The sequence below is a fragment of the Rhinichthys klamathensis genome, unplaced genomic scaffold (genome assembly GCF_029890125.1).
Source record: "Rhinichthys klamathensis goyatoka isolate OS25496 unplaced genomic scaffold, OSU_Roscu_1.1 h1tg000050l_1, whole genome shotgun sequence".
NCBI lineage: Eukaryota > Metazoa > Chordata > Actinopteri > Cypriniformes > Leuciscidae > Rhinichthys > Rhinichthys klamathensis.
This window is the reverse complement of record NW_026606596.1, coordinates 325,001-535,000: the sequence shown is the minus strand read 5'-3', so window position 1 is coordinate 535,000 and position 210,000 is coordinate 325,001. Positions and strand designations below refer to the sequence as shown.

At 38.7% G+C, this 210,000-nt stretch overlaps 2 protein-coding genes across 3 annotated transcripts; both read right to left on the bottom strand.

Moving 5' to 3' along the window:
- Window positions 1–12,544: 12,544 nt before the first annotated feature.
- ints2 (integrator complex subunit 2) lies at window positions 12,545–48,956 on the bottom strand. 2 transcript variants are annotated; one of them, XM_056247639.1, is made up of 25 exons: window positions 48,582–48,956; window positions 47,685–47,981; window positions 47,387–47,525; window positions 46,593–46,695; window positions 46,170–46,283; window positions 30,274–30,404; window positions 29,987–30,157; window positions 29,676–29,896; window positions 29,313–29,438; window positions 27,754–27,825; window positions 26,784–26,898; window positions 25,726–25,794; window positions 25,214–25,348; window positions 22,341–22,511; window positions 21,445–21,553; window positions 20,543–20,647; window positions 20,101–20,265; window positions 18,080–18,281; window positions 17,862–17,987; window positions 17,193–17,394; window positions 16,809–17,102; window positions 15,745–15,852; window positions 15,209–15,314; window positions 14,564–14,740; window positions 12,545–13,444 (listed from the first exon to the last, which is right to left on the bottom strand). In XM_056247639.1, the coding sequence occupies exons 2-25, from the start codon at window positions 47,975–47,977 to the stop codon at window positions 13,272–13,274; spliced, it is 3,627 nt and encodes a 1,208-aa protein (XP_056103614.1). In that variant the 5' UTR covers window positions 47,978–47,981; window positions 48,582–48,956; the 3' UTR covers window positions 12,545–13,271. The 2 variants fall into 2 exon arrangements, with proteins under 2 accessions (XP_056103614.1, XP_056103615.1); XM_056247640.1 differs by having other exon boundaries at window positions 47,685–47,978.
- Window positions 48,957–50,162: 1,206 nt separating this feature from the next.
- med13a (mediator complex subunit 13a) lies at window positions 50,163–167,552 on the bottom strand. Its single transcript, XM_056247638.1, has 30 exons — window positions 166,959–167,552; window positions 162,757–162,991; window positions 121,404–121,572; window positions 104,293–104,438; window positions 88,784–88,981; window positions 88,495–88,692; window positions 88,231–88,393; window positions 87,369–87,482; window positions 80,730–81,452; window positions 73,991–74,207; window positions 72,217–72,247; window positions 71,837–71,958; window positions 71,458–71,548; window positions 70,922–71,130; window positions 66,220–66,419; window positions 61,292–62,208; window positions 60,589–60,756; window positions 58,500–58,723; window positions 57,797–57,986; window positions 57,204–57,606; window positions 56,829–57,048; window positions 55,894–56,085; window positions 54,875–55,098; window positions 54,431–54,573; window positions 53,959–54,117; window positions 53,001–53,186; window positions 52,706–52,863; window positions 52,326–52,490; window positions 51,455–51,555; window positions 50,163–51,354 (listed from the first exon to the last, which is right to left on the bottom strand). Exons 1-30 carry the CDS (start codon window positions 167,022–167,024, stop codon window positions 51,222–51,224), a joined length of 6,465 nt encoding a protein of 2,154 aa, XP_056103613.1. The 5' UTR covers window positions 167,025–167,552; the 3' UTR covers window positions 50,163–51,221.
- Window positions 167,553–210,000: the final 42,448 nt, after the last annotated feature.

Here is a 210,000-nt window from a genome sequence, read left to right as displayed (position 1 = left end):
ATCATTAACTAAAAAAAGTTGTTTTAGTGTTTAGTTACCCTTTAAGTAAGGTCTTTATACACCACTGAAAACATAGTTATGTATATGATATTGCATTTCTGTCAACAGATCCTCCTAAATATTACACAAATATATATTAATTATACACATCATATTCTTTATAAATAAATATAGGCCTGTGAATTCCCTAGTTGCAGAGAACAGTGTGTTTTCAGACATAATTACTTACTTGAATTAGGTTTTGCATTTGGATATATATTTAGACATTATCAAATAATTTTTTTGTCAAAGTTTATATTTAAATGTTGCTTTTAAGTGTCAGTTTTTGCAATATTATTATAGTCAAAACACAATCTTTTTTACACACAAATTTAAAATTCAATAAAAATGTAAAAAGAAAATTAATCAGATCCATCTGGCTATATCTATTTAAGTCTGTATTTTTTTTTTTTTTTTTTTTCATTCATTCATTCAAAAAATGTCAATTTTTTTTGTGTGATAACAAGTGCCACAAAATAACTATTATAGCATTCTGCTGAAGTAACAAAAAAATATAAATCAAAACGTTACATTTTTCAACTAATGACCAAACAGCACCAGGGAGTTAAATTACTCACCAGTGTGGCGTAAAGAGAATTTTGGACCCTAAATTGATACAGTGCTTTACCATATATCAATTTGGTAAAGGCAAATAACATTGTTGTTTTTGTTAATATCAGCTTGATGCAAACTGGACTCTGTGAATTTTACATTAGATTTTGATGGCAAGATATGTTGGAATTTGCTCACAGAAGAGAAATCAAAGAGAAAATCAGGGGTTAATGAGACAGAGCTATGCTGCATATCAATGTCAAACCTGCTGGAATAAGATGAAAAAAAGCTGTGTTTTTTTAAACTCTGCTTCCCATTTGTCAGGCAGATTGGCTGTGAGAGGAGCATCCTGTCTGGTTAGTGGCTAGGGAAGGAAGGATGTGGAAAGATCCCATGGGAAAAGAGAAAACATCACTGCACGTCTCGGCTCTATCCCACAAGAGGCTTTGCTCAATATTAAGTGCACACACACACTCACACTTCCATCTCCGGGTCATCATCCCACCACACCCACTCCTGCAATCCATTGTCGATCTGTCCCACAAGCCCTCTCCCTAAAATAGCACACCGTTGTCAGGTATGATAAAAACAGCAGGCACGCAGCGAGACGGCAAGAATGAAAAATATCTGTCTGTTTGTTTGTAGCATTACAGGACTTGTATATTTACGTTCTCGTGGGACAAAATCGAAGGCAGGAACCATCCATCTTGTTAATTGGGACAGTTTATAAAGCAACATTGCACTGACAAAATGTCTTTCTCTCTCTTTTTGCTCTGAATTAAATACAGGACCGTGTGAATCTGAGGTGTCATGGCTGTTTAGCATGTTTGTCAGGCTTATTCTGCTGTAACCTGAAATCTTTTAGTGGTTACTTTAATCTGAACAAAAGCTTTGTGAAAGCTGTTAGAAGCAATAAATAGCGGACGAGTTTAGGTGTTTAGGAAAACATCGTTTTCAAATAAAAGCAAAAAAACGTTATGCACTTTGGTCATTCATTTACACGACAACGCCGTTTTGGGGGCCTGAAAATGGGTTTCAAAGTGCACGTTTTTGAAAAAACTAGACCGTTATCGTCTCCGTGTAAACCACAAAAACGTGCGACATCATGCGCATGCGTATTACGTGTTAAGTCTACTCTATAGGTGCGTAGGGTTTCTTTACAAAATGACAACTACTGGCCTGGCATGCATAATTCAGAATAAATTACATACAAGAATAAATTACATTTTTATATAAAGTGTAATAATGTTTGATCAAATAAATACATACTTAGTGAGTATAAGAAACTTCTTTCAAAAACCTTTTTTTTTTTAAATCGCACTGACCCTAAACCTTTGAACGATATTGTACATTTTGGGGACGAACTATCCCTTTAAAATATTTACTGTTACTAGAAAGAGACCATGCTTAAAGCTGCAGTCCGGCGTTTTTCCTCTGGGTCGCCATCTCTGTTCGAAATCTGCAATTGCAGTCATTCCCGGGATTATCCACTTTACGTGAGTTGTACTTCAACACCTTGACACGGCACAATGTTGAGGAGAGTGAGCAGCTGTCAGTCACCGCGCCGGTGTGGATACTGGCATTCAGAATCACAGATTATTCTTTTGGAAGTATGACCAACATAAGAATTTTCCCTGGAAAATGTCATCTGAACAAGTAAGAAACATCCACTTTTGTTCTGGTTCTGACATTGCAGTAAATCGCGTTGATTAAATCTAACAATCGCTTATAAGTTATATCACGCAAAACCGTGCAAATTATAGTTTGTTCTCAAATTGTTAATGTTAACAACGTAAGCAAGCATTGCGTGACTACATGTAATGTCCTTCCGATATGTATCCTTGTTTTCGCATTGGTCCGGTTGCAGTCTCTTCTTTTCTGTTGCCACTCCGAAGTCCGAACGAAGTCTTTTGCATTTTACAGCGGTGAATCTGTTGTCACTGGTGATTGTCTTTTGAACCTTTCTGGATCCGCCATCAAATTGATACGTTTAATTATATCAAGTGTTGTGAGAAAAGGCTATAAATCTCCACCTCCAACATCCTCACTCGCAATATAGCTTATACTAGCCGAGACTCCTTCTTTATGTGTACAGAGATGTGACGTAGTGACGCAAAGACATGCTCGAATCTCCCGCGGAAATCCACCAGCACCACTGGAATTAAAAACATTATTACAAGCTTACCGCTTTGAATCGAGCTACGGCAAGCAGATAGTTTTGAACACTGGCTGGTTATGTATTTTCTCAAATATGTATTTTGGATAATTTTTAACCCCAAAAAAGCTACGGACTGCAGCTTTAAGAAGCACTACAACTTCTCTTTAAAAGATCAACTATAATAAAGTTTGACAATTTTAACCAAAACAATTGCAAATTGCAAAGCAAAGCAAGTTATTAATATCTTTCAATCTCTATCTTTCACCCTCCTAAGATAGGGTATATAAATATTTCACACTTTAAGTCGGCCATTTGACTGAGGACACTTTAACCTTAACCAGCAGAGCCTGAGGAGGGACGCAGAGCCCCTGAGGTCTCACCCCACAGCGTCTGGAAACTAAATCAAGCCGATTTTAAAACAGAGAGATCTTGTTAAACTTCACGAACAGGGCTCCAAGAAAAAGTTAGGGGACCCGAGAGGCAGTTAATAAACAGTGAAAGCACACGGCAGTGTTTGCCAAAGGAAACAGACGGCTTAGAGGGGGAAAAAGTCAAACTGTACACACACACACACACACACACACACACACACCCTTTGCAGCTCACTGGAGCCTGCGATGAAGGAAGGAGGAAAAGAGTGGCTTAAACAGGTAAGGACTGATAGGATATCCTTAGGTCACAAAAATAATTTGGATGAAAGTAATCTCACCAGCCTGGAGTTTCATACATGAGAGGAATACAAACAGCTTATTGTGGCAGAGAGAGGAAGTGGGAGGAAATGAGGTCACCAGCAATCTCCTCTTATATATTGCCTTTGTAGCCTGGGCTGAGACAAGGTGACCACAACCCTAACACAGACAATATACTGCATATGGATGCATCATTTCAAGATTGACTCCTCCTGGCTATAGAAGGCATGAAGCAGAAGTTGAAACTCCCCTATTGTGACTTATATCCGAGTGAAACGGCTTCTCGAACAAGGACTTTTGTTCATCTGGAATGGATTGGGATGGTTTGCTATTGCTGTGATCTCATGTGAGTGACAGGTTGTCCCAAACTCACGCCAGTGAACACGTCACCAGAGAAGAGATGAGATGACGCTGCAAGAGGGAGGGGAAGTTGTTTTGATTAAAGATTATGAGGGCACATGAATTTTGATTTCATGGTGACTTTAAACACGCCATCTTGGGTGGAATGTGCATGTGCTTTGAGAGAGAAACAGACACACATACTGACTTTTCATTCATGGCTCTGGGAATGAGCTGTGAGAAACATGAGCTATTATGGTTGGAGTCACGGGACCAGAGATACACAGGATATACTGACGGCGCCTCGGAGAGCCACTAGCCTGATCTACAGCAGCATTTGGAGTACTAAACACACACCACTGAGCTCATTTCCTCTTACAGCAAGAGGGAAGAGGCATTTCACATATAACCCAAAATATGAAGGCAACCAGTTATTGAAAGCCAATAATGTCATGAAAGATGCTGCAAAACTACTACAAACCTCACAAACTCATTTGAATGAAATTTACGTGCTAATTTCGATATGTAACAGAATTTAGCAGCTATGTCATTATCAGTATGTGAGAACACTTATGGGAGACAAATCTAAGAGGATTTTCAGGCACTGCTGATAAAAAGAATCACATAAAAACTGTAAATTGTGTTATTTATTGAGTGTTAAATAAAAGCTGCCCTGATACCTCCAAAAGGTGGTATTACACTTGTTCGGTGTTACTCTACATCTCACCAGGAGAGAAAATCATGCAAAGACGGGTGAAAATTACCTCTGGGGCTGCTCAAGAGCTCACACACACACACACACACACACACAAACACATTCATGTGTCAAAAGAGCAATTACACGCCGGCTTAGTTCATGAAGACAAATGTAGAGCATTTTCCAGAAGCCGATTAACAGACTTTTTATCACACTAAAACCCGGGAATTTCATTTGCAGGGTTTAAAGTGCACACTATTTTTCTTAAAAAGAAACAACCCCCACACCTTCACTTAATAGGGGCATATCCTGCTAACATTTGAAGACAAAGAACTATACAGTGCAATAATACGGAGTAATATTTTGTCTGCAGTGGTTTTAGCTGAAAGTTAAAAAAGTGTTTAAAAAAACTATTATCTTTTATCATAACGTCTGTTATTGTTATAATTTTTGTTAATTAAAATAAAGCTGAAATAAAAGAAAATAGATATTAGATTTAAAAAAATCTGATTTTTTTTTGCCTTGTAATAAAATTACTAAAACTGAAATAAAAATAAATTCAAGCAAAATCAAAAACTAAAAAAAAAGCACATGACTAATTTACTAAAACTAAAATGAACTGTAAATATATACATAAAAGCTAATTCAAATAAGAAATACTGTAATAGTATGTACGTAAATAATACTAAAATATCAGTTTAGTAGTTTAAAAATGTAGAAAAATCCAATTGGCAACAAAACTTAGACATTAACATGTCCAGCATTTTAATAAGGATATTGAACTAATGATGCTTTTACTCTCACATACACCATTGGTCTTATTTAAATGCTTTCTTCACCTGAGCATGGCAATGATTTCAAGGTATCTCATTAGCAACTCAAATGAGCTGAGGAGCAAATAGGCCTGGTTCATGTTTTATGTGTCAGTTTGCATCTGACACCACTTAAAGTGGTTATTGAAATGACACGGTTACCGGCTAACCTGAATGGGAAAAAAAGGAGCAACAGATATTATTCTTCCCTTTGTTTTCGCACTCAGAGGCCCTAAACCTAATCTTTTTTGACCAGACAGTCTTTTCATGCTCTTCATAAAGGATCAGAAGTGTCATAAAGAGCCCAATGTGTGTTTGGAGAGAACAGCGAATTGTCTCATCACTCCCAAAGCTACAATAAGCAGGTGGTAATAAAGGTGGCGACAGCTGGAAGACGTTCTAATCATAACAAAGGCTTTCCAAAGAAGTGCTCCCAATATCCACAGCATTTCTCCTTCATCTCCCTCCATCTTCCCGTCCACCTACATGCTCTCCGTCAACTGAAAAACTACCGATTTCATATTTCATTATCCCCAGTGTGAAGCAGCCTTTTAAATGTAATTTGGAGTTAATCACCACACTGGTTCAGCACAAAATGAAATCATCCTTGCAGTAAAAATCTGATTAGCTTTCATGGTTCATTTTGTAAAGCTGTGTCTGGCATTCCAAAAATCCCGTCATGGATCCCGTCAACGATTAGCCATCATTGCATGCATCGGATCTTTACGCTGTAGGGCTGTGAACCTTTCACAGGAACACCCTCAGTGGACATTTTCATTATTACAATATTTATTATATATAATAGTATTATATGTAAAAACCACAAAATTATTTGTAAATAATATATCCCAGTAAAGCATGTTTTTACACACACTTATGAGTGTAAACATAAAAAAAGTTATTTATTAAAATATTGGATGGGTGGATGGGTGGATGGATGAATGGACGGACGGACGATTGCAAGAAGGTGTATATAAAGAACTGATGAACAGCTAGATGGATGGATGGAATGATTGATAGAAAGATGGATGAAAGGACTGATGAACAGCTAGATGGATGGATGGAATGATTGATAGAAAGATGGATGAAAGGACTGATGAACGGATGGATGATTGCTATAAAGATGGATAGAAAGGACTGATGAACAGCTAGATGGATGATTGATTGATAAAAGATGGATGGAAAGGACTGATGGATGAAAAGGACAGGACGGACGGACGGACGATTGCTGGAAGGTGGATAGAAAGACCTGATGAACAGCTAGATGGATGGATGGAATGATTGATAGAAAGATGGATGAAAGGACTGATGAATGGATGGATGATTGCTATAAAGATGGATAGAAAGGACTGATGAACAGCTAGATGGATGATTGATTGATAAAAGATGGATGGAAAGGACTGATGGATGAAAAGGACAGGACAAATGGACGGACGATTGCTAGAAGGTGGATAGAAAGAACTGATGAACAGCAAGATGGATGGATGGAATGATTGATAGAAAGATGGATGGAAAGAACTGATGAATGGATGGATGATGATCGATAGAAAGATGGATGGAAAGAACTGATGAATGGATGGATGATGATCGATAGAAAGATGGATGGAAAGGACTGAGGGACAGCTAGATGGATGGATGGGACACTACACTGTTTAAATGAGTTAGTATTTGGGCACTTAAGTCACACGTTAACTAATGTATAGTGTCATTTGTTTATATTTCGGTGCAATGAAATAAAGACATTTTAAAGTGTGATATAGGTGTCCAAAGACATTTTGGTCCACAATACATAATCTGCCTCTTTATTTTATGTTTGACAGTGTCAGGTTCCTCCACCTCAGGGGAGTCCTCTAACCCCACAGCTTGTTTCTGGAGGGAGTGGACTGTCCCAACAGTGACTGGAGGCTGAGAATCACTCATGATGCTGCAGCCGAGGCACATGGGCCTTTAATGAGCGATACATTTAGATTTCAAACAGCTTCTACTTTTTATCCCTTTGTTCTCTCTTTCAGAGACAATCTTTATTATTTTTTGTAGACCACTACACACTACTCCCACCTCTCTGGAGCTCTCAAGAGGTAGAACAGATATCATTTCACAGCTGAGCTGCTAAAGCCACTGAGCTGTGGGGTGTACGAGATTTCACACCTGAGGTTACAATAGCGTTACAGATTGGATCTGTGACTTTACAAAGTGAAGATACGCACACTCCCCTTGAGCAACCCCCGCCTCCCAAAAAGAATCATACTTTCCCATAACAAAAGGGTACATATTCCGCTCAACGGATCGACAGCAATCATTTGGTCTAAATTCAGCTTTATTGGTTAATGTGATGGGAATACAGCTCTGGGAATGATTGTGCTAGCGAAGCAAACATATTGATTTATTTATCAGCGCTAACATATGTGGATCAGTACGGCATTTTAAAACAAAGTTATCAAATAAGTGGTCAAGATCTGACAGGCTAGCATAGTCATTTCATGTGAGCATCATTTAAAAGAAGCCGCCAATTCTGATAAAATGTTTTGCAGGCAAAATTTATAGATATAGAGAGAGAGAGAGAGAGAGAGAGAGAGAGAGAGAGAGAGAGAGAGAGAGAGAGAGAGAGAGAGAGAGAGAGAGAGAGAGAGAGAGAGAGAGAGAGAGAGAGAGAGAGAGAGAGAGAATGCAAAAGCATACAGAATACAAGAGCATTGAAATATATATTTTTTTCTCCCATCTCATATTTCTTTCCATTTCTTTTCCATGTCCCCTTTAGGCCCTAAAGTTTAGGGGCACCATAATTTATAAATCTTGGGCTCGGTAAGAAAAAAAAAAAGGAACTTATATTTTTATTAAGCAAGGATGCGTGACAGTAAGTGACAGTAAAGACATCTTTAATGGTGCAAAATATTTCAATTTCAAATAAATACTTCTTTTGAGCTTTCTATTCATCAAAGAATCCTAAAAAATATATCACGGTTTCCACAAAAATATGAAGCAGAACAACAGTCTTCAACATTGATAATAATAAGAAGTGTTTTTTGAACAACAAATCAGCATATTACAATAATTTCTGAAGGATCACAAAGACTGCAGTAATGATGCTGAAATTTCAGCCTTGCATCACAGGAATAAATAACATTTTAAAATATATTCAAACTTTAATAATATTGTACACACTATGTCAGATTTTTTATTAAACAATTGCAGCTTTGGTGAATTCTTTCAAAAACATGTAAAAAATAAAAATAAAAAATAGTATCGACCCCAAACTTTTGAAAAGTGTTGTGTGTATATATATCTAGTTCTGTTTCATTCTTTTATTATTCGCATGGGATTTACAGCTTATGTGAGTGCCTCAAAAAAAAAAACCTGCCAGCAGAACCTCACCATCAAGAGCAAAGGCAGCAGATTTCAAAGCACACACTTCCTACGCCAACCCGCCTGATCCCGTAACAGTATCTACACCTTCAAACTGTCACCATAGCTTCAGAATGAGGCTGAGCAATCTCCCAAAACCACCCGAGGAGCCGATTATGCAAATGCAAGGCTAGCTAATTAATTGGCAGTCAAAGAGGAGTGCTCATCTCCCAAACCCTGCACCACAGAGATCGGTTTCTTGACAGTGGATGGGGATCGTGCCCAGAGGCAACAACAAAATAACAGAGATTTACAGAGGCTGATGATAATCAAGAACCATAATTGCTTTTTCAATCACAATGATAATGACACAATCTTGATGTAGAGCATTGTAATTGTGCTATTAATATGTATACTCTCTCAGCACTGCAGCCATCTGTTGTGTAGAGAGAGAGAGAGAGAGAGAGAGAGATGTGCTCAAAGGCTCTTCAGCACTTTAAGAGGACGTGTTACGCAGCTTACAGCCGTCAGAACGAGGTCAAATGTGTATATAATGAGGGCGTTAAATGGCTGGTTGGCTGGTAAAGAGCAATTTACTCTCTGAGGGGAAACACTGAAAAGTAATACGCCATGTCAGCACTGGTAATTAAAGATTACAATGTATTTAAGTGAGCTTTGGAGTCATCAAAGATGGTCCCTCATTCTGGCAATGAGAACAGGTAAAAACGTTTTTGCATTTAAAAAAAAAATTGTTTCAATATCAAGGCCATGACCATTCACCCTCTTTGGGTAAACAAATGAACACTAAAATATTGAATAATATTAGTTATGTACAATAATATACGGTTGTCAGAATGTTTAGCTGAAATAAATCAATGCAGACTAGGTCGATTCTCAACTGGTGGGTCACGGGCAGCAGGAAGAAAACGATGCTAAATGCAAATAATTAAGTGCAATAAACCATATAATCAGAGAAGTAAAATAAAAATGCTTTTAATATAATTTGCTGTTCAAAAGTCAAAAGCTGCGCATCCAATCTAAACTCATCAGCATGGTAAAAGGAAAGGCTAAATACATGAATACTTACAGTACAATATAGGTCTACAAGTTAACATTACTTGTACAGACCGCGATATGTTTTGTACAGTGACAGAGATTAATATTATACAGAAATAATTGCATGCATAAACCTAAAAAAGTCCTTAAAATTATAATATAACATTTCTAACTATATTTTTTCTTGTGTATGTGAGTGATAAACATTTATGGTACTACGTCGGGTCAACACAAAACAAGCCGAGAACCACTGAGTTGTGTTGTTTTCTGTCATAACAAGAAATGACCTGACGGACAAACAAACAAATAAATAAATAGTTCATGATGGCACAGTGCATGTTGGGTACATCCCACTACTGCACTGAATATTCAAATATAATGTGCATAATATATAGTGAGAAGCTAAAGCACAATGCTGCTACATCAGTCATTTCTTGCTCCCGTTTACTATGAAGCCAGTTTTTGCAATGCTGTTTTTAAAAGAGCGTCTCCTTGTCCGATAATCACCTGTAACACAGTCCTAACCTCAGACAATCTCCCCAATAGCTTTATTGCCTTTACTAATGTAGTCACCCAGAGCGACCGATGAAGTCAATGTGAGCCCAAAGCAACCGGCTGCAAATGATTTATGCTTCAGACCAAAAGCTAATCACACATTCACCAGGTGTGAGATGTAATACACTCTACCGTCTCTCCAGATGGTATTCCATCGAAGAGCCCTTAAGGTTCCTCCGCATCCGATTCTCCCCGCAACGCCGGCCGTGGAGCAGAGGGGTTACATACCAAGGCCGAACAGCTCGGCCTGTAATAGCGGGGGTAATTAGATTGAGCACGCCACAGACCACACGCTGGCATCTGCTACCTTGCAGCCTACAAAGAAAAGAGTATTTTACATGGTGCAGTCTCTAATCTCATAAACAATACTAAAAGACATGATGTAAGGCTCCAGGGTGCCATGAACGTAGAGGCATATTGCATTTAGATGGAGCCCGTGGGGCCGGAGCTGAAATATGGTGATTTGATTGCAAGCGTCTGTAAATAGCTTTTGCCAGTTCAGTCGGCCTACGCTGACAACACAATTTGCAGCACAGCTTGCTTTGATTCAGTGGGAAATAAAACACACCAACTCACCGCTGTGCTCCGCGTTCTGAAGCGAGATGTTTTGAATTTCACCAAAGGCTTGCCTGAGATCAGAGACTTGATATAACTATCTGGGCAAGAGACAAATTCACTCGGTTTCGCTCGCCTTTCCAACTGGCAGGCTTCACAAAGTTACTTGACATTCCCGTTTGAACTCCTTTGAAAAATGGCCTCCATCTTTGAGCATCTGTAACAAGATGCAAGGAGAGATAGCCTGACCGGTCACAACCTAAAATTTTGATGTTTACTGTAAAGATCTTTATCGGATTTAATCTCGCACACATGCCCGCCAGCCATTACCAGATGGAAAGCTGGCACCCGCCACAGCGGATTTCACAAATGGATGATGTGCAGCGAGGAGCACAACACTAAACAGATGTCAATTACCAAATCAAAGCGTGAATTGCATTATCGGTGCTTTTAGATTTCAGCAGACCTTTGTCTCGCAGCACAAAGTCGATCCGATTTACTGATGCGTGCACGGATATTCAAACGGCAAACTTCCCACTCAAGGCATCCAGGAGTGAGGAAAATAACTCAATTGAAGGTCAAATGAGCAAGTAACGAGAAATGGCCCTGGAAAAGAGGAAGCCGGGTCTGCTAGGGGAACCGATAAACATTTCCATTTTTCTCTGCCATGCAAGAACAAAGGTGCAAGGAAAGGTGAAAGAGAGAAAAGAGCACAGAAGCTTTTTGTGTGAAAAAGATGTTTAAACTTGACAGCGCCTTAAAGGAGAAACAAAACTGAGCTGTGATTCTGCCTTTGCTAGCCTGAGGCCATTCACAGCAGCTCAGAGTTAGAGCTCTGAAGAGGCAAAACACCTGCGGTGAGAACCATTTACATGCATACTTTGTGCCTTTTCTTCCACCTGTATCACACGCAAGAACATCTACGATCAACCTATGGGCAGATGTGCACTTAGGAGTGATGGATGCCTTAGTTATTTTTATGTATCCTTATGAATACATAAACTCAATGAAAAACTCTTATGAAAAACTCAACAGCTTCTATAAGGGACATTACAAAAGATTTTACATGGGCGAGAATGACTATATAAGTGATGCGAAAAAATTGTTATTATTTTTTAAATAACACAAGTCAAGCCTCATGGTGTAATCTGGCTCAGAAAAAAAGTACATTCTTGTACTGGATTTTTCTACTCTAATGTGAAGTACATGCGCCAACTTTGATTGCAAATTAAATCAAGGCATTTTCTAAAGCTCTCATAACACAGAAAACCATTGTACTGGAGCAAAAGGAGCATGTGATTGGCCAAGTTATTTGTTATGCTCCAATCATTGATCATGCCATCACTGAACATGCATAAGCGTTTCCATGTGTACTCCAGGTTGTGGAACCGGGATTTTTAGATGAAACAAGAGCACCCCCATGTGGATCTAAAGGAAATGTTATTTTTTAATACCATTTTATCACCACAGATAAAGGATAAAATAATTTTAGGTGGCCAATCTGAAATATTGATGTTTATGTAAATGCCTTTAATATCCAATAAAATTGTCGGTGCTTTTTGTGACTTGGAGTTTTGTTTTGGCAACCCAAACTGTTCATAATGCCAGCCAGATATGTTCTTCTCAATATGTGCTAAATAAAGGTGAAGTGAGATAATATGCAACTTCAAGTAAGCCATTAGTAAGCCAAAGTCTTTCCAAAAAGATTTTTTAATACAAATGTTCAAAGGATAGACATGAAAACAACCAAAGTAACAAAAAAAATTCAGACGTCACCCTTCAAGAAAAGTTGATTGTGTGCCAAGAAAATACAGTTAAATGCTGGTCTAGAAAACAGACCAATAATATCACTGCTAAGTGCCCTGGACACACACATCTCGTCGGACACTCAAATACACAATTAACTAACAACCTAACACACTATTTAGAAAACATCTACTACTTCTACAGCAAGCTGCTTTGTGACCTGAATTAAACCAATCCTCAAGGACAGGCCAGAGAATGAGCATCCAATTCACATAAGACTTAAAAGACGCTTCCTGGAAAGTCAATGTTATTTTGAGTCAAATATAGACTGTGGATTTCCCTGGCAACCGAATATGAAATTGCAATCTATATTTTTACTTTTCAGTACATCTTGTCCTTCGTTTTAACAATGGTACTCAATGATTTGACTTTTCATTTATATAATATAAGTACAGTTTACTTAAAACCATGTCAAATTAGACTATCTTTCATTACCTTCATTCCAGATGTTTTCATCACTTGTGGTATTGGGATGCCAAAATTGAGGATTTTGAGTGGATTGACTTTAAACTGAAATATTCTCAGCACTAGCCCAACAGCTGCAAGACATCTATCATTATAATGCTTCGTAGGTTCATAAGTACGACCAAGAGTCCTGTAACATGATACTTAATTTTTACATGGGACAAAATACACAGTCCATCAACATTTCTATTTGCCTGCGTGTGTTGTCACAGTGTCTGTGTGCTGGAGCCGATGATGTCCATGAAGGTGCCCTCGATCTGATAGCACAGCTGTACGTCAGGATCGGCTCCGCCCAGCTCCTCTCCAGATCTCTTTGGTAGAGCGAGTTTGGATTCTGATAGATGTATTTCCTGTGGCTTCTCTCTCAGATACTGAAGCCCTAAACACAAGAGCACAGTGTATTAGATCTTAATCTAGGGCTACATGATTTGGCCAAATCATAATGTGATTATCTTGATAATTACTGAGAAATATACTGAGAAATGATAACCTCATATTGCCGATGCTTAAAAAAAAGATAAAAGAACGAAAAGGCATAAACACTTTGAAACAAAAACGTACATGCTCAACAGACTGTGCAGAAACTATAAACTTGAAAGCAATGTGCTTCCAAAGTCTGTAGAAACAGTTACTCTTCATCACATTTGATGATCAAACTCAAACCTCTTTCAAAGTGTACTGAGGGAAATGAACATCGTTCTCTTTGCATTTATATGGTACCTGATATGCAATTCGATTTTTGGTCCACTTTAGCTGTGATGTAGTCACATGGCTTTTTGTGGTTATTTAATAATCACACAATCCCATGTCATGATAATTGTGCAGCCATTTGCAAATATAAAACTCAAGCTATTTCCATGGAGAGAATTTTTTTTTTATAAAATAAAAAATTACAATAAAAAATAAAAACTATAGGTTTTTTGGTATACTGTTTTGAGATCTATTATTGCTAAAAACACTTAAACTGAATAGAGAGCAACAGTTGGGTCTTGGAAGAAAAAAAGGGATACATTTTTAACAATAACAAACTTTTAACGACAAACCTACTATGAGCTCCAAAGTTTTCAACTAATGGTATTTTTATGCTGAAGCCATCAGATCATCGTATTTCAACTTTTTTTAAATATCGGTGGATTTCTTGGTAAAAACTAAATTATCCATAATTCAAGAAATCACCACCAATCATAGAATTGCAACAAACAAATTTATCTATCACACTTTAAATCTATGTGGTGTTAAGATTCACCTTGTCGCTGGTTAGTTTGGTTCATGGTTTGGAACTCTTTTTTTAAGCCCCTATGTGAAAAATACTTCCAAAACCAAGGCCTCTAAAAAAGTGGCCCAGCGCTGTTGCTCTCTATTAGATATAACTTAGTTAAAAATCTCTTTTAAGCGTCAAATGAGTAAAATAATTGAATCTAAAATCTTGCCATATCCCTACGACATCCCAACAGCCATTGAACATTACAAAATTCAAATAAGACAAGAACACACTCACTGGCAATGAGAGGGTCAATGTCTCTGGCCTTGGTGGTGACATCAGCAGCGGACACCTGTCCCACCTGAACCAGCAGGGACATGACATCATCGAAGAGTGGAGGGAAAGCCTTGCAAAACGAAACTAGGCATGGCAGCGTTGGCATGAAAAATGCAAAGCGCTTGGCACGGGTCAGTACTGTAACAGATACCAAAAATGAGTTACACAAGTGAATATATTGGACCAGTTTTTGGTTGCTTTTAAGAACAGATGCACGAGATAACATTAAACTTAAATGATCTAATACAAAACTGTAAGGAACTGCAGGATTTAAGAGTGCTCAAGACTCCTCTGGTTGTCATTCAATAAAACATAATAAATGGCCGGCTGATACATAATTTATAAACACTGCAGATGAAGGTTTGTAGACAGTAACAAATGGCCAGCAGAGGGCAGTGTGTACAAAGATAATCGGACAAGTTTGCACAGGCTGGTTTTTGTTACAAAAAAAAAGTCACGGTAATAGTCTGATCTCTCCAATTATCAATGTTATTTTTAGACACTCTTTAATAAAATGCCAGCCCTAATAAATGAATAAGAACGGAGACCAAGATAAAGAGAGAATGGAAGAGAGATAAAGAAACAGATGAGAGAGAGTTATTTTACCAGTGAGGAGGGTACCCATCACACTAATGGCAAGACGTGCCACACTGAGGGATTTGGGCAGGGCGTACTGGGTGCACAGATGGGACAACAGCTGTATGGCGAAGATCTGTGGCAGAAAAAACAAAACTGCCATTAGCATCAAGCCCAGAGGTCAACCCTAAGGGCTCACCATGTGTCAGCAATTTGAATGATGTAATACACACTCTTAATGCTTCAACTTGTAGCTGTACAGCTCTAATTTAAGTTGTAGTATATACTAGTATAAAGAGTCTCACATCCTATTGAGTATACTTGTATTATACTAAATATAGTAAACAACGTACATCTGTATCTCATTTAGTCATAAACATCGCTATGGTTATTGTTTTAGACCATGACAGGTTTGTGAGGGATTATATTCTGTGTACACACACACAATGATAATTTAGGGCATTCACACCTAATTTCAAATGATACTGTCATCACTCCCAGAACTTAGTACATGGTCCATTTAGTCCTGGCTATTAATATGGATGGACACATTGATAGTTGCTTACCTGTTTCTCCAGCTGTGGCTGAGCGAGGAGTTCTGGGATAAAGTCTAGACAGATGTGCATGGAAGGAATTCCTGCCACCGTCAGAGGAAGCAAGGGCTGTGGATAACCCTGAAGAAACATTTAAAGAACATTTAGAAAACCTTAAGAACTCAAGTAGAGCTTAGAAAGACAATTAGAGATTTATTTTTATTTATCTTTCCAGTTCTTTTTATTTATTTATTTGAAACTGATTTACATAAACCTAATTGCTGTTTAAATTCAACATTTACAAACTCATGTTCACATCAACTGGAAAATTACCATTATTACATGTTCCTGCTAAATTTGAAAAATGATTAACTGGTACATATTATTTTGAAAAAAAGAAAGAAAAAGGTTTCGTAGTGTCATCAACATTTTACAGGATATTTCAAAACTTTTGGTGTCATCAAGATTTTTTTTTGTGTTTTGGAAAGAAGTCTTTTATGCTCAGCAAGGCTGCATTTATCTGATGAGAAATACAGTAAAACAGTAATGTGAAATATTATTACAATTTAAAATAACTGTTTTCTAAGATGATATATTTTAAAATGTAATTTATTCCTGTGATGGCAAAGCTGAATTTTCAGCATCATTACTCCAGTCTTCAGTGCCCCATGATCCTTCAGAAATCAGTCTAATATGCTGATTTTGGAGGAAAAAGTGATACTTTTTTAAAGGATTTAGTGACAAAAATAAATAAATAAATCGTACTGATCCCAAACTTTTGAACGGTAGTGTAACTTGCTCCACCTATTTTAACCGCTCCCTTTCAACCACCTGCCATACAGAGACCACTTTTCTCGAATCAATCTAATCAATTCCCAATGGATAAAATTAAATCCCGCCCTACATTTTTTTTTCTCACTGAATATCCAGTTTCACTCTAAAATGCGTAAAAGAAAAGACGTCAAATACAAAAGCAAGTAATCTGAAAATGGAAAAATTGTGTGTACTGTGTTTTAAGACTTTCATGAGGTTTGATCATTACAACGAATGTATATCATCATAACGGTGATCACTGTTCTGTAAAGAGATTTAGTTACCTGGAAGTGTACTAGTTTGGCAATGTTAGGGTCTGCGATGAACATTTGGTGCAGCAGGCAGCAGATGAGGCACTGCACCTCCCTCAGGTCACTGAGCAGTCCGCCCTCTGCCTCGCATTCCCGCCGGGAGCCCCGCCCAAAAACTGCGTCGCCCACCTGCTTCCGCATGGGAATACCTGGAGCAGACTGAACGCTCCTCAACAGACTGTCTGCTCCTCCACCTCCTCCCAGCTGGAGCTCCTCCTGAGGGGACGGCAAACACACCTCCAGCAAGATCTGTACTGCTGCACTGTCCTGAAGGTGGACAAAAACAACACACATATGCCTAATGTACAAAACTCATGATTCAGAGTATTAGAGATGTGTGTGTGTGCATGTGTCTACCTGAGCAGCCAGCAGAGCATTCTTTAGTTCCTCTCTGGTGACCTCAGGTGTGTCAGGTTGGCCACCAAGCCCAAGGTTCGATACGGTCTGAGCCTGTCGCTCAAATTCAGCCGTCTCCTTCAGGTGGGCGTTCAGGTAGGCTTTAGATGCCAGCAGGTAGCCGTTCAGCATGTGAAGAGTGATGTCCATTAGCGGAGGACACCTTCAGAAGAACAAACACATATAATATATAATATAATATACACAAACATTTGAAAACAATAAGCAGCACAACTGTTTTCAACATTGACAATAATAACACGTTTATTAAGCAGCATATAAGAATGATTTCTGAAGGATCATGTGACACTGAAGACTGGAGTAATGATGCAATCACAGGAATAAGTTATATATTTAAAATATATAAAAATAGAAAACAGCATATATTTTTTTTTGAAAACAACATTTTAAATTGCAACAATATTTCATATTACTGCTTTTACTGTATTTTTGATCAAATAAATGCAGCCTTGGTAAACAATTAAATGCTTTCAAAAATCTACCTACCTCAAACTTAATCGAAAAATAAATAAATAAATACAATAGATTTTATATGTTCTTTTTTTCATTACAAATTATATTAGCCACATAACAATTTGCATAAATTAGAACATTTCTAAGCAGAAATACCTGAAGACTCTGGGGTCACTGCGGAGGACAATGAGAGGATCCACCATCAGATCATTCTGAGTGTATCTCTGCTGCCGCAGGAGCTTTACTGAGGGTTGCAGAGCATTTACTGTCATCACCCACAGCCTGACAAAGTAAAGGAAGATAGAGACTTAGAACAAGTGCTGAAAATATCCTTCCATTTTACTACAGCATATAAAACAGAGAGGAAGTCTCACTTGCGTGGCATGACTGTATTAAGTACCATCCAGAGTTTGTTAACAGTCTGTAGGATTCTGCGAGATACCCCGTCTTCTAAGAGCAGCCCCATGCTGGCAGTCAGAGCCTCTGCGTATGGGATCAGATCTCCCGCAGAGAGCAGCGTCAGGTGCTCCAGGATACGCAGCAGCCTGGGCCCGCCAGAGAGGACATTCTGGAAAGCTAAAAAAAAAAGAAAAAAAATGTTAATTTAAATTTTTTATAGATTTACATGACATGCTGATTTATAAATAAAAGTAATCACAAATAATTGCTTATATTAATATTTGATTATAATTAATTCAAAGGGAAAAGTTAAACATTTAGAGGCTTTAGAAGTCAATATATTGTTTGTTTTATTTCCATATCATTAAATATAGCAATAGCACAAGCCTGTCACTGTCTGTGAATACAAGAGCCCTGTGGAGAAACAAGCCTGTCAGAGCAGCGATGTATAAATACACAAACACCTTCAGGCTCATTAATCCACAGGTGCAAAACTGAGTCATGCACATGAAAGGTTACAACAACAAACTATTCATATCATAGGCCATAATAAGCACTTGTGATCTCTTCCAGTGCCAAAGGGCATTATGAGTCTCGATGTAGAGTTCAGTGGTCTGGTTTACAGTAGTGTGAAATTTGCTTGAAATACGTCATATAGCAGAGACGTGCTAAATAGTTTGCAGAATCCACCTGAGCAACGCTTCTATTTTCATCCATGATTGTTTTAATTTTACAAAAAAATTATATGGACATATGCCACTCCAGTTCCATTGGAATTTTTGAAATTTATCCCATGTTATTCACTTTTAATCCTTTTTATTTGTATCCATCAAAATGATTGTTAAATCATGCATCATATTTGAAACTTCAGTAAATGCCAGAAAATCTTTAAAGGGGTCATATAATGGTACATGCACTTTTACAAGTTGATTGTACTGAAATGTGTGTTGGCAGTGCCTGTACACAACCATCATAAAATGATAAAAATCCATCCAGTGTTTTTGTTTTAATCTCCTTATATGTTTTCCCCTGTCTCAAATCGAGCCGTTCGATCGTGTGTGACGTCACACGGTCGGAAGCCCCTCCCACGATTGTTGATTGACAGCAGCGTTTCAACACAGACCAGCCCTCGCTCGTGAGGGAGCTGTCAATCATAGTCTGCGCGGACCGGCGCGGTCATTGTTGATATGCTGGAGCACTGTCTATGAGCAGAATGGCGTCTAAGCGATTGTGGTGTTCCGTTCTTGGGTGTAATAACGAACACAGCAGTCATTTTAATGTTCCTAAATCCGAACCGCTGAAGACGCAGTGGCTGTGTTTGTTTTCGAAGGGAATATTCCCCACGAGCAACGTCAATGCTCTCATGTTTGCGCGCATCATTTCACACACCAGACTGCTTTATAAACGAGGGTCAGTATAAAGCTGGTTTTGCTAAGAAGCTGCTCATGAAAAAAGGATCGGTACCAGCTATTCGTGTTCCTGCTGAACCTCTAGAACAACTGAAGTGAGTGTAACGTTTTATTAAACTTTATATTAATATTTATATTAATCTTTGCAAATCGCTAGCTGCACGCTTCACAATGAATGCGTCTAAGGTTTACACTTAGGGTACATTACGGCATGTTTTCTATGTAAGATGTTCTCAATATAATTCATAATCCCACGTTTATACTGAACAACGCGTTATGGTTATTGTGTTATTGTGTTACAAACGGTGTACGCACAGAACAGAGAGGCGGGGTGAGCAAAGCTCATTATCATTTAAAGTCATATGCACTGAAACGGCGTGCTGAAAACAGAGCTGTTTTTGACCAAGTAAAATAAGTGTTTTCTTACAATACTAATGAGAATTTGTATCAAACTTTTAATTTAGATCCTAAAGAATCATACTAGCTTGTACAAAAATGGCATTATATGACCCCTTTAATGAAATCACTGTCCTAATTGTAAGGTGATTTACACATTTCGTCTTTAACTAAGTGGGAGTTGCTCGTACCCTCTCGTAGCTGTGTCTGTGAGTATTTGCAGGAAGAGGATGTCAGTAACATCTTCCTCAGTAAGGGCAGAGTACCAGTCACTTCCTCTTCACTGATCCAGTCTTCAACCATGCACAGGTGAGGGTAGTTTGTGGCCAGTAGACGCAGAAGAGCAGAGTGCAGGCCTGACGATGGAAATCAAATAAAATAATAAAATAAAATAGTCTTTTTTTAAACTTTATTTTATATTCATTTTAGTTAGAATGTTTCACTGTTTGTATGAATACAGCCTGGAAATCAATGCGCATACAAATAAAAATATACTGAGAGAAAAATTTCAAGTATCAAATTAATGTGTCTAGAGATGCATCTAAACATGCAGTATTATCAGCCCTGGTGAACATATTTGAAAACTACTTGGCTGAATATAAGCGCATTGGAGGTTAAACGGGTGTCCTTTACCTCCCAGCTCCTGCTGCAGTCCTTGGGCCTGGCGGATGAGGTGTTTAATGGGAATCTGGTCCATGAGGGCAGGAGAGTAGGATTTTGGTTTCCTCTGCATAAGTGCTGGGAGGAGAGAACGGCACGCATGGTTATCAGGCTGTTTGTTAAAAATAGGCCTCTGTGGTGCAGCTCATGTACAGGTGATTTTTCATTGTATTCCAGTTCATTAGCACAGCCAAAGGGCATCATTACTCCAGGATGATAGAGGAGAAGAGAGGGAGAGAGAGAGATTAAATAAGCACAGCACTCTGGGAAGAGCTGTGTGCATAAACAGTGAAGAGTAACCGCTCTAATAACCCATGAGAGGCTTCCAAAGCAAAGTCAAACTGCAGGTGATTGGTGTGAGTTTGAAGCAATTTAACATGCAGAGGAGGGAGCAGGAAGCTAAGCTGTATTGCTCACATCCTAATATTATAATAGCACTCTGGGTGGCAAGACAGGAACTTACATAAGAGTGAATGCACCAGATTAACTGTAGATAAAATGATTAAGTCTTGTTGTTCATTTAATAATTAAACAAGGGAGGAGGCTGTACGGAGACAACAAAACAGAAAAGATGTCCAAAAACAAAAGAACCATACAAGCAAAACTCAGGATGAAGTTGGAATTTGGGTTGAACGGATTAATTGAAACGACCCAATTTTAATATAAAGACATTATATACAAGGAAATAAAATTCGATTATCAATTGTGTTCTTACATCGTTGTCGATAAAAAAAATTAATTTAAATATAATTCAATAAAAACAATGTAAAAAAAAGAGAAGATTTGATCAAAAATGAATTAATAAAAAAAAAAATTATTCAATATAGAAAGTGACATTTTTAAATATTATGTCAGGTGTGTAATAATATACTGACCCAATGTCTTTGTATTAGCGAGCAGAGCTTCCTCATACGACAGGATGTAATAGAGAATGAGCAACTGGGTGGTGATGGTGTACTGAGAATGAACTTTCCCTCCATCTCCCTGAGAGAGAGAGAGAGAGAGAGAGAGAGAGAGAGAGAGAGAGAGAGGGAGATGGAGAGAGGTCAAACAGAGGTTAAAAGCAAGAGAAGTTACAGGAACATATGGCTCTGTATTGGACAGAATTGAAGATGTATAGTGTATAATCTAGTCAAGTCAAGTGAAGTCACATTTATTTATAGCATTTATAGCAATTTATACAACACAGATTGTTTCAAAGCAGCTTCACATTAATAAACAGGAAAATAAGTGTTAATGTTGAAAATGTAATTATGAAACAAGTTAATTTTAGATATAAGCAGCTCTACAAAAGACAATAGTGTCATCATTCAGCTCAATTCAGTTCAACGTTGATTCAAATCAGTTCAATAACAGTGTCAATATATAGCAAAGTTAGTGTCTTTACCTGCTCAATTTAGTTTAGATTATTTTCTCATCTGATAGTGTCAGTGCAGTTTAATAGAGAATATTACCGAATATTAATTGTCTTTATTCTAGGAAAGTATCACTGACATATACTTTACCACAGACTCAGGGCTTTAATACTGTTAACCTCAAATGTTTTTAAAATGCTTGATATTATATAATTTATGCTTCTATAAACCGTTTGTACATATTGCAATATCCAGAAGCCGTTTATCTAAAAATAACCTTCAATAATATCTATGCCACTGATTTGAGTAGGCTGATATTTGTTACTGCAGGGTGGTCATTTATCACAGTTATTTTTTTGCTGTTTTAGATGATTCTGCAGTCAATGCGAGTAAAAAGATGATTTAGCTCCACTCACCCCAGCCTGGAACACATTAAGTATCTCCTGCTCTGTGATTGGCTGGTTGGTGGCCTCAGGATTGGTTTTGGAAGCAGGGGTAAGGATGGAGTTAATGTAAACATCAATTAATGGAAGCAGCTGAGTGTGGAGTGGAGTGGTCGTCTCACACAGCTGTCTGAAGATCCAGTCCTGAGAAAGAAAGAAAGAAAGAAAGAAAGAAAGAAAGAAAGAAAGAAAGAAAGAAAGAAAGAAAGAAAGAAAGAAAGAAAGAAAGAAAGAAAGAAAGAAAGAAAGAAAGAAAGGAAGGAAGAAAGAAAGGAAGAAAGAAAGGAAGAAAGGAAGGAAAAAAGAATCATTCAGATCATTCAGAATAAGCGAATTATCCAATCATCTACCTCTGGCACTCGGGTGATTAAATCATCTTTCCAGCTGAGCAGATCAATAGCTATAACATGGCTTACTGACTCTAGAGGAGGCAGATTCCAGTCTTTAAGGCTGACAATGTAATTGTGAGGAAACATTCTGATCTGCCGGGCGATGCACTACCACATTCAAAAATCACATCCTTAATTAAATCAATGGAGTGTCTTTCCATGAGTCAGGAGAGGAGCCAGCCAGTCAAACATATAATAGAACCCAATGGATTCAAGTCAATACTAGCACTGAACAGAGTCAACAGAGTAATGTAGTGTAGTAGCACAGTGTGGGCTTTCTTAACAGAACAACAAAACAGGACAAGAAAAAAAAAACCAGAACATAGGATGCAACAAAACTAAATAATAGAACATAATAGAACTGAATGGAACAGAATAGAACATAATAAAAAAAGAACAGTACAAAGTACAAAAAGTAAAATAGAATGTTGAACAAATTAAAATAAAGTAGATGGGAACAGAAAACAAAACAGAATAAAACAAAACAAAATACTAAGCAGAATATAACTAAATGGAAAACAGAGACCAAATAATATAGCGCAGATGATAACTACAGAATATAAAAGTGGTTCTCAATAGCTTTATTTTATTTTATTAAAAGACACTGGGAGTCTAGCTATTATGTAGCCCCGCCCCCTTTTAGCCCTGCAATCGTTGTGTTCTGTCTTGCGTTTCCACAGCATGAAGGTTATATCTTACAGATTTACGAATGAACCGCTCGTTTTTAAATCTTCCCAGTCTACTGACATCTGTTATCACATCCCCTTTAATGCTCATGATAACTTTCATTTACTCTACAATAAGTAAATCCACTTCACAAGCTAAATACTCTTTCACAGCGACGCCAAAGAAATAAACAGAGCTACCGCAAAAACAGAAGTTCAAACACAAAATTCTAAAGATGGTCTTGTTTCTATGGCGCATAAGGTCTATAGATATATTAAATTCATTAACTGATTTATTTTATTATTCTTGAAGTGTCAAGAACTGCAGGCTCTTCAATAAAAAGTTAAAAAAGAAGCCTGAAGAACATTAAACATTACATTAAACATGACATTAAAGTTAGATTATACTACAGGGCTGTTGAATGCTTGATTCTGATTGGTTGAGAACGTTCTAAGGTGTGCAATTATTTTCAGGGAAACACACGGCTAAAGTAGTTCCAGGCAGGTTTGACCGCATTACAGATTACAGATTACAGTAGTTAACTGTAATAACAGAAAATAGGATACAATTCATAACAAGAAAAAATATGCAGCCCCATGCGCTTGATCTGCAATTTTCGATGTCTAACTTCACAATCAATGGACACGTACAGTTTAATTTTAATAAATAAAGTATGTAGTCCTATCTATAGGCTAAATAGAAAATTAAATTGAATAGGCTATTCAAATAAATTAATAGTCCTGCTGGGTTTTCGTAATTATTTCAGATAATATAACAAATAAATCATTATTGATAGGCCTACTTGTTAAAAGGGCTTTGTGTGTTTCATTTATTGGGTTATCTACTGACAATTATAGAAAACAAGAATGAACGAATTAATTAAAACAAATTTAATTAAAAAATAAATAATAATATTGACGCACATGCTTTTCTGTCTCATTATTGCAACATCTCTCTCTCTCTCTCTAATAACGGCATTTATAACTGCATAAAGCCGGGACACACTGACTAAGGCATGTAATTTGATACTTATGACTGATCATGCCCAAATGCGCGTGTTCAGCGCGTTCAGTCTGTAGCCTATTCACAGTCTGTGTTTAAGACCTGCTACAGTCGATGGAAACAGTCAGTCTTCGAATGTTTCAACAAGTGTGTCCCCATCATTAGTCTGCTATCAGTGGCTCAAACCTCCGTTACTAACTCTAAAATGACGTTTTGGAATTAGCAACGGAGGCTAAGACGGAGATGCGTAAGAAATTAGTCCTACATACAAGAGCGTTTTAATGACAAAAACTTGACAAACGTCTTGAAATGCATCATCTGAACAATGTTTTGAGGTGTGGTAACTGTAGTATAAGCGGAATAATTGACTTCAGCCCGTTGAATTATTAGAAAAATAATGCACACCCGAGGTGTAACGGCCACTCCGCTTCGCGTCGTGACCGCATTACCACCTCGGGTGTGCATTATTTTTCTAATTGGCCTGTCGTCAATTATTCCTTACTTATTTTAATATATTAATAATGATGTATTAATTTAAATACTTTTAAGTCATTAGAACAAACTCAACATAAAAGAATAACAATGATAGAACAAAAAAAATACATATAGAATAACAATGACTGAAAAAAAGAGAATGCAAGAAAATACTATGGAATCCATCCAATACAAAAGTGCAACAAAAAAAAGGTAGCAGGTGACACAAAAACAACTCAACACAACACAACAGGGCAGAATTCCAACAGAAGAGACACAGCACAGTCAGAACAGTATGGGAGATCATCAGGTTACCTTTATGGACACTTTGTGTTTGGTGAAGGCTCTGCTCCTCAGGAGCTGGTATATGCAGTGGATGGGGAGGAATCCTGTGATGTTGGCACTGAGGTTATTAGTAACTGCCACTCTCACGGCATGTGCTGTAACCACCTGCCACAACACAAAAATCCACTTAATATCAGTTTCTACATTTACATTTAAGATATTCAGCAGATGCCTTCTCCTCCATAACGACAAAAAGTGCTTTGTTTCCGCTGTGTTCGACAGATGGCAAGCACGCAATTCTCAAAGTTATCTGCTAGGACAGGATATCTATAATAGTGCATGTAATAATATGACAAGTTGATAGTAATTAAGATGTTTGCTCTGGTGACTCGCAGTTCTTGCAATAAGTCAAATAGATTGTGCAAACTCAGAGACATACACAATTCATTATCTTTTGCAAAAACATTGTTCTTATTAAAAGAGACTGTTTTGCATTAAAACACCATCAATCCACTACAAACATAGAACAAGAAAAGAAGTACCTGTTCTGTGAAGATTTCCTGAGTGAAAATGGTCTTCATTTTGCTCAGTGAGCTGGGTTTGATGGCGATCTGTGGAAGGATAAGGAGTTTAAGTCAGCAAAATATTTTTCCCAAACCGATAAAACTTAAACTGCAAGTTTCAAAAACAATTTCAACTAAATATGAAGGTTTTTAATGCCGAAAGTGACTCATTCTGGCTAAACAAACCCTCCCTGACTCATCAATAATGCACGACTCGGCTAAAGGCAATTACAAATCACACAGATGTGCTATAGCCTTCTCTGGGATGTGCCTGTTCTCAGACACTAACAATCAATAAATTCACCAATTAATTCACTTCCTTCAGAGACTTTTACAGTACAAGCAAAGTATAATGGATGTTTACAGCTAGAGGACTAATTCTGGATTTTAACCAATGTTGGCACTTAAGCCCAAAAGTAAACCGCAATAAGTACACCCTTTGCTATGTTCTAAATTGGACTTGTTTTTATATATTTTTTTAAAAACTAATACCTCTAGAGTGTGCCACTGATGGATAAACCTGACCTACTGCTGTAGGCACTAGTATTAAATGGTTTTGTCCAACTAACTAACTTTTGTCCAACTTGTTTGAAATATGTGTTTCACAGATGTACTTTGTGATTTCACTGGTAAAAATTACAGAGCTTATTAGCTAATGTTTCATTGGCTATCTTTGAGGTTCTCTGTGAAATGAAACCCACAGGTATAGAAACATCTGTGATTAAGGAAAATTCTGCGTTGCCATCACAGAAATAAGTAACATTTAAAAAATATATTAAAATAGAAAACAGTTGTAATGATATTTCACAATATTGCTGTTTTTACTGTATTATACAGCCTTAGTGAGCACAAGAACTTCCGTAACATCCACATGCATTAAAAAGACACTTAGTAAAATACATGAAATGACAGGCATCCAGTCTTAATAATTATAACTCAAATGTCATTTTGAAACCGAATCCCACCAGAATAGTGCTGAAGTGATGTTCTTATTCGGTTAATGGGCTGCTCTGGTGCTGCTGATGACTTAAACTCACCTTCATCCCAAGGGTGGAGCAAACCAGCTCGATGATGGCACTGAGCTGGTTGCTATGGAAATACATGGCAACCAGTAATAGCATCTCTCCAAAAGAGGCAGAGACACCGGCGGCACTGGAAAGAATAAGAGAAGGGAGGAGAAGAGGGAGATGGAAAAGCAAAATAGGGGGAAGAGAAGAAGAGGAGGAGGAAAAAGGGGGAAATGGATTAAAAAGAGTCCATGATATTTAAACACTCTTATTATACAGAAGATATGAATACACACATACCAACCCCCGGGGTTACAGTGGGCTTAACATCCATGATAACACTAACCACAAACACACACTGCCGTGCACCCATGGACATTTATCTCTAAATTTATAGTATGGATAAGCGCTCCAATCACAGTGGGTCAGGAGGAGCGCAAGCTGCAGGAGAGATGACTTATAACCCATCAGCTGCTTATTAGTTATTAAATTGAAAAAGGCTGTCACTGCCTAACCTCTGCATAACCCCATCTGTTTTCATTTTATCATTCATGGTCTTCTCCCCCCTCCTTTTATAGGAGTAAAATGGTCTAATAGATAGAAAGCACATTTGAGCACATTTTACCACAAATGTTTGTGTACGCACAAAGATTTCATTTTTTCTCTTAAAAAAAAACATGAAACATGCTCTCAGAACAGAAGTGGGTCTGAATGCATCAGGCAGACCTCCGATAACTAATAATTGCAGGACGCAAAGAATGAGAAAAAAAATCAAATAGTTCCAAATACTTGTTCTCTTCGAAATTAAACTAATTCGATTAGGATAAGGATAAACATATGTTTGGTGCATGCATAAAAATTCTGTTTCCTGTAAGTTATTATTTTTCCAGAAGATTTCCTTCTTGCAGATCATAAAATAACTGGCATACTTAGAATGTTATAAAGTGCATTTATTGGTTATTATGGGTTTGAAGGGCTTGTCCATTCAGGCCTGTCATACCTCTCGAAATACTCCTCCTCTTTTATCATCCAGCTGAGCCACATTACCATCAGCTGCTCTTGTTCTGGAGTACTGCAGAGAGAAGACACAACAGCAATGATGACGCACCTGGGTTTTACTCCGGATTTTGAGCAAATTAAACTAAACTGGATTGAACTATTGGATATAAATTGAACTGAACAGAAACAAACAGCTTTACAATGAACATAACCGAGTGACAGAACATTAAATCTTTGATGTTTTACTGAAAACACTTCAAGTACTTGCTAATGTTACACATTTAAAGGGTTTTCCTTAATCTTTTGACATACACTACCATTCAAAAGTTTGGGATTGGCAAGATTTAATGAATGAATGAATGAATGAGGCATTTATATAGCGCTTTCATATGTACTACTGTACACCCAAAGCGCTTTACAATCATATCAGGGGTTCTCTCCTCAACCAGCACCAGTGTGCAGCATCCACTTGGATGATGCGACGGCAGCCACAGTACAACGGCCCCAGTGCGCTCACCACACACCAGCTATAGGTGGAGAGGAGAGAGAGTGATAGAGCCAATTCAGTGGATGGGGATTATTAGGAGGCCATGATTGTCAGGGGCCAATGGGTGGAATATGGCCAGGACACCGGGGTTACACCCCTACTCTTTACGAGAAGTGCCATGGGATTTTTAATGACCACAGAGAGTCAGGGCCTCGGTTTAACGTCTCATCCGAAGGACGGTGCTCTTTGACAGTATAGTGTCCCCGTCACTATATTGGGGCGTATACTGGGGCGCTGGAGGAGGTGTTAGTGATACTGGCCTCACTAACACCTCCTCCAGCAGCAACCTGGTTTTCTCAGAAGGTCTTCCATCCAGGTACTAACCAGGCTCAACCCTGCTTAGCTTCAGTGGGCAACCAGTCTTGGGCTACAGGGTGATATGGCTGCTGGCGATTTAAGGTTTTTGAAAAAAAACAAAAAAAAAACTTTTGTGATTAAATATGTTTTTTTTTTTAATAAAACATATTTGCCTGTGATGTCAAAGCTGAATTTTCAGCATCATTACTCCAGTCTTCAGTGTCACATGATCCTTCAGAAATCATTCTAATTTAGTGAGCAGGAAACATTTATTATTATCATCAATTTTGTGGAACTCGTAATGCATTATTTTTCAGAATTCTTTGATGAATGTAAAGTTTAGACAGCACTTATTTAAAACAAAAGAAAACTTTTGTAACAATGTAAGCATTCACTGTCACTTTTGATCCATTTATTGCATCCTTGCAAATTAAAGTATTAATTTATATAAAAAAATCTTTACTGACTCCAAACTTTTGAAAAGTTGTAAGTGTTTCAGAAGTGTTTCCAAAAATGACCAGCAGCTAAAATGATTCATACTAAAATCCTTGGATTTCTGACATCAAAGATTAAAATTGTGTGAAACTTATAATTTTTGGCATAATACAAGTGGACCTCATGGATACATTTTTTATTAATTTATGATATGACCCTTTAATCATTAAATCATAATTTATGATTAATGATTCATTTTAATGGGTAGAGCAAGGATGTACCTGACGAGGGTGGGGAACGCCAGTAGTTTGCAGAAGGACAGGGAGACAAAGCGCACTCCTGCAGGTGTGGCTGGTGGACGGCTGGTCATCAACTGCAGCAGTTGCTCCGCCTCTTCATCTGTGGGCCTGTGGAGAGAAAACACGTTTGAAACCATCTTTAAAACTTTGCGACACTTCAAAGAGGTATTCGCTGTCAACAGGAACGGATACAATCAAACAGGTGGAGTAAATCATTTCCATAACTTGCAACCTTGTCATGGAAAGGAATTTCTTATTGTGGAAAATTAAGTTTAGCAGCATAAGTGCCTAAGTTACGAGCTACTGCACCACTGTAAAGACCTGATTGTGTCAACTGTAGCATACCTAAGACCAGCGATCCCCATAAGTGCGCAATAGAGCCGCAGCAGCGCACTGGCCTTCACCACATGCTCCTCTCGCAGGCCAGAGTACCCCGAGCTGCTCTCTGAGTCCATTTCACTGTCATTAGGAACATGGGTGCTGCGAGAGCGGGGTAAGATGGCCACCAGCTCCAACAGCAGCTGCCTCCGCATCTGCCACAGTACTGAGGTGCTCTCTCTTTTCCTCTGAAGAAAGACAGTGAGACACATACTTGATTTCATGTGCTTAAAAAGCTGGTAATCATCAAATGCTTTAGTGCAACTGTTGTTCCTTACCTGCTGACCATTGCGAATGAACATACTGAACCAGGTGCGCACTTTTCCATTGGTGCCCAGAAGTAGGCCGCTGACATAAGACACCAGAGGACTGACCGCCTCATCTGCCGTGTCTGGCTTATAGTCCAGTGTTAGAGCAACACCGAGACCTGGAAGATGACACTCCTCCACCTGCGGAAAGACCATGGTTTTGACATCAATATGACACATTGTTCTGATCACTGTTATTATTATTTATCTGGAGCCAATTACAGAGCATGACAGGTGGTCCAGTGCTGGAAACTCACCACCATGGCCCTGATGTTCAGAGCCTGAGATGGGTTCATCTGACACAGCTGCCGGAGAGCTTCTGTCCTACGTCGGCCACCCACGCTTTCCTCATCCTGCCGTTCTCCGTTCTTTATCAAGCCCCTGCACACTAGAGGCAAGAAGGAAACAAGCAATTTGATTAAATGTGCTGCTTTTATACATTTTTAACAGCATATAAACCACATAAAATATACTAATATTGTTATATTTTCATTACATACATTACAGTTCAAAGGTTTGGGCCAGTAGATTGATTTTTTTTCATGTCATGTCAAATGTCATACTTTTTTTAATATTTTTTTTCAAGGACAAATTAAACTTATCAAATATGACGGTAAAGACATGTATAATGTTACAAAAGATTTCTATTTAAAAATAAATGCTGTTCTTTTGAACATTCTATTCAAAGAATCCTGAAAAAATGATCACATTTTCCACAAAGATATTAAGCAGCACAACTACTTTCAACATTGATAATAAAAAGAAATGTTTCTTGAGCAGCAAATCAGCATATTAAAATGATTTCTGAGGGATCATGTGACGGAAGATTGGAGTAATGGATGCTGAAAATTCAGTTTTGCCAACATAGAAATAAACTAGACCTTAAAATATATTAAAACAGAAAACATTTACATTAAATATTTCACAATATTACAGTCAAACTGTATTTTTGATCAAACAATTGCAGCCATGGTGAGCCTTGGTGCTTTTTTCAAAAACATTTGACTCATCCTTCCCTCGGGTCATTTTGACCCGAAACTTTTTTTAAATTGAGTTTTCATCAGAGGGGTCCAAGACCCTAGGACTTTTGTCGCACTTGAATACACACACACAAAAAAAGTTGAGGAGTTTTGTGGTTGAAATTTAAAAATTAACAAATCCTTCCCTCGCGGGTTATTTTGACCCCCTTAGGAATAAATGAAATGCGAGGAATGCTTCAGTACACATAGAAAAAACAAAAAAATATTTTATCATGTCTACATGTGTATCTGAATGCATACTAAAAAAAGAAATTACTTTAGGACCCAGCGGAACAGCTCATTTGCTCCAAACAGGCCATCTAGTGGCAAGAGTCATAAAATATCATGTTGTATTATTATTTATTTTTCAACAAGAGGTCGGCAAAGACAGCCAATGTAAGATATTTTGAGCTGAATTAAAAGGGTTATGCATGAATTTGAGTTATTTTAAATTTACGTTGAAAGAATGTGAGGAATGTGCCTAAATTACTATTTATTTATTATTTATTGATCAAATCTATTAATTTGAAGGTAAATAACATTAAAAATAAAAAATCTCCAGTTGCACTAAAAAATAGAAAAAACTAAAATAAGCTTCTTCTTTTTTTTTAATTAAGTCTAATTTTAGGGCTTCAGGTCATTTGCGAGGGAAGGATGAGGGTTAAAAAAATCTTACCGACCTTAAACTTTTGAACGGTAGTGTATGTACATTTTTCATGTCAATATACAGCGATCTTTTTAATAGTTATATATATATATATATATACACACACACACACACACACAGTTCATATATAAAATTTGGGGATTTTTTACACTTTATTGAAAGGCACATTAGAGGACTTCAGGACTGGTTCAGTCCTGAAGTTTATTGAGATGAATCTGAATGCTAACATATAGCTTTCTACAAGTCTTCTAGACTTCCATTATTGGGATGTTATGTAGACCAGATTCAATCCTGCATGTTCATGTGAGCACAACAGCTAAACCTGACAGAACCATATGTATTAACTTCTATGTTATGACTCGGGAAAGATTATTTTTAACACATTTTCCACAAATATCTTTAAATAAGCTCTTCTTCATTTGGCTTTGTATTAGGCTCTCACCTTGAATTAAAATATCTGTTTCCCTTTTATTCTGTGATTTAAACCACAGATGACAGTTCACCGCGCAGAATGATTAGAATTACAGAGAACCTTTTATGACTGAGTGCCGGAATGATATTAGTTTCAATAGTCTCTTATGAAAAAAACATCCGATTGAGAGAAAACGTAGCCGAGTCCGTCACAATTCATGCTGCATCTGATTACAGTGTATCTCTATAGACAAGCTCTTTCCTTTAATGATTCAGCCTTGAGCGGAATATTCTCCCAATGAAAGATCCTGTCTAGGTAATGAGCCTTGAGAATTGGCCATTCATAATATGAAATGTTTCAGACTGGCTCTGAATGAGGCCTCGCACAAATAAGCTATTGACTCAACAAGGACCTGGGAGTGATGAAAGGATACCAGAGACTCAGAGATATTATTATTTCCACTTCGAGTTTCTCTGAGGAAAACCCACATACACATAAAGAGGTGCACAAACACACCCAAGCCCAAACTGCACATAATCAGCAGCCAAACTCATCAAAATGGAAATTAAGCACTTCTCGGATGATCGTGCAATAGCCACATAAGGCAGATAAAATGTAAAGTAAAACTGAGTCGGGTGTGGTTTTATAGTCAATAAAGAGATTTTGGTAGCCTGACGTCGTCATACTCAGTCTAGTCAGAATGTGAGTCTGATACTGCTCCATTGGGCTGTGATTATGGGGCGTGTTTCAACCGAACCAGGATAGAAAAAGCCCCTGCACTCAATTGGATCGACAAATGCCTTGATCGCGGTTCTCTGTTCCTCTTTTAAAGGGATACTCCACCCAAAAATGAAAATTCTGTCATCATTTACTCACCCTCAAGTTGTTGCAAACCTGTATGAGTTTCTTTCTTCTGCTGAATACAAAGGAAGATATTTTGAAGAACGAATGGAACCACAGTTGTTTGGCACCATTGACTTCCATAGTAGAAAAAAAAAAAGCCAAAATGGTGCCAAAGTTCCAATCGTTCTTCAAAATATCTTCCTTTGTGTTCAACAGAAGAAAGAAACTCATTCAGGTTTGCAACAACTTGAGGGTGAGTAAATGATGACAGAATTTTCATTTTTGGGTGGAGTATCCCTTTAAAATGAATGCACTGTCTACATCTTCTATAATAACAGACGCGATGGCTGAATCTACACATCTAAATTCTCCAGCGGCAGCCATTCTTTGTTGTAAATGAATTCAACCCAAGCGCTCTTTGGTGACGTGGATGATTACGTTACGGTTGATCATGTCCATCATCTTATCAAGCCCGCCCTGACAATTTGATTGGTCCGAACAGCTTTGGTTCGGGCATACTTGCTTCACAACGGATCAAGTCCAGACCGAACTTCCCATCCTCAAATGTTGTGGGCGGGGCTAAGTTCAGCTGGCATCCAGGCTAATATTTTGGTATGTTAAAAAGAAAATCGTATATATCCCTGATCCAAAAGCCAGAAACACTTGAATACAGCTCCATGATTTAAGACAATTCGCATTAATGCAGGGATGACGTCAGAACCTTCACCGTTGGTTCCTTCGAGATTTTCCTACTGGGTTTTTCAATTTATGAGAAAAATAAAGCCTGTGGTAAACATAACTTCACGATAATCTGACGTTTTGTTCTACAATGTAAACTGCACACACTCACACCCCAAAATGTACGTTTTCAAAAATGAAATGAACATAACTGCTTATGCGTGTTTTTCAGTATGGGTGTGTGCAATTTATTTTGTGGAACAAAATGTCAAAGTATCATCAACTTATGTTTACCACAGGCTTTATTTTTCTCATAAATTGAAAACCCCACCACACAGGAAAATCTCGAGGGAACCAGGGGGCGGGGTTTTAACGTCATCCCTGGCCTGCACCGCTCAATTCATTTAAACTTTCATAATGTGGAGTATTTATGAATGAAGATGACGGATTCATTTTTACGCAGTAATGCCAGGGACGGTTAATTATAGAGAAGCACCGGTCGACCAGCTATAAATCGGAACCGGACGTTTTTTGCTCCAAACACACTATCGGTTTTTAGTTTTATTTTGGCCAATCTCTATTCTGGACGTGCACACAAACTGCATTGCAATCATTCCCCAAAATGTAAATTGCGTGGAAATATAACAAAGTCTGTAAACCGGACATTAAAACAGGCCAGAGACAGGACACGCCAAAGACGGAGGCAAAGAAGAAAACACAGATGCGTCAGCAGAGCAAATATTGTACCAGGCACAACAAGCTCACTGTTCGCGATGCTAATAATAAGAAAAATATAAATATTAAATTGTGGGTGAGGGGTTTATATGAATGTATCTCTGAGGGGAACTGTCTTCAGAAAAGTTTTGATGGCATTTTCTTTTCCTATTACCTCAGTATAAAGTAGTATTTATAAGCGCAGTGCTTATATGTATACAGTGTTCCATAAGCGCCACCTACAGTCAGGGAGTGAATTTTCATTCAATCCGTTTGCTGTTTTTGTTTTGTACAGAAGTCTAATGTGCCATAATTTCACAAATTTGAAGTCAGACCATTGTGTTTTTGCTTTAAATTATGCAATCTAATTCAAAACAACTGTTCATGCTACATCTTTGTTTGGATCATGATTAAAATGCAGTGGTCGCCTCTAATTTCAAATAGCTACAGATATTTTTTGCTTAAGGCCAGTTTGCTCTATTAAAGAGTACAAATAAACAACAAAAAAATGTGATTAAACAAAGAAAGAAAGAAAAAAAAAAGAAAAAAAATCGGCAAACGAATCTGAATCGGCCAATTCGCTTATTGGAATCGCCCATGAATTGGAATCGGGCATGAAAAATCATGATAGGTGCATCACTGTTTAAATGAATAAATACATATAATAAACTAGGGGTGGAAATAATCACTGTTTTACGGTCACAGTTTCGGCACGGTTCGGTAAGTGCTACGTTCAGGTTCAGACTACTATCAAATAAAAATAAAGAAAATAAGAACAAATAATCAAACTACAAGCAACAGCACAAATAAATACAATAGGTTATTTAGGTATCTAACAGTAGTTTTCATGTACAGATATTGAATAAAGTAATCAAATGTAAAATAACATTGCATATAATCTTCACTGTATAAATTAAATAAAGATTAATTATTATTAAAGTTACAAAAGATAATCAGTCAAGAGCAGTCTTTTTTTGTTTGTTTGATTAATGAATATTATATTGGAATATTAGGCTGCTATCACTTTAAGATTAATGCACGGATCCAGTACACTAGGCCTGTAGCGGCGCGTCGATGACGTCGACGCTTCGACGTCAAAAATTCGTCGACGTCATATTTTTTTGTCGACGCTTCTTTATTTATTTATGTATTTATTTTTTTGCACCGTTCCCGGCGGTACAGCTCGCCACACACACGTGGGAGACCGAAACATTGCAGAATCGAGGACGAAACAGCAACCTCTTCACAGAATTCACAACAAAGCCATGCAAAAGTCCCAACAAAAGAAAAAGTCCTAAAAACCCCCAGCTCGCACTAAATCATCGAAGGTATGGGAATACTTCAAATTTAGTCCCAAACGTAAAGGTGTCGTTATTTGCGCTCTTTGTCAAATGGAGTTGACATCCCAAGTCTCCCGCATAGTGATAGCGGCTCCCTGATGACCGCAAATTAGTTTAAATCTCCCGGAATCTAGAGCTCGCGAGCTCCAAACCGTGTAGCGCGCGCAGAGAGGGAGAGAGCGAGAGAGCGAGAGACCTTGCGCGTGTGTGTGCAAATGTGCGTGTGTGCCTTATGAAGCGCATGTAAACCCCACCCCCGTCAACAAAACCGAAAAATCAGTCCGGATGTTTTTTATGACCACTGAAAACATTAAAATGAGCACCACAACCAAGTGTGATAGGGCTCATTTGAGTAGCCTACCAAACATTTTACAGTGTAGATACTCTGTAAGAACCAGATCAAAATTGTTGTGCATTGAATGTGCACTCCTGCAATTTCCATGTTACAAAAAAGAATCGTTCAATTAGTCGTTAGATTAGTCGACTAATCGATAAAATAATCGACAGACTAATCGTTTAATTAATAATCGTTACCCCAGCCCTACAGTGCACCGATACTAATACACATGCGTTGTCTTTCTCTACTGTCTACGTTCACATATTAGAGCATACAGCACTCCCATTGAACACAGATTACAAAGAGTCACTGTTATGTCTATGGAAGTAAAATAATGCCAAATGTTTTTGAAACAAAAAGCCTGTTGAATTGTACTACTTGAAAAAATATGCATTGCATTAACCCTGCTTGTATTTTAATGCATTGTATTTTTAGGGCTTGCATTTTTATAGGCTGAAATTTAGCATGGTTAAATATTTAAGCTGTGAATATTTCAAATCAAATCATTTCAAACACATTTTCATTAGTAAAATTTCAATAATCCATATTCACCTTTCATATTTAATTTCCCAAATATTCAAACTGATTAAAAATACAACCTATAATATTCAACAGGCGGTTTTCGGTCCATTTTATTTCGCTTTGCAAATTCGCTTCCACAAATTCAGTGGTTCAAATTCGACAGTAAATTCAACGTTGACATCCAGGAGCTGCAGGAAAAGCAGTAGATTACCGAGCATAATCTCCATATGCTGTTAGTCGACCACACCAGCAGGGGGTGCAAGCACGTGTTGTTGACGAAGACCAGAGCAACAGTTAGTGCAAGCCATTCATTCATAAAAACTTATTTACAAAAATGTAAGTGTATTTGTGATTATTATGACGTCTGTTTTATGTGAAATTCAGTGTGTTCACGATTACTTTTCCTGTGTGTAGCTGTTACGTTCCACGTGTATTTGTGTGTTTCTGTTCTGTCTCCATTCATTGCTTTCAGGTGGTGACCGAGCATTGGCTGTTTGCGGGCACGTGACGTCATTGTGGGGGCGTCATCATCTGTTCGACCAATCCATTGCTGTGCCATGAGTTTAAAAGGCCCATCCACAACCAGGAAGACAGATCCTCGCCAGATCTCACCCAACTTGCGCGTTCTGAGCACATTGCCGAAACCACTACCACGATTCACGCTTATTGTCTTTATTGTTGTTGATTTGAGTAAATGCTTTTGCCTGACCTGAGTTTTAGTAAGACACTAAGAGATGCCTAGCCGATCCGCTTACATCTGTAGCATTGAGTTCTCTGTTGCGAAATCATATGACGGGAGGTAGGAATCATTGTTGTGTTAGGTATGCGTGGAGTGTTCGCCATTCTTGTATTTCTGTTTTTATTTAGTGTAGTTTAATTAAGGCGGCGTATTCCGCTGAAGAACTCGGTTTTGTTTCTATTTTTTTCTTTTGTGGCAGTTAGTTTAACGGGTACACTTAAAATTAGATATCAGTTATGTTTTGCTTATTTCAATAATTTGGCGACACTCTTGTCTGTCTTTGTTTTCTCGTGTATTATTTTTCTTTCTGAACAATCTTGTTATTTAATTTAGGTGAACATGTTTAAAGCTTTTTCATTCCAAGAGAATAAACGTTTTCTCTTAACGTTTAATTGAAGTTTCTTGGTGGTTCTTCCTGCATCCACACACAGCAACAGTGTCTCACATAAATGTTATGTAATCATCCCCTTATACATCTTTAAACACGTAACATTTGGTGGTGGCAGCGGTGGGATATTCCTTTTAAAGGGATATCTTATTTTCTTGGGATGAGTTTGTGAGCGCTGTTGATTGTGTGTGGGTAGGAGCAGTAACCTTGAAGGAGGTATTGTCTGAATGAAAGATCTTAAGAGGCTTCTGTGGATTCTAGCGTTTGTGGTGGTAAGTTTAGTCAGAATGGCTGATTTTGATCTGGATAGTTTTGTGAGTGCACCAACGGTCGAACAATTGAGTACGTGTAGGAAAGATGATTTATTGAGAGTTGCCGAACATTACCAAATTAGAGTTTCTAGACAGCAGCTTAAGCGAGACATTAAAAATATGTTAGTGCAGCAGCTAAGGAAGTTGGAGGTGTTGAAACCGGTTGATAAATCTGAGGAGATTCTGAGCTCTGGAGCTGGTCCTTTAGGTGAGGAGGAAGCGAGTGGGACTGATGAGGCGGAGGGTTCCGAAGCCAAAGCAGTCTTGCCGCCCTTTGAACCTTCTTCTCCATCTGTTGCGGGAGATGAGTCGCGTCTCAAGGTACGTTTGGCGAAAGTCCAACGGGAAGAGCGCGAGAGGGCTGAGGACCGTAGAGCTCAGTTAGATTTGCAACTCCACATCCGTCGTCTGGAAATAGAGGCGGACACGCAAGTAAAGTTGCGTGAGTTGGACCTGAGAATAGCCAGAGAGACACCGGTTCCGCCCACACTTCCTGTATCAGCTGCTCAACCTGCGCAGCCGGTAGCTGTCGCGGCGGGTGCAAGTTCGACGTTTGATGTGAGTAAACACATTTCTCTTGTTCCACAGTTCAGAGAGGCTGAGGTTGACTCATATTTTAATGTATTCGAACGAGTTGCTTCTATGCTTAACTGGTCTAGAGATGTGTGGCCGTTACTGCTTCAATGTAAGTTGACGGGAAAAGCTCAGGAAGTATGTGCTGCACTGTCTTTACAGGATAGCTTAGATTATGACATTATTAAAACGGCAATTTTGAGGGCTTATGAGCTCGTACCGGAGGCGTACAGACAGCGATTTAGGAATCACAAGAAAGTTTCAAATCAGACGTTCGTTGAGTTCGCTAGGGAGAAGAGTTTGTTGTTTGACCGGTGGTGCACATCAAATAAAGTAGCAGATTTTAATGCTCTCCGTGAGTTGGTTTTGTTAGAGGAGTTCAAAAATTGTATTCCTGATCGTATTGTTGTCTATCTAAACGAGCAGAAGGTGACGTCAGTGTCACAGGCGTCTGTTTGTGCGGATGAGTTCGCGCTTACGCACAAGAATGTTTTTACTCTTGCTCGGACTGAAAACGTTTCGCATGTTCCTGCTGTCTTGAGAGATCAGTGGCGTTCGAAAAATGTTCCAAAAGCTAAAGAAGGCAGAGAATGTTTTTACTGTCGCAAACCGACTGATTGTCTGGCTTTAAAGCGCAAAGAGCAAGGTGTCAGTACTAAAAGTGTCGCGTTTGTGAAGACTGTTGATCGCACAGATTATGAGAATTGTGATGTCTTAGATGTTAGTTATCAACCTTTCCTGATGGAAGGATTTGTGTCTGTTAGTGAACATTCTCCTGATCCAGTCAGAGTTACTATGTTGCGTGATACTGGAGCGATGCAATCGTTTATAGTAGCTGATGCGTTGCCGTTTTCTGAATGTACTTTTTGTGGAAGTCATGTGTTAGTACGTGGTCTTGAGATGAGCACTATGAAAGTTCCTTTGCATCAGATTCACCTGAAGTCAGATTTGTTTTCAGGATTTATGAAAGTTGGAGTTCGTGATAGCTTACCAGTGCATGGAGTGAACTTCATTCTCGGTAATGATATTGCAGGTGGTAAAATTGTGCCGCTATTAGAGGTTTGTGATAAACCTATTTTGCCCGATGGCACTGATGAAATGTCAGAGAAATTCCCTGAGGTTTTTCCTGTTTGTGCTGTGACGCGAGCGCAGGCTCGTAAGTTCTCTGATGCTGATGATTTATCCTCCACTTTCATAGCACCTATGTTTGTAAACGATGCACTGATGCCTGATGCAGGTAAGCCAGATGGTGCAGTCATTTATTTGAAATCAGATGATTTGAAATTAGAAGTCACTAGTGAGAAAATTATTGCAGCCCAAAAAGAGGACTTTTCTCTGCGTAAATGTTTTTCTTCTGTCATTTCCGTGGAAGAGGCGCAAAAGAAGAGAAACGCTTATTATGTGCAGAATGGGTTACTGATGCGTTGGTGGTGTGCTGATATTGCGAGTGGTTCCGAATGTTCTTCTGTGACCCAAATTGTCATTCCGACGTGTTATAGACACTTAGTACTTTCACTCGCTCATGATCATGATTTGTCTGGTCACTTAGGCATTAAGAAGACATACCATCGAATATTGAGACATTTCTTTTGGCCCAGAATGAAGGCTGATGTAGCCAAATTTTGTAGAACCTGTACGACTTGTCAATTCTCAGGTAAGCCGAACCAGGTGATTCCGCGCGCGCCGCTGGTTCCTATACCAGTGATGGGAGAGCCTTTTGAGCACGTTATTGTAGACTGTGTTGGACCACTACCTAAGTCAAAATCTGGTAATCAATACTTGCTTACAATAATGTGTACAGCGACGCGTTTTCCGGAGGCGATTCCACTGAGAAAGATTACGGCACCGGTGATCAGCAGCGCGCTCATAAAATTCTTTTCAATGTTTGGTCTACCGAAGATTGTGCAGTCTGATCAAGGTACGAACTTTTTGTCAAAGATTTTTACACAAGTGTTAAAGACTTTGAATATTTCTCACAGAATTTCAAGTGCCTATCATCCTGAGTCTCAAGGTTCTTTGGAACGGTTCCATCAGACCATGAAAGCGATGTTGCGTCGATACTGTATGGACACAGGTAAAGACTGGGACGAGGGCATCCCGTTAGTTTTGTTTGCTGCTAGAGAAGCGGTACAAGACAGTCTAGGATTTAGTCCTGCCGATCTTGTTTTCGGGCATACTGTCAGGGGTCCGTTGAAGATGCTTAAAGAGAATATTTTAGATCACAAATCGAGTGTTCAAACCACATTGGACTATGTGAGCAAATTTCGTGAGCGATTGCACAAAGCTTGTACTATGGCACGAGATTCATTACTGCACGCTCAAATGACGATGAAGAGTAAATACGATCGTAAAACTGTTCAACGTCATTTTAAGGAAGGAGATCAGGTGCTCGTTTTATTGCCTGTCCTTGGTTCTGCTTTGTCTGCACGCTTTTCAGGTCCATATGAAGTGCTTAGGAAAATGAGTGACACTGATTATGTGATTCGTACTCCAGATCGCCGGAAGAAATCTCGCGTATGTCATGTAAATATGCTGAAGGCGTATCTTGTTCGAGAGTCAGTGCAGGATGTCCTGAAAGAAAATGAGTCGAATATATCTTGTGCTGCTGCGCTTACGTGCGAGTCGTTTGATTTTAATTCTACACCTGACAAGGAAGATGACGGAGTTTTGATACGACACACATATCAGCAGTGTGCCAGGTTGAAGAATTCTGAAGTACTGGCTGATTTAAATTCTCACCTGTCCTTAACTGCAATTGCTAATTTTCCTGTTCCTGCTACGCGCAAAGAACTTCATAGATTCTTAGGAATGGCCGGTTATTATCGGGGTTTCTGCAAGAATTTTTCAACTGTGGCCAATCCTTTAACGTCACTCCTTAGTCCATCATGCACTTTTCTCTGGAATGATGAATGTCAGAATGCTTTTGATAACATCAAGACTTTGTTGTGCGGTACGCCTGTTTTATCAGCTCCTGATTTTGAACGAACCTTCAAGCTCGAGATTGACACAAGCTCAAGACAATCAAACACAAGAAAGGTGCGGAGAATATAATTGCGGACGCTTTGTCCAGAGTTTAAGCTGGTGTGCTCTGAGAATTAGAATGAAAGAAGAAAAAAAAAAAAACATGTTCTTTTGTTCATGTTTTGATGTTTTTTTTCTTTTTTTTAGGGGGGAAGTGTTACGTTCCACGTGTATTTGTGTGTTTCTGTTCTGTCTCCATTCATTGCTTTCAGGTGGTGACCGAGCATTGGCTGTTTGCGGGCACGTGACGTCATTGTGGGGGCGTCATCATCTGTTCGACCAATCCATTGCTGTGCCATGAGTTTAAAAGGCCCATCCACAACTAGGAAGACAGATCCTCGCCAGATCTCACCCAACTTGCGCGTTCTGAGCACATTGCCGAAACCACTACCACGATTCACGCTTATTGTCTTTATTGTTGTTGATTTGAGTAAATGCTTTTGCCTGACCTGAGTTTTAGTAAGACACTAAGAGATGCCTAGCCGATCCGCTTACATCTGTAGCATTGAGTTCTCTGTTGCGAAATCATATGACGGGAGGTAGGAATCATTGTTGTGTTAGGTATGCGTGGAGTGTTCGCCATTCTTGTATTTCTGTTTTTATTTAGTGTAGTTTAATTAAGGCGGCGTATTCCGCTGAAGAACTCGGTTTTGTTTCTATTTTTTTCTTTTGTGGCAGTTAGTTTAACGGGTACACTTAAAATTAGATATCAGTTATGTTTTGCTTATTTCAATAATTTGGCGACACTCTTGTCTGTCTTTGTTTTCTCGTGTATTATTTTTCTTTCTGAACAATCTTGTTATTTAATTTAGGTGAACATGTTTAAAGCTTTTTCATTCCAAGAGAATAAACGTTTTCTCTTAACGTTTAATTGAAGTTTCTTGGTGGTTCTTCCTGCATCCACACACAGCAACAGTGTCTCACATAAATGTTATGTAATCATCCCCTTATACATCTTTAAACACGTAACAGTAGCCTACATGCATCTTTCTCTACCATGAACAATAATGTTATTCCCCCGATGCGGATGTACAGATCCAGTGTTACATTTGACATATTTCTCTTGGTTGTTTAGTTGCCTTAACCTTATATTGCAGCGATGTGCTGCATGCAGTACTAGGGTTTGGTTTCCCTCAATATGTCAGGATTCCCCTGCTGGACATATAAAACGCTTAACGTAGCTTAATGGACATAAAAGACCAAACTCGCAGGCTAGCAGATGGACTCAGAATATGAATTTAACGCGCAAAGTTTAATGCTGAGCGTTTCCCAGTGATATACTGGCATAAATTTGGTTTGACATTGGACATTCGCACATTTAGGGACCGTCTCTAAAGTTACATACGACATTGGTATACACGTTTCTAACTTAAATACCATTTGAAAAGAAGGACTTACAGTCATAAAACCAACTGTAAAGTGTTCATGTAGGTGTCAGGCTCAGGCATAATGCGCAATTTATTCAAATAGAAACGTTTAGGCCTATAGGACTTGTTACTTTAGAGACGGTCCCTAAATGTGCGAATGTCAACCCAATTGTACATTTAGTCTTTTAGCTGGCACTTTTATCCAAAGCGACTAGTTAAACTAACAATATAGAACAACAATATGAAAGTGCTACTTCCCAGTTTAATCTAATGCAGTACATGTACAATACATACTTTCCAAATAAGGTGCGAGTTTGGTCTTTTATATCACTGTAGTCCATTAAGCTACGTTAAGCGCTTTGTCCTGACGGAAGGGGAATCTTTGAGTATGATGATGTATTGAGGGAAACAGATTATAATCCCGTTCACTGTAGAAAAGGCTGATAACATAAGGGTACACAGGGAAAGTAACAATGAATGAAACATAAAAACAGCTTTTGTGCCTTTATCATCTTTTCCGCATATATACTGACCCAGATAATCGTCACAAAAAACTTAATGTATGCTGAGTTTTTATGAATGAATGGCTTGCGCTAACTGTTGTTTTGGTCTTCGTCAAAAACACGCGCTTGCACCCCCTGCTGGTGAGGTCGACTAAAGGCCAATTTATACTTCTGCGTCGAGTGTACGCCGTAGTGTACGGCGTAGGCTACGCACGTAGGCGACGCCGTCATGAGCATTTATACTTCTGCGTTTAGGTCTGCGTTGCTCTGCAGTACAGCGCCGAAACGCTAGTTGGCGGCGGAGGGTTTTAATGTTCCACTGTGTTTAGATTCCTCGCGGCAAGAAGAAGAAGATTCCTCGCGGCTGTTTTGAGTTTAGGTTACTACAAGCAATGGCGACTAAAAGAGAGCAGATCATGTTGGAGTTGGAGCTTATCGAGGTGGAAAAGGTAAATTTTTAGTTTTTTTAACAGTTTCGCTGTACTTAGAATTTAAAAATGGCGGGCGGTGCAGAAGAACACGCCGGAAATGCATAGGAGGAAACGCGATGCTACCAAGCCGACCAATCACAGATCTTGCGGTCCGCGTCGTCGCGACGTGTAGTTACATTTTTGAGGAGGTGCGCGTCAGGTTACGGCGAAGGGTACGGCGTATGGTACGCGTCTGTGCGTATGCTACGCCGTACCTACTGCGCGCACCCGACGCAGAAGTATAAATTGGCCTTAACAGCAGATGGAGATTATGCTCGGTAATCTACTGCTTTTCCTGCAGCTCCTGGATGTCAACGTTGAATTTACTGTCGAATTTGAACCACTGAATTTGTGGAAGCGAATTTGCAAAGCGAAATAAAATGGACCGAAAACCGCCTGTTGAATATTATAGGTTGTATTTTTAATCAGTTTGAATATTTTGGAAGTGAAATATGAAAGGTGAATATGGATTATTGAAATTTTACTAATGAAAATGTGTTTGAAATGTTTTGATTTAAAATATTTACAGCTTAAATATTCAACCATGCTAAATTTCAGCCTATAAAAATACAAGCCCTAAAAATACAATGCATTAAAATACAAGCAGGGTTAATGCAATGCATATTTTTTTCAAGTAGTACAATTCAACAGGCTTTTTGTTTCAAAAACATTTGGCATTATTTTACTTCCATATATGTCCACGTTTTTTTTTTGATAACGCTTCCCAGTATGTTGTAACGTACTGGGAAGCGAATCCATCGACAGAAACATACATTAGCCAACCTCGATCTCTGTTTTACACGTTGTTATTTTCAACATATTATAGATGTGTCTAGGGCTGTGTTGAAAAAATCGATTCACCAATTCTGAATCGATTTTCATATTAATTTCTAAAGATCGATCCGTAACTCAGAGGATCGATTTAATAATAGGCTTACATTTTCCCCGTGAACTTTAACTTGCCGCGACTGGGAGATCCCTGTATGCGCATTGAAAGGCTTTCACTCAGCGCGCACACTGTTACAACAACGGGCTTTGAGTGAGTCATTCGTTCATTCAACGAACACGTTCAAAAAAGCTGATTCATTAAAAGAGATGTAATGAAACAAGGTGTCAATTATTTTTAACTTTGAGTTCCACTTTTCAAGGCTCAGCTGAGCAGCAATGCGTTGCATGGGTAACGCTGAAGCTGATGCTTCACTTATTAGAGACCAATATGGCATTGATTCAATGCGTGACTCGCTGATTTTATTTCCCCGCGGCTTCCTCGCGCTGTGGAATGCTGACCAGCGCTGCTGCTGACGCGCATTTATGGTAAATACCCGTGACGTGAACGTTTAAAGGATGATACGACAAATATTTCGCTTTCCTTTGACACGGCAACCTTTTTCACGAATACATATGACTTCAAAGACAGACGCAGGTAATCGCACGCGCTCTGCCGATCTCTCTCATTCACTGTCTGTGCGAAGCCTCTGTAGGCTACACATCACCACGATAAACAGTCTTGTTTGTTATCATTATGAACTTGTTTAACATTCAATACACATGCATGAAGTTCAAAACAAGAAGGGTATAGCCTTATAAAAAAACGTGAATATCGCGGTTGCTGCGGTTACTTGCAATCCTCTGCGGTTGACTTGTCAGTAGCGCGGTACTACAAGATTGCGGTAATCGCGACAGCCCTAACACTGCTGCTGATATACCTCTGCGTCCTCTGTCGTCTACACCAGTGCAAGTTTGTGAAAGCAGTTGTATCAACACTCTGGAAGGAGGATTGTTCTTTACAACTATCAATACTCCATTAATTTGCAGTTAAATGTCTATAATAGCCTAATAGTATCAATATGTTGCATAACTACAGTCCTGTAATTCAGGTAACAGCTGGAAAAAACAAAAAAACTTATCTAAATCTCGAAAATCGGATCGGATCAGATCGGATCGGATCGAATCGAATAATGATAATCGATTCAAGATCTTGAGAATCGGAATCGAATCGATTCTTGAAATTTGAATCGAAACCCAGCCCTAGATGTGTCGTCAGATTAAAGAAGAACCGCGGTGCAAGTGCTTGCTGAATCGTGGCCGGAGAATGGTACGGTTCGTTTTTTTACCGACAACCGTTACACCCCTATAATAAACATAGATTTTGTATGTTGTCTTTGAAGGATAGGAAAGCTAATGTATTAAGTTACATATCTAAATTGTTTTAAAGTCAAACATAATATTTCAGCAGGTGATGGACATACCTTCATTGAAGCTGTCTGGGACGTTTGCCACCAGCAGGCACAAGAACCACTCCCCATTTCTCACGTGAAGCAGGGCTTCGGCCACCTCAATGATGGGCAACAAAGAAGGCAGCTCTGTTGGGAGCATATAAAGTTAAAATCCAAAAGTAATTTTCCTTGTTTAAAGAATTTTCATTTTGGGGTGAACTAACCCTTTAAGGAAGATTTATAGTCTTATCTTAAAAGACGGTAAAAAAAGGACAAAACAAACATCAGATAAAGACAAATTGCAGGCACAGCTGAAGTATAATTTTAGCTAGGTCTTCATTTCTGACATGCTGAAGGAAATATTTACTGATCTAGAGATGATTGTTGAAACTTGTTAAATTTGTCTTGGCAACTAAAAGCTTTTAGTCTTCACATTAAAAATGTTACACTCTTCACCTGCTTGTAGGATGCAGAGAACATCGGCCACTTCCTCTAGGTACACGGGACTCTCAAACAACTCAGAGGACTTGAGGAAAAACTCTCCATTAGAGTCAGTCACCTTTTGAAGAGAGGAAATTTTTTTGTAATTTGTACCACTATTTTGATGTGTGATAGAATAAATTAACAAAGATGCATGGCATATTTTTTTTTATTTTTTTTTAGCCGTTTATAAATGTGTTTTTGTTTTGTTTTGCAGCGTTGTGAACTAAATAATCATATTACATATATTATTTGGAGTCTGTATTTTTAATGTTTTGGCAAGAAGCCTTCTACGTTCACCAAGGCTACCTTTATTTGAACAAAAATACAGTGAAAAGAGTAACATTGTGAAATAATTTGAAATAACAGTTTTCTGTTTTAACATATTTTAAAATGTAATTTATTCCTGTGATGGCAAAGCTGATTTTTTCTTATTATTATCCATATTGAAACCAGTTGTGCAGCTTAATATTTTTTTGTGGAAACTGTGAGGGTTTTTTTTTCCAGTATTTTTTGATGAATAGAAAGTCCAAAAGAACAGCTTTTATTTTAAATAGAAATAATTTGTACTATTATAAATGCCTTATATATATTCATGTTTTGAAATTACAATCTTTAATTCTGCACAGCTATTGACACCAAACATCAAGTCCGATCTCAATGGCTTACAATTTCTAAGATAACATAAAAAAAAAAACAATTCATCTTTAAATTGCATAAGAATGTGAAGGACAGATCATTATTCAGGAGTAAATAAAAGGACACTAAACCTTGTTCATAATTGCCAGCAGCTCACTGAGAGCCAGTCTGAGTCTCCTGAGAGGATCACTGTGCTCAAACTCCAGAGTCAAACCGTGCTGCAGCTGAGAAACCAGGATGCTCTCACCATTAGAGCCTCCAGCCTTATGCCTGTACGGAGAAAATTTGGTCATATATATTTCATCAGATATCTAAGCAGAATTCTGTCAATAACATCCCTCTCAGTTTCTCAGAGCGAGACTGACTTATCAGATATATTATGCCAATGATACTGAATGGCCACCTGGAATAAATTTAATCTGAACCCACCTAAGCTGCTGCTCTTTTCTAGCGTCCTGCTCCAGAGCATGAAAATCCACAGACAGCAGCGCGACGATGGAGTTCACCGCTTCCACCCCTGACAGCAGTCGCAAGATGAGCTTCTTGTCCTGTGCCCAGGCGTTGCTCTGATCTGCAGGGGCGCAGAGAGCCATCCTCACCAGACAGGGCAGCAAGAGCCGCAGCTCTGGGTCACTTAAAGCTGCTAGTCTGGCTACATCTACCTTCTGCATTGCCTCGAATGCATATGGGCTCACAAACTGAAGACTGGCACTGTCTGCCATTCTGCTGTGAAGAAAAATGAAATAGAAAGTAAATGTTTAAATTTAAACAAAAAAAGTTTGCAGTAACTCCACAATATTAGTTGATACTTAATATCAGTATTGCTATTACTGAAAGACCATAATAATAAATGACAGAGGGATTTTTTTAATCAAGTGTAAAAAAATAATAATAATAATAATTACAGTACCCACACTGGCAAAAGTACTGTGTTATTACCATGTTGCACTTACAATATTCTGGACATTTACCATGGTAATACCATGATATTCCTTGAAGTATATAGTAACGTTAGCCGTCTTTAAATACTATAGTAGGGTACATGAATAACAGTACCATTGTATAAGAGTGAGTTTACTTAGCGTTTAGGTGTATTTATAAGAATTTATATTTCAGTTTTAACATGTGTTGCTCTAAAAATGTTTACATTTATATTTAAAACACTTTATATGCTCACTGTGGAGAGACTGTGTCATCAGATACACAGCAAGTACAAACTTATGCTTATGTATCAACCTCTTCGGCACAAACGTTAATTGAACAGAATCCAATACAGGTATATTTTGCATTACAAAGGACCGTGTGACAGCAGTGGGACCGTCTTACCTGGAGTTTACCACAGCCGATGGCTACAATAGAAACACAAGCCCCGGTGAGGCCCGTGAGACCGCGGTCTGTTGTGATTCTCACGCCAACGGGAAGTTGAGCGTCGTCGGTCAACGTAGCAGAATTCACCGGTAAGCTAACAGGCTAGCTGCTAGAGCTATCCCGCTTAACAAGAGATCCATTCATCAATATTTAACTAATTGAAGCACTATAATTACAAGGTTAATATTTATATGCTTCATATAATTCACTTATTCTGTATTAAAACGATATGTATCCATCAGACTGTTTCCAGACAGCAAGCTAAAAGATAGGTAGAATGGTGAATGATTTTAGCACCAGCGCTCATCTTCCCTGCGGTGTGCATGCTGAACTGAACTCTTGACTGCGTCTCAAAGCCTGAGCCGCCTACCCAGACACCATTGTTTGGACATCATAGGCGTGTTCATAGTTAAAATATGGTAACAGTGCAAGAGGTATGGTACATTAAGGGGGGGAAAAAAATAACCGAACATGCCTGTGATGCCCAAAAGTGCAGTCTATTTAAATAACCCAGAAGGTTTGGAGGCACAACCATGAGAAGACAGCGCAGACTTGTTTAGCAATTAAAAAACTGTAGCTGTAAGCAGCAAGGTCAATTTCTTCGGTAACCATTTTCCCCATTAAAATGTTTCCATTGTACTCCAGATTTAACAAGTAATATTAATAAATATTTAATTATAGAATATATATTTTTAGCCTTTTATTATATTTATTAAAATTTAACAATAGTGTTAGCTCAGTAAATGTAGTCTAAATGTGGCATTTGTGTTCAGATTTACTTTAGTTGTCATAGTAACTCTAATTTAAATGTGTAAACACCATAGTAAACGGTGCAACCTACAAAAGAATGGTTAGATCAGTGTAATTATATTTACCATTAGGCATAAAGCGAAATATGAGATTTGTCATGAAAAGTACCAAAACACATTTGAAGTGGTAGTTTGCAAATAGCCAATTAGTATGCTTCTCACATTCTATAGTGAAAATAATATACTATTTTCATGAGAGTAAACTGTGAAAACATCACATGGAGTGTAAACTAAATGTCGGTGTGCTCTGACCTTCAAGTGCTTGGCCCTATAGCTCTTCACATGCTGTTCATCACACACTTGCATTTGGAAAGCATGTAGAACTGGCGTGGGACGTAAGAGAAATCCCAGGGTCTTTGTTCAGAATAAACTGTATGCTGATATTTTGAGTAAGATACAGGAAATAGATCTTTCTCTGTGTACAAACACTGAATCTTCAACAAGTATTCAACTTCAGATTGTAAAGTCCATTTACACCACACATTTCTGTGTCGCACTCAAAGAAAAGTGATTTTGGTCTAAAAGTGTCAATTTTCACTCGGTGCAAACAGGAGAGCCAATCAGGGAGGGCGAGGTGAAGTGAAATGAATGAACTTCTTGGGGGGGGGGGGGGGCTAGAAGGTTATTATAGATCTTTGTTATCTTCATCAAAGCCGTAAGTCTCCATCCCTACAATCAGATTTTACATCACAGTCCCTCCCCCCAAAAAACACAAGCACAGGAAAAAACATGAAGTTGACTTTTTATTCCTAAAACAGAAGCAGTGCCACCCAAGTCCGGTGCGGCATTCATATATAATTATTTATATATTGCAGTTTTTTGTTTTTGTGTCTAAATGTGTGGTATAAAATACAATATACGACAATGTACCTCTTTATTTTTAAACACAGTGAACTTCATTGCTGTACAAGTCCCGTGCAGCTAAAGCTTAGCTGTAATTGTGTCCACACGCAAAGGCGTGGACAGAAACCCCCTATCTGGTCTCCTCTGTACATCATGACAATACAAATAATCTGTCTCCCTTACAAAAAATAATACTCTAAAAGCAACCTACCGCAACTTTATTTTATTCATCTTTTTAGTGGGTTTTTGTTGGTTTGTTTTTGTAATTAAGACGATTACATATATTTTTGACCAATTGCTTTAAAGCAGGAAGGCAATACAAACCTTCTAGAACTTTTATATATAAAAGAGGTTAAGAAATCAGACAAATTATACATTTAAAAACTTACAATAAATAAGACAGATGCAGGCATTTCATTTGGATATAATCCCATCCAAAAGAAACAAGGAATTAGAGGTCTTAAAACCAAGAATTCATTCTCTCATTTCATAGAGCATCAAAGTCCCTTTCCATCCGATTCTATACAGATTCCTTCTCCATACACGTTGATTATAGAACTGGCCGATTCCATGATAACCGAGGATCCGAGCGCAACTGTCGAAGTAGCGTGGAACCAGGGATGTAGAACAACACCAGTAAGCACTTTCGTCTTCTTTCTTTGGCCTCCACACTGCGGAAAACTCATTCAAGGCCTACGTTCGTCCTCTGTCGTATCCTCTCTTTCTCTTCGAGTGAGTGTTATAAACACCAGATGCCTGATTCTCCTCCACAGTGCTGGGTCTCAGGTGTAGTGACTGCCTACCCAGATCATCTCTGTTGTAACTCACGTACATATAAAGTCCAGCACTATAGTTATCCGTTGGGTTGTTTTTAGATCCACCTTTTCTTCACTCTTCTTTTTTCGTTCCCTGATAAGGTCCTGTTCTCAGTTCTGCTCTGTAAGTGTTACAACATGGTCATGATGAAGTTGTACATTTGATTGAGCACCACAAAATGGATGGGCAGGCAAGAGCGGCGGTCCTGGGTCGCAGGGTCACAGGTCAGCCAGGAAAGGGCGTTGTACTGCTCCAAAACAAATCTGCGAAAGAGAAACATTTTGGCTTATTCAATATTAGCCATCATTACATTGTATTGTATACACTAGAAGATAGCTTTTCAAACACTTAGAGTAGCATTACCTGAGAACATCAGAGGTCTGATTGGAGTCCAGCGGGTGAGAGTGTTTGCTGTGCAAAAGTTCATCCGATTGCACTGAAGACACATGGAGGTGTAGAGAGGCCTGGAGTAGGGAAGGAGAGAGGCGAGAAGACATTTTTAGCCGACAGCATCTATTAATCCACGCCCACCCAAAACAAGCTACAAAGCTGAGTTACAAAACTCTCACTGTCAGGGCCTGTTATGAATTAAATTGACAAGCCCATGAACAAGTAAACACGAGACGCCAGAAACATTCATACCCCTGTTTACAATTTCCTTAATTAGGGAACAGTTTGCTCCAGACTTTTTAATTGTGTGCAAGTCAACAAGTCAACAATACACTAACAGCTGCTTATCAAATCAAATGCTTTGCCTTAAATCATGTCAACATTGTGAGCTCAATTCCCTCTCTCTATACACGTATACATATTTCAGCCTATTTTCTTTCTTTGTCTTTCTTTTACACACCAACAGCAGTCTGGCCCAATCCCCGAGTACTGAATTATTAAAAATGCCTCATTGCAGGATTCTCTATAAATGCTGCATGAGGGGGAAACAGAAGTTCATGTGACCTGGACAAAGCATGACAGGTAGATGTGTGCAGTATTACAAGGAGGCGATACTCTGCTTTCTGAAGTCAACAAGAAAATGACATTCTGGACAAAATATTTTGGACAAATCAATCTGCATATAATCTAATGCCAGATAAAAATGATTGTTTTGCACTTCTATGCAGTATTTTTTGGGGGATGAATAAGGATTTGCTAGGGAAATGTAATTTATACAAATATTGCTATACAAATTGTACAAATCTCAAAAGAAGCATTTCTGCATTATGAGTAGAGCAGTTACCTTTAAGAAAAGGGGACACTGGTTCTGTGCCTGAGGACATGCGGACCAGAACCAGTCAGGCAGTGGACCTGCTTTAGCGGTGGACACAAAATAGCCCAGAGCTAACGGCTGCTGGAGGATATTGGGAGCTTCTTCGTGAGACTCCATACGATCTGTACTTTGACCCTGAAAAAGATGAAAAGAAATGAAGATGACAGTTACTCAGTTAATCACTTAAAACCTTAAAAAGCTGATAAAAGTAATCTTTTATTCTATCAGCTAATCTTGTCCATTGTGTCTTCTATTCAAAGTTCATGTCATTAGCCTTTACAAGGTCTTGCAAGAGAATATTCAGATTATTTGTTCCTTATTAGTGGTAAATTAACTTGTCTCTCAGTTACCTTGCTCCCATCTCCTCCATGGGGGTACTGGGATCCAGGTGAGTGAACTGGTGACGTAGTGGGTGAGGCAGGGAGGATGTTTATGATGTCAGAATCAACCAGGTCGTTACCTTCCTGCTCCAGGAGGTCAAAGATGCCACCGATTGGATCCGATCCATCTAGAGATAAAGCAAGGATTGTATAAACATGACATTAAATCTGGTACAAGGGTTTCATATTGCAACATTTCCAAGTGGGACAGAAACACAGGCTACCAAGTAAAATAGAGTGGAGGAAAAAAAGTACTGTCCCTCACCATTGCCGCCGTTGAAGGCAAGGTCAATGTTTTCGTGCGGGTAGTTGGAGCTGTTGACTTGCACAAAGGCAGAGGTGGGGAACACCAGGATGTGTGTGCAAGACGTGTCCTGCGGGGTGCTCAGCTGGGACGTCTGCATGTTCAGAGTTGTACTTCGACCAAACACCGAACCTGTTGACACAGAGTCTGGACAAAGAAAAGAGACAGAAAATATTAAAAATGACAGACTGAAAATGAACTCAAGAGAAACAAGGATTCATGGATGGAAGTACTATTCTTAGCGGTTATTTCCATCAGTGTATCAGGTTTGACTGAAATTGAAATTCACTTTGAATAAGTTTAATTCAATACGAACAAGAACGTTTTTTCCTTGCATAGGTATCCTAGTATATAAAAAACCTGTAGCTCTCAAAGCTATGTGAGTGATGGCCAAAATCCATCAGATGCAATACATCTTGATACTATGACAGAATAAAAAGCTTTTGTCAAATAAAGCCATCGATCTTCAGTATCATCACACCAGCACAGGAATCAATAGGAATGTAGAAAAGTGTTTTATGAGATCGAGACACACACAGGACAGGAGCGTATATCAGATAGGGACAGCAGACACATGCGTTATGACACATTGAGGCTATCATTCACATCCACAGAAAAGAGACGCATGACTACAGCAATGTGGGCCTATGTTTTAAAGCTGAAGTGTGCAATTTTTCATTGTTTAAATATTTCATTCTATTCCGGTTTAATATGCATTTAAGTGTTCTTGAAACTAACTTGGAAAGTTTGAAGAAAAAGAAAAAAACTTTTTTCACAAGTCCCTTTTGTCCCAAAAATGAAGCAAAAACGAACTACCCCAAGTATGCACACTAATTACTGCTAACGCAACAAACTAGCCATAAAAATGAGGACGACAACATGCGCACCATACGGAGAGAAACAGGAAGTGTGATTCTACCTGGCATGATGACAAATGAGCCCTGGGGTTCCATGGCAACTAGGCAGGCGCTAAGGATGCTGGGAGTGTCAGCTGCTGAGATCCCACACAGCCTACAGTTCTCCTTTAGCCTCCGAGACACTGACTGCAGATTCCTTCTGCTCAGTAAAATACTCCAGTCTTAAAGAGGAAAAGAAAACCATAAATTTACTCCCATGGGAAAGAAATGTCCATGTTTGCACTGCAGTGTTAACAAATCTTGTGACTTTAAAAATGTATTATAAGACTAATTTGCTTTGGTCCAGGATCCTGATTGAGCAGTTAGCTTGAAATGAGCCACCTAAAGGAATTTCCTTGAGAAAATGTTTTTTTTTTTTTTATCAATATTAACATTTATGTAGCAACCTTTATTTAAAAGCAATAACAACTCAAATCCAACTGTATTGTGAATATCATCAAGGCTAAAGGCCTAAAAGCATTACATTGGCATTACCTCGCAACTCTCCATGACCTATTCGTCCAAGTCGGCCAATCACCACTCTCCATGGTAATGATGTCATCTGAACCAAACCCAGGCACCACTCCCAAAGCTTCTGTAGGCCCAGCTTCCGGGCAGATCCCTTTTTCCTTCTTGCTCTGTGATGACAAAAACAGAATATTATATAAAACCTCTAAACACAAAGGCTTTAAATATATTTTAAATGTCCTTCATTTATGATTACAGTTTTTAAACCTGATTAGAAATTAATCAAATGTGTAAATTTGTTATATTTAAGAGGTACATTATGGAGATTAAAGTAAAAGTGTTACAAAGGTGTCAGGTCTTTCATTTGTCATGACTAAGGTAGTAATATTTAGATATGACACCTATATGACAGTTAATGCACCACCTATATGTCCCACTATGCTACTGAACACTTGTAAAGTTGTAGTTCACCTGTTGGGTACGTCTATGCTGATGATACAGGTTTCCAGCAGCTCTCCGTACAGGTCCGTGCAGGTGGCCAACAGCCATCTTTGATCATGTGACAGGCAGTAGCCCACAAAAAGGACGTTATACTTCTGAGACGCCTCTCCGAAAGTCTCGCCCAACTCTGTTTGCTTGTCTTTCGTTGGGGCCAGGATGAAAGGTGGCGTGTACAATCGCAGACACTCGGGTCTCTGTGGCAAGAAAGTCAAATGTCAAAATAAAATAGTGATAGAACTTAAGTACAAAAAACAGCAAAGAGGACAAAAGTGAGGGTCTAAGGTCAAACCATCAACCTCAGACTAATGGTGGTCATACCCGTGCACACATCAATATAGCTTTTTCCTCTCTTATAAAATCAATAAACCCCACCAAGTAGTCACATCTCTTTTGTGAGTGGGAAAGGAAGTAGGGTGGGAGAAACAGTGCTAGCGAGTGGAGCGAGAAAATTGGATTCTACAAATAGCTCGGTGAAGAAAGGAGAGCAAGTGGAGCTTTCGGATTCCGCTGCCAAAACATGCAAGCCGGATCCCATTAGGGAGGTCTCATGGAGCTGCCCAAGCAGATAATGGAAAGAGAACTGTTGGGTTGTTCGAGTCCCCTTTGGTTTTGTTCCAGGACAGGGAGGTCAGTGTAACAGTCTCCACACGTCACCGGGTTCTCATACAGCACTGAGAGCCACTAAAGAGCCTGAATGGGCTGCCGGTGCAGGAGCTCTATGGAGGAGGTTAGAACCACAGGCTCTGGGAGCCTCAAATCAGGGTGTTCATTTTGACACAAGGGACTGGCACTTTAACATGGCAGAGCAACAGCTCAGTCAGTCTAAGTTATTGGCTGAGCTTTAGCAATGTAACTTTAAAAACAGGAACACTTTATATTTTTGAGATTTAAGATATTTTGGTGGCTGTCTGAGCTACTCTGTTCCATACAATGGAAAGGCAAATGCTTCAGAATTTATCAACCGATCAAACTGCTGGACCTTTACTCACATCTGGGTTCCTGAGGGAGGTGTCGAGGGCAAGGCCGGGGCCGAAACCCGTCAGTGACTTCACATTGGTGGAGGTTGGGAGGGGTCTTCTGCACTGGGTGAAGACAGAGAAGGCTAGAGACTTGAGGTGTTGGGCGTAGAGGTGCCTCTCCTCACTCCTCACAGGTTGAAGCAGGTACTGACTGGGGACAATCTAAGAACACAAAGTGCACAGATGTAAAACAGTGATTCGTTTCACTATTGTCTTTATATAAATTCTTCTGGTGTCAAAAAGGAAAGAAATGGTAGCAATAAAGTCACACTAGACCAGTGGTTCTCAACTTTTTTTGATTACAAGGCCTTCCATTGTCCACAACAATATTCGAAGGCCCAACAATCAAGTTAAGAGAATGTTCTTCCCACTCTTTTTAAGCAATGAATTTACATGAAGTTTCCAGTTGTTCTTAAATTAACTGGATAAAGATGAAAGATAATTTTCAGAATATTTTGTATTCAATTTCATAACCTGATTAAATATTTTAGAGCTTGGCATAAATACAAACATGTATATTCATTATAAAATGGCCATGGAGTTTTAAGATTTTACATGACTTTTTCCAGATCTAGAAATCACATTCTTAAAATTAGGCTTCCACATATACCCAAGTGTTTCAAAACCATGGGAACCCTGGTTCCAGTTGTTGAGGCAGTGAATTAAAATAAAAATGTATAGATTATTAGCTGCTTTTAATGGTTGTTTTCTCTTACTTTAAAAAATGTATAGTCATCTTGAGGCCCCCTTGGAAGTTTCTGAGGCCCCCTAGTTGAGAACCACTGCGCTAGACTTTTTGTTCCGCTGACTTCCATTCGCATGTATGCAAAGATCATTGTGAAATGTTAAATTGGCTTTTAAAGATGTGTCCACTGTAGAGTATCAGGTAAAGCGGCTGTACCTACCTGTACAAACACAGAGTTGCGTATATGAGCTGGTAGCACCTGCAGCATCTCCAGGTAGCAGCGGAGGAGTCCCATCGTCCACATGCTTGATTGTGACGTCCCTGGCTCCGCCTCCTCGTATGAGAAGGGGTCCACAACATAAATCATGATGGCAGGTGGGTACGTGATGGCATGGGACTCGCCGTCTGTGGGAACTCCGACCTTTTCTCTCTCCATAGTGCTGAAGAAAAATGGAGAAAAGAAAGGGTCTCTAATGTGCTTTTAAAACAAAACCTGAATATTTTAACACTTTTACGAGTTGCATTACAATTTCAGGCTAAATGTATACCTGATGCCACTATTAAGACAGGAAAAAGCAACAAATACATTGCGTACCTCTCTGGTGGTTCAGATGGCCCCTGAGTCTGGCTGTTGACGGCTGAATTGTCTCCAGAGAGGCTCGAGTTCTGGGTGACAGCCTGCTGGCCCAGAGCCCCAGACTGGGAGCTGTTACCTTGGACTCCCATACTTCCATAGGGAGGGAACGAGCTGGGCTTGGCAGACTGGATGCTGCTGCCCTGAGGGCCTGAGGAGGAGGAGGAGGTGTTATTGGTGTTGCCTGACAGGCCTGAGCCACTGTTGCTGGCAGCGCTGTTGTTATTGAGGGCGGAGCCTCCGGAGGCTGTTGAGGTTTGTAAGTTGGAGGAGGATTGCGAGGAAGATGATTGGGAGGAAGAAGGGATAGGGTTTGGCTGAATGAGGAGGGAGCTGTCCAATAGCTGTGTAGCGAGGTATGGAGCTGAAGAAACAGAAGGGACAAAACAAAGATTAGTGAGAAATACTGTTTGATTTATTTTCATGACAACATGAATAACAGAGAGAGAGAGAGAGAGAGAGAGAGAGAGAGAGAGAGAGAGAGAGAGAGAGAGAGAGAGAGAGAGAGAGAGAGAGAGAGAGAGAGAGAGAGAGAGAGAGAGAGATGGTCTTACCGAGGTCATGTCTGCAGACTTGGGCAAACAGCTTGAGCTTGGCAAATGCATCACTGCTGCCACCAGCCGCTTTCAGGAACCAATCGTTGACTGGCTGTTCTGAGTGCTTCTTGGCAGCAGCTCCACCTACCCTAACAATGCCATCAGCATACACTTTGGAGATTGGTCGATGCTGACCGAGCTTACAAGACTGTTGGGCAGAAACAGAAAGAGACCAATAAGAAAGCAGTACAGAGAAAGCCTTCCCTTCCTACAGGGAAACCAGGAAATGCTGAAAGAGTGAACACGAACTATTCATTTTGGTATATCACTTAAAAAAGTGTAGCATGTTATTGCATAGTTAGATTTATCCACAATATTTTTAACATGAGAGTGGGCATGAACATTTTTAACTTGAACATGCAAGGCTTCCAGTGTCAGTCCGTTCCAGTTATTTTGGCAGTACAGCAACACTCTGTTATGCTGATTGATGTTGAAATGTGCTATTTATTATCATATTATTTTAGTTTATTATCGTAATCATAAACACACTGGTTTGATGCGCAAATACTTTCACAGTTTACTGCACTTTGTTATTTACTTATAGCGGCTAATGAATTGGGAAGTCTCACATTCACCGGAAATAGCTTACTTCTTAGTTGAAAAATAAGGTGGATAGTGGCAGACAAAAATCTCAGTGGAACATTAAAATAAAGATTCTCACCTCGTAGACCGCTGTCAACTCTCTGAAGAAGCTCTTTGCTCCGGTGAGGAGAGCATCGCTGTCCGGGCAAAGGACCAGATATCCTACGTCTCTTTGGGAGCCAAAGGGATCAAGCAGTAGCTTCTCCCAGTACGGCAGGCCAAAGGGAGATAGCACCACAAAGTCATACTCATACCCAACCAGGAAGGTAGGAATAGGCAGAGGCTCCGGAGACTCATCCGTGCCTGGTGAGGAGCAAATTAGGAAATAAAGAGAAAGTCAGAGTGACAGGAGAGTAGGGCTGGGCAATATGGCCAAAAAATGTCATATCAGCCGATATCGATAATTATCACGATAAATGTCAAATCTTTATTTCTTTCAAGTTTAAAGGCAGATTTTTGCTACTGAGTGAAAGTTGTACAACCCAGACAATTAATTGTGAACATGACAAACACGTCAAACAGGTGAGCATTTCACAAATTAAAGGGTCATATTTGTTTCAGCAGCAGTCAGTTCTCACCACAGTTTTGAAAAATGCTACAAAAGTGGGCGTGGTGAGCCTCGGAGTGGAGGGGGAAGCGGGGAGGCTGACAACACAGCAAAGACTTCTGATTCAAACTGTTTTATTTCGCATATTAAAAGCATCAAAGCTTCCCACAAATGCAAGCTGCAAATTACCATTACACGCAACACAATATACACATGGTTTATTAAGCTCAATGTAAATTACACAAATACATACATATCCTGTGACAGCTATAATATAGTGCACAAATAAATGCACGCTGTTGCATCTTTGATAACTTTTGAGACTACGTGGTTTTAAGCTGTTTGATCGGTTAAAGGGCCGTAAAGAGCGGTTACACTCACAGTGTGGATGAATCGGGTTTGTGTCGAAGACTAATGATCTACTGAAGAGAACTTATGCGATGCAGAATCTCTTACAAAGAATCCATTTTTGATTCATTAATGCGTCTCTCACTGTTTGAAGAGCCAGTCCAAGGAAATCAACGCGTGCTGCTTTCGTGAATAATTAAGCGAGGCGTCTTCTCATCGGATAAGGACACGCAGTCTCATGAATAATTATGAAACACTGATGAGTCATTGCTGTACTATTGTACAAAAAAAACGTCACATCCTGTGACATTGACACAAAGACGAATTTAAACCTGTTAAAGTTGAAAGCAAAAAGGTTTCAAATTAACTAGTTTTCTCGAACAATCAAAACTAACGGATGGTAACATTGACTTCTATGATGTTTCTATGGTATTTGTTATGAAAAACAATAGCCTAAAGACCTTTAGTATAATACAAATGTACAAAAACTGCTATAGCTTAATAAAAAACACTAATTATAATTATTTTAATGTCTAACATAAATAATATAATACATTTTACATGAATATCCCACATTTCTGCCACAATCCCATGGTATCAGTTATGAAAACAATCCCATGGTTTATTACTACAGTAAATCATGGTGAATGTTGGCAACTTGTGGATTGAAAGCCTTCTAACTGTGTTGTTGTGACTCAATGTTACTCCTGTTTTCCGTTCAATGTTGTTTTCAACGCTGTTTCATCTGGCTTTAAACTAGTTTAAATCAGAAGGCATTTGATTTGTGGTTTGCATGGGAGAGCTCTGTGCCAAATTCAAACAATTCTCACTGGATCTTACAGTGCTCTTTAGTGGTGGTGTGATTGAAACGGTCAGCAAGTAAATGCATTCGCTCTAAGCTCGCGCTGTGGTGTGCTTTGAGCTGATCTGATAAATGGTCTGTGGCGCGGTTCAAACAAACAGCTCTATTTCGTTCCGCTTTTGGCACATTTGCGGTTTAATGTTTCTCATATGCATCAAAAATGGGAGCGCTTATCAGTTAGGAAAATTGGTACTGGCACCAGTGCGATGGTCTGCAACACGCATGCGCAGCATTAATTGCATAGTGCATAACTATTACAGGAGAGCAGTATCAAGATTCCCCCTGACATCAGTTTCAAAGTCTATTAAAAATCTTGAATACATAATTATCCATAACAATAATGATTTGGAACATTTCCCCTCCAAAAATTGTGTGGGCCTTTTTAGTCTTTTAAGTACCCTTGTTGCTCACCGTAAGACCCTCTTCCAGCCATCTTGTGAAACTGCTGCCATGTGAGAGGCCCCTGGACTCCCCAGGAGCGAACGGTCCTCTTCTTCTGGATGGCATCCTGGAGAACAGGCTGGAGAGAGAGAAGAACTCTCAACACATCCTGAGAGCACAGCCCACTCACATCCACCGCTGTTGAAAGAGAGAGAGATAGAGAGAGAGAATGAGAGAGAGAAAGAGAAAGAGAGAGAGACAAAGTTTAATATAGGCACTTAAATCTGTCAATATTCAATATTTATTATCATATATAAACATGAGTAGAATATAGTGATGTACGTAGTTTTCATTTAGCCAAAAACAGAAGTGGAAAAGTTTGCACTCCAAAACTACTTTTGCCGAAACTACTCCAAAACTACTCCATTTTTGGTTGCCGAAATTTCAATGCATTACTAGAACAACACATAAGTGGTAATATTTGGTCAACACTCTTAAAACTGTAAAAGGAAGGACTGGGAACAATTAACTGTAAGACACAATAAGACCAGGAATGTGTATGAAAGTAAGTAGGGTCAATTGTGACCAAATTGTTATGGCTATTTTATATTTTGTTTATGTGATTGTCTTCCTCTTTTTGTGATCATATCTGTGATAATTAATGTACCAGCTTAATGAGAGGAATTGCTTTTTTTAGACGTGAACAAACGTTGAATGTGCTCTAATCTCTTACCGCTGCGTTTGGCCCAATGGTGTAAACACGTGCTCTTCACCAGAGTCTCGTCAACCTTCCCACCGGACATGTTGTCCATGAACTGCCGCCCGTGTTCTAGAGCCAGGTAACAGTCGTTGTGGAAGTCCCTCTCCTCTACACGCACACATGGTGGTACAGTGGCGCCCCCTGGCCCTTGGGAAGACAATCCCTCGGGGTCCAATGCCAGGATGGGGGAGAAGGGATTAGTGCACTGATCCTGCAGGAGAGAGATAAGCTCGTCCGGGACTCGATCCTTGCCTCCACCCCCTGTCTTCTCCAGCGACATGCTCCGTAACACCTCAAAGCGCTTCTCCGCCTCCTGGCTCACATCCGAACCCCGTCCGATGATATCCAGCTCGTCTTCCAGGAAGAGGCCGGAGCCATTACCGTAGCGCCGATTGACAACGGCACTGAAGCCGCACCCACAGGGATACTGGGCCTCCATGTTGGGGTCGCTGATGTAGATGCCCACGTCGGCGCCTTTGATGTTCATGTTGCATACGCAGATGCAGCAGCTGTCGAAGTTGCAGTCCTTGAACAGGTTCATGACAGACTCCGACAGGATGAGGTTGACGTATAGGCTGTGGGCTTCTGGGATGGAGGGAACCGTCGCAGGTTCCACAGAGTTGAGCGGCCTGCAGGTGGAGGGTGTTGAGGCTGGCGAGTACAGGTCCGAGTTCTCATATTTGAGGGAACCTTGTACGCTGGCTGGGCCTCTGGGCGTCCGGGGTGTCCGTGGGGTACGAGGGGTAGGAGCTGAAAAACGAGGAGTGGCAGGGGACGGGAGGATGTTTGCGCCACTGTTGCTGGGCGGGGCACTGTTAGACAAGAATGGCGTGTGGGTTTGAGTGGGTGTATACGTCTGGATGTACTCTTGCTCCATAGCATTGTTTTCACTAGAGTGAAGAAAGCAGAAAAAAAGACAAGAGGGTAATTTGGGCATCACTGAAATCAAGCCCTACAACAAATGAGCGACATTTAAAATGTCGTCAATCCTGTTCTCACCAACATAAAAGATTATTGGACATATATTATGAGCTGCAGTACTGTACTTGTATCCTAAGAAGACCTCCAGGGGGAGGGAGAAGAAACTATTTTTAGACAGACGGTCCAACAGGCAGCTGTGCAAGAAATGAAAGCACAGCTTGTGCCACATGGACCGTGTGTGTGTGTGTCTGTGTGTGAGAATGCCGAGTGTGGCTCCCGGTGGCCTTTAAAAACAGGCAGGCATTTGAAGGTCCCCCATTTGAAGACGTGGCCCTCTCCCCCAGCTGCTGTGGGTTATAAAAGAAGCCTAACTAGCTCTTAAAGGGCTTTTGAAATGACTTAAACAAACGTAGACTTTACAACCAGACTTATCAGTGTCAACGACCATTTGTAACACTACCCTCCTCCCTCTCGATTTCACTGAATTTCTACTGACATCAAATATGATGTTCAAGAACACAGTGTTCTCTTTGCTCTGAGATTAATGTATGAAAAGAACTTTATTGGATTATTTTTTCATCTGCTTCGATATTGCCGCAGTATAAAAACACAATGCATTTAAGCAACGTAACTCAAGCCTAACTTCAGCCTAATAGAATGAAAGTGTAGTTGAGTTGAAAACAGGTTCATAACATCAGATGAAAAAGCAATCCAGATGACAGTTGTTTGAGTGAGGACAGTAAAGAAGATCTGAGATAAGCAGCTTTAAATGTAGGAAAATAAAAGGAAAGTGGCAGCAGATGGATTTGACAGCCTAATTACTAGTGTTTTAACACCTGTTCTACGCTTTTATTCTCAATTCGCCATTACTAAGAACAAAAGGTGTGCACTGATTGTACAGAACATGAGTTAGTACTTACAGTTAGGGTTGTAGCGGTATGAGATTTTCACGGTATGATAACAGTCTCCGAAAATATCACGGTTTCATGGTGTATACGGTATTAAACAATCAATTATTATTATTATCAGCATCATCAGTAAATGCTTTATTATAACAAACCATTTTTTTTTTGTTTCTGCTAATTTCAATAATCAAAAATCAATCAATAATCAAGATTTTCCGCATGATCGGCCCAGACCAATAAACGGCCAGTCAGTCTCACGTCTTACCGATTCCAGGCCGGTCCGTTTTGTTGCCAACGGCACAGGGAATAACGTCAGGTGCATGTTATCACTCTATTCTCTCTGACGGCAGAGTGACACAACCCGCCTCCTCACACTCACTCGTCTCATCACTTGTCTGTATTGCGCATAATTTTACTAATCCCCACAGGTTTCGCGCTCACACGAAAAGCAAACGGACCACTGATCTATATAAGTGACGCTCACAAGTCGCCTCTCAGTCTCAAGCACTTTGTGAGTCGCAAATACCAAAATGAGTGGCTTACTGTGCTTATAAATGGTCAAATACACAAACAATGATGTTAAACAGTAAGTTTTGGAACCTAATTAGTTGAGAAAGATAACGCAAGTTGTGTAACAGTATATTGGATCCGTGCATAAACTCTTAAAGTGACAGAAGTTAAATATACCTGCTGCTGTCTGTGTTTTCAATGTTAATCAAAGAACAAAAGACAAAGAGAAAACCACTCACTGATCATTAGGGCTGAGCGATTTTATCGATTCTGCGATATAAATCGATATTTTTTCTCCCAAGAAAGTATCGATTTTTAGGCCGCGAGTATCGATACATAAGTCCCATTCAAATCCCCCGTGTTAAACCCGTTCGCGTTGCATGAAGAGTGATTTGGTCAGCCAGCCGCTAGTGGCCAGCTGCGCGCGTGCATCGATATTGACGAAAATCCAGCTGTATTCAAACAACAACTTAGCTCTCCTTGTTGGCTAGGCTCCTTGCATGCTGGCTAGTAGCTTTTTTTAAAGCTGGGTCTCCGAAATTGACAGCGCTGTGTTGGACAGATTTGTGCAGCGGTGTTCCGTGAGTGAGAAAGTGCGCGAGGTACGGATGAGTGTGTGTGTGAGAGAGAGAGAGAGAGAGAGAGAGAGCGAGAGCGAGGTAGTGCTGCGTGAATGCGCTGCGGCGCTCTGCAATCAAATACGATTTTAAATAGGCTTAGTAAAAAAAAAAAAAATGTAAAAAAAATCGTATTCGGTGGTGGAAAACGCCGGCTTTAGGCGCATGGTGAACGCGATGGAGCCCCGCTATCCTATTCCAACCCGCGAACACCTCATCAAGGTTTGCATTCCCAGGCTGTACACTCAGGCAAGAGCACACGTCAAAGCCTCCCTGGCCAGCGCGGAGAGAGTTTCCCTGACGTGCGACGGCTTGACCTCGCGCACAACTGAAGCACGTCACATGTTCAGTGTCAAGCTAAAAAAGCTGTCAAAGAAAAGGCAGTGCAAAGAAACTGTTCACAACAGGCCACTTGCTGCACCTTTTAACTCTCCATTGAAAAGTAAATAAAGTGCAGTATTGCAATTAACAAAGGCTTATAAGCTACAGTTTGCACTGTTGTCTTTCAATAAATAGAACTAATTTTCTCTACACATATTTGATTCATTTTGTCCAGCATTTGCAAGCTGTACTCTCTGCCCAGTCAGAGACATATATTGTGTAAATGATGTTTTCAGTTTTCAGTTCAATTAATTCAATCCAAGTAAATGGAAGACTCACAAGATGTCACCAAAATCACTCTGTCCCCTTTAAATCTTTCAGAAAATGATGTAAGTGTATCGAATTATATCGAATCGTATCGTTGGCTGAATATCGTGATATATATCGTATCGTCAGCCGAATATCGTGTATCGTATCGTATCGTGAGATTAGTGTATCGCTACAGCCCTACTGATCATGACTGAATAACTTTTGTAATTAGTTGTAAGCATTCATCCATGTTTAATTTTTGCAATGAAGACTATCCCGTGTTATTTTGAATTTGATTACTTTTATTTCTGTAGCATTTCTTACCTGTATACTATATACCCACCTGAAAAACTTAAAGCTGTGTTTATTTCATATCTCTCTTAATTCTACTGCATTTATTTGTGCTATTGTTTGTCTTATTTGTTTTTTTTTTATTAAAAAAAATTTGCATTGAAGAAAAGGATATTTTTGTTTGTATATGCTGTCAATTATAGTTCTTTGAAAGAAAATCAGACTCGGCAGGTCACACTTACAAAAAAAAAAATCAGAAATCGGAATTGGCCAAGAAAATTGCAGTCCGTGCATCTTTAACAAATATATTATCAAAAAAGATGGTGATCAACTAAATGCATAAAAATAACAATTTAATTAATGTTTTAATGTAATCAAATAATAAATGAACCCATTGACTTGATCCCATAACCAACATTCTTTAAAATATCCTCTTTTGTGTTCAACAGAAGAAAGAAACTCATACAGGTTTGGAGCAACATGAGGGTGAGTAAATAATGACAAAATGTTCCTATTTGGGTGAACTATCCCTTTAAATAATGTTGTTGTTTTTTTAATATATTATTGTTGTTATTATTATTGTTATTATGAGAAGTCAATTATATTGTACTATAGCAGAGTCATAATTTCTTAAGGTTAAACCGAAAATTTATTTTGACGGGTTGTAGCGAAGGCCTTCGAGTTTCAGTGTATTTGACAATAGTTTTTCTCAAATAAAATTATGAAATGCACATTAAGCGTTCTCTCAGAGCAGCTCTGGATATGTTCATGTGTTCACGTCTTCATATTGTGAGACAGCAGGTGCTGAAAACACCATGAGCGTCACGCATTCTTGAGTACGTAGTTCCATGAAACGGCACAGCTCATTCCTTCACACAGACGAAATATGAACCAGACATTTCTTTGTGAGACCTTCTTAGTGCATACACAAGTCTGTGTAAAGATATATATAAAATGGCTGAGGTTGTTGGCTCTGTTGTGTTGTTCATTCAGTGAATTTGTGCGTCACCCCAGATGTGAAACTCACCCATCCTTGCTGAAAAGGGACATAGCAGGTACAGAGTTGAGTAGCTCCAGTTTTCCCACAGTCCAGCTGGGCCTGTAAACACACTCATCAGGCAGTTTGATAGGGGGCAGGCACTGACTAGGCAAAGACTTCAGGGGGGCAAACATGGAGCAGCCTACAAACGGTTGACAAAACTCGGGCTTGTACACAAATGAGAAGTCCTGAAGAGAGAGAGAGAGAGAAAGAAACAAAATGTTAAATTCGCTGTTGTATAAGTCCATATTCTTCAGCAATACAATAGAAATGACTCTCACAAGAAGCACTCAAATGAGTAAATGCATTCAGGATGCTCATAATTAACTGGTTAACCGACAGTAAGAATTTTGACCGATTAATAAGTCGTCAAGTCACCTTTAATTATATAGCGCTTTATACAACACAGATTGTTTCAAAGCAGCTTTACAGTGATAACAGGAAAATGATGCATTTCGGTTGATGTTCAGCTTAAAACCCCTTAAGTGTCACGGGCCCACCGGTGGGCCCAAATACTTTACATTTTTAAAACAGTAATATCCTATACTAAACCTAAACTAATCTTGACAAACTATATATCATTTGAAAGCTTACACTCTCTAGTTTCCATATTTGGTGATTGATTTTCAAGATAAATTACAGAGGAGCCGTAATTTATCAATTTGCAACAATAATATTTTCATACTCTTAGACCTTTATTTTGAAATAGTGATGAACATGAAAAATCATGAAAGAAGGGTAGAAACTTCAGTTTGTTTTTATGCCAAGAGTTCAAAAGATAGCATCCATTCAATTATTTAAAAAAAAAAGGTCTGAATTTTTTTTTTTATATAAAGAAAAAAATATATGATGTGGCAGGAAGCTAAAACGCACATGCGTGTTCTTTTTATGTTTCTTAGAGGTTGAAATCATATCAAAATCTGCCAAACTTCTCATATTACTTCTGAATAGGATGTCTACTTCATAAATTGTATGAAAATTGTGGAAATAATGGTTCATATCACTCAAAACACATATGGAAATGGAGGCGCCCTTATATGGGCAGTAATGGAGTCTGGTTGTCATCTAGTGAAAAAGTTTGGTACTGCGCCCAAACAAAATCTTACTGAAAGCTCATTTTTTGAGATATCAACCTAAAATTTGAAACACAACTTGTTCAGATTTTTGGCTTTGATTTATTTGCAGTTTTAGAGTCGCCCAGGTTTTGAAAATATATATTTTATATAAAATATGAATAATTAAATTTTTTACATTGTACATTTTCATAAACTCAAACTTCTATAACTTTTTTTCTGTTTCACTTTCTTAATTTATTTCACTTCTACAAAAATCTGCCAAATGTCTTCTTTAAAACAAGACCAATCTTACGTCTATATTCCAAAGCATTCTTGAATTACAACCATTTAAATTCAAAATGTGCATTTTCATGTATATTCAAAAAAAGGGGGGTGACACTTAAAGGGTTAAGTCAGTTGTTGATTTAGTTAAATGGTTTAAAAAGTCATTTAAGTATTTTTTTATTTTTCAAGATATTTTAAACAATTTGCTGCATTGTAAAAAAAAAAAAAAAACGCTACGCATTTAAAATTGCGTTTTTGAGAGAAAAATGTATGACATTCAGAAATGATGTAAAATAAAGCAAAATGTTTACACATATTATAAATACTATAAACATAGCTATAGGCTATATTTTAGTTCCCCTTAATCCACAACAAATCCTTTAAATTCAACAGTATTCAGAAAAGAACAAGGATGAAAAATAAAGTAGCTATATTAAAGTCAAGCCAAAAACAAATTAATTTAAAGCAAAACTGAAACAGAAACGGCATTGGGCTCAGATAGCCTATCCATTTTCGCAATGTATCTGGATGCTTAACTTTTATTTTTTTGTAAACTAGAATTTGTACTTCACTCACGTTCCAATATCCATGTAATATCTTTCACATGCACAAAAATGTGCTTGGCCACGCTGAATGGCACATACTGTACTACGAACTATTTAAATTGAGCAGTGTAACTTTTTGTATGTTTGGTTAACTGTATTTTATTTTGATGATGAATGATTAGCAATGCTAGAACTGATATGTTGTGTGTGTGTGTGTGTGTGTGAGAGAGGCATCTGTGTGATTCCTTGAATTGTTTATAACAGCAAAAACTCTATCATTTATGGTCATTCAGGTAAGGGTAAGACATCATTCTAAACTGTAAAGAGTTTACTTTTATTTGTGTACACACAATAAAAACAAATCATTGTGCTTTTGTAAAATAAAGAAAAGAAACAGGATGCCGCGCGGTTCTGCCATCTCTTTTTCCTTTCCGTGAACTTGTTTTGGGGGTGCGCCACAAAAATGAGCCGAATCTCAGCATATACTACTTGTCGCAGTTTTCTCTTTCATTTTGTTAATCTGTTAATTATTGAAGTGAAATATATTTAGCGTATAGGTCTATATATTCCTTTTATACATATGATTTTATTATGTTTTTCTCCATTCACAGAAACACTGCAGGTGTGTGATAATACGATGAATCCTCATGTTCTGTTGTTTATGCTGCTATTTACACATGTAAAACTAAACACCTGGGAATTTTATTGTATTTTTTGTTACTTTTAATTAGGGCTGTAACGATACGCGATATAAAACCGAAATCGCGATACCCAGATCCACGAACCTGTATCACGGTGTGAGAAGGCAGAATCGCGACACACCCCTTACAACTCCCAGAGTTATCCTTCCCGTCCAGATCCAATGCTACCACATCTTTAAATTACTATTAGTATTATTTGAAGTTAACATTATAAAATGCGTAGACCTACACCACAAAACTATTGAGGATCAATTAAATTGGGCAATTTCAGCATTATGGACATGACATTTGCAGTCAAAACTTGAAATATAAATTCTCAGAAAATGCATTTAATACCAATATATTGAAACTTTTGTTTATATAGGCATTAGAACAATTTAAGTCTACACATGCATTTTATATTTAATATGAGGGAAATACAGATGCGTTACGGACGTGACACAAAACATCTTGAACTTTTAGGTGGCAAAATATTATTTGAGTAATTCTGTGAATTACACTGAACAAACCAAAAGTAACAGTACTACCCACCGGATGAAGAAAGGTTGGCTCTCCCCAGAACATAAAATATTCATTTTATTTTATTTTTCGTGTTCGCATTTATAAGAAAAAAACGGACGTGACAGTTCTCTCAAAGCGGCAGTAAAACTTTCACAGAAATCTCAAACAGAAAGCACACAGCCTTTCTTTAAAGTGATTTTCATTTTGAATTAATTGTATCTTAATTTTAATCGATGTTTCATCAACCAATTACCTGGATTTAATAAATAAGTAGTAAATATAGCAGACAATAGATAATCACAACACGGAGGCGCCGGCGCGTGAACTGGAGCTCGTCTCATAAATGAACTGAAACTCAGCGTATAAGGTAGACTACTTGACTCACAGACCTGAGAAATATATCTATATTGAAATGTCTTTTTTTTAACAGGACAATTCAAAACGAAAGAAAACAGACTGCTCTAGCTGCTTTTGTAATCCGTAGCCTATGAAATGTGTATTTCTCTCTGCGCGTTCACTGCGAAGATCGCGAGTCAGCATCGTCAACTTCATCTTTGCAGCCAACACTGACAGAAAACACTTGTTTATTAATAAACAATTAAAAATGTCTTCTTGCTATATTTGACATTCATAATCATTACTTTTGCCGGTTCTTTGTGACAGCTTTTAGGTGCTTTATTGGCTGCGCCACCCTTACATGATGTTACATGAACGCTTCACCACCTCATCAGCACTGAAAACATGATTTTTTTATTTTGATATTATTTGATATTCTATAATTAAATACTCAGTGACTCATCCCAACCAACTATTTTTTTTTTTACTTGTAAGCGTCTTTTGTGAGCTAGTTGAGCTAGTTGAAGAACGTGAGACAACATGCAACCAAGAGATTGCGGACCCTCCCAATACATTTAAGTCAGCAGTATCCAGTATGACAACATTTCTGCTACCCGGTGGAGAACAAGGATAAAAATCGTGTAGTCGACAAGACCCACACAATGTGCCGTAAGTGTTTTTAGAAGCTTCCTCAAATGACCGGCAACACGTCCAACATGCAGATGCTTATCCTACGGCACCATGCCGAAATCAATTTAGTTGGAACACAGAAAACAACCCAAAAGCAGCAGCCTACACTGCTTAGTTTAGTATAATAATTTGTATAGTTAATATTGTTCTTTGGTGTTCAGTTTATATAGGGTTTTCAAATGTTATTTAATACAAATCTTTTTTCTTTCTCTCAAAATCTCTTTTTTTCCACCCCCATGCCCCGCCCCCGTTATAGAATCGTGATACGAATCGTGGGTCAAAAAACGTGATACGAACTGAATCGTGGGTTTGGTGTATCGTTACAGCCCTGCTTTTAATGGGTCACAGACACTTATTCATTCCAATTTAATGTAATTCTAATTTAACATAATCTTGTCTGTTAATGGTAAACAAACAAGAACAGCTGTGTCCCTGCAAAAACAAAAATCCTAATATTAAGCATGAAGGGCATTCTGATTGGCTGTGATTGTGTCATTCTGCAAAACATTTCGCTTTCTGTCAGGACAGAAAAACGACTTGACGCTGGAAACTTGTTGTACTGCACACAGCATCTCACCTTGATTTCAGAAGGTTTGGGGCTGCAGAAACTCTCTTCCACCTCGATTTTAAACTGGCCACCCAGAACAGTAGAGCCATCCAGAGTGTTGAGGCCAGAGCCAGGCTCCATACAGCCATCTTTACTGCCCATGTTCATAGGGGAGTAACCCATGATGTGCTGCTCTAGAGACGGAGGCGTAGGGAACATCTGGTGTAGATCAGCCGTGCCTGAGGGAGGGATGGGCAGAGAGAAAGGAGGAAGATGCATGAGGCAGTACATCCATGAGAAGTATGTCGTTTCAAGTCATCTCATGAGCCTATTTCCTACTTATTCTTGTGGAAAACAAAAATAATTATTGTCAAAATCTATACAAAAAACTTTTCCAATTGCAATAGAAAATGAATACGCTGCTCCCTCTCAAAGAAATATATGCATGATGTCCCTGCTTGTCTGCGTGCAACATAAAAGTTGTCACAGTGGCCAGCAGGGAGCAGTATACAGAGTTCAATGATGAAGTAAAACTTGTATATTTATAGACAAGAGTCTGTGCTCACTTATACAGGAGACAGGGTCCAGTGTGGCTGGCTTCGACTCCTTGCTGCCAAACTTCTCATCTGCTCCATTTACAGCTCTCCGTGCTCCAGGCTATGGAGAAATACACAAATTAGCCAAAAATCAAAACTATGATTTCATTCAAATTACAGCAATTTCTCTAAAGAAAATACATTTCCATTACAACATAACCTTATTTTCCAATAGCAAAGCTTTAACAGTAATTATTTTGAGTACAGATGGTATATTTCTACTTCTAATAATGTATGGCGATGAACTCTGAGTCCTCGCGTCAGATTGTGATAAAAATTCACTGTGATGCAAAACCATTCAGGGGAGACATAATAGAAAGAGAAAACAGAAATACGGCTTGATACTGACTGTTTGTTCATCCTCATCTGAGTTGAAGAGGTTGTCCAGGTCTTTGATGGAGACTGCCAGGTCTGAATCATGTATGAGGCTGGTGGAAGTGGCCCGGTTATTGGCCGCAGCCCGCTGAGCATCTGAGCAAGAGAGAAAGAGAAAGAGCTTAACACGGTCCTGTTCTCCAGCTTTATCTAGCGTAACCACAGCCTGGGCTTGAGACCACATCAGGACAAGCCCTTTCCCTCACCAAGCGAACACATTTAACCTTTATGGGCAACAATACACTAAACCGGCCCAGGCTGTCAACAGGAAAACTATTTCAAATAAAATAAATGGACTCAGGGTTTGAGAGGGTTCATGAGAGAGTCACTGGAGTGTAACAAGACAATCCTTACCATCTGATAGAGCAGCACTGCCATCTTCTCCCTGCAAGAGAGCAAAATAAAATAGGAAATGTTTCAAAATGTAATATATGAGCCACAGATACACAAAGTTTATGTTAGATTATATATGCAGGGTCCAAAATGTACTTTCTGGCACATATCAATGGCAAGTAAGTTGAGAAAAACCAAAACATTTACACTTTAAAAAGTGGAAACCTGCAATAACCTTAAAGAGCTATTTCTACTCTATTTAACCCATAAAAATAGTTTTGTTGGTATAAATTAATGTATGTTAAGTATAATGTAAGGTGATGTTAAGTAATATTTTTGAATTGAGTAAAACCAGTTAAAATGTAGATACCATCTTTTACCATGCTTTTACATCAAGTTACCATTTTTTCAGTGAAGTCGTCAATATTTAAGAATCGAGAACTCAATGATTAACTTCCATAAAACACAATAAAACAGTCCAGAGTGCATCAGTTCATGATCGCGTTAATTAATCACAGAGAAGAAAGTGACCAATCAGAAAAGGTGATGGTAAAAGAAGAGTAAAAGAGTGACAGCTAAGGAGAGAAACAGGAGACAATCAAAGAGAGGGAGGGAGGAAGGGTGGAAGTATAATATTATTTATACTTTGCCACCAAATTAACCAAATCTTCCACGCACAGCATAATAAATAACATTGTAATATAAGATAACAGAGCAGGCTAATGGGACAGCAGCTTTCCCCTCAGCACCTTAGAAACCCACCCCAGACCCTTAACCTGCCCCTCATGCAACCTGCACCTCCCAGAGCCACCATTACAATGCAACCCGCACGCTATGCGGAGATTCATTTCGCCATGCATAATTTCATTACGCTGCAGGCCGTCTCTCTGCATAAAGAGTGTAATCTGTTCCTCCGTACACACACTTCACATCCTAATGACCAACTCCGTAATAAACGCCTGTACGTGCAAATCACTCCGCCCCATTATCGATAGCAGAACCCTGGGGTGGAGTACAGGAGTTAAGAAGCCAATTTTCTATGTAGACTGTATTTTAAAACAAATGAATGCCGCTGTGTGTATGTTTATACATAACATAGATACACATGTGCGCTATAAGCAATGAGGTTGTTGTACCATATGGCCCAAATTACTTAAACCTCTCCTGTGACTGCAAAAAGAGGCTATAAGGTACCAAGACAAACAAATGACTTGTAATTCTGAGAGTAGGTACCAAAAAAGCTCTTACAAAATGATAGAGTAACAGAATACAGAAGGACAAAGCTGATTTTTGTTCAGCCTCCGCAGCTGCCACAAAAAGACGCTAAAAGTATGTGTGAAAATCCAACAGGAATGGGAGAGCCTGTCTTCGCCCCCTCTATTCATGCTCTCTCCTCCACGTTTGAGGGTGTCAGATGCAGATCTCAGATGGGAATCTCCCATGAGCTGAAGATAGCAGACATGATGCCAGCACATTACACGCTACACTGCCAATGGAGAATCTGCAGCATCTAAAATTCCTTTTCACAGGGAAAAAGAGTCCATGTGAAACAGGATTCACAGCCCATTTTACTTCCGTAACATTGCATATTTCCAAGTGAAACTGAAACTAGCTTGTAAAAAGAGAAAAGCACCTTTACTTTTACAATACCGTACAAATGTTTGGCAAATAAATGCAGTTTACAGAATAAGATGTCTTTCAAAAACATTCAAATGAAACTTACCAACCCTTAACTTTTGAATGTTAGTGTAGCCATAAAACTAGTGCATTATAGGATTATATCAGTGTCGCTCACCTTGTGTTTCTTCCCTGGTTCTCTATCTCCCCCTGCTTTGTCTTTCTTATCCGAGAAGGTGAACTTAACATCTCCGTCAACAAAAGCGTATGGGTCGACCTCAGGCTCATGGTCGTTGCCTGTAATGGCTGCAGCAAGATGCTGATTCTGTCGCTGCAGGTACGTTTGGAGACGTTCATCTGAGACCTTGAGCGGCCTTTTGGAGGCAACCATTGACCTGGGCAAGGCAAAAAGAAAAATAGGTCAAACTATGACTAAAATAATATAACACTGCATGGTATATACCAATACACTGGCAGAAGGTAAATATATCATCCAGATCAAGTGGGCAATAATTATTTTTCAAAGAAATTAATACTCATTTTATAATACCCAAGGACCACATATGCTCCTAATTTGAAAAATTAAGAAGTTTATGGGGCACAATGAAATTGTATTAAATTATTTTTCTTAATTAAGGGATACGAGGACATATTTACAAGCAAAATTATTTTATTTATTTGAAACTACACTTTTTTAAATATTTCTGCTTCAAACTGCATTTAATAATAATTTATATTCTAAACATTGAACAGGGCTCGAAATTAACTTTTTTACTTGGTAGAACCGGTGCTCCCAAAAATTTAGCGGCACCCACCAAAAAATAAGAAGCAACACAACTACAGTTAATATATATTAAAAGATTTATTTTATCTAAAAACAGCACGTTTTGTAGAGAAACAAAAACGAAAGTGATGCCCCGATCATGATTTTTAATTGCAGATTCCAATTTTTTTTACAAGGAAATTTGTCAATTCCGATACCGGTTGAAGAGTTTTGTTTAAGCAAACTTATTTGTTGTTTATTTGCTCTATAACAGGCCAAACTGGCCTTAAAAATAACATACATCTGTAGCCATTTGAAATGCATTTTAAATCACGATCCAAACAAAGATGCTACACACATGTAGAATGAGCAGTTGTTTTTTATTTAAATTAGATTGCATAATTTTCAAGACTTAGAGCAAATACAGAATGGTCTGACTTTTGCTTTTTTAAATTGTGCTACATAAGACACACCTGCACAAAACAAAACCAGACTGATTGAATGAATAAAATTGTAAATTCACTTTCTGAAAGCAGGTGGCGCTTACGGAAAAAGAAGCGTTTCTTTGGGTACCGCTGTTAACAAAGCAGCAGCGCTTATAAACACTACTTTATACGGAGGTAAGAGGAAAAGAAAATGCCATCAAAACTATTCTGAAGTCAGTCAGTTCCCTTCAGAGATACATTCATATAAACCCCCACCCCCATTCAATATTTATATTTTTCGTCCTATATTTCGCATCGCGAACAGTGATCTTGCTGTGCCTGGTATTTTCTCTGCTCCATGTCTGCGCTCTCCTCTTTGCGTCCGTCTTTAACGTGTTCCGTCTCTGGCCCGTGTTAACGTCCTTTTAACAGACTTCGTAATGTTTTCACACAAATGACATTCTGGGAAATTATTACAATGCAGTTTGTGTGCAAGTCTGGAATAGAGTTCAGCCAAAATTAAACTAAAAACCAGCCGGTTGTCGATCGTGTGTTTAGAGCACAAACTATTGTTTAGAGTTTCCGATTTATGGCCGGTGAGGTGAAGAGATGAGTTCCACCAGAGAAATAAGTCCCATCTTAAGTGGGATAACGCCCATCAAGTAATATATTTATTTGTAAAGCGCTTTTCACAGTACACACAGCTTTACAGAAAGACAAACAGCTATTTTATAGTAAATTAATTGCATATGTATAAGCTAACTAAAAAACGAGAAATGTTTAATTTCACAATCAATAGCTTTGGTTACATACTAGTATTTGAAACATAAGTTAAAAGACATTAATGGTCGTTATAACGTAGATCAAACGACTTCTATAATAAAGTGACTTTGTCGTATTTGTAACCAGGCACTAAAGCGATTACCCATAAAACGTGCTTTGAACCAATCGGATAGCTTGGGTCCTACGGTGGGACTCATCTCTACGGTGGGATTCATCTCTACGGTGGGACTCATCTCTTCACCACACCGGTCGACCGATGCATCTCTAGAAAAAAGGTCGCACCACAACAATTATTTGCATTTGCACAAATGCTCCCAAATAAATTTTGAGGTCACACAGATTCAATTTCGGGAGTATATGCGAACAAAATGGTTGCAATTTGTCTTGTTGAATTAAGTGGCTAGAAAAAGAAGACTTTTTTTTTTAATTACAAACAAGCCCAAAATACAACGGGACTCTTATTTTGAAATTTCTTCACTACTTCAAGCTGCTCACTCAAACATATGAGGGAGCTAAAATATGCAGTCTTACAAGCATTTAAAACATATTACAATACAACACCATCGAGTAAACATAGTCATAATTCATCAAAAGTAAATCATAAGCATTTGACAAATGCATGGTATTCATTGATCGCGAACTGCTCTGACAAGCGAGCCTGTAGAATGCGCAACAGCGCCGCGATTTGACTTTGAACGTGGAGCGCTCACATTTTTAAATTAAATCATTGACAATAACCACTTTGAGTCATATTGCAATTCCTGTTTTTCACAGACATCTATTTTAAGTCAAATCTTTTTGTTGCTGCAAATGCAAGTGAAAAACTTGCACTGTAGAGCCCTGAAACCTATATTAGTTAACAATGAATTATAATGCTATCTACATGTATTAAGATTAGGGCTGGAACGATGCGTTGATGTAATCTATTACGCAGATTATGCAAATTAAATTATTTAGATCGATGTCAGTCTCATATTTTGTGCTTAATATTGTGCTTGTTTTTTACGAGCTGCCGTGGCTGCGAGGCTCAAACGTACTCTCTGCAACTCTGTTACAAACAAAGCATTTAATGCTGCTGTTGGTTATTTAAAATATCTAATGGATGAACTTGCGCCTTGATTGAACACAATTAATTACGCGCCGTCGATCCTGGTAAAACTTTGCGGTTTTATGGACACCGCCATGTTCAACACTACATGCTATGGTTAGCGCTATGATGAGTTCGAATGCGGTTGTGACTTCAGCTGTTTGATCATACAGCTGAATGAACATATTCAAACAGCTACTTTAATCTCCTGACTGAACAAAACATTTCAGAATTCACACTTGTAAGCAGTTGCTGCTGTAAATCCCAAAAAGTGACTGTGAACGCAGCCATGGTAAACACCTTTCCTAATTAGGTCTACACTGCATAAACCTTAAATTGATTAGCTACAGTTGTTATTTATTGGCAATTTTTGTTTATTATTTATCGTTAAATTAACCAAAGGTTTAATCAATTATTCAGGGCAAAAATTCAATAGATTAAGCGTGAGGAGAGAAAAAAAAATCGCTAGATTATTTGATTAATCGAAAAAACTATCAATAGATTAATCAATTGAAAAAATATTTATCATTTGTTCCAGCCCTAATTAAGATGAGTTGACCATTTAAAAGAACAGCCCTATTTTTATGTCCATGTGCCCAGAAATTATTCACCAACTCTGTGAGGAAAAAACAAAACAAAAGGAAGTTCTATCAATCCGAAATCATGTCACACCCCAGTGTCTGAAGTCTCTGTTTGTGTATATATGTTATGTAAAATCCCTCTGTGTTTGTTGAATGGTATGTACCAACCACTGTTTTCTCGCACAGATCCGACCACTGCAGCTCTGGTGGGGGGTGACAGTGCACAGTGGCGCTGGCCAGAGATTAAACCCATTTTGAGGCCCCAGAGTGCACAGGGATTACATTAGGCTGTAACAGCAGAATGGACACAAGAGGACACCAGCCAAGTGCATCCTGGGATTGCACTGCATACCATTACATCTCACTGTGGCCAACAGAGACAGCTCTCTAAACCACAGCACTGTCTCTTTTTCTGATCTTAGGCAACTCCAGGCAAAAAAAAAAAAAAAAAAAACATTACAGTGGAAACAATACAGATGAAAACCACTTTTGAAATGTTTAAGTACAGCTAAAACTGTTGAAGGGAACTAAAAAAAAAAAATGAAAGCATCAGATATGTGTGAAATCTTTCCTAATGAGGGATTAAGGGACACATATTTTTTAACTTAATTCTATCAACAAGCATTCTTCCAGGAAGACAATGGCACTGCTGAGCAATGTGTACACTTATTTTCTCATAACACTGCTGCTTTGTAAATTTATGAGGGGCATAAAGTCACTGCTTTCAGTATCTCTCATCCATAACGGTTTAGAGGAAAAGTTCATACTACACTAACATTATTCAAACAAACGTGTCGAAACATTCCCAAACTGGGCCAAATATCAGTGCGACCAACAAATGTTCCTCCTTCAACAGATTCAACAAACACCATCTCATGTTAATAGATGTGACGTTGTGGACCATACGAAAAACAAAATGTTTTTATTTTTTGCATACAAAGTAACAGCCAAAGTGATGATTGTGCTTCCCGCTCTATAGGTACAATAATTTTAATCATCATGCATATTAGCACAAATACAGAGAAAACTGCAGTAAAACAATGACAACTTCATGTCTTTTGAAAGCAGTGTGGGTAACCGTTTGTTGATTTACATTTCTGGGGAAGCAGATAAGATGTACACTTTAGCAGAAATGTTTCACACGAGTAAACATGTCACGGTTTAGTTGGAGACTGTCATCAAACAGCACTGAGCACTGGCACCGGTGTCAAATGTCTGTTCCTTTAAATCAAGGTAGCCACAAGGGAGGCCAGCCGAAGTTCCCTTGGTGCTCTTCCTGGAAGTTTGTAGGCTAGCATGTCGCAAAAAAGTCTGGGCTTAGCATATGGTGGATCTGAACACATCCTTATTTCATCCTTAATTTATTTTAACATCAACTGTTCCATAGAAAAAAAATTAACCCTGCAACAACAGTAAGTTTCCATTTCACACACACATCCTGTCTGCATTCTTGTGACTTTTGACCTAAATCTAGTCAACTTGCTTAAATCTAGTCTAGCTTATTACTGCCCAATCTGACAGGAAGATATTGTTTGACTGACAAGTAAAGCGATCAAAATCAGTCTGTGACGTGAAATTCATGATTTACAAATGGAATCATTTCAATTCATAACATTTATTTTTGTAAATAAATTTTTTTTTTTTAAACAACCTTTGGATTCTCTATCATGATTCCATTAAAAGATTTAGGGTCAGTAATATTTATTTAAACATGTTTTAAAGAAATTTAAATTTGTATTCATTTAATAATCTTTAAAACAACATTGATAATAATAAGAAATGTTTTTTGTGCACCAAATCAGGATATTAGATCCTATTAGGATATTATGATTTCTGAAGGATCATGTGACACTGAAGACTGGCATAATGGCTGCTGAAAATCCAGCTTTACCATAGCAGGAATAAATTAAGTTTTAAAATATACTAAAATGGAAAACAGTTATTTTAAATTGTAATAATATTTTACAATATTACTGTTTATATTATATTATTTATCAAATAAATGCAGCTCTGGTAAGCGGAACATTTATAAAAAGAAATCTTACCAACCCCAAACTTTTGAACAGTAGCTACTGTACATAATATATTTAGCAACAGTCCCTTAAATTTACAGTGTGTAGAAAAGCAGTCTCCCAATTTCTCTCTCTTTTTTGTTTTCCCTTCAGGTCCACAAGCAAGTATTTAAAATTGTAGCTTGCTTATTTCTACTCTAAATCCCTACTTAAACCCCTGAGTGTTTGTATGCACGTGTGAGATGGACACATAATCTCCTAGTTCACAACAGTGCTGGGCCTGCACATTAGTGAAGTATGATGTCAAAAGGGCGCATCACGAGAGATTAACATGGCGTGTGCACTCAGAGAAAGAACATTCTACACAGAACGAGAGTGTTTATGTGCGCGACTGTGCAGAGGTGGGGGGTGCGCGAGGCTACATCACAGCTATTTCAAAACACATACTGCACAAACAGACGGGAACGTTTGGGGTTCGGTATTGAGGGCTCTCGCTAACAAACTCTGACTGCTGCAAATAAAAGGGCCGTGAGCGGAGGGGATTAAGGGGGTCCACAGGGTTGTCCCGCTCTCACTTTAGAAACACATTTTCTTAAGCCATTATTACACAACACTAATGCACAATACAATCCTCCTGCCTGTTTACAGGTTATGGAGAGCTCAAAATCCTAAAGATATGTACTTTCAGTTCACTGCATTGTTTGAGATTTCAGGGAGTATGAGAATGTAAACAAAATGTGAGCCCATTTATACTAACCTGCAAAAATGGGTTGTTAAGAAATCAGGTTATCAAGGTTATCAGAGCAATGAGTACATTAACATATGACAAGCCAAATCTGCATATCAACATCTATTCAGTATTCAGTTGGGCAGTCGTGGCCTAATGGTTAGAGAGTTAGACTGGCAAAATGACTGCTCTAGGTGTCCGTGTCCATGGTTTGCAGTGTGTGTGAAGTGTGTGTGTGCACTAATGCGTGTGCCGTGTGATGGGTTAAAAATGCCAAGTATGGGTTACCATACTAGGCCTTCACGTCATGTCAAAGTCACTGCAAGCTGGCCCGCCTTCAAGAACATCTTAGCCAATCATAACAGAGGTAATTTACATAAGGTATAGCCTATTTAACTCAAAGAGTCTTCACAGAAGTGTTCAAATATATATATTTTTTTGCTATTTCACTTGGTGAATCCAGTATCTCGGAAATTATATTTACCTTCAAATAAGTGCATGAAATTGTTTGTGGTGCTTGTAAAGAACCTGTTACTCACTCAGTAGCAGACATAATCCCTTCAGCTCCGAGTAACACCTCTTCTCTGAGTTTGTCTCCTGGTAGTGATGGCGTGGGAAACTCTGCATCTTTCCTACGTGGCAGGTTGAAGAATCTCCACGGCGCATGACTCCCGTCGTCATCCAGGTTTACTGCTGCACTGATGTACGGGGTAGGCTCCAAGGGCTCGGAGTATGTAGGGGGAAAAGGTTGGGTGAGGGGATCCAAACGGGCGTCATCTGGGCCCTTCTGGAGGCATGGTTCTGCCGAAGGAGGGTAAAAATGTTGGCTGTGTGGGGTGGAGGGGTTTTTAATGGCGTCTGAGGCTTCCTCGCCACGTTCGCAGGGGTGAGGGCTCAGTGGTGGTGGCTGAGGGGAACCGACCATCTCCGTCGGGCCACTGTTGCCCACGGTAGCTCCGCCCCCGCTGTGTAGCTGTGGCGGTTTTGAGCCAGTGCTCCCATCAGATGGGCGGAGCCCAGGAAATCGTCCACCCTCTTGACCTCTAAGAGCCAAGCGCTGGCCTGCAGAAGTGTCAGTTTCCATGGGAACATCTTCGCAGACTGAGTTGCGGTGGTGGAAGGGTGTCTGCGGGCGTTTCTGCTGCTTGTCTCCCTTTTCGGGCTTCTCTCCGGCTTTGTGCTTGATGGGCGGCTGCTGCGTCTGACCGGCACTGGGCGGCTGACCAGGCGTGCTGCCTCCTCTCTGCTTCAATGTTTTGTGCCTGATAAGAGAAAGAAATATTTTAATTCAACAGGGACATGAGTTATGAACTGATGACAACATTAATAAGAAAGCCTATTACCAGAAATCATAATTTTAATTCATTTCAGAGTTTTTTTATATATTTTTTTATTTATAGGCCTTTGAGACTCGTAACCGAGAAATGTAACAGTTTCTTAATTAGCTCATTATTTAGAATTTTCAAACTATTATTGGATCCTTGAAAAAACAAAAAACTTTTGAATAAAGATTCTCTGCTTGTCGAGTCCAAAGACAGGTTTAAGAAACAACCATTTTAACAAGCGCACCACTCCTATCAGAGTCTGTCTGACCTGATAACGTGTGTCCACACTTTCTCAGAGATATGTAAAGCCCCGCAGCTGCCAGAGTTTCCCTGTGGGATCCCTTTTACAGTGTCTCATTTATAATGTTGTTCTTCAGAGGCAGTCACCATCTCAACCTCCACAGAATCTCAACACACAAGCCTGTAGGCTTTTATCCCTCCCTTAAAAATGCAAAGCTTCCACAACAACCACTTATGTTACAAAGCCAGGAAACTTCAGTTTGGTTCAGATATCTATCAGTGTGGTATATGTATGCACGTTAGTATTTGAGAGAGAGGCTTGAGTGTGTAGTTCATGTGTAGTGTGAGGAGTTTAAGGGTCAAGGAACTTAATTTAGCCCATATTTGTAAAAGCAACCACAGGCTAACTTTGAGGTTGGAACTGTAATGGTGAGAGTATGTAGTCTTATGTGACCTATAACTAAAGTTAAGAATTGATATTCTTTTTCAATTTATCAAGTGACAGGGAAGACATTTTTGTTGTTACAAAAGATTTCTATTTTAAATTAAGCTAAAATTGTTTGTGAAATGCAACACTGATAATAATAAGAAATGTTTGAGCACCAAATAATCAACATATTAGAATGATTTCTGAAGGATCATGAGACACTGCTTTGCCATCACAGGAATAAATTACATTTTAACATGTATTAAAATAGAAAACAGTTCTTTACAATTGTAATATTATTTCACAATTTGTTTTACTGCATTTCTGATCAAAATAAATCCAGCCTTGGTAAGCATAAAAGACTTCCCCTATATCAGTGGCATACAGTGGTGTTCTGAAATGAGGAGGCAATGTCCTCAGTTTTCTAATGTTTTTTTTTTTATTTAAATCAAATGTAATCAAATGTAAATTCATGTCCCAGTTACACTCAATGTTTTCACATTTTCCTGTTTAAACATCACATCAAAAAGAGAGAAACCAAATACAATTATATATATTTTTTTTACTTTAACAATCTTCTATTTATTAAAACCAACAAAACAAATAAAAGTATAAATTTGATCAAAATCGTGTTTTTAAAGTCCCCCTGTGGTCCCTTAAAACTCATATTTGATCACCAAAATTACATATTTATGTTTTTTCCTGCCTTAAATAGCTTGAATGTAACTACGCCCTTGCTTCATTTAATATATGCAGAACAATGCATATGCAAATTAGTCCAGCCTCCACTCACTCACACCAGCTCAGAGATCCACTCGTTCAATCGCATACAAGTCGATGTATCAGAATGGTAATGCTTTTTTGTATCGCTCTCTACAACGTCGGACCCATTACGGTAATTAAAATGATTAGCCTTTTGCTTGACTACGTTATCAAACAGCTAATAATGTGTTGCTAATATTACACAAACCATGTTCCCGTTCGCCATCTCAGTGTCAGATAGCTGCCTTCTAAAATCAGCATCCTTAGAAACGCTTTGAACAACTCAGAACGTCAGTGGAGAAAGGTACTGTATATAGTTCATCATAACATCATAATATACATCAATTCACCCACTATATTGATAAATGTACCTGATTTTTCATATCAACAGAAAAATACACCGTGATAACCTGGCTTCTCGAGACTCCCCTGCTTTGCAGTTAATGATAAAGCCCACCCGCACGTTAACGGTTATAAGGTAGTTTCTGACGTAAGAAATTTCAAACTGCGTTTTTGAGACCGTCTTTTTTTCACTGCAGTTTTAAGGAGCAAATACTCAGCAATGTTGCTGACTTATGAGTTTGCACATGGTTTGTCTTAAAGCATATTAAAAACACCACATAGACATATAAACAACATTAAAAACGTTTAAGCATTTTTCCATTTATTCCCAAATAATAACTATACGCAGTAATCATTTAAACAATATATTTTATTTGTGTATTGATGCTCAGCTGTTCTTTTTAATAGTCATCAGGTGCGGTAAACACTGGTCACAGACAGTTCTTCAGAGAAACATTTACCGGCACAACCAAACTTAACAGCAAAAAAAAAAACGACCAGACCACAAGGGAGTCAAAGGTAAAATTATACCCTTTTATTCTCACACTCAAAACAATTTCACATGTAAGCACACAACAACACACAGCCACTCACACACATATACACAAGCAGAATGCTAAGCAAGCAGAAAGGATCTCAGTCGATGCATGGTCATTTTCACTTCACGGGGGGACTCCGAGTTTCATCATACCTCTCAAGCTGGGTCTCTTCCAAAAAACATATTTGGCAAATGACAACAGTCCCACAGCGCCTGGCCTTCTCTTGGCCTGAACTGAACAGCTACTCAATGAAGAGAAAGAGAAGACGACTAACAGCAAGACCACACAGCACTACGCAACATTAAGTCAGTGTTAACGTTACTTGCAATGCTCCACAGATAGTATTTAGGCTCATTCTTTCATTTACTTGCTGCTTATTGTTTACAAAACCATTATCTACCTGATAATGTAGGCATGAACAGCACCAATATTATTGGAATACATTGATAGTGAAAGTCAATCTCCGTTCCTTTCAAGTCCTGTCACAGCATGCCGTGATATTAGTGTGCATCTATTACAATAACTACAGTTGGGCAGCGAGTCAGCTACTGTCTAATCTGTAAACACAAGTTATAACAAGTTATCATTTTCTGTAGCATGTAACCAGCATCAGTTTGAACAATGACCATTTACATTATTCTGCTCAGTGGAAATTACTGCACTCTTCTAAGAGATAACAGCCTTAGATGTTTTTTTTTTAAAATACATAATTCACAATCTAAAACATTTATGAAAAATTCAAGCAGTTTACTTAATTTGTTTATTTGTTTTAATTTGTTCTCTTGTTTGTAATTTGTTTCTTTTTACACATATCCGTTTTTGATAACACAAAAACTCTAAGCTAAAGCACCCTTCATGAAGCAAGGAACAATAACCTACCACACTTCATTCAAACATTAATTACCACCCTCTTTAATTATGAAACAAATACACACTCAGAGCTCTGTAATGAAGCTGAGTGTTACAATAAAATTGTTGTTTTTAACAATTACCAAGCCAAATGGGAATTCCATTTGTTTCCAGATCTCTTCCATTAAATATAAATCTGGATAAAGAGTTCATGTAAGAGTGAAAAAATACTCAGAAGTCAAAAAACTATGCAAAAACATGCAACTGGAGGGACCAAGATGTAAGACTAGATTGATACATAAACATACCCAATCAAAACATGTAGAGTCTACTACACAGAATATCTAAGCAAGTACATTTTTTCTCTACATCAGAGACTTATGACACCACTTAAAAGGGCAGCAGACTAACATTTGTGAGCAGTGGCACCGGTGCCACAAAGTTTTTTACAGATGGTGGCACCAGCACCTGATTTAGTAGCGCTGGGGGGATATTTAATCAAAGGTAATTTTAATCATAAAATCATAGAATTTCACTCTCAAAAGGTTGTACGAACCCAATACCATGGTTACAGTTAGCGTTAGTACATTAAAACCATGGTGAATTTTGGTAATTTGTGGACTGAAAAGCCTTCAATATTAGGGCTGCACGATTAATCACAATTTACATGTAATCGCACCGAAACCGATTTGGCTAGTCGCGATTTTGAAATCGCAAATGTTGCGATTATTTTTTTATGCGCAGCTTGTCATTGATGTGCGGCTCTGTAAACGCTGCTCCATCTGAAAGCCCTGTGAGTTTGAGACTTAAAACGTGCATTTGAAAAAGCAACACGCGTCAAGCATTTTTCCAAACATGCGAAGCATTTATGAGCCTCCTGTCCAACAAAAGACAACATTTAATAAAATGCTTTTACTACAAACTCACTTCATAATGACAGTTGAGCATCCTTCTGTGAGATGATGTGGCTTCTTACACAGAATAAGGTAGTTGTGTGTTTATTAATCATGTTTAATCAATCAAAGCGTTTCAATCTTCTGTTTATTCAGCTACAGTGATAGTATGACGCCCGATAGGGATCTCCTGGAATGATGTGTGTTATCGTACTTCTGCGGCGGGGCATATTTGGCATGTCTGTGTGAGCGCCCTCTGGCTTTCAGATGGAGCAGCATTTACTACCGATTAGGGATGTGACGGTGAGGATTTTTTCACACCGGTTAATCGACGTGTTACAACACCGGTAATACCGGTATCACCGGCGGGGGCTTTTAAATCGCTAATTTAAAAGCACATGTAAAATGAGCGCGTTTGCACGGGCATGCATGCATAATGGTGGTCGTGCGGAGCAACACTGTTTTGTTATTGTGCGCTGAATTGCCGCTCATTTGGAAACGAAACTAATTTTTTTAAATCGCTTATAAAAAGCTGGTGCAGCAGTGTGCACTTCACTTTAACTTATATACATTAGCGTCGGTGGATTTGAACTTGTCTTTAACTGAGGCAATCTCTCACGACACATTAGAGCCACAAAACGGTAGGCCTATTGTTTAATTTTCTTTGACTGACCAAATTTGAAAGTTGAGACTTTGTTTCATATTAAATATTACCTGCTCTGTCAGCACATTGTCAGTGTCATATGGCTACGTGAGTTGCACGTATAAAATTAAGTTAACGAACAACCTCGATCCATCAGGAAACGCCATAGGTCGCATTTTGGCATAATTTGTGTGTGTTATGGTTTGTTCAAGCCCGAGAGAGAACTCGATACTGACGCGCGTCTTTTCTGTGGGTCAGGCGCGCGTGTGTGTGTAGGCAGGACAGCGCGGTCTCTTTAGTCTTGTTGCGCTTAATATCATTCACATTAATAAGAGCGTGATCATACAACGGTAGTCAACGGGTGACAGAAAAAAACGGATACTGCGTAATTGCGTTAAATATATGCCTATATATATATATATATATTTTTTTTTTTTTTTTGGGTGTCGCGCTGGACAAGTGATGAAACCGGTGTTGCGCCTGAACACCGGTAACACCGGTAACCCCGACTACCGTAGCAAGCCTACTACCGATCAGCCGTGCTGCAGACAAGCTGCGCATAAAATAATCGCAGCCTTTGCCAAATCGTGTGTGGTTTCATTGCGATTAATTGTGCAGCCCTACTCTATACCCTGTTCGTTCATGGCATAATGTTTCTACTGGTTTCCACATCAGTGCTTTGTTTGAGTGTTTGATCTGATATCTATGGTTTATGAGAGAATTCTGTGCTGAATTTGAATCCTTCTCAGTAGATCTTGCAGCGATGTTAATACTGCTGCAAAATCAAACACTTTTTCACTGGATCTCCAATCGCGCTGTTTAGTTCCACTTTCGATTTGTTTGCCATTTGATGCCTTTCATATGCAATCAGTGCGACCTCTAACAAAATATACGCACTGGCAAGAAAAAAGGTTGCAAAATACAATCATTTGGTGGCAGTCTGGGGAACTGCTTAACACAATCACTCAGAAACCAGTTTCTCTGGTTTTCACAAAGAGCTTATTTAATACTCCATGACAAATGTAATGCCTGTCATTTTCAAGAGTGACATATAACACTATAAGAGCTGAAAAGCGATTAGTAGCAGCAGCAGTGCGGGATGGTTAAACAACGAGAGCCTACGAGAGTATAAGGCTAAGTGAGTTTGCATGTTTGTACCTTGAACAGTTGCAGTTTGATCTCTGTGTGGAGTCAACAAAGTCCCAGGCGCCCACTTTCATCAGTGTCTCCTCCTCGCTGGTCCCATTGGAGGCTGTGGCGGAGAATTTCCGTCTGTGGAGACACGATGAAACAAGATTGGAATCAAACTCTGTATCTTCTGAATGGCTTTCTAAATCACAAAATCCATGGTTTTTCGTCAAGGCTAGTAGCTAGTGAATTTTTCCTAGGGTAGATTTTGTTTTGAAAGTCAATTTCTGTATAGACGCATTCCATTAAGTCTTGGCTACACAAAAGCTTTAGAATATTTCACAATTATTGCCCAGGGAAAAAAAATGTATTTGACACACATTGACCTTTTGGAGTAAAGCCAGAACTGGCATAATAGATGTCAGACTATTATTGCATTTTTATCTCAAATTCAAACAATAAAACAATTGCAAAATGGCAGAAAGTGAACATGCAAAAATGTCATATATTTTGGCACTAAAAACTAATCAACTAATAAATTGCATTAATTTAAGATCTAAAATGTGACAACACAACCTAACATTTTAGTTTAGGAGGACAGAATTTTTTTTTCCTAAAATGGATTAAACATCTGTGCAAATTCAAAACGAACACCTTACAGAAAAGTTGTGAAAAGTTCCCTGAGTAACAACTAGCACCAATGACTTGTACTAGCTTTCTTTTTCTCTTTATTAAACTAATCAATGATAAGACATTCTGAGGCTCAGATATGCATTGTACCAGTTTTAGCAGTGCATTGTTGGCTCTGTCTTTGATTTATCTTGACTATGAAAGGGATTATCTGATGTAAGATTTGCTCTGAGCTCATCTGAGGATGTCAGAGCACACTTACTTGTTCTGAGCTCGGTTGATGTTGCACTCTTGCCAGACGCCATCAACCACCTGACTGGCCATCCTGCGTGGAATCTTGCCACCATGGTGACTGGTGCTATCAACACTGAATCCATCCATTGCCATCGGCAACCGCATCCACTTCTGTGCCGAGTGAGAGTGAACTACAGAAAGAAAGAAAAAGACAAAAAGTTTGAGTGTAACGGATCTCGCCCATGAAATGAGATGGGTATGGGGGTTTGAGTTAAAATAGAGGCGTGTTCACCTGTCTGAGCTTCCTCTGGTGAGGTGGGAGGAGTCAGGGTCACTGAAGAGATGGCAGGGTCACGGTTTGAAGCAGGCACTTGATGGCCGTTTGAATAGACAGCAGTGCAGTGCGACGACCCCGTAGGTGTTACAGTGATCGGGATGTCTGACTGCGGGACTAACACTAGGCATGCAGGATACACCATGCGCACACCACCTGGAGAAAAATCCCACGCATTAGCACAATGAACAACTAATAAATGCACACTAGAGGTGACAGTGATAAAATATATTTTGGTCCAACTCACCAACAAGCACTTCCACTGCTGCCAGGGAGTCGTCCTCCCAGTCGATGTCCTCCATCTTGTCCTCTGCGCTCTCCTTGGAGGTCGGGCTGATGGGATAGAACTGGTTCCATTCTTCAATGAGCTTCTGTGTCGGAGGGTCAGACAGCTTGAAGGACTGGCCGGTCAATGTCCCGTTCAGTCCAAATGGACTCAGAATCACTGTAGGGAGAGTAAAAGAAGAGATTTATTGATACACACAACGTACAGAACACAAGAGATACTGGACGATAGTGAAATAAAGGGCAATAATCTGGAACACAGGCCGGTCACGATTATCTGATCTAATTAAGATTGAGATAATCATAATCATTGTGTTCTTTTCATCCCAATCACAGATTGCCACTCAAATAAAATAGTGCAAATGGAAAGATCTATCAATCCTAAAATTAAACTATATAATCATTGTAACACTATTATTAATACTAATAAATAGAGCCCGACCGATATGGATTTTTAGGGGCCGATGCCGATAAAAAAAAAGCCAGATACTGATATATCGGCCGATATTATTTATGTGTATATTATAATACAGTAGCAATATTATGTATGTGTATTATAGTACAGTACCAGTCAAAAGTTTGGACACACTTTCCTATTGGTGTGTACAAACTTTTGATGGGTACTGTATATAGAATACACAGTATAAACAGAATAAATATATAAACGTTTTGCAATGATCAATCAAATGTGGTGATCAAACACTTTGATCAAAGATATGTAATGGAGACAGGGTGAATAATAGATTGAGAATGATACATTTGAGCTGTAACCAAACTAATTTGCATTATATTATATTCTAAATAATGTTGCATAATCTTCACTAACGACTTTGTCTTTTAATTTAGTCACGTTATATAAAACATAACATATCAATAAATATATCAAAAGTGTCACTGACAAAACCTTATTATTCAATTCAATTCAAATGTATTTGTATAGCGCTTTTCACAATACATATTGTTTCAAAGCAGCTTTACAGAAAGTGCATTTCAGAAATGTACATAGAAAAAATACAGTTAGTTAATCATGTATTAATTTAATGTAAAATATTATCTTCTATTTTTAGTCTTAATTCCTCTAATCTCTACCAGTGGAGGAAGAACTCAGATTTTTTTACTAAAGTAAAATTAATAATATCATAATGAAAACGTTTTTAATTACACATGTAGAGTACTTTTATACTATTTTTAAATAAGTAGTAAGCTAAATGTACTTAACGTGAAACATAGTGTTATAATTATATAAAGTATTGCTTGTGTAACGTAGCATTAGGCAGAATGAGCTTCAACACTGTCTGCACCAGACGCGGCCGTTATTGCTCGCGTCGCAACAGTTGTTTACCCGAGACGCGAAAAAGCGCCCATTACAAAGCAGAATGGGGCATCAGTTTACTGTCGGAGATATGACGCTCGCGCAACGCATTTTAACCCTCTGGGGTCCAAGGTGTTTTTGGGGTCCTTGAGATGTTTTGACATACTCTGACATTTGTGCTTTTTTCAGTTGCTTATAAACATATTACTGGCAAAGGTGTAATTACACTCTATTTAGCACACACAGGGCTACCATAATGTGTTATCAAAATGAACAGAGTAATTTGAGTCTCTTTTGCACTGATAAGGAAAAAAGTGAGCTGGTATTGCCGGCAAGATCCTTATCCTTATTTTTCCTTATCAGTGCAAAAGAGACTCAAATTACTCTGTTGATTTTGATCTTACATATAAGTGTTGTACATCATTCGATCCTGTTAAGTTTGTATTTTTTTTTGTGGAACCTCACAATAAAAACAAAGTGTTGTGCTTTTCGCCTAATAAAGAAAAATAAACATGATGCGCGTTCTGCGTTCTCTCTGTCAGTGAAGTCCATTCTGAAACGCGTCCGAAAAATGAACTGTAACTCTGCAAATACTCAGTCAAACAGGTATACAGGCACACAGGCATGAAGCCTGAATTATCTTCTTTTAAATGAAGTAATTTATATAAAAAACAAATTTTTTCATTTTATGTAATCTGTACGAAAAGAGAGAGATAATGGAGAGAGAGAGAGAGGAGAGAGATGACCACGGAGCGCGCGCTCTATTCAAACACAAATGCTCTGAGGCGATCCACGCCCACATCAGCTGGATAACCCACCGAAAGAGCCTCATATTTACGACGCTGTGAGGAATAATACTATCTTAATAATAATCCTGCAAAAAATTACCTCAGAAGTGCAGGTAGTTTCATTTGGAGGAGCAACGGATCCAGCGGAGGAATAGGTACATTCTTTATTTTCAAGTGCTTTGTTCTAATCGCGATATGAAATAGTGTCTGTAAACAAAAAGACTGTTTGAATATGAATCGCATTTTTGTGTCTGAATTAGGGATGAGTCGCGATCTTCGAATAGTCGAATAGTCGAACTGCGTTCGAAATTCGATCATAAAATTGCTTATTCGAATATCGTTATATTTTCGCCCAATTCCAATGTGACATAATTGACGGCGCGCCTACTGTCCTAGATCGCGCAGCAGGGTATTTTCCTGTCAGGGACACAGGTGTCACTAACATGAATGAAACCCCCTCCTGCGCGATCTAGGATACCAGCGTTTTATACATAGTGTAAACAAACAACAGAAGAAGAGCATTGTCGTGACCGTTAACTCTGCGCCCAACAGAGGTGGGTAGTAGTAGACTAACCTTTACTGTCTATGGTAGTAACAAAGTAATCTACATTTACTTCACTACGTTGGACGACGTTCCTCTCGTTACTTTGTTTTAATGCAATACATGTTGTTAAATGCGTAGTTTATTCCAAGCGCGCTGTGTCTTTTTTACGGGCTTGAGCGATGCTCCATTCACAAATGAATCACTCTTTTGAGTCGATTCTGTTCAAAGACTTCATCAAACAAGTTGGCAGATCTTTCTAAATCGGTTCGCGAATCAGTTTGAATGATCTGTTCAGTTCCTCGCGCACTGAATCGTCTGAAGCGCTTTATTCACACTCGACACGGAGTCGTAACAGGAAGATTAAAAGAACATCAAGAGCGTTGGATGAAGTGGCCGTGGACCTACAGTTTAGTCTAGTGACAGCAAATCTGCAAATGCATCATATTTTTGCCAGCGATGAAGATCTAGTTGAACATCTTCGTATGATGTCTGTGAATGAATGATTCCACAGGACGATACATTCTAGTTCATTTCATTCAGGTAATACATTTTACAACCAAACAGATTATTACTCGACGATAGCACTACAAGTATGACGACATTATCCGTTTTTTGGACATAAACAATAATTAATAGGCTACATTAAATAAGCTACCATTGTCCACAGTTTATGAAATGAACATCCGCCATCCCGCGGTAATGTGGCATCACACGAATAGTTTTGATTGCAACTAATTTGTTTGAAAAGTAACGTTAGGCTTTTGCAGTAACAAGGCAGGTTTGCATAAAATCATTATGACATTATTTTTTTTATCTAACGAGCATCTGTTTTGGCGATGCAAAAACGGACTGTCGTGCTTATTGTTTTTTTCTTATATGTTAACTACCGGTATGTTAAAAAAAACGACGAAAACATGTTAATTGTTCGAATAATAAACAGTTTGTTTGATGACAAATCGCTAAAGATGAAATTGGCCTCCCTTTCTGTCATTGTGAGTGTGCGGTTTTTTTTCTTTCTTTTTTTTCTCGATTTTCGAATGTCATTTTTGGCAGAAATTCACATCCCTAGTGTAAATGAATGAACAGCTTTTACCTAACTATATTCCAATACTGAGATGAGTAAAAATCGACTGAAATATGTTGAAATAAAATATTTTTGTATAAGCAACGTATTAAACTGCAAATTAACATTTATATGCCCTAATCATAAAAACGATATGTTACATATGAAAGACAAGATGTCGTTTTTACTGTAAAATACTGCCACATCAAATAAGCTTGTTTGGTAAGATGTTATTATAGTGTTTGTTCGATTGTAGGCTATATTCAAACTAATTAATCCGCAACTGTGAAATATGTATGATAAAATGTATACTTTAGTATATACAAAGAAAGATTACATTTGAAATATAGTTAATTTTAATTGTTGTTGTAATTGTAACCTTTTTATTAAAATAGCAAAAATATATGTAGGCTACATATAAATAAATCTTAGGTAAATCTTAAAATCTTAATATAAGCCTCCTCTTTAAATTATTTGTATTGTGTTTTATTAGTGACACATTTGGGATATATTCCCAAACTTTCTGTAAAAACAGTATGAGAATTAACTGCACAATTACTAGAAATGTTTACATTTGATATTATACAATTTGCCAGCACAATTTGAAAAATAAATAAATAATTGGAACTGTGAACCAATTTTGTATTATATAGGCCTATATATATATATATATATATATATATATATATATATATATAGTCATTGCATTCTTGTGGCTCAGTGACACACCTGAATGAAAGGGTCATTAGTATGCAGCCCCATTATGCGCTCATTATGCGGGCCCATTGTCTTCTCAGGTGTGAATCACAGCAGGTCACACCCCTGAGCATATTGCCTTTCCAAACAAAAAGTGTCATTTTTAAATTTAAACCAATCTATTGTTTTATGTGAATGATAAGGCAGGATGATTTTCAGATCATTTTGAAGAAAAAACTCTAGGCGACAACATCAATTAGTCAAAAGTCTTGTGGACACATATTTAGTATGTGTTTTGTGGCCTTATTTCAGAAACTTTAAGTTTTAGTTTTTTCAATAACCACACATAAACAATATTCTCTCAAAAATACAAACATGTACATACATGTTGATAACATATTATGGTAGCCCTGTTTGTGCTAAATAGAGTGTAATTACACCTTTGCCAGTAATTTGTTTATAAACAACTGAAAAAAGCACAAATGTCAGAGTATGTCAAAACATCTCAAGGACCCCAAAAACACCTTGGACCCCAGAGGGTTAAAGTGAATTTCGTTTTGTATTAATTGTATCTTAACTTTAATCAATGTTTCATCAACCAATTGCCTGGATTTAATAAATAAGAAGTAAATATAGCAGACAATAGATAATCTCGACACCGAGGTGCCGGCCGGCGCGTGAACTGCAACTCGTCTTATAAATTAACCAAAACTCAGCAGAAATATATCTATATTGAAATGTCTACTTTTAAACAGAACAATTCAAAACGAAAGACAGACTGCTCTCTGCTGTAATCCGTATGAAATGTGCATTTCTCTCTGGCCTGTTCACTGAAGATCGCGAGTCAGCGTCGTCAACTTTGCAGCGACACTGACTGAAAACACTTGTTTATTAATACAAAATTAAAATGTCTCCTTGCTATATTTGATGTATTCACAATCATTACTTTTGCCAGTTTTTTGTGACAGCTTTTATGTGCTTTATTGGCAGCGCAACCCTTACATGAATCACCGCACCCGCATTTTTAAAAATATTAATTTATCGGCCATTATAAAGGCCGATACTGATAGTTAGGAAAATGCCTAATATCGGCCGATAATATCGGCGTGTCAATATATTGGTCGGGCTCTACTAATAAATATAAATTATTTACTCATTTACTCACAGACTTTCGAAGAAGACTTTCGTTCATCTTCGGAACACAAATGAAGATATTTTTATTAGTGCTGTCTAGGGTTGGGTATCGGTTGGGTTTTATCCGATTCCAGTACCTACTCGGTATTTTTTAAACGGTTCCGGTGCTTAAACGGTTCTTAAATCGGTACTTAAGAAAATGAAACCGTACACACTTTATAAAAAAATAATACCCTTTAATTTATAGGGCCAAACTGGACACAATATTAACTTAAATCTTTAAACAATATAAATACAAGTAACATATGGTAATAATAAAACCAATATAAAATAAAAAATCATATTTACATAATATCAAATGAAACAATATTGTATCAAACAATGTAATAATACTGGAGATTAATAGAGATTACTAGCAGCAGGCAGAGCTGCCAACTCTCACGCATTGACCGTGAGACTCACGCAAATGACCCTTTTCACACAGAAAAATCGCGGACAAAGAGGACACTGACACCGACAGACAGACAAGGTTACTTTTGATATGGAACAAATCCACAGCTGTCAGATTCTGTCAATATTTTTACGAGATTCACACAATATATAATGTTTTGGCTCTTTGAAATGTGACAGATCGCTGTAGCGCGTCAGTTCAAACGGCACGTGATACAGCAGCCTACAAATCCACTGCTTCTTAGCTACGCAGCATTAAGTGAACCTACGAAAGAGAACATCTCTGGTTACTGGTGTAACATATCCCTCAATAGGGAACGGGACGCTGCCAAGCTCCTCGCGCTGCCGACCAGCTTCCTTTTTCGGCAGAGAAATCTGAGGAGCAGATGGCGCGCGCGCGCCAACATAATATGACGACGTAAGTGCGTCGAGGCGGCGCCCGCGCCATTAGCCAATGGATTGGCTTGATTCTATATGGGATTCAGACTATCGTCCCACCCAGAGCGCGTTCTGACACGTAATTTTACACGTGAAATGCAGCCAAACCTTGCGAGAAAGAGCGCGCTTGCGAGACAGAAGAAACTGTGCTCCAAACTGTGTAGCACACGCACGGCGGAGAGGGAGAGAGCGAGAGACCTTGCGCGTGTGTGTGTGCCTAATGAAGTTAGGCACCGAAATCAGGCACCGAATTTTTCGTTCTTATTCGGTCTGGTTACAACCGTTAACTTCGAAACCGGTTCCCTATTGGCACCGAGTTTCGGTACCCAACCCTAGTGCTGTCAAACGATTAAAATATTTAATCTCGATTAATCGCATTAATGTCATAGTTAACTCGCGATTAATCGCACATTTTTATCTATTCTAAATGTCTCTTGATTTCTTTTTGTCCCATTATTTTTATTCATTTTAATGCTCTTATCAACATGGAAAAGTGGATCAGCTTGCTTTGTGCAAATGTTTTTTATTGAAAACAACACTGGCATATACTGTGTTCAATTTCACACTAACATTCTCACTTGGAGCAAATAATCTCTCACACAATGTTACACTGTCCATCAATAAAAGGGTGAAAGAAATACAGATGAGGTCCTGATATTGACGAGGGGGCGGAGAATTCGCATCAGCTGTGTGTGTGTGTGTGTGTATGTGTGTGCTGAAGTGGTATTTCAGACTGGACGTGCTGCGATGACGATAGCTCAGTTCACAACGACAAAACACACAGATCACTTTGGTCTCGTCAATGGAACCATTTGGCAACTTTTTAAAAGTAAACTTTCTATCCAGAATCTTATTGGCATCCATTTCGGCGTCTCGCGCTCGTCATCCACTCAAAACGTAACGTTAACCTACTATTTGGCCGGCTCGCAAGCCCAAACGAGTGTGTGCGTCGTGCCTGTTGTTTTGTTTCCGGTCTAGCTAGATCCGTTTGCGCTTTGGTTCGACGAAGCAACATGTTGCAGAAGCATGTGAAAAAAACTACAAAGTTTGCTAGGACAAAAAGGCCGTTAATCGCGTGATAAAAAAATGAACGCCGTTAAAATGGGTTTGCGTTAACGCTGTTAATAACGCGTTTAACTGACAGCCCTAATTTTTAATAAAACAGAGCTTTCTGTACCTCCAATGACAGCTACGCAACTACCACTTTGACGCTTCATCAAGAGATCATAAAACTAATCCATATGAAAAGTGTTTTTTCCATTTTTTGATTGATCAGCGAAGAAACAGAAGCTCAACCAAGAACAAACCTCTTGCAGAAGCTCAAACTTATTGTGTGACACGAGAATGAACCTCATTGGTTCTTGCACGTCAAGCGAACATGCTTGAGTTTCCGTTCACCACAACTGATGTGTGAGTTGATGAATGTTTATATGTAAAAAAACGCTTAAATTAAATCTGTTTAGCATATAAAGTGGTAGTGTTTCTTCATTTGGACTAAACCACTCAATTCGTATGGATTAATTTTACAATCTTTTTAAAGCCTTAAAGTTTTAGCTGTGTAGCTGTCAATGGATGGACAGAAATCTCTCAAATTTCAACAAAAAGATCTTTATTTGTGTTCTGAAAAGGAACGAAAGTCTTATGAATTTAGAACGACATGAGGGTGAGTAAGTATGATGACAGTTTTCATTTTTTGGGTGAACTAACCCTTTAAGCTTACAATGTGAAAGACATGAGTGAAAAAAAGACTATTCAATTGTTAACTGTAATTGTATGATATCTAAAAGCCAGCAAAAAAAAAAAATTATTGTAATAACACTAGCTGGTGAACAAAAGGAATTACCAAGACCATATAACATGCATCAGAGGATAACCACTTAACCATTTTGCCCTTAAGCAATTCGCCTATCATGTAAGTACTTATGTTAACATGATAAGGCAAAAGAACCTCTGCTAAAAAGTAAAATCAAGTGGTATTTATCTGGAGTTGTCATTGGAAAGTTGCTGGTTCTTCCGATGTAAAAAGCCCAGCATATGTAGAAGAAACACATGAAGAGTGAAGAGCGTGTAATCAGAACAGGGCCAAAGCAAATGAGTCTATGAACACTGTACAAACACTCCCGCCTGGCTCCCTCTCAACCGCTCTCTCCACTTCTGTTCCTCATTAACTGTGGTCTTAAATGACTCCTTCACTGCAGCCGGGTCTCTTTCCTTCCTCCTTTCTCTCAGACACTTTCTTAAACCCTTTCATATCAACACAACCTCCAGTTACTGCCAAGCAGCACTCATTCAGAGCCCATAAACCAACTTAAATAAACAGGTCACTCAGAGGGAGAGAGACAGAACCAGGATGAAAGAAAAAGACAAGGAGAGAGAGCAAGACCAGGTGAAGCACAAATATGGAAGCAACAGGATCAGTTTTCACCCTATTGGTATCTTACCAAAACACTTTAGTTTCTCAAGAGCCGCTCTGTTACATGCCGTTTTCATGCCTAAAAAAACTACTAAACATAGAGGTAGGTAGGTACTAGGTAGTTAAATTTTCCCAAGAAAATCTCATATTGTACTTGATAAATTGATCCACATTTTAGGGGTTAAGAGGAGGAAGGAGCTTCCAGGGAGAAGGGGTGGGGGATGAATCCATCCTGTGTCCTTCCATTAGCCGGCTCATTCCATGGCCTTCATCACACAAATCCATAAAAGCCGCAATGACAGAGGACACCTCCGTCCATCCGGAAGAGGTATGGGAAGAGGGAATGGGGAGGGGGGCTATATGAATGGAAAGGTGGCACGATTCATCTTTAATGGGTTTCAGTGGCTTAAACCTTCACGCTTTAACAGCGATCATTATCCTTTATCAGCACTGGAAGACAAAATGCATTATTTCAAGAAAAACCAAGCTGACCAGACCTAACAAAATAAACACGGCTTGTTTGCAGAATGTCTCTCCAGGCAAAAATAGCTCTTTTAATATCCGACAGCTCCCTGATTGAGCCAAGATGACGGGGCCGGAATTTGTTTAGCCTCTGGACCCCCGGCTCGTCGCAGTGCATCAGAAAAGACTCCGCTGAGAACCACAAAATATTTACAGAAAGGAAGCCCGCCATTGAGCTCTTCAGGCAGGTGTCAGGGTGGAAGGTCAGAATTTGCATTGCAGGAGATCTCGAAGCATTGAATCTACTAAAGATGTATCCGCATGTCGGCCATCATTAGAGAGAGGTCTGCTGCTCTGGTCTGCATTTGATTGGGGGCATCACACCGATATAAAGCAATTTTCAGACAAATAGGCAAACAAATGTATTCCAATATCACACTGTTCACCTCACATTTATTCTGTCAAGCAATCTGTACACTACCAGTCTCTCTCTCTCTCTTCTGCTCAGTTAAGTGAGCTATGAGTTCATTACACCCCTCTCACTGCTCTTTATGAGGTCATAGTCGCAACACTCGCACGCTCACTAATCCGAGACTGTCAGAAACGGTGAGCAGCAGACCAAAGGAGATCGAGAGAGAGCAGGCGAGTGAGAAAAAGGTCAGCTGGTTCCAATTGACACATCATACATTCCTGATTCACTGCAAAGGTTATTTCCCATCAAAAGGATGAATTATGTTTTAAAACTTTAATTTGCAGGAACACAAACAATCTCAATTATGCAAAACAACATCAGATGTGATTCTAGTGCATGGTTCTCGGAGCAGATTGGTCAATACAGCTTTCCAGCCAAGCTTAACAACACAATACTAAATGAAACCCGTTCAAAAATGAGCATCACAAACAATACTTCCCACTGATACTCCTTGGGTACATAAGAACAACTGAGGGCTTTAAAAATCCAGTTAAGGTCTTAAAGTCAGCAATTGTTTGTTCCCCCGTTGTGATGTATATTCAAGTGAAACGGCTTCTCAAACAAGAAAAAAAAAAACATAGGATGGAACCTGATTTTGTCCATGGATAAATCATTGGATGGTTAGACCATTGTCATTTGCTAACTGCTGCGATCTCATGTGAGTGACAGGTTGCTGAAAGTGAGGATTATTTGCTCACGAATCACGATTACGAAATCAGAGAAGAGATGTCATTGCGAGGAGGAGGGGAAGTTAAGGTTTTTGACTGAAGATTTTGAATGTGAAAAATACATTTATAATGTGCACAGATAAATCCTTAATAATAACAATGCAATATTCCATAAAAAAAAATAAGAATTGTCATTTTCGATTTCATGTTCATATAAAGGCACCCTTGATTTCCGGTTTTACTAAATATGCTTTAATATATTATGTGTTTTATTACACAGGTAAGCAACTGTTTGCATACCTTAGGCCCCGTCCACACTACTGCGTTTTCATTTAAAAACTGAGACCTTTTGCTACGTTTGCACCTCCCGTTCAGACTAAAACGGCAAAAACGGAGACCCAAAACGGAGAAGTTTAGAAACACTGCCGATCCGTTTTTTCGTTTTGAATCTCCGGAGGGCGTTTTAGTGTAGACGAGTCAAAACGGAGGACTTTAGAAACGATGACGTAGTAGAGGCTCACGCTCGGCTCTATGATTGGGTGTCATCAGTCATGGCGTATATCTTATCATTAGCTGTTGCACAAGTAAATTCTGCATTTTACAACACTATAACTGCCTACATGCGCCGGAGTCAAGCTATTATTCGAGCGATCTGTGACAATTCCCGTGTGCAGCGGCGGCGTTGACCGTACATGGAGCGTCGGTTTGGGGTTAACCCAGAGCATGGTAGGATAATTTTATCAATGAAGTTGTGTTTACACCGGCACACGCATGCCCAGTGTTGGTGAATGGTCACGTGATCCGCGTTTTTAGTCGTTTTAATGTGGACGGAGATCAATTCTAATACGCAGCTAAAACGCTGGTGTGGACGGAGATCGTATTCGTTTTAATTATCCGTTTCTAAACTAAAACGCAGTAGCGTGGATGGGGCCTTAATCAACAGAAAAACAATCATTGTTATATAGGAGTGCTGGAATGACACGTTGACGTAATCGACATAATTAGTCAATTTGCGTGGAATGCGTCATTTCGTTGAGCCGTTTCTGTTCATCCCCAATGATGGTACGCCCGGCATGCTGAAAATCAGCCGTTATTACAAAAATATCGAACTTGATGCGATCCTCCAGCACGATCTAAAGTGTGGAAATTTTTTAAACAGAAGAGACCAAATAAAATAGTGCTCTGCAATATTACCATGGCACTCAGTACCATGTTTGTACCATGCTGCCCTACAAAGGCAAAAGACCTTAACTCACCAGAGTGTGAAACTGAGAAAAATGACTTTAAAGTTTTTTTGTTGTCCAGCCAATTGTATGATAGGTAGGACAATGAAAATTTGCCAAGTAGTTGTCATAATGAATATATTTATCTACATTAAAAAATATTTAGCTCAAACTTGACCTTTGACCCCTATTCGGAAGTTACTGTATTCTGCCTTTGCATTATCTGCAAAACAATAATGGGTCATACAAAGGCAAAATACCTTAACTTCTAATTTATTGACCATTTTGCCTTTTATCACTCTATACAAACATTTCTATGATAACAACGATAGCCTTAAAATAACATTTAGTAAGTTCTGTCTAGTAAGGGTTAATATTACATCAATAGTTACAAAATATTACAAAATAAAAAAATTATGAGAAAGACCTTAACTCGCTAGAGTTTGGAACTGAGAAAAATGACTTTAAAGATTTTCAGTTGTCCCTCCAAATTAATTATAGGTAGGACACTGTAAATCTGGCAATTAGATGTTTTAGTAATAAAAATTATCTACATAAAAAATCTTGAGCTCAAACTTGACTTTTGACCACTATTTTAAAGTTACTGTACACTCTGCCTTTGCATTGTCAGCAAAAAGTGAGAAGTTATGCCAAGGCAAAAGGCAGTAACTTCCACATTATCAATATTTGGTTGCTGATCACCATTAACAAAATCATTATAGTAGCACCTGTATAAAATCTAGTGATCATGGCATTTATTTTGTATGATTTACACTTATAGACATCTACTTATTACTACCCTGTGCTTTGGTTGCATTCTGGTGGCATTATTAATACATGAGACATGGCAAAATACCTCCATAGCGGTAAGATCTTCAATTGGTACCGAGTGGCATAAGACTTGATAAACGCGCGTTCAAAATGATCACGATAAAACAGGTCCTCGCGCACATTCGACCCGGGGACTCGTTTATAGTATATTCGTGTTCGAAGGTGTCATGCTCCTCGTACGTTCACGAAAAGTACGAAGTACGAACGCAGTGCTTTCCATCTTGAGACTCGGTGGGGAGCGCGCTCTGGACTACCTAGACGACTAATGCATTTATAGCACAACCTTCTGTGTTCTGCGTCTTTTCAGTAGCGGTGGTTTCAGCTGTCTGCCCTATTATTGTGCAGTGCACTTCGCTCGTCCCGCGGATTTATTCCGGACAGTGTGATTGTAGGTACAACCCGCTTGTAACAGCTTGTCTGATGTTGTGTGCACCAACAATTCTTGCTGCATTATGTTGTATGCACCAATATACCGTTGTTGCTTCATTATTATCACTCTGTGATATTAGTCGCGCGTCGGCTCGACCGTGTTCAGGGCGGAGCTGAAGGCGCCGGCGAAGTTTTGGCACTCTGCCAGCTAGATGCATGATTGTTTCAACCCGATCTGGGTGAGGCGGGGATTTAGTTCTTTGTTGTATTCACCTGCTAGGCGTGTGTAACATTTTTTTCTGTCAACTCTGCATATATCATTTGCGATGGATAGCCTATCGCACGTTTTTCATATGGAGCGGGTTCAGACCATACTAAATGTTCTGACCGCATTTGTGCTGGACAAAGCTCTGAGGACATCAGAAGTTACAGGGACTGATGGCAGCTGTACAAAGTACACAGGCTACATCGTAATTTCAATTTTAATGGAGAGCAAAACAAAGGCAGAACACCGTACAATCTGAAAGGTAGCATATTTGATAGAACGCCAGCACCGTAACTTCATATTGACGCGCGGCTAAACAAAGGCAGAGTACCGTAACTCAAAATGAGCGTTCCAAAACAAAGCCAAAGAGCGGTAACTGGTGTTACGGTGTTCTGCCTTGGTTTCTCACGGGCTTTTGGAAGTTACTGTTAAGACAACCCATTATTTTCTCGAAAAAACGACGGAATTGACTCAAGATACTTATCCACATGATAAAGGGGGTCTTGAATGTGCCAAAAATATAAAAAACGAATTTTCGACCAAACACGAAGTTACGGTCTTTTGCCTTTGCACGGCAGCATGGCTCAGTGTTCTTTTGTCAAGTGGCTAACATAGAATAACCAGAAAGAGCTTTATTTGTAGTAACAGTAATACACCATTTTCTCTACCATACAATGTTTTAAAATGAATTGCATGCCATTAGCAACTAGGGGTGTAAATATCAATCGATTCATATCGATCCATCGATTATACAGCAGACGATTCGATGCATCGATGCGTCCGCAAGAGTATCGATTAATGCGTTTATTTTGCCGCCTGTCTATTTTCAGCATCAGCTCCAACATATGCGTACAACCTATTCCTAAGCTGCGGGTGGCGCTAACCTCATTATTGTCTTCTACTTCACCACGCGTCACCTGTGAGACGCACCAGTCTCGCATCTCTCACGAAGGAGCGGAAGCATAAAAAGAGGAGCGACGACGCTGAAGACCGAGAGACCGGTGCGTCTCAAAAGGTGACGTTCATTAACACTCACGCCACCGGCCTCGCGCCATTCTCTCACGTCGGCTGCGTCCTGCTCGCCACAAATGCTGTTTCTGTATTCTAAATAAAAGGCTAATTATTTTTTTTGTTGTTGATTTATTTGAAACTTAATAGATATCATGTAAAAATATCTAGTATTGAATCGAATCGTATCGCGGGAAATTCTGAGGTATCGAAAAGAATCGAATCGTTGGCTTAAGAAATCGGTATCGTATCGAATCGTCAACAAGACTCCGATTTACACCCCTATTAGCAACACAAGTCATCCAGTTTTTATTAATCGATCTAGCCTACTGCTATGTGCAACATGTGTTTCATACCAGCCACCGTGCGAACACCCAGAGTAACGTTAGATAACTTTCAACACACGCAAGTGTATTTTTAGTATGATTGTTTTACCCAGTAAAAACAGAGCTGTTACTCCACAATTTCAATTAGTCGAATAAACTGACCTGTACGAGTAGAAATTCAACACTTGCAGCTATTTCGTTAGAATGAAATAAAATAATGTGAATTTAAGTGATCAAACATAACTGTAACAAAGTTCAAGTTCAGGGAAGGAGGAGGTTGACGATAAACGTAACTTTAATCCTAATATATATATATAAACAACGAAACAAAAGGAGTGGCAGCGGCCGACTGCAGCATATAAGACTAATAAAAATGGCAATGTAAAATGTCCTGGCCTCTCTGCCCCGCCCTGCTTCATACCACTGTAAAGTTAATAAAACTTTTATACATTAGCTCATCCATGAACATGATTTCTGCCCAATTCCCAGCGGATTTCTTTCCATCGGCTGTGGAGGTGAAGACGACATATCCCATGATTCCACGCTCATTCACAGCGTCATTAAATTACGCCTTTGTTTTGAATAAGTAGGACCACTTTTTGGAAGGACCACTTAATTCCACTTTCTATTGTACTTAAAGGTTGGTGCAATAAAAATAAAAATATCAAATATCATTTGTTTCAATTTTAAGATTTAAGGATGTGCAGAAGTCACCATCAGGACATCAAGCCCTGCCCATGTTACGGGTAATGAAAAACACTTCCCTCTTCCCCAAGTATTCACAACAGGAAAAGGTCTTTCTGTAAAAACTATTTCTGTATTTTAATTATTATTTTTTTAGATAAGGAGGGGCAGACAGAATGCCACTAGGCTTTACTAATTATAAAAATCATCTCATTTTGATAGGAAAGGAAATGCTGGAAATGGTAAAAGTGCGAGGAGAAACAAAAGCAGAGGAGAGAGGGGAGAAAAGATGAAAAAGCATATCAAGTAAAGAGTGTTCTATCACCTTGGAAAGGGCTGGAGGCCTGCTGGGCCAATGTCAGGTGCTCCTCGCTCAGGTGGTATACGGGCTGGTGCTGGTTGATCTCCACGCTGGTGCACACATTACTGTCTCCATGCAGGAAGAACGTGAAGGAGCAAGACAGGTGTTCTCTGAGTAAGAAAGAGAGAGAGAGAGAGAGAGAGAGAGAGAGAGACAGGTGCTTAAGTTAAGCAGCCACATGTGCTTCAAAAAGAGAAACAAAATTATTAATTGGAGACCCAATCAACTAAGGACATATCTTCTGATTGGATTTATGTATTTACAGAATGAGTCATATTTAATCAGCATCTGAAATCTTGTGAATCATTTAACTGTCATCTGATGTGATCATTACAGGCCTAAGAAAAAATCTGATTCATTTGTAACTAAAAACAGTGTTGTCAGTATTTCAAACATGTTAGAAACATCACACATCATTGAGATGTAAGTGTCTGCTCTTTGACCTCAAGGATTACACTGCGTTTGACTCTACTCTTCATGAATGCATTAGGCTCTTTAATATATGTAAAAGGACAATAACACTTCTAAATTAGTCACACTCAGAGCTCTGTAAAGCCTGAGCTCCGTGAAAATAAGTCCAAACTACGCCAGCTTCCTAATATGTGCTTAAAATCCTTTGTTCCACAGCGCATTAGGGTTGCTCTGCTGATCTGGAATCATCACAGACATTGAAGCATCTTAAAGCAAAAGTAGTCCATTGACAAAATTGCTTGACCAGAAAAACCCACTTGTATTTCCATGAAATGCCACTGCATTATGCTTTAAAAGGAAACATTTGTAAAATAAAAAAGTTCCTGCATGAATTAATTGCTACGGCAATTGTTGCATTTTACTATTGCTCATACTTGGATTTATTTAAATATTTCAGTGATGCTTTGGATGAACAATATATAAAAGTGGCAATATATAATAGCTTTTGACTGCGCCTCACAAGCTCAGCTTCTTGTTCGTCTTTTCACCGGAACACGCACAGCAGCGGAGCAACGCATAGCAGCTTGTGATTCGGTCCGCTCCGCTGAAGAGGTGCTTTTCTATGGCGAGCAACTTCTATGTTAGGCTTGTTTCAACGGTGACAAGTAAATGGTCTGAAGAATAACGAATCAGTATCTGTGCGCCCCACACTTTGAAAAAAAACTGATCTAGACAACAGAATATCACAAAGTCTTGCTATTCAGATTTGTTGACCCTAGGAACAACATCTAAGCATCTAAAGCCGGGTTCACGCTGCACGATTTTGGCTAAGATTTGGCCGTTTGTGAATCCTAAAAAATGTATCATCTTTGATCCTAGGGCTAAGTCTTTGATCGCTAGTTTGACATGTTCACCGACAGCCGAGTAATGACCCTTGCGATCAAATCTTACCACCTCCGAAATGTCAGAAGTTGATGCGCAGTCCAGCAGTGTGGCTTCTCCTACGACAAACGTCAAATCAAACACCAATAAGAGAGCAAACCCGATTACGCAATTAGTGAGACAACAACAAACCACCACTTGCTCCACACACACGTCTTCGTTTTGTCTTCGTTTTGTCCCCGTTTCCTTTTTTAAGAAAAGCAATGATCAAAATAAACGCTAAAAATTGTTTTTGTTTGCTAGCCACAATTTCTATCTCCCGCATTTAATTCCGCTCACAGTCACTAAACGTGTCATGGGTTGATGATGTAAAACCCTGGACGAGTCTACTTAATAGTCCATTTTTTAACGTGTCTTGACTGCCGAACAGTCTGACATTAATGACAACTGAGATCCTACAGTGTGGCATGGCTTACAGTGGGGATCATATTCGTACAATCTGACAAGCAACAATCGTAAAGGACTATTATAAATCGTACAGTGTGCACCCGGATTTAGTTCCACAAAAATCATTCTGGATATATAAGAAAGTGTTTAAGGATGCGTCTCTGGTCCAGGCATTGTCTCATATAGGGTTACTGGGCCTCATTTATGAAATTAACGTACGACAGAAATCTGTGTGTACGGCCGTTTCCACGCAAAACTTGCCATTTATTAATATGGACGTAAGCAGTGGCTACGATCAAATCTCACGTCAGGTCTCAGCTCGTGTACGCAAGTAAATTGCGCTTAATCGTGCAGTCCTAATTTATAGCTACTTATTTTTCATTCTTGTTCTGTTCTGAATACCGTTAAATGTAAAGGATTTTTTGTGGAGTGAGGGGGGAAATAGCCTCACTTGGCTATAGTTTTTATAATGTTTGAAAATGTTTTGTGTTATTTATCGGTATTTAATATATAAATGAATGTAATTGTTTGCAATTACGAGGATAACGGGTGTTTTGGGAGTAAAATCAATTTCTCTTTCATGAGATTACTTCCTCTTCTTGGCCGGGTTATGTTTCTCCATGTCGTAAATCCTAGGGGCGAGGCTTCTAAAACGTGAATTTTTAGGGACGTGATATTCAAATGACAATTGTATTCAGCCGCCGATCATTTATCAACGTCCGATCATTCATACGATGGGATTGGCAGCATACGAATGTTTCATGAATCACACGTGAACCCTGTCATAAGATGATTTCTACGCTTAGATCTGCGCTCGTTTTTATGTAAGATTGATAAATGAGACCCACTGAGAGCAGCTTTAAAACTGTGGTCATTAACCTGAAAAAGTCTGTCCAAAAACACAGTACAGGCAGTGTGCCATCAATATGGATACCTGCCAAACATCTGCATTTAGAGTGAGAACCATAGAAGAGGATTGGCCACTAACCCTCAGAGAGACACTGATTTGCAACTACGTCAAGCCTAAATGGAGTAAACTTGCCACACTGACCCCAAGCACTACAACAGCTCTTGGTCTTGCTAGGGGAGGATGCTTTACAGCAGGCTGCCCCCTGTAGAGATATTAGCACAACTGCGATCTGAGGTTATTTTAGCCACACAGGTCTTAAACGTTCTCAACAACAATGCACACAAAAGGAGGCTCTCTGAGCGAGCTCAATCCTGCTGCACCATCAGATTTGATCACATGGTCTACACACAGAGTGTGCTCAATAACAGCATGCTCCTGAAGTTCTCTATTCACCGGCAGACAGAACGATCAGTGTGCGCATCACTAGCCAGCCCCAAAACAAAAACGTGACCTGTAACCACTGTTCCTGCTCGAGTTCACACCATTCCAAAATTAACACTCAACAATTGAAAATAAAACAAATTGTCTTTGGAAATGAGAAAATAAACAGAGCTACATGTATTGGGACTTCTGCATCTTCAGACAACTTATCCCTTAGTGGCCAATTCATCATCAGAGGTTTAACTAAGATTAATACTGTTTCGCCTTCACATTTTTGAGACTGAGCTTAACCAAGGTATGGTTTATGGTTGTACTTATGATTCTGCAAGTGGCCGTGCATTTTGTCACAAATATGCAAAGAAAAACAACTACCGGTAAATAAAAATACATAAACAGTTCAAAGGTGTAGGGTCAGTAGTAAAAAAAAAAAAAAATTAAGAAATGTATACTTCAGAAATGACGTTAAATTGATCAAGTGACAGTAAATACATTTATATGTTACAAAATATTTCTATTTCAAATAAGATTTTCAAATAATTCCTGTTCTGCTGAACTCAGCATATTAGAATGATTTCTGAAGGATCATGTGACACTGAAGACTGGAGTTATGGCTGCTGAAAATTCTTAATTTTTAAATGATATTAAAATATTTGAAATTGTAATAATATTTCACAATATTACTATGTTTGATCAACAAAGTGCAGCCTTGGTGAGCATAAGAGACTTCTTTCAAAAACAAACAAATGTTACCGAGTCGACGCCAAACTTTTGAATAGCAGTGTATTTTTTACAAGTTAACTGCACAACAGTTTTATGGTCCCTGCATCAGTCAACAGATGACAAAAATAGAACTCAGGACTCCAGCTACTCCTGATAACACTAGCTAATTATGATGACAGTGGATTTCATCTAAAAAGCAAGAAAGGAAGAAAAGAAAATAGATCCCAAACAGCTAACCCAATGAGGTTTAGAGGGGAAAATTAGCAGAATGAAAAAGAGCATTAGCAACAAACAAAAAATTAAGAACAGCTTGTGGTGAGAAAAACAGCATGAGAAAGAAAAAAAGAAAACGAGGGGTAACATTCCACAGTTGTTGTAGTGTTGGGCTGTTACTGACTTCCTGAAAGCAGTGGCTCTGGTCAGGGCGTAGCAAACTCCTACAAACAAAACCCACAAACACACTTCACATCTCAATTCAACGACTTTACACATGCAGCACACCCTGCCTGGGCAAGCAGGTGGTGTTAAGTCATCTGAAACGCCTCTCTGTCTAAGCATCCAACATAATTTACATTTAGTCTTATCATGCAGAATGTTCAAAGAGCTACAGGATAAATCCTGCTTCAGTCATGCGAGTGTGTTGATATTGTTAACTAATACTAAAACTATTAAAAAGTATTTTCTTAATTAAAATAATAATAAAATATAAATATTAGATGAAATGTTGCTTTGGCAACTAAATGAATAATAATTTTAGTAGTCCAATTTGAACTAAAAATGAAAAATAGAAGTAAAAATATATATATATATATATAAAAAGTTACAAATTACTAAAACAAATGAAAATATAAACAATAAACACTATAATGGTATATAAATAATACTAAAATAATACTGGAGTGTTAAACCATGTAAAACAAGAGAGATGATGTAAAGATTGTCAGGACAAATATCACAAACATTTACTCATTCATATTTTTAATTTTGGATGAACTATTCCTCTAACAGTTCACATGTGTCTAAACCACATGACTAGCTGTCTGTCTTCCGTCACCTGACCAATAGCAGTAGCAAGATCAGGTGATCAACTGAAGGAACATGTCGTTACACAGCCTCTCTCCAAACCAAACCCCTGGAAGACATCAGCCACTGTATTGAAGTGCATTACTAACAGCAATGAGTTTACCACAAATAGAGAACTGAGACTCTCTGAAATACCTTCAGATTAAAGCAGTCGACCACAGAGCAATGGCAGTTAACATACAAACATACACGGTCTACTGCATCCATCAAAGATCCTCCAAACAAAGCCTTTACACACACACAGAGGACATCCTCTCACTCATTCATAATGCGTGGCCTTTAAACGAAGCGCGCAGAGTCAATAACAGAACTTAAAAAGCCTCTAGATTAGACGACAAGAGCTCATATTCTGCATGCTTTAAATGTTTGCCTCATAATAACAGCTGAACAAACCCGGCTAGACGTTTCTCAAACAAAACGTTAGTTAGTCAACAGTCACTTATGCTAATTAAATGTTTATTGATCTTATGTAACAGGCTTTCACTAAATACAAAGTCAATGTTCTAACTAAAAGAGGACCTGATTGGCTCCAAGCCATAGAGACTCAATCTTGACAAAGATTATCACGACAACAGCCACACAGGGATGGGTTTTGAATCATGCTAATTCAAACTAATTTATTAAAACTAATAAACAGAAAACAATTAATAGCGGTGCACCCTAGAGACTGTATTTGGATTTTTAAAAAAGTGAAGCGAGTAATTTCTAAGCTACAAAAAAAATCAAGACTCTTTTTAAAACAACTATTTTCTCTCTTTTTCTGTGCATGTGCATGCATTACATTTGTGCATGTAAGCTGATGTAGATCTGCTTCTTGAGCCAACAAACCATTACACCCTGTCTTCCTCAATATACAAACCATAAATTCCATCCTCAAAATTAAACTTTATAGGAAAAGGGACTTTCCTTAATAAACATGCTTTTTGAAAATAGGGGGAGATGCCAGACCGGAGACCTTGGAACATCTCCACGGATTGTAAATCTATTCACTGCAGACACCCTCCACACACACTCCTTAGAGCAAAGAAAGGAGCTTCTGATGAAGTCAATCTACGGGGTCAAGGCCAGATTGCAGTGAGCATCTGAGGAGAGGGAGAGGAGATAGAGGAGAATGAAGAGATGAGAAATACCAGAATAAAAATGGAAAAAGAGTTGAAATTTCAGCAGTCACCATTGATATCTATGACCAGTGTGTAGTGTCAGTAAGTGTGTGAGTGGAGAACAGGAATGGGAAGTGAGAGAGTAGGAGTTCTGGAATGTCAGGAATCTCACATCAGTCTCTTGGAACGGAGCTGTGAAAGCAGCAGAGAGGAGCTGGGAGCTGTAGCCTGGGCAGGGTTCTAAATTTACAGCAATCTTCTGGACCCACCCTGAATGATCCAGATTTACTACAGTGTGTTTATCTGAAGCTGTCCAGGAGTGAAGTGTAGAAAAATGCTTATCAGATGATATAATGATGCCTTTGAACTTGAACATGAAACAAGGACAAAATGTGTGCGCACACATGGGATCTACGGTTCCTTTCTCATCCAAATTGCAACAACATAGAAAAGGCCGAGACAGAAAGTGCATTTTTTTCACTGCACTAATTTCTGGGGGAAATCTCCAGAATTATGTTCAATGTGGTAAAGATTTGTTCAACTGAGCACTAAACTCTGACTGGTAGCTAAAATAATTAAATTGATCCAAATCTTTAAAGTTGGCATGAAATGGAAATTCACCCATCTATTTTTTAAATGATCCGTGTACGTTCTGGTAATTTGATTTTCTACTTAAAAAGAAATGAGAAACAAGAAATGGTTAGATTTTTGTTATTTACGTTTTGTTTAAAAAAAGGTTAAAAAAAAAAGTTTCATATTTTTGGTCCATGGGTAAAATTTTTATTTATGCTTTAGAATTAGTTATGAATGTGTGGAACGCCCTGAGACATTGAATGATGTCTTAATCTTATCTGTATGACCAAAACTGACAGAGTATTTTAATTTTTTTCCGCTGTTATCAGGAAACAATGCAAGGGATTGTGGTGGTGATGCTGACCAGAGACGTGTGTAGTTGTGCTCTATACAAGATGTATACTGGCAAGAAATATATGCAACAGCCAAACAGTATGAAGAAACGTTATTGTAACTAATAGAAAATCAAATTACCAGAAGGTACACAGACCCGAAATGCCTCGTAATGATCTTTTTTGGATTTTTAATCAAAACATCATAACTGGAACTTCCAGTGAACCAACAGATTTCTCTCTGATGTTGTATGCCAGACTTCCAGATCAATACTGCCCCTTTCTCACAATTAATTGCAAGCTTGTCTTCCGATCTGTCTCCATTCCAACTAGGGATGCACGATATATCGACCACATATCGATATTGGCCGATAAATGGTCTTTTTTGATGTTATCGATCCGACAAGAAAATTGGGCCGAAAGCTATCAAAGCTGATGGATAATAGATTACTTACTTCAGCTGAGAGATGCGCGCTGTTCGCCATGATGGTTTTGAATTATTGGATTCACTTCGAAAAGGAAGATACAGTTCAGAGCAACATGTGCAGCACACATCTGTCACATAGGCTTCATAACATTATAATAAAAACACGTCTGCAAAAGAATGTTGTGAATTTTTGTTCGCCAGTGTTTCAGCGCGACGAGCGTGTTGTGGTGGAAAGAGCGCGTCTATGGAGTTTAGCCTTCATGACAAGCACAGTCAAGTTCGCTTGAGCATTCGCAGCATTTTGTGCCATTGTAAGTTGTAATATGTTTATTTTGTGTATATATATCTGATTAATCTAATATAGGATGCGTTTGGTTGAGTTAATGAACGATGCAGTAGCGCTTCATTGTACCGGTGATCATCTTTATCTTTAGCGTTGCGCAGCTCAAACAGCAATGCACATTTATAACTATAATTGGGACTGTCATATACATGCCATTATAATGAGAACACTATTGTAATAAAACGTTGTGAATTCTCTGGGTTTAGTTGGCATTTCAGCGCGTTGTTGTGGGAATAGCGCGTCCAGAACAGGGATTGGCCTACACATTATGACCAGCACAAGTTTGATTGTGCATTCACATAATTTTGTGCAGATAGGTAGTAAAGTTGATGTAATATAAATATCTGATTAATCTAGGGTGCGTTTCGTTGATTTAAACAACCTGCTAGAAAAGTTCTTCAGCTTCAGCGCGCGCAGATTAAAACAACAATGCAAAACATTAAAAGCTATGATTGGGACTGTCATATCATTATTATTGTATTCACTATTGTACTAAAAAGTTGTAAATTCTTTGGGTTTGCATTCTTCAGCAAAAAAATGAAATTAAAAATGTTTAAAAAAAAATTAAAACATTGATGCGTTATAATTAATAACTAACATTATTTTGTTCTCGTTTTATTTTCATCAACGATATGGTTTGATTAAAATAATTTCCTTATTGTCCGTGTGGAGGAGATTCCATTTTATTGATCCATGGCACATGCATTTTGTTTCTTTACATGCAGCCCAATGTTATCCAATGACTTGTTTGCATTATTTAGGTATTTTATTTGTATTTTTTGTTAGGCAATAGATTTTTTGATAACACTTGTTAATGCATTTAACTAACATGAACTAACAGAGAGCAATAGCCTTTGTTATTGTTAGTTAATAAAATATGTGCTCATGTTAGTTCACATTGAGCTTAACATTAACTAAGATTAATAAATGCTGTAGAAGTTGTGTTCATTAATTGTTGGTTCATGTTAACTAATGCTAACAAAATGAAACCTTATTATAAAGTGTTACCATTTTTTAATAAAGAAAGTTGGCCATAGGAGTGTAAAATTATTTTTAAAGGTTAAGGAATCTTACACTGGTTCAAACTAGGCTACTGTCTTGTATATGTTTGATTTATGTTAAGTGTTTTAGACAAGGCTTTTAATGGTGAACCTTTTGTTTATGTATACAGGCTATCAAAGTATATACAAATTTTAATTTAGATTTATCGGCCAATATATCGGTTATCAGCTTTCAAATGTAAAGAATTACCGGATATCGGTATCAGCCCAAATGTTCATATCGGTGCATCCCTAATTCCAACCAAGACATTCCAGAATTACATAATTTTATTTTCTGATAATCTGTTTGACTTGGATGACAATACAGAAGAAAATCTGTCGCTGCTTCGGTTTCATCGCTTTCATTTTAATAAATGAACAAGTGTTAATTGGGGGACTGGATTAATTGAACTTTGCAAATGACAGATGCCCCAATTCTGCAGAAAGATTCTGTGTGGGTCTGGTCATGACCGAGACAAAGAAACAAGGGACCTGGTGTGGAGAAATTCATCCTTTTAACAGTATAGATACAGCAAGTTCATTCATAATAGATAAACACACCAGATCACATGCCGCTTCGCTCTCTGTGGAATCCCGTTGCTGCATCTGCTGGTGTGTGAATGCATTGTGACAGTTGTGTGCAAACCCCTATAAAACATCCTAGCATGTAGTTTGTCATAGATGTGTATCTCAAGGGAGACCATGCATGCATTTCTGCATGCAAATGATTTTGTGCCTATGCAAGCGCATGATTTTATTACATGAGACTTCTGTGGGTGTGTACAGATGTTCAGAAATGTCTATGGTTTCACGCAGGTAGGTATCGTGATGGATATATTCAGCGCTGCAGCCGCAGTCTGTCTCTTCCGCTGCCTTGCTAAGCAAATAGAAAAATCACAGATGCATCTTTAATACCCTTTACAGTATGACTGCGATATTACACCACAATAATTGTTGAGTAACGTGCAGTGACGTGCAGGGAATGCATCATGTTCTGCACTGGCTCACGCATCACCCGGCTCCCCTGCGAGCACTGCCCATAAAAGAACACACTGGATCTGTGGATTAGCCATGGTAACAGATCTGCTGCTCACACCCACCATGAGAGAGAAAGAGAGTGCGCACGATCACAGCTCTGACCTGTATGAAGGATGATGTAAGCAGCTAAAACACATCGGGTTTGGTTACAGAGCAGCACCGTGTGACAACACAGCCAGCCAATGGGAGAACCGCCTAGTGACTGAGCATAGTTACACAAACACACACACAAACTACACAGAGCTATATATGTCTGGAGTGTGTTAGCCATTTCAAAATAAATAAATAAAAAATCTAATAAAACAAAACAAGTTCCCAGGCATTCCTTGGAGCCGAGCTTCTGAGCTCCCTTCCACACAGCTCCTCTAATTATAGAGAAACCACAAGACACTTTTGCTCATATGCAAGACAACACAGCGCAGAAGAGAACAGGAAGGGTTTGGGTCTATTCACAAGCTGGAATTCTTTTTTTTTTTAAACCTGCGGGGAGAGAGAGAGAGGGAGAGGAAGCCAGTGGCGCTGCAGAGGCTGTCTGTGTTTTCCGTGCGGAAGGATTTAGAGGGCGGGCGTCAGGATAAGCAAAGGTGGGGACAACACAGACCTGAAGTCTAACAGGTTTACTGAGGTAATCCCTCAAAAGAGAATATAAGTGTGTGTGTGTGCTGCGAGTATGGATCCACTCCTTAAACACACTTTACCTAATCTAAACAGTCAGTGGACAGAGGTTTAAAACATAAAATGCAACATATCACAAAATATTATAAAAATACAGTAAAACCAGTAATATTGTGAACTTTTCTTTTTTTTTAAAGTAATGACTTCCTTTGATGGCAAAGTTGTCATTACTCCAGTCTTCAGTAGGGATGGGTATCATATGGCTTATTGGTCCGGTACTATAACGGAATACTTATCAGGTCTTTGTGTTGATGCACTTTTGAGAGATGTTTGGACAGATTGCTTGTCTTTCCGCACTTTCAAGCAAAAGTCTTGTCCCACCTGTGGCAATGAGGATTGTCTGTATCGACTTTAGTGAAGTGTAACCACACTTTTGTAGGTTTAGCTCTCTCCGCCACTGTCACTAATTAAGCAGGGCTTTCATCTTGTGCGCGCTGTAGCGTGCGAGAGGCACAGACTCCGACGCGAGAGAGATCTCTCTTCTGGATTGTGAATAGGCGAAAACGCATCATAGACAAATGTCTTAATATTAGGGGTGTAACGGTACATGTATTCGTATTGAACCGTTTCGGTACGAGGCTTCCGGTTCGGTACGCATACAAACCGAACGATTCCTTGGACCATTTTTCCTGCCGACAAAATCAGCGCTGGCGCGACCACCACAACGCTACGCAACATCAAATGGCAAACGTAATGAAAGCGGAACGAAACTGCTACTCATTATGTTGGGCTTCACGGACCGTTTATCAGTTCGGACCAGCAGCATCTGTGCAGCGCGAGCCGATCTTGATCAAGTGACACTGTTACTACACAGCGCTAAGAGATCCAGTGAAGAAAACATTTGAATTCGCCACTGAAGTAATAATATCGCTGCGAGATCTAGTGAGAAGCATTCAAATTTCTCCATTATTAACCGTAGATCTCTATTAGATCAAACTGCGCTGACGTGGAAACCAGGAGAAATATTGTGCCGTGAATGATCTAGTTATAGGCTTTGAGTCCACAGATCAGCAACATTCACCATGGATTTAATATAGTAACACTAACTTGGAAGTTTGGCTGGGATAGTGAAATGCTTTCAAGTACTTCACACATCTTTTTCCAGCACTTCAAAACTCAAATATTATCTAAATATTATATATATAAATATAGGCCTATATTTAAATGTTATTTTTAATGTGATGACCAAAACATTATTTGTTCATCCTTCAAAGATTACCCCCATTTATAAACCTGAAAGTTTCAAGATGTAGGAAAACTCAAACTTATTTAAAAATATTTTTTCTTTTAATAAATAGGAAATTTCTCTAGCATTTCTTTCTTTTTGCTGTATCGAAAATGTACCGAACCGTGAGACCACTGTATCGTATCGAACCGAACCGTGAATTTTGTGAACCGTTACACCCCTACTTAATATTATAGCAATTTAGAAATGGTTGGTAAAATTAAATTTCCAAGACAATGTTTATGTAGCAATAAACAGGAAATTTATTTTCTGAAATTCTCCAGTGCCAAAAGCAGAACTGATTACACACTAGAGCTTATTAATACTACAGTCTTTCGTAATTTAACACCGAGGCCCATTAAGTACTGGGTTTCAGTACACATCCTTAGTCTTAGTGTCAGTCTTAGGCTCCGCAAATCACAAGTTCTTATTATAAATTTTGAAAACAATTTATTCCACAAAACAATAATTATTTTTTGTGGTAACGGTGATACACCTTTTCAGGATTCTTTGAAGAATAGAAAGTTCACAAGGAATATATTTGAAAGAGAAATCATTTGTAACAGTATAAATGTTTACTGTTAAAATTGATCAATTTAACGAGTCATAGTACAAAATATTAATATTCTTTAAAAAAAAAAACTTTTGAACATAGGGTAACATTTATAGTCATTATGCCAATCATTTCATAGCTGAAGACAATCATTAGATTGGATGATACATTATGAAAAACAAATTTCTGCATATATGAATCATGCATGATACGATCAGGGACATTAATAAAAGTTATTTAGGTTAATTGTGATTGTTAAGAACACAAGAAATTATTTTTAACAAGGGATACACTGACTAAATTTTTTTTAAACACCGATTAACATTTTAGGCAATTGTTATATTCATGCTATGGCTGATGTAAAATGTACATTATTTTGTCCCAAGTCAGATGCACTGCTTCGACATTAAAGGTGCAGTAGGACATCTAGGAAAATGCTAACTTTAGCCTGATAGCACTAAAAACGTACGTCCCACCCTCCCTGCAAATCGGCGTCCAAAGCATGGCGCTGAAAGCATGAACGTGCACAGCCCAGAAGACCGGAGACAACGTTACTGCAATACATCATGTGTCATTCACCGGTGAGAAAACTTTATAGTAGTACAGTTAGTAACAGTACTACATACCAAACGTAAACAAACTCTTAAAAACGGAATTAGATGCAGCAAGTTTTCGGTTTGTTTAGTTAGCAAAACTTGTCAGTGTGTAATAATATTTATTGCATACCAGGGGTTCCTCAATGAGAGTCTGCTTGTTTTGCTATCATTCTCGCTCTGTCTGCACAGCGTACGTGAACACGCTTGATGACTTGTGATAATGTCTGCGTGAACAGCCTGCACAGTGGTATGCAAAAAACACACATTGACCGACAGGGAACACATGCTATAGGACCGTTCGGACCGAACGATACGATTGAACGAACATTATATGGTCCTACGCCTTCCACAGACATATTTATTAAAATACATTTAGACCACTTAACAGAGTGATTGCTATAAGGATATGAGAAGACTTTCAACCAGCATAACAAAATAAAATCTGCAGAGAATCACCTACGGCACCTTTAAGGTCCATCTTGGAATGTACACAATCATTCAAAAGTTTAGCGGCCGTATGATTTATTATAAGAAATTAATACTTTTATTCAACAAAGACGCATCAAATTGATCAAAAGTGAAGTTTGATGAACATTAAATTTCATCAAACAATCAGAAAAAAAAATCTTAAATCCCAAGAATCGATTAGGACCATTGATGAATTGTAGCGCTCATCCCATCCAATAAATCGCAATAATCTTTGTGCTTTGTTACTATTGATATGAAACAAAGTCTCAGATTTCTAAGTACGTCCATTTTCTTACAAAATTCAAAAACATACCGTTTTGGCGCTGTGGCGTGAGATCGCTCGGGCACAACTCAGCTCAAGAGAAGCAGCAGTGCGGAGCGCACATGATCTTCTCTTCCGCCTTAATAATACCAGTTACAGCACGAAATAAACATGAACGAGCATCTGAAAGTGTGTTAAAAGATAGAGTACAACTTATCGAAATCCGTATCATGTCACATGGAATCGCTCAATCAGTGTTTCAACCGTGGAAAGACGTCAGTAAAACAACTTGTAAACAATGTCATGTAACGTCACATTTACCTCAGAAAAACCATATCCAGTGACCATAAACTCGGTATTCAGCTAGAAAAAATTAACTCTAGAGAGGAGCATTTTGCTAAATATATGCAACATATTACATATTCATTTTAATTTTGAATGTTCTTCAATATTTAATGCATGTTTGAATATATCTGGCAAGTTTTTATGACAGCCACCATTTAAATGTTTATATTTCATATAACTTTATTCTTATAAAAATAAATAAGTGTAATTTAAGTGTAAATCAGTATATAATTACCAATATTATAGTAGGCTAATGAAGCCTAGTAGGCTACAACTGACTCCCATAGTTTACAGCATTAGTTAAGAGATTTGTTTTCCTTGAGAAAATTTGCCGTGTATTGTACCTGATATCCAAAATAATCAATATTGCATCGAATCGAAATCGAATTGCAAGCTTGTGAATCGAAATCGAATCGAATGCGTCAATACCCAGCTTACATATCTACATGCATACATATACATATAAATTTCACACAAAAACTATGCAAAGCAAATATTTTCCACATTGATACTCATAAATGTTTTTGAGCAGCAAATCAGCATATTAGAATCATTTCTGAAGGATCATGTGACACTGAAGACTGGAGTAATGATGCTGAAAATTCAGCTTTGCTATCTCAGAAATAAATAAAATTGCAAAACATTAAAACAGAAAACAGTCGTTACAAATGATAATAATTTCACAATATCACTGTTTTTACTGTATTTCTGATTTTTAAAAATGCAGCCTTGGTGAGCATTAAAGCTGCTGTAGGTAACTTTTGTAAAAAATATTTTTTACATATTTGTTAAAACTGTCATTATGTCCTGACAGTAGAATATGAGACAGATAATCTGTGAAAAAAATCAAGCTCTTCTGGCTCCTCCCAGTGGTCCTATTGCCATTTGCAGAAATACACGCTCCCGGTCAGAAACAACCAATCAGAGCCAGGAGGAATGTCTTAGCAGTGTAAATCACGCTCGTGTACGCGCTGATCACACCCCTCTCTTGCACAGCGCGAGCGCGTACTGTCGTTCAAACTCAAGATTGCCGGCGTGCTGCAGCTGTGCTTACTTATGATGGAGAAACAACCAAAACTGCCAATTCTCGAGTGACACCTGCTCATAAAACAGAGGTAAAAGGAAAAAGACCGATGACGATAAACAAGCGAAAAAGAAAGAATTACACAGAGCCTATTGACTCGGTGTCAAAACTCCAGCCGCATAACATGTAAATAAAAGGTCACGCACTCTGCTAAGCAACAATTGAAACCTGCTAATTCACTGGCTTGTCATGTTGCTGAAATAATGTACTAGCACACCTTATCTAGCATTATATATCGCTAGAATAATTACTTGCATTCTGTAACGTTAGTTACCGTTATATTAACGTTATCTTACTAGCTATTTATAACTTATAGAAAGAGTGCAACGTTATAAAGTTACATGTAGGCTATTGCAAAATACATAATGATTTGAGGACCAAGTTTGTAGTCAAAGTATGGGCAGGCCATAGTCAATGTAAAGCATATTGTTGACGTTTAGTCCCTATTAGTGAATGTGCCATATAACTTTTTATCCGCTGTTATCGGTGGCCCTGTTTACTAGCCTGCGCGTTCACGACGGCCTCCGCTGTGGAGGACGAGCTGTGGAGGGAGGGCTGTAGCGCAGCAGAGAGCAAGGGGGTGGGACCTGTAAGTTGTGCTTGTTCAAATTTTCAGGCTAAGTCAACGTTTTCTCAAAACTCCCTACTGCAGCTTTAAAGACTTTTCAAAAACCTTTTAAAAAATCTTAAATAATAATGAAAACAAGAATTTTGAATGATAGTGTAAACAATTTTGAACAAAGTATTTTGAACGATAATGTAAACGAGAAGCAAATGTGTTACAAGCTCTACATCCAAATTCCACCATAATGGTGCGTTCACACCAAACGCGAATAGAGTGTCTGGCGCAAATGATTTCAATGTTAAGTCAATGTAAAAGACGTGTTTACGCGTGTCTAGAGGTCCTGTGGCGCGAATGAGGCGTAACATCTAATGGATGGAGTCTATACATTTTATCAGTTTACGATAAGAGAGAGGATCAAAGAGTTAAAATTATATAGTAAATATGCAAGCATTCAATTAATAATTAATGAGTATGTAAGCCGTGTTCAGCACGTCGAGCATGGTCGTAATCATTTGGTTTCAAATGCTAGAGGTAAAAAATTTAAAAAAAATAAAATAAGAAAACTGAATCTATAAGACTGCTGAATCTTCAACACACCAACTAAAGGAAACTACTAATAGAAAGAGGGAAGGAAAGTGTCTGTATGAGTGAAAAAGGGTGAGCTAAAGGAGGAAATGCGGTTGTTCCTTTTTTCTGTCACTTTACAGTGATTTGCAGACAGACAGGGCTATAAAACAGACACAATTAGAGCCTTAACAGATCTCAAATGAATGTGTGTCTTAACCATGTTTAACCAACAGATTCTGATCTTTCAAAATTCAAGGTCTCTAGGATTACAATATTAATTTCAGTATTAAACAATGCCTCAAATACATATCTTGCTTTGAGCTTGAAGACTATCAACCTTTTCTGTGATTTGCTGTATGGAAAAAAAAACACTGTATTTTGAACCTACTTGAAAGCTGTCTGGCTGTGCTAATAGAGTGTATAAATGACCTTGAGCACGATAAGAGAAGAGCGCAAATAAATGACGCTGTGAGGAGAGAACTGTGGCAGAGGGCAGAGAAAAGCCAAGCTGCTCTCTTTTTTTCCACCTCTACACACGTCGTCTCAGTTTCTTATCAAAGACCACAGATGCTGACAAGGAGAAATCCAGCGCTGGAGACAGAGCACTTGCACGCCTGCAAGAAACGCGCCAAGAAGCTAATGTACACAAACACACAAGAGCATACGGCATATACAGTATATATATATATAGATTTAGAGTGCACGTAGTCTTGCAATTAACGATCTCTGGATACACTGAGATGGTGTGTGAATATGCACTGATAGCAATGATATTCACGTTTTGGTGTCAGACTGGGACGGAAGTATGGTTGATTTGAGGCCACCAGGTCTAAATCCCCTAATTTTACTCTGTCTAGAAACCTGAGCTTCACAAACAAGATTTTTTCTAATGTAAGGACAACAATGGATAATGCAAAATGCAAACTTGGTAGCCCACTGTACAAAAGAGTGATTTATCTCCTCAAATCTCCATCAAAGCTATGATCAAAACATGATCATACAACAAATAAAGGTAAGAACATCTGAACAGAAATATATTTTTTCTTACCTCTTGTTTATGGGCTTCTCATCCTTTTCGTAGGGTTTAACGAACCATTTTCCAATGCGTACGAAACTGCGGTTCATCAGACAGCGCTCCAGCAGGTTGTGAATGGCCTTGAAGAGAAGAGTTCGACATTCGTAGGACAGACCGCTCTCCCACACGCCGTCATCCTCGCCTGTGGAGAGGACAAACACACAGAGGCCCGGTCACCAGCCTGCTACTGACTATAAACATCTGATGTAACGCTCGTAAGTAAAAGCAATTTGCAGAAGTGAATGACAGAACACAAACAAAAAAGGCGGCAGATCTACAACTTCAAAAAAAGTATTCACTATACTTACTCATTACTTATACTATACTCACTAATACAATAACTGCAATTTTTAACTGACCAGAAGAAAAACAAGATCACTCTACAATGCTGAGGCTGCATATCTGCACCATACTAAATTCATTCTGGAAATTTCAGGTCACATCTCTCTCTTTAACTACAGAAAAAATGTACTTCCATAAAATGTTCGCTTTCCTACAGTTTCTATCCTTTCTGAACACACCAGCTAGACTGGGCCATTTCTTAAGTCTAAAGAATCTAAATGTCAGGTATGTACATGTTTGACAATTTCAAACAATGCTACATCGGATCACTCAAATTTAAAACAATCCAGAGCTCCTGCTGATTATAAGTCAATCAAAAGCTTGGGCCATTAATTGAATTTAAAAGAGACCTATGCACCTGCAGAATTAACAAAAAAACAAAAAAAAGATTTCTGAAGCTCTAGTTACTTTTAAAGTAACGCAGGATTCTGCTTGATTTTTTTTTTTTTTTTGATTCGAGTTAATTAATCTGATGCACTGATTCTAGCAAATGCCATCTTGCCTTGCACAGACAAGACTTCCAGGTACGGTGTCCAACAGGGCTGTAAATCTGAGCGCTGGTTTGTTTCTGGATCACGTTCGGCAGTGGCCTCTATGCTTCAGTAATCTCATTAGGAGTCACTGCTTAAACCTGGCAGCTCTTAAGCTCCTTTCAAACATGTCTCTGTGCAGCACAGCTCCCATGAGCACCCAGAGGCTGCACGCATTACACCACCCACCCACACTTGCCCGCCCGCAGGTCTGCAGATGGATACACAACAAATCCACTTGATAAAACAGTAACAAACAGCTCAGATAGGATTCCCCAACACCGTAGACGTCTGAGACAACATAATTGCCCCAGTGTTATAAATTAGACACACGTTTAGTTAAGGTGACAACACAAAAGCACTTGATCATTTGCAGGTAAAAAGAAGCTGAACATATCTTCCTAACCAATCACAACAGAGTGTTCTTATGTGCAGCCCTCTTTCTGGTCATGACATGCACTCATCTATATTTAAAACGCAGTTACTGTACCTGTTGCAGCAAACAACACTGCATATTTATTTGTTTTTCCTTATGACTGCATTTTAAATGCTTTGCATAAATGTTTAAATAAAAGATACTGCAGCTATCAGTAATAGTTCTGTACACCCTAGGGGTGTAACGGTTCGGTTAAGAGCTGCACGATTAATCGTTAAAAGATCGATATCTCATTCTCGATTCAAACACCCACGCGATCTTATTCCTAAATGACCACAATTCTGCTGTCTTGTACGCCTTTTTCACATGAACGGCAAGTATTTTGCTGCAGCCCGTGTTAATGAATGACAAGTGTCCACTGGCGCGAAGCAAGCGGAGCAGAGCGAGCGTTTTCAATTCATTCCCATGGAAGCTGAGCTTCTCTCTCGCGCGTGAATGTAAAGCATTGAAAACGCTCCCTCTGCTCCGCGCTAGTGGACGAGGGGGTCGCCGTCACGCTTCCGATGTGAACGCTCTCATTCATTGATATGGGCAGTGACAAAACACGTGCTGGTCACACTCCGCTGACGCTTGCGATGTGAAACTGTTTAAAACAAGGACTTTGGTTAACCTTTGGAAGTATGATCATCACACTGCAACAATCAAATCCAAGTTTGCGCTGCCGCTGATCAAGGAAAGAGAAGCTGCCATGTAAATGTACAGTATGAAGCAGCTTCACAAACAAAGAGTGTTTTCTGCCACACATTATCATTATTTGGGTTACAAACATTTAAATAACAGGGGATAAAAGTGTACTGGGAAAAAACTTTATAGTTTGGGTATAAGGTATGGAAGGAAATAAGAGTAAATCCTCTTTTAAAAATTATTTTGACACTTGTATGTATTGTATAGTTTAACGTTATGCCAGGAGGTGGCGACAAGTGAGTGTTTAAAAGAAAGTTTGTCATTGAATCTTTATTCATATGATTTATTCACAAACGCTGATTCATCCAATAATGAAACAAGTCTTGATGAATGAGACATCAACTCCATTCAAATTATTTTTTAATTCCTTCAAATTAATATATCTTTTAAATAAAAATTTGTGTAAATCTAAATTTATCCAGAATCGTGCCGGTCTAGTTCGTTTTTATCACGGTTTCAGGGTCACGGTTTGAGTACGGTTCGGTATGTGCTATGTTCAGGGAAAAAAGGACTAATGTCAAATAAAAATAAAGAAAATAAGAACAAATAATCAAACTACAAGCACCAGCACAAATAATTACAATAGAGCAAAGATACAAATAAAATAAACAGTGCTTTTCAGGTTATTTAAGTATCTAACAGTAGTTTTCAGGTACAGATATTGAATGAAGTAATTAAATGTAAAATAACATTGCATTAAAGCTGCAGTCCGTAGCTTTTTTGGGTTAAAAATTATCCAAAATACATATTTGAGAAAACACATAACCAGCCAGTGTTCAAAACTATCTGCTTGCCGTAGCTCGATTCAAAGCGAAAGCTTGTAATGATTTTAATTCCAGTGGTGCTGGTGGATTTCCGCGGGAGATTCGAGCATGTCTTTGCGTCACTACGTCACATCTCTGTACACATAAAGAAGGAGTCTCGGCTAGTATAAGCTATATTGCGAGTGAGGATGCTGGAGGTGGAGATTTATAGCCTTTTCTCACAACACTTGATATAATTAAACTTATCAATTTGATGGCGGATCCAGAAAGGTTCAAAAGACAATCACCAGTGACAACAGATTCACCGCTGTAAAATGCAAAAGACTTCGTTCGGACTTCGGAGTGGCAACAGAAAAAAAAGAGACTGCAACCGGACCAATGCGAAAACAAGGATACATATCGGAAGGACATTACATGTAGTCACGCAATGCTTGCTTACGTTGACAATTTGAATGAACAAATTAACAATTTGAGAACAAAGTATAATTTGCACGGTTTTGCTTGATATGATAACTTATAAGCGATTGTTAGATTTAATCAGCGCGATTTACTGCAATGTCAGAACCAGAACAAAAGTGGATGTTTCTTACTTGTTCAGATGACATTTTCCGGTGAAAATTCTTATGTTGGTCATACTTCCAAAAAGAATAATCTGTGATTCTGAATGCCAGTATCCACACCGGCGCGGTAACTGACAGCTGCACACTCTCCTCAAACACTGTGTTTATCCGCGCTGTGCCGTGTCGGAGGTGTTGAAGTACAACTCACGTAAAGTTGATAATTCCGCGAATGACTGCAATTGCAGATTTTGAACAGAGATGGCGACAAAGAGGAAAAATGCCGGACTGCAGCTTTAATCTTTATTTAATTTATACAGTGAAGATTATATCATTATTAAAGTTACAAAAGATAATCAGTCAAGAGAAGTGAGTGATTTCCTTGTCTTTTGTTGTTTGATTAACATTAAAAACAAAAGTGACAGTAGCCTACTATTCCTGCTATCTGTATAAGACAAAATGCACAGATCCAGTAAACTGATACTTATACACATGCATTGTCTTTCTCGACTGTTTACGTTCACTTAAGACATAACCTACTATGCTTGCTAGGATACTCACCAAGACAGGCATGTTGACATAATTTTTGAGTGAATTTTTCCATTCAAGCACAAGACTTGGAGAACTCAATATCTGAGTACAGGGCTCGACATTAAGGCTTGTCCGCTTGTCCGGGACAAGTGGATTTTTTGTAGGACAAGTAGAAGAGAAAATTAGTTGTCCGACCGGACAAGTTAAATTTCAAACAAAATAAAATGCCATGTTACTTCACGTTATGTGCCACTCGTTACGTCTATTTTACAGATTTAATTTTACCGATTTGAAACGAACACATTTTTTCGCGCTGCCTGTGAATGTCCTGAATGTGACTCACAGAAAGACGCGCGCCAGTATAATGCGCATGCACAGACCGCGCGCCAGAAGTTCTCTTTCGCGCTTGAACGAACATCAACAACACACACAATTAAGCCAAAATGTCATTTGTCGAGTATCTTCATAACATAAGAACAGTCTTATGATGGACATAAAGAGTTGTGACTCGTGAGAGAATGAGGCGCGTGTGATATCCGCGTCTCTGTCCACAGCGGCTGCTCTTAAAGGGCCAGCTACCAATAAAGCGTTCTGTCAGTAAAGTTACTGAAAGAACAAAGGGAACAGAGAAAATTACTCACTGCTCTTGACTAAAGAACTTGTGTAGCTTCAATAAGTAGTAGTCTATATATAATTTATAATTTATGCAGCCCAGACTGTTTGATAACTTTATTCAATTTCTGTATATGTCCTACCTGTTAGACAGTTAATTTTTATCCAGAAATCAATGGCTTATTGATCATTATAGGTGTTATCAATCATTTAGTTGTTATTGCTAATTTCAGAATTATCACTAATCTGTGTGTGCATTTGGTTTAGAACCAAACAAGTTGACTCATGAAACCATTTGTTTATTATATCGCAATCGCATATCACAACCGCAATATTGAACTCAATAATCGCAATATGACATTTTCCCCAAATCGTGCAGCCCTAGATAAAATTATAAATCTTTACCCGGACAAGTGACTTTTGTGCATGGACAAGAGACACATAAATTTACTTGTCCGAAGGACAAGTGCCCTTTAAAAAGTTAATGTCAAGCCCTGTGAGTATATTGAATATACGCTATCTGACAGGCAGCTTTCCTTGTGTTTGTTCAGATGAGTGCACAAATCTTCTCGCAGCACTTGCGCTCGAATTTTAAAATTGGCAAGGCTTAAATGAGTTTAGGTTAAATACAGAAAGCAACGTGTGCTTTCAGGTCTCACTTGCACTCAAGTGCTATCAACACCCGGGTGACGGCGGCGTAAATGACTGGTCATAAAGAGTATAAGGCACTCACATTGAACAAAGTTTAGAAGAAGCCAGAATGCATATCCATCAACGGAAACATACATTAGCGTAACCCTGTCTGTCTGTTTTACTTATTTTCAACAAACCATATTATAAATGCGTCGTCAGATTTGAGATTAACCGCGTTGCTGCTATGCATGCCGAACCGTGGGTGGAGAACATTAGGGGTGGGAGAAAAAAAATCGATCCATCGCGATTCTCTCTCCAACAATTCTGGATCGATTCTGAGCTTAGTTTTTAACCAGATGTGCGATGACGTTGAGTTTGGTTTAGAAACACCCGTATTCTGCTTGCTTCCAATTCCTCACACACATACACCACTCGAACCTTCCGTAAAATAATCTTTCATAAAGTTCGGAAAGGTTGAAGCGAATTACAAGGACATTCACAGGCTTCATTGCACAGGATACGCTGTGAGAGACGCGCGCTTACTTTGATGTTACACTTGAAGTGTGCTGTCTCGCCCGTCGGTATTTTCCTTACAAATGCTCTACGAAGTCATCATTTATGTGGTTTGGAATGCAGTGGACTTATATATTTAAAATATGGACCTCACTAACAGAAGGCTGCTTTCAATTTCAAATGCTGACGCGCGCTTTGTTTGTGAGACTGCTCGCGCATGCGGCTGTGTGACTCCGTGTAGTGGTTTAATGTACTTGTGCAAAATTAACGTAAACACAGCCAGTTATGTCTTAAGGGATTAAACGGACAGGACACACCGCATTACTTCTTTTATTTCAAAAGAGATGCGTGAGTGAATCCAGCTTAATAGATCTCCCGCAGTCTATGATGTCATAGTAAAAAACAACAGTAAAGATGAAGAAAAATCAATCACAGTTCTTGAATGGAAAACGTTCAGATAATCTATAGGCTACTGAAAGCACTTTTTGTTTGTTATATTTTTCTATGCTCCTCTTTATTATTTGTTATATTAGTTTAAATTTCTTAACATACAACTGTTTTAATAAAAAAATATTAATTTGTAATTATTTTTTAAAAAGTACTTAATTACTTATGTAAACTAATGAATTAATAAGGGGGGGAAAGGTAGATAAAGAACCGTTCTGGAATCGGATCGTGACTCCCAGAATCGGAATCGGATCGGATCGTGAGGTGACCAAAGATTCCCACCCCTAGAGAACATCACGATTTTTTACAGAGAACCGTTACACCCCTAGTTCACATTTAGGTCTGCATTAACCATTTTACCACATTCCCACACAATTAGTGTAGAAGATTCATTGTGGGCAAAATCATAAGGTCATTCAATCAGAGTTTGTCTGCATGCAGTGAAATAAGTGCATACTGAACGCAGCTGAAGAACTGGAATCAGGCCAGAAGCCAAATCTATAATTCGTTGATGTCTCCTGAAAAGGCAGCTAGTAGCACAATTCACTTTTAAAGGATGTCATTGATTTGACTAACAGCTTGGCAACAATGAAGCACCTTGTCTTTTGTCAAAGCAGAGAATGAGAGAGAAAATGAGGTGGTTTTGGCTGTCTCATGCATCTTTTAATAGCCTAAGTACAGGGCCAGCTACTTTTCACCTGTACACAGATACACGTTCTTGACAGAATCATTCAAGGTAAGAAACATTAACCTCAGAGTCCATGAAAATCTCTCATTCATGCAACATCTAAAAAAAAAAAAAGGCACAAAAAAAGGCATTGATCTTTTTACTAGCAATGTGCTCAAAGACTAATTTCATTAACATTTAAACTTACATTTTTCAACCGACTAGTGTAATCCCGCCCCCCAGAGACAGGCTGCATACGCAATCCATTTGAAATAGACTACATAATCGAACAGTCAAACCCCATCCTGAATGCCGCTAAAAATAGGTCAGATGCAATGTCCTTGCCTTGCATTTTGATCATTGTATATTAAACTTGAGTGTTCACTTAGACAACGTTAGCTATTACAGACACATTTATTCAAATCAACTGAATTAAAAAGCAGTGCAGGACCAAGAAGTTAAAACCTAATAGCCTGCCTATTATAAACAGATTTCCTCAAATAAAAGTTAGTCCAAACAAATTAGCATGTTAAGGTATTGTTGTTCATTACCACAGAAACCACTTGCTTCTGGGTTTGAACGCACTTCTCGTGTATGAAAAGTATCTGTACACATGATGGGCAGCAAAATCGCAAGAAAAGCTTGACTTGTACTGACAACTATACATTATTTAAGCATATTCTCTTCATTAGGATGTTGATATAGGAACTTTTCAAGTGTCAATTAAGTTTCATTCATGATGTTTCTCCTGTAATCTGATTTAAAATTCCATATTCTCCCTCATAATCGATAGTATAACAAGCCTATAAGCTTTTGTAACAGCGCAGCACTGCAATTTCTACTGGTTAATTGCACATCCCTAATTCAAACTATGCAAAAACACTACATACGGTGCTTTTAATACGAAACTCAAAAACACTAAACGATACTCAGCTATAGGTAACACGTCCAGTGTTTTCCCAGATTGTGAGCCTGTGCGTTAGGATGGCATTAAGATGATGGAAAAACAATGAAGGCATCACTATCACTTCCACTTTCAATAAAGGCAAATCATCCGTCTAACTTTTTTTATATAAGGGCGATTCCACAGTTTAGGTCTAACTGCAAGGACAACAGCCTGCTAAATCAATCTTCATGGAGAAAGCCATTCTCCTCAGGTTAACATCCTGAGAAAACCTGGGGTACAGCTGTGTGAAAGGCAGGATAAATCTGGCAATGGTAAACTAGTAAACTTTGATCAAAGTTGAGTTGATGTCAAATTTAACGTATGTAACATGGACGGAAAAACAGTGTAAGTTCAAGCAAAAAGTGTACTTAATTAATTCAGTTTAATAAAATTCTGGTTGAATCCCAGTTCATGTTTTGCTTTGTTCCTAATTTGGTATAGTTATGAGTCATGCGTTGTGTATGGTTCACAAAACTGTTAATAGGACATCCATTGCGGCAGGGTGGCCATCTAATATTATCTGTTCTATAAACTTAAAGGTGCATTTTGAGTCTGGTATGTTCATTAACTGAAAGCCAGCAAAATGACTAACAAATACCACAGGTATATTTTTCAAATTTATTTGCCAAATGTAGAAGACAAAGGAACTCCTACAAGTGTGCTAAGTTATAACGTGTGTAACGTGGACGGAAAAAATTAAACAATCCTGCAAGATTGCCTCTGTAACACAAAATAATACCATTTCATGAAAACTGGCAAAGAATAGAACAAGTTCATAACACATTAAAATAACCTGTTATCAAACTATCAAATTTAAAGATCGTACAGATTGTGTTGACGCACTATTAACGTGGGCCTAACGTGTTCCCTAACTTCGTCAGCCTAAGCTATATTCTTACGAACATTGGAGAGAAAAAAAAATTATCAAAAAAAAACAAAAACAGAAAAATGTCATTGACGATGTTGAATTTCATGAACAGCTTATTGAGTCAAAAATACGCCGAAACCAACGTTGGAAGTTGGACAGACTGAAAATTTCCGTCTAATTTCCGAACAAGATGCAGAATCTGTCAAAATGTATAAAACCACCATTCATGCATGCTCTTTCACGGAGAACGACGCTTTCGGTCCGAAACCACTCGCAATCATCCGACTTGCACACTCTTTTATCCTTTCTCACCACAATGATCCTATTTAATGTTTACTTAACAAAAGTTTACCACGTTCGTAACATTTTAACGTTCGTAAACTTTTGGACAGAATCCACAAACTTACACACATTCGTCGAAATCCGTGAAATCCTTTTAACTCTTCCTCCCACGCAGAGCGACCGTGACCTAGACAATCTTATTTCTGACAGGAGAACCATTGAAACATTAGGAGATGGAAATTCAGCGTCAGAATAAAATGTTCGAGCGTTATGATTTTTTGACAGAAAATCTCTGCCCCTGTTTCGTCCCGATTTATTAACAGTTTATCATGTAGCAGCGCATATGAGAAGATATGAGAGATGGATATGAGAGATGGAAATAAAATAAAGTCTCATTACACGATAATGCCAAGGCTTAGTGGGATAAAAGTAACTTTATTATTTCTTACATCTATCTTTAACAAAATGGTGAACTAAAAATAAAATATGACAACAACTGGGTATTATTCAATATATATTGTTCATCACACCCCTTGTGGACAGAAACTGTGGAATCGCCCATAAACAGCTGCCGTAAAATCTACTGTTGTGTGTCAACGGCATTTCATTCCTCCTTTAAACCAAACCATCATGTTCACTATTTCTACTGTGGGGAGGAGGCACCTGGTTTCTATCAAGCGTTCCCTATGACCTTGTATCTTATGGTCTAACCACTACCCACAGAGAGACACAAAGAGAGGAAGATAGCTGACTTACAAAGACCCATGTGCTCAAAAGACTGCAAAACATACTAACACCCCTGAAAAATAAACACATTAAGCCTGGAGTGCAAAATAATATTAAGGAGTAATTCATAATAAATAAATGCATAAATGATGCAGCCTCTCTACATGCATGCAATTTGAGTTGTGAGTGTGACATGAGTATTGTCGGACTGACACTGGCTGTGTTTGTTTTGTAAGGGTAAGACACTGATTTTTAGACACAGAGACAGTGTTTTATTTTTTTATAAAAAAGTTCAAGTTATCAAGGGAAACAACTGAATCGACTTCCGGACTCGGAACAATATAGAACTCAAAACACACAAACCACCCGGTTCACACAGTCCAGCCAAGTTAATCATGGGTGGATATAAGTGCACCTGGTTAAAAACCAATAATAATAAAAAATTGTATTGTTATTACTACTATAATTTAAATATTTATTAATAATAGTTATATTTATTATAATTCTACCAATCCAATATTTCTGTACAAAACCTAGTATTGTTATTATTAATGAATAACTGCAAAGTTTGAGTGAATCATAATAATATAAAAATATTAGGGCTGTCAAATGATTAATCGTGATTAATCACATCCAAAATAAAAGTTTTTTTTACATAATATGTGGGTGCACTGTATAATTATTTTATATATATATATATATTAGGGGTGTAACGATATTTGAACCGAACCGAAAAACCGCGATACACCACCCACGATACGTATCGCGATACTCTCATGGCGAACCGAACACGCCCCGCCCCCTGCTGCCCCGTCCAGCCCCGGCTCATTGCACCTCATGTGTTATGTGTACACAACGAATACAGGGCTGTTGCCTAACCACCATTAACCACATATAATCGCAATAAGCTCAGTGTTTTGTTACTTTTGATAATAAGCAAGGTGTAATCTTTCAAATTATGTCTATTTGATCACGAAATGCAAACAATAAATGCCGTTTTGGCGCTCTTAGATGTGGCGTGACAGATCACTGTAGGCTCCGCATGCGGCAGCGCGGAGCGCGATCATCTCTTCCTCAGTTACAGAATAAACATGAATGGACACCCGAAGGTATGTTGAAAGATACAGTATACTTACTGAAAGGCATCATAACTCGTGTAAACACTCAGTCAGTGTTTCAACAGCGGAAATACGTCAATAAAACGCTTTGTTTTTCACATAGCTGTAGATTTACCTCAGGCAAGTCATTCAGTGTCCACAGCTTGCTGGTTTGCTAACTCTTTCACTAAATAAATGCTATATATTAGCCTTATATTATATTTTACTTAACCTGTTTATGATATCTTAATTATTTAATGTATGTTTAAAATAGTTGTCATGAAAATAACAGCAACTGTGTAAATTATTATATAACAATAACAAATTAGAGTAAAAACATGTTAATGCAAAAATTGCCTTATGTGCAGTTTACATGTTTTCATACAATTTGTTATTTGAGTGTTGATTATTATTATATCATTTAGGCTAAAAGTCTAGGCTCTGTTGTTAAGCTTTAATGTTATAGTAATGTGCAAGTAAGGGCTGTAGTTTACAGCATTAGCAGATAATTTTGTTATCCTTGAGAAACGTTTACTTGTAATTGAATTAATTTAAAGACAAGGACACAATTTGTTCATTAAAGCACTGTTTAATAAAAAATAAAAGCAATTTTAGCTTTCTAAACCCCCCCACCCCACCGAAATGAACCGAACCGAACCGAACCGAGACCTCAAAACCGTGGGACGAACCGAACCGTCAGGTTTGTGTATCGTTACACCCCTAATATAAATACACACACATGCTTGTATATATTTAAGAAATATTTTCATGTATATACTGTATATAGATTTATATATAATTTATATTATATAAAAATATAAATATTTTATATATAAATATTTTTTTCTTAAATATACATGCATGTGTGTGTATTTATATATATACAAAATAATTATACAGTGCACCCACATATATTATGTAAAAAAAACTTTTATTTTGGATGTGATTAATCACGATTAATCATTTGACAGCCCTAAAAAATATATAATGTAAAAAAATAATAATATAAAAATAAACATAATAAAATTATTATATTTACACAGAGGTGTGAATCTTCACATCGATTAAGAATCAGAGGCTACCAATTCGATTCTAAAAAAAAATGGGATGCGATACAGTACCGTATAGTTTTATTTAATGCCATGTCAGCATCTGTGGCTATCTTCATGACAAAAACTGAATTACAAAAAAATACAAATTACACGTATACAATAAAAATAAAAACTAAGCAAACAGAAAAAAATACACTTATTAATATTATTCAAGATTTTAACATTAACATAAGATACAAATTTTAAAACCTTTTCTGGTAAGATCTTACTAAACAAGTCCTGAAGTGAGTTTACTTCATAAAAATGTTTTCTACTTGCATTAAAAGAGGGACAGTCCAATAAAATATGTTTGATGGAAAGGGGGGTATCACGATACATCTTTTCCTCCCATTCTTTTATATAATATAATATTAATAATAATTACTTTATTAATAAATCACAATATAGTTATTTTTGTTATTTTATCTTTGTAATTAAAAATAGAACAAAGATGCAAACAACAAACAGTCGAAAAAGTTCAATATAAGAAAAACAAATTAAATTAACAGTGCTTTTTTCATTTACATTTTATATATATTATACATTTTTAACAAAGCACATCCTGCACTTTATTTTCAGATACATGTTCTTTTTGTAAAAACCGAAACAGTCGCAATTTATTTTTATTTACATTTTTTTTTTTTTCTTTTTTTATTGAACAAAGATCACAGGGGATACATGCATCTCAAAAATATGATAAGAAACTCAAGGTAAAGCAAGGCTGTAAATTACATACAGTAAGAGATACTAAAATACTTTATTTATAGAGAAGCCTACTTTACTTACAATAAATTAACATGTATAGAACATTACTATATATTATAGTCCTATTTAATTACACTTAAAAAAAAATCGATTCTTTGGTTTTTATGCATTGATGCAAAATCATTCACATCAGCATTGCAAAAACGATTATATTCCACAGCGCTGTTTACACATTTACAATATAAACTGTAAATTATTGCAAATATATGAATTCCATGTGTAGAGACAATAAGAGAAATTCAGAGCTGTGCCCTAGCCTGACCACAACTAGGAGGCCAAAACATGCTGGTCTTTTCAGCAGTTCCCTGTATTATTCAGTACACCAGCAGTACCATATTATCATGCCTCAGACACACATGGGCTCATAATAGCAGGACAGTGAGCCCTGCCCCTTAGTGAAGCGCTGCTCCATACAGCCACAGGTTCCTATGCAGGAGTCATTAGATCAGCTGTAGGGTCATTAAACTGAGAGATTAATGTCTGCTCAACCATTGGCCCCAGGGGATTGCGCCAGACCAGGGAAGAGCCAGAGCTGTGCGCTACAAGAGCCTCTTCACTTTCTTCCTGCTTTTTTTCTGTTGTCTCTTTCTCTCCATCTTTCTTTAATTCTGTCTACCTTATCTTCATTCTCTGCTGTAATCAGTCTTCCCTCTCTTTCTATATGCACCTCCATTCCTTTCTCTTCTCCTTGTGCCCTTGGCTTTCCTTTCTTTCTCGCTCGCTCTCATGTGTTCCTTTTCTCTGATTTTGAGTGCAGAGCCATACAAGGACCGGAGAGCTTCAATTACTAATTAATGACTATTTCCAAAGATGACAGGAGAGCACAGCAAGAGAGAGAGAAACGCTAAGGAAAGAGAAGCATAAAGATGGAGGAAGGAGGAGGCAGGGCTACCCCTTGTCTCTTGTTTGGGGAATTAAGTACAAAAGCCAATGCATCATCAGGACAGGGTGAACAAGTCTGACCACACCATAGTTTCAGTAGCACAGACACAACACAAGCAGCAAACAGCACCCGCTGAAAATTGTAAGTGCATTTCAGAGACAGATTACTGAGGAAAGTTATCAATAACGATTACAGCCAATACCCATAGATACTACATCTATATGATGTCAATTCTACCAGTTCCTATATTATTATGATTATGGTTTCATAAATTATGAAACACTTCTTTTGTCACTGCATTCATATACTGCATTCATAAGTTTGGGGTTACTACTTTTTTTTTTAAAGAAAGACTGTAAAGACACTGTTACAAAAAAATCTATTTTAAATAAATGCTGGGGGTTTTTTTCATCAATGAATAGAAATTATCATAGTTTCCACAAAAACTTTTTTGCATTGTTGGACTGTTTTTAACATTAGGGTTGTTAAAAGTACCGTTACTTCGGAACCAAGTCGGTACTGAAATTTTAAAAATGTGATGGCAGCATTTCTGCAGTAACGGGTTTATTTATACAGTGAATATTGTATGCAAAGTTGTTTTCAGGGGTTAAAGTGAAAAAAATTCCTGAGCCTGAACTTTTTTTGGGGGGGAGCAGATGAACTTATCTTCAATGGCACCATTTATTTTCAAGTATTACAGCTGTATCTTAATGCCGTCTTTTTATGAATGAAAGCCAGTATCACTCATATTATACCTACTGATGTCTCGGTGAAAATGATTTTCCCCCAAATTTTAAACATTAGGCTTCAAAAAATATAAAAACCTTTAATTTAAGTGAACTTAAAACAATCCTCACTTAAACCCATAATAAATGTCATTTACCTGTACCATACAGAAATTGAATAAGGTTATAAAACAGTCCGCACTGCATACATTTTAAATGAAATATAGATTAATCCTTATCAAAGCTACAAGCGTTCTTTAGTCGAGGGCAGTTAGTAATTTTCTCTGTTCTCTCTGTTCTTTAGGTTAACTTTACTGACAGACAGAATTAAATGGCTCCTGTCACTTTAAGATCTGCCGCTGATGACAGGATCTCATGCATCTCATTCTCTCACTACTATTTACTTCCATTTAAGATTGTATTTAACTCATTTAAGACTGTTCTTGTGAGGATACTCGACAAAAATGACATTTTGGCATAAATGTGTGTGTTATTGTTTGTTCAAGCGCGAAAGAGAACTCGATACTGACGCGCGTCTTTCTGTGCGTCTCGTGTGTGTGTGCGCGCGTGCGTCAGGAGGACATTCACTGAAAGCGCGTTCTCTTTTGTCTTGTCGCGCATGAGTGGTTTAAAGCATTTGCGTGAATAAGAGCGTGATCATAACCCTAGCTAAAGGATGACAGAAAGAACGGATGCAGCGTTAATTGCTTAAATATTTTAACCCTCTGGGGACTAAGCCCTTTTTGGTCCGTTTTCTCTATTTTTACATTTGGCCTTATAAACCATATGTAATGGAGATGGAACACTGTGTGTTTGGTATCTATGGATTCAGAAGACCCTAAGATAACATAAGCATGCATGTAATGTGTTTATAAAGGAAGTATGAGTGAAAAATGTACTATAAACTAGAGAATTTCAAAAACGGAAATTAGATTTTTGTCATTTATTTCTGAAAATCACACATCACACAAAAATAGTGAACAGTTTTTGAACAAAAAATATATTTGTCAAAGCCTTTGCTTAACAGACATGTGTAATTGTTAAATAAAATGTGTAAAGAACAATGAAAAATGTAACTTTATTTACAAATAGTCCCAGGCGTTTTTCTTAGGAATGCTTAGAATTTTCTAAGCAATGCTTTCTCCTCGTCACTCTCCAGTAATTGTTCCAGAGCTTGTTCCACCATAAATCGTTTACTGCTTGCCATCATAAAAGTGCTAAAACAATAAATAATGCTATAATTGTATGTGTGTATATATATATATATATATATTATAATTGTTCTGTCTCTCTCTCATATAAATCTCTGATAATCCGCTCCGTAAGCCTCCGTTCGCTCTCTCTCAACGCTCTCAACATTTAACGCTGTTTGCGTCATATCCCTAACTATATAGTACCACCCCTTGCAAGGCTACAGAGTCCTCTGATTTGCTAGAAACGTCATGGTAACCTTCCTCTGATTGGGTAAGAAAAATATTTCTCCATCGGCAATTTTTCCATTGGTTGTTGTTCGCGGAATCTGCCAAACAACATCGATTTCATTGGCCTTTTACATAGTGGTATTGCGCAACAAGGAAGTGTGTATATTTTCAAGCCGGGTAAGTTATCACTGTTTTCAGCGGAATCTGAGGAAGACAGTAAAAAAGACCGCACCTCTCTATCATTAATAGTTTTTAAGATAATTACACATTTGTAAAAGTATGCCATTTTGGGCGGTACCGCCCAATCCGTCCCCAGAGGGTTAACACGTTAGCTGGACAAAAATGAATCGCATGCGAAAATAATCATTTTTTCCTCACGGCCGCACGCCGGAGATCCGCCACGGTGCCGGAATACTTTAAGCCCTGTGTTTTACATTTGATTACTTTATTCAATTTTGGTACCTGAAAACTACTGTTAGATACCTAAATAACCTGAAAAGCACTGTTTATTTTATATGCATCTTTGCTCTACTGAATTTATTTGTGCTGTTGGATGTAGTTTGATTATTTGTTCTTATTTTCTTTATTTTTATTTGACAGTAGTCCTTTTTCCCAGAACATAGCACATACCGAACCGAAACCCTGAAACTAGGGCTGTAACGATATGCGATATGAAGCCGAAATCGCGATACTCAGATTCACGAACCTGTGACGCGATGTGAGAAGGCAGAATCGCAACACACCCCTTCCAACTCCCAGAGTTATCCTTCCCGTCCAGATCCAATGCTACCACATCTTTAAATTACTATTAGTATTATTTGAAGTTAAAAATATAAAATATGTAGACCTACACCACAAAACTAGTTGAGGATAAATTGTTTAATTTTACCTGTAACGGCCGTTTCAGACCGCAAGCGTCAGCACCTCGTATTTTTTCCGGCGTGCATGTTAATCAATGAGTGCATTCACACCGGGAGCAGGAGCAGCACGTGAGCGTCAAGCAGGAGAGTCGCGTGAGCAGCAGTGAAGCGGGGGTTTTGGCACCGAGTCTATTTTTGCTGCGCTGCTCACACTCAATTAAAGTGAAAGCCCGCTTTTGATAGTTTTTTTTTTTTTGGTGTGTGTGTAAAATGAAGATCGCGATTTTCCCACAATTCAAAAAAAAAAAAAAAAAGACAACTAACCAAAACAGTGACTATAAAACTGTGATAAAAACCGAACTGAGTAATTTGAACCTTTACACCCCTAATCCCTACTAAAAATGCATATCATAAACTATCCAAAACCACCAAAAAACAGTTTAAACCAGGTTTTTTTAATCTAAAAACATTACATCATTGACCTATTTCACATATCTGCAGGTCTTGACCATTAAGCCAAACACAAGCTACTTTCAAATACAATGTAAACTGATGTTTGCCAGCACTACCAGTAATGGTATAAATAGATTGTTATTGAGAACTGCAATTGCACATTTTAACGAAAACAAACAAAGCCCTGTCATTAGAGGAATAACACACACTCTTGCAACAAAGCCCTTAAATTGTCAAACGGCACAACAAAATTACCAGGGAAAAAATAATAATACAAATCACGACCTCACAAACGGTGAGAAGAACAAAAAAGAACTTTGCACATTATGCCGGGCAGTAGTGGTGCACAATATATCGGCCGATATGGTCAAATTTTTACACATCGGTATCGTTCCGATGTCAAAATAGGGCCGATGTGAACAGGCCGATAATCATTCCTGTGTATTTGACGTGTGTGTAGATGTGAGTGTGGGGGCGGGGATGTTCGTTTTTGCAGGAGCGTACATTACAAGCGCAAGTCCTGTCAGTTTAAACATCAAGCGCAAGAAGACTGGAACTTGCGCGCTGTTTTCTTTCAGCCTTACTAAGGCGTATTTTTGTCCCGCCAAAGCCTTATTTGACCGGTGAGTGATGTAGATGACTGACTGCTGCGCTTGTTTAACAGAGAACGAGCAGAGAGAGTGAAAGCCTCGGTCGCGCGCGCACTCTCACCTTCTTCAAACTGTCTTGCTCTCTCGCTCTCCCTCCCTCGCGCATATTAACGAATTGAGTTGACTGAATATCTTTGAGAATACACTATGGTAAAAGGTCGGAAGACCGAAGTTTTTTTTCTGAACTACCGCTGGTTGTGAATTGTGCTAAAATAACGTTGCCTATTGCCTTATCTTCTCTGAAAAGCTTTCCACACATTCAGATGACAAACCACACTTTCAATAAACAAAAAAAAAATCTATCTAGTGATGAAATATTTTCTGTGTTGAGACAAATCGTGTGCGATGTCCTAAACTGCCTATAACACAACGTGTACCGTGGTCCGTTAATGACACGTCCGATTCGCAAACTAATGACTCCTTTGAACCGATTCACTTTAATGAATGGTTAAAACAACTGATCTGTCCAACTCAAGAGACATAAATCTGAAACACTTTACAATAAGGTTCCATTTATTAAAGTCTAGTTAAAGGTGCAGTGTGTGACTTTTAGAGACATCTAGCGGTTCGTTGCGAGTTTACACTAAGGGCTCAGCCCACCGCTCACCCCTCCCTTTCGAAGAAGCTACGGTGGCTAAAACGGGACAAACATCGTTGTCTGAGACAGCAGAGAATAGCCAGCGTAAACCAAGTTTCTGTACCATAGTCCATTATAAACCACATCATGGATAAAGTTTCAGGTGAGGATTAAGGGTCTTAATACATAATATAATAAAAGTAATCAGCTGATTGTCTCACGAACGTAACCAGCACATTCTCCCCACATAGCAAACCCATAATACAGCGAGGGAGAATAACCACATGAAACTATGCAACTATATATTTTTTCTAACAGGGTAGTAAAAGTTTAGCTGGCTAATATGAGCTGTTACTGTGGCTGAGCTGGTTAAAGCGTTAAGCCTTGTTTAAACTCGACGCGTCCGCATGAGCCCAAAAGTGCGTGCGGCAAAAATGACGTGATTGTAACAGCGCGCGCGCCTCCGCATCCCCTAGACACCACTTACTACACACAATAGGCTTTTTTTCTCTGATTTTGGAAACTCGATCGACTTAAAATGCTTCCAAGATCGACGGGTTGGTGATTCCTGTAACTGTTTTACAGTCAATGACAAGAGTAGCCTACTAATCAGCTGTCTCACGAACTTAACCAGCACATTTATCCCCACATAGCAAAGCCATAACACAGCGAGGGAGAAGAACTAAGTTACATGAAACAATCCAACTACATATTTACACCACTGACAAGGGAAAAGTCACTACTCACGGTGTTTATGACTAGCTTCTTCTAGCTTCCTGCGGCTTCTCTTTCAAGGTAGTGACGAAACGCGCTCTGTAACGCTGTTTGTTCGCTGTCGGCTACGGTAGAAACATGACGTCACAATATGGCGACCTTCATAGAAGGGGATTCCCGTGCCTATGTAGATATACCGTAATTCCTCAAATAAAAACCTGTATTCAAATAAACGACGGGCCTCTGATAGTGGCCGGGTGCGTGATCAACGCGGACAAATAAAGGCCGGTCTCAAATAAAGGCCGGGGGAAAATTAGTGTGGATAATCTCCTAAATGCCTTTCATTGAAGAGATGTTACACCTGTCCACTTCATGCGTGTTCTGTGATCTGATGGCTATCTGATTGTGAAAAGACCAGGTATAAATGCCATCCGAAGCGCATTCGAGACGATTTAAAGCCGATCACTCAAACCACTTCTTCAGGAGGAGATCTGAGACAAGATTCCAGACGAAACTGCACAAGTGTAAATCAAATGCATCTGATTGTTGAAACCACGTATCTAAATTTTACTCCTCCCAAAAACGCTAAGAAATAAATGTGTGAGAGCGTGTTATAGGCTATGTAATGTTATAGCAAGTTGTGACAACGCTACTGCAACACGCATTACGGCAGCTGAGCATCTATTCATAAAGCAAACGTGCAAACTACTGCAAATTAAAGTGAAAGTAAGTCGCAGACAATACTCCTCATCATTAAAAGTAAAGAAACGAAATGATCTTACCAGGGCTGTTGCCGCGCTCTCTAGGGCCCTATGATTTCCGCGATTACGGAATCGCGGACGGAATTACGGAATTGGCAAATTAACGCGGAATCTAGTGTTAACGCGGAATTTTGTGGAATTTTACATATTTGGATTGAAATTCTGTTTTTGTGTGGGAGAAGAACGTATGTCTGGTGAAAATGCAGACCGGGGGAAGCAAATCTGGGCGACACAACCCCTCCCGTCATTTCAGCTCCAATGACGGCATCAAAACAATGAAAGCATGGCGAAGCGGCTCTCCACGACTCTGCTTTCGTCGGCGAAAAAGTTAAGAAACTCGACGCTATAAGCCCTCAGTACCGAGCCGAGCAGTTTGCACGTGACTTTTATGCAGTGTTTCCCACACATAGACTAATTCGCGGCCACAAAATCAACTCCGGCCGCCACATATTCCGTTTCGTCTCTCTAACACTCACGCGTCTCTCTCACATACACACACGCGCACACACACACACACACACACACACACACACACACACACACCGCGTCTGTCTATGAGGCGCCGGACTGGACAAAAGCGAAGCGAACTCCGCGAGCGACACTGGGCGAGAGAGAGACAGAGTGTGACTTTTATTTAAACTAATATAATTTATTTTACTGGACAGTTTAAAGCTCATAACCATATTTTGTTGTTACTTGAAGAGTGCAGTGTCATGTTGCATCATGCAGTATTTGTCCTGAAAAGGCTACTGAGTAAATGTCTGTAATTTAAGGTCATTCCTATTTTATTTGTATACATTTTAATCATTAACTTTAAAAGCACACTCTTTTTATGACTAAAATAACAGTAAAGGGTAAAAAAAAATGAATTCCCAAAAATTTAAACGGAAAAAACGGAATTTGGGAAAAAATAAAACGGAATTTGGGAAAAAATAAAACGGATTTCATAGGGCCCTAGCTCTCTTATTGCAGTCTTTTGATTTTGAAATTAGCCTATATCAAATGCAGCAGCTCATATCTGTTGCTTTCGGTTGCGTGAACTCCATTAAATATGCACATAGCGCGATTTATATCCGTTTCGCGAAAATTTATGTGAGAGCAGATTTAAGCAGAATTGTTTTGATAAATCAGATAGCTTTCCGATCTGAGAAAACGCATGAAGTGGCCACGTGTAAACATCCCCTAATGTGCATTCAAGTTCATCGTAACGTACAGCCAAGATGGTAGTAATAGATGTAACACAGATATCATTTAGTGCTGCTAGTAAGTATAACGGTCTTTTCAACAACTTTATTGAAAATGAAAATGTCTTGTGGAGCATTTAGAACCCAGACGGAAATTTGATTTAGATTTTTTTTTTAAATAAAGGCCTGCCTCTAATAAAAGCCTCCTTCAAATAAAAGCCGGTTACCTTCTGCAGTTTAGGTAAATAAAGGCCCCGGCTTTTATTTGAGGAATTATGGTAAATGCCTCATTCAAAGGTAATAAAAACATTACGGTTTATTAAGCAAGTTCTTTATACACCACTGAACACATAGTTATGGATGTCATATTGCATTTCTGTTAATTAGGGGTGTAACGATACACAAACCTGACGGTTCGGTTTGTCCCACGGTTTTGACGTCTCGGTTCGGTTCGGTTCGGTTCATTTCGGTGGGGTGGGGGGGTTTAGAAAGCTAAAATTGCTTTTATTTTTTATTAAACAGTGCTTTAATGAACAAATTGTGTCCTTGTCTTTAAATTAATTCAATTACAAGTAAACGTTTCTCAAGGATAACAAAATTATCTGCTAATGCTGTAAACTATATAGGAGCCCTTAGTTGCACATTACTTAAAGCTTAACAATAGAGCCTAGACTTTTAGCCTAAATTCAGTTGATTTTTTTTTTTAGATATAATAATAATCAACACTCAAATAACAAATTGTATGAAAGCATGTAAACTGCACATAAGGCAATTTTTGCATTAACATGTTTTTACTCTAATTTGTTATTGTTATATAATAATTTACACAGTTGCTGTTATTTTCATGACAACTATTTTAAACATACATTAAATAATCAAGATATCATAAACAGGTTAAGTAAAATATAATATATAGGCTAATATATTGCATTTATTTAGTGAAAGAGTTAGCAAACCAGCAAGCTGTGGACACTGAATGACTTGCCTGAGGTAAATCTACAGCTATGTGAAAAACTAAGCGTTTTATTGTTGTATTTGCTGTTGAAACACTGACTGAGTGTTTACACGAGTTATGATGCCTTTCAGTAAGTATACTGTATCTTTCAACATACCTTCGTGTGTCCATTCATGTTTACTCTGTAACTGAGGAAGAGATGATCGCGCTTACTCGCGCTCCGCGCTGCCGCATGCGGAGCCTACAGTGATCTGTCACGCCACATCTAAGAGCGCAAAAACGGCATTTATTGTTTGAATTTCGTGATCAAATAGACATAATTTGAAAGATTACACCTTGCTTATTATCAAAAGTAACAAAACACTGAGCTTATTGCAATTATATGTGGTTAATGGTGGTTGGGCACAACGCCGTATTTGTTGTGTACATAAGACATGAGGTGCAATGAGCCGGGGCTGGACGGGGCAGCAGGGGGCGGGGCGTGTTCGGTACGCCATGAGAGTATCGCGATACGTATCGTGGGTGGTGTATCGCGGTTTTTCGGTTCGGTTCAAATATCGTTACACCCCTACTGTTAATAGATACTCAAAAATGTTACACATTGCACCTTTAACTACATTAGTTAACATTCTATTAATATTAGTTTCTATGCGGATTTACTCCATGATAAAACCACCCAAGTCATTCTTGAATGATTCATTCTTTACAAATAGAGCTTCAAGTCATCTGGTGAAATAGTTTTTTTTTATTGCAGAAAAATAAAATATCGTAATTTCATTTTTTACCAATATCGTGCAGGCCTAATCCTCGCTATGTGTTTTCTATACAGAGATATCGACATCGGTAAATATCGGTATCGGCCATAACGGCAATATTAATATCGGTTATCGGCCACATTTTTCACATCGGTGCATCACTACCGGGCAGCTAACCACCAGCAGTGTAAATCAACCCAAATCCTTCTCCTTCAATAAACCAAATGAAATAACACCAATTTCAGGTGACCTAGAAATGTCTTTTTAACACTAAACAGAATGTGTCTGTACAAGACCCATGCTGTTTTCTGGTAGGCATCTGGCACAATGTGTGATTGTCTGATCACACTGCTTGACTGTTACGGTATCCGAAGTCTGTTTAAAACTTGGGAAGAGTTGCGGAAACAGAGGAGGGTCAGGGAAATTGAGAAGGACAACAATGCACCTTCTGAAGCAAAAGAACTTGTATTATTTCCTTTTGTATCTGACATTTCCTGTTGGAGGCAAAGCTCTCCAGCAATGGGTCAAAGGTCAAAGCAAGCAGAGGATTTACAAATGACATTGCTGGGATGATCTCACTCACAACCACCCCAAAGATCTTCAGACACGCAGTGATGTCAAAGAAAGGCAAAAGCAGACATCCTCTCCTCCAGAGCACTCAGTTTTCTCTCTGTTGATGGGATCCAACATGTTTTCAAAGAACCTTTTCTCTGAACAGCTCAGCTCTGTGGCCCGAGGGTTCACACTACACACAGCTTGCCAGTAGAAGATTCCTGCTCTTAAATGCATGGCCCATGTGTCTGACAAACAGTTCCAGTCAAGCTGCTAGCACACCACAAGTGTGCCTAAGAGTCATGGCCGATGTGACACCCGGACAAATACTTAATAAAGGGTGTTCATCACAACTTGTCATTATGTTGGTGGGAGAGTCTCAAGAGGTCAACCTGGGATTACTGCGACTGACAGGCTCTTGGTGTACTTGGCTTACTGCCCCAACTAATGGCGCTTTTCCACTACACAGTACCAGCTCGCCTCGGCTCGGCTCGGCTCGACTCGACTCGCCTTTGTTTGGTTTTCCACTGTGTAAAAGTTGTACCTGTACCTGCTTTTAGGGATGGGACGGTATGAAAATTTCATATCACGATTATAGTGACCAAAGTTATCACGATTATCAATATTATCACGGTTTTGTTAAAATGAGATGGAAATGTTCAAAAAGAACTGATGCTCACCCTGAAAACATTTGAAAATCAACAAACAAAAAAATACAATTAGCAAGCTAGCAGCTATGCACTTTTTTAAGCATAAACATTATATTAACATTAACATGGAGCCCTGAGAGTGAGAGGTATAAGTTTTCCTAGTGCAGATTTTAATGAACCCGTCATTAAACCCTATCATTAATAATGATAATAACACTTATGGATGTGTGTAAGTTATTATGACTGAATATTATTATTATTAATAAATAATAAATCACTTTCTCTCTCTCTCTCACACTCACGCGCGCACGCACGCACACACACTTTAAATGAACAAAATATGTTGGTTGGGTCAGGGTGACTAAACTACTGGAATACTTATAATGACTGTTGTAAATAGCAACACACTACACAGCGCACATCCATGTCTCGGATCACCGTGGACGCAATCTCTGGTTTCATTCAAATGTGTATGTCTTGCGTCTCAGTTTTGACTGTTTTGAAAATTAAATCAGAGTAATTTAGTATTAATACTACTACAATATTGTTGTAGTGATCACATTTACTTTACGATTGATTTGGACACTGTAACTTGTATAATGGATTTATAAACCGGCAAGATTTAAAAACATTAAGTTAATCACAATTCAATATTTCATGTCCCTTAAATTATTTCTGTGGTAAAAAATAAAAAAATAAAACTGTAATAAGTTTACTATGAATGAATACAATGCATTATCCCTTAAATGTCACCCTTAATAGTTTGAATATGTTTGTTCGTCTTGGCTCAAATCCACTTGCTGTAAAACTTTTCTCTTCGCGGAAGCTTTGCAATAATTACAAGTGAGATAATGAAATAATTCATCTCCAATACATTTTTTGTCTAATTATTTGCCCAAGTTAGTTGTGGTATTAAGGTAAAAATTAACTCAGTGGGTGGTTGTCACGTAACGTTAGATGACTTAGCAGATTTGACGTGTTCCCCCCTTTTGCAGCGACTTTCCTCTTGCAAGATTTGCAGACAGGGTGCCCATCCTCGATTAAATTGCCCTCGGGACTCTTGTAATAGCCAAAATACGACCATACCTCCGATTTTGTCCTCTTGGATGGCTGAAAAATCTCCCGTGCGCTGTCACTGACTTCCGCCATGTCTTCTCGCGCAAAAAAACAACATTGCATCTGCGCGCCTTCTGAGTGCTCGCGAGTCGCGCCTGCGTCAGACTGATTCTGGCTGGACAGGATTTACCGCGAGTTTTCAAAATCACGATAATCAAACACGGTTTTTATGATAATTAAATTTTTAACGATAATACTAACCGCCAGGACATTTTATCGTGGTTTATCGTGAAACCGGTAATCGTCCCATCCCTACCTGCTTTCGGGTACTTTTTTTCGTACCACCTCCGGCGAGGTTCTAAGCGAGCTGAGGCGAGCTAAGCCGATACTAAAATGTGACGTGAAAACAATGCCGACTGCTGATTGGTCACAGAGAATCTGCGTCATCATTGCACGCGCCAGATGGAGTATCCAGAATAACCCCGCCATTTTTAAATAGTTTGGCCAGAGATAGTTACTAAACTTACTAATATTATTATGGCAACTCGGAAGAATACGCCGTGGTCAAACGAGGAGGTGCAGACATTCCTTTGTTTGGTTGCCGAAGAGAGGATCCAGCGAGAGCTTGATGGGGCAACGAGGAACGAAATGCGTCGCTATGACGACCGGGTACTATTTGTGGCGGTACTTTCTGCAATGGAAAACGGAGCGAAAAGCGAGCCGAGTCGAGGCGAGCCAAGGCGAGTCGAGTCGAGTCGAGCTGGTACTGGTAATGGAAAAGCGCCATAACACTTGTATTAAAGGTGCATCGTTTAATTTCTGTACTAGTTTTACAGTGGCCCCGCATAGCAAAAAGCTAAAAATTAACCAAGAATATTGTTGTCCCACCACCACGTTGTCCAACTGATAAGAGCTGCCATTTGTTGCATATGAGAAACATCAAACGACACAAAAGTGGAATGAAACGAGCTACTTGTTTGAGGTGAGCAGTGCGGAACGTTTATTAGCTCTGAGAAATAATAATAGACAGCACAGCGCGAGCTCTGAACTGTTTACTGGCGGGATGATCTCGATCACATGAAACCGTTACTACACAGCGCTGGGAGATCCAGTGAAAAAGCATTTGAACTCACTGCAGAATAAATAACATTGCAGGGAGATCTAGTGGGACGCATTCAAATTCAGCACAGAATTCTGTTACAAACCATATTAGATCAAACAGCGCTGATGTCTAAACCAGGAGAAACATTGTGCCATGAAAGAAAAAGTTATAGTAGGCTTTTCAATCCACAAATCACCAACATTTACCATGGATTTAATGTAGCAACGCTAACTGTAACCACGGTATTGTGGCAGAAATAGTCAAATGTTTATTAATCTCAGGGTTTGTACAACCTTTTGAGACTGCAATTCAAGCACTTTACAATAGGGCTGTCGCGATAACCGCAATATTGTAGCACCGCTCTACTGATAGGCCAACCGCAGAGGAATGCAAGTAACCACAGCAACCGCGATATTCAAGGGTTTTCTTTTTTTCATAAGGCTTTACCCTTCTTGTTTTCAACTTTGTAAATCTGTATTGAATGTTAAATAAGTTAATAATGATAACAAGACTGTATATCATGGGGATTTGCACTTAATCCTAAACAGACAGTGAATGAGAGATCAATTGAGCGCGTGCGATGACCTGCGTCTGTCTTTCAGGTCAAGTCATATATATGATGACCTGCGTCTGTCTTTCAGGTCAAGTCATATATATGATGACCTGCGTCTGTCTTTCAGGTCAAGTCATATATATGATGACCTGCGTCTGTCTTTCAGGTCAAGTCATATATATGATGACCTGCGTCTGTCTTTCAGGTCAAGTCATATATGATGACCTGCGTCTGTCTTTCAGGTCAAGTCATATATATGATGACCTGCGTCTGTCTTTCAGGTCAAGTCATATATATGATGACCTGCGTCTGTCTTTCAGGTCAAGTCATATACACTCACCGCCCACTTTATTAGGTACCCCATGCTAGTAACGGGTTGGACCCCCTTTTGCCTTCAGAACTGCCTCAATTCTTCGTGGCATAGATTCAACAAGGTGCTGGAAGCATTCCTCAGGGAGTTTGGTCCATATTGACATGATGGCATCACACAGTTGCCGCAGATTTGTCGGCTGCACATCCATGATGTGAATCTCCCGTTCCACCACATCCCAAAGATGCTCTATTGGGTTGAGATCTGGTGACTGTGGAGGCCATTTTAGTACAGTGAACTCATTGTCATGTTCAAGAAACCAATTTGAAATGATTAGAGCTTTGTGACATGGTGGAAGTAGCCATCAGAGGATGGGTACATGGTGGCCATAAAGGGATGGACATGGTCAGAAACAATGCTCAGGTAGGCCGTGGCATTTAAACGATGCCCAATTGGCACTAAGGGGCCTAAAGTGTGCCAGGAAAACATCCCCCACACCATTACACCACCACCACCAGCCTGCACAGTGGTAACAAGGCATGATGGTTCCATGTTCTCATTCTGTTTACGCCAAATTCTGACTCTAACATCTGAATGTCTCAACAGAAATCGAGACTCATCAGACCAGGCAACATTTTTCCAGTCTTCAACTGTTCAATTTTGGTGAGCTCTTGCAAATTGTAGCCTCTTTTTCCTATTTGTAGTGGAGATGAGTGGTACCCGGTGGAGTCTTCTGCTGTTGTAGCCCATCCGCCTCAAGGTTGTGCGTGTTGTGGCTTCACAAATGCTTTGCTGCATACCTCGGTTGTAACGAGTGGTTATTTCAGTCACTGTTGCCCTTCTATCAGCTCGAACCAGTCTGGCCATTCTCCTCTGACCTCTGGCATCAACAAGGCATTTCCGCCCACAGAACTGCCGCTCACTGGATGTTTTTTCTTTTTCGGACCATTCTCTGTAAACCCTAGAGATGGTTGTGCGTGAAAATCCCAGTAGATTAGCAGTTTCTGAAATACTCAGACCAGCCCTTCTGGCACCAACAATCATGCCACGTTCAAAGTCACTCAAATCAACTTTCTTCCCCATACTGATGCTCGGTTTGAACTGCAGGAGATTGTCTTGACCATGTCTACATGCCTAAATGCACTGAGTTGCCGCCATGTGATTGGCTGCTTAGAAATTAAGTGTTAACGAGCAGTTGGACAGGTGTACCTAATAAAGTGGGCGTCTGTCTTTCAGGTCAAGTCATATATGATGACCTGCGTGTCTTTCAGGTCAAGTCATATATATGATGACCTGCGTCTGTCTTTCAGGTCAAGTCATATATATGATGACCTGCGTCTGTCTTTCAGGTCAAGTCATATATATGATGACCTGCGTCTGTCTTTCAGGTCAAGTCAATATATATTCGTGAAAAGGTTGCCGTTTCCAAGGAAAGCGAAATATTTGTCGTATCACCCTTTTAACGTTTAAGGGTATTTACCATGAATGGCGTCAGCATTCACATCGCGCGAGGAAAAAAAATCAGCGAGTCACGCATTAAATCAATGCTATTTGATCTCTATTAAAGCAACACTAAGTAAGATTTTTTTTACCTTAAAATAATGTTTCCAAAATCGTTTCAGTGGTTCATTGAGTCGTAACAGGGTGAAAGGCACTTCTGGATTCGCTTTGTGGTCCTATATCTGCTATAACCGCGCTATGTAAGATTGCCAGATCGGGTCGCGTTTCTGTAGTTCTAATGAGACATAAGAAAAATACAAATTTGACTTGCTTTACGTCAAGCGTTACAATAGTCATTATTTTGTTTTTCTTCGTTTCTGATGTCGCAATACATCACACTTTCATGAAATCATGCAACATACTCTACCTTGTCTGTGGACATCGTTCATTCCAAAGCCGGTGCTGGATAAACAACGAGCGTGCGTGCGACAGTAAGCTGCGGTAGGCTAAATTATTTACGACAGCAGTAATGGACAATTCCGCTTCCAACCTGTAGGGCGACCGCAGAGGAAAAGTTACTTGGTGTTGCTTTAAGTGAAGCATCAGCTTCAGCGTTACCCATGCGACGCATTGATGGTCAGCTGAGCCATGAAAAGTGGAGCTCAAAGTTAAAATAATTAACACCTTGTTTCGTTTACATCTTTTAATGAATCAGCGTTTTTGAACGTGTTCGTTGAATGAACGGTTTAATGACTCACTCAAAGACAGTCCGTTGCCGTAACGATGCGCTGAGTGACAGCCTTTCAATGCCCAGAGACGCTGTTTGGTTTCCATTACATTGGTTACTGAAAATGTCCTCGTTTTTGTGCATGCTGACCACATAGTAACACTTATTTATATAGCAACAAATAAATATAAATAAAAAAAATAAAAAAATGGCGATAATACCGCAAATCGCACTATTGAGCCACTCAAAATTACCGCAAGGTAGGGGTGGGCGATATAGCCTCAAAATTATATCACGATATTTCAAGAATATTTGCGATAATGATATTTATGACGATATAGAAAATCTTCTTCTTTTTTGACTCATTACGTTTATTTCGCCTAAATGTTTGCTCACTCATTGTGTTTTTACAATGGGGTAATTTTGTTGTGTTTACACAACACAATGAAGTTTGATTTCAATCTTTGAATTAAATTGAAAAAGTAGCAAAAATCGATACAAAAAAAAAAATACAAATAAAGAAAAAAGTTTTTGGGTAGGTCTAACACTAGTATTCAGAAATACTACAGAAACTGAATAAAGTAATCACATGTAAAATAACACAGTCTTTTAGTTCTGATTCCTGACTAAACGAAATACATAGGCTATTAATTCTCATTCCTTACAATTAAAGCTATCTTTTGTTGTTTTGACGACAACATTAATGACAGACACATGTGGCTGCTGTCACTTTTACTGCTAGTGCACTGATCCATTGCTGTTTTCATTATACTGTCTGTCACACTGTCACATGTGTTCTATACATAACCGACTGTGTTTACGAGAATACTTACCAAGACCGGGAATAATCCGGGAAAAATTACTTTTGTTACTCGCGAGCTGTTTGTGAGGCGGCTTTACTGTAAGTATGCACGCAGAGAAACGTTCAGAGTCTCTCAGAGACCGCGCGAGTAGCCTACTGGATAGTTTAAAATCGCTTGAATGTTTAAACTGATAAGACTTAAGAAGACGTGAAAATTATAAACTTTAGTTGTGATGCACTGATGGCCCGATTGTGCAAGTGACAATTCAGTTATGTCCCGACTCCTAAACGCGAGAGTGTGGTATCGCCGCCTGCAGCGCTTGACTCTTGCCTTGTGCAACACATTTTGAGAGACGAGAAAGAGAAGACGCGGCAGCATCGCTGAACACTCAAGCTGTTTTTGAAATTGCATCTCGGAGAAAGTTTGGTTGTACTCGACGGTGTGTTTTTGCTTGTTGTGTTTCCACCTAGCAGTAACAGGTTTTTTTTGTGCATATTTTGCTAAATATTGTGCTTTGTTGGAGGTCTGACCTCTTGTAACCAAACCACTTCCATTCTATTGAAGTAGCTCCCTTTTTATGTACTAAATTGTCATCGGAGGCTGACAGGCTGCTCTTACTCTCAGACAGGTGATGTTGTTGTGCGCGCTAGGGAACGTAAATGCGCCATACGCCATCGCGTCGCTATATCATTGATATCTCGAAATGACACTTTTTTTATCATGTTAAAATTTATACCGGTATTATCGTGAACGGCATGATATGGCACACCCCTACCGCAAGGTAAATTCCTTCACCGCAACAGCCCTACTTTACAAGAGCTTTCAATTGTTTCCCACTTTTTCCAGCACGTCAAAGTTCTAAATATTATCAGTTATTTTTAATGTATAAATAAAATGTATTTATTTTTCAAAATAATACCGGTTTCACGGTATTTTTTTTTTCAAGCATGACTGGGTGTCACATTTTCTACTGAGAGGGGAAATACTGCAGTAGATTAACAGAATGATCTCCCTATTTAAATGTAATTAGTGAATATTGTAGAAAAAATCCACACTAGTATTAATACTGGTTTGCAAGGCTGTTTACAAAGAGGTGCCAGCAGGATGCGCTTTAGGAGAGGCAGAAATAGCGGTTTCCTCAGTAATGGTTGAACACAAAGCAGCAGCGCTCACAAATAAATAAAAGATTCAATTGAAAAATAACAATCGAAACTCTAAAGACCGTCAGTTCACTTCAGATACATTCATATTTCATATAAAAACACCCATGCCGCGTTTTAATTTTGAAACGTGCAGTGCTCATGTTTATTAAACGATGTCAATGCCAACCACAAATAGATTTTCCAAAAGGCCGTGTTGATATTGTGAACCAATGTATGGGAAACACTGTAACTGTGCGTTCACACCGCCGCCGGCGAGAGCGTCAATGTGGCCGGAAGCCGGCAGCGAGCTCGGGCGAGGGCGGCGTGTCATGGACGGCGAGAAGAGTTGAAGTCAGGTCAACTTTATGGTAATGAGCTATGACAGGGTTCGGCGGCAAACAATCGGAATGTAGAAGTCTTCCGCTTGAGAGGATTCCAGAGAACGCAGTCATGTAAACTTTGGTTCCAACCACATTAGCTCCCAAGCAAAATAGAGGAGAGGTTGATCATGTGAATTTGATAAAGCACGCAACACTATTTATAGGCAACATTTTCGTGCTAGAACGCTTGTTTTTCCGCGGGAATGCAAATTAGATTAGCACTTAACCATGAACACAAAAGACACACCACATAAATGGCTTTTAATTGGTTTATTTCGTTTGCAAACATGTCACTATAATTGTTACGTTCTTTCCATCGATCAATTTCTTACTTTCACATTTAAAAGATTCCATGAGGTTAACTTATACCCTACTTGGTCAGTCTGCAAAAATAACGATCAAAATGCTTGTTTGCTTTGCGGCCCCTTTAAATAAAGTTTAAAAAAAGACCAAGCATTCAATTTACGTCAGAGCGTGCACGAATCTTTCTACGGCGTCGTTGGCAGGGCGGCGAGAGCAAATTTTGCCACTCTCGCCGGCGGCAGTGTGAACGCACAGTAATATAATTTGACAGCTATCAATTATAGTTTAACCAATCCATTTTCACCTTCACGCTTAGTAACACATTCAGCTGTGCCTCACCACAATGCAACAGTGAAAAGTGATCCTCTCAAACAGTGTCGCGCTGCATTCCAATCGTTGTTAAAGCGACATACACCGATTTAATATACCGGTATTGCGGTATGAACCGGTATACCGCCCAGCACTAATATATATATATATATATATATATATATATATATATATACACACAAAAATGATGAAAAAAGTATATAGGCAATTCAAATAAATACCTAAAATAACTCAATCCTATTTTAGTGGGAAACCTCTTAAAAACAAAACATTTATTGCAATTCTGTTCACAGCAACTGTTGGTCAGAAAACACACTTTACCTTCAACAAATGTTTACGTTAAAAGCCAATATATGGAAGGAAATACTCCAATAACAAAGACTGTGCTCCCCTTTTTCCTCACATCATAAATTTAAACATGTCGTTTAAAAAAAAGTCGGTATGAGCCTTAATTTCATAGCCTGAAAGCCCATCAGCCTTCAGCATAATGGGTATCACCAGCAGCTGTCTTTGAGCTATGCGGTAAACAGGTAGCCCTCGCGAAAAAAAGCCAGAGGAGGGAGAGAGAGAGAACAGGGGAGAGCGGGAAGAAAAGAGAGAGAGAAGCTGCCAGCACAACTCGCACCACAGGGAGACTGGCAGACGGGGGAGGGAGTGAGAGAGTGTAGCAGACGAGTGTCAGGAGGAAAAATGAGGAAGAAATGAGCCCTACAGCAATTACCCTTACAGACAGACTACAGCTCCTTAATTTCTATGCAAAAAAGATCAGAGAGAGGAAAGAAAAAAAAAAGAGAAGGAGGGAGGTAAAAAGGAAGAGAGAGGAAAAGCAGAGGGGAAGGAAAGAAAGAGACAGAAAGGAGGAGGGAAAAAAGACCTTATTCATGTCTCGTTCTGTGGATGCCCCTGGATAGAACCGACATCAGCAAGCGCCACCGACGGGAACAGAGAGCAGGAAGGGGGAGGGGAGGCAATCGGACATTTACATAAAAATAGAGGGCCATGTCTACTGAGGAGATGCTCATTTACTCCAATGGCAGTTCGGTTATTCCAGATCATTCCATCCCATAGCAAGTGGAGCACTGGGATTGGTTCTCTCCCACGTTCAATTCAGAGTCGGGAAAAGTTCCCTCTCAAACATCAGCCAAATGGCCTCCTGTCTCATTACATCTCCGAAACAGCACTCCATGTTTTCCTCCACTCGCTCTGCGATTAAATACAAGGATTCAGAAGATCCGTCAAGTTCTTCCTTCACTTGCTCTTCCCTTGGGGTGGGAGCGATTAGTTAGCAGACAGGAATGGCACTTGCTGCAAAATGTTCAGACTTTAACAAGCTGTAGATCCGATGAGGGGGGTAAACTATGAGAGGAGGGAACAAACATGGAGGGATAAAGATGTGAAGACACCAACCCAAGACAAAGTCTTTTAGTTTATGCTCGGTATTAACATGCAATCACAAGTGGGCCGTGCTGAATACAGGTGTAAATGTGGTTCAAACAGCTTACAAAAGAAACTGAATGTTTCTGAATAAAGTAACTGAAACTGAATAAAGTATATCATATTAATGAGTTGTGTAATAATACATATTACTGAATAAAGTAATCAAATGTACACTCACCTCAAGGATTATTAGGAACACCTGTTTAATTTCTCATTAATGCAATTATCTAATCAACCAATCACATGCCAGTTGCTTCAATGCATTTAGGGGTGTGGTCCTGGTCAAGACAATCTCCTGAACTCCAAACTGAATGTCAGAATGGGAAAGAAAGGTGATTTAAGCAATTTTGTGCGTGGCATGGTTGTTGGTGCCAGACGGGCCGGTCTGAGTATTTCACAATCTGCTCAGTTACTGGGATTTTCACGCACAACCATTTTAAGGGTTTATAAAGAATGGTGTGAAAAGGGAAAAACATCCAGTATGCGGCAGTCCTGTGGGCGAAAATGGCTTGTTGATGCTAGAGGTCAGAGGAGAATGGGCCGACTGATTCAAGCTGATAGAAGAGCAACTTTGACTGAAATAACCACTCGTTACAACCGAGGTATGCAGCAAAGCATTTGTGAAGCCACAACACGCACAACCTTGAGGCAGATGGGCTACAACAGCAGAAGACCCCAGCGGGTACCACTCATCTCCACTACAAATAGGAAAAAGAGGCAACAATTAGCAAGAGCTCACCAAAATTGGACAGTTGAAGACTGGAAAAATGTTGCCTGGTCTGATGAGTCTCGATTTCTGTTGAGACATTCAGATGGTAGAGTCAGATTTTGGCGTAAACAGAATGAGAACATGGATCCATCATGCCTTGTTACCACTGTGCAGGCTGGTGGTGGTGGTGTAATGGTGTGGGGGATGTTTTCTTGGCACACTTTAGGCCCCTTAGTGCCAATTGGGCATCGTTTAAATGCCACGGCCTACCTGAGCATTGTTTCTGACCATGTCCATCCCTTTATGGCCACCATGTACCCATCCTCTGATGGCTAGTTCCAGCAGGATAATGCACCATGTCACAAAGCTCGAATCATTTCAAATTGGTTTCTTGAACATGACAATGAGTTCACTGTACTAAAATGGCCCCCACAGTCACCAGATCTCAACCCAATAGAGCATCTTTGGGATGTGGTGGAACGGGAGCTTCGTGTCCTGGATGTGCATCCCACAAATCTCCATCAACTGCAAGATGCTATCCTATCAATATGGGCCAACATTTCTAAATGCTTTCAGCACCTTGTTGAATCAATGCCACGTAGAATTAAGGCAGTTCTGAAGGCGAAAGGGGGTCAAACACAGTATTAGGATGGTGTTCCTAATAATCCTTTAGGTGAGTGTATAATAGCAATGCATAGTCTTCACTGTATACATTAAATATAGATTAATACTTATTAAAGCTACAAAAGTTATTCATTCAAGAGCAGTGAGTGATTTTATTTTTTGACTGCAGCAGATTTATTACGCTCCACGGATCCAATATACTGTTAAACAAGAGTTTTCTTTCTCAAGTGTTTACATTCACTTAAGACATAACTGACCATGTTTACGAGGATACTTGTCAAAACGGCATTTCGACATTTTGTGTGTAGGCTATTTGACCGTTTAGGCGCGAATCCAAGACCCACAGTATTAGGGGTGTTGAAATTAATTGTTTCTGCGATGCATCGTGATGCAGACGAGGACGATTCGGTATCGGTTCAGTAATAGACCATAATCGATTATAATGTACTGACGCTTTTCTGACGTCATTTGTCGCGTATGTGCTTTGTCGCAGTAGCATACAATTGCAGAGGGAGGCGAGACGCGAGAGCGAGTAATTAAAAATGCTCCAACTACTTTAAAAGCCTACATCTGGGCACATTTCGGCTTTTATGAACAACCTGGTAAGCACGACCTGGAGAAGACACTCGCTGTGTGCGCTCATGTCACGCACAAATAGAATATGCAGGAGGTAATACCACTACTTAAAACACGTTAGCCGTTTTCACCCCGAGCTGTTAACGCCTGGCAGAGTCTGACTGCTTTAGAGTAAGCGGATGAGCTCCAACGTCACCCGAATCCGCAGCCAAATACAAATCATCCACCCGCCCCAATAATTTTCTCTGATTTAAGTATCCACACCCGATGGTCAAATTACAATTATTCTGCGTTGTTACGCGTGATTATAAATGGATGATCGTCACCTTCAACAGCGGACTCGGCGACGGTTGATGCGCGCATCTCTAATGGTAACATTATACACTGATGAATGAGCGCTGCTTTTAAATGAACATTTCTTTAAAACAAAATTGATTTGACAGTATTTCACGTTCTTAAAGGTCATAAGGCTTTACTCCCTTGAAACTTAAACTAGAATGTCACTGTTTCTGTCACTGCGACTTCCCGAACAGGCGAACACGAACACGCACACACGTCACTTTTGAAGTAAAATTGAAAATTGATGCGGTGCATCGTGATATCGAATGGAACTGAATCGATGACATAATCGTAATCGAACCAAACCGTGAGACCAATGTAGGTTCACACCCCTACACAGTATACTTTGCTTATGCACGCTCTTCGCATTCTCAGCTTAATTTGCTTTTAATGACACTGTTTAATATCAGCTGGGTCCCACAGTTTAGTAACAGTAGACTGCATTTTACAACACTCACTTATTCGGCTGATTTGGATGTTAAGTTTGGCTAAGGGAGAAACGAAAGCGCACCGTGACCGCTGTGAAGGAAAGGAAGGTGCGCACGAAATGCGGCAGTAACACAATAATCGTTTTACATCAATTATTTTGTTTTCATAATCGAAAATCAATTATGATTAATCACACAGCCTTAGTCAAAAAAAAGCATGTGACCACATTGTATTTGTAATGTAAATGCTAATGCGCCCTGATCAGGGCTCCAGACTGCGACCAAATGGTCGCATTTTGCGACTAAAATTTGAGAGTGTGCGACTGAACTTTACATCCAGTCGCACATGTGCGACCAGTAAATTTGCCTCACGTTAAACGCATGGTTAAGCGTGGAAGGGGCGCGTCAATGAATCCGGAATGAGTGAGTGTGACAAGAATAGAGAGCGCGCGTGTCTGTGGGAAGGAGACGGAGACAAATATCACAAGCTGCTATGTGCGTCTGAGAGCGATCTATCGACTCGTTACCAAGCAGCGAATGCAAACAAAATGAAAGTGGAACGAAAATACGCTACTCATTTATGCTGCACGGACCGTTAATTATTCCGGACCAATAATAGACAGAGCAGCGCATAACCTTTCTTATGTATATCAATGGAGCAGCGCCCCGAACCATTGACAGTAAAATAAAGACCCGAACTTGCCAGTCGCGGGCCGATCTCGCTCACGCGACACTGTTACTAGGAGATCCAGTGAAGAAATCCATTGAACTCGCCTCAGAATTAATAACATCATCGCTACGAGATCCAGTGAGAAACATTCTGATTCGGCGCTGAGTTCTGTTATAAACCATAGATATCAGATCAAACAGTGCTGACGTGGAAACCAGGAGAAAAACTTATAGAAGGCTTATAGAAGGCTTTCAGTCCACAAATCAGCAACATTCACCATGGATTTAGGCTAATGTATGTAGTAAGTAACTCTAACCATAAATATGATAATGTGACAGAAATAGTCAAACGCAGCACATCTTTTCTAGCACTTCAAAACTATAATATCATATATAAATGCTTTTAATTTATATTTTTATGTGATGACCAACACATTTTTTGTTCATCCTTCAAAGATTATCCTAAAACTAAAAATTTTAAGATGTTGGATAACTCTTATTTAAAAAAAATACCATTGTAAACAGTAGGATGTTTATTGGCTATGTTCACTCCTTAATATACATTTTTTCACTCCTTTTGTTTTTTCATTAATATTAAGACATCATGAATGATGATAATAATAATAATAACAAAAGTTAATTTCATCTACACCCTAAATTAAGCTTAGTGATTTATTGTTAGCCCCAGTGCTACCAGAATTTTTTTTTTTTTTTTTGTAGAACTCAGTGCAAGTTCTCATTTGAGGTGATGCTGCCCTCAAATTTGAGTCTGGAGCCCTGTGAACTTAAAATAAAACTGCATATCGTAATATCTGTACGTTAAGTCTCTTTATTAGGGCTGGGTATCGATTCAGATGTTCAAATTCGATTCGAATTCGATTCACAAGCTCACAGTTCGATTCGATTCGATTTCGATTCTCGATTCGACTATAATGAATATAGATGTAATACAAATCTCAGTCTAAATATCAGTTAGACAATTTTCTATTACATTGATCTCACCTAAATGGGGTAATTTTTTGGTTAAGAGTTTATGCAACACATGGAAGCTTGATTTCAATCTTTGAATTAAATTGAAAAAAGTAGCACAAATAAATACAATAGAATAGGCCTTTGGACACAAATAAAGAGACATAAAAAGAAAAGTTTTTGGGTAGGTCAGAAATACTACAGAAACTGAATAAAGTAATCCAATGTAAAATAACACTGGATAGTCTTTTAGTCCTGACTGAATTAAATACATAGGCTATTAATTCTGATTCCTTACAATTAATGCTATATTGTGTTGTTTTGACAACAAAATTAATGACAGACACATATGGCTGCGTTCACTTTAAGAACTAGTGCACTGATCCATTACTGTTTCATTATACTGTCTGTCACACGCGTTTTATGCTTATTTAAGACACAACCGACTGTCTTTACGAGGTTACTCACCAAGACCAGAGTTTTGACATCATTTTGCGTGTTTTTAACTGTTAAAGCGATATAATCCACGAAAAAGAACTTTTGTTACTGGCGAGCTGTTTGTGAGCCGGATTTAGGCTTTACTGTATGTGCACGCAATGAAAAACATGCGCGAGCACAGGATAGTTTAAAATTGCTTGAATGTTTAAACTGGTAAAACTTAAAAAAGACGTGAGAATGATAAACGTTAGTTACGATGCAATGCTGGCCCGATTGTGCAAGTGAATCATGTCCCGACTCCTAAACACGAGTGTGTATATAAATAGTCTCTGGTGTGTATCGACGCCTGCAGCGCTTGACGCTTGCCTTGTGCAGAGTGAGAAGACGCAGCACCGCGAGCCCTGAATATGGAAAAAATCGATTCGTGGCCGTTGAGAATCGATTTTGAATCGACCGCATTTTAAAAAACGATTAATCGAAAAATCTATTTTTTTGCCCAGCCCTACTCTTTATTATTAAAAAATTTGTCAGTATTACAGTTATTTTGGGGGAATTTTGAATAATTGCATTGCAAGCTGCTTTAAGGTGTGCCCCTAAATTTTCTGCTTGTGCTCCTAAAATTTTCAGTCAGGGGCAACAGCGCTCCTAGTAAAAAAAGTTAGTCTGGAGCCCTGCTGATGCAGATTCCCAGACTGCCAGCTCAACTGTAAATTCATCCCTGCACTATAACAAGGACTTAAACTTCAACAGTTATGTGATGTTTTAAAAAAAAAAATCTATCCGAATGGAGGAAAAAAGCCTGTTATATGCACAGATCTGAGCATATTTCTTACTTTAACACATGTGAAGTTCAGGTAATACAAGCACTTGACTCAAATCTAAAAGACATCCTCTCAAAACACTGAGAAAATGTGAGAAGTGTTCACAAGAGACGCATTTCAGATGCATGTTCAAAAGTAACACCAGGTGTAAACAGGATCTTAACATCTAAGACAGAGTGGAGAATATGATGAAGAGGTCAGCAGCTCTAGCCACTAAGTGAAATGCAATTCTTAAAATTTCCAAGCTTTTTTTCTGAGCCTCCTGTGACTCAAGGTTGTGTCTCATATTTGACAAAAGTCTGAATTATGGCTCATCCACTTGGTTCTTGAAATATTCTGAGACACGAGTTCCTCAAGTGCAGCATACAACAGAAGTGATTGTGCCATCTTTCACTCTCTCCCCTTTAAAGTCTCACTGGACCTGCTGTTCACTGATTCACACCTCCATTGCCAGGGTGCCAGTCGAGATCTAAATCAGGTGCTCTGTGGTCCAGCGCAGGCCAATATATTTAAGTGTGTGTGCGTCTTAAAAGCTTAAACTACTGCATCCTGTGGGTCTCCACTGTGTTTGTAAGAAGGCCAGCAGAAAGACAACAGCATGTGTGTTTGTGAAAAAGACATCAAGAAGTGTGCGTCAAGAGAGCTGTCGAACGGGCAGCAGGTTCACACGTCTGTCGCCAGGAGAGAAGGTCAAGTGGCAACGACCCTGCTGATCTCAAGACGACCACAAGTATAACATTTAGTCCTGACAAACAGGCTGTTTGACACTTTATCTGATCCTGTATTAGTTGAACAAAGAAGCACAGATGCCTACAAGAGGAACAAATTAAAAGTGCACAGCTTAATACAACATTTGACAATCTGGATTAGCAGTGCACTCACATAAAATGAAATGCGATTTCATCTGCAATAAAATTAACACTTGAATAGAGTTCATCTAACAGATTTCCCAACACCTTATGACCAATTCAAAGTCTTCCATGACTTTTCCAGCTGTTCTAGATGTGCAATCTCTAACTAAATAAATATTTTAGAGCAGGGCATAGCTAGGAAAAAAAGATATATATTTTTCCAGGCCTGAAAATCTCAATTAGAAAATTTCCTAATATTTCCAGGGTTTCCTTTGACCGTGGGAACCCTGTTCCGGAGACCAACAAATGAAGAAAGAAACAAGAGGTGTCTAGAGAAAGAGAGAATCACATGTCTGACTCCTCTTCTGAAAGTCAAGAGACACAACAGGGATGCAGCCATTATAGCAAACATCTCCACAAACAAAAGGAAAATACAGCAATATTTTGTGTGGAGGGTGATATTATGGAATGGGTAAATTGATCATTATTTTTCCCATAAGGCTCCATTTCTGTCCCTCCTCCGGCACAATGAACGGTAATGAGGGTGGGTCAATGGAAAAAAGAAAAAAAAACGCCTTTTCCTATTTCTCTATTACATCCCATTTTTCATTCCTTCTGTTTCACACTGCAAAAGGCATGAATAAAGATGGGGCAGGTCCATCTTCCTGGTCCATAAAGGAAAAGGAAAAAAACCAAGGAAGGAGAGAAAGGTGGAAAATGAAAGCTTTTCCATAGACATCCATGATGCTTTCGGCTCGTTCATGCTTCAGTGCTCTTCATTATTCCATCCTTCAAAGAGCTTAAGAAATAAAAATGAGGCAAAACTTCTTCGATATTTCCTATTCCTTTCTTTTGTTTTTTTATCAAACCGAGGGATTTGCACTCACACACATCGGTTGAGAATTGACAGCATCACACAGACTCCACTGCTCCATTTCTCACAATACAACACAAACCCAAAACAATAACCCTCAGGTCTGAGTTAGCAGAGCGAGAACTGATCTTAAAAGAAAACACAATTACAAATGCATTTCACATTATTCCTACCACACTGATCTACAGGTGAGAACTTCTACAGAGATGAAACAAACACCTTCAGACCAGTCTGTTCAAACACAAGCAGAGGCTCTTGATCTATTTTTATCACTCTAAAGGTTCTTGTAAACATTAAAAATATTGTACCGTGCATAAACTTAATGGCACACTTTCTAGGTTTATTCGCAAGCGACAGACACTGACTGCTGTACTGGGACTATAGAAATAAAAACTGAAGATTTTTGCTTGGGCCTACAGCACATTTTGATGACAAGTAACTAAAATGCACACACAAAGAGTGTGTGGGTGTGAGAGAGGAAGGAGGAGGAAGAAATTCAGAGAGACCACAGTCGATAGAGAAAGAGAGATAAAGTGGGCGAAAAGGAAAAAAGAAACTGAAAAACGCGAAACGAAAAGAAGTATTCGTTAGAGTCAGCGACTGTGTGTCATAAAAACACAGTGAGCCGCCTACCTAGACAGCATCAAGACACTAGGTTTGCTATGACCCCATATCGCAGCATCTCCTTTATTTAAGTATCAACTTGGTACAAAAGTACCAGTACACACTGATAAGATGGATTTTCAAAAATGCTTGTCAGTTTGGCAGCTCACTAGGTTTTGGAACAAACTCTAAGCTGCACTCCACAGCTTACCTGTGAGTTCGTGGTGGATGAGATCAGAGAAGTTGGGATCGTCACCCCACCAGAAGAGCCAGAGCTCCCTGCGTCCCTGCCTCTGGCTCCGCCTCCACACGCTCAGCACATCTGCCTTTAGACAGCGGCTGAAGCTGCAGAGGATGGGGTCCTCCTCCGTGACCGGGAACAGAATGGGCGCCGAGGTCGGACCTTGCCACACGTACCTCTTCCATTTTATCCCCGTCAAGTCAGCCTGTGAGAAAGAGAGATTATGTTAACTTCTGTCAGTAAGGCCACTCACCACCAGTAAAAAGACACATATTCGGCAGCATCTAAAAGTCTTAGTGCTGATCTATTATCTGGTTTTAAGACCGAAGATAAACGGCACTGATGTGATGGAACAGACCCTAGACCAGCAGCACTCGAACTATGAAATACTTAATGGATCCTAGCCCAGGAGTTAATCCTGCCTTAATGATCCACTGTAAGTTCAGCCACACTCAGACCCAAAAACAAGCAGTGAAGAATAAGATGGATAGAAATGGGTTACAATAAAATTGTCTTAACAATAAAAGTTTTTTTTTTTACTATTTAGAAAACCAAGCAGAGATTTTATACATAAAAAGTAAGTAAAATAAGGAATAAAAATACCCACATTATCAGAGCACAAATTAACCAATAACACATGCAGTGACGTTATACACATCCTTAATTGACTTGCCAGGACAGGTCATGCAGACCTCAGCTTTTATAAACTGGACAGCAGCGTTTATAAAGAGAACAACATAAAAACAACCATTAACTGTTATAATCTAAAAACCCTGACCAGAGATGCAAGCCTAACAGCGGTCATTCTCTCTTGTGCACGCCTAGTTAGAATCAGAGATGGAAAAAGACAGCTTCAGCCAGGTGTTTACAGCCATGTTCATAATAATGCTCATTTATTACAAAGTGAAACTTGTTGCAGCTGTTGGAAAATAATGCAGATCAAACACCTGCAAAATATGCAAAGAGAACATCTGCAGAGGATGCACTGAAAAAAACAGCAGCAAAAGCTGTTACACACTTGTTACTGAAACTAAAAATGGGACAAAACTAGCGGTCGAAGTTTAGACCGTTGACAGCTGAGAAAAGAAAAGAAGGGGAAAAAAAGTCAAAACGGACTTAAAGCCAGAAAGAAGAATTTGGCTGAAATGTAAGAGCAAAGTAAACAACCACATGAAGCAATCCACTTTTCCAGCTCAAAATTCTTGTTTTCCAAAAAAAGTTTTTCTGTTGTTGATGGAATTCCATATAGTCTAAAATTAGTAACAACCACAATATGCAAAAACATCAATGGAAAGTGTGCGTGTTTTAAGAGCAGGAGTCATGTTCAGGTTGAGGAATCTGGCTCCTTTGACTTTCCACTTAAACTTGAGTGGTTTGCTGGGTCATGGCCTTCCACATAACTTCCTCCTTTGTCACAACATCTTTTCTTCCTCTCGCTCCCTTTTTCACTAGTTTACAAGAACTCCTCTGAGTGCTGCCAGGAACGACAGCAGATGCCTCTAGTGAGAATCAGAGCAAACAGCTGAGCTACAGGTGAAGTGACACCAACAACCTTCTTGAGACGCACTCCATCTAACGGCCCAAAACTATCGGATGCTTTCTCTGTAGCTCTCACTCCCAAGAGACACTTATCAATAGCGTCTGTCTCACATTGCTTCAGCCACTCAAAAGAGTCAATCGGCGCCCGAAGACCAATAGCCCCTGGACATTCGTCCAAAGACAGGAAAATAGCTTCACATGCACTCCAGATAAAAAAACTGTGACTGTTTTAAATCCATTTAACTGAAAGATTTCATCTTCAAGAGATTTTCACAAGCATAACGACCCCACTAACCCAACAAGTGTGACAAAACTTTAAATGTCAATCTCAGGAAGCCACAAGGTATCTGCAACATATTGCATGAAAACGTGCATCAGACAACATTAAAGTTCATCTCTGGCAACTTGCATTTTTATTGCTACACTATACATACATAAACTAAAGTGAATAAACATGTAATAAAATCTTCATTACACATTAGCTGTTGGGTGATGATGCTTATTTAAGTTCCAAAATCATATTTACGTCACCTGCCTGGCTAACATAATGCACTAAAACTAAAAAAGATGTGTGTGTGTTATGAGGCAGCAAATGTGTGTGCTGAGGTGAGACAGAGTTCCCCATGAGTTGAGCCTTACAGTCGTGTGCTAAAATTACACCAAGCAAAACAAAACGGGGTCAAACACTTTAAGAGCTTAATGTACAGAGAAATATGCAGATGGGCTGTTCTGCATGGGGACGCTTTTTAACTAAATGTAATAAAACAAATGCAATTTGTCTTTGGGGCAAAACGTGACGAGGAGAAAAAGCACACCTGTAACTAAACAACAACAAAAAAACTCTTCCGAGACTGAGAGCAGAGCACAAGCAAGTTTCTAGAAAACTGCACCTATTCATATTCAAATTATCAAGCAATACATTCAAACTAAGTGTGCAAACAAGTTCTCAGTTGAGCCATCCATCTTCAGACAATATCAGAGATTGTGCTGTGGCAGTAATAAAACAGAGCAGACATTAATAAGCTGAAGTTATATAATTCACCACAAGGCCTTGACACTGTTCACGAGAGTGCGTCTGTGTACTTGTTTTGCTGTAATAGTGAGGGACACATTTATGAAAATGTCAAATATAGCAAAACCTTCTCAGCGATGTGAAAAATCTGCATAAAGAGAACAAATACGGTCTGTTCTCAAATCTAAAAATGCAGGGCTGGTCCATAGCAGTTATAATTAGCTTAATCTAACAACAACAACAGAAGTCAACGGGACACCAGTGTGTGTGTACAAGTGTGTGCACGTGCGTTTAGGGAGCAGAAAGTGCCGTAAACAACCCTGCAGGCTCCAGGAATGCCCAATCTATTTCAAACCCCCATGTCTCTTATTGCAGACATGAGGTAAACCCCAAACCCAACACTGGTTATTTTGAGCCAAAGAACTGATGCATGGCTCACATGATTATTGCAAACACACCAAATCCGTCAATAAAGTGCCATTCCATGAAAGGCTGGATTTTCATTCTGAAAGGGTGATTTCTGTAAGTCAATTTCTGTAAGATTTTTCATCCTATTAATTGATTGTTCATAAACATATTTAAGTGTTTACAAACTGCATTGTCATCTTTAATATATGTTGGAATTTAGTTATAGTTTTATAGATTATTTTAGCCATTGGCTCAAGGTCATTACATAACAGTGTTTGTTATTAGAAAGTAGAATTTAATGCAGATATTTCTACAAACATTCAGTTTTCAATAATCTGCAGACAAACATACTGAAATAAAGATGTCATTATGACAGTCATTCGAGTTAAGGAACTGCACATACTTTTAATAAGCTGAAAAAGTTATGAGGGAAAGTTGACAACTTAACGTTGGAATAAACAAATGTGATGGCATATTTTTTTTTAAAAGACTATGTCCACTATTTTTTTAATTATAGGAAAAGAAAATGCAAACCACTAGGTTCAAAAATACTATATTAGCATAAATACGTATTTGATAAAGCAGCAAGAAGTTGGAAAAACATGCCATAGAGATTAAAAAAAAGAGTTGCTGGATTTTTGTTTACGTGTTTAGAAAAATACTTAAAACCTGGTGTCAGGTTTGCATTGTTAAACGCATTGCTTAAACATATGAGAGACATTAAATCACCGTTTCGTGGATTGACCCAAAATAAGCCTGTAGAGTAGCGTGTAAACATTCATGTAAACACCACCGACCATAAGAACGTGGAGTTTGAACTGAAGTCTAAAAGGCTTTGTTTTACACATCTCTTTCAATAATATATTTTAAAAATCAGCAGAGCAATTTGTAACGTAACTTGCACAAAAAAAAGTGCAGTTAAAATGAAACTTCAACTTTCATTCTGCCAACTCTCTTCCCTGCGTGCAATTTACAAACACATCAAATCAAAACACACAGTCGCTTTGCGTCAAGCCATCTGGTGCAAAATACTACAAACATGTAATCTCTTAAGAAAAGCTTACAAACAAGCAAATAAACAAGCAGTGTGTGTTTGAATCACACACATACACTGGGCCCTGATCCTGCTCGCTCTCTCTCCACTGGGGCTGATGTTAGCATGCTAGGTGGCTAAAAATGGCTGCTTTTTCCTTTTAGTTTTTAAATCTCTTACCAGATAGAATAGATTGGAATGGCAGTCCTCCAAGCTGGCCCCGTTCGGTACGAAACAAGAACTCATCCTTTCACTGCGCGCTCGAACATCCCACCATCGGGCTTTCCATGGAAAAAAAGAACGTTTCTCCGAATTCGAGTCGAATGTGAACGGAATTATTTTTAAACAATCGGTGGGGGAATGGAATTCAACAGCCCCATTCGATCGCTCGCGCCTCCCGCGTTCAGCCCGAATTAGAATTAAAAAAAAGAACGGTCTTAACCGTCGACGAGGCTGTGGGGGAATAGATTACATGTAAAGATAGAGGAATGTGTTATTATAATAGAAAAAGAAAAGGGAGAGCAAAAAGAGGCAACTCTCCCCCCCTCCCCCTTGGCTTAAAAACGGTTTTAGCTTAAAAACGGCTCTCTTATGCCTCCATCCCCGCCGAAAGCGCTTTAAAAACGAAAAACATTCCGCGTTAAAAGCGTCGAAAGGTGACGAGAAACTACATTAAATGGCTCATTTTCATTTAAAAGCGTAAAAGGTCTCTGTTCCTGCTGGTTTCCATTTGAATTCATGGATTCCTTTCTCTAATGGCGGCCACAGGGAGAACTCTGCCTCCCGGAGCCCATTGGCTGCTCGGCGGTCATGAGGGGCGTAACAACACTGTAAATGACGGGCGCTGCCGCTAGGGGAGTCACTGAGCAGAGACAATTACAACTGGCAGACTTTCAACCTGCGCCACCTAGTGGTAATTTAACCTATTTTTTTAATACCAATTATTTTTCCCACTTTTTTTACTCCTTGGATAATCCAATGTAGTACATTTACATATCTTCAAATATGATAATACAATAAAAAATTAAATAAAATATATTTTTTTAAGATTTGTTTCAGTCACATTTTCAAAAAAAACTAAAATAGGCTAAATAGAAAACTGCAACATTAAAGTAACATACTTTAATGTTTTACCAACAGGTCATTGTGAGTGAAAGAAAATTATAAACCATAAATATATGTATATTTCCTTTTATGTAACTTTTGTCATGATAATACTTTTACAACGTAAATCAATCAGTTATATGGCTCTGAAATAAATGTTGATTTATAAATGTATACAGATCAGTGGTAATTATAAAACAATAAAAACAACAACTCATCAATAAGAAATTGGAAACGTATACATTTCAGTCACAATGTAAGCGGTCAAGCATAATAGGTTAACTGCACATACAGCTAGTGGGGGACTTGAGCACCTCCCTGAATGTGTCCTCGCATTTTTATGATTCCACGACAAGAGCCGCATTTTTTGTGTGTGAAGAGGACGATCAAAAAGAAATATAATACACAGTGGAATGTTAGGCGTAGTTAGACACGCAGCTGGCTGAATGAGATTACTTTCACTCAAGAGTTTAAGTGAGATGTATTCCCATGGATGTAACAATCAGATGCCAGCATCATTCGCTGCTTTTCTAATGGTATGGGGCTTGTCTGAAGTGCATTTAGAAAATGAAAACTTCATTGATGAGCACACAAACCTATTAGCCACACCGGTGCTTCACATGATTTACTTTTGGTCTGTTTGTACTAATATTCAAATGATATGTCCACTAGATTAAACACTTTTTACTTTAGATAATGCATATTTGTCAGAGGTAAAATTATGAAGGCTTTTGATGTGAAGGGGGAAGGATGGATCGAGTGGATTGATGGCTGCATTGATTTACAAGGTCATGCAAATACACACACACAATCTGTCAAAGGGTGGCATGCACATCTCTCTCACACACTCTCACATATTATCATTGCTTGTTATTATCTCTGTCATCCATTACATAAAAATACTTTAAATATTTAAAAAAATAATGAAAAATAAAATGTTCATGTTAATTATTCCCCACCTTCCTGGCAGGTTCCTTTTAAAGTTTGTCTGATGGCCACACACTCACACACACTTTCACACATTGTCGCACAGGGCATGTAAGACACGCCGCTAGCAGACACGGGACTCATCAGTGGTCAGTGGAATGTGTGTCAATAGTAGTTGCAGGGCCACAGTTCAACAGCAGACCTGCTGTTTACACAGGCTAAGTGGTGATATCCTTCCGGCTCCTTTCAGCAAAAGTGGAGTCAAGGAGGGATTCAGAGGTTCAAAAAGGGTAATTCGTGTAAATACAGAAGCAGTCTGACTGCTTCTTTCAGTACACACACACGTGAATATATGCAGACATGCAGTCACAAACACATGGACATCAAGTGGCGAGCCAACACAGTATCAAAATGGTTCAAAATGTAATATTAACATTCATTAATATTAATAAACTACATTACTGGTCAAAAGTTTGGAATAATTAAGATTTTTTTAATGTTTTTGAAAGAAGTGTCTTGTGCTCACCAAGGCTGCATTATTTGGCCCAAAAAATTAAATTGCGAAATATTAGGCTATTTTTTTTCTATTTTAACATATTTTATAATGTAATTTATTCATGTGATGGTAAAGCTGGATTTTCAGTATCATTACTCCAGTCTTCAGTGTCACATGACCCTTCAGAAATCATTCTAATTTACTGATTTGGTGCTCAGTGATCAATTATTATTGGTACTCAATTATTGCTAATGGTTCTTATCAGTGCTGAAAACTTTTTGTTAGTAGAAAACTTTTATAACATTATTAATGTCTTTACTGTCACTTTTGATCAATTTAACGCATCCTCTATGAATTAAAGTAATAGATTATAATAAAGTAAAGTGTATAATAATAATAAATGTTTCTTGACCACCAAATCAGCTTTCTAAAGGATCATGGGACACTGCAGACTGGTGTAATGCTGCTGAAAATGCAGCTTTTTTTTATCAGGAATACATTTTTGTAATATCGTAATACAAAACAGTTCTTTTAAATTGTAATAATTTTTCACAATATTACTGTTTTTACTGTATTTTTAATCAAATAAATACAGCCTTGAGCATATAAGAGACCTCTTTTAAAAACATAAAAAAAAACTTACTAATTCCAAACTTTTAGTGCATGTAAAAAGAAAATCACTTGAAATAATTATTCTATTCTCAATGTAAGTCTATAACAATTAATTTTGGTCAAATGCTGCAGAAAAACGTTGAACTCATGAAGGTGCTTAAACACGATGCTTGATTTGGGTTCCAGATGTCTCCCATCCCATCATCCGGTGTGGATCAGCAAGAGACACCCTGAACGAGGAGTGTGTAAGGACCTCTCTGCTCTTCCACCACTGCAATCAGCCTAATACCCTGTTAGCTCTTCAAGCTGAACCAGAGTACACAGTAAGGGTTCACGGTTATTTTGGTAAGAGCTTCAAACCACTGAATGGGTCATTTAGGGGGTAATTGTGGCTCTGGCTGAGTTCTCTGCTGGATGTCCTTGTTTAGAAACACTGAAGGATTGAACAAGAATCTCTGCCCCTCTCATCTGCTGTTTCTGTTTGCAGAGAGAGGACCTGCTGACCACAGACGGAGGCTGCCTCCAACCATAAACTTCCCCTGAACCGTGTAAGATTGTGTCAGTCAAGCTCAATACCTTTTCAGCTGAACTCTGGGAAAGCCTTCTCCTTTGTTGCTCTAAGGAAAGAAAGAAAAAACATAGCTTATATTCTCACTTATATATCTCACTTGCTGTTTCAGCAGGTTGTTATGATGAATATAACAGCATCAAAATGTTCTACAGCCCCTTGTTTGTTTATTAATAAACAACACAATAAAGAAATGGCAAAATCTTAAGAAAATATAAAATTTTCTTACACCTTGAATAGTGAGTGTACACCTTAAACTCTGCTATATTGTTAGAATGTTTGCGGCCAATTTAATATTCATTAAAGAATTCTGAAAAAAAAAATGTATCCATAGTTTCCTCAAAAATATTAAGCAGCACATTGATTTCCACATTGATAATAAGAAATGTTTCTTGAGCATGAATGATTTCTGAAGGATCATGTGACACTGAAGACTGGAGTAATTTGTAACTTTTTTGTTAAAAACGAACAAAATTTAAATAATGAGTCAATACATAATCAATCTTTATTCCAAAACGTTTTTTTTTTTTTTTTGTCTAACCCTGAATCAGTAGGTCTATATGGTAAGCCTGTAAATATTTTAAATCTGTCGGGATGGTTTTCGCGGGACATTCGCCCGTGAGGTCTCGACCGCAGAAAAGGGTTGTTGCTATTTTGAGTGATGCGATTCACTTGAGAATGGTGTGTGTGGGAATGGCATAAATTAGTTTGTAAATAAATCCAGCCTGGCTGAGCATAAGAGACTTTTTCAAAAATATTAAAAAAACATACTGATTAGGCCTACCGACCTCAAACTTTTGAAAAGAAGTATATCATGAATTAGTAGACTAATTCATAGGCCCTACATATCATTAAGATTTAGGGGAGTCACGAACCATGATATTTTATAACCTGAACTGATCCTACAGTTTTGTTAAAATATGTTGTTTTCTAAAAAATAATACTTTAATATTCCAAACCTTTTTTTTTATTTTTTTATTTTTTATTATAATATCAGGACAATTGAGTCTCACAGACATTTTTGACAATAATTTTTTTTTCTTCTATTTTTATAAATTAATAGAATGGACAAAAAAAATAACATCATGTTATTGACCCTAATGTTTTACAAATAGGGGTGTATTATTGTATCTCAGCCCTTTTTTGCACATTTTATCATGTTGTAGAATTTTCTCTCCAAATCATTGCAGAAAGTCTGAATAAAAAAAGTCTGCCGATTCCTTCTGGGCCTATAGCATTAGGAGCCTGGATTGCTTTTGTGATACCACCATGGTACACAGTTGAGGCCAGCCCTGCAAGACTGGAAAGCACTGTTGAACACACAGGAGATTAGCAGGAACATTCCCCTGTACACAAATGCAGACATGACAGATGCTTTTGTTGTGCACCTGATGCGAGGAGGGGTGTTCTGCCTCTCCCAGCAACACACAACTACAACTGAACATCCCTGCCGCTAAATAATGTGACACACTTGCAGTCTTTTGCCGTTTCAGCACTGTTAGAAATCATGTCGCTCTGTTCATCTCTCTCCCTCTCTTTTCCCTCTCGTACCCACTCCCTTCCTCTCTCTCCACCAGCAGATGGATGAAAAGTGCCGGTATCACGGCTTCTTTTAGTTAAGCTGCAGAAACAGCATGAGATTAATAAATTCAATATGAATAGAGAGTTAATGAAAGGAACCTCTCCCCCTCCCGTCTCAGCTGTGTTTTCTGCCGTCTGAGGAGCCTGTAAGTAGCACCATTGAAAAGCAGGAGTCAGCAGAAACAGCCCCTGGATCGCAGACAGACTTTGACCTCTGCAGATTCCTCTGTGGCAGCTCACTCTGTCATTCCTCTGCAGCTTTTACCAATAAACACATCAACACTTAGATCTGACACAATATGGGCACAAAACACATTATTGTAATGAAAGGACAATCAGTTATGGATTCACTGTATAGCTTGAAATTAATTAACTGCATTAGGAGGGGGAAACAACTGAGACTGTTTTCCTGAGCCCTTTCACTAAGGTTCTCTAGGCAAGGGCTTTTCAAACTTTTTACAACCACACAGACCCTCAAATATAATAATCCAGCTGCCAGGGACCCCCTTGCTATAATATATATATATATATATATATATATATATATAGATAGATATATAGATACATGTAGTGTAAAGAGGCTTAAAGATTAAGGGACATAGTTTAAAGTCAACATTTTTTCATTTGTCTTTCATTTTGTCTTTGCAAAGACAAAGCAAATGAAAAAAAATAATACCTGTGAAAATTTTTAAGATGGTGTATCTTTTTTTCTCTAATAAATATACTGCAAATTTTGTTACAGTGAAATAACTAAATACATACATACATGCTGCTATAAGAAATTGAAACTTTTATTTGACAAAGAATCCTGAAAATCACGTTTTCACAAAAATAAGAAATATGCTGGTTTGGTGTAAAAGCAACATTTCTTATTATCCTGTTGAAAACTTTTTTGGTAGACACCATGATACACTACCATTCAACATGTTTGAGTGCAAGATTACTTTTTTTTATTGTTTTAATATTTTTACTTTTATTCACCAAGGATGGATTAAACTGATCAAAATTGACAGTAAAGTATAATGTTAAAAAAGATGTCTACCTCAAAATAATAATTCATTAATAAAAATTAATAATTGAGTACCAATAATTAAAAAATAAGCACAAAACATTAAAAAATACCAATCCCAAACTTTTGAATGGTACATACAGCCAAACAGAGGTAATGTTAATATTAATTTAAAAAGTTGTCACCTTTTACACTTAAAGCAAGACATATTCCTCTGAGCTCCATCAACACATGTTCAGGTAGGAAGCAGATCCCTTAAAGATTGAAATCCTAGAAATACCCCCGCCCGCATTCAGTCAAATCTGCTGTGCACCTGAAAGACATGATATAAAGTCAAGGCACTGAAAGATGTCAAATAAAATAGATTAAAATAGCATAACCTCAAATTTAGAATTTCTTTTTTTTTTACATTTTGACGTGTCTCTCGGGGGGGCTAAGAACATACGCATCAAGCATTCGGTGGAATCCAGAAATAACACCCGTGAGCGTCACCTCAGCAAGCCTGCAACAGTTCAAACATGCTGAGACGTCCACAACGAACAAGACACTGAGAAATCAGCCGCCCACACAATCTGGCCCTGCTTTCCCTTCCGCTCGTCTCAAAGGACAGAATCAATGACAAAATATAGCTGCGAGCAGCGATTACGGGCCCAAGCCGGTGGCACCGCAACCCCGGTGCCTTTAGTTACTTGGTCCGGGCATATATATATAAAGCCGGTGGCACCGCCACCCTGGTGCCTTTAGGGTTATTGTGCACGACGTGACACAAAATATCTGCTTGCTATCTGCCGAACGGCTCTGGTAGTTTCGCTTCAGCACTGATGATGTTGTAGAAATAGTGCGCTCTGGTTGGTCTGGATTATTCGGGATTTTTTATTTTATACAGAAATAAATTCTTTATAATTCAGATGAGAATAAAGTTAGTGTTGATTAAAATGAAGGAAAACAAATATATTGATCTGAAATATAGCACATTAATTTAAAATTTATTTAGGTTCAATTACCAAACATACAATCTTAATTTAATTTAAAGCAAACAATACATTTAAAATATATGGGTTGTATGCACATTTTTTTTAATAAAAAAAATATATATCCAAAAAGACAAGGCCTTAAAGGGTTAAACTCTTGTCACTGTAACAGACACATCTCTCTCTCTCTCACACACACACACACACACACACACGTCAAGTCACTTACATTTTTAGATGCAATATTGAATAAGCAGAAAAATCGGATTTTCTGCTCTGAAAATATAAATAAGCAAAAAAATTGAATAAGCACTTTGAATATTCTAAACAGAATAAGCACTAGTCGCTAATGAATAAGTACTAGTACTTAATGGAATAGATACTAGTATCTAAAAAATAAGTACTAGTAGCATGAAAATAGAGACTAGTTGGTTAAAATGATTAAATGTTAAAACGGCTTGCCATATTGGCTCAGAGAGAGAGAAAGAGAAAATGACCTTTTAGATACTATTACCTATTAATAGATACTAGTATTTATTCAATAAATACTAGTACTAAGTCATTAGATACTAGTACCTATTAAATAGATACCAGTACTTATTCATTAGCTACTAATACGTATTCAAAAGAATATCTAAAGAATAAGCACTAGCATCTAAAGAATAGGCACTAGTACTAAAGAATAAGCACTAGTCGCTAATGAATAAGTACCAGTACTTAATGGAATAGATACTAGTATCTAAAAATAAGTACTAGTAGCATGAAAATAGAGACTAGTAGGTTAAAATGATTAAATGTTAAAGCGGCTTGCCATATTGGCTCAGAGAGAGAAAATGACCCTATTCAAACCACAATATCTGACTTTCTGAGGGTCGGAGCTAATTACTTTAAATTAGAAAGTTGTTTGGCTTGAGGAGAAGAATATACACGCTGAGTTTTGTAACTGTAGATAAAACTAACCCCCCCACTTTTGTCAAAAGCATTTAGAAAGTGACACACTTCCTGCTGCCAGTTGGTGGCGCTATAACTTTGACTCACAATAGTCACATCCATGTGATCGGCCTCTTACAACGAACATACTGTTGAAGTTTCATCAAGATCAGTTAATGTATGCAGAAGTTATAACACACTTCCTGTTTCCATTATTCGCCATAAATTTGTTTCCTCGCCACGGCCAAACCGTTCGAGATATGAAAAATCCCCTGGCAATTTTTCATCCTCAATGTCTTGACATCATGCTGACCGAGTTTCCTTGCGATTGGTTGAATTCTCTAGGAGGAGTATATCGAATTCCAGGGGCATACGCTTCCAAACAAACCATAATAGCCGACTTCCTGTTGGGCTGGGGTAAAAAGTAAAAGTACAAAGGATATATGAACCGATGAGATCTATATGTGTACCGAGTTTCATATTATTACATGGAAGCGTGTTTGATTTATGGACCAAGTTTTCGGACCCCGTTCCAGGGGGCGCTGTCGAGCCCCCCTGCCACGCCCGGGTACCAGCTTCAGCCCGGCCCTGATGGCCGCGGGTTCTGACCAGTGTGCAAAGTTTCAAGAGTTTTCGTGCACGTTAAGAGCCCCAAAAGTGCCCGAATAGTCGATAAAATAATAATAATAAATATAGCTGCGAGCAGCGATTACGGGCCCAAGCCGGTGGCACCGCAACCCCGGTGCCTTTAGTAACCTAAAGGCACCAGAGTGGCGGTGCCGCCGGCTTTGGCCCTTCATCGCTGCTCGCAGCTATATTTATATATATATATATATATATATATATATATATATATATATATATATATATATATATATATATAAACAAGCCGGTGGCACCGCCACCCTGGTGCCTTAAGGGTTACTGTGCATGACGGGTAATAACTTAACCCCGCTTTGACTGTTGAGAAGATGTGTGCTGTAGAGCTTGCATTGGTGTGGGCTCTGCAAAAGTGTGCATTGAGGGCACATATCATATGCGTGAGCAAACTTCTGAATCCTAAAATGAAAAATGAGACACCCTACGGTCTCATGGACTTAATGGACACATGAAATAAGTACACAAGATTGAAAGTTATATGAAGTGTGCCAAGACAGAATATTACTTGCCTGATCTGATTAGAAAAAATTGTTTTTGTGTGTGTGTGTGTGTGTGTGTGTGTGTGTGTGTGTGTGTGTGTGTGTGTGTGTGTGTGTGTGTGTGTGTGTGTGAGAGACGTGATTGAACAATGTAGACATAAAAACATACTCCGTCCTTTTGTTCATACAGGACATTATTCAAACTGCAAACTGTTTACTTATATTTGTGTACAATCGCAATAAAACACAACATTGTGCTTTTGTCAAACTGTAAACTACAAATGTCACCCAACCAAAATCTCTTACACACACACACGCGCACACACACACACACACACATACACGTAGTTTAAAAGCAAAAAAAAATCTTTTGGACATTCAGCATATTGCATTGGTTTTCATTTCTTGTTCTCGAACAGAGCCCTAATCTGTTTATTTTTTCAGTTACACATTCTACATTGATTAAAAAAGAAAAATCAAATGTGTTTTTATTATATACAGAAATAAATAATCTATCATTCAGATGAGAATAAAGTTAGTGTTAGTTTAAATGTTAAGGAAAACAAATATATGATCTGATATATAGCACATTCATTTAAAATTCATTCAGGTTCAATTACCAAACATACAAATCTTAATGTAATTTAAAGCAAACAATACATTTAAAATATATGGGTTGTATGCCTATTTTTTTATTTAAAAAGATATATATCCAAAAAGACAAGGCCTAAACTTTAACAAGGGTTAAACAATCACTGTAACAGACGCAATCACACACACACACACACACACACACAAACAAACACACAAGTCAAATCACTTACATTTTAGATGCAATATTGACTTTTTTCTGTTTCAGCAGCGAAAATAGTTAAACAAAGATCACAGCAGAACCATCGAGCATCTCACAGCAACGCGTTCTCATTACTGAATGATTCAGCATTTTGAACGAATCGGTTGACTCAAAGATTCAATGACCAATCCATAATCTGTCTCATTCATGAATGACTCAACCGTTCGAACGAATTGTTTGAACGAATGAATCAATGACTCCCTCATTAAGACGGTCGCCTGGCGACACCTAATGACGGTTTAGTGTTATGTTTAAAAGTATCATTCTTCCCAACGATTTTTAATTGACTTATATTTAAAACAATCTCATAACATTATTTAATGCATTGTTATTTTTCAGTGTAAACGATTTAATTTGATCAGCCCTACCTAGGGTAAAAGCCATATAGTGTCTTATCATTCTAAATAATTGAATTTATTGATCAAATTTACAAATTAAAAATGAAAGATGAAGCATACATTTAATAAGACTGGACCGGGGTGCCCTGCATATATTACAATTTGCAGATTTAAATATACCATTGCCCCCCACCGTCAATTTGATGTGTGTGTTTGTGTGTGTGTGTGTGTGTGTGTGTGTTTAATAAAATCATTTAGTCACTACAATTAAAACCTGAACGGGTTTGCTTACTAAATTGTGAGCTGAACGAAAGTTGCAGCAAAGATCAGCAACCGGAGTCAAATTTCATTAATCACGAGTTGAGAGTGAGCGTCTCTCTCTGCTGTGTTATGCTGCATCACACGGGCATTCATAACGCTGCGCGTCCACGACGATGAGCGAGCAGAACAGAGTGAACGTTTTTTAGTTCATTCCTACTTCCATAGGAATTCCCTCGAGCGCTCTGCACGCACCACCATTATCAATGTCCGTGTGGACGTCCGCGATCGAACAGTGGAAACATTGGCTACTCCGTCATTTTATTCAAGAAGATCATTCAAACTGCAAAGTGTTTACTTATTTTTGGATACTCGCAATCAAACACAACATTGTGATTTTGTAAAATACATTCAAGAAATCCGCCCCCGAAATGGGGCTTCTTTTAAAATGAAACGAAAATGCTCACAGCTGCACGTCTTGTGGAGACGTCCGTTACTTTCGCTTTCAAGTTAGCGACTTTAAAGCCCCCAGCGGAGTCACGGTGGGAAAATATTCCCATAGTAGCATCCCTACAATTTAATACAATTGGCCTACCTGATTTTGAACACAAGAGGGCAGTAAAGCACTGTGAATGATTTTTATTTTTTTATTTTTTTGGCTAAACAACCATTCTGGCTGTTTTTAAACTTAAACATAAATCTTAAATTGAAAAAAAGGAATACAATGGGTTTAGTTCTAATATTAGTATAATTTTATAGAAAAATAAATGGTGTATAATTACATTTTAGAAAGATATGAGACATTTCCTGATTCTCTTTTTGACATAATCCCTCGCCATAGCAAAACCGTTTGAGATATTCAATATCCGTTCACAATTTAGCATCTTTAATGTATTTTCATCAAGTTGAAAAAGTTTTGTAACTGTAGATGAAAGTAACCCCCCCCCCCACCCACTTTTGTCACAAAAGGTGGCGCTACTGAGCCCCTGCACCACGCCCGTTTCTGAAACTTTGCACATGTCTACTGGCTAATAAATGTGATCTGTCTGTCGAGTTTCATGCAATTTTAAGCAATTTCAGGCATGCTAAGAGTCTCAAAAGCATCCAAAAAGAATATTAAAGTTTGATGCGTTGCCATGGCAACAGTATCTAAGATATCAATAATCCTTTCACAGGTCTACATCTGGCGAGTGTCTACATTATACACATCAAGTTTGAAGCAAATCGGGTAAAAATAAGAGGGTGATTTCAAAGCATTTTGAAAGTGACACACTTCCTGCTGCCAGTTGGTGGCGCTATAACTTTGACTCACAATAGTCACATCCATGTGATCGGCTTCTTACAGCGAACACACTGTTGAAGTTTCATCAAGATCAGTTAATGTATGCAGAAGTTATAACACACTTCCTGTTTCCATTATTCGCCATAAATTCGTTTCCTCGTCACGGCCAAACCGTTCGAGATATCAGAAATCCCCTGGCAATTTTTCATCCTCAATGTCTTGACATCATGCTGACCGAGTTTCGTTGCGATTGGTTGAATTCTCTAGGAGGAGTATATCGAATTCCAGGGGCATACGCTTCCAAACAAACCATAATAGCCGACTTCCTGTTGGGCTGGGGTAAAAAGTAAAAGTACAAAGGATATATAAATCGATGAGATCTATATGTGTACCGAGTTTCATATTATTACATGCAAGCGTGTTTGATTTATGGACCAAGTTTTCGGACCCCGTTCCAGGGGGCGCTGTCGAGCCCCCCTGCCACGCCCGGGTACCAGCTTCAGCCCGGCCCTGATGGCCACGGGTTCTGACCAGTGTGCAAAGTTTCAAGAGTTTTCGTGCACGTTAAGAGCCCCAAAAGTGCCCGAATAGTCGATAAAATAATAATAATAATAATAATAATAATAATAATAATAATAATAATCCTAAGGAAAACAATAGGGCCTTCGCCTTTTCAAGGCTTGGGCCCTAATAATAAATATAGCTGCGAGCAGCGATTACGGGCCCAAGCCGGTGGCACCGCAACCCCGGTGCCTTTAGTTACCTAAAGGCACCAGGGTGGCGGTGCCGCCGGCTTGGGCCCTTCATCGCTGCTCGCAGCTATATTTTTATATATATGTATATATATATATATATATTTATATATATATATATATATATATATATATATATATATATATATATATATTTATATATATATATATATATAAAGCCGGTGGCACCGCCACCCTGGTGCCTTTAGGGTTATTGTGCACGACGTGACACAAAATATCTGCTTGCTATCTGCCGAACGGCTCTGGTAGTTTCGCTTCAGCACTGATGATGTTGTAGAAATAGTGCACTCTGGTTGGTCTGGATTATTCGGGATTTTTTATTTTATACAGAAATAAATTCTTTATAATTCAGATGAGAATAAAGTTAGTGTTGATTAAAATGAAGGAAAACAAATATATTGATCTGAAATATAGCACATTAATTTAAAATTTATTTAGGTTCAATTACCAAACATACAATCTTAATTTAATTTAAAGCAAACAATACATTTAAAATATATGGGTTGTATGCACATTTTTTTTAATAAAAAAAAATATATCCAAAAAGACAAGGCCTTAAAGGGTTAAACTCATGTCACTGTAACAGACACATCTCTCTCTCTCACACACACACACACACACACACACACGTCAAGTCACTTACATTTTTAGATGCAATATTGAATAAGCAGAAAAATCGGATTTTCTGCTCTGAAAATATAAATAAGCAAAAAAATTGAATAAGCACTTTGAATATTCTAAACAGAATAAGCAATAGTCGCTAATGAATAAGTACTAGTACTTAATGGAATAGATACTAGTATCTAAAAAATAAGTACTAGTAGCATGAAAATAGAGACTAGTAGGTTAAAATGATTAAATGTTAAAACGGCTTGCCATATTGGCTCAGAGAGAGAGAAAGAGAAAATGACCTTTTAGATACTAGTACCTATTAATAGATACTAGTATTTATTCAATAAATACTAGTACTAAGTCATTAGATACTAGTACCTATTAAATAGATACCAGTACTTATTCATTAGCTACTAATACGTATTCAAAAGAATATCTAAAGAATAAGCACTAGTATCTAAAGAATAGGCACTAGTACTAAAGAATAAGCACTAGTCGCTAATGAATAAGTACCAGTACTTAATGGAATAGATACTAGTATCTAAAAATAAGTACTAGTAGCATGAAAATAGAGACTAGTAGGTTAAAATGATTAAATGTTAAGGCGGCTTGCCATATTGGCTCAGAGAGAGAGAGAGAGAAAATGACCCTATTCAAACCACAATATCTGACTTTCTGAGGGTCGAAGCTAATTACTTTAAATTAGAAAGTTGTTTGGCTTGATGAGAAGAATATACACGCTGAGTTTTGTAACTGTAGATAAAACTAACCCCCCCACTTTTGTCAAAAGCATTTAGAAAGTGACACACTTCCTGCTGCCAGTTGGTGGCGCTATAACTTTGACTCACAATAGTCACATCCATGTGATCGGCCTCTTACAGCGAACATACTGTTGAAGTTTCATCAAGATCAGTTAATGTATGCAGAAGTTATAACACACTTCCTGTTTCCATTATTCGCCATAAATTTGTTTCCTCGCCACGGCCAAACCGTTCGAGATATCAAAAATCCCCTGGCAATTTTTCATCCTCAATGTCTTGACATCATGCTGACCGAGTTTCCTTGCGATTGGTTGAATTCTCTAGGAGGAGTATATCGAATTCCAGGGGCATACGCTTCCAAACAAACCATAATAGCCGACTTCCTGTTGGGCTGGGGTAAAAAGTAAAAGTACAAAGGATATATGAACCGATGAGATCTATATGTGTACCGAGTTTCATATTATTACATGGAAGCGTGTTTGATTTATGGACCAAGTTTTCGGACCCCGTTCCAGGGGGCGCTGTCGAGCCCCCCTGCCACGCCCGGGTACCAGCTTCAGCCCGGCCCTGATGGCCGCGGGTTCTGACCAGTGTGCAAAGTTTCAAGAGTTTTCGTGCACGTTAAGAGCCCCAAAAGTGCCCGAATAGTCGATAAAATAATAATAATAATAATAAATATAGCTGCGAGCAGCGATTACGGGCCCAAGCCGGTGGCACCGCAACCCCGGTGCCTTTAGTTACCTAAAGGCACCGGGGTGGCGGTGCCGCCGGCTTTGGCCCTTCATCGCTGCTCGCAGCTATATTTATATATATATATATATATATATATATATATAAAGCCGGTGGCACCGCCACCCTGGTGCCTTTAGGGTTATTGTGCACGACGTGACACAAAATATCTGCTCGCTATCTGCCGAACGGCTCTGGTAGTTCTGCTTCAACACTGATGATGTTGTAGAAATAGTGCGCTCTGGTTGGTCTGGATTATTCGGGATTTTTTATTTTATACAGAAATAAGTTATTTATAATTCAGATGAGAATAAAGTTAGTGTTGATTAAAATGAAGGAAAACAAATATATTTATCTGAAATATAGCACATTAGTTTTAAATTTATTTAGGTTCAATTACCAAACATACAATCTTAATTTAATTTAAAGCAAACAATACATTTAAAATATATGGCGTGTATGCACTTTTTTTTTTATAAAAAAAAAAAGATATATATCCAAAAAGACAAGGCCTTAAAGGGTTAAACTCTTGTCACTGTAACAGACACAATCTCTCTCTCTCACACACACACACACACACACACACACACGTCAAGTCACTTACATTTTAGATGCAATATTGAATAAGCAGAAAAATCGGATTTTCTGCTCTGAAAATATAAATAAGCTTAAAAATTGAATAAGCACTTTGAATATTCTAAACAGAATAAGCACTGGTCGCTAATGTATAAGTACTAGTACTTAATGGAATAGATACTAGTATCTAAAAAATAAGTACTAGTAGCATGAAAATAGAGACTAGTAGGTTAAAATGATTAAATGTTAAAACGGCTTGCCATATTGGCTCAGAGAGAGAGAGAGAGAGAGAGAGAGAGAGAGAGAGAGAGAGAGAGAGAGAGAGAGAGAGAGAGAGAGAGAAAATTACCTTTTAGATACTAGTACCTATTAATAGATACTAGTATTTAGGCTCTAGATCCACTCCGAAAGTCACTTCGTGATCATTTAACCGCTTCATTTGAGAAAAACTATCATTATGACATAAACAAACAAACTCAAAAATGTCTTCACGGCAACCCGTCAAAATAAAAGTTCGGTTTAACTTGACAGAAATATATTACCGGTGTACAGTAGAATTTAGATATGTCCCAATGTAATAATACTAACACTAATCCAAATAAATTATCATCAAAACTGAATTTAAGGAATAATCCATGTTTTAATTTTAACAGTAAAGCTCATTGTGCAGCACGTTATTTGACAAAAAGTTTATTTAATTTCATATGATTAAAATTGATGATAAATGATAAAATTTGTGTTTTATGTCTTCATTTTATTACCAGAAAAAACACAACACAGAATTAGTGTGACATTTTTTTTCATATATTTTTTTAAATGTTGTATACGTTTAATGATTCATAATACACTATTTCAATTAATTAGACATGCTTTTTGATTGCTAAAAAATTTACACCACGTATTCGTAATACACCTGCTCCGCAACACTAGCAGTTCCCCCAATCCCCCACCCCCCCCCCTGAAAAAAAATCCTAGGGGAAACACTGGGCATTCATAACGGTGCGCGTCCATGGCGACGAGCGAGCAGAGCTGAGCGAACGTTTAGTTAATTTATTCATTCGAGCGCTCTGCAAGCGCCACCATTATCAATGTGGACGTCCGTATTTAAAAGCTCTCGATCCTCAGTCACATACCAAATATGTATATAATTTTGAACACAAGAGGGCAGTATGGCCCTATGTATGAGTTGGTGTTTAAACTAAACTATCACTCAAAGAGCCCCTTCCCCCTTCCCCCTTCCCCCCACAGACACACACACACACACACAAACAGAATGGCAGGGGGACAAGAAATCCATTCAAACTACAATATCTGACTTTCTGTTGCTCTGAGCTAATGACTTTAAATTAGAAAGTCGATTGGCTTGATGAGAACAATATGTGTGGCAAGTTTTGTAACTGTAGGTAAAACGAGCAAAGTTATAACACACTTTATGTGTCCTTTTTTAGTCATAAAATTAATTTCCTCGCCACGGCCAAACCGTTCGAGATATCAAAAATCCCTCCGGAATTTAGCATCATCAATGTCTTGACGTCATGCTGACCGAGTTTGCTTGAAATCCGATCAATTCCCAAGGAGAATTAAATAGAATTTCAGGGGTATGCGTTTCCAAACAAACCATGATAGCCGGCTTCCTGTTGGGATGTCGTAAAACTTAGAGCACGAAAGTTGTTCAACCCAATGAGATCTATAAGTGTACCGAGTTTCATATTATTACATGCAAGTGTCTTTGATTTATGGACAAGTGTTCGAATCCCAGTCCAGGGGGCGCTGTCGGTCCGCCCTGCCACGCCCGGGTACCAGCTTCAGTCCGGCCCTGATGGCCACGGGTTCTGACCCGTGTGCAAAGTTTCAAGAGTTTTAGAGGATGTTAAGGGCCCCAAAAGCCCCCAAAACCTTGATCAACAATAATAATAATAACAATAATAAGCTTTGTCACTCAAACAGACACATCCCCCTCCCCCCACAGACACAGAGGTATGCAGAGAGAGGGAGAGAGTGACAGAGATTACTCCAAAACATCCCATTCAAACCAAAATATCTGACTTCCTGTTGTTCGGAACCAAAATCTGTAAATTAGAAAGTTGTCCGGCTTGATCTGAACAATATGCCTACCGAGTTTTAAGATTGCAGGTAAAACTATGAAACTAACCCTCTCACTTTTGTCAAAAGGTGGCGCTACTGAGTCCCTGCACCACGCCCGTTCCTGAAACTTTGCACATGTCTACTGGCTAATATATGTGACATGTCTGTCGAGTTTCATGCAATTTCAAGCATGCTAAGAGTCTCAAAAGCCTCAAAAAAGAATTTTGAAGTTTGATGTGTTGCCACGGTAACAGTATCAAAGATATCAAGAATCCATTCACAGGTCTACATCTGGCGTATGTTTACATTATAGTAGTGAAGTTTGAAGCAAATCGGGTAAAAATAAGAGGGTGCTTTCAAAGCATTTTGAAAGTGACACACTTCCTGCTGCCAGTTGGTGGCGCTATAACTTTGACTCACAAAAGTCACATCCATGTGATCGGCCCTCTTACAGCGAACACACTGCTGAAGTTTCATCAAGATCAGTTAATGTATGTAGAAGTTATAACACACTTCCTGTTTCACATTTCTCGCCATAATTTCGTTTCCTCGCCACGGCCAAACCGTTCGAGATATCAAAAATCCCCTCGCAATTTTTCATCCTCAATGTCTTGAGTTCATGCTGACCGAGTTTCGTGGCATTTCTTTGAATTCTCTAGGAGAAGTACTTTAAATTCCATTGCATGCGTTTTACAAACAACCCTAAATAGCCGACTTCCTGTTGGGCTGGGGTAAAAAGTAAGAGCATGAAGTATATATGAACCGATGAGATCTATATGTGTACCGAGTTTCATATTCTTACATACAAGCGTGTTTGATTTATGGACCAAGTTTTCGGAGCCCATTCCAGGGGGCGCTGTCGAGCCCCCCTGCCACGCCCGGGTACCATCTTCACCCCGACCCTGATGGCCGCGGGTTCTGACCCGTGTGCAAAGTTTCAAGAGTTTTCGTGCACGTTAAGAGCCCCAAAAGTGCCCGAATAGTCGTAAGAAAAATAAAAGAGGAGAAAAAAAAATATATATATAGCTGCGAGCAGCGATTACGGGCCCAAGCCGGTGGCACCGCAACCCCGGTGCCTTTAGTTACCTAAAGGCACCGGAGTGGCGGTGCCACCGGCTTTGGCCCTTCATCGCTGCTCGCAGCTATATTTATATATATATATATATATATATATATATATATATATATATATATATATATATATATATATATAAACAAGCCGGTGGCACCGCCACCCTGGTGCCTTTAGGGTTACTGTGCATGACGGGCAATAACTTAACCCCGCTTTGACTGTTGAGAAGATGTGTACTGTAGAGCTTGCATTGGTGTGGGCTCTGCAAAAGTGTGCATTGAGGGCACATATCATATGCGTGAGCAACCTTCTGAAACCTAAAATGAAAAATGAGACACCCTACGGTCTCATGGACTTAATGGACACATGAAATAAGTACACAAGATTGAAAGTTAAATCAAGTGTGCCAAGACAGAATATTACTTGCCTGATCTGATTAGAAAAAAGTTTGTGTGTGTGTATGTGTGTGTGTGTGTGTGTGAAACGTGATTGAACAATGTAGACATTAAAACATACTCCGTCCTTTTGTTCATACAGGACATTATTCAAACTGCAAAGTGTTTACTTATATTTGTGTACAATCGCAATAAAACACAACATTGTGCTTTTGTCAAACTGTAAACTACAACTGTCACCCAACCAAAATCTCTTTTTTATTTTATACAAAAATAAATAGTCTATCATTCAGATGAGAATAAAGTTAGTTCAAATTTTAAGGAAAACTCTGAAATATAGCACATTCATTTAAAATTCATTCAGGTTCAATTACCAAACATACAAATCTTAATGTAATTTAAAGCAAACAATACATTTAAAATATATGGGTTGTATGCCTATTTTTTTTATATAAAAAGATATATATCCAAAAAGACAAGGCCTAAACTTTAACAAGGGTTAAACAATCACTGTAACAGACACAATCATACACACACACACACACACACACACAGACACAGACACAGACACACACAAGTCAAATCACTTACATTTTAGATGCAATATTGACTTTTTTCTGTTTCAGCAGCGAAAATAGTTAAACAAAGATCACAGCAGAACCATCGAGCATCTCACAGCAACGCGTTCTCATTACTGAATGATTCAGCATTTTGAACGAATCGGTTGACTCAAAGATTCAATGACCAATCCATAATCTGTCTCATTCATGAATGACTCAGCCGTTCGAACGAATCGTTCGAACAAATGAATCAATGACTCGCTCATTAAGACGGTCGCCTGGCGACACCTAATGATGGTTTAGTGATATGTTTAAAAGTATCATTCTTTCAAACGATTGTTAATTAACTCATATTTGAAACATAAGCTATATATATATATATATACACACACATATATATATACACAAAAATAAAATAAAAACACATTTGAAGCGTGTTTGCTTACTAAATTGTGAGCGGAACGAAAGTTGCAGCAAATATCAGCAATAAATTTCATTAATCACGAGAGTGAAGTGCTGACTGAAAAGATGATGACGGAATAGGCTATTTTATGTAAAAGCGCCTATTTAAGCGAATCTGTCATTGTACTCTTTTGTTGTTGTGTTTTCCGTGAAAAATAATAGACTATTGAACTCACAATTCAAGCAATTGGCCCCCGATATTGCACTAATTTTAAAGTGACACTAAAAAGTATGCGGCTGCAGTGGCATTCATTACAGTGCGCATCCATGGCGACGAGCGAGCAAAACAGAGCGAACGTTTTTTCATTTCTACTTCCATAGAAATTCATTCGAGCGCACCGCGAGCGCCACCACTATAAATGTCCTTACTTTACTTTCACTTTTAACTTAGCGATATAAAAGCCCCCGGTGTTACACGTCAAATAACCGGTGAGAAAAAATTCTCGGAGTCACATAGCAGCTACCTATATTTAAATACAACAGGCCTACCTGATTTTGAACACAAGAGGGCAGTATAGCCCTATGTATTATTTGATATATTTATTTTTTAACTGAATAGTGCATCCTGGCTGTTTTTAAACTTGTACATTATTCTTAAATTGAAAAAAAGAATAAAATGGGTTTAGTTCTGATATTTGTATAATTTTATCTAGAAATAAATGGTGTATAATTACATTTTTAGAAGATATGAAGCTTTTAGTGTTTTTTTTTTTTTTTTACATGACTTTAATCCCTCGCCATAGCAAAACAATTAGAGATATTCAATAGATATTCACAATTATGCTTCTTTAATGTATTTTCATCATGTTGAAAAAGTTTGGTGGGAATAAAATAAACCACTTAAGAGGAGTGATGCATATTTTGTCATTTAAAAAAAAATACAAAAATTGTTATGCGAAAAGACAAGGACTTAGAGATTTCTTTATCCTTTAATGCAGGAAAAATCATACAGCCAGCCACACACACACACACACACACATAAACACAGACACCAACCCTCCCTCCCTCCCCTCCCCTCTGCTCCCCTCCCCACACAGACACACACACAAACAGAATGGCAGGGGGACAAGAAATCCATTCAAACTACAATATCTGACTTTCTGTTGCTCTGAGCTAATGACTTTAAATTAGAAAGTCGATTGGCTTGATGAGAACAATATGCGTGGCAAGTTTTGTAACTGTAGGTAAAACGAGCAAAGTTATAACACACTTTATGTGTCCTTTTTTAGTCATAAAATTAATTTCCTCGCCACGGCCAAACCGTTCGAGATATCAAAAATCCCTCCGGAATTTAGCATCATCAATGTCTTGACGTCATGCTGACCGAGTTTGCTTGAAATCCGATCAATTCCCAAGGAGAATTAAATAGAATTTCAGAGGTATGCGTTTCCAAACAAACCATGATAGCCGGCTTCCTGTTGGGATGTCGTAAAACTTAGAGCACGAAAGTTGTTTAACCCAATGAGATCTATAAGTGTACACAGTTTCATATTATTACATGCAAGTGTCTTTGATTTATGGACAAGTGTTCGAATCCCAGTCCAGGGGGCGCTGTCGGTCCGCCCTGCCACGCCCGGGTACCAGCTTCAGTCCGGCCCTGATGGCCACGGGTTCTGACCCGTGTGCAAAGTTTCAAGAGTTTTAGAGGATGTTAAGGGCCCCAAAAGCCCCCGAAACCTTGATCAACAATAATTAAAAGCTTTGTCACTCAAACAGACACATCCCCCTCCCCCCACAGACACAGAGGTATGCAGAGAGAGGGAGAGAGGGACAGAGATTACTCCAAAACATCCCATTCAAACCAAAATATCTGACTTCCTGTTGTTCGGAACCAAAAACTGTAAATAAGAAAGTTGTCCGGCTTGATCTGAACAATATGCCTACCGAGTTTTAAGATTGCAGGTAAAACTATGAAACTAACCCTCTCACTTTTGTCAAAAGGTGGCGCTACTGAGTCCCTGCACCACGCCCGTTCCTGAAACTTTGCACATGTCTACTGGCTAATATATGTGACATGTCTGTCGAGTTTCATGCAATTTCAAGCATGCTAAGAGTCTCAAAAGCATCAAAAAAGAATTTTAAAGTTTGATGTGTTGCCACGGCAACAGTATCAAAGATATCAAGAATCCATTCACAGGTCTACATCTGGCGTATGTTTACATTATACAGATGAAGTTTGAAGCAAATTGGGTTAAAATAAGAGGGTGATTTCGAAGCATTTTGAAAGTGACACACTTCCTGCTGCCAGTTGGTGGCGCTATAACTTTGACTCACAATAGTCACATCCATGTGATCGGCCTCTTACAGCGAACACACTGGTGAAGTTTCATCAAGATCAGTTAATGTATGCAGAAGTTATAACACACTTCCTGTTTCACGTTTCTCGCCATAATTTCGTTTCCCCGCCACGGCCAAACCGTTCGAGATATCAAAAATCCCCTCGCAATTTTTCATCCTCAATGTCTTGACTTCATGCTGACCGAGTTTCGAGGCATTTCTTTGAATTCTCTAGGAGAAGTACTTTAAATTCCATTGCATGCGTTTTACAAACAACCCTAAATAGCCGACTTCCTGTTGGGCTGGGGTAAAAAGTAAGAGCATGAAGTATATATGAACCGATGAGATCTATATGTGTACCGAGTTTCATATTCTTACATACAAGCGTGTTTGATTTATGGACCAAGTTTTCGGACCCCGTTCCAGGGGGCGCTGTCGAGCCCCCCTGCCACGCCCGGGTACCATCTTCACCCCGACCCTGATGGCCGCGGGTTCTGACCCGCGTGCAAAGTTTCAAGAGTTTTCGTGCACGTTAAGAGCCCCAAAAGTGCCCGAATAGTCGTAAGAAAAATAAAAGAGAAAAAAAAAAAAAAAAAAAAATAATCCTAAGGAAAACAATAGGGCCTTCGCCTTTTCAAGGCTTGGGCCCTAATAAAAAGTAAGAGCATGAAGTATATATGAACCGATGAGATCTATATGTGTACCGAGTTTCATATTCTTACATACAAGCGTGTTTGATTTATGGACCAAGTTTTCGGACCCCGTTCCAGGGGGCGCTGTCGAGCCCCCCTGCCACGCCCGGGTACCATCTTCACCCCGACCCTGATGGCCGCGGGTTCTGACCCGCGTGCAAAGTTTCAAGAGTTTTCGTGCACGTTAAGAGCCCCAAAAGTGCCCGAATAGTCGTAAGAAAAATAAAAGAGGAGAAAAAAAAAAAAAAAAAAAAAAAAATATATAGCTGCGAGCAGCGATTACGGGCCCAAGCCGGTGGCACCGCAACCCTGGTGCCTTTAGTTACCTAAAGGCACCGGGGTGGCGGTGCCGCCGGCTTTGGCCCTTCATCGCTGCTCGCAGCTATATTTATATATATATATATATATATATATATATATATATATATATATATATATAAAAAAAGCCGGTGGCACCGCCACCCTGGTGCCTTTAGGGTTATTGTGCACGACGTGACACAAAATATCTGCTCGCTATCTGCCGAACGGCTCTGGTAGTTCCGCTTCAGCACTGATGATGTTGTAGAAATAGTGCGCTCTGGTTGGTCTGGATTATTCGGGATTTTGTATTTTATACAGAAATAAGTTATTTATAATTCAGATGAGAATAAAGTTAGTGTTGATTAAAATGAAGGAAAACAAATATATTTATCTGAAATATAGCACATTAGTTTTAAATTTATTTAGGTTCAATTACCAAACATACAATCTTAATTTAATTTAAAGCAAACTATATATTAAAAAATATATGGCTTGTATGCACTTTTTTTTTATAAAAAAAAAAGATATATATCCAAAAAGACAAGGTCTTAAAGGGTTAAACTCTTGTCACTGTAACAGACACAATCTCTCTCTCACACACACACACACACACACACACACACACACACACACACACACACACACACACACACACACACACGTCAAGTCACTTACATTTTAGATGCAATATTGAATAAGCAGAAAAATCGGATTTTCTGCTCTGAAAATATAAATAAGCTTAAAAATTGAATAAGCACTTTGAATATTCTAAACAGAATGAGCACTAGTCGCTAATGTATAAGTACTAGTACTTAAAGGACAACTCCGGCGCAAAATGAACCTCGGGTGTAATAACACATTGGTACAGAAAATCGTTCCCTGAGATTTGTTTTCATGATAATCGAATATAAAGAGTTTTATCTCTAAAAACAATTTAGCTTATAACGCTAGTATATTGGGCATCGAGTAAGCAAAAAGAGATCGCTAGTTAATACCATTAACAAGGCTCAAATTAGCCCCACACTAACACGGCAGCATAATGAGTGTCCTTGCATGCAAACCGAAGCATTGAGAACTTTGTAAGTGTATAGACAGTTTAATAAGAAGATACTTTACACAGACAGTACAGTTAGCGCATACAGACAGCAGCCATCTTGGAAAACAGTCTCGATCAATCGAACCACGAAGGTGAGCGAACAGTACGTGTAGATATTGAAGATAAGATGAATTATATTTATTTTTTTATTTTCTCTGTTGCGTTCAGTGCTTCTCTTATGCGCTCAGTGCTTTCTTCCGGAAACAACGGACCATATGAGATTCCAAGTCACAGTTCAGCTCACGTATCACCGTGTTCGTGGTTTGACTGATCGAGGCTGTTTTCCAAGATGGGTCCTGTCTGTATGCGCTAGCTGTACTGTCTGTGTAAAGTATCTTCTTATTAAACTGTCTATACACTTACAAAGTTCTCAATGCTTCGATTTGAATGTAAGGACACTCATTATGCTGCCGTGTTAGTGTGGGGCTAATTTGAGCCTTGTTGATGGTATTAACTAGCGATCTCTTTTTGCTTACTCGATGCCCAATATACTAGCGTTATAAGCTAAACTGTTTTTAGAGATAAAACTCTTTACATTCGATTATCATGAAAACAAATCTCAGGGAACGATTTAGTCTGTACCAATGTGTTATTACACCCGAGGTTCATTTTGCACCGGAGTTGTCCTTTAATGGAATAGATACTAGTATCTAAAAAATAAGTACTAGTAGCATGAAAATAGAGACTAGTAGGTTAAAATGATTAAATGTTAAAACGGCTTGCCATATTGGCTCAGAGAGAGAGAGAGAGAGAGAGAGAGAGAGAGAGAGAGAGAGAAAATTACCTTTTAGATACTAGTACCTATTAATAGATACTAGTATTTAGGCTCTAGATCCACTCCGAAAGTCACTTCGTGATCATTTAACCGCTTCATTTGAGAAAAACTATCATTATGACATAAACAAACAAACTCAAAAGGTCTTCACGGCAACCCGTCAAAATAAAAGTTCAGTTTAACTTGACAGAAACATATTACCGTTGTACAGTAGAATTTAGATATGTCCCAATGTAATAATACTAACACTAATCCAAATAAATTATCATCAAAACTGAATTTAAGGAATAATCCATGTTTTAATTTTAACAGTAAAGCTCATTGTGCAGCACGTTATTTGACAAAAAGTTTATTTAATTTCATATGATTAAAATTGATGATAAATGATAAAATTTGTGTTTTATGTCTTCATTTTATTACCAGAAAAAACACAACACAGAATTAGTGTGACATTTTTTTTCATATTTTTTTTAAATGTTGTATACGTTTAATGATTCATAATACACTATTTCAATTAATTAGACATGCTTTTTGATTGCTAAAAAATTTACACCACGTATTCGTAATACACCCGCTCCGCAACACTAGCAGTTCCCCCAATCCCCCACCCCCCCCCCCGAAAAAAAATCCTAGGGGAAACACTGGGCATTCATAACGGTGCGCGTCCATGGCGACGAGCGAGCAGAGCTGAGTGAACGTTTAGTTAATTTATTCATTCGAGCGCTCTGCAAGCGCCACCATTATCAATGTGGACGTCCGTATTTAAAAGCTCTCGATCCTCAGTCACATACCAAATATGTATATAATTTTGAACACAAGAGGGCAGTATGGCCCTATGTATGAGTTGGTGTTTAAACTAACCTATCACTCAAAGAGCCCCCCCCCCCCCCCCCCCCCCCCCCCCTCCCCACACAGACACACACACACACACACACAAACAGAATGGCAGGGGGACAAGAAATCCATTCAAACTACAATATCTGACTTTCTGTTGCTCTGAGCTAATGACTTTAAATTAGAAAGTCGATTGGCTTGATGAGAACAATATGCGTGGCAAGTTTTGTAACTGTAGGTAAAACGAGCAAAGTTATAACACACTTTATGTGTCCTTTTTTAGTCATAAAATTAATTTCCTCGCCACGGCCAAACCGTTCGAGATATCAAAAATCCCTCCGGAATTTAGCATCATCAATGTCTTGACGTCACGCTAACCGAGTTTGCTTGAAATCCGATCAATTCCCAAGGAGAATTAAATAGAATTTCAGGGGTATGCGTTTCCAAACAAACCATGATAGCCGGCTTCCTGTTGGGATGTCGTAAAACTTAGAGCACGAAAGTTGTTCAACCCAATGAGATCTATAAGTGTACCGAGTTTCATATTATTACATGCAAGTGTCTTTGATTTATGGACAAGTGTTCGAATCCCAGTCCAGGGGGCGCTGTCGGTCCGCCCTGCCACGCCCGGGTACCAGCTTCAGTCCGGCCCTGATGGCCACGGGTTCTGACCCGTGTGCAAAGTTTCAAGAGTTTTAGAGGATGTTAAGGGCCCCAAAAGCCCCCAAAACCTTGATCAACAATAATTAAAAGCTTTGTCACTCAAACAGACACATCCCCCTCCCCCCACAGACACAGAGGTATGCAGAGAGAGGGAGAGAGGGACAGAGATTACTCCAAAACATCCCATTCAAACCAAAATATCTGACTTCCTGTTGTTCGGAACCAAAATCTGTAAATTAGAAAGTTGTCCGGCTTGATCTGAACAATATGCCTACCGAGTTTTAAGATTGCAGGTAAAACTATGAAACTAACCCTCTCACTTTTGTCAAAAGGTGGCGCTACTGAGTCCCTGCACCACGCCCGTTCCTGAAACTTTGCACATGTCTACTGGCTAATATATGTGACATGTCTGTCGAGTTTCATGCAATTTCAAGCATGCTAAGAGTCTCAAAAGCATCAAAAAAGAATTTTAAAGTTTGATGTGTTGCCACGGCAACAGTATCAAAGATATCAAGAATCCATTCACAGGTCTACATCTGGCGTATGTTTACATTATACAGATGAAGTTTGAAGCAAATCAGGTAAAAATAAGAGGGTGATTTCAAAGCATTTTGAAAGTGACACACTTCCTGCTGCCAGTTGGTGGCGCTATAACTTTGACTCACAATAGTCACATCCATGTGATCGGTCTCTTACAGCGAACACACTGTTGAAGTTTCATCAAGATCAGTTAATGTATGCAGAAGTTATAACACACTTCCTGTTTCACGTTTCTCGCCATAATTTCGTTTCCTCGCCACGGCCAAACCGTTCGAGATATCAAAAATCCCCTCGCAATTTTTCATCCTCAATGTCTTGACTTCATGCTGACCGAGTTTCGTGGCATTTCTTTGAATTCTCTAGGAGAAGTACTTTAAATTCCATTGCATGCGTTTTACAAACAACCCTAAATAGCCGACTTCCTGTTGGGCTGGGGTAAAAAGTAAGAGCATGAAGTATATATGAACCGATGAGATCTATATGTGTACCGAGTTTCATATTCTTACATACAAGCGTGTTTGATTTATGGACCAAGTTTTCGGACCCCGTTCCAGGGGGCGCTGTCGAGCCCCCCTGCCACGCCCGGGTACCATCTTCACCCCGACCCTGATGGCCGCGGGTTCTGACCCGCGTGCAAAGTTTCAAGAGTTTTCGTGCACGTTAAGAGCCCCAAAAGTGCCCGAATAGTCGTAAGAAAAATAAAAGAGGAGAAAAAAAAAAAAAAAAAAAAAAAATAATCCTAAGGAAAACAATAGGGCCTTCGCCTTTTCAAGGCTTGGGCCCTAATAATAATCCTAAGGAAAACAATAGGGCCTTCGCCTTTTCAAGGCTTGGGCCCTAATGAAAACCACGGTCCTCTCTTAAATCAAAGCGTGCACACGCTGCAGTTTCACCTTGGGTCTGGGTATAGGGGCTGCCAATTAGACATGAAACAGTGGGTAGCGGCGTCCTTGCCAGGTTATCCTCAAGGACAGGCGTCAGAGAGGCAGAGGGGGGGAACCGGGGTCCGTGTGCTCGGATGCTGCCACAGAGGACATGGCCACAGGTTGGCCATCTGACCACAGACGTACAGTGTTTGCACATGATGCTGAATGATTATGTAGGCATTTACACAGGCAATACGATGGGAAACCCTCATCATCCAGCTAAAAATTATCAGAATTTTAACTGTAAAAAAAACTGTCAAGATCCTATAGTAAAAACCTGTTAATTAGTTCACAGTAAATTCACTAAAAACTGTAATAGATTTTATGGGACATTTCATGTAAAATATACGGTTAAATGAACAGCTTTTGAAAGTGAAAAAGAACGAATTTGATCATTTATGTGAAAAGAAACATAAATTGACATTCCCAGACTTCTCTGTGTGAGAATTCTGATGTTCACATTTGATGGTTTTTCAATGAAATATAACTAGGCTATGTTTCTTCTTATCAGTTAGGCACATTAGGGTTTTACATGTCAATGAATGTTTATTGCATTATTTTAGTATCATGCGTGTTATGATGTTTTGAATTCGTGTGTATATGACACCATCTACCTTCTAGGCCTGTATGCTATTTACCTCAGCTTACACTGTAAAAAATGATCGTGATTTTAACGGTAAAAGACTGTAAAAATGCTACAGTGCAAAACTGTTAATTGGTTAACAGAAAGTTTCCTTACTATATACGGTAAATAACTGTGATAGATCTAACGGTACATTTAATGTAATTTTTACTGTAAAATACAGTTAAATTTACAGTTTTTGAAAGTGAAAAGAACAACTCATTGTATAATTTACAGTGAAAACCCGTAAATTGACATTCCCACAATTCCCTGCATGACACTTCACATTTGATTTATTTTTGTTGAAATAACTGTTTTCTTCTTAGTTTTCTTAGTTCTTTTCTAATCAGTTAGGTACATTAGGGTTTTATGTTACATTTAATGTTGTTAAATTAATGTTTATTGCATTTTTAAAATTTCATGTGTGTTACCATGATGGTGTTTAATGTTTGTGCGAATAACACTGTGCAGCTTCAATATAATAGTATTCACTTTCTTGTGGAAGATTGCTTGTGATGAGCTTTGATTTATCATGTGACTCTCATCACTGCTGTGATGGTTGTTGGTTGTCAGTGTATTACAATGATGCAAAACAGATATTAATACTTCAATAGGTTGGTAAATTATCATAGTATCAGATAATGAATTACGGTTTAATACTGTAAATTTCACGTCAAGTCTGTAAAACCAAAAACGTTGATACCGTATTTTTGACGGTAAAGTTCTAATAACCACAGCTGCCAGTTTTTTTCCGTAAAAACAACGGGAAATTTTTTTTTTTTACAGTGTATGGAAAAGCTATTTGTGGATGAACTTTATCGCTTGGCTTTTTCTTTACCACCTGTGTTTTTAAAGTGGTAGAAAGCAGGTTTTTAGTAATCTGGTATATTAACATTATTTCAAGGTGCAATATAGGCTAACTTTTTTTGTACAAATTTTAATTTAAATAATGAGTTTTCTTGCAAATGTGTTTTTGTCTTACTCTGATTCACTGTGGTATCTCTTAAGTGAATGTTTTATGAGTAGAATAATCACACACATTGAATTGCTGCAGAAGTATCAGACAGTTAATGTAAAAGAGACTGTTACATTACAACTGGAGATTTTAACAGTATTTATGGGCAGGTGATGGCATGACAGTCCGGCTCTTATCTGAAAGGCCAGTGTACACACACATAATCCCCGAAAAACGTCTTGTGCGCCAGTTCACAAGAAAGAGTGAAACTGCAATAGCTAATGGCACAATTTAAAGGGAGTTAACACAAAGAGCTATAAAGTGCGACAAGTGTGCGATAAACACTGTTGATAAATTGTAATATGCTCTGTGGAGGATATGGCAAGGATGTGCAATCCGACGCTGTGTGTGTAAAATTGAAAACAGTTGGAATCAATATGCGTATTATAGCATTAGCCATGGAGAGATATAACCATAAAACCGTTTCAACATGCACCCATGCTAAAGCAATTTACACACTTGCTCAGTGCTTATGAATAATGCATACTCATATCAGTGCTGCAACAGAGCCTGTACTGTAAGCTGCTTTAACAACTGTATGAGTAAAGTCACCTTTGATACTAATTCATAGATATATGAAAGTGTGTGGGTATCTGTCTTATCTGAGTTAATCTTTATGATATTTCATGACAGATTTTACTGTCTTATTTAGTTATTTTATGGACTTCCTACTAATATAAAAAATAATCTTACTCATTTAATTTATGTTATATTTGAACAAGACCATAAAATCTATAATAATAATAATAATTATTATTATTATTATTATTAATTTTATTATTATTATAATCATTATTACTATTGTTGTAAATATCAATAAAAATGTAATAATGTTTATATTTATAATTATTAATAATTATTAATTAAAAAAACGTTATTAATAAATTATGATTATAATAATAATGATGATAATAGATAAGTATATATTTATGTCTTAATAACTGTTTATATTAATAATTATTAATAATGAAATACCATTATTAATAAATTAATATTTATAATAATAATGTTAATAAACAGGTACATATGAATGTATTAATAATTATTTATATTTACATTTATTAATAAATATTAATAATTTAATAATAAAAACTGTAATAACAATAATGATTATTTATAAATTCATATTTACAATAATAATAATGATATTAAAATGATAAATGTCACGGTTTGTCCAATGACGGATGAAGACAAGGATGATTAAGTTAAATAAAGATATTTACTTGAGAAAAATCAAAACGAAAGCAATATTCCAACAAGATCAAAAAGTAACTGTGTGAACCATACACAAACAATATCGGAATGACAAAACCAGAATTAACGAAGCATGACTGTGACAGAACACCCCCCTCAAGGAAGGTGCGGCCTTTTGCCGTAAAATGTCTGAGGAGGTGGTTCTGGTGGCAGACGAGGGTCTGGAGAAAAACGAAGCCCCGGTAGAGAGAGACCAGGGAGGTAGTTCAGGAGGCAGACGAGGGACTGGTGGAAGACGTAGCCCCGGTGGAGAGAACCAGGGAGGCGAGGATAGGAGGAATGGCCAGGCTGTGGTCCAGAGCACAACCAGGACGATAGCCCACAATGGAATCGAAGCCGCAGACAGAGAGAAGATGGGGACGGCTGACACTGACACTGACACCGCCAGGAGGCAGAGCCGCAACGACAAGCGTCCAAGATGGAGCCAGAGTGCCTGAGGACTGAGGCGGAGCCGGTGCGACTGAGGACCAAGGGGTAGCCGGAGGGAAGGTGAAGCCTGCTTAAGTCGAAGAGGTGGAGAGATGGGGCGCAGCGGATGGCTTGAAAGTCCATGGCGCAGACAGGGTGATGGCTGACCAAGGTGGAGCCAGAGGGAGCCCACTGGAGCCCAGTGGAGCCGCACGACGACTGTCTCTGGTGGAGCCGAGGGAGGGAGGAGCCACAGTGGAGACAACAGGTCAACAGACCGAGGTGGAGTGACGAGGATCAGCGGCTGGAGCCGGGGGATCTACTTGCTTGGACGAAGCTGGTGACCTGAGGCTTAACCACACAATTGCATGGTGTTAGGGGAGAAGTCGATGGCTGAAGGGAACCAGGGGAAGCAGTGCTAACGGTCATGCTGAATAATGCAGGAGAGGTGGGAGAGGGAGGCTGCATGGCGGGATTAGTGATGATAACTCCACCTCTACACAAGACGTTGAAACAGGCATTATGCTGGCGATGATGAAGGTTCAGAAGGTACAGGGCAGGATGGGAAGCATTTCCTCCATTTCCCAGTCTATCAAGCACTCGTCAGTGTCCAGCTCCACCAAGGTCCCCTCTGTCACGGATGGTGCCGCTCACACACCTGGTCAGACTCACTTCGGGGCTCCGAGACGGACGTGGCTACAGGCTCAGGCTCCTTAGTGGGCATTTTTCTCTGACTCAGGTTCCATGGTGGGTGTAAGCTTCCCATCTGCGGTGGGCTCTGACTTGCAATCCATGTGCTGCATGGGGGGTGGCTGACTGGGCTCTGGACTTGGCTGAATGGTGGGCTTTGGGGCTGTACCAGATGTTAACAGCTCAGGGTAGGCACACTGCAGACACCGGAGAACTGGTTCTCTCCAAGTGTCCAGGTAAGTCATGAGGGTAATGAAAATTTGCCCCAATCCAAAAAAGAGACTTTCACAAGTTCGCCTGCCCATCCACCTTAAAGGTTAATAGTAAACTAACTTGGCTTGCTGTCCTTGGACGAGGCTCGAATCCAAGGCTCGGCTTGAGCTCTGAGTTAAAACCCTTCTATAACAGAACTGTGCATAGGAGGAGAGAGAGAATTAGAGGAGCAGACGGGGAGGAGGAAGGCTTCCTGCCGGAAGAATTTTGTCAGTGGGATGATGGAGTGTCTGCTGCTTATAAAGTACGCTCGTAATGATGATTGACGGGACTGAATGTTTTAGGCTCCTCCCGAACCTGCGTTTGGAACTTCATTCAAAGTCTTATTATCTAAGTCTGCTCATTCAGCGACCTGGCAAAAGCGAAGTGAAAATTCAAACAATGGAAGTCCAGCACAGGCAAGGGGTAATATTCAGGTATTCTGTCACGGTTTATCCGATGAAGGATGAAGACAGGGATGAAGTTCAAATAAAGATATTTACTTGAGTAAAACAATACGTAAGCAGTATTCCAACAAGATCAAAACGTAAGTGTGAACCATATACACAACCAATATCGGAATGACAAAACCAGAATGAGTTAAATACACATGGTGATGAACTAAATAATGAACTAAATAATGAACAGCTGTGATGGTTAAATGAATATCCATTATGGCGGGAAAGGGAGAAAAAAGGAACATAGGCAAACAGGTGATTAAACAGAAAACTAAGTTAATAATAATGAATTAATACAAATAATAATGAATTCATATTTACAATAATAAAATTGTTTTATTAATAATAAATATAAATAAATACTTATTATTGTAAAACATATTTAATAATATGAATTTTAAAGATTTAGCATTACTGTTGTGAGCAAAAATTTCTCATCTCTTTTTTCAACATTTTGTACTTTTATTTTTTTGGGGGTCATTTACTACAGTCACTCCCATCAGGATGTTTATCATGTTTTGATTGTTCCTTCACATTTCCACACAAAACATTCAACTCAAACTCAAGCTCTGTGAAAGGCAAAAACATTGTGTAATCAGTGTGTATGACTGGAACCACCAACAGTCTGCAAGAGTTTTGATGAACAATTAAACTGGTCAGTCTGTCTCTGAAACACAGGTCCATGCGAGTGTCTTCAGATCTTGTTCAAACCATTGATGTGGGTCTGTTGATTTCAATCGCTCAGACTGATTACATAACAATACTTTTGTTTAAGGGCTCTTCCACTCACATTAGAGATATGGGGACAACAGCAGTCAACGCATATTTCAGCTATGGGCAGCTCAATCACACACAGGTTTCCTTGAAAACTCTAACCTCTAATAACCTCTATATGGCTTCTTTAATATGTCAGGGATGTGATGAAACATGTCATCTCCAGGCAGAATTTAACTTCTCAGCATTTATTCCCCAGCTAGTTGGTACACAGAGGTTTAAAACATCTTTTGCATGGTGGATCTGCATTGCACAACTCAATCATGTGAACCTGATTTTGGTTTAAAGTTTTTTTTCTTCTTCTTGCAGATATGATATGGTTTCCTTAACATTATGTAAAAATAATAATAATTAAAAAAAGGATTCAGTGCAGGCCAAGGGTCTCATTTATAAAACAGATGTAACGTGTTCAAAAGCATTACCACTACAAATATTTATATTTATTAGAATATATATTCTAATAAATAAATATATATTTATTAGAATATATATATTATGCAGGCTTAAGTGCTTAACTCCGTTAATGAGAATGGTAGGCTATATTTAATCTAAATGTGTATATCAGATGTAAAACATAGATTAAATTATTTTTATTGTTATTGTGAACATGCATGATTAGGAATCATGACTCATAATGAAGTGTTTTTTCCTTCATCTCCCGTCAGTCCCTCAGCTCACCATCGGTGTCGCCAAACTGCTCCGTCTCCCAAAACGTTCGTACGCATGGCTCAGAGTTTGCGTGCAGGTGCACAAATATTTCCAGTCAAGTTTGTTTTTATAAATCACAACTTTTGCGTCGGGTCGGAAGTGGCGTACGCCTCTTTCAGGGCCTGTTTTGTGCGTATACGCAACGGTTTTAAATGAGGCCCCAGGTCATTTTCTGTGGCAAAATAAAAAAATAAACAGCATTAGATAATAATGAAAATAGGTGTCGCTATGAAATTTAAAGGAAACACTTTACAATAACTCGTTTAATTTGTTAGCAATAGTTAACATTAACTAACAATGAACAATAGGCCTACATCTACAGCATTTATTGATCTTAATCTCAACATTTACTAATAGATTTTTAAGATCATAAGTTGTATCTGTTAACATTAGTTAATGCATTGTGAACTAACATTAATATTTTCTTAACTAACTTATTAAATGCTGTAAGAATTATTATTGTTCATTGTTAGTTAATGTTAGTGAATGCATTAATTAATGTTAACAAATGAGACCTTATTGTAAAGTGGGTAGCACTTTATTTTACTGTTCCCCATGTGCATACTATGTATACTAATTATAGTAATTACTGGGAATAACTACTAACCCTGAACCTAAACCTAACCCAGTTACCTTATATTACCCAGTGTCACAGGTTAACCTGGTGACTCTATAAACTTGGACTGGGTGGCTTCCCTACACCCAGTATTTCTTATAAAGTATAGTAGACGTAAGAGCAAATACTGTAAAATAAATTGCAACCGTAAAGTGTTATCGAAATGGTCATATCGTAAGATATTAAAGGTTAAATTATGAGATAAAACGTCGCAATTATGAGAAATAAAGTCGAAAGTGTAAGAAATTGTGTTTTTTTACATTGATGTAAAAACGGGTTTCACAATATACAACTGTCATTTAATTGCAACAAATTGTAGAATATTGAAGAAAAAAATACTGTGAAAATACAGCCCATTTTATTTATTTATAGAAAAATTATTACAATGACCTGTCTTTTAAAATGTTACAAAGTCACTTTCTCCACATTCTGATTCCGTTGTTGTGATCCTCTTTTCTCTTTTCCTTTATGGCTACAGGAAAGCTGGCTTAGTGCTGGGTGTCTGAATGAGTTTGCCAGGCTTTCTATGGGAGAAATACATAATTAATGAAGAGTGTGCTATTTCTCTGAACACACAGGGAATCACTTCTTTCAACTTTGTCTCAGACCCCCACCGGGCAGCGTCTGCAGGGTTCTCATGACACACATGCATACACACACACACACACACACACAAACACAAGCACGACCCCCCGGTGCCCTCTCCCCAGTCTCATGCTGAACAGACACAAAAGGAGCAACACTCTCTCTCTCTCTCTCTCTCTCTCTCTGTGTGTGTGTGTGTCTCTCTCTCAATATCTTCCATTCTCTCACCCCCTCCCTCCTTTTCTCTCTCTTGCCCATATTTCTCCTCCTCGAACCCTAAAGTCTTACTCTCTCCTGTGTGCAGTGGCAGCATGCTGAGGCTAAATTAATTTGGCGGTGCTGCTTTTTTATTTATTTTCTTTTGTTGCTTTTCAACTTTGTGATTAGTCCATAGCCCCAGATTCATAGACTTGGCAATTCCGTTTCGCAGACAGTGATCTTATCCTGTAGTCAAATATTGTAAGTACATGCTTCCAGTGGGAATCTGTGCCGAGAGAGAGAGAGAGAGAGAGAGAGAGAGAGAGAGAGAGAGAGAGAGAGAGAGAGAGAGAGAGAGAGAGAGAGAGAGAGAGAGAGAGAGAGAGAGAGAGAGAGAGAGAGAGAGAGAGAGAGAGAGAGAGAGAGAGAGAGAGAGAGAGAGAGAGAGAGAGACTAAACGAGGAAAAACTCTCATAAGATGAAAATCGGAAAAACACCACAGAAAAATAGTCTTCTGATGTATACATGCATCCATTAAAATCCCTGAAAAAAACTAGCTTCTAATTTGTTTATTTACAGCTGGAATGAACATTGTGTTAAACTAATGTGAAAATGAAAGAATGGCAACTAGTAGCTGGGAATAAATTATAAACTCACACTAAGTCTTTTATATGGTGTGCACAAATCCTTACATCCGACAGTAAGAGTAAAAGCCCTTAACTGACTCATTTCCTAAAAGAACATTAAGGCATCTGAACTATCCAGACAGTGAAATGACAAGAAACAAATGGGACGCAGTGCTGCACTTGTGCAGCTCGTAAATAAGGCATAGAGCAGGCTGAATACACTGTATATGCTGAGATTGCTTCTGTCACTTACCCTGGAAAAATGCAGGGCAAATATGGGTTGATGGAGAAGATCTCTTCTTATGGGGCCACAGGAGAAATGTCAGTGCGAGGCTGCTTTTAAATTCCGGATGCACTAAAATATGTATTTGGATCTCATTGATACTTAAATCTGGAAAGTTATTTATTATTGAAATAAAATGAAATTTAAACATTCAATATAAATATTAAATTATTACTATATTAAATATTATTTATAATGACATTTTATTTATAAAACTTACATAATATAATAATATTATATATATATATATATATATAATATTACAGTTATTACATTTTTATTTTAAAGAATGATTATTAAATGATTTAATAATTAATTATCATTGAATTTTAACAATTACAATAACAACAATAATAATAATAAATAATAATAAATAATAATATTGAGTTATTAATAATTAAAAAGTGTCATCAATATTTTTTATCTGTATTTTATTTTTTTATCTTTCATTTTATGAAATATAATGAAAATAAAATATATGTTTTAGAAACAATATTAATTAGAATATTGTATAGCATTTTAGAATTATTATTATAAATAAAGTACAGGAAGAACAGATGGAAAGGTAGGGTATAGGCCTGGTAAATGTCAAGTTCTTCAGAAATACAGTGATGTTACGTTCTTCTCCGAGACTTTGGGTTGAAGATCCAATTGCAGCTTTATTAGGACAATCCAGAATCATAATCCATACAACAGGCAAAAGGTCAATAACCACAGGGCAATTCAGATAATAACAGAGTCCAAGACACAGGCAAACACATAAATCCAGGGAGACGAGCAGAAGATCAAAAAGAAGATACAGGAAACCAGAATAATGCTAAAAAATACAGTGTAACAACATGAATGAACACACAGGCTATAAATAGGCAAATATAAATGAGCTAATAGACCTTATTCAGAGCAGCGCCAATATGAAAGTGAGGCTGTTTAGGGATAGACTTGCCGTGTTTCCAATGGCATCCGCTTTAAAAAGCTGTAAAGCTCCTAGATTACTTACAATTTTCCACAGCTTATATTGTCGGGAGTTTTTTGTCAACTGAAATTTCTTGGAAAGATATTTTTCCAGTGTTTCATGAGCAGAACAATTCAAAAACACATTAAATAACAGTACAGCCCATTGAAGAGATGCATGTTTGTCCCTCACAGCCTCGCTTTCATTCCCATTCAAAATCAAAGATGGCGCTGCTGTGAATAAGGTCTATGACAAACAGGTGGAAGTAATCAGCACATGATGAGTCCAGGCAAAGGTTTATGGGAAATGTAGTTCATTAAATGGTTGCAATGGAGGGAAGAATGCCCTCTGGTGGATATTATGGGCGGATGTGACACACAGCATCCGTTATTTATTATCACATAACAAATTTCACATTGCCATATCAAAGTCACTGGGGTGTGTTGAGAATCACTCCACAAGTAAAAGCAGGTTTAGCAGCCACTCATGTTTGGTGAGATCATTTTCCATTACAGTCCTGTCCTGCTCAAGGAGCAAAACATGTAATATTTAATGACCAACAAGATGCCACAACATAAAACATTTCATCCATGGGAATGATTCTGTCTGATGCAGCTGTTAAAATAACCCTCTTCTGGAATATCGATCGATGTAGGCCTAAATCACTGTTCGTCCTAAGCAGCTCTAAAGCTCTCTTCCACAATTACTCATTTAAAACCTTTCCTTCTGTTCTAGTTCGTCTGAGCAAATGTTTTAAAGAAGTGCATGACATATCATGGTACAAACATCACAGAAGTTAAATAAGGTTGTTCTTTGGGTTCACCAGCCATCTGCTCAGTACATTAACAGAAAAGGTGTCAAAGAAGCTTTATGAATCATTCTCATGATTAAGAGCTGTTAGCTTGACTCTTTAGATTCTTAGAACTGTTGTGGCCTTGCAAATCATTGGCAACATTCTAGGGATTCTATTTATGTAATGTGTCCTCGATCTAATTCTCTCTCTGTGTTAGCCGTCGGCCTGCCTGACTGTTTTTCTCTCTGTACTGTGTTTGAGGACATGTTTCGCTAATGCTGCCCGACCACTCGCAGCCAGAGAGTCTGGCACAGGAATGATTACCTGTCTGTATGATCAATTACCTGATTACTCTCTGGATACACACTCATGGCATGTCTCTGGAGTCATGCTCACACACGCACACTCAACACACACACACACACACACACACACACACACACACACACACACACACACACACACACACACACACACGGTGGGAGAGACTGAACACCACTTTCTGACAGAAATGGGATGTGAAAAGAGAGGACAGAAAGAGAGAGAGAGAGAAAAGAAAGAAAGAGACCTCAAGGAGTTGCTTGTGGCTGGAAACACTCTTTTGTTTCTTGCTTCAAAAATAAGTGTCTCTTCTCTTTATGACACAAACTCAGTGAGAGTCATATAAGAACATTTAAAACTGCAGACCACATCGTTGCCAGTAATTTTCCCTAAGTTGATGCATTTCCTAACAATTTGTTTTACTTGCTGTTTCAATAGAAAATACATAAACATTATTAACAACAACATTATTATTGTTATTACTGTTGTTGTTATATTAATATAATTGAAATATTTTGCCATAAAAAAAGTCATCAATATGTCATGATTCTGCCCTTGATTTTCCCTAGTCGTGAGGCAGGATCATGACAGAATCATGTTTTGTGTGCAAGCACATGGCTTAGTGTTCGGCCATGTGCTTGTGTTGTCTCGTTATGTTACTCCGCCCCCTTGTTACCCTCGTCTTGTCATTGTCTAGCCAGTTTCACCTGTCCTCGTCATTAGTGTTCCCTATTTAATCCCCTTGTGTTTGCTGTCTTGTGCCGGTTCATTGTTTGATGGTGAGACATACTTTGTGTGTGTTCAAACCGTGAGTTACTTGTTGGAAGTCTTGTTAAGAGAAGTGTTTGTTCCTGTCTTAGTTGTTTGTTTATTGTCAGAGTCTTAGTCTATCCTGTCTTGTTTTGCCCCATTGTGGGTTTTGTTTTCTGTTTTGTCTTTAATAAACCCCTTGTTTAAGTTATCTGCTGTCTGCTATTGGGTTCATCTGCTATCCACATAACAGAATGAACCGGCCAATACAGAACCCAGCAGACAGTTTGCCTGTTCCCGCAATACTACAACCGACTGACCCGGAACTATGGTGGCAGTCGGCTATCGCCGACAGTTGGAATGGCAAGCTTCCAATTCCTCCCCAGGGTGAGAGGACACTGAGGGAGTACGTGCGGGTTGCAGAAGAGAGGAGGTTCTTCTTGCCTGACATCCTCTTTAACCGTTACCTCATCGCGGGCCTCAATGATCTTCCTCCTCTGGACGAACGGGAAAGGCTGGTTCGTCGCCCCTTCCAGGATATGGTGGCCGGTTTGTCACGGAAGGAATCGCGGGCTCCCACCATATCGTCATCACCTGGCATGCTGGCCGTGATCCCGGAGGGTCGCGTCCTCGCCGTGGCTACTATGGGGAACCAGACTTGTCCCAGTTCGGCTCCCGAGGCATCATCTGCACCCGCTGATCTCCGTGGCAAACGAGAGAGACGGCTGTCGTGGGAGTCGACTTCGGAGTCCTCTTCCACTGAGAACACAGTTCTTGCTGTGCTTCCCCAACCGGTCACAAGCCCGGCTACGGCCTCTGCTCCGCGACCCAGGAGGAAGAAGAGAAAGAAGGGAGCGTCTTGTCCTCCGTCTCTGTCTCCCCCTGAGTCTGCGATGGCCGTCCCAGAGCCCGCTCCAGCAAGCGCCGTCCCAGAGTCTGCTGAGAGAGTTGCGGCCAATCTAGCCGCAAAGGAGGTTCTGCAATCGGTTTCGGCCCGTCAGGAGATGCCCATCATCCTTGCTGCCAAGACCCTGTCTGATTATTTGTCTTGTCTAGCCAAGATCCTTGAAGTCCCTGCCTGTCCTGTCTCGTCCCCAGCCCCCGTACCTGCCACAGAGAGCACTACGATTGCCGCAGAGGGCGCTGCACCCAGGCCTGCTGCTGAGGGTGCTGTTCCAGAGTCAACAACTTTCAACGCCTCTTCAGAGTCAGAGGTCATGAGTGTCGGTTCTACCTGGGGAAGCGGTGACTCTGGGTCTGCCTCTGAGAGCTCTGTTCCTGTTCCTGCTTCCTTACTGCCTGTCGATCCCCATGTCTCCGTTCCACTGCCTGCTGCAGTCCCCACTGTCCCCGGACTTCCGTTTGTTTCCCCTGCCTCCCCTGTCATGGCTCAACCCCGGACTGTTTTTCCCTTGTCCCACACCACTCCACCCAAGCCCGCTCGTCCTAAGCCCACTCCCCGTGGTCCCAGGACCCCTGTTCCCCCCACCCACCCTGGACAGTCTCCCAAAGACTTTGTTTTTCCTCCTCCTCCTCTGCCATGTTTGTTGTTTTTATTGTTCCATCCCAACCCTGTTATTGTTTTCTCTTGTATGCCTTTGTTAGTTTTTGTCATGTATTGTTGGTTTGTGTCTTTGTCACAGTCTGTCATGTCCCTTGTTTAATGTCCACTTGAGGAGCGTCTGGAAGCCGCTCCTTAAGGTGGGGGTTCTGTCATGATTCTGCCCTTGATTTTCCCTAGTCGTGAGGCAGGATCATGACAGAATCATGTTTTGTGTGCAAGCACATGGCTTAGTGTTCGGCCATGTGCTTGTGTTGTCTCGTTATGTTACTCCGCCCCCTTGTTACCCTCGTCTTGTCATTGTCTAGTCAGTTTCACCTGTCCTCGTCATTAGTGTTCCCTATTTAATCCCCTTGTGTTTGCTGTCTTGTGCCGGTTCATTGTTTGATGGTGAGACATACTTTGTGTGTGTTCAAACCGTGAGTTACTTGTTGGAAGTCTTGTTAAGAGAAGTGTTTGTTCCTGTCTTAGTTGTTTGTTTATTGTCAGAGTCTTAGTCTATCCTGTCTTGTTTTGCCCCATCGTGGGTTTTGTTTTCTGTTTTGTCTTTAATAAACCCCTTGTTTAAGTTATCTGCTGTCTGCTATTGGGTTCATCTGCTATCCACATAACACAATAATTTTGAACAGCCTGGTTCGTGGAGGACTGAATTTTAAATGATGATTATTTAATAATTAAATTATTGAATTTTAACAACAACAATAATTGTGCATTGTCGTATCAAGGCACCAGCGTGTGTGTTTGTGTGTGTTGCTGTGTATTCCCTCATTTCACATTTACTGTTTCTGTCTCTCACAAAACCCAGTGAAAAAGGGAATGGCAGTTTATATTCACTTGGAGGACACATTTAAATCATATTGACAATATTAATAATTAATAAACATTAATGTTCATAAAATATTATAATTTGTGGCTTTATTTAAGCTTTGAATTGCACACATTTGACAACCTGGCACACACAAGTTAAGAGGTTCCTGCTGGTATCTTTCAACACCTGATGTCCATTGCGATAGACATTAAATTTGAAGAAAAAAAAGGCTTACTCCTCATCCTGTCTATAGCCGGATAGCCTTGCCTGTCTTTTGTGATGCTTAAAGCTCAATCAGATCAAGTGTGGGGTCATATCTTCATTGTGATTAGTTGATCAGGAACCAATCAGTGACCAGACTCATTTTATAAAAACAATTTTTTTTTATTGTTTTAAACCAAAAACCATGTCCATTCCAATGGACCCAGGGACTGAAGGGGTTGAGAGTGTCTGATGGCACATGTAAAACTCACGCTGATTTGTAGACATTAGGAGGGAGACCAAGAACTATTTGTTGTATCAACCTCAGTTTGACCTTTTTGTATAATTTTTTTTCATACACACACACGCACAGGTGCATGCACATCACCAGACCCCTTGAATAGCAGCATGACAGTTCACAGCAGCTGAAAAAAGGTTTACTGTTACAGAGGAACACACTAACCTTCCTGAACCCTCACACACACCGGCCCATCAAATCCCTTACAAGAGAAACACATTAGACCCTCCTAAATCACACACTCGCTGACATACACACACTGGAAAACCCATATGACCACGACTAGAGTCTGATTATACAAGCTTCTGCCCGGAGGGATTTATGGGTAAAGATGGTGCATCTGAGAGATGGAGAGATTACGCAACAGAGACAGCTGTCAAGTCATACATTTCCTCATTCCTCACATCATCAGGTCTACAGGTGGAGTTATTTCACACTAGAACAATTCCTTTTTATCAACATATCAAAATAAGTTCCGATTGAGTTTACCTAAAACTGTGAAAAGTAACTTATTTTAAGATCTTTCGGAAAGCACTATGACCAGAAGGGTGAGAGATACTGTGAAGGAAATTCATGAGAGAGAAGATAAATTTTGCTGGGGAGAAAGAGAACTGGGTCTTAACACATATTCTAAGCCAGTCTTGTAGAGCAATCACACATATTAGACTGAAGGAGACAGGGCTGACTGCACACACACACACACACACACACACACACACACACACACACACACACACGCGCCCTGTAGACTGTAAGTGTTCTGAAATGAGAAGTCTTCACGATGATATGGTTTAAATGAGATTATCTTCCCCACACAGCCATTGCACAAACCCAGACTGAGGGAGAGCGGCTC

What these genes read in the sequence shown, in the direction of transcription:
- ints2 (XM_056247639.1), bottom strand. Translation starts at nt 47,977, where the DNA reads ATGGCAGACAGTGCCAGTCTTCAGTTTGTGAGCCCATATGCATTCGAG. An exon ending in AGAAAAGAGCAGCAGCTTAG is followed by an intron (nt 47,526 to 47,684) that starts GTGGGTTCAGAT and finishes TTCTCCGTACAG; the next exon opens with GCATAAGGCTGGAGGCTCTA. An exon ending in AGCCACAGCTGGAGAAACAG is followed by an intron (nt 15,315 to 15,744) that starts GTAAGCAACTAT and finishes TTTCTGCCACAG; the next exon opens with ATCTTCGCCATACAGCTGTT.
- med13a (XM_056247638.1), bottom strand. Translation starts at nt 167,024, where the DNA reads ATGAGTTCTTGTTTCGTACCGAACGGGGCCAGCTTGGAGGACTGCCAT. An exon ending in CCAAACCTTCTGAAATCAAG is followed by an intron (nt 66,420 to 70,921) that starts GTGAGATGCTGT and finishes CTCTCTCTTCAG; the next exon opens with GACTTCTCATTTGTGTACAA. An exon ending in CCATTGGGCCAAACGCAGCG is followed by an intron (nt 60,757 to 61,291) that starts GTAAGAGATTAG and finishes CTCTTTCAACAG; the next exon opens with CGGTGGATGTGAGTGGGCTG.